General features: G+C 49.6%; 38 protein-coding genes and 1 long non-coding RNA gene across 43 annotated transcripts; 19 read left to right on the top strand and 20 right to left on the bottom strand.

The window, feature by feature from the left end:
- Positions 1 to 24,401: 24,401 nt before the first annotated feature.
- On the bottom strand, positions 24,402 to 25,659 carry LOC128272623 (uncharacterized). Its single transcript, XM_053010459.1, has 2 exons — positions 25,503 to 25,659; positions 24,402 to 24,559 (listed from the first exon to the last, which is right to left on the bottom strand). Exons 1-2 carry the CDS (start codon positions 25,657 to 25,659, stop codon positions 24,402 to 24,404), a joined length of 315 nt encoding a protein of 104 aa, XP_052866419.1.
- A 22,958-nt stretch (positions 25,660 to 48,617) lies between these two features.
- Positions 48,618 to 49,971, bottom strand: LOC128273021 (stromal cell-derived factor 2). Its single transcript, XM_053010925.1, has 4 exons — positions 49,831 to 49,971; positions 49,397 to 49,595; positions 49,200 to 49,327; positions 48,618 to 49,113 (listed from the first exon to the last, which is right to left on the bottom strand). Exons 1-4 carry the CDS (start codon positions 49,901 to 49,903, stop codon positions 48,851 to 48,853), a joined length of 663 nt encoding a protein of 220 aa, XP_052866885.1. The 5' UTR covers positions 49,904 to 49,971; the 3' UTR covers positions 48,618 to 48,850.
- Positions 49,972 to 50,413: 442 nt separating this feature from the next.
- LOC128273920 (uncharacterized) lies at positions 50,414 to 51,482 on the top strand. The gene is made up of 3 exons (XR_008269273.1): positions 50,414 to 51,173; positions 51,234 to 51,371; positions 51,445 to 51,482. It is a non-coding gene; the product is annotated as an uncharacterized LOC128273920 (long non-coding RNA).
- Positions 51,483 to 52,300: 818 nt separating this feature from the next.
- On the top strand, positions 52,301 to 53,758 carry LOC128272397 (uncharacterized). The gene is made up of 3 exons (XM_053010198.1): positions 52,301 to 53,171; positions 53,232 to 53,372; positions 53,440 to 53,758. The coding sequence occupies exons 1-2, from the start codon at positions 52,396 to 52,398 to the stop codon at positions 53,236 to 53,238; spliced, it is 783 nt and encodes a 260-aa protein (XP_052866158.1). The 5' UTR covers positions 52,301 to 52,395; the 3' UTR covers positions 53,239 to 53,372; positions 53,440 to 53,758.
- A 292-nt stretch (positions 53,759 to 54,050) lies between these two features.
- Positions 54,051 to 56,028, top strand: LOC128272396 (uncharacterized). Its single transcript, XM_053010197.1, has 2 exons — positions 54,051 to 54,896; positions 54,957 to 56,028. The coding sequence occupies exons 1-2, from the start codon at positions 54,109 to 54,111 to the stop codon at positions 54,961 to 54,963; spliced, it is 795 nt and encodes a 264-aa protein (XP_052866157.1). The 5' UTR covers positions 54,051 to 54,108; the 3' UTR covers positions 54,964 to 56,028.
- A 3,279-nt stretch (positions 56,029 to 59,307) lies between these two features.
- On the top strand, positions 59,308 to 83,584 carry LOC128272531 (chitin synthase chs-2). Its single transcript, XM_053010356.1, has 10 exons — positions 59,308 to 59,401; positions 71,698 to 71,830; positions 76,434 to 76,963; positions 77,036 to 78,250; positions 78,340 to 78,930; positions 78,991 to 80,315; positions 80,412 to 80,588; positions 82,407 to 82,607; positions 82,683 to 83,045; positions 83,115 to 83,584. Exons 2-10 carry the CDS (start codon positions 71,724 to 71,726, stop codon positions 83,343 to 83,345), a joined length of 4,740 nt encoding a protein of 1,579 aa, XP_052866316.1. The 5' UTR covers positions 59,308 to 59,401; positions 71,698 to 71,723; the 3' UTR covers positions 83,346 to 83,584.
- Positions 83,585 to 85,126: 1,542 nt separating this feature from the next.
- On the bottom strand, positions 85,127 to 89,482 carry LOC128272645 (ubiquitin domain-containing protein 1). Of its 2 annotated transcripts, none has more exons than XM_053010487.1 (4): positions 88,237 to 89,482; positions 85,970 to 86,352; positions 85,775 to 85,878; positions 85,127 to 85,376 (listed from the first exon to the last, which is right to left on the bottom strand). In XM_053010487.1, the coding sequence occupies exons 1-4, from the start codon at positions 88,317 to 88,319 to the stop codon at positions 85,221 to 85,223; spliced, it is 726 nt and encodes a 241-aa protein (XP_052866447.1). In that variant the 5' UTR covers positions 88,320 to 89,482; the 3' UTR covers positions 85,127 to 85,220. The 2 variants fall into 2 exon arrangements, with proteins under 2 accessions (XP_052866447.1, XP_052866445.1); XM_053010485.1 differs by having other exon boundaries at positions 85,970 to 86,365; positions 88,241 to 89,482.
- Positions 89,483 to 89,927: 445 nt separating this feature from the next.
- On the top strand, positions 89,928 to 91,261 carry LOC128272131 (transport and Golgi organization protein 11). 2 transcript variants are annotated; one of them, XM_053009880.1, is made up of 3 exons: positions 89,928 to 90,383; positions 90,616 to 90,937; positions 91,002 to 91,261. In XM_053009880.1, the coding sequence occupies exons 1-3, from the start codon at positions 90,131 to 90,133 to the stop codon at positions 91,216 to 91,218; spliced, it is 792 nt and encodes a 263-aa protein (XP_052865840.1). In that variant the 5' UTR covers positions 89,928 to 90,130; the 3' UTR covers positions 91,219 to 91,261. The 2 variants fall into 2 exon arrangements, with proteins under 2 accessions (XP_052865840.1, XP_052865839.1); XM_053009879.1 differs by having other exon boundaries at positions 90,604 to 90,937.
- A 1,248-nt stretch (positions 91,262 to 92,509) lies between these two features.
- On the top strand, positions 92,510 to 95,785 carry LOC128275119 (26S proteasome non-ATPase regulatory subunit 1). 2 transcript variants are annotated; one of them, XM_053013517.1, is made up of 2 exons: positions 92,510 to 95,221; positions 95,264 to 95,785. In XM_053013517.1, exons 1-2 carry the CDS (start codon positions 92,579 to 92,581, stop codon positions 95,729 to 95,731), a joined length of 3,111 nt encoding a protein of 1,036 aa, XP_052869477.1. In that variant the 5' UTR covers positions 92,510 to 92,578; the 3' UTR covers positions 95,732 to 95,785. The 2 variants fall into 2 exon arrangements, with proteins under 2 accessions (XP_052869477.1, XP_052869476.1); XM_053013516.1 differs by having other exon boundaries at positions 92,510 to 95,785.
- A 59-nt stretch (positions 95,786 to 95,844) lies between these two features.
- Positions 95,845 to 97,441, bottom strand: LOC128273537 (cytochrome c oxidase assembly protein COX15 homolog). Its single transcript, XM_053011528.1, has 4 exons — positions 97,265 to 97,441; positions 97,051 to 97,198; positions 96,758 to 96,890; positions 95,845 to 96,700 (listed from the first exon to the last, which is right to left on the bottom strand). The coding sequence occupies exons 1-4, from the start codon at positions 97,439 to 97,441 to the stop codon at positions 95,845 to 95,847; spliced, it is 1,314 nt and encodes a 437-aa protein (XP_052867488.1).
- Positions 97,442 to 97,638: 197 nt separating this feature from the next.
- LOC128274036 (uncharacterized) lies at positions 97,639 to 99,202 on the top strand. The gene is made up of 2 exons (XM_053012120.1): positions 97,639 to 97,779; positions 97,847 to 99,202. Exons 1-2 carry the CDS (start codon positions 97,756 to 97,758, stop codon positions 99,200 to 99,202), a joined length of 1,380 nt encoding a protein of 459 aa, XP_052868080.1. The 5' UTR covers positions 97,639 to 97,755.
- Positions 99,203 to 109,090: 9,888 nt separating this feature from the next.
- On the bottom strand, positions 109,091 to 110,944 carry LOC128275283 (fatty acid hydroxylase domain-containing protein 2-like). Its single transcript, XM_053013735.1, has 4 exons — positions 110,941 to 110,944; positions 110,352 to 110,417; positions 109,621 to 110,257; positions 109,091 to 109,235 (listed from the first exon to the last, which is right to left on the bottom strand). Exons 1-4 carry the CDS (start codon positions 110,942 to 110,944, stop codon positions 109,091 to 109,093), a joined length of 852 nt encoding a protein of 283 aa, XP_052869695.1.
- A 1,781-nt stretch (positions 110,945 to 112,725) lies between these two features.
- Positions 112,726 to 115,262, bottom strand: LOC128275280 (fatty acid hydroxylase domain-containing protein 2-like). Its single transcript, XM_053013731.1, has 3 exons — positions 115,157 to 115,262; positions 112,986 to 113,619; positions 112,726 to 112,867 (listed from the first exon to the last, which is right to left on the bottom strand). Exons 1-3 carry the CDS (start codon positions 115,260 to 115,262, stop codon positions 112,726 to 112,728), a joined length of 882 nt encoding a protein of 293 aa, XP_052869691.1.
- Positions 115,263 to 120,484: 5,222 nt separating this feature from the next.
- Positions 120,485 to 122,661, bottom strand: LOC128275274 (fatty acid hydroxylase domain-containing protein 2-like). The gene is made up of 3 exons (XM_053013723.1): positions 122,526 to 122,661; positions 120,745 to 121,378; positions 120,485 to 120,626 (listed from the first exon to the last, which is right to left on the bottom strand). The coding sequence occupies exons 1-3, from the start codon at positions 122,659 to 122,661 to the stop codon at positions 120,485 to 120,487; spliced, it is 912 nt and encodes a 303-aa protein (XP_052869683.1).
- Positions 122,662 to 124,485: 1,824 nt separating this feature from the next.
- LOC128275271 (fatty acid hydroxylase domain-containing protein 2-like) lies at positions 124,486 to 125,576 on the bottom strand. The gene is made up of 3 exons (XM_053013721.1): positions 125,519 to 125,576; positions 124,725 to 125,358; positions 124,486 to 124,627 (listed from the first exon to the last, which is right to left on the bottom strand). The coding sequence occupies exons 1-3, from the start codon at positions 125,574 to 125,576 to the stop codon at positions 124,486 to 124,488; spliced, it is 834 nt and encodes a 277-aa protein (XP_052869681.1).
- Positions 125,577 to 127,548: 1,972 nt separating this feature from the next.
- Positions 127,549 to 128,654, bottom strand: LOC128275267 (fatty acid hydroxylase domain-containing protein 2-like). Its single transcript, XM_053013714.1, has 3 exons — positions 128,486 to 128,654; positions 127,763 to 128,396; positions 127,549 to 127,690 (listed from the first exon to the last, which is right to left on the bottom strand). The coding sequence occupies exons 1-3, from the start codon at positions 128,652 to 128,654 to the stop codon at positions 127,549 to 127,551; spliced, it is 945 nt and encodes a 314-aa protein (XP_052869674.1).
- Positions 128,655 to 130,353: 1,699 nt separating this feature from the next.
- Positions 130,354 to 132,856, bottom strand: LOC128274069 (fatty acid hydroxylase domain-containing protein 2-like). Its single transcript, XM_053012154.1, has 3 exons — positions 132,736 to 132,856; positions 132,016 to 132,652; positions 130,354 to 130,495 (listed from the first exon to the last, which is right to left on the bottom strand). The coding sequence occupies exons 1-3, from the start codon at positions 132,854 to 132,856 to the stop codon at positions 130,354 to 130,356; spliced, it is 900 nt and encodes a 299-aa protein (XP_052868114.1).
- Positions 132,857 to 137,805: 4,949 nt separating this feature from the next.
- On the bottom strand, positions 137,806 to 138,669 carry LOC128275261 (fatty acid hydroxylase domain-containing protein 2-like). The gene is made up of 2 exons (XM_053013702.1): positions 138,540 to 138,669; positions 137,806 to 138,446 (listed from the first exon to the last, which is right to left on the bottom strand). Exons 1-2 carry the CDS (start codon positions 138,667 to 138,669, stop codon positions 137,806 to 137,808), a joined length of 771 nt encoding a protein of 256 aa, XP_052869662.1.
- A 4,897-nt stretch (positions 138,670 to 143,566) lies between these two features.
- Positions 143,567 to 144,885, bottom strand: LOC128273120 (fatty acid hydroxylase domain-containing protein 2-like). The gene is made up of 4 exons (XM_053011038.1): positions 144,726 to 144,885; positions 144,458 to 144,633; positions 143,928 to 144,379; positions 143,567 to 143,839 (listed from the first exon to the last, which is right to left on the bottom strand). The coding sequence occupies exons 1-4, from the start codon at positions 144,820 to 144,822 to the stop codon at positions 143,623 to 143,625; spliced, it is 942 nt and encodes a 313-aa protein (XP_052866998.1). The 5' UTR covers positions 144,823 to 144,885; the 3' UTR covers positions 143,567 to 143,622.
- A 3,091-nt stretch (positions 144,886 to 147,976) lies between these two features.
- Positions 147,977 to 149,389, top strand: LOC128272970 (tubulin alpha chain-like). The gene is made up of 2 exons (XM_053010864.1): positions 147,977 to 147,988; positions 148,067 to 149,389. Exons 1-2 carry the CDS (start codon positions 147,977 to 147,979, stop codon positions 149,387 to 149,389), a joined length of 1,335 nt encoding a protein of 444 aa, XP_052866824.1.
- A 78-nt stretch (positions 149,390 to 149,467) lies between these two features.
- LOC128275258 (uncharacterized) lies at positions 149,468 to 152,520 on the top strand. The gene is made up of 3 exons (XM_053013698.1): positions 149,468 to 149,806; positions 152,161 to 152,212; positions 152,318 to 152,520. Exons 1-3 carry the CDS (start codon positions 149,468 to 149,470, stop codon positions 152,518 to 152,520), a joined length of 594 nt encoding a protein of 197 aa, XP_052869658.1.
- Positions 152,521 to 153,191: 671 nt separating this feature from the next.
- On the top strand, positions 153,192 to 160,864 carry LOC128272950 (U5 small nuclear ribonucleoprotein 200 kDa helicase). Its single transcript, XM_053010840.1, has 4 exons — positions 153,192 to 153,236; positions 153,299 to 154,426; positions 154,520 to 159,547; positions 160,591 to 160,864. Exons 1-4 carry the CDS (start codon positions 153,192 to 153,194, stop codon positions 160,831 to 160,833), a joined length of 6,444 nt encoding a protein of 2,147 aa, XP_052866800.1. The 3' UTR covers positions 160,834 to 160,864.
- A 4,199-nt stretch (positions 160,865 to 165,063) lies between these two features.
- On the top strand, positions 165,064 to 183,515 carry LOC128274866 (uncharacterized). The gene is made up of 5 exons (XM_053013196.1): positions 165,064 to 165,837; positions 177,327 to 178,243; positions 178,333 to 178,470; positions 178,548 to 178,756; positions 181,278 to 183,515. The coding sequence occupies exons 2-5, from the start codon at positions 177,365 to 177,367 to the stop codon at positions 181,693 to 181,695; spliced, it is 1,644 nt and encodes a 547-aa protein (XP_052869156.1). The 5' UTR covers positions 165,064 to 165,837; positions 177,327 to 177,364; the 3' UTR covers positions 181,696 to 183,515.
- A 483-nt stretch (positions 183,516 to 183,998) lies between these two features.
- LOC128272515 (uncharacterized) lies at positions 183,999 to 186,426 on the top strand. The gene is made up of 4 exons (XM_053010339.1): positions 183,999 to 184,300; positions 184,387 to 184,473; positions 184,592 to 185,368; positions 185,464 to 186,426. The coding sequence occupies exons 1-4, from the start codon at positions 184,270 to 184,272 to the stop codon at positions 185,739 to 185,741; spliced, it is 1,173 nt and encodes a 390-aa protein (XP_052866299.1). The 5' UTR covers positions 183,999 to 184,269; the 3' UTR covers positions 185,742 to 186,426.
- Positions 186,427 to 187,327: 901 nt separating this feature from the next.
- Positions 187,328 to 188,752, bottom strand: LOC128275244 (pachytene checkpoint protein 2 homolog). Its single transcript, XM_053013676.1, has 3 exons — positions 188,703 to 188,752; positions 187,955 to 188,631; positions 187,328 to 187,887 (listed from the first exon to the last, which is right to left on the bottom strand). The coding sequence occupies exons 1-3, from the start codon at positions 188,750 to 188,752 to the stop codon at positions 187,328 to 187,330; spliced, it is 1,287 nt and encodes a 428-aa protein (XP_052869636.1).
- A 413-nt stretch (positions 188,753 to 189,165) lies between these two features.
- LOC128274160 (FAU ubiquitin-like and ribosomal protein S30) lies at positions 189,166 to 190,020 on the top strand. Its single transcript, XM_053012267.1, has one exon. It carries the CDS (start codon positions 189,193 to 189,195, stop codon positions 189,592 to 189,594), a length of 402 nt encoding a protein of 133 aa, XP_052868227.1. The 5' UTR covers positions 189,166 to 189,192; the 3' UTR covers positions 189,595 to 190,020.
- A 176-nt stretch (positions 190,021 to 190,196) lies between these two features.
- Positions 190,197 to 196,124, bottom strand: LOC128274159 (phospholipid-transporting ATPase ABCA1). The gene is made up of 7 exons (XM_053012266.1): positions 195,951 to 196,124; positions 195,499 to 195,622; positions 193,244 to 195,419; positions 192,415 to 193,175; positions 192,002 to 192,331; positions 190,585 to 191,924; positions 190,197 to 190,519 (listed from the first exon to the last, which is right to left on the bottom strand). The coding sequence occupies exons 1-7, from the start codon at positions 196,122 to 196,124 to the stop codon at positions 190,352 to 190,354; spliced, it is 5,073 nt and encodes a 1,690-aa protein (XP_052868226.1). The 3' UTR covers positions 190,197 to 190,351.
- A 384-nt stretch (positions 196,125 to 196,508) lies between these two features.
- Positions 196,509 to 198,289, bottom strand: LOC128275240 (zinc finger protein 709-like). Its single transcript, XM_053013672.1, has 3 exons — positions 198,152 to 198,289; positions 197,967 to 198,085; positions 196,509 to 197,904 (listed from the first exon to the last, which is right to left on the bottom strand). The coding sequence occupies exons 1-3, from the start codon at positions 198,287 to 198,289 to the stop codon at positions 196,509 to 196,511; spliced, it is 1,653 nt and encodes a 550-aa protein (XP_052869632.1).
- Positions 198,290 to 198,571: 282 nt separating this feature from the next.
- On the top strand, positions 198,572 to 200,563 carry LOC128273992 (GDNF-inducible zinc finger protein 1-like). Its single transcript, XM_053012073.1, has 2 exons — positions 198,572 to 198,845; positions 198,897 to 200,563. The coding sequence occupies exons 1-2, from the start codon at positions 198,572 to 198,574 to the stop codon at positions 200,426 to 200,428; spliced, it is 1,806 nt and encodes a 601-aa protein (XP_052868033.1). The 3' UTR covers positions 200,429 to 200,563.
- Positions 200,564 to 200,882: 319 nt separating this feature from the next.
- Positions 200,883 to 202,696, bottom strand: LOC128272873 (uncharacterized). Its single transcript, XM_053010756.1, has 3 exons — positions 202,631 to 202,696; positions 202,411 to 202,552; positions 200,883 to 202,341 (listed from the first exon to the last, which is right to left on the bottom strand). The coding sequence occupies exons 1-3, from the start codon at positions 202,694 to 202,696 to the stop codon at positions 200,897 to 200,899; spliced, it is 1,653 nt and encodes a 550-aa protein (XP_052866716.1). The 3' UTR covers positions 200,883 to 200,896.
- Positions 202,697 to 203,371: 675 nt separating this feature from the next.
- On the top strand, positions 203,372 to 211,010 carry LOC128271828 (Golgi-specific brefeldin A-resistance guanine nucleotide exchange factor 1). Its single transcript, XM_053009482.1, has 7 exons — positions 203,372 to 203,473; positions 203,598 to 205,976; positions 206,058 to 206,266; positions 206,340 to 208,623; positions 208,692 to 208,961; positions 209,025 to 209,139; positions 209,469 to 211,010. The coding sequence occupies exons 1-7, from the start codon at positions 203,372 to 203,374 to the stop codon at positions 210,410 to 210,412; spliced, it is 6,303 nt and encodes a 2,100-aa protein (XP_052865442.1). The 3' UTR covers positions 210,413 to 211,010.
- A 38-nt stretch (positions 211,011 to 211,048) lies between these two features.
- Positions 211,049 to 212,092, bottom strand: LOC128271390 (UPF0235 protein C15orf40 homolog). The gene is made up of 3 exons (XM_053008885.1): positions 211,774 to 212,092; positions 211,325 to 211,670; positions 211,049 to 211,260 (listed from the first exon to the last, which is right to left on the bottom strand). Exons 2-3 carry the CDS (start codon positions 211,596 to 211,598, stop codon positions 211,058 to 211,060), a joined length of 477 nt encoding a protein of 158 aa, XP_052864845.1. The 5' UTR covers positions 211,599 to 211,670; positions 211,774 to 212,092; the 3' UTR covers positions 211,049 to 211,057.
- On the top strand, positions 211,721 to 213,806 carry LOC128271389 (glyoxylate reductase/hydroxypyruvate reductase). The gene is made up of 3 exons (XM_053008884.1): positions 211,721 to 212,687; positions 212,753 to 212,920; positions 212,987 to 213,806. Exons 1-3 carry the CDS (start codon positions 212,440 to 212,442, stop codon positions 213,714 to 213,716), a joined length of 1,146 nt encoding a protein of 381 aa, XP_052864844.1. The 5' UTR covers positions 211,721 to 212,439; the 3' UTR covers positions 213,717 to 213,806.
- An 89-nt stretch (positions 213,807 to 213,895) lies between these two features.
- LOC128273570 (U6 snRNA-associated Sm-like protein LSm3) lies at positions 213,896 to 214,406 on the bottom strand. The gene is made up of 3 exons (XM_053011564.1): positions 214,316 to 214,406; positions 214,137 to 214,244; positions 213,896 to 214,076 (listed from the first exon to the last, which is right to left on the bottom strand). Exons 1-3 carry the CDS (start codon positions 214,331 to 214,333, stop codon positions 213,897 to 213,899), a joined length of 306 nt encoding a protein of 101 aa, XP_052867524.1. The 5' UTR covers positions 214,334 to 214,406; the 3' UTR covers position 213,896.
- A 795-nt stretch (positions 214,407 to 215,201) lies between these two features.
- LOC128273246 (probable H/ACA ribonucleoprotein complex subunit 1) lies at positions 215,202 to 215,885 on the top strand. The gene has a single exon (XM_053011181.1). The coding sequence runs from the start codon at positions 215,202 to 215,204 to the stop codon at positions 215,883 to 215,885; it is 684 nt and encodes a 227-aa protein (XP_052867141.1).
- Positions 215,886 to 216,148: 263 nt separating this feature from the next.
- On the bottom strand, positions 216,149 to 217,139 carry LOC128273615 (uncharacterized). Its single transcript, XM_053011621.1, has 3 exons — positions 217,073 to 217,139; positions 216,497 to 217,001; positions 216,149 to 216,413 (listed from the first exon to the last, which is right to left on the bottom strand). The coding sequence occupies exons 1-3, from the start codon at positions 217,113 to 217,115 to the stop codon at positions 216,227 to 216,229; spliced, it is 735 nt and encodes a 244-aa protein (XP_052867581.1). The 5' UTR covers positions 217,116 to 217,139; the 3' UTR covers positions 216,149 to 216,226.
- A 15,592-nt stretch (positions 217,140 to 232,731) lies between these two features.
- On the bottom strand, positions 232,732 to 252,091 carry LOC128272166 (adipokinetic hormone/corazonin-related peptide receptor variant I-like). The gene is made up of 9 exons (XM_053009923.1): positions 251,884 to 252,091; positions 240,933 to 241,123; positions 239,580 to 239,807; positions 237,622 to 237,823; positions 236,579 to 236,732; positions 236,307 to 236,503; positions 235,453 to 235,596; positions 234,176 to 234,462; positions 232,732 to 232,932 (listed from the first exon to the last, which is right to left on the bottom strand). Exons 1-9 carry the CDS (start codon positions 252,089 to 252,091, stop codon positions 232,732 to 232,734), a joined length of 1,812 nt encoding a protein of 603 aa, XP_052865883.1.
- Positions 252,092 to 260,667: 8,576 nt separating this feature from the next.
- On the top strand, positions 260,668 to 263,697 carry LOC128271733 (DNA ligase 1). Of its 2 annotated transcripts, XM_053009357.1 has the most exons (6): positions 260,668 to 260,736; positions 260,802 to 260,909; positions 261,074 to 261,217; positions 261,283 to 261,351; positions 261,420 to 261,707; positions 261,766 to 263,697. In XM_053009357.1, exons 1-6 carry the CDS (start codon positions 260,717 to 260,719, stop codon positions 263,672 to 263,674), a joined length of 2,538 nt encoding a protein of 845 aa, XP_052865317.1. In that variant the 5' UTR covers positions 260,668 to 260,716; the 3' UTR covers positions 263,675 to 263,697. The 2 variants fall into 2 exon arrangements, with proteins under 2 accessions (XP_052865317.1, XP_052865316.1); XM_053009356.1 differs by lacking the exon at positions 260,668 to 260,736 and having other exon boundaries at positions 260,842 to 261,217.
- Positions 263,698 to 264,060: 363 nt separating this feature from the next.
- On the top strand, positions 264,061 to 268,967 carry LOC128271596 (rab3 GTPase-activating protein non-catalytic subunit). Its single transcript, XM_053009186.1, has 5 exons — positions 264,061 to 264,136; positions 264,225 to 265,008; positions 265,076 to 268,070; positions 268,131 to 268,328; positions 268,523 to 268,967. Exons 1-5 carry the CDS (start codon positions 264,061 to 264,063, stop codon positions 268,754 to 268,756), a joined length of 4,287 nt encoding a protein of 1,428 aa, XP_052865146.1. The 3' UTR covers positions 268,757 to 268,967.
- The last annotated feature ends 3,352 nt before the right edge of the window (positions 268,968 to 272,319 follow it).

Below are 272,319 nucleotides of genomic sequence, written 5' to 3'. Positions count from 1 at the left end.
TCGACTTCGTGCGAGTGAGTGGTTCGTGATCGCGGTCGCTCACCAAGAACGAGATCGGGCGGCTTTCCCATCCCACAGGGCGCAAAGAGAATTGAAAGCTCTCGCGGATAATTGTGTGTTTGCGCAGAATTTTCTCTTGCACCAGGCTGTTCAGTAAGTCTAGTGGTTCGCTAAGAAAAACACAATTTTATGGTTTGAAATACACTTGTTCAAACGACATTCCAATTAATGAATTCCATCCCTGAAGTAAGAATCTGGAAGGGCTGCAAAATATGCTTTCACAGCTGTTGTGACCTCATAAGTTGATAAAAAATGTTTTCCACACATGTTTTTGTTTTAGGTCTGGAAACAGATGGAAGTCGCTAAAGCCTGTGCTAACACTTTCTTGCATTCTTGCGGAGCCGAAGAACCAGGTGCAGACCTCTCTTTAGCCTCTTGTTTTGACTTAGGATCATGGTGATAGACCCAAGTCTCATCCATAGTGATGAGTCGACGCACAAAATCCACTTTATCCTTTCGAAAACGCTCCAAACGTTGCCGAGAATGTTGTATTCGAATGTATTTTTGTTCCACATTATTGATACTAAATCTTGATAGCAAACTTGATACTAAATCGCATACGATAGTTGATACTAAATGTAAACAAATAACGAATTGACTGATTGAAATGAAACTTCACATACGTTCATATGCAGAGTGTACCAATATGACAAAAATGTTTTAAAATTAAACTAGTAGCAGAGGCCTCTTTTATTGAAGCTCAAAACTTATTGAACAACCCTTCAGTAGCATAATTTTAATGGATAAATGTTTATCGTTTCCAAATCCCTTTTCCTGCCACTTGGATAGTGATCGTTGCAGTTTCCCACAGGAAGAACTAAATGATCGATGTGTAGCTGCCCAGACCAGACTTCAGAGCACGTTCTGCTCGGACACAGCTTCGGACTTTAGATAGACCGGCGCCCGCGAGCGCACACACACACGTCACGCCGTAAATCATTCTCACCGATAATATCGCCCCAATCTCCAATTTGCTCGTGTCATACGTTGTGTACGGGGGCACATATCGATAACGGGGGTGTCCCCGCCTCGACCCACAGCCGCAGGTCACCTTGAAGGGTGAAGAAAAGTGACCCCAGCAACCGCGCAGCTATCGATCAAACGCATCTCTCTGAACGGGTGCCGCCGCGCCAGTGGTCAAAACCCATATAGGGGGGGAGGTGGTTCTTTTAACGGTCACACACCAGGTGCACCTGCAGAGATCGGGGTTCTTGGTTCGAGCCCACCACAGTCCGCGGAGCATAAGAGAGGTCTATCAAATGTGGCACACAACGGAAAGTGAAAGGCCATTCACGTGAGTCCGGTCGGTCCGGTGTTGTGGCCTGCCCCCTCTCCACGTCTATCGAACCCTAGACCCCGACGACACGGCACGGCAGCACACAAATACTCTCCCTCCTCCCCGTGGAGTATTGGCCCCGGTAACAAGCGTGGCGCGTTGTTCTCACGCAAATTTGTGCAATTTGCGATCGTGAGCTGATCGTGAGCTTCGATGTTGCCCGCGGGGCGCGGTGCCACCAAACGGGCGAGAGAAGACCGGACCTTTAGCCTTAACTTTGTTCAGCTAAACGGTCCCCCGATTCCTCGTGCTGGAAGTGGACGAATCAAATTGAAGCATGTTTTCGACGTAAACATAAAACAAAAACTTCGAACTAATCTTGTCAGTAGCCAGGCAAACCAGTCACGGGTCCGTGCGAAGTGTTCACACGTCGGTCGAGCTTCGGGTGTTGGATCTTGAATTAGGGATGGAGCGATCCGATCGCAGCATCTTAACGGCTCTTCCACTTATAACGCACACTTACAGGTGGCACGCGCGTACGGGCACCGGCAAAATAAAATCCATAAAAGTCCACCACTTGAAGGCAGGAGTGTTTTGCTGAATTACAAAACAAACTTCGCGGCAAGCCCGATCTCATCGTTTCGGTTTATTGTTTTATAATTGCACATTACACTTTACGCTGTAGAAGGATCGGGATCGGGCGCCGCTGCCGCTGCCGCCGCCGCCGCCACTCAGGCTGTCAGATGTAACCGGGAGAAACAACGTGTTTACGATGATTGCACTCCTGTGATGATGATCACGATGATCCGCGCGCGCTGATAGAGCCGCCGCCGCCGCGTTCTGCTCATAAAGTAAACATAATTTTCTTCCCTGACCTGGCGTGGCGTCGTGTGCCGCGCTGCGCACCAGGTTAACGATCGCAATATATAATAAAATACACAACAACAGTCATTTATTTAATTGTTTCGTTTTCATCGCCGGTAAACAATGCGCAGTGTGAAAGATAAGAAAAAGGGCGAGAAAACACACAAACACACAGACGCGCCCGGCGGGGTTAACTACAAAACGTGGCATCATCCTGTGATTACCGACGGAGGGGTTGCGCAAGGTATCTCGTGTATAGTGTACCCTGAAAGGGCACCCGAGCTTGGGTATCACTATCGCGCGCGATCCCTTGATCCTTGAACGATTAATAATACGCCTTAAATGCATCGCTTTGGCGCGATCGTTAAACTAAAGGACACGCGACCGAGCTAAACATTTAAAACGAATCTTCCAGTTCTTTGTTTATATTCAACTTCTTTCGCTGATCACATGAACAAATCAAATCAGCAGGGTAGCTAAATTAACAAACCAATTAAAGCACGATAGAGCGAGACTTTAACCCGGCGTTTTGGCCACTCGCTTGCTGCACCATAGTGCCCCGGCTCCCGAAGGCCGATATCTTCCTTCGGCCGCGCAAATGTTAATCATCGGCCGGCCCGCCCTCCGCTCTGCGAGTTGCATCGGCGTCCGTCGATTATCGCGGTCCGGGTTGATGTGGTTTGCGCGTCCATTTTATTTTATTCATTTCTCACTCCCTACGAAAAGGTCAATCGGGCGAGAACGCGATCGGTGTCCCGGGGAGGCCAAATCTCCGCGTAAGGGCTGGCCGACTCCACACACGACCACCGTCGTTTTGAGTGTGTTTAAAGGGGCTTAAAAGCTTCCATACGCACCGACCGATGATGGACACACGACGCGACACATTACAATCGCAAACCGTGGCGCGCGAAGACATGCGCTGGGTGATTAATGGTTGGCGTTGCGGAGCTGCCGATATGTTGACACACGATCCGGATCCCGGCGGGGGGGCACAGACTGTTTTATCGGACCCGGCTTCACAATCGGACTGGCTAATTAATTTTCAAAACGGTTTAAAACGGGGAAATAACGCGCGTCTGGAGGCGACGAAAAATAAGGGACCCAAACACACAGCCGAGAGACGATGAGTAAGTAATGCGCTGGCTGGTTGTTATCGTATCGAAGGTCTCCACAAAAAGTGCGACACTCTTATCGGCCCCTTGGCGTACGCATAGTAAATCACGCCTCAAGGCCAAACAGTAGGCTGATGAGTAATGGCCGCAACTTGATGATAGTAATTTCTAAAAGCAATATTAAATTTAATGAAGTGACAATTAGTATAGAATTACTCTTTATCAATAAGAAAAGTTACTGGTTTAGCTAGGCTTTTAATCCTTCAGAGCGACAAAAGCCAATCAACCAAACAACGTTTGCATTGCAAAGTAATTTATCCAACTTATTGGTCCCTAAGCCGACGCCTATTTCGTTAAATCTGAATTGCAAGTGCAAGTGAACTAGTTTAAAGGGGCATTAAATGAATTTAGAACAATAAAGTTTTGCCCACAGTACTACCTACGTACTACTTAGAAATTCGGCTCAGCATTTCGACGGAGAATAATGCTTCTGCAAGGTGTGAATAAATAAACACAACGAGCCTTGGCCACCGAGAGACACCGTTGAATGCCGCCGTGTCGTTTCGGGAAAAGTCCACCCGATCCCTCGTGCGGGAAATCCCCACCCGAACCCCTCTGAGCGCAGTTCTGTACACGTCCTACACACCACGTACATCATTGTCGGTGATTCCCATCGGGCCGGCTGGGGTTCCCTGAACAAAACCCTTTTCGGAACGGCCTCCCGGAAAATGCACTCGCAATGCAGACACACAAAGAGAGAGAACCCAGGGACCGTTCGTTGGTTCGGGTGGCTTCCTGACACCACACAACAACAGCGCAGAGCCGAGCCGGCAGGATTTACAACGATTCTCAGCTGGTCACACTGCACAATCGCTGCCGCGTGTGCGGCATGTACGTGCCGGACTCAGAGGGTTGGTGGTAGTATAAACATAAATCTTCCGTCAGGCAGCCCACCCCGGCCACCAGACAGACCAGAAGCACCACACCATCAAGGGACCACTCTGATGCAACCACCCCTTCTGTCTGATCGCCACAAATCGGAGTGGAGTTCATTTATGTGGAGCCCTGGCTCAAAGTGGATAATGTTGCTACCGAACAAAAAAAAATGAAGCACACAAACAGGGTGACAATTTTCACACCCATAAGCAGGAACACGCGGAACATGCGATGCTGCGAGAGCGGTGCGCAATCCATGAAAGGATGACAATGCGCCGTTGGGCCTTCGGACGTGCAATGACACCGCCACCACCAGCACCACCGCCACCGGGTGTAACGTAACCGGCCGCCCCAGGGGTCTGAGACTGAAACACCCGTCGTAATAATATTTCTTCGGGCCCGGGTGCACCGGGAAGTGTACAGGCAACGCATCGCAGCATGCTCCGCTGGGTGTTTACAACAGGCCTGCTTACACACACACACAAACGGTTGCAACACAATAGTGTTGCACTTTTATGATGGAGAGCGAGCTCTAGAGCTCTATTTGTTCGTCGCATATTTTATTTACACACCACACAGTGGCCAGCGGCGCCGCCATCCTGACGATGCTTAGTGGCGCATGTCGATCGATCGGATTACTCCGGCTTCTGGCTAGGCTACCGGGGGCCAGTGTGGCCACCGACCACTCTACTGCTCTTCATTTCTTCCTTTGCTAGTTTTCTGTGTTGTTGCAGGCACCTGTACTAGGGGGCAACGTCAGATCTTGGTGGTGCCGTAATTCCCCTTTCGGAGCTGCACTGGCCCCAAGACGTTGGCTACATCACAACGGTGCGTTGGCTGCTTCGATTCCGCGGGGAGTTTTGATGATGAAAGGCCGGTTGTCATCGGTTTTGGCACGTAATTTGACGGTGGTTCCCAGGCACACGTTTCTGGTTTGACAACACCCAATCGGAAGTAGGCAATTGTTGCGTGAGATCTTCGTAAAATGACGATATAAGTTTGGCTAAAAAGAAATCCATTATTTTTGCCTGAATTTAGAAATTTTTTTTAAGATCTTTCCGATGATCCGATTTACGTCAAATATGGACCGATTTATTGTGCAACTTGTAGCAATTTTAAAGTTTGCCTCTAATGCCTCCAGAAGTCTTGGCCCATATTAAATTCTATTAATATTTATATTATTGTTAATTATCTTGATCAAATGTTGGCATTAGAAATTCGAATTTAGGTGTTTGACTACACGGAAGCAATTCATAATAAATAACTCCTATCAAGTCCCACCAAACACAAAATACTATACTATAGTAGAACCTTCCTGACCTTTAGGTCGCCGTTTCTGGCCTAGAGGTTTGTGCAAACGGTTCAGAATACTGTTTTATGGTCGATCTTTAACTTTTGCTTTAGATCGATATCTACCGAGAAAATAATGGATTTATTTTTTGGCCATCCTTGTATAACAAATTTAGGTCCAACAACTCTGAACATTTGCAGCTTTAGCTCTTTCCTGCAAGTTCGAACTACAATGTACCACATCGCATCTGAATGCTTGTTCTACCCCTTAGAACTATCGGCCCACAGTGCAGGGATTCCCCCAACGCGGAACACACAAAAAAGAAGGGATGAAGGATGAAGCCACAACCCACACACAACGAACCCCGTGGGGGCGACTGAGTAACTGAGTCATAGAGCCAAGAAAGAAGGTAATCGTGGGCACATTGTTTGCACGACGCCCGCCGCTCCGGAATATCCAGTACAATCGCTTCGTTACTTTGTGTATCACTGCCTCCCCGGTTACTGACACGAGGGGGAGAAGGAGACAGTTCACCAGCGCCAACAACAAACACGCCCGCCGGGGGGTGGTGCAATGCTCGCAGGCGACTCCACATCTTCCATGCACCATGCACAGCGACTTACGCTAAGAACGTAACAAACACCGTGCTGCTGCTGCTCCGACGAAGGGCTCTGTGGGGAGCTTTAAAGTGGCAAACCCCCACCCCACACACATAGGAAAGTACTTGAAGCGCCTGTTTTCCACAGATTCGCTCACCGCTCCCGATGTGGTCCAGAAGACCCGGAGAGTTCATGGGATAAAAGGATTTCTTTCGCTGGCTGGGCTGGCGAGCTCCGAAACAATGGAGAATCGCTCTCTCAGTAGTAGGTCGCGAGGTGTGAAAACCCGGTCCGGTTACTGCACCCGAACCACCCTGTGTCGCCGGTGGAACCCTCCCTGTCGTCGTATTTTGGGAAAACTTGACGTACGTGACGTAGTGAGCGCATATTGCCTCACTGGCCACGGGTATCACGGGTTGAACGCGTGACGCGGCATTGGAGCACCGTCTCGCGACGGACAACGAAGTACGTGACCTTCACCTCTACACCATGCCCACCTCGGAGCCGAGTCTCCGGCGAGCCGGCTTGTAACCGCGTTTCGCCGATGGAGAGCGGAAGTGTGCAAAGGGCAATGGGAGAGAGAGAAAGAACGTCAATGGAGACAGGTCGGTCATAAGGTCAGCGCGACGGTGGCACTTTGGCGACACGATCTATTTTGTTGCGGTTAAGGGGCCCCATATAGGTCCCCCCTCTAGAGCAGTCTACAGCAGGTCTAGTGTCGTCCGGATCGGAGCAGCCCCAACTGGCAGGCAGCACGCACACAGCTGAAGCGGATCGATTGCTACGGCTTCTATTCGCGAACGCGGTGTGTGTGCGATCAGAGTGCCAGGCAGCACTCGGATACTGTCGTCATCCGTGGGGCATGGGACGTGAAAACCTTGGTCAATGCACAGCCCCCTCCAATCCCTCCGGGGGTGAAAAATCTAGAGGTAGAGACGATGGTGGGGTCTGTCGTGAACTTGAACTAGGACCATAGACGGCGTAAACAATTGAGCTGGAGAGAGCTGTGCTGATAGGTGCACGCTGCACTGCAGGCTCTTCCCAACATCGACTCCTTTTTATCGCTAGGCTCCGAGTACGAGCGCGAGTTGAACTGAGCCGAGCAATTTAAGTCAGTGAGGTCACTGATCCACAACGCGGGTTCCTTGAGATGTGCACGATCAGTAAACTATGCCAAGGGTTTTTATGTATTTAGAAAACCTGCACCTTCAGTCTCTGTTCTCGATGAAGTACTTGAACACACAAGTTGCGCGGTGAACCCGAAAAACTGTTGTTAAAAAGAATTCTGGAGTTTTCCGTTGAAGATGTGACAATTATCCAGTTTTGACAGTTGTGTTCTATTTGACACTGACACTGACAGCTGGACCTAACGATCTCCACAGAAACGATGACGTATGCTGCCTGTGATACGAAGTCGCGAGTAGTCGCTTTGAACCACATGAGCCCTTTTCAAACATAGATCCGACCTAGACTACACTTCCGAGATCCCAAGGAAAACTCCGCGGATCGATTATACGCTGGGTTGATGTATCTTCAAATGAATTTCAGTGTACCGAGTGCCTTCCTCAGTAGAGGACATTATAATAACATAAATTAAGTTACCATCGATCGTCTCCACGCCTACCCGCCACTTGGCCCCCTGGGAGGCAGATGTCTTCCAGACCACCTCCCGATACACCTGACCTGTGCACAGTAAGGGGCACAATTTATAGAACACAATCGTATTATCAATTATGGTAATGTGAGAGCAATCAGTCAGCAAACCTGACGATTACGGACGATGCCGATAATGATGAGATGGTCCCGTGGCAGCTCCCGCGGCGGGAGCGCATGGTGTGATTATGTTGTTAGCATTGGGCCGCAGCAGCACGCGTGTTTTGAATGTTTAATACGCGCCCCGGCGGGACGCAGGTTGTGCGCGCCACATTATGTTGCCCCCCCCGTGGTATTTTTGATTGACCCACGTGGACCAGTTCTAGAACACGAAAGGGTTCCCGCACCGCAGCAGGAAACTGACGTAAAGTTCTGCTGTTGTTGGTCTGTGCACGGACAACCCTAAGGTCACCGACGGCGTCGGTGACGACGACGACGTCGTTGGCAGTCAAGGTTGAGGTGCTAGGGTAGTTCGTTGTACAAATCACGTGCCACCTCGGATAAGGCAAGTCGACGCTGATGAGTTCGCACGCACGAAATGTCACATCGAGCACCAGAGCAGAAGCAGCCGCCGCCAACTAGAGCTACTTGGTGCGCGGAGTGTAGTGCGTGTGAAGAATGTGCTCTCGTCGCGTGCTTCGTTGGCGACAGATAATTAGCTCTAAATTACGATTTAGCGTTTCACGACCGAGATTGACCGAGGGGTTCATTCCGAGATTGACATGTCCGAATGCACAAAGGCTGGGGTGTCGACGTAAAGATCGTCAATAAAAATAATGTGCCGCATTAATGAGCGTTTGATGGCCGCATGGACGATGGTAGTCTATTTGATCGAGGGGTTCTGGGACCAGGATTCAAGTACCAGCAATCGTCGTCTCACTAAGGTTTTCGTTGATAAATTCGTTCCATATTTTACAATCTACCAACATAGGGCTTCTGTAACATTCACTTCAGTATCTTATTGCGAGTACGTAACATCTTTTTACTGCAGCCCCCGTAGGTGGCCACCATTTGGCAGAAGAACTGATCATCCTATTTTATGCGTTTGTTTTTTTCTTCCTTTTCTTCGACGGTGCTGTGTGTGAAAGGTGTATTTTCACAGCGCGTCTATGCCGCCGGCTTACGTTGGTGCTCATCAGTCAACATGCCCGCGGCCAATCAATCATTTCCATCAGCCTGGCAAACAGGTTCGCAACGATGCCGTCCCAGACCCAGGGAACTGGGTTACGGTATGCGGAAGAGCATTGCCCGAAGCACGATTGCCACTGCTCATGCCGGGGTTCCGGATGCTTCGCGAGAGCTGGCTGGTGAATCAATTTTCCCGCCGGAACGAGACGAGCTGATGATGACTTTTTCTGGCCGATTTTGGTTCGCGGAAAACAAACAGAAAATACGAAAAAGCGGGTTGCCAGTAGCTCGAGGCTTCGGATTGTCGGATGGGTGGTGTCAACAATAACTCATCATCGACAGGCCATATGTGTGTCCATTAGGGCGGATCGAAATTTTAAAAATGTATCACTTCATACTTTTGAAATGCTATCCCGCGTATGAGATTCATAAAATGTTCACGCTTTTGAGATTTAGTTAAATATCAATCAAAAGTAGCACAAACATGATCCAAAGCGCATTAGATCAAAGAAACAAAATAAAAGAAGTAAAACAAATAAAATCAAACGCAGTAAAGCTGTAAGAAACTCAACACAAAGGAAACCCCTTAAGGAACGCATAACGAACATTGTAAACAACAACAGTTACAGACCAGACAGCGATTTCGAACATTAACTAAACAAATAGCGGCAACAAAACAGTGGTCACTCGCCCTCTTTGGCCCGGAAGGATGTTCGATTGGGGTCAACGCTACCAAAAACAAACCCCACCCGGAGCGCGACTTCAAACTAATCGATTGCAACACCTAAAACCGGTCGACCGGAAACGGAACGCACCAATCGCGCTTTGGGCCATTGAGCGGAGCTTAGCATAAGTATTTGTCATCGAGCCACTTATCGTACCGACCGGTTATTGATCGTCGTTGGTAACGGTTTTCGTCAATCAACACAGCAACCATTACTACACTTCACACTTCTCCTTGGCCAGTAGTTTGGAGTTGAGTGTCACGCAAACGTTCGTAAAGGCCTCTCTGGTAGTTTTGTTTGCCTATTATTACTTCATGGTTTTTTAAGTTTATTTTTAATTTGGTTTGGGCACACTCTTCACTTCTAAGCCCTTTTCGTGATTTTATTATCTTTCTTTTTGACAGGTCAAGTCGCTAAATTAGTGTCGACAGTGTTTTTCCTTATTTTATGCCTTATTTTATTTCCTTATGTCGAAGCTAGCACGCATGGCTGAAAGTCAAACCCACTTTTTGATGGCGCATGATTAATCGATCGTTAATTACCACAAATAAGACAGCACTTGGTTGAAACATATACCCCTCTGTGATACGCCTCTGAATACGCCCAGACACTCGCCGAAGACATCATTGGCAAAAGGTGCGCGCGTTTGCAACATTCTTGCCCCGACGCAGCCGACTCCATTGTGAAGTACTATGAAGCCTGAGCGGCCTTGATCAAATTATGACAGCAAACACCTTGGTGACCTACAAAAGCCGCCGGGCCGGGTCACACAGACGTAGCCGGCGACGCTCCTACGCACCGCGATGGCCCCCGCGGGAGAACCTTCGTCGTCGTCAGCCATGACTTCATCGCGGGAACTTCCTTTCCTCCTCCTGGTGGATGCTGTGGCACTTGTTGCGCCGACCCCGCACGCTCCATTCCGTGGCAGCTGTCCGCCGCCAGGCGGACAATGTGTCCGTAATCCTGTGTAATGCTTCTCGCGATTCCGCCGCGTGCATGATTAATTGCCGTGACATTAAGTTCCGCCGCCCGATCCGTATCTTCGAGGTGGTCAAGCGCTCCAAGATTGAGTTCTGTGCCGATATCTGTGCGCGCCGGTTTGACCCGGCGCGCCGAGTTCTGCGACCGAATCCTTGAGCACGAGCGAAAGCTGGCCGCAGAGCTGGTGTAATCGGTAATAAAAGTCCAAGGGGTTGGACCGACGACTTACGAATTCTTCCACAGGAAAGTTGATAGCGGCGGCGGCACCACAGGATCGCTTACTTTTCCATTTAAGATTACATTGAAATTGCATTTAAATTCTCGGTGCCCCGTAGACGGTGCGCTGTCTCTCAGTTGTGGCGGTTCGTGGAACGCTTCCTTCGTGGCTCTTCGAAGGAACACTTTCGGAAATATGTTGGCGCGTGCAATTCTCCGTCCTGCCGCTTCCAGGAAGCCACCATTCGCCGGCTCTGGTTAATGGCGTTATGATGATTCCGAGAAAGCGGTCTCCCCAAAAGGGACAGAGCACATGCCTCCTGGAACATCGTGCCACAGATTTCCAGAAACATCAGACGTCCACATCGGTCGCTCGCTCTTACCGTAGGTGACCCCAGCGTAGCGAAAACACAATAAAAGAACCTTGACAGCCTCCTCCTCTTCTCGTGGGGCCGTTTCCTTGGCGACGCACAGCACACGCAACGCGCGAGAGACGTCGTTTAGTACGGTTCATCGAGTGCTCGACATGCGCACGACAAATCGATTTCTTAATCAGATATGCAAAACTGTCACCCCGCGGGTGGCGGGAGGGCATTCGCGGATGCATACGATTTGCATACGATTACCGGGCCGGGGTCCTGGCCTGGCAGACCCGAGAGACGTCCACCAATTCCACCACGCCGTCTGTCTGGTGGCCCCGTTTTGCTCGTGGAATGTCGGAAGTGACACGATTGAACCTGACTGAAACCCCAACCGGAGGATCCGTCGCTGTCACTCCGCTCCATTCCGCAGTTCGGGGTCATCCGGATTGCCGGGTCTGGTCCCCCGGAAGCGAAACTAGCGTTGAGAGCGCTTTCGATCATCGCCGACGTTACTGTTGCTGCTGGTGGTCGATCTTTCTGTTTGTTTATTTGTGTTCTTTTCGAGAGTGATCAACGGAGCGGAAGGAGAGAGAGAGAGCGAGACAGCACTTTAATAATAATAATCTTTCGACGACGTAAGCTTCTTAACACACCGGGCGAATATGCGCGGCGGCGGCGAGGCGGTCCCTCGATGGAAGGTTCAAGGATGGAGAACCACCGCGCACCGGAGCTGGAGCTCGGAGTGTTATGTTCCCGCTGGATTACGTACCGGCCGACAGGACACGCTCGGACAAGGCTTATCGGAGGTGCGGTGCTAAGAACTTAACACCTGGCGCGGCGTAGTGCAATTATTTATGAACGGTGATCTGGGCCCCCCATTTTGACGCGATTGAGTGTCCGAAACACGGCTTGTGGTTGGGATGTTGAGAAGCGAATAATACAGGGTGGTTCATCAAGGGTTTTTAAATTTACCGATCACTTGACTTTTGAAACGTCAAACTTCATTCTGGGACATTTAGTATAAACTTTGACATTTACGAAATAGGATGCTATACGCACACAGAAATTTGAGGAATATTAAAAAAATATTTACAAAGTCCACACGTCGTGCAAGAGAAGCCAATGCATCCACAGCGAATGACTTTTTCTGGCTGGTTTTGGTCTGGCGGCCCATCATCGGTCCATCTTTCTTCGATACCGTACGCTACCAAGAAATTGGTTGGGTGATTGCGGTTCTTCGGCAAAATTGATGCTGAAACCTTGAAGACATTTGCTTTCGCCAGGACGGCACTACGTCCCATACAGCAATAGCCACAATCGATATTTTGCGCCTCTTTTGTCTCGGAATCCAAACACTAGATGGATCACCCTATATACATTCAGGAACACCCAGCATCGTCCTACCGAATCTAGGCCAACCGGGTTGCGGATTAAGCATCCGACACCGGTGCCGAGAGCAAACCGAGTAGGCCCCCCATAAGTCATACACGGAGCTTATCATGTTTTGCGAGAGCGTTCACCTTGACTTGCGTTTAATCGGCCGGATCGGCCGGAAGTGAGGAAGGTCCATAAAATTAGGCACCGCCGGCACTCGCACCTCTTTGAGGGAGGCACCACCACTACTGGAGCACCTGATTAATGAGTCGCCCCTCAACGGTGAAGGTGAAGCATGTTTGGGCCATGCGTCGACAGCGTCGCCCAGCCCAGCGTGGAGCTCGTTAGTCAAAAAACGTCCCCTCTCTGGCTCCGGCTCCGGCCAACCGGAGGTGAGATTCGTAGAGGGATCCATCCAATGCACAGTGGTGCACCTCAGAGCCGACCGAGCCGGGGAGAATCAGGAGAATTAATTACACGAAAATCATAAATAGTGATCACGGGACGCGAGCATAACTCTCCGGTACCGGACGCTTGGGAACCGTGTTCCGACGAACGAACGAACGAAGTATCGTTCCGCGTGGCCACTGAACGATTTACGATCGCGCAAACCTTGCCGCGCGTTCAATCATCATTCACGTCGCCGTGGTGGGCGCTCGATCACGAGGGGGGCTGCCGCCACCGGCAGCATGATCATGTAACCTGTCCACCAGTTGCAGGTCTGCAGGTTTGCAGGGTGCACCACTTTGGCTAACACACCAATCGTTCATGTCAACGCGGGGCTGCGGTTGCTGTGCCGGGTGCGCACTATGGCCCCTGGGACAGTCGATGATGATCGATTTTTAACGTTGTTGCCCCCGGGTCTAGTCGGTGTGCCGCCGACCACGATCGATCGTTTGAAACGACCCTAAATTAATAACACATGGTTCGGTTGTCCAACGCAGTGTAACGGAATGGCTGGACACCACACACCACGTGGGTAAATAATGAGCCGAACTAGCGCAATCCGTTCACCGGTATCCGGTAGCAGCAGCGAACGGGGAGTGGCAGGTGGTTGAAAAGGTTTCGTCAAAATGTTTACATCGTTCATCAAACTGATGTAATTTTTTGTTTGTAAGGCGCACCCGACCCGAAATCAAAGGGCAGGAGGTATTTTGTTGATTTATTGTTGGCAATCAACGGCCCTATTCGGCATGGATATGATCGATGGATCGAATGAAATAAGATTATTCAAAATATTTGTCGGACAGCAAGTGTTGTGTGCTGATGAAAAGACCTAATTAAATAAGTGTTGATGGCGTACAAGGATTGTCGGTTATGCGGCAAAAGATGGGAGAACTCTGATCAGAATGTTCAGTTTAGAAGAGTGGTCTGAAATGTTTTCGTCCTCAAGATGAGGGTGATTTTCAATCTTCTGACAGTTGCTCACCAAAATTTCCAATCAATTTTGAAAGGCAATATGGTGATGAACGTTTGGGATGTCCAAATATTGCAACAACCGGCCAAAATATCGGCCAACGGACCTAATTAGGACCGCCGAATGAAAGTGAAAAGTAGCGGAGATGATGAACATGTCCAAAACATATTTTTGACGCATGGCCATCATATGTTGCTTAGCGGTTGCCATGGCGAAAATCCACCAATTACGATTTGAACCGCTTGATGACGAATCGCCTATTCTTTCAGATGAAAATAAAGCTCCGAAGACAGAGAGATTTTCGTCAGATTAAGAGGCAATCACCTTCGTGAACAATTATTGTGAAGCGAAAAAGTACTATTTCCGAGAGTGGATCGTATTAAACGGCATCAAAAGGGCTACCACCGTTGGAGCCGAGTAAAGCCGAGCCTTGCGCTTTTCGAACCGATTCCTCGCGATCACCACAGGCTTAATCCTGACCACCGTGAGCCACGCCGATCGCTCGCAGTGCAACCGTCTGCGTGCCCGCGGACTGCTCGGACTAACGATCGGCGACAGAACATAACGTTCTTGGTTGATCGCGGCAGCGGCAACGGGTGTTGTGTCGCCACCGACGAAAACAGCAATTAATTACGGCGTCGCACACTGGGCAGGTGGTGGTGGCGGCTGATGCACCCACCACCCGCCGGGTGGTTTGGCGGTGACGCCAAAAAGGAAAGAACCCACGCCGGCGCGCGATACGCTCGACGACGGCGACGATTGTAAAACAATTGCTTTTAATAAGAATGACGAAAAACAACTTTTTTAAAGGCCATCGGCCAGCCACCCAAACCCACCCACCCGCCGCCGTGAAAGGAGTGTGTTGAAAGATTATTGATTTCTCGGCGGTTAATTTATGGCTGCGCGCGGTCATCGGCGTGGCGGGTACAAATGGCCAACAGTCGCACGATGCACCGCAGCCAAACAGGTTGCACTTTTATCGACCCGGCATGGTTTTATGTTCTTCCTTCCTGTCTCTGTGTTGTTGTCCTGTCGAACAATGCACGGTTGGGGGCCGCAATTCGGTGTGAAGCGAAACAATCGCCACGCAATCGGGAAAAGGGAGTAGTAATTCGATTGTGGTCCGTCCGCCCCGGGGTACCCCCCTTGGTGACAACTCTCGAAACCGGCGGACGGAGGTCGATGATCGAGGGATGTAGCGCGACTGTGCGTGAATGAGATATTTTCAGGGTTCCTGTCCCCGCCCCCCGCCGCCAGGATGTAAGCCGAGAGCCCTTTTGGCCCCCCACCGGGGGGTTGAACGACCCGGCCAGAGGGCACACGCACCGCCACAACGGATTGTGGTGAGGTGGCTGGCTGGCTAAGGCTTCGCATCATTTCACGCCAGCGCCGCCACTGGGGATCTTCGAATGCAAAACGATCTCAAGGTCGGTTGTTGATCGGTTCGGGTTGGGTAATATGAGTATACAGTTTCCTCGACGTCCTTGCGTCTGCGGTGGCGAGCGATTGCGGTGGCGGCAGACGATCACACACGCTCGTTAGACAAACCCTTAACCCCAGTAGTGCTGGCGAGAGTACTCCACCAGTGGTTCGACAGTTTCTAGTTCAAACATTATTTGAAATTTTAGTTCTTTTTGCTTGCGGCATACATTTACTATAGATTAATCAGTTTTTCAAGCATTCATATTTAGTGGAGAAAGAAGAAGGAAAAAGAAAACCATTATTTTTGAGTGAAATTCAAAAGCCTATTTAAGAAATTCCGACGAGTCCGAGGTGGGTCAAATATGCCCAGTTTGCCATTTTGAAGGTATCTTCATATTACCGCTCTGATAAAAGTCTTGATCCTTGTTGGCGAAAAGGGCATCGCGTTGTTGGTTGCCCGTTTGTGGTCGGTTGCTAGCTTCAAATGGGGCCAGATGCGGACAGTCGAAATCTGAATTTAGTTTTTGCCCATACGGAAGCAACTCATAATAAATGATTCCCTGCCAATCCCACCAAATACAAAGTAGATCCTTCCTGGCCTTTAGATCACCGTTCCTGGCCTAGTCCTTTGTGCAAATGGTTTAAAACTATTTTTAGGTCAATCTTTAGCTTCTGGGCGATATGCTGATCTGGTCTCGACAATCACTTGGTTGCTATCCACCGAGAAAATAATAGATTTCTTTTTCTCCGACCTAATGCATCGCTCGTTAAGCAAGAATTTGAGTGTCTCGCATTCATTCGAAACCTTCATCGAATGAGACCGAAGATTAGCCCGTGTGGATGGAGGAATTAATCGTAAAAACGGAAGAATTATTCAAATCCTGCCATCGTTGTGCAGCAAAAGTTTTCAGTGCAAGTCTCGTGGATTCCACACCATTCTTGGGATCACAAAAATGTTATCTATCTCTGTGTCTCTCTCTTTCTCGCTCGTGCGCTTTAGCGTATCGTTTTCGCTTCCTTCCCGATCTATCGCTTCCGGTAGATGTGTGGGCGCGATGAATCGCCCACGAGAAGCGACCGGCGTACGTAATTACTTTGGCCCGTGGCGGTCGCCGGCCACCAGCCGCCTGCCAAGCATGCACGGCGCAACACCCCCCCCCCAAGATGGAGCAAAAATAGGAGCCAAGCGAAAAAAAAGCTCCGAAATACCGAGCTCAGACTTCAGACAGCCGGCCGGTGTGTGCTGCGTAGCCACGCAATTAGCATTCCTCAGGCATCGGTCCCGGCACGTCGACGACGCTAAAGGAGCCACCGGAACGCCATTCTATTTGTCATTAGCTTGAGCCTGAGCAGCGGTGTGTGTGTGTCGCATACTACCTGCCAGGCCGCCGAGAGGCACGTCAAGAAGAAACATAAAAATGTGCCAAATGGGCGCGCTCTTCTGGCTCGCCGTTGTGAACCAAGAATCACCGGCAGCTTAGCATACCTCCGACTCGGCGGCTCGGGTGGTTGATGAGATGCAAATGTACGCGTCACTGGCCCCCCCCAACAATGTCCACACACATTGGTGGCAGAAGACACGGCGACCATGAAGGGGGGGTTGTGATTTGATTTTAAAATTATCCATTATCCTGTGTCCATCTCCCTCCTGTGGATGGTTGCTAAGAAGGCGGTGGCGGTGGTGGTAACGGTTGCTAAGCGCAGCGCCTCTTGCTTCCACCATTCCCGCCGCAATTTTATTGAAGCGAAAAAGTGGGGAAATTTTTGCGGAAAATACAAACGGCCGTTTGTGGATATTCTTTCGGGCACAATAAAACAACCTGGGGACAAGTGGAAAATCTCGAAAACAAGGCACACGCTATGGCTTCGTCAACACTGCCCGGCGCGAAGGCTCGTGCCTCTCTCATCATAGCAGGCTGTGGGTGTGTGAAACAATGGCGTAAATTTGACGTGAAAAATGGTGGACATAATTACATCTGATGCCACCATTATTTAGAGGAGTCGGCCGCACCATCAGCGTCATCGTCCCGCGGCTGACTGGCTGGAAAACCCACGCCACTCCGCCTTTGAACGGGCGCAAGCGTCAGATGAGACAGAGTGCGCGAGAGAGAGAATCATGTTTAAGCCATCTAATTCGATTACGTCCATCAATCCCCCTGCCGCCCCGGAGAGCGGTGCCCTCGGCAATCCGTGAATTTCGTGCGATCCTTCGGTCGGCCCGTCGGTCGAGAGTGCAACACTGCGCGCTGGCTCCGAGCCGCTGCATTTAATTACTCGGAATCCAGTTCCAGTAGTGCAGCAGCGTAGCCGGCGCTCTATGCCGGAAGCTGCTGGCAACCCGCGTTTGCCCCCCTCATTTCGGGAGGCTGAGACGGCTGATGAAATTATTTCCGCCACCTCAGGAAGTCACTCGCTGCCGAGTGCGCCACAGTAGGAGGGAAGGTGACTTGAATTGGGCTTGGTTTTTGGTTAGTTTTGGATCTCGTCTTGCAACGGCAAACACTTTATCGGTTCGCTCGCCAAACCATGCGTAGAAGAGCGCGTAAGCGTAAGTTAGTTCCAAATCAATTATGCAGGCCAGCGAAGCCGGCATTAGGTTTTTTTTATCACATGCCAATGCTCCTGCTGCCTTCGTTCGCGATTGGCTAATGGAAATTCTGAACTAAGCGTTAGCTGAATTAGAGGTTTTTTGTTTGCCTTTCTTGAATATAGGGAACTAGGGAAAGTAGCATAAAGTTTGCGTTGATTCTACCCGGTTGGGCGGAATCGGTTCCGCAAACCGTAATTAAATTATGGATACGATCGAGCAGATCAGCAGAGAGTTGTGGAACGTGTGGAAAGGACGATGCAGGACGTGCGGGTAACGTTTTAAACAAAAACCGAGCGCAGTGGACGAAATTGCGGTCTCCGCGGCGCGCAGACTCCACATCGATGGCAACGCATGAATATTTCATGAATAATTCAACCGACCCGACCCATAATGGTTAAGTTAATATTGAAATTGATTAAGTTATGAGCCACCGGTGGCGGCGGCGGCGGCAGTGATGACCTTGTTGTTGTCGCCCCGAAGCTCTCCTTATCGCGAAGGGTCGATCAGAGTGCGTGAGCGCGCAGAATCGAGAGATCAGAACTTCTTTTCGGAACGGGTCAGAGGGCGCCACTGGCTGGCTGGCTGGCTAGCTGGCTGGCTGGGCTGCGCTGGTTTTTTGAAAGTTACTTTATTCCCGCGACCACGACTTGGTGTTGGCGGTGACGTTTTCGATCGAAGTTGATCGATCGAAACTGAAATTGGAAGGAAATGGACCATTATATCTCCCGAGCCCGGCTGGATCGGCGGCCGATCGATCGGCTGGAGAGCCCTGCGCACGTAAGCATATCAAGGACACGATCGGAGTGCTTCACAGCCCTATGAATTAAGAGCTGTGTCGCCCCCCAAAGGCGTATGTGACCGGGGACCCCGATCGATACGAGAGCGCACTCAAGTGGCGGCAGCGCTAAATTACAGAGTAACAGGCTTCGGCAGGGTTTTGTTCTGCTAATGATGGGAGCAAGCCAATTTCGAGAACCCCCGCCAGGGGGCGTCGTCAGGGGATCACAGCGCGTGATCAATAAATTAGTAGAGGTACCAATTTTTAGCCCATAGCCCAAAGGTTGTTGGCGCACACGTTCCGGATCCTCCATTCCGGTGAGTTCCAGCGCCCTAGAGAGTCCGATATACATGACAGACGGAACAAGAAGTAGTAACACGCGGTCTTCAATCAGATCGTACAAGTATTTGCCGCCATTTCGACATTGCAACAGCTACTTAAGGCACTTAATGTGCCCCGACACGTCAGCCCAAGAACCGGACGGAGGCGCTTTGGAGGTGAAAAAACGAATCAAACCACAATCGCAGGGGCTAATAATCCTTTAGTGTAATCGCATAATCGCGTGCAAGCAAGAAAAACACAGCGCGGACGGCTCGAAGATGTTCCCCTCGCGGATCGACCAATCTGTAGCAAAGGTCGAAAAGGACTCCGAGTCCGAGAAGAGACTCGTCGTTCACTTTTTACTTCACTTCGCTCGTCGAAGCGACTCGCCCCGAACCCGAGAGCAAGGTCAGTAGGTTGGCGTTCGATGAATTGCATTGAACTTTAAATCACTGTTGCCACCGCCGCCGCCGCCAGACGTGCTGACAGGGCCGCCGCCGCCGACGGGGCGTGAAGATCGCAAGATGTTGGCTCCGCCGGCCCGGTTTGGCCTGGACCGGGACACACACGGACGGACGGACGGACGGGCAAAGGTCGCGGTCGCCGCGTTTATGCTCCAGTTTCCTCGGCCCGGACCGACCGAATCAGCGTCGTGTGTAATGCGAGATGCGTGTAAATGCGTGTAAGATGCATTTTTATGCTTGTTCGGATGGGCGGCCCCCACGAGGATTTAAATTCGAGACCCACGATGGCGGCCCTGACGGCGAACGAGGAGCGTTGTTGTTAATAAAAGGATTGTATTACAAGCACGCCGGCCCAGGTTAGTGTTGTGCTTCGGTAAAATGAAATTATAACCCCAGCCCCCCGTTGTCAGTTCCGTGCGATAATATTTTATTACATGCGAGGTGGAAAGGTAGTAATAAAGTGCCATAAACAAAAGCCTGGGTACAGGAAATATGTTGTGGTCCCCACCCGTTGTGGTTTAAATTAAAAGTCAGATGGATTTTAATTGTACGGATCGAGACATTTTTATGAATGCTAAATTGAGCATGACAGGGAACAGAATCAGAGTTGTTCGGGGAGCGATCGTTTCGGGGAGCAGAGTAAATGATGATACAGAGTCGCCGAATCCAACTTGAGAACCAAATTGGTTGGCTTTCATTTACTAGTGCCTGCCGTTGAGGTCGGAAACATTACAGAACACCCAATGCGACCCGAAACTTTGACTTTGAAAGGATGTTTATTTTTGGCTCGGTCCAAACGATGCTGCTCCGGAATTGCGTCATGCGAAAGGAAGGCACAACGAGGAATCGAAATCCTCCGGCTCCGGACCAGTGAGAGCAATTTACTGAAATTATCCAATCGTCATTAGAAATATTCGCTAAGCAAAAAACGGATTACCTAAGAATCGGTGGGAACCATGTGTGCAGCGGATCGGAACGATCACGCCTCCTCTTGGGCGCTGGACGTCCTGCTTAACGTCGATCAACTGACTGACCGAATCGGTCCCGTTGGTTCGTTTCCACACGGTGCCCCCATCATTAAGGTTCTAAAAATAATCACTCCTAGGCCATCATCGGGAGGATGTAAATCCGTCTGCACTCCGATCCGATCCGGGGGCCGATTAAAGATTATGAAAGACAGAATTCTGATGATTTTTTCTTTCCATAGCGGAAGAACTGACATTGGTCACGTTCAAACCCGTTTCAGCAACGTGCCCCACGCGACCCAACCACGCACACCGAGACGCAAGCTGGGGTTGTTGTTGTTGTCATTCCGGTGGTGGTTCTCCACGGCGCACAACCTGTCAATCGGTTGCGGTAAACGGAAATAACGGGAACGGCTCGGTCCGTCAGAAATCCAAATTAATCATCATGCGACAACATCGGGCGCCCTTCAGATGTCCCCCTCGGCTCGTCAACAAAACCGAGAGAGAGAGAAAGAGAGAGAGAGAGCCCTTAGAACCTGAAATCCGAGTTGCGCCGAAGCTAGCGGAAGCCAGCAAAAGGTCAATGGTCACTACTCGTGATTGGCGGGCAGACCCCCAAAGGGCTGCCCCCAAGGGCTTAAAAGTGATCGGCAAAAAATCGCCCATCGCCGGATGCGTCGATGGGCCGAGTTTCGTTTCCGCCATTAGCCGGAAAACAGGCCGACGAAGCGAAGGTTTTGGTGGTGATGGAACAAAACGTGTTCACCACGTTCTTTTTTTGCGCCAAGGGCACCACCGATAATCCTGTGGCGCGCACCAGTGACACGCAACTATTCCAATGGGAGGCTCCGGACCGGATTCGGGTTCCGCTGCGTGCTACATTGTCAGCAATCATTTTTTGTGTGTCCGATGATGTTTTGATGATGACTTCGAAGGGCCACAACAAGGGCTACTGCCCACACAGTGTTTTGACGTTTTCTGAGTTGCGGAAGAGCTTAACAGGTTTGTTTACCGCGGCGTCTGGGTTAGAGATTGTGATAGGGCCAGCAGCTAATAATAGACCACAACCAGCCACCGCGCGTGCGGAGGAGATCGGAATCGAACTCATGTCCGGTGTCCGGTGCAACAGCAACGCGTGCTACCCACTAGACTTGGGGGAATCAACCCGATACTGTTAGTTCCTTTGAAGACTTTACCCACAAGACGTGCGTCACGCTGACCCACACGAAGACCTAGACCGCTCCTCAGACAAAGCAATAGAACCCAATCAGAAATCGACAGCACCAAAATTATGCACACGCGAAGCTCTGCAACTCTTTATCCGCTTCTGAATTCCGGATTCCTCGTGACGTCTTTCGGTGTACTGTACTTCCCCCGGCCGAAGAACCGAGTACACCGGAGTCACGTTTGCGGCAACAGTGTCCGCGGAATATAATGTCCAGAGTGCGATGTCTGGATCGGTAGCGTTCAATTGGAAGCGATTGAAACGCTTCGCATCTTCGTCGCGCTGATTGGACGAAATTGGCACCCACTCCAGCAGGGGTGGTGTGGTCAAGGGCCTGGGGCCAAGGGAATCTTGGCTTGTTGACACACGCAGGATCACAGGAAGTGCCGGCCAGCCAGCCAGCTAGTAGCTGGCAGCCGGGGAGTGAGTGTTGATAAATTGGAAATGATATTTCAATCACGCCGATCAATAAAAACAAACACCCGGACGCCGACCGGCTCTCTTGGGGCTCCTCTCGGCTTCCTGGTCCCTGTGTTTACGCGTCTTCATTGTTGGGCGCGCGCGTGTGTGCTTAACGGTTTTTGCGACTCGAGAATTGGCCGTATGCCGGCGGAATTTCAATCCGGCGCACTGACCGTCTGTCTTGACGTACATCACACGCCGGACGGAACCACTGAAGCGTGTTTTAACATTTGGTTTAATAAATTGTTACTGCGATACACGGAACGACGGTGCTCCCCGATGCTTGTTCGCTGTTTGGACCGCTTCGCCAGCTTCGAAACCTAAATGAATAAACCAAACCCACCTTGACTGCGTCATGTTGGGAGATCATATAAAGTAGGACGCCGCGCGATAAATATGGATGAAAATTTGGTATACAGGAACACAGGCAAACTGAGCAACGACAACAACCGTTCGAGCGTAGGCTGGCAGCGCTAAGGTTACTTACTTTTCGAGTACCATTTCTGGACTCCTCGGTACGTCATTAAAACGGTGTGCGCCGCTAGAGCTGCCACAAACATGCCCAGAGCTCGACCGTTTGTTCGCGAACTATCATTTCAGAAACTTTGCATGCATTTGCGCCCCTCACGGGGAAGCTGGCAAATTTTTGATCTCTCTCCCTCTCTCGCTCTACCTCTTTGAAAAGCTAACCCGTCTCGGCCGTTCTGACGTCAACCTGATGCGTGACACCACGGCCTACTGCTGCACGCCTTTGCAACTGGATTAACACGTGGGTCGGCTTCAAAAAGGAGGGAGCCTCAACAACATAGAGGGAGAAGGAACGAAAGCCAAAAACATTGTGGCGTGCTGCGATGCGCCTCAGCCGTTCTCTGCAGTGGAGCATTTAATGTTTAAAAAGGTAAAACAACAACAAAAGTACGGGCAAAGAAGTTAAGCAAATAAACATTCGCGTGGACACCACACTTAGCGGCGCCGCGTATCGAAGGCGAGCGGGCAAACAAAACGAAACTACATAAGCCCGCCATAAGCTGCAACCCATCAGAACACACTTAACACACAGCAAGTGATTAAAGATTAAACACGAATCGAAAACACACACCAAACGGCAGCCAGCAGCACAGTAGCGCCACAAAGGCAAACGGAAATGGAACGAAACCCGATTCAGCAGTACCAATTCGTGTATCGCACCCGTTTTTGGCGTGTGTGTGTGCTGCTATAAAGCAATCAGTTATTGGTACTGCTGCCTCGGAAAACATCGCGTGATGCGCGAGGACCTGGCCGGCCCCGGAAGAGGGTGGTTTTCTTAATCCGTACTTGCTGTGTACCGGGCCGGGCCTGGCACGAGAACCCGTCCCGTGACCGTGGAGGAGATCAGTTCATGATCACCGTTCGCCCGTCCGGGTCGTAATCCTTTTGGTCATATATTTGATGATTTGAAGAAACCTTTTACATTCTCCGTATTTCTCGTTAGTTTTAGATTCGCGTAAGCTTAACAGAAAAAATTTTTGAAACTTTTATAGCATATTCTAGAACCGTTTATAGCATGTATATAGGGGTAATAATTATTTAAGCAACTTTCCAAACACTACTTCTCACACAACACAGCCATCAACCATTTAAGGACACAAAAGCGATAGAGAGGCGTAAAAATGTACAATTACTACAAAAGTGTACTACAATTGCTATTGAACAAATCGAAAAAAGGTGCAAAAGAAGAAAAGAAACCTAGTGCCGGCTACAGTGGGTGGTGTGCTACCTAAAACTGTGACAGAAACGTGTGTCCAATTCTACGGCCCTTATTCTGGTACAGCCCAAAATCCAAACCAAGACTCGAATCCAGGCGGATTGAAGTAGAAATGGTGAAACAAACGTGCCCCTGCTGTGTGAGAGAGAGGATGTGTGCAATGGTGGTAGTTGGTGCACGAAGAAAACACGGAAAACTCGCTTCTACAAAAACCGCTACGCTACGAAAAACAACGGCTGACCAACCGACCGGTCGATCAGCTGCAGAAGAAAATACGGGACACCAAGAACTACTACGGGAGCCGAACTACGCGTGTGGTGGCCAAAACGTGTCAAAACAACGCGAAATTCGCCCACACAGCAACACAGGGGGAGGTAATAGTGGGGGACAGGTTGACAAACGGGGCTAGTAGTAGTAGTAGAGGGGACTGAGAAACTTACTGCCAGGTGAGACTTCCGGTAATGCCCTCGCGCAGCCGATCGCGCAGGGACCGCTGCCGGCTCGGCCCGGGCCCGGTCGGTAGTGTCGGTGGGCTGCCAGTCGTCGACATTTTGTTGCTCCCGAAGAGCGACAGTTTCGTCGGGCTACTGCTGACTGCCGGGGGAGCACGCGCCCCCGTGCGTTCGTGACCGACCGGTGCGCGCCGGTGACCATTTAATTTATGTTATTCCGTGTTTGAGCGTTTTGTGATTTCGCGACACACCCCAAAGCACGCCGTCGTACGTCGTCATCGTCGATGATGGCCCGCGTGCGCGAATTATGCAAATTATGGTGCGGCGTCACGGCAACAGGTGATGGGATGTTTTGTTCAGTGTTTTTTGGGGGTGTGTTGTTAATTGGAAGAAGCCGCGTCCAATCAAGGGGGTGCGCGCAGCGCAGCAGCGTATGTGGTGTTCGAAAGGAGAGCGAAAATTAGTCAACGCCGAATGGATGGGTTGGTGAGCTCATTCCCCTCAAACCCCGAGTGACGACGCAACACAACCGCGACCCACGGGAGCGATTCTAGCGATTTTTTATACAAAGCATTCTCATTTCAAATAATGCTGGACCAGAGGCCAACCAAAACTGAAGCTCACTGAAATCAATTTAGATGATAATTTCCGTTTCCGAAGCTCAAACCGGAAGTGGAGCGACAAATGTCAAAAACACTCAAATAAGGAGGAAACAAAATAGAATTTGAATAAAGACTCTGCCCAATAAAATTCACCATTTCAGGCACGGTTCCCAAAAACACAGACGAAACCGGGCGACAGATCCTTTGTTGAAATTGTGAAAATCGGAACACAAGAAAACCCGGAAACAAGGAGTAAACCAGGCCGCACAAAGCATGAGCACTGAGCGTCTGTTGATGGCATGGGATCTAAGAAGGCGATGATCGCTAGGCAATGAGCATAGCAGGCGGCAGCGCGTCACAGCAAAATAAGACGCACCATGATGATGATGATGATGGAGATCATGATGGCGAGGGGCATCGTGTGTTCGCTTGCCCAAAAGAGGTGGATGAGTACTGAACAACGAGAACAAGAAGCAAACGTACCGCTGGGGAACGAGAGCGACGAATCGATGGAGTTGGCGTTGCCGGCGGTGGATGAGGCGAGCGATGAGGACGATGAGGTGTGCGTGCTGAAGCTTCCGGTTCCGGCGGCCGAGAACGTGCGCTGCTTCGGCGAGCAGTCGCGAGATGGCGTTGACATCGCGACAGAAAACGGACGTGACGACGAAAGAGGATACGGGGGCGACGTTCGGGAGCTGAGAGCCTTGCGAACGTACGAACGGAAACGGGAGATTAACAGCCCCTGAGCCCCTGAGAGGTGGGTCCTTCCTTACCGTTGGATATTCGTTTCCGTTCCTGTTTTCCGTGTACCGAGCGAAAGTACCGAGCTAAACCGAGCACCACCACTAAATCGTTTGGGCCATTTTGTTTCACTTCCGGCCAAAAAGCGCGGCGAAGGCGCAAATTCTATTTCGACGGAGCGCGTTCGAGAATTGCAACTGTGGAAAGGGAAACAGAGAGAACGGGGGAACCCCGAAGAGGTGAAGAGGCTGCTGCGCCTTTTCTTGATCACACATACAGATCGCAGAAACGCTAACAACACAATCCGCCTGGCCGGACGAATTAATACGTGCTTAAGCACTATTATGTATTTATCGAATGGCTCCGATACACGACGACGCTCGCTGATGGTACCCCCCTTCAAACATTGCAGGACAGCAATGCTGCGGAATGCCCGAGCGAAGCCAGTTCCCGTGCCGAAACGGTCGAACGACGGTGAAAGATGGCCAAAGTTTCCACGGTAATGTGATGGCCGTCGTTAGCGGGAACATTTGTGCGAAACCAATTTGAACGGATGAAGAAAGTGCTCTGCCACCGCTGAGCGCGCTATGTGAGAAAGTTGTCTGAAGTGTGACAGTTAAAACGGAACGGTGCGTCATTTGGTGGCATTTCCCATGCGACATTATCGAGCCCGCGCTTATCGGCTCCCACTTGTTGTCATTTATCATTGATAAATGTACGAAATTCGCAAACGTTTCACTTTTATTACGCTCTCTCTCTCTCTCTCTTCGTCTCGGCGCGTTACGATCGTTCTGAGCAACGGTTCTGTAACGGGTCGTGCTAGGCGTGCTGCATACCTTAAGGCGTTATTATCGCACGCTTCAAAACAATGCCCGATTACGGGACAAAAGTGACGGGAAAGGGAAAACATTCATGTTTGGGCAACAACACGAACCAAAAACGCGTTTCGGAACTCTCGGAAAGAAAAGTTTTGACAGATTGTTGCTGCGAAACACAACTGTCAAAGAACCCCAGGAATGTGTCCACGCGCGGCACGGAACTGTGCTGATTAAGCGGTTCGGGTCAGTGATCCGTAAAGTTCAATAACACAAAACCACAACCAAACTTAATACCACGCGAAAAGAAACCGGGTAAACGAGTAAGACACGGAGCGACGTGATGGCGAAGGACTTTGGCAGAACTAAAGAATCCGTAAAAAGCCAGCAACAACGGACAGCCAGGCCCAGGCGGCGCCGGGTCGTCGATATGGGTGGAAGAAACACAACAACACGGGTGAACACGACAACATGGCAAAACACACGGAGGCAACGAAAGCACACCAAGAAGGACCGTCGAAGCGTGGCAGCGGCTTTAAGCGATAATGTGTCAACGATAATGAAAATGAGCCTCAAAAAGCAGCGCTGGCGACACTGGCGGAAAGCGAGAAGATGAGCTTTATGGTGAAACGAGAAAAACGAAACAAAACACATAGACAGTGTGAAAGGCAAGAGAGAAAGGTGTCATCAAACCGAAACACAAGCTCCGAAAAACTGTCAAACACGCGTCGTGACAATCGGAATAGAGAGGACATAGTTGATCCGTACAAAAGGATTGTAGTTGAAATTAAAAACAAAGAAAAGAAAAGAGATAGATAGAGAGATAGAGAAGACATCGATAAAGAAGATTGAAGAAAACAACACAGGAAAAGATGAAAAAGGTGTAAGAAAGGATGAAACACGTACATCTGACGGGACTACACTGTCGAAGCTGTCCCGATGGAGGCGCCTGGTGGTGCTGGATATGCCACTGTGCCCCTCACTGAACTCTCGCGCACAGCCGGGCGTTTTCAGTGTTCGAAAAGCTCTTAATTTCAGCGACAGAGGACATTCGGTGATTCGGATAAGACTTGTGCCTGGTCGGTCACCCACTTAAATGGGAAACGCAACGCCAATCGATCAGACTTGTTCTACAGTGTAATGCGAGGTTATGATACTGAGCAGTGTTGGCAGTTTTAAAGTGGTTCGTATTTTGCGTGCATAAGTGTGAGAGTCGAGAGTTAGGAGACACGGTTCTCCGTTGCGTTGCATACGCAAATAGGAGATCGGGGTCAGTCAACACGCGCTACACTGAGGCCCAAAAACGGGGGCGCTTTTCGTACGCCTTTCGCTTTCACTCGCGCGAAAGATCGGAGGTTCAAAACATTCGGTTGAAAACGGAACTTAATCGGTAGCCAATTGGTCAATTCCTGAAAGAAATCCGAAAAAAATCGAAAGAGAGGAAGAGAGAGAAAGTAAGGAAAACGAAGACGAAAAAAGACAAAACGAATTGAACCCATTTGAGTTCAACTTCAAGTTTGATGGCAATTTCTATGTGTTCAATTTTGATGCAAAAACGCGCACGAAGAAACTGACAAAAAAAGATAGACAATTTATTGTTTGAAAAAAATGGCTAAAACCGAAGTAAAGTAAAAATCATTCCAAACGCAATCGTTTGCACGATTCGTCAAACAAATAAAACATCATCCTTAAGTTGCAGGAAAGAATAGTATTTACAGTTTATTTACAGGTCAATAGTTAAAGGACAATCACAACACAACACACAAAAGCACAGAGCGTCGTAGTAGACGATTGAGACATCCGCGCGAAAGGGTTTACACCAAAACATATTTCACTTCATACGGTCGTAAGCACAACAATAAAACAACAGACACACAAAAACCCAATGGAGCAGAATGTGTACGAAACGGGTAGCGACGACAATAGATGCAAACCATGCTTCACTTCCAGACCGGACACGGAGCGGAGTTGAAGAAGCAGAAATATTTGTATTTACAAAACCATAAGTTCGACAGATGTTTGATAAAAGAAGAAGCTATTTATAGTGACAAACACTTAATGTTGATTCACATGCAATGTTCGTGAATATGAGATGTGTACCTCGGTATGGCGGGACCGAACTTGGGTGGATCAGTTTGTGTTTGCGGCCAGACACCCCCGGCCTGTGAACGTGAAGCTTTAAGACTTTCGATCGAACGGGCCAAAAAGGACACAGCAGTGGGGCGCTTTCGAGAGCGACCAGCTGCACATTCGACGGAGGGACACGCTTTCCACCAGAGCCAGCAGCACGGCGACCAAAATGGAGTCCATGAAAATGCCGACAACGAAGTGTGGCGAAAATAAAGTGTGAGAAGTTGAGAGTTTCGCCTGCCTCTTGCTTGGTGTTGATAGTGTGCCGGGAAGCGCGCCTGTTTTCTTATGCCTTTTCCAGTGGGCTACGGACGCGCTATTTACGACGCCGGTTTGAGAACTCTTCTCTTGGCGTTCGACGACAAAAAAACGAAGGGATCATAGCAAAGGTATGTTGATGGAAGTGGAAGCATCTTCACGATGCCACAATGGCACACTGTTAGGCGCGTGTTGCACATTTCGTTTCCCCACAAATGAAGCTTTACGATCCTTGTGGCCCCCATAAATGGTGGTGGAGATTTTTTTATGCGGGCTCTAAAGTCCCGGCCGTAGTTCGTAGTAGTACACTTCTGTTTTCGCAGACTGCTTTGCTTCTTCGTTGGGCAAGAAGAGTTGTGTTCCGCCGGCCGGCAAGATGGTGGTCCGAGAAAATGTGTTTTCATACGACGCGCGGTTGGTACACGATTTAATTAAAACTGTTTATCTGTGCCACTGTAATTCTCAGTTTATCATCTTGCGGCTTACATTTCACACGGGGGATAAAATAGGAAACAATTTATTATGTCCGGAGGGCAGTGTTTTCTCATTGGTGATGGGCTCATTGGTTTTAGCGAATGTAAGTGGTGATGATTGTAGTTATGTATTGTGTGCCATACTTGTTGACAGAGGTTATAATCATCCTTTTAGCGTACAGAACACCCAACGAAGATTTCTAATGATTCAGAACACAAACATGGCGCATGCCAAACGAGACGATGCAAACAAAATGAAACTACTTCAGCTACACCTACCAGAAAACGTAACGCATTACAGACATATTAACCACGTTTATTGTCGCTTCATACGATGCTCCTTCAAATGACTCACCTGCAAAAGAAAAAAATAAAAAGACACATTAGGACATCAGGTTATCATAAGCTCTTCTTCAGTCAGTAGTTCGATTGCTTTCTACGCAACTATCAACCTCCAAAAAGGGAAAGGTTGCGTTATCTGGTATGAATCAGAAACTTCCATCTATCGTCCTGTTTCGATCTTGCTACGCGCCGCCAAATGAACGAACACGAATGTCTAAGAATATCTTAAGGATCTAGAAGGACAACCAGACGACCCGAGGACAACTGGAAAGCAACAGTACAACCGATACAACGAAAGAAGAAAACGTTAACGACTCTCGGTAGACTTTAGGTCCAACCGTGCACAGCGTGGCGACATTTGACGTGGTAGCCGTAAATGTGATACAATAAAACTAGCGCAACTTGACATGGGATGATGTAGGAATAACGACGGGACACGATTACGACCGGCTGGGGCTATCAAAGTCAAATTATTTGCTTCATTAACACTAGATATACCACCGTTTTCAATATACCTATTTATACCAGACCAGTCAAAATGACTGGTCATGTGAAAAATTGCTTTTTATGACTTCAAGTGTTAAAAAAAAGTCTATAAAAAAATTAAAACAAGTTTAGTAATGTTAACTGTAAACGATAAATGGATTTGTATACATTTTTATATAACAGAAAACATTTAATTTTTATCACTTTGTTGGACACAATTTCTACATAAGAACGTTATCTACTACGTCAACCGAACTACATAAGAATGCCTTCAATTTTGCTTGCGTAATTTTCCACTTTTTCCCCAAAACTCTAGAAGCTTCTAACTCTGTACAAATTCGTATATATTCCAAAATAATTGCACACATCAATGGTCTGGAGTGCCCAATCTATTGCCCAATCATATTCTGAGCAACAATTGCCCTTTTTGGCCTAAATTTGTTCATGGAATAAGGGACCAGTCATTTTGACTGGTCATGGTATAAATCTCCAAAAAAAAAAAAAATTTTTTTTCCAACATATATAAAAAAAAGTTTATTTGTGAAATGTATTCTATGCTTAGAGCTAGTAAAAGTCATAACATCATTTGGGGAAAAAAAAATTACATGTAGTGGAAATTTGCCATTCAAACTGCCCGACCAGTCAAAATGACTGGTGTGGTATATCTAGTGTTAAGCGGTGACCGTTTTCGAGTTGTCAACTGCAGGCGCGCCCATCAGAATAGAGACATTTCTCGTCTGAGGCATACAGCTAAATTTATATTTGTCCATTCAACGATACAGAGAGCGAGAAAGAGGCGAGATCGATCGATCGTTACCTGATTTTAATGCTTTTTAAAAAGCGCACAAAACATACACACTATATTTATGAAGCTGGGTTTCACATTACTTCTTTAGCAAAGGGGAAGAAAAAATTGGCTAAGCTAAAAGCGGCACAAGCCTTTTCTTTAGCTTTAGCAGCAACCTGCAATCATCAAGACGCAAGGTAGCTATCAAGCAACTGCGACATCAATCGGAGGACCCATTCAATCCACCAGAGGCAAGATGCTTCCAGGAAACCTTTTCTCAAAGGCAAAAACACCACCGTCCCGACAGATTAGAATGTCGTGGGAAAAGTGTTGGCCTCACGCCATATGCCATCGGAAAGTTGAAGCGAAATGAAACGGATTCCATCCAATGTCCTCTCCAACTCGAGGGCGCTATTGTAAGAGCTAGTAATCAATGGTCCACAATCAAGTTCAAAGGAATTTCAGATGCTGCAAACGCCACGGAAGGAAACCAAACAACAGACGCCACAGCGCTTCGAGATGAGGTGAAAACTGAAACATTACAATACTATTGCAGAGCGCCGTTATGTTACGAGAAGCACCGAAAGCTTAGTGTTAACACCGACACTGAAATGCCTCACTCTAATCAGCAGTAGCAGTAGAAAATTGGCAAACTTTCACAAGGCAAAAGCGCGTGTTTTAGACGAACTCGAGACGTGCGCTTTAGACGAATGATTTATGACCGAGAGTGACAGTGACTGATCAAACAATCGAAAATTGCCGGGTGGCAACAGGAAGAACACCCCCCGGGAACGGTCGCGTTAATAAATTATATAAACAACGAAACCTTCCCAACCGCGGTTACTGTGTAGCTGCACGATCCTTCGGATCGTCGTTAAAACTTATCTCAATTCCCGCTCAATGGGGTTCTTCTTCCCCTTTTGAGGACGCTCGGCAAAGTTTCGACGAGATCCCGTGATGAGGGGGGTGCCCTCCACCACGGACACTTCGAGCAGGATCTTCGCATTACGGACGTTAAGATGAAGCTAAACACAGAGAGTGCCCGTGTATGTGTGTGTGTGGACCTTCTTGTGAATTCCTTTAACCTTGATCGATTTGCCAGAAGTATGAAGTCGCCCGAAAAATTAATTAACACACCCGCGACCGGCCCTCAGCCGCCGGCCGCCCAGAAGAAGGACGAAAGGCCCTTCGCTTCGTTTTCGGTTGTACGCCGATAACGAAGCGGCGTGCTGCTTTGTTTGCTTAGTTCAGCGGCGCAGGCGGTGGCGAAAACGAAGGCTCGAGGCTGCCAACGATCGGACACGTGCGGGGCTCCGAACCACCCGGCCCGACGACGATGAAGGGTGTGTGGACGGGGTCCATAAAATCGAACCCGACTCGATTAGGACGGGAAAATGGAATCGGAAGGAACACCATACGGCACCAGAGCACCAACCAGCAGGCCGTGACGACGTTGAAGGAGCCTCTCGACGACGATGCCGATGGTTCGTGGTGGGCCCAAAAAGAAAGGGGATAATAAACCTTCTATCGATCGGGAACACTCTTCTGCCGCCATTCGTGCGCTTCTCTACGCCAACATCTCCATCGAAGGGCGGCCGCACACACCACAGAAGCGGCCCAACGGCAATTCGCTTCGATCCATCGACGCCCTCCAACAGAGGTGTCCTTGAAAGTAGGAGCAACATTTCCGACATCGTGTCCTTTTGGTCGCCCACAACGGAGCTGGTGGCACACTTCGAACGCACTTCAGATAACCCAGTCCCACAGCACAGCACAGCTGGTCTCCCGCGAAGTGCGCCGTAACAGCGACCACAGCTCCACAACCTTGACACAGCAGTCGATGAAAAGGCTTAATGGCGGCAAAGAGCGTTAGCGTCCTTAGAGTTTCCTGCTGCGACTCCCAGGCTCCTTATCTCGCTCTCTCTCGCTCTCGCTCGTCTATTGCGCACTTTAGCTGACAGCTACGAGTGGAGTTATGTCAATCGCCTTCGAGGCAGCAGGCGGCGCCCAGCCCAGGAAGCCGCCGGGAGGCAGCAAAAATCCTTTCGCAGGGAATTGACTTTTAGTGTTTTCTTGCAAATCTCCGCCGCGGTTCATCCCTCGGCTCCGCTGTCCCCGCGCAAACACGGTTCCAATCGGGCGGGCGCAAAGGGTGGCGGCTGTCACATAAAACAAAATGCGCGTGGGAAATCGCCGAAGGGGAAAATAATGCCCTTTTTACCGAACCAAACAGTGACAGTGACACGGGAAGGGTAATTGCAAAAAAACATTTTAAACCACCATAAAAAAAACATAAGAATGGGCAACTTTTTGTGGCAAAAAAGCGTACATTCTGCAACAATAGAAGTGGGTGAATGAAGAAACTGAAATATAAAAACTTTAAATGAAGCAGAAAGTAAACGAATACCACGTAAAGAAGAAGACAAAAAGAGTAAAGAATAGAACAACAATCAAAACTATTGATCAAAATTATAATGAAAAAAGTTAACTTGATCTCAATTAACAAACAACCCACAGGACGACCAAATGGGATAAAATATATTAAAACATAACATTAAAAGGTCTGAACTCATTCGGAAATCTCCCAACTATTTAATATTGACCCGACAAAGGAACATCATTTAATTAGAGAAAACCTTCAACAAAAAGGAGCTAATTAAAAACGCGTTGACGATCATCAATACCCGAGTAGCTTTCGCTTCACACGAATGCAACCGAAAGTTGAACAAATTAATAACTCCAAGTCTCTTCCTACAGCCCGCACTTGAGCCCGCAGCCGTAGGAACTCATCGCGCCGCCGAGAAGGGTCGAAAAACAACTGTACTCAAGCAAAGTGCCAAACTTTACATTACCATCCGCCCGGCCTGGGCTGGGCAAAAACGTGACAAGTAGAGCCTCGGCCTCGAGCGCCGCTCGGTCGGAAAATTACACGCCCGGAAGAGGGGGCCCGAAGCAAGAACGAATTTCCTTTTTTCTTCCCTTTCCGCCGGAGTGGCTCCTTATTTTCCGGTCCAGCAAGGGAAGCGGCGGCGCGGCGTACACTCTGGCCGAAATTAGTTTCCGGACAAAAACCGAAATCCGGCAGCAGCGACTGCATGCCGGTGGCTGGAGCTGGCTGGCTGGCTGGCGGCCAATTAGGAGCAACTGTTGAGCCGACTCTGGGGCGGCACCGCTCCGGAGAGGCTCGACTTCGAGTAGTAGTGTGCACTTGTTAGATTTTACGGGGTCAAGGACGATAAAATTAGCCATGTGCCAATAATAATGCCGGCCCGAAGCGCAACGAGGCGACGAGGATGTGCGCGCGTATTTGCGCCCTGGTGCTCTTTTGCACCAGCGAACGGCCGGAGACACATTTTTGGCCACATTCCGGTTGCTGTTTCGATGATACTTGACATTGCTTTATGCTGTGACCTTCGGTAGCGCTGTTGACGAGTGGAGTAGAGAACCCTCCTCGCGCGACTCCGACCGGCTCGCGCTTCCGTTACTGCGTAGGTTTTGCTATCTTCGAGTGCTGCTCCGGAACAGCTGCTTGCCACGGCAGATCAACAGATACCGGTTAATGGTTTAGCCTGCTACATCCTTAGTGGCCGAGCGCTGTTTGTGCAACAAAACGGGTAGGTCGAAAAGAATCACGGCCAGATTGAAGGGAAGCACAAACCGGCCGCCATCGTTGATGGGAAATCGTGATCGTAGCATAATGAGACGCCGGCCGTGAGATAGCGATTTCATTCACCCGAAGTCTGATGCTTTCCCCGGGAAAGCTTATTATAAACAGGAACCAAATGGCCGCGCGAAGAAGCCTTCCGAAGCCAGATAGTAGTTTGCGCATTATCAACACCGCCGTCGATGTGTTGCTTAACAGCACTCATTATCGGAAAGAAAATATTGCCCAACGAAACGGAAGCTTTCATCAGGGTCGCTACCACCTTAACCGGTAGGGAGCGCATCACAGTGTTTAATAAACAAGAAACCTATCGAAGAGAAGCCAATCCGACCCGCAAATGGAGCCACCTTCCCGAAGGCCCGAAGATGGCGGAATTCCCACCGAAAAGTCACGTACCGAACCGGCTTCCCGGTAGCAGGATCCATTAACTTTTTGCTACCCCAATACCTACGTACTTTTGCGCGGCTCAACAAAAAACCCACGGTAGGTTAGGTTGTGTGCCTGGCCCATCGACCACTTGCCCAGCGAAAAGTGCTCTAGTATATATAAAGCTGCACAACGCAAGCGCAAGCCAGTAATTTTGTGCCTCACCCGGCGACCTTTTAGGCACCGCGGCAAACCGGCGAGGCTTATCTGCCGCCGGTGGGTCATCCGCCGCATTCTGCTGCTTCATTGGGATTTCGAGGGCCGTGGTCCGCTAAAATTGAAAACGACAGCGAAACTAGCCTGTCGGACAGTCCCCGAAAAGTGAAGTAATTTTGCACCGTTTGCAGCACGAAACTTTCGCCGCGAGGTAATCCTTTTCTCATTTTACGAGCCCTGTCGCCCGGACTCAGTGGGCAGCGCAGCAGCTCAGTCGTCCAACGGTGGTCCCCCCGTTATGATTACGACTTTCGTCAAGGGCCACCACAGTCCGTCCGGAGTCTTTTTTACTGTGATCGTGGCGCCGATGGGGAAACTGGGAACACAGCAGATCTTTACGGGATTTCCACGGCGGTACAGCGCTGGGAAATTCGGTCGAGCCCTCCTGGAGTGCCGGGAGGTCAGTCACGTTCCGTGACGCCATCCGTCTCAATTAAATTAGGATTAGCCAGCCTGAAGACTGGCTAGTCTCCTGGGCCACCTTCTTCGGGCAGGCTCATACGCCGGACAGTACGGTGCCGAAAGGCTTCTACGTCACCGGTCCCCCCACTGGCGTTCTGTGATTCGACAATATATGCAATTATGTTCTTTTTGAGCGGGCGGCAAAATTCAATTACAAACGAACGTTTTGCTTCCTCTGGCCGGTACCGGACTGACCCACGACGACGTGTCACCGTGGGCGTAGTGTGCGAATGAGTTAAACTTTGCCGAGATTCTCGGAATCACGATCCTGGTTTACGTTTGTATCGAAATGGACTACATGGCATACCTGATCATCGTCGTTGGATGTGGTTTCTTTAACGTGATAATTTCTGTTCTTTTTCTGTTTCAAAACTATTCATTGATTAGAGTGTTTGAAACTCACTCAGAAAGCTTTCTTTGTTTACTAGATGGAAAAAGAGCAAACATCTGCAAAAGTCTTACGATATAGTACGCATTCGTATAAGTAAATGTATAATGCTTTCGGAACCCGTCTCCGCTGAAATTATATGGCGATTCGATTTTTTTAAAATCTCGTCTCATCTCGGATCCACTCAGTATCATGGCAAGCCGGCTATCCTACTTTTCGCTGCTCATCCGCCGTCCACTTTTATTCGTCACTGTCGTGGCTATCGATTACCACCATTGCCCTCGGCGGCATGCAAGATGTCTTAATCTTGAGCAGAAGGACCGTGGGACCGGCTGCGCAAAAAGGCCACAAAGGATGGGTGGTTGCCGAGGCCGAGCGCCCGGTGCTCAGCGAACCATGTCCTTCAACAGGCCTCACCACGTCATTCTGATTCAGTCCCGTCCGGGGGGTACCGTTGTCAGCGATGGCCGTGCCCTTCAGCCCGAAACGATGTTGCTAAAATCATCAGTCACCGCCACACATAACACTGGACGGACCCCGGCCAACAGACCGACCACACGCGCGTACCCATCTTGTGGGGTTTGAGCGGTCCTTACTGTGTGTGATGTGATGCTCCACATTTGCAGGCAAATTATGTAACGATGTTTTGCCCATTCGTCGTTCAAAGACAGCATCGAAACACGTCGACCACAGACAGGAGCGAAGCCAACCTTCCCGGAGCTCTCACTGACAGCAGCCAGCAAAAGTGTGATGCGTGGGATTCGAGCTGGGCCGAAGCAGCCAATTGGACCCTGCGGACCCCCGGCACCGGACTCTCTCTGCGCCGCGAGAACAAGTGAAAATTAATGACATGGGAATCTTGACATGATTAATTGCACCGGCGGACGGCGACATGATGACAGCATTTCGAGCCCTGGAATGCTGGGAACAAGGGCAATCAATGGACCTTTACCACCGTCGCCGCTGCCGCTGATGGTGCGGGCGAACTTTTTTGCGTCCTGCAACCGGCAAGGGATGGTCCTGCTTCCAGTTCGTGAGGCTAATCGGAAGTCAAGCTAGGCGCGTAGGCTGCGTTGGCGGAGCAATTTGTAGTAACATTTTCCAACATTGCGCTTCTCGGAAGGCAACCCGAAACCCGGCCGGCCCGTCCCGGTTCCTCTTCCAGGCGAGCAGGTCCCGGGGCTTCTGAAGTGAAAAATAACATTTTTCGACAGTTTTCGGTTTGTCCTTGAAAGTGAAATTACAACGCAATTTCTGTGCCATTGCTGCCTGCGGGACATTTGGCAGCCAGGGACGGTTTGTGCACACGCCGCCATCCTCCCCGTCGGGATCCATCACTTTCGGTAGCATCATGAACAAGAGGAAGCAAAACCGAAAGCGGGCTTCGAGCATTCTATGCAGATAATCTCTCATCGTCCTCCGTGTAAGAGGCTGACAGTGGGTCCGCCCCGGCGAAACATTATGCTTGCGATTCGGCTATCATTATTCGCACGCACACAATCGGAAGCTCCTTTCTGTGGCAATCCCCGCAAAGAGGATACTCGAGGCGAGTGAAGCAAGAAACCCAAAATTTCGTGGCCCACAAGACGAGAAAAGAACGCACTCCAGGCACGTATAGTAAGTGATGATGGTGCCACATGCGTTGTGGCACCCGGACAGCACGCGACGTTTCTTTAATCATCCGCCCGCCGTAGTATCGACGGTTCTGCAAGCTGAGATACAGGCGTGTGAATCGTCCTGTCTTCTGAGGTCCCAAGAAAAATAAGAACCCTACAAGAGAGAAAGATAGAGCGACACACAAAACGATACACAATAAAAAGATCCTTGCCTGGCAAGAAGTGGCATTCAGAAAGTCATCTTCCCGCGGAAGCCAAAACCATTATGTAACGCAATCGGCGCAGCCAGCACAGCAAGCAACCGACCCGCGGGACTTCCGGCGGGATAATTGACCACTTAAGGGCGGCGGCGGCAGCGGTGGCGAGAGGATGTGGTTCAATCGGTTTTTTGTGCTGCGGTGCAATTTCTCATTAGGAAGGTGATGTAATACCGATTACTGGCGGGCGCGCGCGTGCCAAAACTCTGACATTAATTACCTAACCTTCGGTCCCGAGGTCTGGCGGCGCCACCTTTGGTAAAAATAATGAGATTTTCGATCCTTTCCGCGGTGGCACTGTGCCTGTGCCGGACACGGTCCATTAAAGACACGGTGGCCGAAACTTTAACGTCGCGCGATAAAATAAAAAGCTCCGCCATTTGCTATCGATTCGTGTGTGTGTGTGTACGTGGGACTTGGCACGTGCCGCAGGAAACAGGAAATTCCGGTCAATCCGGACAAAACATTACTTCCGGGCACCACCACCACTGAGTGGCCGCGGTGCGACGAACCGAATCGAACCGAAAAATGGGTTTTCGTTGTTCAATCGATAAAACAACCATTCCGCCGGAAATGTTTCGCCCTCCTCGCAGGAAACCCTTAGCGCCAGCACCGGCCCAGAAACCAGAAAGGAAACGTGGAGACTCTCTTCTCTCGGGTACGCCCGCCGCAGTCAGTTACGAGGCCGGGCCATCCCCCGGTCCGAAGATGACCATACGTTTGCGCTGCGCGAAAGAGGATTCTTTGCGTCGTGATGACTTGATGACTTTGCGTGCGGCGTGTGTATCTTCCGGTGAGCTTTTGTGCCGCTATAGGGAGGCCTCTTCCACTCGTCCTTGGGCGAGCCCCGGTTCGTGTTGTGAACGCGTGCCACAAGAAAGTGCGCGCGGGCGAGGTGAGGAATTCGTGCCAATCATTTGTCAAACGTTGATGGCCAAAAAAGCAGGTCAGCTGGTGTCGTTCGTCTTCTGGGTTGCTTCTGGTTTGCTTCTGGGCGGCAAACCGCAAAGCACAGCGCACAGAATCACAGAACGATGGGGCCAATTTCAGTGGCCCCGGATCGCGTCGTCGCGTGTCCGGAAACGTTCTTCCCACCACGGGCAACCGACGGTCGTGAGAGATCGACTCCCAAAGGAGTTTGAGGCACTTAATTCGGAACTGCCACCGGAACGTGGACCTCCTCTCTCTCTTCCGGCAGGGGGTCGTCGTTAAGCGCGCCGGGGAAAACGTGAAACAAGCGCTCCGCGCGCTCTCGCTGACGGGTTCGACAAACTAAAACGATAAGTGGGGCAAAAACACGATCATTTTGCCGGCCAGGAGAAGTAATTTTCGCAGAACACCGGCGAAGGCCGCGGGCGAAATTATCTCACGTACAACGGACGCGCCCGCTCCGAAGGTCCTTTCGGGTAAATATACGGGTGAAGGTATTCATTTCAGTGATCTTTTTCTTCGTTTCTTGTCCCTCTGTGTGTGTGTGTGCCCCCACAGGACACCGGAACCGGAAGCAAATGACAACCGACAAAGGGGAAGGGGCCTCGAGCTTTCCGGAATCCGGGCCCACGTTCGCCCGGAACCGGAAGATCCGAGAACTAGGTCAATGCGATGTGTGCCTGTTCGTTCGCTAGTTGTTTTTTCTTTATTTTGCTTTGCATCGCGTCCCCTTCGAGCGGGGCGGATCTTGGACCGGTGGCCGTGGGTCGGGACCAAACATGTTTCAACTCGACGTCGTTTCGTCGGTTCTCCCATCGATTGCCACACGACGACGACGACGATGACGGGACCGGGAATCGACCACCGGAACCGGTTTGCTTTGCTACGAGAAAGAAGAAGCGGAGAATCATTTGCTGTGTGTGTGTGTGGGGCGGGAATTGGGTGGAACAGGGGCGGCCTCGTTTTTGCGTCCCCTATTCACAGAAGCGCCTACAGCCCAGCCCGATGGGCGATGGCGGTTCGCAAATCTTACCCTAATCCAGCGCGCGCGCTAAGCCGGCGGTGCTGGTTCGCAGCCCTTCCGTGGAATATCCTTTGGGAAGGGTGTACGATTTGATGCCGGAACACGTCGTCGCCGTGGCTTCCCGGTAAAAGCTCGCACCGTATGTTTTGCGGTTTAAAATGTATGTAAATTCTTGGACCGGACCCCGGCCGAGTAGAATCGACCGGGTGGAAGGCGGCAGATTCCAGGGATTATGGGGGGAAAGCACCACGGCAACAACATAAACAGGGATGTGAAAATATGGCGCATGAATAACAGATTTTCGGATGAGATTATGGCGGGAAGCAACAAATAAAAACGGTACGAGCGAGATAAACTATCTTGTTTCTGTTATGTAAATTGATGTGCGAAAGTAATTTAATCTCGTACAGTAGATTGAAATAAAGTCTGATAACGGGATGCCGAATGCGTGAGAAATACAATTGGGTGACATAGCATTAGGTATCGCAACTTCAACATTTACTGTAAGCTTCGTGGAAATCTTTTGATAGATTTTGAAGTATTATTTTGTTTCAATCAATCATCAGGCCTTCTCTGTCCAGAGTGAAATGATATACAAGAAGAAACAAAGTATGAATAAGAGTTGGTTAAACATAAAACTATATTGATATTGATCAAGTTTATAAAAGAAGAATCCCTTCCTTCAAGGCGAATTACTTTAAAACAAATCAACGAATCTTCCCAAGAACCACCAAACTGACAGCCGAGCCAACAACGAGCAATCTGTTGAAATCCTCCGTGGCGGATGCCAGGGAAGATTCTCGAACCCACATCTAGGCCAACACAATTATCATTACCGTTACCGTTAACTGTTTCGATTATGATGCGCCCTGGTCATTCAGGACCCAATGGTCCAAAAACATTGTCGATGTCGCTCGGCGAAGCGATGAACGTTTTCACGCACTCTGAACTGTAATATTAAGTTGCGTAAAATACAAATCCGATTCCCAGGGAGAGCTGCTTAAGCCGTTACACAGAGTTTACGTTACCGAAATGGAGCTTCATTTGTTGGATTTTAATATCAGACTGGGGAAAAAGTAATCCATTATTTTCTCGGTAGATGACTTTAGTGATCGATATCTCGTGAAGTATCGATCGTACAGTTTTAAGTTTAGGCTTGTTTTAAAGCTGATACTTCACACTTGAAAAGATGCTTTCACTGTTTATTGTTTGTTCCATTCGTTTGTGAGTTATAGGGTGTAAACAATGGAAGTCACCAAAGAAAAAATTGGGTATATTTTACAATTTTTCTTTGAAAAAGGCGAAAATTCAAGTTAGGGCGCTGAAATTTTGCATGATGTTTATGGTCCCGATGCTCTAACAGCTAGCGACGTTAAATTTTGGTTTCGTTGACCCTATTCAGTTATTTTTTATGTTAAAGTCTAGGCAGATACGTCATCGAAAATGTCGATAAAATCACAAAAATAATCAAAGTTGATCGGTATGTTAGTAGTCAGAGCATCGATCAGGAGCTGAAGATTAACTATCAAATAGTTTTAAGCCATTTGCGCAAAGCTGGATTCACAAAGATGCTCGATGTTTGGGAGCCACCCTATTTACACCAAAAAGCATGATGGATTGAATGGCAATCTGCGTAATTTTGGCCAAACGGAATGAAATCGAACCTTTTCTTAAACGGATGGGTACTGGGGATAAGAAATGAGATACATACGATAATCCTGTCTGAAAATGATCGTGATCTAAGCGTGGTGAAGCAGCTTAACCGGTGATCAAACCAGGACTCACGGCTAGCAAGGTTCTACTGTGTATATGGTCGGACTCGAAAGGAACCGTTTATTATGAGTTGCTTCCGTGTAGTCAAACACTAAATTCGAATCCCTACTGTCAATGACTGCACCGTTCGAAGCTGGCAATTGACCAGAAACGACCAGAATCGGCCAACGGAAGAGATGTTGTGTTCCATCAGGACAACGAAATGTCACGCACGACTTTAGTGACTCGCCAAAAAGTCCGGGAGCTTGGTTGGGACATTTAAATGCATCCACCGTATAGTCCAAACCTTGCACCAAGCGATTGACACCTTTTTCGCGCATTATAAAATTTCCTGAGTGATGAAAAACTGAGATCAAAAAAGGGTTGTAAAAATGGATTGCTCCAGTTTTTCGTCAACAACGACTAAGCCTTTTACAAAAGAGGCATTACCAACCTACCTTTGAAAAGACAACAAATTTTCCAACAAAACGGTACATATTTGACGTAAATCGAACCATCGGAAGTATCTTAAATAATGTTTTGAATTTGACCCAAAAATAATGGATTACTTTTTCCCCAACCTTATATAACAAATTCATACGTAAACTGTGCATGCGCCACATAGAACACGCCAACAGCCCCAACAATGGGTGAGCAGCAATCGATTTTGAGGGTAGAGAAAACACTGGATCCACCAAAGCAACCGTCGGCCCACCATAGTAGCGTGCCATAGGTCAATTCCGCATTGTGCGCCCTAATGAGAGGCAGTAATTTCGACTCTGTCATCGGAACGCGTCGTAAGCAAATCATCATCGAGCGCACCACCAAAAACCGGTGATTTATGCCCGGCGGCCCGGTTGCACGCAGGTACGCGAATGCTAATGTTTTGGGCAAACCGACAACCAGCGTCAAAAGGTGCGTTGTTGCGCCCGCGCGCACCTTGCTGGTGTTCGGTCGATCCAAGCAGCCGATGGTGACGGTGAACATTGACACATCGACCCAAGTCAATATTGGAGAGAACGACGATGGGAATGTTGACTTTATGGGCGGTCTCGTGATATGGTGGTGTGCCGTTTAGTAAAAAAGGTTCTTCGCCTGAAGAAGTCTCAATTAAAGTAATGGCAACCCGCAGCCCGCGGCCCGCGCACCGCGCCGGGACCCATAAATCGGACCGCTTGAACATGAGACGACAGTAAGTCAAATCCTCTCTGACACACCTGAAAGGCCCGGTGAAAAAGGTTCCCCCACAACTGTCACCGGGAGACCCGAGATTGTTTTCCGTCGGGGGCTAAGCTTTGACCTTTGGACCCGAGCATGCATCATTCTTCATTAACACACCGCTTTCCTGCCCGCTGTGCGAGGGTCATAATTTCCGCCCCGGCCAAACGTCGTGGACCACCCTTCGGGGGCTGCTGTAACGCGGTTGTGAACGCATTTTGACACCCGGGAGACCCGACCGAAAAAACAGAAACGGCCACCCCCCGCGCAGAGGGTTTCGGAGATTTATTTTATTTTGTTTTGTAATTATTTTGCCCCAAAATCCTAAGGCAACATCACAACCACCCCGCGGGAGGATGCGCATCGGAAGGGGAGCTCATAAAAACGTTTATCCGTTAACGTTGCCGTTTCCCACGATTCCGCCCACTATCGCTCCGACGTCTGATGTCAACGCCGCATCGTGTTGTGTGGAAGGAGGGGGCTGGCGGCAGCGAGTTATGTCCTTCTGCGGTACGTGATAAGGCTTCGAACGCCTGCGGACGGGGCGGACGTGCGTGAGTGGGCGACCAAAGCGGCTTTTTATGAGTTTTGTACCCTCCCGAGGTCGACAGCTACCGGATCGAGGATCGAGGGCGGCGAAGGCGGAACGAAACTTATTTAAAAAATTGATGCTTGCCTCCGGATCGGACATCGGTACGGGGCAAACTCCCGATGGAGACGCCTGGTTATTCGTCCAAAAGCTGCCAGCGCGGTCAAAGCTTGTGAAATTCCTTACGTGACCGGAACATGCTCCACGATGATAGTGCCACTAATGGGCGGTAAGCTAAGCTAAAGAAGAAACAAACACGGTAAAATGTTCCGCAGGAGCCATCCTGGAAATGCATTTTTCATTGCGACGAAATCGATACAAGCGAGTACAGCAACAGGATTCTTCCCTGGCCCTATGGCGGGGCCCGATTGTGGCCCTTTTCAACACGGAATCGATATTTGTTCCGACGTAAAGTGAATGGTGGGGCGAAAACGTGTGGGACAATTTCCTTTAAAATAATCGAACCGCCGCCCTTTGACGCTGTGCTTTTCGGGCCGCTCGAAAGCTTGTTGCTTCTCCACGAAGCACGAAGAGACATTGATTCGTTCCAAGTGAAGGTTGATATTTTTTTATCATCAATTACGATATTATTTGATGTTGTGCTGCGATCACATAACAGACCTCCAATACGTAGCACGAGCAGTAGAAAAACGGAACAAACTATTGGCAGCCTTTGTCGCTGGTCGCGGTTGGTAGCCGCCTCCTGTGTTACGTAATCCATCGATGGTCACGCTTCGAGGACCCGAAGCACGTATCGAGAGAGGGATATGATGGGAGAAAATGGGCGAGCGAGAGAGAAAGAGAGCGACTGTGTTACTGCACGAGGGAATGTATCCTTTCCGGACAGAGGCAGGAAAAATAAACAAGAAAAGAAACCACCAGAAATGCGCCGTATGTTATGACAACGGCCCACACGCACACATGGCCGGGATGGACAAAGTCACTCTCAGATGGTACAATCATCATCATCATCACACGGAGAACGAAAACATTCTCCCGGAACCCGGAGCCAGCGGAAAAAATAAGAGAAAGATCCGGAGAATCAGAACCGGACAGCTCGGGAGCAAGAAGTTTCCATGTATTGTCGAACTGCTGGTTTGGTTTGTTAGTCCTTTGCCTCTTTCTCTCTCTCTCTCTCTCTCTCTCTCTCTCTCTCTCTCTCTCTCTCTTACACTCTCCTTTCTTTAGCTATTACTTTCTCTCTCCTTCGCTCACATCCTGTTTCGTAACAGATAACACTGATAATAAGTAGCAGTGTGTGTGTGATCACTGGCCAGCAAAAGGGTGTGCGTGTGCGTTACGAACGAAGCGCCGCACAAGAAAATTCTGGAGCAAAATAGAAACTCCTTCAAAGCTCTGGCTCTAGGTCACGTCACACTTGGGGCCTGTCTTGCACCCTGTGTCGAGTTGCATTGCTCTGCAGCTCCGCCAACTGGTCCTTCGGTTCGGTGTGTCCTTGAAGAGCGAATTTTGAGCGTAGCTTGTGAGAGCGATTTTGTGTTCTCTGTAGAGACACTTTTCGTCGATGAGAAATTGTGTATTTTACTCTTTTGCCGTGCTTTATGGACGAATAGCGATACAGGACTCCGAAGCGCCTGGCTGTTTACAACGATGCTGATAGAAGCGTATGGAAAGCAAAAAGCATTCGTAAGCGAACTTTGCGAGTCTAGGGGCCGCACGTTGTACGGATAAGCGATATCCTGTGTCAGCTGTCAAAACTCTCAGGGGACAACGAATGGAAACGGATCACCAGTTGCAAACGAACGAACGAGGCACACAAGGCGCACAAGGCGTTTAATATTTAACGAGCAAAATGGTTGATAAGGATACAATCTTACTCAAGATAGAGAGAAATGGATTCAAACAATGAGTAAATGCGCAAATAGAAGTGTTCTTAAGCCTGTGCACCTTCTATTTTACGTCAATAAGTCGAACTTGCGTTTGATAAATATTCTATAAATAGAATAACTACGACAGGCACGAGTGTTAATTATTGCCCGAACTAATTCAGATCTCCATAATTGAATGTGCGAACGTAAAAAAAAGTCTAAAAACACCACGGAACGTGATCGAACGATCAAACGTGATCGCGTGATTTCGATTCCTAACATTAGCTCCACTTAGCACGACGCACACGCTTCCGTTTAGTTAGACAAGGTGTGTTGACACAGCGCAATCGTTTCGCAATATTCTGCACTAGTTAATGATTCGAAAAACTTCAATCTTTTCAGACCTACAAATAAAAGTAAAATATTGAAAAATGGTATCGCAAAGCATACAGTACCAAGTAAGCATCCTCACCCAAAGGCTGGCGCACCGTCGCACGGCAAGGCCGGACGGTCGAACCAGGAATAAACATTTGTCTTACGGTGGTGGCGCAAGATGACGTCAGTAATTCTCTTCCCCTTCATTCTCGGCGTAGCTTCCGTTCACACCTGAATCCACAAAGCTGAACCGCAGAGCAAAGTAGGCGATTGAAAGCAGGAACAAGCCAGCCATATTGTACAAACGGTATGTGGCCTTTTTTTGACACAGAAGATAGGACATTTATCAAGTGAAACCATTAGCATACGCAAATGGGAATAGCATCCAGGCGAGAATAGAATGAAAATCCCTTTTATCGCAAGCTTAGATAATGCTCTGGGGGCTTTACACGGTTCCACATTGGGTTGACAAACACAAGAAAATCCGAGCAAGAAAGCTTCTGCAATGGACTGGAGTGGAAAGGTGCAACAATAGCTAGAGAGGAAGAGAGAGAGTACGAGAGACCATTTAAACAAAAACAACAGAGGGCAACTCACTCACACCGAGTGCAGCCATAACGGTTTGTGTGTCGATTCGGCAATTAAATGGAAAATTGATTGCTTAAGTGGCGGCGGCGATTCGAAGCTTGTTTTGATCGAATCAGCGGCAGAGAGTGCGCTTTGCTCTCCCCCTCTCGCGTGTTCCAAGCAACCGAAAGCTCTCATCTCTTTCTCTCTCGCTTCGTTTCTAATGCTCTCCGAGAGTAGAAATTTCTGCATGCGTTTGCTGCTCTCACGCTTTTTCCTTTTTCCGATTTGTTTCTCTTTGACTGGCTTCGTTGCGTGGCGGTGAAAGAAGAAATTGAACGCATACCATCAAACGCCGTTACTGTCACGCAGTGGCTGGAAATATCGAACGAATGATCTTTTTTCTGTTGCTCTGGCCGCATTCCATTCGAGAATGGCGAACGGTAGACCAAAACACACGACTAAACCTATACCGCCGACTGCGGCTCCCAGATGGAGGCTATGGGCCCCTCGGAAAGATCGATGGACTTACATTTTTGTGTTGCTCTCGTCTTCGTGGGACGGAACGGGACCGAAGATCTGCCACCGCCGTCGATTGCACAACAATGGTTCCTGCCGTGCGACCGGTTCGGTCGATTATTTTATGTCGAAAATCGGCCGTTCCGTAGTAAAATTCCTACACAGGACACACAGGAAACACTCACCAGCGCGCGTCCACTAATAGCTCACTTCACTTCGGTTCAAGCGAACGGGCCTCCCTGACGAGATTCGCGGTCAGAATGAAAACGCAACCAAAACAGCGGTTCGATGCAACAGCACAACACAAGGAATACGAAATGAAAAAAACCTGCACACCGCAAATGTGACCGCGCCCGCACCGTTGCTAGAAAAGGAAAAAAATTAAAATCGCTTCTGCGGGACGAAAAAAACGTCTTGGCTCAGTCAGCGGAAAGGGACACTTTTGTTTACGGACCGCCCCGAACACAGTAACCTGCGCGTCGATGGTTTATGATAATTGCGATTGCTATAAATGATATCTTTTCAGGCGAGCAGGCTTCAAATGCCAAACAAATGCCGTTACGCGTTTCTTTAAACTTCAACACATACGATTTTGCACACCGCAGCAAACCCGCTTCAGGAGCCAGGTAATTGGGTGAAAATCAGGTTCATATCATCGATTTATCACCATCGTCACCACCGGACCGGAGTAGGCCTTTTCTTGCCGGATAGCTCCTATGATCATTGGGAAAAATCGATACCTTTCTCGGCTGTCAAACACTCACACACACCGGAACTCTAGCGCCACGAAGCCAGCACCACAGACAGAAGTTGGTTCCATCCGCAGTGCTAAAACAATTGAAAGCGTGCGGTCTGTGGTCTTTTTTATAATGTCCGCCCGAACGATGGGACAATCGATTAATTAGGCCGACCACCACAGGATTTGCCTGTTGTCACAAAACGACCGAATCTGACAACGCTACAGGAACCTACCACACCGCGAAGAAATTGGTAGCACACAGCAGGCTTCGCAAACACGCTGATGATGTAGATAGTTATGTTTTTTCTCTCTGTTTCCTCGAACGCGGATCCAGAACGAATGCAGCGGCAAAACACTTTCGACCAACACCGTGTCCCAAACAATTCTCACACATCTGGACATTTTGTCCATAGATGTGAGAAGAGCGATAGTGAGAAGTGAGAGCGCAGAGAAACGGGAGAGAATAGAGAAATACAGAGAGAAAAGAGAATAATTTCATTCGGGTTTTTTCGTAAATTACGGATAAAATTCATTCTTCTAGTTCTTGGTTTTTTCCAGGATTGCTTGCTTTTAGTAAATGTTTATTATTTACTTTTTTTACGTTTTTCACACTAAAAAAATCATTTACAGGATGTACCAAGTTTGATGAGTTTCAATAATGATTTCGAGTAATGATAAATGATCTAATACGAGGATGAAAAATTACTTTATTCAATAAAAACCAAAAAAAATCGTTAAAAATCAATTATTTTTATCACCATATTATTAAACTGTTCAGTAGCTACACTTCTTCTTGAATTTTATCATAATTATTAATTACTTTTATTAAATTAAACTTTTGTTCGCAGGAACTTCGACCGGATTTTCACCCTTAGCCCGCCACCCGTATCTATTCGCATCGAAGGGAGTTCCGACTGCTTCAACCTGCGCACGGATTTTCAGGGTCCTCATCACCATGGGTAGAGTTTTTCACTTTTTAATGGTTAGGTCCCTCAAACCATTTTCCAACCAAATGGCACCAATAAATTTGAATAAACCAAAAACAAAAGAAAGAAAACTGCTTAGGTGTCCGCGTTGGTTTATTTTTCGCAGGATTCTTCCGAAGGAATCCGAGCAGTGCTTTGGACACTAAAGTCAGTTGGTTTCGTCATACAATAAACCGCCTTCGATTGAGCTATTCCTGGGGTGTGTTTGTGTGCCTTTCCGAAATAAATAACAGCCGGCGCTCCTATAGCTCCGTGTGAACTCGCGGCCCACTGTCCTTCTCCGTGGGATGTATAAACAGTCCCTCGGCGGCCACCCATTCCGTGCCCGAGTACGGATTCGGAACACCGACCACCTCCATTTGTCCGTTGATTGGCCGACCGAATGTACGACCTGACACACCCAGATACATATTCGTGTCCTTGTGCTGGAACCGGACCGGATTCGAGCGCAGCCAGCTGTCACCGGAGCAGATCAATACCCAGTGATCGCCGCTATCGCCTTGCCCTGTAACGCAGATTGAGCGTGCGGTTAGTCAACAACGGCCCACAGGAACGCAGATAATGATCTGTTGCCCGTGCGTAATCACTCACCGTGGTCGTCACCATAGGCAGAGATTTCTTGATTTCCCGACAACGGGCTCTGGAAGTGGTGCGAGTGAAGATTTTTGTTCGTCACCGAATGGTGCAGCCGGATCGTGTCACCGCATTTGACCGGCTCCCTGGAGATGTTCGCAAAAGGTTACATTAGCTCAATGTTTCGCTGGTTCATTTGTATAAAAGCCGCCTACCCTCGCTCACAGTGCTTCCCGGTGGCAGCCTTCACGGCCCAGTGGCTGTTTACGTCCTCTTGCAGTTCCGTGGCCGTGACGGATTGCTGCCCCGAACCGGTGCCATATTTTACGTCATGAGAATGTAACCTCACATTGTAGTCAACATTTTGCAACTTTAGTACCGTGCCGCAGGTTACATGTCGGCTGTTGCGGGCCGCTGGAAAAATGTAGTATAACCCATTAGTTTGCTGATAAAATCGACTGACGTGGTTCTAACAGCGCGAGATTCCGCCGGTTAGATCCACGGTTCAATCGCCGACCAACCAACACACATGCGTAAATTGCATCCACATCAGAAGTCGGCGACCGACCAATCAACGCCTACCAACACATTACTGCGAAACACAAAACAACTTGGAAGCTACCTAGCTTTGGCGGAGTGAAACACTTACCGAGCGTTACGTCTATGGGGCTTACAAAACTGAAAACTATGACTAGAAATGGTATTGTGCTGCTGCCGGTCATCTTTGTTACGTTAGATCGATATTTCGTTGGACTGCTAGGTAAACTTATCACGAGCAAACCGCAACGGGACGAACGATGTCTTTTTACTTCTGATGTGATGATGATGACCCACTGACGACAGTTCAAGCTGACGTGATGTACGTGAACTAAGCCCTTTCAGCAAGGGGCGTAGAGTGTGGCGTGGACCGCAAATTTGTGCGACATATTTTGTTTCTTGAAAGTTCTTGATGTTTCATTGTATACAATGAAGCGTAAAGTCTAACTATGGCCATTACACACCGACAAATATTGTTCTAATTATATTGTAAAATTACTGTATTTTATGTTGAGTATGAACTTTTTTCACCACTACCATTTTCACCACAAGCATTTTCACCACGACACGCTGTCATTCCTATCAAAGTGAAGCGCAAAGAACAACAAAGCAGAGCCCAACAAGCCAAAACTCTGAGAGTTCTCTTCAAGAAAACGTTCAATTATCAGGCAAATCCGTTTTGCAGTGCCAAAAAATGAATCAGCAAGTGAAGATAATCGAATATGTACAAACTTGTAACTCTTCTTATGTAGAAGAGATGATTATGCCGGATCTAGTGCTTTGCGAGATTCTGCCTCAACCGACAACAACCAATACCGCAGACTGCAACAGCTGCAGTGCCCTACTGTCGCGGGTGGTGGAGCTGGATGCTAAGATTTCCGCTCAGGAGCAGCGCGTCGCGCGGCTGGAACAGTTGGAGGCTAAAGTCTGCGTTCAACACGAGTTGGAGAAACGTATCGCGTGGCTGGAGGAGCAAATTTCCACTCAGCAGACGATGTTTTCGACGCCACCAGTCGCAATGCAAGTGCAAGTCATCGCCGTCCCTGCTTCATCCGACCCGCAGCTCCCTGCTTCCAATTCAGATGGGCTTCCCCAGCTTCCGGTGCGCTGCCTGGAGCAGCTCATGAATTTGGAAGCAGCATCACCACAATGCTTCCCACAAGTGCTAAATTACATGCTGTCAAAAACACAACCCAGCCCAAAAATGAAGGGTGACAAAGTTTTGAAAAAAATAGTTGATTTCTATTTTGACCGGCAGTTTTTGAATACATGTGTGTGGATATGGCAGAGAGCCAAAAGACCCATTGTATTGTCGAAGTATAAAAAAACCTTGCGGGTGCTGTATAAGGTAACGCAGCATTACGACGACACCTATGAGTATAAGGAGTTCGAAAGGAAAATGTCCTTATACGTCAAACACTCGCAGTTTAGATGCAAAACCGAACCTCGGCGATAGTAAGTTTGTAGGTTAATGCTGTTATAGTTATTGGTTTGTCATGGTTCTTTTATTTGCAGTTTGTAACAAAAATAACAACACTCCAACACACCCAAAAACTGTGGGTGCCTTCCCTAACACGCAAAGACAGAGAGTTTCTGGTGTGGCTGCAACTTTGACAATACCCGATGCCTGATGACTCACTCTTGGACTGCCAGGTAAGATTGGTAACATGGTAATACATTGGTACACATGATAATATGACTTTTTGAATTGTTAATGTTTTAGCAGTTTGCACCAGTATTCTGAACGAGATCAGCCCCGGTGCCGATCGTGAACGTGCTGCTACGTCCAAAGAACCAGCCAAACATGTCGTTTAGTGGAAACGTGACCGCGACCGTTGATCCTCTGGCAGGACATCGAACAAAAGCATCACGTTGGTGAGTGAGAGATCATTCCTTGAATCATCCGTTGAAGGTTCCCTTCCCTCACCAACGCGTCGTAGAAGTCTCTCGATTTGATGTATTTACTGTATTTGAGCGGAGAAAACGGGAATGTAAATAGAACAAACGCAACAAAATAATTCTATTCGCATCGGATTTGCGATTAACGATAATTGATTAATAAAGATAATTGAAGATGTTACATGGTTCATGTAACATTTCTGTGTTTCTTGTGTTCTCAACATTTCCAATATTTCTGTGTTTCTCAGCTTACAGTTACAGTTTCAGATATTGTTTTCCAAACGACGGGAACTAGGTTTTTTTAATAATATACTTATTTGTTTTCTGTGACATATTTTGTTCCTTGAAAGTTGTTTTGTGTTGAATGTGTTACACACGAGAAAAGCGACCCCCACTGGCGGAATGAGAAATCATATATTTTTTGAAAAAAAAACATCACACAATGTAACTGATTATAGTCAATTCAGTTGTACACATATTGCCTACGAAAGGTTAATGTTTCATTGTATATAATTAAGTACACACCGACAAATATTGTTGTATAAGGTAATTTTTATATTATGTTGAGTATGAATCATTTTCACCACTACCATTTTCACCACAACCATTTTCCCCACTACCATTTTCACCACAACCATTTTCCCCACGACATGCTGTCATTCCTATCAAAGTGAAGCGCAAAAAACAACAAAGCAGAGCTCAAACAAGCCAAAACTCGGAAAGTTCTCTTCAAGAAAACGTTCAATTATCAGGCAAACCCGTTTTGCAGAGCCGAGAAATGAATCGGGAAGTGAAGTTAATCGAATATTTAGAAACTTTTAACTCTTCTTATGTTGAAGAGCTGACGGTGCCAGACGATGCCGCAGTGAAATACGAGATTCTGCCTGAACCAACATCCACCAATGCCTCGGAGTGCACCAGCTGCAGTGTCCTACTGGCGCGGGTGGTGGAGCTGGAAGCTAAGGTTTCCGCTCAGGAGCAGCGCGTAGCGCGGCTGGAAGAGTTGGAGGCTACGGTTTCCTATCAACACGAGTTGGAGAAACGCGTCGCGTGGCTGGAGGGGCAAGTTTCCACTCAGCAGGCGATGTTTACGACGCCACCAGTCGCGATGCAAGTGCAAGTCACTACCGTTCCCGCTCCATTCGACCCGCAGCTCCCCGCCTTCAACTCAGATGAGCTTCCGCAGCTTCCGCAGCTACCGGTGCGCTCCCTGGAACAGCTCGTGAGTTTGGAAGCAGCATCACCACAATGCTTCACACAAGTGCTACAGTACATAATGTCAAAAAGAAAACCCAGCCCCAAATTGAAAGGTGACAAAGTTTTGAAGAGAATAGTTGATTTCTATTTTGAACGCCAGTTTTTAAATACATGTGTGTGGATGTGGCCGAAAACCAAAAAACCCGTTGCGTTGTCAAAGTATAGAAACACCTTGCGAGTGTTGTACATGGTAACGCAGCATTACGACGACACCTATGAGTACAAAGATTTTGAAAGGAAAATGTCGTCCTACGTCAAACACTCGCAATTTAGATCCAAAACCGAACCTCGAGGAAGGTAAGTTTGTAGGTTAATGGTCTTATAGTTATGGGTTTGACATGGTTCTTTTATTTGCAGTGTGTAACAAAAACAACACCCCAACCCACCAACGCAACACACCCAAAAACTGAGGGTGCCTTCCACAACACGTAAAGATAGAGAGTTTCTGGTGTGGTTGCAACTTTCACAATCCCTGATGCCACATTCTCGGACTGACAGGTAAATCTTTGGTATAATAGGGGAACACATGGTAATATAACTTTTTGAATTGCTAATGGTTTTGCAGTTTGCATCAGTATTCTGAACGAGATCAGCCCCAGTACCGATCGTGAACGTGCCGCTACGTCCAAGGAACTAGCCAAACATGTCGTTTAGTGGAAACATGATCGCGACCGTTGATCCTCTGGCAGGAAATCGAGCAAAAGCAACAGGTTGGTGAGTGAGGGATCATTCTTTGAATCATCCGTCGAAGGTTCTCTTCCCTCACCAACGCGTCGTAGAAGTCTCTCGATTTGATGTATTTACTGTATTTGAGCGGAGAAAACGGGAATGTAAATAGAACAAACGCAACAAAATAATTCTATTCGCATCGGATTTGCGATTAACGCAGAAGATAATAAAGATAATTAAAGACGATACATGGTTCATGTATTTCTGTGTTTCTCAGCTTACAGTTACAGTTTCAGATACTATTTTCCAAACGACGGGATCTACGTTTTTTAATAATATAAATATACACCGACAAATATTGTTCTTATTATTTTGTAAAATTACTTTATTTTATGTTGAGTATGAACTTTTTTCACCACTACCATTTTCACCTCGACACGCTGTCATTCCTATCAAAGTGAAGCGCAAAGAACAACAAAGCAGAGCCCAAACAATCCAAAACTCTGAGAGTTCTCTTCAAGAAAACGTTCAATTATCAGGCAAACCCGTTTTGCAGAGCCGAGAAATGAATCGGGAGGTGAAGTTAATCGAATATATAGAAACTTTTAACGCTTCTTATGTAGAAGAGCTAACGGTGTCAGACGATGCCGCAGTGAAATACGAGATTCTGCCTGAACCAACATCCACCAATGCCTCGGATTGCGCCTGCAATGCCCTACTGTCGCCAATGGAGGAGTTGGAAGACAAGGTTTCCGCTCAGGAGCAGCGCGTCGCGCAACTGGAAGCGTTGGAGCCTAAGGTTTACGCTCAACAGGAATTGGAGAAACGCATCGCGTGGCTGGAGGAGCAGCTTTCCTCTCAGCAGGCGATGTTTTCGACGCCACCAGTCGCGATGCATGTGCAAGTTACCACCGTTCCTGCTCCATCTGACCCGCAGCTCCCTGCTCCATCCGACCCGCAGCTCGCTGCTTCCAATTCAGATGAGCTTCCGCAGCTTCCGGTGCGCTGCCTGGAGCAGCTCATGAATTTGGAAGCAGCATCACCACAATGCTTCCCACACGTGCTAAATTACATGCTGGCCAAAAGAAAACGCGGCCCCAAATTGAAAGGTGACAAAGTTTTGAAAAAACTAGTTGATTTCTATTTTGAACGCCAGTTTTTAAATACATGTGTGTGGAAGAAGCAGAGACCCAAAAGACCTATTGTGTTGTCGAAGTATACAAACACCTTGCGGGTGCTGTATAATGTAACGCAGCATTACGACGACACCTACGAGTATAACGAGTTCGAAAGGAAAATGTCCTTATACGTCAAACACTCGCAGTTTAGATCCAAAACCGAACCTCGACGATGGTAAGTATGTAGGTTACTGGTGTTAGAGTTATGGGTTTGCCATGGTTCTTTTATTTGCAGTGTGTAACAAAAACAACCGCACCCCAAAGCACCAACGCAACTCACCCAAAAACTGAGGGTGCCTTCCACAACACGTTAGATAGAAGATAGAGAGTTTCTGATGTGGCTGCAACTTTGACAATCTCTGATGCCACATTCTCGGACTGGCATGTAATCTTTGGTATAACAGGGGAACACATGGTAATATAACATTGAATTATTGATGGTTTTGCAGTTTGCAGCTGTATTTTAAACGAGATTAGCCAAACATCTCGTATGGTGGAAACGTGATCGCGGCCCTTGATCCTCTAGCAGGAGATCGAGCAAAAGCAGCAGGTTGGTGAGCGAGTGATCATCCCTCGAAGGTTCTCTTCCCTCACCAACACGTCGTAGAAGGGCGAGCTTGCGAACGGATTAAGCATGATTATTCCGTCCACAAACGCCAGCAAAATAGGATCATCTCGAAGCGCGTTTCATAGATTGGAGCAGCAGCCCATCGTAGAGGACACCCTAAGCATTTGCGTTTCGCTGCTACTTAGCGACTGCTTTTTTATGCCGGCGTACTGATGGTCGCTAGCAGGATTATGTTCAGCCGCAACTTAGGACAAACGATTTACGAGAAACCTTGTTAAGAAAACCTTGTATTGTTAAGTGCAGCAATCTGAAGCTAACGACGCGACGAGGATAAAATTTTGATGATTATGACGACAATTATGATAACATATTTTGCCTAATGGTGGCTACTAGGGGAACAACGATAGCAAACAATGCACACACACACACACCCGAAAGACTAAGAATTCCTTCTTAGTCATATATAAGAAAATGCAGTATGCATTTACACCGTCTAGTACCATCAAAAAACAGAATAGAAAACTAGCAACTTTATGTTAGTAATCAGGCACTATTTTAGGGGACTAAACTAATACTGTAAAAGTGAGCTGGCTGAAACACTGGACAACCTCATGTTGTAATTACTACCTTGTAGTTAGTTAGGAAAATAGTTCTTTGCTTGGCATTATCTTTGCTAAATAAGTTTCTCTTTCACTGTTGTAAATATTGTTCAGTTTTCTTAATAAAATAATTATTGGATTGCAATTAAATCTTTATCGGCGCTACGTCCACCGTTCGTTTCCTGTACATTATAGTTATAGTTTTGAAGTTATTTTGTCGTGATTACACTGGAAAACGCAGTTGCTACTACGAAGGTAGCGTCAAAGGTTTAAAAACGCGGGTGCGAGATTGCACGCGACACCGAAATTGCATACAATTTTTCCAGATCGGGTTGTTCGTCGACCGTTTATTGCAAAGAATTATTCCGTAACGGATTTTACTAACTGAAATTCAATTTGTAAACTAAATTTCATGCTTATGCTGTTAGTAATGTGATGTAGTAAACCAACATGCCTTTGAACAACTATTAGCAAGTTCCCGGGAGATATTTGTGTGGTGCTCATATATATTTCCAAATATGTAAATGAAATTTTAAAATAAAATATTGTGTTAAGCATGACACGAAAATATAAAATTGGCCTTCCTTGATTTATTTTAAATAAAATCCTACAAGTTAAACATCATCTTCTTTGCGTCATAAGTAATGAAATCCAGCAGTTTCAATATTGTAATCCGGCTATTGCAGACTTCAAACTGACGTCTTTCGCATAGAAACCGACTAATCGGTGAAGCGAGATGGACGGATCTACGGACGAGCCAAAGAAGCTGAATCACATGGCAGCCCCCAAATGTCCCTCGCCTTTCGGCAGAAAGCTGCTTACGCATTGTGGTTCACGCACCACGGTCGGAACGGATGGAACGCCCCGAGGAATGGAACTGCCCGAGAGGATGGTCGATCTTCAAGGATGTCCGATGAGTGCGGATGGGCAGAAATGGCACCAGATGAATCAGATGCACCTTCGCTTCTCGGGTCGGTCTGTCGGTGAAAGACGCACTCTTCGGGAGCCTACGGGATCACCACCACCAGCGCGATCGTCCAGTGATCGTGCGTGCGCTTCCCTGCACAACTGGTTCTGCGCCACACACCAGCAACTGCGATCACTGGCCGTCAACATCGACATCAACACACACACACGCGAACACCGCGGGCACCTCAAGACAACGAACCTCGTTGACTTTTGCTGCAGCGCGCGTTTCACTAGTGTGGTGTCCCCACCGTGCGCGCTTCTTCTTCTGGAGCGCGAAACGGCCGAGCGAGACCGAGGCCGGCGGAGACTTGAACGATCAGTACCCAACGAACCCTGGTCGCAGCAAGCTGTCGGCCGGTGCTGTGTCGCGACTGTGTTTCGGTTTCTTGAGCTCAGCTCTCGGTACGCTGCAGCTCCCGTGGACCCCCCCAGTGTGGGGTTTGGGGTTTTCGTTCGGTGTGATCGGTGAGCGAACGGAGCGCATTTCCTTCGAGCGCGCGCAGAGCGCGGTGTGTGTAAGTGCCATTTTCCTGCGCCGTGCGCCACATTTTCTCTTTCACTTTCCCCCCGAGGGGCAAACAGGGCAAATCGTGAATCGCGTAATCGTAATGTAAACGCAACGTGCAAGTTCACTGAAGTTGTTTGTGGAAAAGTACATTTGAAAAGCACATGCGATGGTATTAGTGGGTGACAAACTGACGATGGCCGAGACGCTGTTTATAGGACGGCGATGACGGTCTGGCAGCAAACATGCTCCTCGAAAGCTCATCGCAGTGCCGTGCGCGCCGATGATGATGCTGTGGTTGCCAGGCCACGGCGGCGAGTGGCGCAAAATGTCAAAGCCTTCACCTTTTCGGAGACGGATCTAAGGCAGGCTCCGCGGGCGCTACGCTTCGAGCCGCTCGAGCGGCGCGTTGGGAGTTATTATGCTTGGAAGTTCTTGTCCCCGTGGTTGTCTATTTTTCTTTTTAGTTCGCCCGGCTCGGCCGGCGCCCTTTCGCCACGAAAGGGATACTGGGACTCCCGGTGTAACAGTGTTGAAGGTGGTGACGAAACGTTAAGCGACACACAATTTAACAAAATTTAAACTAGAAAAAGGAAGCGGGTGAAAAATATTGTATCTCTGGAAATCTGTTTCCGAGCAGCGTTCTCGGGAGGTGAAGTTGCGATTGCTTTGTGTGCGGACTGGAACGTTGCGATCAAGGCAACGGCAACGGTTGGTGGTGAAAGTGCTGGATCGGTCGGGTTGCGCAAGCGTGACAAGAAAGAAATCTCGCGGACTCCACGGGACGGAACGGACGATGACCGGTTTCCCGGTCGGTGCGGCAGGAATGTGATTAATTATCGTTTGTTTATGCTAAAGACCCCTCGTTAGGCGCATGGTGAGATTGTGTGTTTGAAAGAAAACGTTCGTTTGTTCAGAAAACCATCCATCCCGTTGGTGCAACCTTCGAAGGCCAGTTGCTAGCCGAAACACAAATGCATCAAGTGTCAGGGCCACGAATTCACCACATCATCATCCCGGGCCAATCAGCCGATTCTGCTGATCCCCCCGGGGAACCTTCTTCGTGGACAGAGAGAGATTCAAGTCGACGCCTGGCGGACTTGATCATTAGTCATTCAGAGCGACAACCCGCCACCGCGGCACTGGGACAATCCACCCAAAGACACCCGCGCTCGCGGTACTGTGCCGTTGTATTCGTGTGATTGTTGACTGGTGTAGGTGCTTATGGGGCCAGCAGCATTACTCTCGACGGTACGCCACCGTGGGTCGTATTTTTTTTTCGTTTGGTTGAGTTTTCATATCTGCCGTCGTGGTCTGAGCTACCGAAGTGGACCCGCCTGACTTCTCGGCCCTTTTGCGATTGGCTTACTGCCCCCCTCTATCTCTCTCTCATTGAGACGGGGAGAGAGAGAGAGACTGTCTTGATCCATTTCGATGCTTCGAAGACCTTGCAACGCGACACAGCATAGTCGGTGGCCACCACCGTCATCGATATATATTGCTGCGATCGTTTCAACAGCGACCGTGGCCAACACGATGAGATCGTGTTGGTGTTGATAGTTGGTTGCACATTTGGTACACTTTTTATGCTCTCGGTTCCGAAGGGGAACGATAAGTCGGAACAGTTTCCATGGCGAATTCGTGATGATTTTCTCCATTATAGGTCCCCGATTGGCGCTGCGGCACGGTACCGAAGACGACGCCGCACGTTGGAAACAAAAACAAAACTCGTGTTTTTAAAGTTCGCCTCACTAACTTTATGTTGGCCCTGTACGTATTTGTTTGGCCGCCGGTGAAAGGCGCCGCGATCGAAACCCCCGACACACAGCCGACCATCCGAACCTGCAAACCTGCCTATGTTGCGTAAGATAACGACGGACGATCGGCGGAACGACAGAGACGGGGAGCGAGTGAAAGAAAACAGTGTGACCGGGTACCACGGCGACGACTTTTGGCACCACGGTTTTATCGGCGACGGGGGCCGGGTCACAGGCAAAAGGGTAGCAAAAGCGTTTCCGTTCGATTGGAGCCGTTTCTAGGTGAGTAGTGGTAAGAGACGCCTTTTAGGGTGATCAGTCCAAATAGGTAATGGTGGGCAGGATTTTGTGGTACTGATATCACCGAAAAGTCGTAGCCCTACAAAGACCTAACTTATGATTATCGAATTGGCAGCTTTTCCGAGCGTAAGATTTAGCTATGAGCTCTTTTTCTTGCTAGTATTTGAAAATCATTGAAAAATACACAGGAGGACACAACTTTCAGTATTACCGTAACTGAAACTAGGCCAAGCGGCTCACTCGCGGTCAGAAGACGCACGTTGACTGTTTAACGAAGCGTTGAGGTGAAAATAAAATTCGCGATGGCCACGCTCACGATTCGGAATGTCCACATCCCCAAATCCACATGACTGCTGATCAGCTTTTCGGGCTCCCAATTCGGTCTTTTGTCTCGTGCTTTAATTCGCTAGCCAAAACGCGGGCGATGTCATAATCGGTTGCGTGGCAACCAAAACAAACTTATTTAATTGAATTATCATACGCCATTTAAACGTTGCTAGCCTCCGCAACATCGATGGAAACGAACTGTTTACACATTAGCATAACCGCACCGGGGCCGTTTTCTAATTGTGCTTTAATTAGCAACCAATGTCTGTCGATTTCCCCAAACATCCTTGCCGCATCGGACGGATCTCGGCGGACGATGCATTCCACGATGCTGCTGGTGCTGCGCAACCCGATCCGCACGATGCAGTTGCAACGGCACAATAGAGAACCAGAAGGTGCATTGTTTTCCGTCACGTCCACTAGCTTGCGCGAAGAAAAACGAAACCAACCACCCCACACGATACGGATCCGTTTGAACGGATGTCGATTTTCCGGTGGAAACTCGAAATCGTTCCGTCCGCGATCTGCGCGTTTTGCTTGCGTGTGTCCAAACAACGCGCCGTCGATGGCGAAACGTGGACTTGCGGGTCTTGCGCACACCCAAGCCCATGCCCGGCAGTCGGCTAATTAAAACGGTCCTCAGGCCAGCCAGCCAGCCGGGCAACAGAAAATGGAAAATCGCTGCCCTAGACACTGCCCCCCCCGTCGCGGGCCGAACCACCCAAAAACTCACATTAGCGAGCGCGGTTTTCAATTCGCGGCTTGCGTGTCTTGCGTCAATCAGAACTCAATCGGGGCGGTGCGCGACTGCACCGCCGAAGCCGAGAGGGAATTTCCTTTGTCCGCGACTGCTCCGGTTCGAGCATAAAGTGGCTCGTTCGCAGACGTGGCTGAGAACGGACGCCCAAGACTCGCTTCGCGCCCGTAAACTGGTGCACATAATGGCGTGACACGCAGAAGGGAAAAAAGAGACCGACCGACGACGACGGGACAACCTTCGGTAATTCGACACCCTTTTGGGTGGAGCCTTCCATTGCACAGCTGTCCCGGTAGGTAGTGGCGTCCAAAATGGCATGATCTGCTCTGCTCCCCCAGCCGAGCACGGCATGGTGAGCGAATATGACGTGTGTTTATTTCGAAGCCCTGTTTTGATAGTTTCAGTTCTCGTGTTTTTTGCATATCGCCCACTACATGCGCAACGCAACTGTAACGGTGGTGCGGTCAGCGCCTAGCGATCGCCTCCCAAACCAACGCCTTAATGGCCCCGCCGCTGGCCCGACCGACCGAAAGGAGCTGGTTGAAGTTGAAGAATTTTATTAACTCGATGACCTTCTTTCACGCCACCGGGACCCGGAGCCGGTTTGAAATGGTTTACCGTGGCGTGGCACACCGGTTGGAGGTTTCTTGTGCTGTAGTCGACCAACCGTTTTTTTTGTTGGTAAATAACCCGCCGCCGTGTACGAAAGGATCGCCCCGTTTCAGGCGATCGAACACGGGCCGCGCTAACGATCGTGTGGTTAGGCTTCAGGCTCTAGTTTGCTGGTATGTTTTACACTTACATTTGTTACATGCCCGTGTTCTAGTCGATTGCCGGGTGTGTCTGATCGACGACTTGTTAATTTGGAAGCATCAGCTCATAGTTACGCCCCGCCGAGGATCACTGACTTTAATGGTGCAATCGTGGTGGTTTTTTTTCTGCCGAAACCCAAATGCGAGCTAAAAATCAAAAACAAAAAATACAATCCCAAAAAGGGGCCATCTGCTGTGTTAAATGAAACGACAGAAACTTCAAAGTGAACGGCCGTTCTACGAATGCGAGCGTGGAGTCATATAAAAGTAAAACAACAAAGTAGAAAGGTGATTATGGTGGCCCACTCGGAACACCGTCAACAGCTGATTAACGCCAACGGAACCTCCCCAGCGAGAGCCAGTTGAAGATGAAGCCGCCTGTAAATAGTCTCATTAGCAGCGGCCTCAAGGCAACGAACAATGCACCCTGCGGTACTTATGTTGGGCGGTATGAAAACACCCAAAAATTAGCTAGGCAATAAAATCGGATCGGAAAATAAAGCCACCGCCCAAATGGCTTTCTTCTCACCTCGGCCCCCCTCGGGTGGTAATTGTAAACACAATGGCGCGGCGTCCCCCACGGGCTCGAAATCATAAACCAACAATAAGGCTGAGGCGAGAAGTGAAATGGAGTGAAATGGTTTCCCCAAAACTCCGCCCCGCCACGGAGGAGGATTTGCATCCGAGAGAAGCAAAAACACTTTCCCCCGAAAGTGCAGCCTCTGGCCCTCGGCGGTTGATAGTGCTGAATGGACGCTAACCCTAAACCGCACCGAATCGCATGGCGCAACCTACCAAGGACACTGGGTCAACATACGGTACCCACCCCAAACGGCGCCGAAAAACCATGGCGGGAAAACGGCCACTAAAACGGAGCGCCATTTGCGCCCGTTTGCGTGGAGGGTTTAAAAATGAAAAGCAACTTCCCGCGCCGGTTCCGTTCCGGTTCCGAGTAGGGGTGGGAAAGAAGGAAAAGAAACTGGCCGGCCGGCCCGACCGAAAAATATTCATCTCCAACCGTCGGTGGCTTTCGTTTCCCTTTCGCGCTTCGGCTTCATAATTTCTCCAACGTGAAGCTGCCGGGGAACCGGCGTCGTCCGCGTCACGGAACGAAGATTTGAAAAGTGAAAATCATTCACCTCCAGCGGATCGCGGAGCGTCTCGCTCGCGAAGACGCAGACGACGATGCGCAGTCAAGAAGCGCCGAGCGAAACCGATCGTCGACCTGGGAGAGCAAAGCGCCTAGGAGCAACTGAGGCCAAAAAAGGGGAGCAAAAAACAGAGGAGACAGGTGCCGGCTCCGGTTCCGAGGCCAAGAAAAGTGAAAACGGCCGAAGGTTAGGTAAACGAAGCTAACGGAGTTTGGGGTTTCTTTTGCGGTCTGCACTTCATGTGACAGATGATAGGAGGATCTGTTGCCAGCTGGTGGGTGCGATAATTGGTTAGGTAATCGCCATTTTGGGTTTTTAAGTTAACCGGAAAACAAATAGTCGTCTCATCGCTGAATTCACTGTGCTGAGTGAGCAAATCATATGAGCTATTTCAATACTTCTTCTGCTGACTTGAGTATCCTTCCGGAAGAAAAGTGTTTTGCTTTACATTTTCTGATTGAAGCAGTCAAAATGATACAATATTACTTACCTTCGGCATTACAGAAATCGTTACTAATTCGTCGATTTCTCAACAAAACATGCGTTCGCTTCCGAGAGCTTGAAACCGTGCGAGGGCGATGATTAAAATAATTACCCATTCGAGAAGCTCGGGATCGGGCGTTTTGGCGCAGCCAGAAAAATGGTCAGCGAAACGGTGGTTCGCAGACCGGCTACAATTATCGGAAGCAATAGCGGAAAGCACTCCCAGCAGCAGTGAAAGAGAATCGTAGCCGCGCGGCAAAATTGTAACAACTGAACTTTCACGGCGCTTTCCCTTTGCGCCACGGAAAAGTGCGCAATTACGGCTAGAAAATAACAATACGCACACGCGCGCAATGATTGGCCCCTTGCACACGTGATCTGCGTCTGAAGATGCTGCTACCTTGCCTGATGCTGATCATAAAGGCGCATTTAATTTGTTGCACTATTGTGGGAGCCGAAGACGCAGAAATTTCACCCGCCGAAAGGCTGTTTCGAATGCGTAGAACCACGGCGGTAAGGGGCGGTTCAGATAAGGAGAAGAAATAAGTTGCATTCTCTTCTTAGTCACGTTGATCACGTAACGACGCAGAGCAATAAAATAGTGAAACTAGAGCAACGCGACCAGAATAACGTCGTTGCACCATTTTGAAAATCACACTAGAAACACCCAAAATGGTCGGAGACGATGAAGATGGAGGCATTTTGTGCTCGACAAAACACGAAAACACGCGATTCAAATTCTCAACGCTCAACGACAAGTGGCCACCGTGGTTTTTTTTTATTTTTCGGGTCGTGGCTTAGATTTGTGCTGCCGAAATCAGCATAAGGGCGGGCGGCGGGTGCTGCCACATAATTGGCTCGCATAATGCGGCCCGCTAGAAAATTCACACATTCATCTCCACGGACACCGTGTGTCTCACGGGTGATATAATTTGTGTTTTATGCTTTTATGTGGTGCAGGCAGCGGCATTGTTTAGCGGTTATGTTGCAGACACAACCCGCACAGCCGTCGTTGCTAGAATGTGATGTCAGCGATTACTGCGTCTTGTTGTTTATCGGTCCACCGAACCGATTCACCGAGTTCGAGCAGTTTCGAGTAGCTGTCAGCAAACGATGGCTGATTCGAAAAAAAGTAACCACACGAGGCAGAAAACAGTTTTTTCCACGGTTTGGGTTCTAATTGGCAGCTCCGTGTGGCCTTTTGCCAACTGGCCAACAGAAAAAGCTCGATAAAAAGGAAAGCGCCCGGTGCGGTTGTCGACCTCAATCATGTGTGGCGTTTTGGCGTTTCCCTCGTCAGTGAGTGAGGCAAATTAAATGCACGCTTAACGACGATGATGGTGGTGGCCCCAAAATCGCCGCCGCCTCCACCGCCAAAAGCGCTAATGTGAGAAACCTCCTCAGCACGACACCCCATCCGAAGGTGTTGCTGACCGATTCGGGGTCAAAATTAAGCACCCCTCGCCCGCCAGCACTTTGGTCCATTGCGGACACCGTGGGGTGCGTGTGTGTGTGTGTGTGGTGGACGAGCATTAAATCGAACCATCGATCACTGGCACTGGCGGGAGGCCGGGAGAAATGATGTGTGCCAAATGTGCAGACCCACCCAAAACGGCACTCGGCGCGTGACCTCTTGGCGGCGGCCCAGAGCCGCATTCGAGTCGCCTTAACCTTACCAGCGCCGCCGCCACCGCGCCACAAGAGGTCTGGCTAGATCTGGTGGTCACTCTTGTGGTGCGAGATCAAGTACTGCTGCCGCCACTGCAAGAGCTATCGCACGGGTAAAAAGTGGAACAACGCAAAAGAACGCCGCCCGTGAAGAAGTCGAGTCGAATGGGAATGGGCGGATTAGCGCTCTTGTGCGCCAGACGGCCAAAGAGTCCGGGCCAGAGTGGCATAGAGCATAGTTAACATGAAACAATCGACTCGACTCGCGGTGGCCGGCGGCCAAGATTCCCGCCCCGGAGCATGATCCACACAGTTTGTTGCACAACGATGTTTTGGATCGCTGCATGCAAAAAAGCAAAGGCCCAGCCCCAGTACAACACAACACACACACACACACACACACACAGAGTTATGTTGGGGACCCAGCCCTCCACAAGAGCTTCAAGTCGATCGCCCCGGGGCCCGGGGTCGCGATACAGAAACGCCAGCCATAGTCGGTGTGTGGGGGTGAAAATGAATTTAATTTTGCCATGCCATTTGTTTTGCGTGTCATTTGCGTATGCCGTAAGCCCAGTCGCCCAGAAGGCGGTCTGGGCGGTCACTAACGACCTGGGCTGTGGTGGATTGCATGTTTTTTTTCGGTGGGTCCTAGTACGGCGGCCTTGCCCATGGTGGTCATGCCACGAACGACATAATGCTGGGTCCGTACCAAGTTGAACGATATTTTAATCGCCAACAGCGCTGTTGATGAAGCATTGAAGCTGGTCGAAAGAGATCCAATCAAAATAATGACGAATGAAGGTTGCTTTTGGGCCATTTGGGGCACATTCCGTACCGATGATTAATTAACGCCGTTAATTAGACAGTACGAGTGGTAGCGAGGCTATAAGAACGCCACGAAGCAATTACTTTCTCGTTTTCTTTCTTCAAAACAATCTCCTCTTGATTTCGACCACTTTTTACGATGTGTCAACAGTTTTCCAAATGGTTTATGGAGCTCAAAAATCCTTCTCGATAGGCTTTTGATGGTCGCAATGTTCGCCATTCAGAATTACTTTCCCTTTACGGAACAGTGTATAGTTGTGTGGACTTCATTTCTTTCCAGTGTATCAAGACTTAGTTTCTTTCTAAAAATGGACGATGAGGATAAGCACTCTAATTGCCCTCAAAGAAACTCTCAAAATAGGACCTACCCAAAACGAGCTTACAGACAGACAGACAGGAAGTGCGTCCCTAGTGAAGTAAACCGCTAATTGGCGCAAACCAAAGTGAAAATGCCCGCCTCGCTCTGCCACCCGCCCTGACACGGCCACAAGACCGGTGAAAAACGGGTTGACAAAACAGGCAGATAAAAGTGCAACATCAACCAAAGGCCACTTTCACTAAAAATCCTTATCTGACCACGCTGAACGTTCCGATCTCCTCTCCGATCGTAGCAAAAAGCTGGTGGCTTAGCAAAAAGCAGCTCTTTCCCGGAGTATTTGTTTTGCTCCAACGAACCGTTGTCGGGCAAGACCGCAAAAGCGTCGCTGGTTACGAAACCCGAATCCGAATCCCATCGGCTTCAAGGTTGATGGCCCACGGCGATAGGCCACACCAGACGCCGCGTGCGAGGGGCCGGGGGTTCGCACAAGTTGTGGTGGCCCTGACTGTGGCGGAGTCCGACACTCTTTTTCGGTGTCGGAGCTTCAGCAGCAGATCCAGCGGCCGATAAGACCCGATCGCATCATCCACCACGATGCTCCCCAAGATGGACGCCGGTTGAGTGTGTCGTGCGCGATCAACACTAATGGTTGTTTAATGGTTGTGTCCAGTAGCTGGCCACCAATCTAACTGGACACTGGACACTATGGACCACGGTCCCGCATCGGAATGAATCACATTTCATCCGCAATCCGCAGTAGTGCCCTGCGGTGATTACTAAGAAAAATGACACCCACCGCGCGAGTTGCAAATGTCGCCACCGCGCGATCCTTGACCCACCCAGTCTCCGGCCGGCCGGTCGAAGATCCGGCTCGTCGATGTCGGCATCCGGTCCATTCGACGTCCGAGAGTGTAGTGTTACCGAAACAATGTGATACGGTAACATGGCGTGACGCCGTGCGGTACCTCTCTAACGGTACACTGCACAATGCGCTGCATCATCATCGCCGCTCGCTGGTGGCCCCCCGACGGGATATTCCGCAACAATCCGCGACTCGCGACAGGAGATGACAGTCGGAGTTGATGGCGGGAACCATCAAACCGGAGAGGAGAAAAACTCATTAGGAAAGGGGTCGCCAGTGAAACATTGTGCACGGGGACCTTGGTCCCTTTGTCACTCGGTCCCACTTGGGAAACGAGTGGCCACCCTTGCACCCGCCAACCACAATCGGCCGATGACGAACCTTTAGTTGGAATATATTTTAATCAACGGAACGCAAGGTCTTGAATCACCTTTAAATTCAGCTACACCGGTGGAATGGCTTGCCCCAGGAACAATTTCCTGTGGGCGTAGCTCGGTGGTCTCGGCCCTAATCCGCCTAGCACCGCAACGTGGCTTACCCCCCCAGAGTTACCAGAAGTGCAGCTGCCGCTCTTGGGCTCTTGGCTGGCCCCTCCGATTGCGCCAGTCGTTGGCGGCGGCGGCGGCAACTTCGAAAGAAAGAAAAAGTTGTTTCCTTTATCGCCTGTGCCTGCGTCCGAGAGCCGCACCGAAACCCAGGCCCAGCAGCGAGCGAGCGAAACTAGAAAACTGGTTTGACCACTCTAAAGTAGAGTGAGGAAATCGAATCCGAACCACTCCCGCCGCCGCTTATAACGCCCGCCCGTCGACGGTGTCGATTCTGCGCGGCGCCGAGGATCTGTGCGGTCGCTAGTACCACTACTATCAGTGTGACCAGCACCACCACTAGAGAGTGTGACAGTTTTTGTTGCCTCTAGTACGACCAGGGGGCCTATCTGGGGTCTGGCTGTTGCTGGCATCGTGGAAGACATTGTTGCGGTGCCAATCTTGGACAGCTTTGGACTCGGGAAGCACCAGTAACGGTTGGAGTTTCTCCAGAATCTGAAGCTGGAAGCTGGTCACCTCAGGGAAACAGGAATCGTGTTGGACCGCAGTCTCCAGAAATAGTCCTAATCAATCCTACGCCTAAACACCCCGTGGATCTGGGCAACAGGAACAACTCTTTAATCGCAAAACAAGCAAACGCACTTTCGGCCCACTGACTGCGGAGACACGGACACGGTCTGGAGCTACAGCAAACTAGTTCCATCGGGTTGATTATAGCAAGAAAATCTACAATCACTTGAAGTCGGTTCGGACCCAGACCCGACTGGTTGACTCCAAGAAGCGGCAGTACGCTTGACACGTCTCCGTTTATCTTCCGATTAGTGCGTGGCGTCTCTTCGGCCTCGCCCACAAAGTGTTGGCCCAAACCGACTGGACAGAAGAGAACTCTTGATCGGTGCGCCACATCAAATCGTTCTTCTTTATGACGAATGCCGCTCGGACCGGGCGGCTGTCGGACCGAAAGAGCGTAATTTCGTATGCGGTCGGAGTACGCTTCGGGCTTCTATTTTATCTATCCGACCATAGGCTTCTGACCTTTTATACGGAGCCGATGCTTCTTCTCTGGCTGGCAAGTCGTCCGCTTGGGTTTTTGGACGTACGATTACGACTCTTTAATGACGTCGTTGGGAAGTTTAATTCATCGGACACGAAGGCTCAAACTTCAGGCCACGGCGGCTTTTACAGACCTCCAGACAAGGGATGTCGTGTGTTGTGCACTGCCCCACAACAAAGAAACCTGTGTTCCTGTGTGAAGGTTGGGTTGGGTTCTCCAAATTACGGTGTGCCTGGGTCGTGGTGTGCAAAGGGGGCCAGTTTTCGCCATCGCCCGAGCGAGATTGAGGTTGAGAACCTCCGAACGGAGCGAACACGGAGCGAAAGTTCCCAGCTCAGCCGAGCGTGCCGTGCGGTCTTTCGCGTTGCGCGAAGCTCTCTGCAAGGTCGTCTGCAGAGTGCAGATCTTATTTACGGTGCACACTGGACCGTGACGCCTTTGGGGTTGCTTGCAGAGTTCTGCGCCTGATGGCTGCCGCGCCGCGATTATGAGCTCTCTCCACTTGCAGCCCAACAAGATCTCATTGCGATCGACGATACAGCAGCAAATGAATCGCTAGCCATCATCCACTCAGCGCAACGGGCGAAGGCCGGAGCCGGAGCGGCCCATTAGAAGTCTGACTTTACCTGTGAGAGAGGAAAGCCGCGACCGAACGACTTCCTTCTGCGTGGCACACGGGCTTTAAGGAAACCGAAACAACCGCATTCCTCGCGGAGTCTGACAGCGGCAACATTCCATCCACTACAGTACACTTTCCGAGTCTTTCCGACCCAGACCCAGCAGCGCAGCCGATGCCGATCGGTGCCTGTGCTGCTGACGCCATCGAAATCGAAAGTCCGTAGATCAATCCGCGACGTGGCCTGGCGTTCATTTGTGATCCAGTACAGGTCGAACCCCTCGATCGGTGCGAGGCGAGGCACCATTTTAATTGGGGCTGCCGCCGCCACGGACCGATTCTCGCCCTGGCGTGACGCAGAACTTAAGTGCTGCGCTGCGGCACCGTTAAATTACTATGCAGGCGTTCTCCTGGGGCTTGGACGTGAAGCAGTATCGACACACTGGCTCGTTCGCTCGCGTTGTAAATCTGTTTTGGTCCGATCCGATCTAGCGAATGCTCTGGCCTACCCCACGGCTGGGCTGCCATTTTACATGTTTCGGTGTCTTGTTCTTCCCTGGCCTCTTGCGAATTATTTTTACTGTCTGCAGATCGTTCGATGGTGCCTCTCGATCGATCGGTTGACTAATGGTTTCTGCATTCGGTGCAGCGCACGGAGGGACCTGCTGCCGGCAAGAAATACGAGAGCTCCGAGAGTCGTTCCGGAGGCACGCACGCGCAGACCACGCACTCGGGGCGGATGGGTGAAGGTCGCTCGCTCGGGCTCGGGCGTCGAGTTTACTGACATTCACCTCACCACGAACCGTCCGCGGGTGGGGTCGATCCAGAACCTCGCGACCGAAAGGGGGCTTTTGTAGCGTAAAACCGCCACAACCAGGAAGAACGGCGTCGGACGCGCACGAGAACGCAAGCATCCAGATCCAGCGGGCGAATTATATCCCCCGGCGACCCGAGCCGACCCGGCCGAGGATTTCCGGGGCCATTCACATTTAGCAACGGAAGACCGGTTTTTCCTGCGGGAGTCCATTGCCCCGTATGGTCCACACCCTGGCGTCCCTGGCGACATAAATCAATAGTTATGCCCAGGACTGTGGAGTGGACTCCACTACTTTGTACAACAATTTCATCCACGCCTAGACCTTTACGACTGCGGCCATCTTGATTGACGGACGACGACTCGAATCTAGCTCCTAATGACATGGAGAGACGCTGCTTGTTATGGCAAAACTGGAAACACCTACTGAAACTGGAGAAAGGTTTTCAAGAACCTCACATCGTTACCGTCTGACACCTCATCAATCAGGGCGGCCAATTTTGGGGGACCACCTAACGGTTATTGGGGGGCGTACTTTATTCGGACATCACCCGGGTGGGGGATCAGTTTCTGCCCCAGCACGGGGGGCCATCAGCCAGTTCAAGTTCAGGAACCCAACCACCGCCGGCTAAGTTCTTTTCCGCGGTGGTCACCATCGTGCGATCTCTTGTGTTTCGAAGCGGAATCGGAAGTAGGAAGTAGTCGCGGATCGAGAGGACGCAGTTCCTGGCCATTGTAGCCGGACGAGCTAAAAAGCCATTTCCGCCGCGCCGGTGGTGGGTGGTGGTGGCTGCTGTCGCATTGAAACTTGAAGACCAACACCGCACCGCAACGGATGAATTATTAATGTTCTGCTCTCGTCCCAGAACCGCGCGTGGGAGTCTGTTACGTCGGACCGATCAATTTGAGCACTTAGAAAGGGTCCCCGACGACGCCGATTTGCGGCTCGTTATTAAATTGGTGGCCTTTGGCGCGCGTGGGGAGCTTCGGGTGGGAGCAACCGACCGACGGCAAATGCGAGCGGACTTTATTGGTCACCGGTTGAACCATTCCGGAGCGGTTGGCCCCATGACTCATGGCCTATGGATCCCTTCGCGAAGCGGATTATGATTCCGTGGCAATCAAAACGATTGGAGTCGTAGACCGGACCCTGGCGGTTTGTGGTCTGTGTGGTCCGAACATGAAATGGTTTATGTTTTTCTTTGCAGGGACCAGTTTGAGAGGTGTTAGAGGGCCGTGTCCGAAAGGAACGTGGTTTTTACACCCCGGAACGATTTCTTGAAAGTCATCCGCCTCGATCGCCAGCGAAGTGTTGCGAGCGTTATGGCGTGGTTAGGCAAATGAATTGGGCGGTGTACACCCTGCTTTTGTGCGGCACTTTTTATGCTGGCGATCTAGATAGAGATCTTGTGGTCGGCTGAAACGCACACGGCGCTACTAGTGCACCGGGTACGGGGAGTACTCATTTAGAACGTACGTTTAAAATCTGGTTTAGTCGCCGGTCACTGAAACCGACATTACAAAAAAGGCGACCCCTTCACTTGGGGCGTAGTCCAACTTCTTCGCTTCACCCTGTCCACCACCAGGACAGGAAGTGGGTAAACTGTTAAATCTTAACCAACCGACGCAGAAAAGCGGGATGAAAAAAAAAGGTTGATGAGTGTGACCTTGAGTTCCCAAAGAAACCCTACACCCCGACGGCGGGACCGGATGGGTTCCTAATATCAAACTGTTGGTCGATCGAGAAGCACACCTAACAGCATGCGCACAAACACACGTACACGTCGGGCTATCGTCTCAAATGTCACTAGTTTGACCACTTGCCGTTGGCCGATGCCATTTGCGAGAGACCGATCGCGCATTTTTTAACCTGCCTTTTATCAACCTAAAATATTTTAGCGCTTGCTAGAGAACCTTTACCGAAACAGACCATCATCATCGGCATCATCATCGAACGATACGTCGTGCTAATGAAACCATTCCCAAACCGAACCGGAATTTAACGTTTTGCTGCTTGTTTCATTTCTCTGTTTCACCCCGCCTAGAGGGTTCCGAGTTTCGCACAGAGAAGATGTCTGCCATCAGGCATCGACCTCTGGCGAATGGGCCCAACGAGAGCGACGACAACTTTTCCGACGACGAGAGCACACCGCTAACACACGACATCTATGGCGGCAGGTAAGCAATAAAATAGTTTTAGGTGTTTTAAATTTACTAGGTTAGGTGTCAAACGATGAAAAGCGGTCGTTTGGGGAACTGAAACGCAGATTAAAGGGCACTAGTGTTGCAAACCGATTTATGCATCACTTGTTGGGCGATTTATTGAACAAATGATTTAATCATTGGGTCGGCTACAGACCGCACACAAAGTCTCAAGAGAGAGAGAAAAAATATTATGAGCAAATTTGTTGGGCAAGAGCTGAACATTTTATATTTAGTATTTGGGATCACGGCTTTCAGCACAAAATGACCATTCGATTGGAAACCTTACAAAAATGTCTTCCAAAGTAAGAACCACCAAATAAGTCTTTGACTGTAAACAATCAAAAAAGGTTCGTAGCTTGACTAAGCGTTCAAGTCTTTCGTTCAGAAACGAAACACGTCACCGAAGAACGTCCGTCACTGTGTCGTTCTCGTCGTCGCAGTTAGCCATGCTTTCTCCCCACACGTATGTGGGGCCTCGCACTCCGGTGTCACGGGGCAACATAGTAACCCGGCCTAAAAGTCGCTAAAAGCGCGACTGAGGCTGAGCGCACACCGGCACTTAGCCATGAATAATCAATTCGACCTTGTTCCCCGGCGGCATCGTACCTCAGCCGCTACTTAATATTGGCAACACACCAAAACTGGCACCGATGTGTGTGTGTGTGTGTGGCGCGCTGTCTGATCACCTACGATCGATCGGAGAAGGTTATCGCACAGCGGACGAAATGTGGGCCACAGAACCCGGATCTTTGGCTGAGGAATGTTCGTGTTAGAACAGTCCGATCAGTGAAGAGTTCGGCCATCGTATAATGCCTCCAAACCGGAGTGTCGTCTTCAATACTGCACTCTGCCACTAAGGTTGCACACCACTACAAACACCGTGCACCGTGCACTGCTGCCGCTTAGTCTACCATCGCGACAGGACGGGATAGGCCATCTGCAAGGGTTTTTGTTTTGCAAATCCATCTCTCCATCCACGCAGGGAGGGAGTCGTAAACAACAATTATGCACAACGGCTCCGCGCCGCCCCGCGCGTGCCCCTAAGGTGACGGCGCAGCATAAACGTCATCGCGAGCGGATGATCGCACGTAGAATCGCACCGCGTTATGCAATGTGATTTCAGGCCACGCGCGCGTCGTAGATCGGCGTATTACTTCACCCGTGCCGTCACCTGAAGGTAACGCCGCCGCCGCTGGCCGGGCCGTCCCGAAACGTACACTTGCAGAACGCCCGCAAAGATCAGCGATGCTCGGAGCGACTCCCACACTCTCAAAGATGGGCCAGCCGCCCGTTGGGTTGGTTGTGAGATTCTGGCATAATGGTAGCCGACGAGCCGAATGGTACCCTTCTGTTTTTCTTCTGAATGGCATAGTTTTGCTGGCCGATTCGTGATGCTTTGTTTGTGTTTGTTTGGCATTAAATTGTCGTAAACAAACGGGGAAGAGAGGTTACGTCTGGGTGCCCCTAGCCAAGACAGCCCTCGTGTCACGTTTCGTGTTTGTGAAAGCTAATTGGCACGTGTGATCGGTCGGTGAGCGATGTTTTACATACGCGCAAATTTGTACTCGGCTTTGCCCCCTCATCGGGGTGATTACTATTACGACGGCGCTGGTGAAGGTATTTCCTAGCAAATATTTTGGCCGAGCTGAACGAAGAATGTACCATTTTGTTGGAGCCGACGCCGACGAAGAATGAGGGAAAATTCCAGATACTGGTAAACACTTTGACTCAACTGACTAACCATTGTGATTGCGAATAAAAGAATGCATAGGGAATTAATTAGCACATTACTTACCGCAATGAATTTAAATGTTATCCACACTTGGCTGGAATGCGCTTTGGACCTTTGGAGCAGGGATTTCCTTGCTGCCTGCCTTACTCCACACCAAATTGCTCTCGATTGGCAGCGTACTTCCGGACACTAGCATTGCCACCACCAGTTTCCAAAACCGATCCCCAATCACTAAACGGCCATGGTTAGTTGGCCCGTCCAAGCTGGATCGTTTCCTCGTGGCTACGATAAATTTGGCAGACCCGCGGAAGCATAACGGCGGAGTGACGCCGACTTTCGTTTGGACCACTCACACTCCCGTTTTTCCTATGCATAGGCAAATGCAGTTCGGTAACGCGCGTGCCGTCGCGGGCCACGGACACACGGTGCTGCCACCACTAAGTTGGTTACGAAAAACTTGATCAAAAATCTCCATCAGCTTCGTCAATCGATTTCTCGTTGCGGTAACGGCACCTACGGCTCAAGCGTCGTGGCGCGTATTTTGCCAATGAATGGAACGAGCCTAAAACGTGGACCGTGGGTTAGTTTGCGATCAACACACGGTCGGTTTGGGCGCGATTTGCAACTTTTGCGTAATACGGGAAATCATCGGTTAGGGCGGACAGTTTCGGGCCCCTCTTTTGTCCCGAAGAGAGAATAATCGATTGAAACGGATGCCAATCATACATCCAATGTCCAAGAATGGTTGCCAATGGAACGAAGGTCCTTAGTAAGAGCAGCGCGGACAGAAGCAACGTTTTAGTACAATCATTATGTTTAGCACAGCCTTGTTCTAAAAACGTTGCAAGTTCATCTCTTCACGCTGTTAAGGACCTGCTTTCCGATTTCCCATCCTAGCAACCGTTGGCTCTACAAAGAAAGTTTGTACTAAAAGACTCACAGGATCAAGGCCCCGCCACCGACATACGCCGCCAATATGCTCCAAAGTTCCTTAAAGTTAGCATAATCAGCCTGCTCGAGTTGATTTACTGCGCCGCAGGTCGGTCACGATCGTCGGCTTTCTTCTGTCGGGAACAAGGCTACTCATTTTTAGTACACGATCGCTTGGAGAAAACGACACCAGTTGAAGCGAGCGCCGCGTGCATGTTAAATACCGTACGTCCGTGGCAAGGGCGATCGTGCACTACACGATCGTGCGTGTGTTGGTGCTTATTTTTGTGTAATTTGAAGAAGCCTTTCTTTCACAAGCGCCATCCATCACCAGGCCGCCGCGGCCGCGGCTTTTGGGTGGGCTCCTTTCTCCCCCGTCGGTCGAGGTTGTGTTCGGCCGGCGACCACTCTCACTATCGATCGGACCCACCCGACGTGCCGGGAGGATCGTGTGAAGCGGCGCCGAGGGGCCTGGTGTTAATTTTTTCAACTTTGTAGTGTTTTGTTGCCGTTGCCGTGGTTTAGGTTGGAGGGCCGTTGTTGTGGTTGTTTCTTTTTTCGCCGTCCATTTTTGGTCACTCAGCGAAACGGTTGGCTGGAGGCGGTGCTGCCGTGCTTGACCAATCAGCAGAAGCCCCACACCCTTGCGCCAAAGCTAAAAACCTCGAGCGCCGACCACCGCACTCAGCGCGAAAGACGCGACGCTGCTCAGTCCGGCTCATCCGCTGGTGTCGGAAGCAGCTAGCAACGCGCGCGTGCTCGCGACTCCCTTACGATTTGTGGTTTGAACGGTGCAGTAGAAGATCCTGTGAAGTCCCTGCCGCGAGTTTGTGTGAGAAGTGATCGGCGTTTCGGCGCATGGCAACCGTGACATCCTGCCCGGAGCGGTCGCAGCTAGTCGCAGGATGTATCGCAAAGTGAGCGGTGGCGCTCCGGCCAGCAACAGCAACGGAACCAGCACAGCCATGAATGGGGTGGCCCTACCGGGCGTCCCCAAGGGACCGCAGCGGACCAACGGGGAGGCGAACAACTACATCAGCTACCAGAGCCACCACTACGCCCGTGTCGCCAACGATGACGACGAGGAAGAATATGTGATGTATGTCCTAATCGTGTGTGCCGCAATGGTGATATCCGTGCGAAAACATGGCCCCGGCCCAAAGTCACTGCCCGTAAACTTTCACCACTCGCTATGCTATAATAATGGTGTCGATGTCGAACGGAGATCCATCGCAGGGCGCAGTACACTCGGTTTGGCGCCATAAATGAAAGTGATTTACGCTATCGCCTTGTGTTTGCGCATTTTTTGGGCAATCATTGATAGTGCTGCCCGGCCTTCCAACGGCGTGTTGCGGTTTGTTGGTTTCGGTTTGGCGAATACTTTTGGCGCACGGCTATTGCACCATCCTAAAGAGAGGCCATAACAGCATCCTGCAAAAAACCTGAAAAATGGGTAGCAAAAATGTTGGCGTAATAATCGGAAATAATAAATGCGACTTTGAGGCGCATCCATTACCTGCAGGAGATCCATAAACGTGCTCCAAGAAGAGTCGTGGTGGGCAGAGGATTAACCACGGGCATCAGGAGTGCTGCCCGTCACTTTGAGAACGGAATCCGTTCCGCTTCCGAGCCGAAGCAATGCGGAAATTTTGTCACAACAACGAGCGGAGCAATGTCAATAGAAAAGTTACGTTGGCCTATCGGTCGGGCGGCTTCCGCCACTGAACATCGCTGGCACCGCCGCAGGCCAGCAGTGGGAAACGATCCGTAACCTTCGGCTCTGTCGGCGTCGGCTACTTTTAGTGAATTTAATTTGTTTTGCAGCAAACACGATCGCTACGACGCACGCGCCGTTACGGCCACAGTACCGCGGTCTGCTTCATTTCGATTCATTTGCTTTCTCAATCCCCACAGCCAGCGAACCGTGCAGGAAACGAAGGGATGGGACGTGTTCCGGGATCCACCGATCAAGGAGGATACGGGCTCGATGGCCAACCAGGCCTGCCTGGATCTGACCATCAAGATACTGAAGATATTCGCCTACCTCATCACGTTCGTGATCGTCCTGATGGGCGGTGTCGTGGCGAAGGGCTGCGTCCTGTTCATGTCGTCACAGTTGCGCCGGGACCGGAAGATCACCTACTGCAACCGGGACCTGGCACGCGACAAAACGTTCGTGGTGTCGCTCCCGGAGGAGGAACGGATAGCGTGGATGTGGGCGCTGATGATCGCGTTCGCCGTGCCGGAGATCGGCACGTTCATCCGGTCGACGCGTATCTGCTTCTTCAAGTCACTGAAGAAACCGCTCAAGTCGCACTTTCTGCTCGTCTTCCTGATGGAGTCCTTCCACACGATCGGCCTGGTGCTGCTGTTCTTCGTCGTGCTGCCGGAAGTCGACTCGGTCAAGGGAGCCATGCTGACCAACTGCCTGTGTGTCATACCGGGTAAGTGGCGCCACTTAACCGACCTCTTCCGTCCTCTCTCTCACACACGCACGCACCCTTGTTCCGTTGCAGGCCTGTTGGGTATGTTTTCGCGCACCAACAAGGAAGGTAAGCGGGCCGTCAAGTCGATCGTCGACCTAGCGGCCATTGCGGCGCAGATTACCGGGTTCGTGGTGTGGCCGCTGCTGGAGAACCGGCCCGTCCTGTGGCTGATACCGGTTTCGGCGCTCCTGACGTCATGCGGTTGGTGGGAAAACTACGTGTCCGCCCAGAGCCCGTTCGCGTTCATGCGATCGCTGGGTCGCGTGAAGGAAGACCTCAAGCAGACGCGCTACTTCACCTACATGTTCCTATCGGTGTGGAAGATCATGCTGCTGTTCTGCTTCGTGTTGGTGATACTGTTCGTGCGGGGCGACGAGGTCGCTAACCTGTTCGCACTGTTCGGCGTCGGCTACGGGCCACACAAGATCGTGGTCGAGGAAGTGGCGCTACCGTTCAGCTCGGCCTTGCCCGACCTGGTCGAGGCCGCCCAAGCCGTCGATACGATCGATATCGATGCCGCGTACAACACCGTTACGTACGTGCTGATCATCCAAATTCTGGCCGCATACCTGTGCTACATCTTCGGCAAGTTCGCGTGCAAGATCCTGATCCAGGGCTTTAGCTACGCGTTCCCGGTCAACCTGACGGTGCCGGTCGCGATCTCGATGCTGATCGCGGCCTGCGGTATCCGGAGCGACGATCCGTGCTTCTTCCACGGCTCCATCCCGGACTATCTGTTCTTCGAGAGCCCGCCGGTGTTCCGGTTGAACGATTTCGCCGCCCGGCAGATGGCGTGGGCCTGGCTGCTGTGGCTGCTGTCGCAAACCTGGATCACGCTCCACATCTGGACACCGAAGTGCGAACGGTTGGCCAACACGGAGAAGCTGTTCGTGACGCCCATGTACAGCGCACTGCTGATCGACCAGTCGATGGCGATGAACCGGCGGCGGGACGATCAGGCGGACGTGAAAACGGAAGACCTGGCCGAGATCGAGAAGGAGAAGGGCGACGAGTACTACGAGACGATCTCGGTGCACACCGACGGCTCGGCGCTGCCCCGGCCGAGCGTCAAGTCGTCCGACCACATCACGCGCATCTACGCCTGCGCCACCCTGTGGCACGAGACGAAGGAGGAGATGATGGTGTTCCTAAAATCGATCATGCGAATGGACGAGGATCAGTGCGCACGTCGCGTGGCCCAGAAGTACCTGCGCATCGTCGATCCGGACTACTACGAGTTTGAGAGTAGGTTGCGTGCCGGATCGCCGCTGACGTCAGTCTGTAACGCCATTTGGCTTTCTCTCTCTCTCTGTCTGTCTTTCTTCCGCCTGCAGCTCACATTTTCTTCGATGATGCGTTCGAAATTTCCGACCACAGCGATGACGACATCCAGTGCAACCGGTTCGTGAAGATTCTGGTCGACACGATCGACGAAGCCGCCTCGGAGGTGCACCAGACGAACATTCGGTTGCGGCCACCGAAGAAGTACCCGACGCCGTACGGTGGCCGGCTGGTGTGGACGCTCCCGGGCAAGACGAAGATGATTGCGCACCTGAAAGACAAGGACCGGATTCGGCACCGTAAGCGCTGGTCGCAGGTCATGTACATGTACTATCTGCTCGGCCACCGTCTGATGGAGTTGCCGATCTCGGTCGACCGCAAGGAGGTGATGGCGGAGAACACGTACCTGCTGACGCTGGACGGTGACATCGACTTTAATCCGAGCGCCGTGACGCTGCTGGTGGATCTGATGAAGAAGAACAAAAACCTGGGGGCCGCCTGCGGGCGCATCCATCCGATCGGGTCCGGGCCGATGGTGTGGTACCAGAAGTTCGAGTACGCCATCGGCCATTGGCTCCAGAAGGCAACCGAACACATGATCGGCTGTGTGCTGTGTAGCCCGGGATGTTTCTCGCTCTTCAGAGGTAAGCAGCGTGGCCGTAACTCTTTGCAGCATTTGCTTTGAATTTGCTTTCGTTTCGCAGGAAAAGGCCTGATGGATGATAACGTGATGCGCAAGTATACGACGCGCTCGGATGAGGCACGCCACTACGTGCAGTACGATCAGGGCGAGGACCGGTGGCTGTGTACGCTGCTGCTGCAGCGGGGCTATCGGGTCGAGTACTCGGCCGCGTCCGACGCGTACACGCACTGCCCGGAAGGTTTCAACGAGTTCTACAATCAGCGCCGCCGCTGGGTACCGTCGACCATTGCGAACATCATGGACCTGCTGATGGACTACAAGCGCACGATCAAGATCAACGACAACATCTCGCTGCTGTACATATTCTACCAGATGATGCTGATGGGCGGCACGATTCTGGGCCCGGGCACGATCTTCCTTATGTTGGTGGGTGCGTTCGTGGCCGCGTTCAAGATCGACAACTGGACCTCGTTCTACTACAACATCATCCCGATTCTGCTGTTCATGCTGGTGTGCTTCACGTGCAAGTCCAACATCCAGCTGCTGGTGGCCCAGATACTGTCGACGGTCTACGCGCTCATTATGATGGCCGTGATCGTCGGTACGGCACTGCAGCTCGGCGAGGACGGTATCGGGTCACCGTCGGCCATCTTCCTGATAGCGATGACGGGTTCGTTTTTCATAGCGGCCTGCCTGCACCCGCAAGAGTTTTGGTGCATCGCGTCCGGCATCATCTATCTGCTGTCGATCCCGTCCATGTACCTGCTGCTGATTCTCTACTCGATCATCAACCTGAACGTGGTCTCGTGGGGCACCCGCGAGGTTGTGGCGAAGAAGACCAAGAAAGAGCTGGAACAGGAGAAGAAGGAAGCGGAAGAGGCGACCAAGCGGGCGAAGCATAAGTCGCTGCTCGGCTTTCTGCAGGGTGGCGTCGGCAACGGGTCCGACGAGGAGGGTTCGATCGACATCTCGATCGCCGGCCTGTTCCGGTGTTTGCTGTGCACGCACGGTAAGACGACGGACGAGAAGGCGCAACTGATCCACATCAGCGACGCCCTGGATACGATCACGAAGAAGATCGAGGGGCTGGAGAAGCACATCGACCCGCACGGGCACCACACGCGGAAGCGGACGGCTTCGGCGGGCTCGAAGGACCACCACCTGGGCTCGGTGGCCGAGGATACGGAGGATGACGATGCAGACGAGGAGTCGGAAACATCCACGCTGCAGCGCGACGAGCGTGACTTCCTGACCAACCCGTACTGGATCGAAGATCCGGACCTGAAGAAGGGAGAGGTTGACTTCATTTCCAGCACCGAGATCCAGTTCTGGAAGGACTTGATCGACCAGTACCTCTATCCGATCGATCAGAACAAGGAAGAACAGGTCGGTGGCGATAGGAGTTATGGATGAGGATGAGTTCCTATCCCCTTTGTGCTCATACGTGGATCTCTTTTCAATCTTCCCCACCATTTTACGCAGGCACGTATTGCGCGCGATCTCAAGGAGCTGCGGGATTCCTCCGTGTTTGGTTTCATCATGATCAACGCACTGTTCGTGTTGATCGTCTTCTTGCTTCAGCTCAACAAGGACAACATCCACGTCAAGTGGCCGTTGGGAGTCAAGACTAACATAACCTATGATGAAGCCACGCAAGAGGTAAACTCCTGGAGACACCCGGGTGCGGCCGGTATATGCGGTGGCGCACGCGGCGCTATACCGATCGTCCCGGGTGTCTCCAATCGGAACATGAGTATTAATTTGCAGTTTCGTTTTCTCTCTCTTTCTTTCCTTTTTTCGCTACATTTTTTTTATTTTTCCCGCGTTACGCGTCTTTGACTGTCCGTGGACGAATGCGAACCGTGGGGCGAACCGACACACCGAAACCCCGCGAACACCGACCCCATTTTCAAAATTTGCAACCAACGCCCTCCTGTCGACCACCCCACCTTTTTGGCCCGACCAATCAACCCAACAACGCGCCTCCTTTACAACAACAACACACACACACCTGTGTATACTGCGCACCTTGATCAACAACCCCCGACAACAATGATCACCCCCATCGCGTGGAGTGGAATACATCACTGCCTACACACATGCATACACATTTACACGTCACACACACACGGCACACCCGATGCAGGCGAGAATTGCCGTCGATCTGAAAGAACTGCGGAACAAGTCCGTGTTTGCGTTCTTCATGTTCAACGCACTGTTCGTGCTGATCGTGTTCTTGCTGCAATTGAACAAAGACAAGCTGCACATCGTATGGCCGTTGGGCGTCAAAACGAACATTACCTATGACGAAGTGACAGCCGAGGTTTGCTACTCTTACAGCATAAATCTTCACCTCATCCATTCCCCGTTTTATTTCCCGCCCTCACTAAGTGTTGTGTCGTTTAATCAAACTCAAACCGGACGGTGCGGCCCCCCGGTCTCCCGGGTTGGTGGCGCATTGCCTTACTCCGATCCCACCACCTTCCATCCCACACAAAAAATGGTCCCCAAGGAATCGGTTATGGTGAATGTGTTTTTTCCGTTCCAATCACACCAATCCGCGCCCGTCCGATCGGTTTCTGGCGTGGCGTAACACCCTCTTCTTTTGTTCCGGAAGTCCGGATTGTACTCGGGGCCCGACCCGGCCACACACACAGCCAGCCTCGTCAGCTACCCTGGCCCCGGGCTGGGTTGGGCTTCCTCCCTGGCTTCGGATAACTGTGACCTAGGGGGACCTGGTTTGACCTGGGCGCATGCAATTTTCTCTGTTTTCGTTTCCTTCTGTGGGTTTTCTTTCAACAACTTTAACCAACGTTTCAACAACTGTTATTAACACTCTTCTCTCTATTGTTACTTGTTGCACCCTTGCTCTCAAAGAAACGTCAAGAGTCTGGCAAAAAAAAACCATGCATGATGGAACCCAAAGCGCCCCAAACACAAGATCTCACAGGATGTTGGAAATCATGGTGCATGTCCACTCCAAACCCTCCCGTGAACGCTACCTCAAAAGCATGGCTTAAAGACGGTCGGAAATGCTTTCGTCTCCCGTGAAAAGAACTATCAAAATGACATTACTCTGCCGGACACTGCTACAGGACGGGATCAAGATCTATGTACCATTGGCTTTTGTGACCCGACGCTTCCTTCCTTCTCAACGCTGGCGCAACTGCATGGCTACACTTGTGCATGGTCCGACCCGCGTTTTGCGACTCCCCCCAAGCCCTACTTCGACACAAACTGAATTAAAGTTATCCTAACTGTGCTAACCTAACAACCCCGTGAAGGCCGCCGTGTGTTCCGGAAGTGGTCCGCAGCTGTGATACGTGCAGTTGTAGCGGCTTCCGGAACACGCACGGGCCAGATAGGTGGAGCGTGTGCTAACCGAGGCGTCACTCCTTAATAACCGCAACCTAGACAAGAGCAGGGGTCAGCTTTGGCAAACTGTCTAACGGTCCGCTTGGTGTCACACGTTTCTAGGTTCACATCTCCAAAGAGTACCTGCAGCTGGAACCGATCGGTCTGGTGTTTGTGTTCTTCTTCGCCCTCATCCTGATCATCCAGTTCGTGGCCATGATGTTCCATCGGTTCGGTACGCTCTCGCACATCCTGGCCTCGACCGAGCTCAACTTCTGCAACAAGAAAACGGAAGAACTGTCACAGGATGCACTGATAGATAAGGTGGGTTTGCCCCGAATGGGGATTTGCTTCGCTTCAGTACACTCACCGGATCCCGGGCCTTTTTTTTCGCTGTAGCACGCCGTCGAGATAGTGAAGAACCTGCAACGGCTGCAGGGCATCGATGGGGACTACGACAACGATTCGGGTAGCGGGCCGGACCGTATCGCACGCCGGCGCACGATTCAGAACCTTGAAAAGGCCCGGCAGCCACGCCGACAGATCGGTACGCTGGATGTGGCGTTCAAGAAGCGGTTCCTGAAGCTGACGGCGGACGAGAATAACACCGCCACACCGATCCTGACGCGCCGGATGACGATGCGCCGCGAAACGATACGTGCCCTGGAGGTGCGCAAGAACTCCGTGATGGCGGAGCGGCGCAAATCGCAGATGCAGACGCTCGGCGCCAACAACGAGTACGGTGTTACCGTCGCACCGAACGTAAGTGGAAAATTCATTCAGCCCTCAAAAGTTCCCCAAAAAGCTTACCGAACCTGTTTCGGCCTGTAGGGCACCAACAATGGGCCGACGAGACCGACGCGTACCTCGAACGCCGGCGTCAGCGTGAAGGACATTTTCAACGTCAATGGTGGCCCCGGCGGCGAAATCTACGGCGTGACCGGGCAGGTAAACCAAGCGTACGAACCGGTGATCGAAGACGACGATCGCAATTCGCTACGCATGCAGCCCCGCAACCAGGTGACTTGGAGCAGCAACAGCAACACCAATGGCCGGTTGTGAGAGACAAATGGCGGTTTGCTAAGAAGGAAAGAAAAACCGATACACAACGGCCGCTGAACGGTCCACGACCGGAGCGAGACGAGTGCGCAAGCGAGAAACGAATGAATGGAGCGAGTGGAGTGTGTGATTTTGTGAAACAATAATTTATAGACTCGATACACTAGACAATAAGCGCAACGAAACAAAATCCGTACTTCCTCACGCACAACCGGAAGCCCGGTCGTTCACTGCCGCCGTCTCGGGCGAAGCCACGGTCGCCGCGTAGCACGTAAGATTAGAGTGTATAGTGTGGAGAGATCGATGGCTCAACAACAAACGGTCAAACGGTGTGAAGATGGCGCCGCGCACACGCGCGCCGACCTTTAAATACTCAACCGACGCAACTAGAACAATTTTAAACCGGTCCACTACCGGTGGCGCTGCCCGCGATTTACCGTCTGCATGAAAAGTGTTGGATTCTTTTTGACAAAACCTTTCGATATTTTAACACGAACGCACAAGAAGCGTCCACCGCGCGCGTTTAGTAAAGGCCCTCCAATATGATCACTGCCAGAGGATCACTCTCTACCTTCTGCCGCGTTGGTTGCACCCGAAATTCAAACCAACGATTTCTTTGTAAATATACACGTTACGCACCGCCGCAACGGCCTTCGCCACGCCGCAAACGCCTACTGTAACCCGTGTCCCCAATACCTGCGTGCTGCACACGAAACTTTCGATCGTCGTAGCAGCTCCTCGGGCGGCTCGAAAGCGATGATTAGTAGTGGAACTCGATTGTGATGTTTACAAAAAATCGTACTCTTCAATAAATTTGATAGACTTATTTTTATACGTTTTACACAACCGTGTGCAGTGTGTTTTTGTTTCGGCGAGGTCGGGAAATGGAAAGAAAATGGCGTCAATGGCGCTTCGATACTAACCCGGACACCGGGCCTTTTCGGATGACCAACCCCATCCGAATCTAGTATGCTTTGTCACAACCGTATCAATAATTTAAACATCAAACATCCTTGCCGTGCATTCAGTGAACGGCAGGATCCACCGGTCCAAGTAGCCTACCCTGTGAACGGACGGCAACGCTTTCGGATGTTCGAATGGCACAATAAGCGATCCACGGCGATTGGAATTAAATAATTTCTGTTATCTCCAAATATATTATTTTTTTGTTTTTAGCTCGCATACATAACCTACCGGTAAAAGTAATAACTATCAGTTCGCTTACGTTAAACATTGTTAATATCAATTTTACCATCTACCCGCGCGGCGCACAAACAATTCAATTCCCCTTTTCGCTAGTTGTTGCACTTGGTTTCGAACATATCTCGTCTGTGTTGGGTGTTCTCGCCTTCCCGCGGACACGCGCCGATTCTTCCCTCTCTCACGCTCGCTCCGACTGCCGCTGCCGTAGCTTTAACACTCAACAGCTTCTGCTTAACAGCTAATCCTTAATCGCGTATAGTTTTGGGGGTTCGTGCAGGTAGCATCGCAGACAGAGGTTACACTGTGGTTGGCTGGGTTCGCTTTCACGCTTATTTTTGATTGATGTGGTTAGTTGTGTTGCTTCTGTAAGTGTGTGTGTGTGTGTGTGTGTGTGTGTGTGTGTGTATGCATGTAGCAACGAAACATTTATTGCGTTTCCGCGTCAGGCCTTTACTGCTCATCCGGTGGTGGCATCCGCTGGGACGCGGATCAGGTCCCTGCCGCCTGGGGGCAGTGGCGGCCACTGTGGAACGGAAATGGTTCGCGGGAGAGGTGATGATGGTGGTGGCTCTGGCGGTGGTGATGTTGGTGGCGGCATTCGTCGATTGCCGCTGGCAACAACCGGTAGCAGCACGGTGGTGCGTCGGTTCCGTGCACGGCTGTCGCCACCGTAGGCTAGCTGATGGCTAGTGACGATTGTTTCTCGGTATTTACAATGACCTGCACAATGTAACCGGGCACTATGCGGGCCTCATCGATGTGCATTTTATCACCTAATAATTTACCCCCGTAGAACCATCGCTGAGTAAATGCATCGATTCCCTCCTGAGCCTGTTGCCCGCAAAGGTTGACGGGATGCGCGGTACGGCACGGCATTAAGACGACGCCCAGTTAATGAGGTTCACGCACGCAACCGTCAAAGGTTCACAGGTGAATTCCGTAGGAACCGCCATCCGGTGGAAGGGACAATTGATTTCATACCGATGCGCGCGCGTTACGGTGCGAGCATTGTAAGCAGGAGAAAGGGAACAGACAATTGTGAAGTGTTAATAATAGATGTGGTACGACCCCGTGTGGGCACAAAAATGGACATTAAGTGGGTTCGTAGCCGCTATCGCTTGCGGCCTCACGGATCAATCGATACCGTGGGCAGTTTCGGGTGGATGAAACTTGATAGCGCGCCCGACCCGAGATTCGGGAGATCGATGAGCAATTGAGGGTGTACGCACCTGAAGTTTCTTTTTACATTGTCCGACTGTGTCTTTAGAATAAACTGGTAGCTTAACGTCTGTACAGGTTGACGATAGTCGGAGCTTCACAATTACTTCCGTACCTAAAAAACAGAGAAAGCAAGCGGAGGAGAAGAGATGCGTAAAGGTGTGTTGAGATCGTGACACACTCTCCCCACCCGGGGCAGCACTCACCACCGTCAACTGGTTCCGAGTATTCGGCGGGCGAATCGCGCCCATAGTCCTCCTTAACTATGTTGATAGGATATGATAAACAGTAGATCGGTAGCTTGTACTGTGAACCTAGTTCGTCGTAACACTCCGTGAGGTATCCGTTGGGGACCGAAATGTTGGCACCGTCCAGTATTGCCTGGGCGAGCTGAAAGTCGAGCGCTTCGGCAGCGCTCGTGGCCGCCCGCAGCGCGTCCCATATCTCCTTGCGGCCCTCGAAGGCCGGCGCCGTGTCCCAGAACTCGTCCCGTTTGCTCCGCAGCTGCCCCTCGGTTAATGGCACTTCCGATTTCCAGCGTATTGTCTCGTGACACAGCGGATGGTTCTTGCGCTGAACACCGACGAAACTGGATGTCGTCCCTGTACGGAATGGCAGATGGAAAGGCTAAAGGCGCGAACATGAAACGAACAACGGCTACTACTACAGAAACCGACAGGGGCCTGGAATTTACTACCCCATTAGAGAACCAGCTTGAGGGCGCCATTGACATCAATTTTGATCATTTTATTGATGAACTGAATAAAAGATTTTCCACATTTTATCCACGATCAGCACACGATCGACTCCGGACCGCTCCAAAGGCACACAATCCAAGCTTCGCAGTGGCTGGAAGTGCTAATTATTTGCGCTATCTTGGGGAGATAAGGGTACAGCTGAATCCCATTATCACTGCGCCCCTTGTCTCCCCCACCGTGGGGGGGTTCTGCGAACCAATACGTACTCCCCCGCAGATCAGCTGTTCGATCAGCCTTATTGAGCTACGAAAACTGGCCGACACTCTGGCCGCAAGTTGGACGTTTAACGAGAGCCGCGGAATTGGATGTGTGTTCCGAAAATACTCTACGCTCTACATTATTCAACGGCCACTGGCCACAGCAGCGCTCCATTCATGGGTAGGAGGGCGACGGAGGGAGTCGTAATTACTGGCACCTTCAACGTGCGCGAGTAATCGACCAGAAAAGGCATCTATAACCTTCTCCACCCAGTCAGCCAACGGTGGCTCCACAATAGATCAATATTTACATAAATCATCCTCGGGCCGCCACCAGTCGGCCGACGTCTCCGCCACCGACTCCGGCGCCGTGGTCACAATGGCCGCGTATCAGAGGGGTCTTACCTCGTGCACCGTCACCGTGCCTTATCACTCGCTTTCAATCGCGCACCGGGCAGATTCCGGGGACGCGATTAGCGTCAACGCGCGGTGGCAACGCACACACGGACGGACGGACGGACGGTGGTGGTGCACAAAAATCCTTGCACATGGCAAAACTCACACAGCCACCGCCCGCCCGCCCGATTCTCGATCCCTTCCGGTCGCACGGACGCGACGTGCGCAAATTTAAATCACGGGGCGCAGGGGCGGCGCCACCGCTACCCCCCGTCAAAAATGTGTCATTCACGCGGCACACCGCGCTGAACTAACAACGAAAATAGCATACAGCCCCACACAGCAGCAGCAGCCCGAGCAGACCGCGATCGTTGGCGCGATCGCTCGCGATATTAATGACTGAAACAAGTGTTTGAAGGACGTCCGCGAGTGGCGGACGAGTAAAAGTGGTTTCCCTTCCGCCTCCAGCGACGAGACGCGGCGGCGGCCGCAGTGAGGTGAACCCCTCGCCAACCCCAAAACCCGAAAGGCCGTCTTTGCGTAAGCGTCTTTAGCACGGAATTCGAACCGGAATCCATCGGACGGCGCTGTGGAAGATTAGAAAAAATCGAGCATCGATCGCTTAGAATGCGCGATCGTGGAGCGGAACTGGCGCGAGAGCTCCGTGGTTCTGTGTTGTTGTTGGTTGGCTGGGCGAACGCAAACACAAACCCGAAACGAAACCGAACCGGAACGGATCGGGAATCGGGAATTGGGAACGCATTTTAAAATTCACATCATGAGCGGCGCATGAATATGTGTGATTGAATGGCGATCCGAACGGTGCGTTCCGTTGCGAACCCCTCTCCTTTCGATTGATCGCCACCAGACACCGCCCTGGTGGCGAACGGCAGGGCGAATGAATATTTACGTCCGCCGGTCTTCGTCGCGGCGATGCAGAAGGCAAACCACAACAACAACCGGCCAAAAACGGCGCGTATGACGATGTGAATAATATGCTAATCCGGAAACCCGGGCCAGCCGCGCGCGGGATTCGTGTCTGGTTCCCGACGTACCCGACGTACCCGACGGGCACACTAGACTTACGGCACGGCAGCTAAGGGCACTACCGTACGTCCGTACGTACCCGTAACTGGTCGGGAGACATTGTTCGATCCGGTGTCCAGCGTTTCGTCGTTCCGGTTGATCCCGATGCAGTTTCCCATTTCCGGGCGCGTGACTCTGACTGGGCTTTTGGCGCGATTTCGGTTTTGTACAGTGCGGCTATTCTACTCCCTGATTAGGACGGGGATCCTTTGTCCGAGTATCCTTTCCGCCGATGAAATCCTTCAGTTTACGATGGCCTTAAACAGCACTTGCCGTTGTAGTTCGTTTAGTGCACGATCAGCCGTGCACGATTTCGGAGTATCGATTTGCTCGATGGTTGCTGCGATCGACTATCGGACTACGTTGACGGTTCTCTAGTCCCGCACACACACATTAACCAACACACTGATGCTGGTGCGCTGTGGTTGGTGCTCGCGGTTAGACCGCGGCATCGTTGCAGGATCGTTGCGGCCGGGCTGCGGTGATGTGATAGGGGCCGCTTCGTGATATTTGCATTTTATCGCGCACCGTTCATAACTAGCAAACGCGCGCGCGCACACACACACAAGGCGCCGCGTTTGAGAGCGTGCTAAGATCCGGGATTGGGCAATGCCTACTACAAGGATACCGGCAGCTTCCCGGTCACCACATCGCGGGGAACAGTGGGGATTGTAATTTTGCGAACCACCCGGATTACGACACCGAAAAACGAAAAACCCGAAAACGTAACCGAACGAAGCACCAGCACCGTCGTGCTTGGCCAGGGACCGCCAGGGGCAATGAGGCTGGTGGGTAGGTGGTGGTGGTGGTAAATAAAATCACTGCACGATGATTCTCGCGAAACTACGGGTAGGCAGAGAACGGACACGAGTGGTGCGCGCTAGTGCATATTTGCTCCTCCATCATCGACGTCTTCGTTTCCTAATTCTGCTACTTGCGCCACCGTCGGCGGTCATACTAAACCGTGTCAAGCGCGTAGCAAGTGCGAAGCGACCATATTTTCCGACCGACCGAATGACCGACAAAGCACCGTCGTCCGAATCGTCGAGCACCGTCGTCACGAGTTACTTCGGTGCTAGGAAGATGATTGCCCGTGTGGTGCGCCAAGCAGGAAGCGGTGGCGGTGGCGGCGGCGGACTGCACAGCCAGGCGAAGTGAGACACACCGTACGCGGCAATCACACACGGACCACGATTGCTGCTGCGAGATTGTGTGCCGAACTGTGTAACTCTCTATTCACGCACTGCGACGCGGCCGCTGCTTTTTGCGCTTTACGCAGCGATAGATAAACACACAAAGCAACCCGTGGCGTGAATGGGAAATTTATTCAATCAGAACGCACGACGATGAACAACCAACCTCTCGGCCTGCTGTCGAACTTTACGACTTATCGTTTTCCTTTTCTTTCTCACTCGCTCGCTGGTCCGCGTTGGACAGTTACACGATAAGTGTAACGCTCACGGTAACGCTAACGCTTGCTTCATGGATCTTCGCTCCGGAGCCTCCCAAGCGAGCAGTTAGTTCTCTGAGAATAAGTCGCCAAGTATTTCAACCCTTTGGGCGATTAGTCGGCAAATTGAAGCATTTTCACTGTATCTCCACCGAATTGGCTGTAGCAGTCGGTAAAATTCGCGTTTCGCGCTGCGTGAAACGTAATTTTCGTTCCAATTGTCATCGCGGTGCTCCAACTGTCAAACAGCTCTTGGCAAACACAGAGCGAAGGATTGTGTCCGCGCAACAAAAAACGAACAGAGAAAACATTATTTAACGCGACGAAAAAAGAAACTGTCGGAGTGCCGAAGGTACCGAACTAGTGCTATACGGACACTACGGAATCTAGCTACTCCCGGGCTGATCGCTGATAGTAAAAATAGTTTGCGTCTTGTGCGTCCCCCTCCATCGGAATCTCGGCACGCGCGCGGGACACAAAATGGCTCGCTCGGGAAGCCCTGGAGGGTACTCGAACTACGAGGACGACTCACTGTTTCAGAGTGCAGCCTTTACGCACGATATCAGCGAGCAGATGCGCGTACCGAAGCGGATCCGGGCCACCGGAGACTACTTTGACGATCGCGACGTGCTACCGAACGGGAACGGAGAGATCAATTCCTGGAACTATCACAACAAAATCGATATGACCGTTCCGGATCGTATCGTGGTGTTGGGACAGGATCAGCATTTGGGTAAGTCCCTTTTTGGCATGGCACTCCGTAAACACCCAACCTCCAACCCATTGGCTAACTGCGTGTGTGTGTGTGTCTGACGCGACGCAACCTTTTCCCCGGCAAAAGGGTGTTCCGGTTTTGAACTAACATTCCTTCCTCCTTCACATGCATTATCTTCTTTCGATCAATGTTCATCACTCACCTCACCGCAACCCGAACGGATATCTAATCGTGCCAGTTCTCACGTCAGGCACCAAATCGGCTCCGCGCGAAATAATGCTGGAAAACTCGATTCTACCGAAGGATCCGGGGTTCGTGCGCGTGTCCACTCCGCCGCGCGTCATTACGCTCAACGAGCACCATTTTCCCTCCGCGTCGGACGAGCCCGAAGAGAATGCCAAAGATAACCAACAGGACGACGACTATGGACCGGGCTCGCTGGAGTCGGTCGAGGATCCGAACAATAGTAGCGTTTTCTATTCCAGAGCAACCGCCTCGCACCCGCGCGGAGAGCACCCCACGAAGCGGTCCGCATTTTCCAAGTACAACCATGAGCTCACCCTGACTAGAAGGTACGGTCCCGGATCGGGTACGCGGATTCTTTTGGCGTACTACTGTTTTGTGTCATTTTTGCAGCATGCGCGAAGAGACACCCACTTTCGGGGGCAGCGTTGAGAATTTGACACCTTCCGAAGAATTGGCACAGCTTAGGCGCCAGGTGACGAGAATCAACCGTCGGCTCCTGACCATGGAGTTGGATATGGTGCAACGGAAGCAGCAAGAAAAGATCATCTACTGTGTCGGCATGGCTTACCTACTCTTTAGGACGTTCATGTGGCTGAGTCGGAAGTAGATCGATCCATCAGGTGCGCGCCCCGCAGTAACTTGACTCGCAGCACCCGGGCCGTGTGCTGACGAGGGGAAAAGTTGGTCCTAAAAACGAAAGATTTGAGCATGATGAGCGCGTGCTTTAATGCCGTACGACAAACTCTAATGGCCATCGAGAAGGGTGCGGATCGTGGCGAGAATAGAATGAGAAACGGAACTAGTCCGTGATGGCACAAATAAGCGCTACGGGGTTACTGAATGAGTTACGGGGTTTCCAAAAGGCAAGACGTTATTGGTTACAGCAAGAACCGGAATTCGTGTGATGGTGCAGGCTTCTTGGGGGGAAGGGGGCGCGTAATTGTACGAGCGAAAACCCGAGGGAACGGTTTTCTTTTTCGTAATTGGCAGAGGATACAAAAACGAAAGTATTTTTTTTTTCATACTAAACAAACGAGTGCTAGAAAAATAGATTTCCCAAATGTTTTTTTGTGTGTTTTCTACTCCCGTTGGCAGTTAGAATTAGGAGAGCGTAGCATTCTTACACATTTTTTATTACCTTTTCACCGATGGCCGCAGAGAAGTGCATACAGGTTTGCTGGTGACGATATTCCCATATTCTTTTTAAGTTATTCTATGAGCGATAAGATAAAGGAATCCCTTGATTGCAAATTTGCGGAAAAATATAAATATCGTTACGAATAAAGCGCTGTCGCCGCTGTGTGTGTTATCAGTGTTTCTATTGAGTGAGCAGATTGTGTTGGAAAGCGGATCATTCCTACGAACTGCCTTCGTGATACCGAGGGTCAAGCCTGAAAAAGGAGAAACCAGTTCCAACATATGGCTGGTTGTCCATGAAAGCAGTAAGCTTTTTCATGGCAGAAAAAATCATCTTTCATGCCGTAAAAAATAAGAGCAGTGCTTATGTTTAGAGCTTTGCTAGGAATTTAAACATTAACTTGTATCAAATACTCTCTGTCAACGGTCTCTTAAGCTGTAATCCTTAGTACATCTTCTTTTCGCCATGTTATCTGTGGCTACTAGATCTCCGTGATTGGTACTAGCTTGGTAAATAAAAAAAGAAAGCTAGTTCACCAAAAGGGTATTTTTCAGTGCGCTAGGCTTTTCTCGTCCGATTCTGTTTTGAACATTTGAATAAATTTCACGGAGGACAGTTTAGCCGTACGCGACCATCCACGTTCGATTGTCCGAAGCGTTACGAGCGTAACGCGTTAAAATCCAGTTGTCAATGAGGTTGCGTTTGCAGAACGTTGTCAAATCAGCATTTTTCGATCGCCGACAATTTTGTGAAAGTCATCGACAGCGTAAGAAAGGCACAACAGAATCGTATTCGTTCTGGTTATTTACTAGTTAGTTTCTTTCGGTGGATGAGTGATTATTTGCTAACAAGAGTGCTTCCAGCCAGCCACACCATGGTGAACATCACCTCAGCCGCGGGCATCATTTGCTTGCTGGACGAACCCGTCTCGGACCTGAAAGTATTCGCCCTCAACAAGCTCAACATGATAGTGGACGAGTTTTGGCCGGAAATCTCGGAAGCGGCCGAAAAGATCGAAATGCTGCACGAGGACAAGGGCTTCTCGCACCACGAGCTGGCTGCGCTGGTGGCGTCGAAAGTGTACTATCATCTCGGTTCGTTCGAAGATTCCCTCACGTATGCGCTCGGTGCGGGCGATCTGTTCGATGTGAATGCACGCAGCGAGTACGTGGACACGATCATTGCCAAGTGCATCGATCACTACACGCAGCTGCGGGTGGCGATGGTGGAGGCGCAGGAAGCGAACCGCGAACCGAAACCTATCGACAGCCGACTGGAAGCGATCGTTAACCGTATGATTCAGCGCTGCCTCGAGGATGGCCAGTACAAGCAGGCGCTCGGGATCGCACTCGAAACCCGCCGGATGGATATTGTGGAATCGTCGATCATGAAGGCGGACGATGTGCCCGGTATGCTGGCGTACGCGTTCCAGGTGACGATGAGCTTCATCCAGAACCGTGGCTTCCGCAACACGGTGCTCCGGTGTCTGGTGGGTCTGTACCGCAATGCCGGCGTGCCGGACTTCGTCAACATGTGCCAATGTTTGATTTTCCTCGAGGATCCACTGGCGGTGGCCGAGCTGCTCGACGGTCTTACAAAGGACGGCGATGCGGCGGTCCTGATGGCGTACCAGATTGCCTTCGATCTGTACGAATCGGCCACCCAACAGTACCTTGGCCAGGTGCTGCAAGCCCTCAAGGCGACGGCCCCGATTCCTTCGGCTCTGATTTCCAACTTTAAGCCCCAAGGCACCACGGCCACGGGTGCGACGGTGGAAGTGAAACAGGAACCGAAAGACGAAGAGGAGCAGCCGCTGATCGAGACGAAAGTGGAACGCACCCTGGACAGTTTGAACGAAGCGGAAAAGGTGCACCAGAAGAACATCGAGAAGCTGGCGAGCATTCTCTCGGGCGAGGTGTCGATCGAGCTGCAGCTTCAGTTCCTGATTCGCAGTAACCACGCCGATCTGCAGATCCTGCGGGCCACCAAGGAAGCGGTGCGCGTTTCAATCTGTCACACGGCCACCGTCATCGCGAACGCTTTCATGCACAGCGGCACGACGAGCGATCAGTTTTTGCGCGACAATCTCGAGTGGTTGGCCCGAGCCACGAACTGGGCCAAACTGACGGCGACGGCTTCGCTCGGCGTAATCCACCGTGGGCACGAGACGGACTCGTTGGCCCTGATGCAGAGCTACCTGCCGAAGGAGAGCGGCCCCAGCTCGGGATACTCCGAAGGTGGCGGTCTGTACGCGCTCGGCCTCATTCACGCCAACCATGGCGCAAACATCATCGACTATCTGCTGCAGCAGCTGAAGGATGCGCAGAATGAAAACGTCCGACACGGCGGATGCCTCGGGTTGGGGCTGGCCGCGATGGGAACGCACCGGCAGGATGTGTACGAGCAGCTGAAGTTTAACCTGTACCAGGACGATGCGGTTACGGGCGAGGCGGCCGGCATTGCGATGGGAATGCTGATGCTGGGCTCGAAGCACGCGCAAGCGATCGAAGACATGGTTTCGTACGCGCAGGAGACGCAGCACGAAAAGATTCTGCGTGGCCTGGCGGTAGGCATATCGCTGACGATGTACGCTCGGCTGGAGGAAGCGGATGCGCTGGTGGCCTCACTGTCGAACGATAAGGATCCGGTGCTGCGTCGTAGCGGCATGTACACCCTCGCGATGGCATACTGTGGCACGGGCCACAATCAGGCCATCCGCAAGTTGCTGCACGTGGCGGTGAGCGATGTGAACGATGACGTACGGCGTGCGGCCGTAACGGCCATCGGATTCATACTGTTCCGTTCGCCGGAACAGTGCCCTTCGGTTGTGTCGCTGCTGGCTGAATCCTACAATCCGCACGTTCGTTACGGAGCCGCGATGGCGCTGGGTATTGCGTGCGCTGGCACGGGGTCGCGCGAAGCAATTGCCCTGCTCGAACCGATGGCAAAGTTCGATCCGGTTAACTTTGTCCGCCAGGGTGCACTGATCGCATCGGCCATGATACTGATCCAGCAGACCGATCAAACCTGCCCGAAGGTGACATTCTTCCGCCAGCTGTACACGCAAGTGATCACCAACAAGCACGAGGACGTGATGGCCAAGTACGGGGCGATCCTGGCGCAAGGTATCATCGATGCCGGTGGCCGCAACGTAACCGTAAGCCTACAGTCCCGCACGGGCCACACGAACCTGCAGGCCGTGGTGGGAATGCTGGTGTTTACCCAGTACTGGTACTGGTTCCCGTTGGCGCACTGTTTGTCGCTCGCCTTCACACCCACCTGTCTGATTGCGCTCAACTCCGATCTGAAGATGCCGAAGATTGACTTGAAGTCGGCTGCCAGGCCCTCGCTGTACGCCTATCCGGCACCGCTCGAGGAGAAGAAGCGCGAGGAACGTGAAAAGGTGACGACGGCCGTCCTGTCGATCGCGGCCCGTGCCAAGCGTCGCGAGGGAGACAAGAAGAAGGACACTGCCTCTGCGACCGCCGCTTCCCCGAGCGGATCCACCGGTGAGAGCAAGATGGAGGTAGATGAGGACGCCACTACGAGTGCTACGAAGGACGAAAAGCCGAAGGAGGACACGAAAACTCCGAGCCCCGCAAAGGACGAGACGAAGAAGAAAGACAAAACGGCGGCCGCTGCATCACCTGCACCGGCAGCAGGCGAGGAGGCGACCGCGGCAGTATCGGCCACTGATAAAACGACGGACAAGAAGGTGCCGAAGGAACCGGAGCCAAGCTTTGAAATTCTGTCGAATCCGGCCCGCATTATGCGCCAGCAACTCAAGGTGATCAGTATCGCGGAAGGAACGCCCTACAGCCCGCTGAAGGACGTTACGATTGGTGGCATCGTGATGATGAAACACACGGCGGGCGGTGAGCAACTGCTGGTGGAACCGGTTGCCGCCTGCGGTCCGAAGAACGATGATCTTAAAGAACCGGAAGCACCGGAACCGTTCGAGTACGTTGAAGATGATGCTTAAGGCTGGCCTCTCCGTAGGTGCGTCGTACGTGTAAGTTTTTCGATATTGTAAGCTGCTTATCTGCAAAATGAATAAAATGTTTGAAAAGGAAGCATTGCTCTGTGGAAGTGATTTTATTTCGGTAACCGCTTGACAAGCTTCAACTCGTGCGTTAACCAGATGGCCATCGAGAGCAGTATCAACGAACCGGACTGGTGGCTGGCAGCCAGCGGAACGGGCACGTACGTTAGGAGTGTGGTGATCCCCAGTACAACCTGTAGCCAGCCCATGGCGGCCACAGCCGTGGCTGCACGGTAGGCACGCGGCGGCAGCACCCGTTGGCGTGATATCAAAAACATCCCGGTGATCAGCGTTAAGGTAGCCGTTCCGAGCACCCGATGATCGAACTGAACCGTGGTTGGGTTCTCGGTAAAGTTGCGCAGCGTCGGCGAGAGGGCCAGAATGTCGCTCGGTATCCAGCGGTCGGCCATCTTCGGGAACGAGTTGTAGATCAGACCTGCGTCCAGTCCGGCTACGAACGCTCCGGATAGTGCGGTGAAAAAGACGGCTGCTTTCGTGGCGTGTGCGAGTCCCTTAAAGCGGAATGTGGCGGCCGGGATTTGGCCGATCAGTTTTTGTGCCGGCAGTAGCTTGTCGAGTGCTGACCAAAGGAACAGGGCGTACAGTACGAACGCGAACCCGAGATGGGTAGCCAATCGGTACTGTGAGACCCGTGGCACATCGCTCTCTTCGTGGAACCGATCCTCGAGGCCGGACTTAACCATGTACCAGCCCATCAGACCCTGCAGTCCGATCAGTGCGCCGAACGCGAGCACCCGCACTTTCATGGGGCGCGCAAAGTATCCTTTGGTCCAGAAGTAGATCGCGGGCAGGGCGTAGAACGCTCCGATGGCTCGGCCCCACATACGGTGACCGTACTCCATGTACCAGATCATTTTAAAATCCTGCAGAGTCATGCCTTTATTTTTCCTACAAAAGAAAGGACAATTATTATCCAACACACGGCGTCGAATTTATTCAGCTTACAGTTTGAATTCCGGAAACTGTTGGTACTTTTCGAACTCCTCGGCCCATTCGCTGTTCGTTCGGGGCATCTTCTCACCAAGCAATTTCCAGGTGACCATCGAAAGGCCCGATTCGGTTAACCGAGTCACTCCGCCTGACCGTGCGCAGCGGCATTCAAGTGGGCAGCGTGTAGGCAGAAACAAAATAGAAATAAGTGAACCGTTCTTTAATTTATTGCCTGCCCGTTCTCTTTACAATTTCCTCCATCACAACACAAACGCAGTGTACCAGAAAGGCATAGAGCCCTGTCCCACCTAGCACAACGGCCACGAAAACCATCCCGGTGCATCCGAGAAGCCAGTATCCCACCGCTTTGCTGCCCTTCTCGGGTGGGTTCGATTTGGTGCAGTATCGGCTGATACAAGCGCGGAGTGTCCTCCCGCCCGATAGCAGACCACCGGACTGTTGGAAAGGTTGAGTTCACACTCAGTTACTAGGTGCAATTCAGGGTTGGCCGATGCCCGTTACCTTCGTTGCATCACGGAGCAGAATGCCTCCACCAGGCGAAGATCCGGATTTGACTAGAAGCGTGCCGCTCGCAAACGACCTCGCTGGGGGGCCGAGTGTTTTAAATGCCGCAAATTTACTGCACCCATTCGGTCCGCTCCGGAGCAAACAGGATGAAATGCGTAAACAATTTAACATTGCTTATTTAATACTTTACACTTTAAAATACACTTTGGAGAAAAGATTGCGAAATATTTTCATTGGTTACCGGCTAAAGTGCGAACGTCATATTTTGACAGCTCGTACAGGGTGTCTGTGTTTTGGAAAAGAAAACTAAGAACTAGAAGAAATGCAAACCTGACTTTTGAAACTTACCTTTCTCAACCGAAACTGACCATTTCTTAACTGCCGGCTTTTTTGCTTTTTGCCCTAATCTAAGGTCGCATTTTCCATTATCAGTTACATTCCGGGTCAATTAAGTGTTCTAAACTGTCCAAAAACTAACTAGTAAAATGATTGACAACACTGAAATGATGGTAAGTAAAGTGTAACTAGAAACGCGGTATGCAAACTACGCTTGCTTATGGTACGCTTGTCTTCCAGATTCCCGCCGTTCTGGAGTGCCACCAGTATACGGTTCAATCGGCCTCCGAATCATTCCTGAGCTATGTGATGAAGCACAAGACCACGCTTATCGATTCGGTGAAGCTGCTCCCGAAGGATGAAGCGACGAACGAGATCGAGCTGGCGTTGAAATTTATGCAGCACTACATGGAGGATTTGGATGACGACGGTCTTCTCGATGAACCGCAAGCAAAGCACCGGGTGCTGATCGATCGCCGTAAATCTCTGTTCGAAATACTGCTCGATCTGCACTCGGCCATGAGGGCCACTTGCGTCGGTTTTGCACTGTATTTCTACGGCGATAATCCCATTCCCGGCGACTTCATCAATTTGCTGCTGCAGTTCCCGGGTTTCGCTGCCTCCGACGAGCAGCTAACCTTGACGGCCGGGATTCCGCTGCATTTGGCTTACTGCACAATGGTGGTGTTCGAATCGGGCGATCTTGAGTCGGCCAGCGATCGATTGGCTCTCGCGTGGTCCACCAACTGCGCACCCTGGGCTATCCGCAACGTGCTGATCCAGGAATCGATTAAGGATGAATTTGTTGAGCTGGTCCGGTCGAAGTTGAAACCGTTCACGGACAGCCAAAAACGTTTTCTGGAGGATCCGCTTAAGCGAGCAATCGATGCAGCGAACCAACTGGGTGCCCAGCTGGTGCAGAGCGCGTCCGATGAGAGTCCTACCAAACCAACGCTTGCCTTCTTACCGGGAGTTCAGTATTTGCTGTCGGTGGGCACCTCGTTGAAGGCATCCATGTCGGCTCCGATTGTGATGCTGAACGTTTTTCGCACTGCCAAGGAAGCAGTTACATTGGTCAACCGCAACCACGGTGGATCGGTGTCCCTCTGGACGGAGGACCTGTCGCTGACGTTCGAGGTTGCGTACGGATTGCGCTGTGGAACCGTCTGGGTGAACAGCTACGCCGAACTGAACCCCGAGTGTCCGTACACATTCCGGGCGCATGATTTCACGTACGGTTCGCAGTACGCCGTTTGCGAGAAGAAGGTAAAGACGGTGTTTGCACCAACGGTTAGCACACCGGTGAACGATGTCGAGAGGAACAAAAGAGCCATCCAAAGTCTCGGAACGTACGAGGCGGATACGCGTCTCTATCGCAGCCACACCGTTCTCGTGAAACAGGGTATCCACTATGAAATTACCAAAATGCGGACGGACTTGGAATCGTACGGTAACGGCTGTCGTTTGGCGATAGTAGATAACTTTTGGAATACGTACGTGCCGCTGGAAGGGAACGATAGGCTACAGGTGCTAGACACCGTGCACAACCAGCGCAAAGTAATCTGCATTCCGTTCGGAGTTACCTTCGCCAACTGAAACAGCACATTCTGCGTGATGCTTGGCTTTCTGCGAGGTGGCGAATGTGGCGTGAATCAATGTTTGTTAAATAAACGATACTATCCATATATATCAGGGGCAATTGTTTTTAAACATTTTTCTTTCAAATGAGTGAAAATGAGATATTGAACTCCTTTTACTTTCGTAGCTACAATAGCTTTTGCGAAACGGCTTTTTTCATACTTTACCACTATCGTTTTCTTTTATATTTATAGGAATTGAAATGGCAGTTCCGAAAACTATGCATTACGTACAAATCATAAACCAAAGTGGATTGTACAGATTTAATTACACGGTGAGCCTGTAGAAAAATTAGGCAAGAGACCGTTGTGAAAGTCAGTCGTGATCGTACTGTCGTTCTGATCGGATCGATCGTACTTTTGTTGCTCCGGCTTCGGCAGCAATATTCAAGACACCTAAAAGAACGCAGACCGGATGTCTTTTGTTCACAGCCCGGCGTGCCGGTTCGGGCGGTTTTTTTGTACCGGCCAATTTTCTGCGAACTGGACATAGGGCTGTTTTCTGTGTGTGTGTGTGTGCATGTGTGGAGGAAATCCCGAAACGTTTTGAAGTCGGGAAGTGCTTTGGACCCATTCACGAGTGCCAAACAGACAGCCGCGGCTAGGAACAGGAATGTTCATGTTTTCCCGTGTAAACTGTAACTTCGCCTCACGCGCGTCAGGTTTTTTCTCGTTTTGTGTCAATCGACGGTTTCACCAAAATCGCGTCACATGATGGAGTTCCAAGAAAATTTTTAGCAGGAACTCTTTGGAAGTTTGGAAGGCAATGTTTGTGGTGTGTGACAGAATAGAATAGTTTGCGTAGAGGTACTCAGTAAAAAGTACCAACAGGAGGAGAAGGCGGAACAGTGAATTGAGATACAAATATGAAATCCTACCATCACATCACCCCTTCATTACCACAGTACCATCAATATAAGCTAAGTATCATTCATCGTTATATTGGTAAAATCAATTTCAACTCAGTTCTGTCGTATTCAACTCAGCGAAATTAAATTTATTTGAAACTTTAGGGATAATTGGTTTGTGATCGTCAAAAGAAGACGATAAATAGGCTTTTGCAGCCCAAAGGCCCTAAACATAATACAAACAAACAACAGCATATGAAATTTACAATTCGATTTACCTTGCCGGTTAAAATTTTCAAGAGATCTGGGAAAGACGCCCAGATTTTTACCGGAGAACGACCAAGCAGTAAAGTCGGAAAAAATTAAATAGGACAAAAGAAATTTCGATTGAGTTGGATTGGAACGAACTGTTTGAATTTTAGTATTATTATTAGTATTACTATATCATACCTTATTATATGTCTTGAAATCTTATTATTATATTATTATATCAATTTATACTATATATGCTACATTACATTATACTATATTGACTTGAATCGGAATTTATTATTTCACACTATATAAACATAATTTACCTAAATTAATGCTATATTAAATTAGACTAAGCTACAGTTCAAATTGTTTCCATTTCAATTCAGTTCAGACAACTTCAAAATAATCATCGCATCATAGCTTACCATCTCAACACCATAAAATAGTAAAGGAACACTTCAATTTCTTCGCCGGTTATAATATTCATGGGACCTGGGATAGACGCCCAGAAATCTACCGGATAACGACCGAGCAACCAATTGAAGAGTACTTACTATAAATAATGAAATTCCAATGTAGCTGATTTGGAATGGAATACCTAGAACTTCTTAGTTTAAGACCATTATCACTATTTTATTAGTAATATAAGCGTTAATTTTAAAGAAAATTCAAGCTAGTTTCTATCCCTAACCTTCTTCGGCTCAGCTCAATCGATTTAAACTCAAAATTAATAACTTAAATCAACACTTTAAAGCAATTTTGCTTGTCTGTGTTTTTGGTATTCGATGGGCATTTTCGACTTTTCTCGCCGGTTATAATCTTTCGCGGACCTGGGACAAACGCCCAGCAATCCTACGGAGAACGACCGTGTGGGGGGGTCGGGGATGTCTACAATATAAAGAAACTTTCGTTTGATCGGAGTTGAAGGGGATTAGTAATATAAGTATTAAATTTAAAATAAATTTAAGCTAGTTTCTATCCGAAATCGTCTTCGGCTCTGCTCAATCGATTTAAACTCAAAATTAATAACTTAAATCAACACTTTTAAGCAGTTTTGCTTGTCTGTGTTTTTGGTATTCGATGGGCATTTTCGACTTTTCTCGCCGGTTATAATCTTTCGCGGACCTGGGACAAACGCCCAGCAATCCTACGGAGAACGACCGTGTGGGGAGGTTGAGGATATATCAAGATAATTGTAACTTTCGATTGATCGAAGTTGAAGAGGTTTTAGTAATATATAAATATTAATTTTAAGTTCTTAGTTTAAGACAATTATTACTATATTATAACTTCTATATAAGCTAAAATTAAATTTAAATTATTTAACTAGTATTTAATGAATGGAGTCAAGCCAAGTCATATCGATTTAAATGAGGTATAACCTTAATATCATGGCAAAACAATTTTCAGCAAAATTAAATAAACAGAAAAAACCTCATTGCACAAACACTGATTTGACGTGAACTTGATTTCACTCAATTGTATCCAATAAGATAGTATAAGTTAAATTTAAATAGTTTTCTAAGCCTATTCATACGTAGACATAAGAGTAGTTAGCCTAGTTTATAAAAAGAGACGAATCGAGCAATTGCACGCAAATCTCTATAATCTATTAAACAAACAAACAAACTGTAAGTGGAAGGCATCGTGAAAAATATTGCAGCACATATTTGTTTTGAAAGACTTATCATGTTTACTGACCACGAAACCATGTTTGGAAATAAACAATTAATTAATAATCATGTCGTTATTCATATTAAAACCGAAAACTTCCAATATTTATTCGGTAGCATGAATTCGTGAGGTGCTGCTTGTCTTGCTGATTTAGAATACAGCACTCCTGATAGATGTAGCAGCTTTTAAAAGATAAATTGACGTCATCGGTCATAACCAGTATCGATGTAAATTACCAGCTATGAAGAATTGGAAAACGTAAATGCAAAACAAACATCAATCACTACAAATATCACGCTAGTGATGCGTGCTCATACAAGATGGGCGCGTCTAATGTGGCGCCACATAGTATTTGATGATTCGCAATAATTCAGGTTGATCGCATTGGACAGTGAACAGCTTTCAAGACCAACAACCCGTCGTCGTCGCGTCCATTTAATATCACAATAATATCACACGAGGCCAGATACTTCACCACTAGTTAGTCATAATTGAAACAAGATAAAAGTTTTGTCCACTCCATACCACACAGTCGTATGGTTCTACGTCATTCTTGCTAGGTTTGTTAGAGTTTTTCGATGATTGTTGAGTACCATTATCGCTTGCCTCCTATAGTTACAGAATTCCTGTACCTCCCAATTCGTCGTATTCTTACAATTGCCGGTTCACTACCATTCGGCAAGGTCAAAGACAGGATGTTGACACACGTATCATTTGCATGTTCAAGCGCATCGAGAAATCATCTGTTACTACAAAAGGCTTTGCAAAGATGGCTTGTGGCTTCCTGGGGGCTGGGTCACACTTCAAGTAGGAGGAAGCCGTTTCGATGAAGCCGTTATCATTAAGATGGTGTAAATATGCACCATTGAACTGCACTGTTGCTCCCTGCAGGCTTGCAAACGGTACACGATAAACACATGTATGGTGGGAAACGATGACGAGCGTTGAATGCGATCGACCGCAGCGCAGTGCAGTTGCTGCTGGATGGCGGCATGAGTGTAGTACTTCCAAGTCACGTCCTGGGAAGGTGTGCAAAAACGAACGGGACTCTCGTTGCGGTTACCGCAGACTGGGGAGGCTTCAGGATGATCGTGTTCGCAGCTCGCAGTTTCTGGTTTATCAATTTTTCACACGAAAAGGAAACACGTCCGAAATTTGAGACTAACCTTCTAACGATTGAGGTGAAGGAGAGAAAAATAGAGAGACACCTCGTGTACGTGGGAAACATCAACGCAGCGGTGGTGTGCATGTTGTCCATTGCGTTGGTAATCAGCAATATATTGCAAAAACCGGTGGCTTACCGACATTTTACATTCTCTATCGAAGAACTGCAGCTCAGCACGTTTCATCAATCGATTGCAGCAGAGTTTGCAAGAATGATTCATCGAAACCCGGTGCAAGGCAACAACGCCACCATACATCGGATTATCATTTTCGATCGCAAACTGGAAGTTGGTATAATGTCATGTTGAGCCTCTGTTGAGCCCCATACAACAGCGCAAGTGCAGTATGGTAAAAAAGCATCTCTCATGATCATCGTCGGTTTTGTGTCTCCACTTACTTCACGGCACGAAGCCACTCGCAACCGGAACAGCAACTACAATCAAGCTACTGCCACATGATTATATACACAGGAAGCCGAGAAGAAGAACAACATGAACTTGTGGCCATTTATTAATCCATTCGCATCCAACAGCACCGGCTACGAGACACGAAATTATTTTCATTCGTTTTTAATAAAAGGAGCCGCCAAGTAACGATGCATCACGATGCATGTCGATGACGATTAATAACATTGTTAGCTCTCGACAAGCGATATTGGTTTTACCGTTGCATATCGAATGAGTAAAGACAATAAATAAAACATAACGTAACCTAAACTATCCCATTTAACACCTTCTTTGTACATTTTTACTAAGTTACGCAATACAACAATAAAGTGAATAAGGACATACAGTGACATGTAAATTGCAAATTCCATCAATCCACAATCCTTAAAATATGGAAACTCCCAAAGTAAAATAGAGAAATGTCCACTCAACTCTACAATAATATAATAAAACACCAGTCGAAATATTTGAAACCAGTACTTCCTGTATCAGGGAAAGTGACAGTTAGGTGAGTAATCAATGAATAAAATTAATATTGTCTTAAACAGCCGTGAAGCAAGATCAAATCGCTCAAAAGAGCATTTAACCAAAGTTTTGCATAATTGCAAATCGTGTTTGCAAGATGATTTCATTATGGTATACTACTAAATTGAGCGATTAATTTATGCACCTTAATAGAAACGGCAAAAATGGTCCAAATCAAACATTAGATCCCGGTTACCGCCTAATGATCAAAGCACCTGAATCATAAATAAAACCAAACGCCGCTCTGTCTACAGTTCGCAAATGTTGTTAATAAATATTCATGAAAAAATCACCAAAATATGCAAAATGTGGTGTGAATGGCATTTTTGATCACCGGAAGCTGCCGTGGTTTTCTGCCATTCCTAACGAACACATCAACGGACATTTAATTGATACCAACCGGAACGAGCATTTGTTGGACACTCCCGGTCTCGGTCCTATCAAGTTTAGCGATCGCGCTCTCTGGTGACTAGGTAAACAGTCCTCCGAGAATTGCCCAATGCTACGAAGAAGGTTTTCAGTAAATAAATCTATCTCTTCCGTCCAATCAAAGGTTCGAAATCCGATTCATTAGGCACACCGGCCAACGTTCCGTGTTGCGAAACTCGCACAGCATTCCATTTTTGATTTCTTTCCATCTCGCGAAGGATGTTCCAACTTTGGGCTTTCGGACTGCTTTCATAAATGACTATATTAGTTGCTACCATCCCTAATAAATTCGACTTCGGCGGGTCGGGTTATGTCCGGTCGGCCGTAAATGAGTGTTACTTATGCAGCGTTAAAAAACATTTTGCTTCTTCTTTCTCTTCCTGGGCCGGATAGACATGATCTACGGTCATAAAGCTACAATTATCTCCAAACACACCATCCCATCGAATCACTGGATCCGAGCGAGGACATAACGGAGAAACCTTCAGTAATAAGACCTCAGAGACCGATCGACCGATGGGGAATTAATCGGGAAAAGAAAGTGTCAATCCGCAGACGCGTATGCCGGTTCAATCAAGCGAAAGGTTTTCGGGAGAATTGGGCACTTCTCTGAAACCAGAAGATCAGCCGTAGATTACGTCCACTAACAATGAATTAGTCAATACAACAATTGCAGTTATGGCCACGAAAGTGACGAAAGCCCACCAGGAAGATGAGAGAGGAAGGAATCAAAAACGCCTGTTTGGCCCTCGATTGCACTGCAAATGTCACACGTGGCTATCAAAGGGTCAGAGCGTCGATGCCAGACGATTTCACTTTCATCACACACGCCATCCACAGCCAAATGGTTGATGGAACTTTTACATTTGGTGCACCAACACCCGTTAGAGACTGCATTTTCTAACAGTGCAAAACTTAGTTTAGGAAATCATCAATTATTTCCTAACAGCGTGACTTTTCCCCAGGACTTTCAACGTTTCCCGGTCAAAATTATCTGAAACATAATGTACAAATCGTTTCCAATGAGCGTGTCTGTCATCAGCGGGTTAGGTTTTATGATGCCGGTTGAGTTACGGCTGGTTTGGTTCAACATATGCGCTTGTGTTTTAATCTCTTTGCTGTTTTGCTCTTTAATTCGACAAAGTCCCAATGCCCGCGGCAGACCATATGCTTACTCACAGGGCACAGTGCGTAGTCACTGTGGCAGTATTTCATTCAGACGGGACATTTTGTCACGTGTGAGCCCGAAGCACGATCATCTTGCAGGGTCTTCGCCAGCATGTTTTCACCGTCAACGTGCGGAGCAAATGTTTATCCTCGTGATTAAGAAGCTTTCGCTTTCTCCAATTTCGAAGCCCGGAGGGTTATTAGAGTGCAGCACGCGTGACTTTGGTGCGTACTTGTCAACCAAAGAAATGGGCCTAAATCTACGCCACGCTTTCTTTTTAGGACTATTTCGGCACTGCACTTTGAGCAGTCTTGGGTTCATCGGTTTGGATGTCGTGGCTCGAGGGCAAGCGATTTGAGTAGTCTGAAAACCCAACATTCAACCCTTGAGAACTGTGGGGCGTGAAGTTACGTCTACGTCTATTCAAGTCACAAACTACACACGTATATATTAGGTTGGGGAAAAAGAAATCCATTATTTTCTCGTTGATGACTTTAGTGATCGATATCTCGTGAAGTATCGATCGTACAGTTTCAAATTTAGGCTCGTTTTAAAGCTGATACTACCACTTAAAAAATGCTTTCACTGTTTATTGTTTGTTCTATTCGTTTGTGAGTTACAGGGTGTTAACAATGGAAGTCAACCAAGAGAAAATTCGGTACATTTTACAGTTTTTCTTTGAAAAGGCGAAAATTCAAGCTAGGTGCTGAAATTTTGCATGGTGTTTATGGTGCCGATACTCTAACAGCTAGTTGTGATAAATTTTGGTTTCGTTGACCCGTTTCAGTTATTTTTATGTTAAAGATGCATACCCAGGCAGACACGTCATCGAAAATGTCGATAAAATCACAGAAATAATCAAAGTTGATCGGCATGTTAGTAGTCAGAGCATCGGCCAGGAGCTAAAGATTAACATCAACAGTTTTAAGCCATTTGCGCAAAGCTGGATTCACAAAGAAGCTCGATGTTTGGGCGCCACCCTATTTACACCAAAAACATGATGGCTCGAATTTCCATCTGCGCAATTTTGGCCAAACGGAATGAAATCGACCCATTTCTAAACGGATGGGTACTGGGGATGAAATGGGATACATACGACAATACTGTGTGAAAATGATCGTGGTCTAAGCGTGGTGAAGCAGCTTAACCGGTGGTCAAACCAGAACTTACGGCCAGGAAGGTTCTACTGGGTATATGGTGGGACTTGAAGGAATCGTTTATTGTGAGTTGCTTCCGTGTGGTCAAACATAAATTCAGATCTCTACTGTCAATTACTGTACCGTTCGAAGCTAGCAATTGACCAGAAACGACCAGAATCGGCCAACGAAGAGGTTTTGTGTTCCACAGGACAACGAAATGTCACGCACGTCTTTAGTGACTCGCCAGAAAGTCCGGGAGCTTGGTTGGGAAGTTTTAATGCATCCACCGTATAGTCCGGACCTTGCACCAAGCGATTGACACCTTTTTCGCGCATTACAAAATTTCCTGAGTGATGAAAAACTGAGATCAAAAAAGGATTGTGAAAATGGATTGCTCGAGTTTTTCGCCAATAACGACTAAGCCTTTTACAAGAGAGGCATTATGAAGCCTATTTGAAAAGACAACAAATTTTCCAACAAAACGGTGCATATTTGACGAAAATCGGAACAATTTAAACCATCTTAAAAAAGTTTTGAAGTACACGCAAAAATAATGGATTTCTTTTTAGACTACCTAATATATAGAGTTGTATAGGTATTTGCATGTGATATTATTGAGGAAAAATATTATTTCCGTATGGGTTGTCTGGACGCATGCAAGGTGCTAGTGGAAGGCCATGGTCTGCTAGCCAAGTTCGTAGGTAGCCTTGCACCCTTGTTGTGGATTTATAACCTCAGTCGGAGACATGCCTAGAATCTTATCACACTGCACAATGGTTTTTGCGACCGCAGAGGCGCCACCGGGGTACGGTAGAACAATAGGAAGAAGACGTTCAAGCTGTGGCATAAAACAGCGCGAGATCAGGCGAGAAACAGAATCAGTGTAGGTTCATGAATATTCAACACTATAAGCGAAAATTAAATAGAACCGTTCCACAGCGGCGATGAGCAATTGGCGAAACGATCAGTTCTCAAGAACACCGTGTAGCCCTGAAACTAGCGGAGAACGACATAAATTTTACGGTTCTTCCAGTTCACTTCATAGCATTCGGAATTACTTAAACCGCCAAAGAAATTTTGCCGCCTTTTTGGCAAATTCATTCTTGCTTATTAAAAGTTATGTTTTGAATAGAACGCTTCGATAATTTAAGAAAAGTTTCAACCGGGCGCCCAGCATGGCTATCAGAGGTCACAATAAACTCCTCAAGTTACCTTACCTTAACCTTACCTTTGGTGTCTCGGTTTGTGTAAAAACCACCATGTGCCATCGTTTTGTCGCCAAACACTATGACACATTGGCGCGACTCACAAAATGTTGACATATTTTCCTGTCAGCCGAAGCCTGTTGGGGCCCAGAACCAAACGATAGGGTCTCAGATGGTAGCAATCGTATCGTGCCGGACACATGATGCATTCCACACTGGAATGGTTCACAAAATTGTGCTGCCATCCCAACTTCGGTTTTCCCTTGATGACGCTTTCTTTTGCCATTATTTGCAAAAAGTTAACTTGATCATCAGTTCGCTAATTCGATAGTTTATGTTGAACATCCTCCGGAAGACCACCGGAGCTGCGGCAAAAAACGGCGGTCGAAACAGTTAATTCCCATTAAAATAATTAAATGAACGTATTAATTCTCGGCGGTAGGTCCACGATCCTGCTATGAGGACGTATATGGTTGTTGTCCAAGTGATAACGATAAAGCTCGATCTGTGCACAACTGTCTCACTGCATGGCGACTCACTTGGGAGGGAACTGTTCGTATTGTTCACAAAATTAACGGAAAGCGGGAACTCCATCCCGAGGCTTCATTAAGATCACTCTTTGATTTAAACACTGAATCAAACAAGAGACACGTCCTTAACACTCCACATCCGAAAGAGTTCTGCCCTAACACTCCCACCGAAATTGTCACGTTCACGTGTAACCCTTTCCTTCGCCGCACACACCGTCGTGTTGGAGGAGGGGTAATAAATGCAGCGGAGTGTTCGGGTCAAACGATAAAGACGGTAAAAAAGGTCTTTTTTTGCCTCAATCGACAAATGATGGATATTTAGCATGAACTTTGGTAGATGTTGTTGTGTTGAAGATTCTCACGAGGAAGAACGAACGGTAAACAATTGCCTATAGTTAGCCGTGTGTCAACGAGTAAACGTTATTTTTTTAAAGGTTTACTTAACAATTACTGTGTTCAAACATTTACTCCTTCGTCGGTACAAGCTCCCTGGCGGACTTGAAGCTGAATATTCGGTAATGCCTCCGATATTGCTTTTTTTTACGAAACTCATCGTTGGTGCCATGCAGCCGATCGCACCATCCGAAATTGCCGTAGCACTGATTAAATCTGCAAGGAGCGAATTGAAAAATACATTTTGAGCAATAGAAAGCGCCAATTGTGTCACAACTGTGTGATAATTTGGCACAAAAACGCTAAATCTTGTCAGCCACGTCTGTTGGGTCTGTTGCACGTTGCACTCAGGCGTGATGCCTGTCTTTGTTGAAGACATTCAGAGGTCAGAGATCTGTGGTAATCTTCTATTACTTTCTATAACAATTTGGCCAGGTTATTGACACCACGCCAACTCACGGCCACGATCAGTTATGTGACAACGGCGAGCATTACCGACTACTCCATCAACTGGATCGTCGCCTTCAGTCCTCTGCAATTTTTGGATGTGATACTGACCTAACTTGTGAAAAATACCCAAACGCAACCCTCTTTTACTTACGTTAGGTGGTGGTAGTCGTGCGATTCGGAGCTACCCAAGAAGGGTAGATGATAACCGGAATGATCTCCGAGGGTATCCCACATGACGAAGGTCATCCAAATGACCATCGTAAACAGGTGACACTTCATAATGGCTGGACCAAGATACACGGGCAGCAGATCGCTGAGCACCAGCTCGAACGGATGTGCATACATGGCCGACAGTGCCACCGGCGAGCGCCATTCGTGGTGCTTCTTGTGGAATCGTTGATAAAAGTAGCTGGTGTGGAACAGCCGATGCGTGTAATAGAAGCCAATTTCCCAACAAGTCATGCACACGAACATGTCGCGCAGAACTTCGTCTAACGAGGGCAGCACCCGCACGTCCGGTATGACATCGGAGAAAAGCTTCCTGCCATGGTACACAGCATACGTGCTCGGAATGGCGAACACGATCTGGTTAAAGAGCACCGTTTGGACGAGCTGCCTGAAGCGGTCCCAGTCGAGCGGCTCATTGGCACCCCTTTGGGTTTTGTACTTCCGCAGGAACTTGGGCCGATTGGTGAGATCCATCAGCACGAACAGCCCACCGACAGTCCAAAACAGCCCGTAGGAGTAGATCGTCAAGTACCACACGTACAGTGTATCCGGATCATCGCCTAGCAGGGATGGCAAAGCAGAACCAGTTGGATCACCCAAAGACCTTCGTAATAGGAACGTAATCAACGAATCCTTTGATAGCGCCCAACATACCAATCACATCTAGTAGTGCGTTCCACGATCGTTCGAGCACATTTTGCGAACAGTTCCCTCGATGGTCTAGCAACCGTTGCGGGAATGATTCAACCGTTAGATTCACAGGCGATTCGTAAAAACCTAAGTAATTCATTTTCACTACGCTGCTCAACTGTTTACTTCACATTCGAAACGTCAAACTTTGACTTGAGCTTATATCGCGCTCCAGGTGCACCGTACCGGACTTGCTTTAGTTTTCCCACTTAATTTAATTGCTCACTAACGGCTCGTTAAAGATCCATTCCATGGCTAATTCCACTCGGTAACTTTGGGACAGTTCTTCAGCCCTAGTTGTTGTGCGTGCGCTATACTGCGAGCGACTCAACGGTGTCCACCGCCAACAACGATGTTAAGTGTGGCACATGTGAACACTTGCCCCTTCTTTTCGGTTTGCATGCCGGTAAATTGTCTTTACCTATTGCCGTTTGGTCGGTCAGTGGTTCAAATTGGGCACATTATGGTAAACCGACCTTGGCTCGGTTTGAACCTAGGCAGAGCTCACGGTGACTGCATTTTGCCACCACGTTACGAGGTGATCAAATCCTACCCATCTTGGCTGTTTGATCTAAGGTGCGAAGATCCGGTAGTGAAGGTGAAGGTGGTTGGCTGCGTAGAATGTGAGGACGTTTAGACGAAAAGCTCAAAGTGATGTCAACGGTAAATATTGTGTTGTTTACCTTATGTGGACGTTGGAAACTATTCCACGGGTGCAGAGGTTCGGACGGAAGTAAATTCAAAAAACTGTTGGAAGGTTCTGTACAAAGGGTGTGTGTAGCATGTGCCCGTTATACCCCCCTTTAGGCTCGAAACGAATACACAATTGCGCGATGTAACGAGCGTTTGCGAATGCGAGGTGTGGGCCAACAATTGAAAAAGTAATTTCCAAATGTTCACGAAATCTAGATGGTTTCGGCTATTATTTCTACACTTTCTTCGCCTGAATTCTTTAGCATTACTGACGCGCACGCCATGAGTACACTGTTGAGACATTGTTGTAAAATGCACTTACAAGATGTTTTTATTTGTTTTTTGAAAGAGTTTTATTATTTATAATGTTTTGCTTATTTCGAGTTCTATGAACAATCAACAGCTTTTTTAAACAATAAACAACAACCTTTGCTGTGCGGCTTTATCCAAAGACATTTGACAAATTTCGTGTCTGTTGGTGCTGTTGTTGTGAACCGTTTTTGAATGTTAATGTTTTTATGCGAATTCTAATTTAAACACAATTATTTTGGAAACATATTTTGTTTGCTATCACACTCTATTCGTTCAGCCTCAAGTGGTTTTACTAATATCACGAAATAAATTTTTATGAATTAAATACAAAGAAAGTGTGCAGACATGAGCGTTAGGTGTATGCGTACACTGCTGGAATTCATAACCAAAAATGTCAAAAAAAATTTCAAATCTTTCTAAAAGTGAACAATAAGTTTTACCGGGCTTAGTCAGCAACTATACATCCGCTTTGGGAAAATTGTGTAGTGTGCGTGTGTTGGTTTAGTTTATGACTTAGATGCTATTAGGGTCATGCCCAGTGCGTTATAAAATAAAAGTACGTTATAAAAAGAGGTGTTTTGCTCAAAACACTCTCTATTCCTCGGCACGCAGTGGTACAGAATAAATCAAAAGGTAACAAAAATCACATCTTTACACGGCCATAATTAAAATTTCTCTTTCTTGAACAATAAAAATCATACGGTTTGGTTGGAGTTTTTTAATAGCTTAGCAAGCTTAGCGAAAGTGTTGTTTTATAAGGCCAACAGGGTTTTTGATATTGAGAAAGTTTGTGAAGCGATTTCGATACATTTGAAGTGCTTTGATCTAAGGAACCCACTATGTTGATCTCTGCGAAGCGTTATGCAACGTGAAAGATTCGCATGAAAAGTAGGCGATCCAGCGACGGGCGATCAAACGTGTCGTAACAATCCTAATTATTAAAAAAAACAAGAAAACCAGGTAGGTATGACACAAAAAAAAGTCTGAATAATCATCTACTGTTCATCCTGGCGAGAGTTTGGCAGCGAACGGTTAAGGCCAACGTTAGGCTTGCCTAACTTGCGGGGGCTCTAGGTCGCCGCGGGATCAAAACGTGTTTGATTGTGACATCGGTGATAAATTTGCATAAAATACGAAAGGTTATAACTGCAAAAATCTAAGCATAAGAAATTCTTTCCAACAGGCTGTTATCAACTAATCGCCGGATAAAAAGTGTTGGAAAGATAAGATAAATGTTTCAAGTATGCACCCGTCGCTAAACCTTAAGTTTTAGTTTTGCCTTAAGATAACGTTGATAAAAATGTTGAATCACTAATCGAGTTTCGCACTTAAGCTATTTGTCCGGTACAAGCTCCCTGGCAGATTTGAAGCTGAAAATTCGATGGTCTCTTTGGTATTGTTTTCTTTTCCGAAACTCGTCGTTGGTACCATGGAGATGATCGTACAATCCATAATTTCCGTAGCATTGGTTGAAACTGTAAAGATAAAATGAGAAAATCGTTTACGATAGGAGATGTTGACGGTTTTTCATAACGTTCCATAAAGAATACTTCAAAAGTAACATGTTTAATGACAAATATTCAAGCTACTTACTTTTGGTGATGATAGTCGTGAGCCTCAGAGCTACCCAAGAATGGTAGGTGATAACCGGAGTGATCTCCGATGGTATCCCACATAACGAACGTTACCCACAGGACGGTTGTGAACAGACGACATCTCGTAATTGCCGGACCAAGGTACACCGGCAGCAGGCCGCTCAACAGAAATTCAAGCGGAGTAACGTACATCCCTGTCACAGCCACTGGCGCTCGCCATTCGTGGTGCAGTTTGTGGAATCGCTGATAAAAGCGGCGACTATGGAACATCCGGTGGGAATAGTAGGCTGATGTTTCCCACGCCAGAATGCAGATGATCATATCGCGCAAAAACTCAACCAACGACGGCACAACGCGAACATCCGGCATGGTGATGAACATTTTGCTACCGTGATACGCGGCGTACGTAACTGGGAAGCCTAGAAGGATCTGGTTGAAGACGACCGTTTTGACGAGCTGCTTGAAGCGTTCCCATTCTAACGGTTCGTGGGTTCCTGGTTGCGTTTTGTACTTGCGCATGAACTTGGGCCGGTTCGTGAGGTCCATCGTTAAGAAAAGTCCTCCCAAGGTCCAGAACAGTCCGTAGGTGTAAATGGATAAGTACCAAACGTACAGCATGTCTGGATCATCGCCTGATAAGTGATAGTAGAGACAAACACATGGAATGATTTTTGAACGGAGTTTGTGACACAATTAATCTCCACTCTAAACCCCAAGTATTCTCAAATGTACTGCTGCACAAGTTTGTTCTGAATAATCTCTTCTGAATAAAAATCTTGTTTAAACAACAAGATATTGAAATAAAAACAACAAATCAACCGCACCGGTAACATCCAACAAAGTATTCCATGATCGTTCAGCAAAGTTTTGCCAAGTATTTGTTTCGTAGTCTACTATCTGCTCCGCACATGATTCTATCGTTAGATTCACTGTCTCTTTATCTGCCAATGCGTGATCCATTTCTTCACAAACATTCACTGGTTCTGCGAATTTGCAGAAATTGTTTTACGATATCTTATCACGCACAGCAAAGTTTTGCTGTGATTGAACACCTGCCTGGCCAGAGCTCTGGTTAAAGACTGGTCTACGATTTCAACAATTGTTCCGGTGATAGCTGGTTTGGGTGTTCATTCGGTCAATCAAACATATCAACATCGCGCAATGTTGTTTCGTGGCTAGCCTCATCAGTCACAACATTGACTCTCCGGTGCTTCTCTCATTACTCAACATTTCTGCGCCGTCGAGAGTTCTAAGGAATTACTCGTTTCTAACTGTGCCAACGCAGGCGACCAGATTCGGGCAGTTTAGCCCTTTAAACTTCATGTCAACCAGGTTCAATCAGGTGTACCATTGTTACGACTTTGACCAATCTGTAAGCGTGTTTCGTCAGCATATTCGTTCGGTTGCGTTTGCGTCTGATTTGTGACCCTACAATCTGTGACGTCCAAGTATGTATAGTTTTAAGCGAAACTTGTACCTTGTCTTATATATTCTCCTATTAAGCCTGCTGGCCCGTAGGATGATTCTAATAAATATATAAAACGTTTTTATTGATGCTTATTGAAAACGTGGTCGAAATCGAAAGCAAACGCCACAGGCCTTAAACGCTACGAAGTAAAGCGACTATGATGCTAAAAGTATCAGTATTTATCACAATGTGTTTGATTGATTCTACCCACGAGAGACTTAAGTATGCAAATAGTAAAAAGTTCACTGGGGATCTTCTTCATGTTATCAAGTTCGTTAAGCACCAGTTTTCATGTCACAACGTTTCACGATGAAACGCTTCGAATGGCGTCACAAGAAACATTTCAATCGAGGTTTCCGTCAGGGTGCTTTCGAACGACAAGCGTAGTTTTCCATTTTTCCTGGTCTTGAACCGTGTTTGCGCAGAAGAAAATGCATTTGAGCTTTTACACCGATCCGTTTGACGGTGTGGAAAATTGAAAATTTGAACGACAAAACTTTACTACTCCTTACAAATGAATCAATAACTGCAACGGAAACGGTGACTTAAAACTGTGTTTCCATTCCATTTGGAGACGAGAAAAGAAATACGTAAAACAATGCATCATCATATTGCTTCATGTCACAAGGTTTATGTTTTAAAACACTACGATTCATCATGAAGCATGTTAAGCGTACTGAATATTCACAAACAAAACCCACCGATAAGATCGAGCAATGCGTTCCAAGATCGTTCAATAATATTTTGTTTAACACTCGTTTCATGATCTACAGTAGCGGCCGCGTGCAATTTTGTTGTCGTATTCATTGTCGTATAATTTAACCAAACATAATCCATTTTCACTGCGCACAAAATTCGTCTCACAGCCGATCGGTCGTAAGTTTGTTTAAAATTTTCTTTTATGCAGTTTTAGTGCTCTACCATCGTCACAAGCGAGTTAAGCTATATCAACAAGATAGGATTCCACGAACTGAAACTGTTGTTTCGACGATGTCTGGCAAGCGACTCAAAACATTCCGTCATCTGCATCACTATTTTGAGAGAATCGGCAGGAAAGAAAACCAGTTGCTTCTAAACATTTTGGACGGATGGGAGGAAGAAAGACTCTTTCTCCCATGAAAATGCCTCCCTTGCTTTTGAATTGCTTTCCTGCCTCCCCTAAAACCAACCATGTTACGTGTAGGAAAGGAACAAATCAATTTTACACTACCAAAAATCGAGCCAGAAACGGGTTTATTGTGTAATAATAAAAACGATCGGGGGACTCGACTAAGGCTTTGCATATTGCCATTAGCGGAATGCTAACTGTTGCCGAAATAGGCAAACTCTTTGAGTCTCTCTCTCTGATAATGTTTTTTTTTCATTTGCCAATAACTGCAACGGAAACGGTGACTTAAGACTGTGTTTCCATTCCATTTGGAGACGAGAAAAGAAATACGTAAAACAATGCATCACCATAATGCTTCATCTTACAAGGTTTATGTTTCCGATCTATTTCGATCTACTACGATCTACTAACACTTGTAAACCCGCTTCAGCATGAAGCATGTTAAGTGTACTGTATATGCACAAATAAAACCCACCGATAAAATCGAGCAATGCGTTCCAAGATCGTTCAATCATATTTTGAGTAACAGGGATGGATGAAGGATGAACCACGAGCTCGCGCAACTCTACGGCGAACCCAGTATCCAGAAGGTGGTTAAAGCCGGACGGATACGTTCGGCAGGGCATGTTGCAAGAATGCCCGACTACTGCGCCCCTGCGAAGATGGTGTTCGCCTCAAACCCGGTAGGGCAAAGACGACCAGGGGCCCAACGAGCAAGGTGGTTTGACCAGGTGGACCAGATCTGGCGCGGCGACCAGGAACCGAGCCAACTGGAGAGGTTTTGTTAGTCAGGCCATGTCGTAAGACGGAAGGCCAAATAATAATACTACGAATACTAATAATAATACGACGTAACACGAGGGTTGGAGCGGGGCTAACACAGCTGTCCGTAAAAACGATCCGTTATAGAGAAGAGCATCAGAGATTAACATTGTCGCTGGTGCAGGCCAAGACCGCGCAGCGGTTGAAGCGCCAAAGAAGAAGAAGAAGAATTTTCAAGAGTTCTAATTTGATTCAAAACCCAGTTTGTGAAGAAAATTTACACACAGATTTTGCATTTATAGCATTGGTCTCAAACTCATATTAGCATGTGCGCCGCATTGGAAAGTAACAGCTAGTCAACGGGCCGCAGTGGAAAGCAACAGCTAGTCAGAGGGCCGCATCACATAAAGAAAATGTTTTTTCATTAAATTTTACGCACCCTGATTTGGTTTGGATTTGAAACAAATCGTATCGGTCACTTCTGTGCCGGCAGCTGAACCGACAAGAAGTATTTTTTTGTGATTTATTGTTGACTATCCTGACTGGCATAACGTCATTATATACTCCGCGGGCCGCGAGTTTGAGACCACTGCTCTAACTTGTAGCGGTTTGCCGCGGGTCTTTCTCACACGCGGGGTTTCACAGTTTGTCTCACAGCCTTTTCTTTTTCCGTTTTTTCTACTCACACACTCTCGCGCTCTTGGGATCTTGGGCCCTGACGCTACTTTTTGTTATTTAAGAGTGTGAAAATAAGGCACTTTCTTCTCACTGTTCCCTTTCCCAGAAACTTAAAAGTTCCTGTCCTCTGCATTCTTTCATTTTCTAATACTTGGAATGCTTCTATTTTCGGCGTATTTTTCATTTTCCAACTCTTAAATGTTATTATTTTCTGCACACTCTATATTTACGAACATTTAAAAAGTTCCTATTTTCTGCGCGTTCTATACTTACCGACACTTAACAGTTTCTATATTCTGCGCGTTCTTCATTTTAAACGCCAGAAAATGTCATTTTTCACTTTTTCACTTTTTCACTTTTTCACTTCTTGCGCTATGCGCTGCCGGCACCGTTGAACTCGTTGCACCGGCACAGAGCCGACAGGCCAAAAATAGGACCGTTCGCATCGAGTGTCAGACAAAGACTGAAGAATAGAAGATGATGTTGAATTTACGTGTTTTCATGTTAAACATTAGTGAGAAGAAAAATAAAGAAACCTTTTTTTAGCTCTATTTCATTCAAAATGACAATCTACTTGTCAATGTATTTAACAAACGTTTACGAAAAGCAATTTACGGAAGCAATCGTTTTCAGACTCTATTGCGTTAGCTACTAAACTTTTAAATTGATTGTTACCTTAGATGGGCTGACATTTTGACAAAATGAGCTAAAAATACAATTAAGTTTTGTTTGCTTGTGCGAACAATGAACTATTCATTGTTTACTCGACTGTTATCATTTACTCAGAAAACATGTATGCATTTCATTACTTAAAACACGCTGACTGTTACATGATGCTTCGAAAATATTATTTCATGTTCAATATTTCATAAACCAACCGATTGCGTACGGAATGGGAGGCGAAGAAACTAGTTGCTGATGACTTCCTAATGTGCCCTATCGATGGCTTTTCAATCGTTTTTAAGCACTGGTTAGCCCGGCCAAAAGCAAACTGCACGAAAAACGCAGCGTACAGGCAAAAGTGAAAACTGCTTACGGTTTTCTATTTTCTCTTTAGTGCTCCCAGCGGTAGTATCACTTCGTGCGATGGATTACATCGTTTGATTCCACTCTAAATGCTCCACACTACACTACTTCCTACGCCGGTGCTTCCTAGTTACATCCTTCTTTCGTGCTTCAAATCCATGCAGCATGCACCGTCGTGCTTTCGTGCAGCATCGTGATCATGAGCACATGATAAAACAAAAATCTGCAAATAATGCTTTAAGACAATTGATAAATTTAAGATAAATTCAAAAGTTAGGCAAAAGTTTTCCGTTTTTGACGTCTCTTGACGAGAAAAAGTTTCTTTTGGTTCTTTCAAAATTTCTAATTTTATTCAAACCCCAGTTTGTGAAAAAAATTTACACCCAGATTTTGCATTTTTCGAGCTTTTCGCCAGTGCGGGTGTGACGCTTCCGCTTCCTTTTCTTTGGATATGTTGCGGAACAATGAGGGCAATGCTGTGCTTTTCGTTGCTGCGGTGGCCTTTGCTATGGGCGTTCCGCTTTATTGCGGTGTTGATGACTCCGATGTTTATTCGCCTTGAAGTATCGCTAAGGTTGATGTTTCGCTTATTCGAAGTTACTTCGACATGAGAAGTGGGCTCACGGGCTTATCCACCAAGACGCCACCAGTATGTTTTAATTGTCGCTATAATGTTTCATTACGCGGTTCGCATATCAAGACCGTAAGCTTCAGTGATTTTTCACCTGCCGTATACGGTTCTTTGCACGCATTCCATAGTTTAAAATTCATTACATTGAAGGCCTAAACACATTACCTGCATAACTTAACGAGCGGAGCGTTACGTCTTAGGACCTTTCACACTGGTTGACGAGCAGGGCGAACGACTGGGCGAAAACTGTTAGAAATCGAGTAATTTCACCCCAGCTTGTAACAACTTTGGCATCTGTGTTATACCATATAAACATGAAGTGGTATGGTGGTATGAAGTGATATGAAGTGATATGAATAAAGACGCACCGACTAGTTTGAATCAGTCGGCTAAGAGAAAAACGTTCATCGAAAAAACTTATTTAAAAACTTTATTCGCTTTGAAGTAACGCTAATTTTGAAGTTTCGCTTATTCGAAGTAACTTTGACATGACAAGTGGGCTCACAGCTTATCCACCAAGACGCCGACGGTGTGTTTTAATTGTAATACGTTTTTTTTTCTTTTGTATTATAGAGACTTTGAGGTGTTGGGCACATTCGTCTCTTAGAATTGTAATACGTGAGAGCGTATAATGACGCTTTTAACATATCCAGACTGTAAGCTTCAGTGATTTTCCACCTGCCGTACACGGTTCGGTGCACACATTCCATAGTTTAAAATTCATTACCGTTTAGTCGTTTTACACATCGAAGATAAAGGAGAGATTTAGTGCTTTAGATATGCTGGAAAACATGTGTTCGATAAGCGGGCGACGAGTTCGCCGCACGCTTAACTGTCGGTACGATTGCGCTATCGGCCACCAGAGCCCGCTCCACCAACTTTGCACCTGCGCCGGAGAGCGATCTCGCTTCTTCTCTCGTGGCCTCTCATCTGGGCCGATCGGATGAATGTCCTTTGCCCGATCGGCCTAGGCGCCAGGAATCGGTCGTCCCGGTATAAACGCCTAGGAGTCAGCAACGAACGTCCTTTTTTTGGATTCGAACGCGTCCGCGATAAGACACGGAACTCTTTAACCCTTTAATTCTGATTTACGCTGATTGTTAACCCGTTCATCGAAATAACGAAAAAACGCGTTATATAAAACGCGCCCGAATATTGATTTCATTCCACGCGTCCTAAGCGAAAGACTCCAATAACATGTGTAATTGCCCCTTACCAATCATTTACGAATTACTAACCAATTATCAGATTCTTCCATTTTTATTCGTTCTAACCATTCTAACCGTTCACTTGTATACCAAATTTCGAGTCAATCGGTCCAGTAGTTTCGGAGTCTATAAGGGACACACGGACAGAACTTCGTTTTTATATATATAGATAATAATAATAATAATTTATATATGTATTAGACCTGGTTGCTTAAAGCTATACAGTTGAGACTTACGAATCTAAGGAGGTTGTTGTTGTGGCCTTATAAAAGTGTTGTTTTATGAGGCCAATAAGGTTTTTGATATTGACAAAGTTTGTGAAGCGATTTTGATACATTTGAAGCGCTTTGATCTAAGGAACCCTTGATCTCTGCGATTCGGTATGCAACGTGAAAGGTTCGCGCGAAAAGTAGGCGATCCTGCGACGGGCAATCATGGTGTGTACTACAAACGTCGCGTAACATCACAGCTGTCATAATTAAAAAAAAAAAGCCATAAGGTAGGCATGACACAAAAAAAAGGCTTAATAATCATGCACTATTACAAGAATGATAATGGTTGCCTTAAGATAACGTTTATGAAAATGTTAAATCACTAATCGAGTTTCGCACTTACACTATTTGTCCGGTACAAGCTCCCTGGCAGATTTGAAGCTGAAAATTCGATGGTCTCTTTGGTATTGTTTTCTTTTCCGAAACTCGTCGTTGGTACCATGGAGATGATCGTACAATCCAAAATTTCCGTAGCACTGGTTGAAACTGTAAAGATAAAATGGGAAAATCGTTTATGAGGTGAGATGTTCGTGGTTTTTCATAACGTACCATAAAGCGTGCTTCAAAAGTAACATGTTTAATAACAAATACTCAAGCTACTTACTTTTGGTGATGATAGTCGTGAGCCTCAGAGCTACTCAAAAATGGTAGGTGGTAACCGGAGTGATCTCCGATGGTATCCCACATAACGAACGTTACCCACAGGACGGTTGTGAACAGACGACATCTCGTAATTGCCGGACCAAGGAACACCGGCAGCATGCCACTAAGCAGAAATTCAAACGGAGTAACGTACATCCCTGTCACAGCCACTGGCGCTCGCCATTCGTGGTGCAGTTTGTGGAATCGCTGATAAAAGCGGCGACTATGGAACATCCGGTGGGAGTAGTAGGCTGATGTTTCCCACGCCAGAATGCAGATGATCATATCGCGCAAAAACTCAACCAACGACGGCACAACGCGAACATCCGGCATGGTGATGAACATTTTGCTACCGTGATACGCGGCGTACGTAACTGGGAAGCCTAGAAAGATCTGGTTGAAGACGACCGTTTTGACGAGCTGCTTGAAGCGTTCCCATTCTAACGGTTCGTGGGTCCCTGGTTGCGTTTTGTACTTGCGCATGAACTTGGGCCGGTTCGTGAGGTCCATCGTTAAGAAAAGTCCTCCCAAGGTCCAGTACAGTCCGTAGGTGTAAATGGATAAGTACCAAACGTACAGCATGTCTGGATCATCGCCTGATAAGTGATAGTAGAGACAAACATACGGAATGATTTTTGAACGGAGTGTGTGACACAATTAATCTCCACGCTAAACCCTAAGTATTCTCAAATGTACTGCTGTAGAAGTTTGTTCTGAGTTAGGCTGCACATTATATTAAAAACTGAAACTTGTTTATACAACAAGATACTGAAATAAAAATAACAAATCAACCGCACCGGTCACATCCAACAAAGTATTCCATGATCGTTCAGCAAAGTTTTGCCAAGTATTTGTTTCGTGGTCTACGATCTGCTCCGCACATGATTCTATCGTTAGATTCACTGTCGCTTTATCTGCCAATGCGTGATCCATTTCTTCACAAACATTCACTGGTTCTGTGAATTTGCAGAAATTGTTTTACGATATCTTATCACGCACAGCAAAGTTTTGCTGTGATTGAACACCTGTCTGGCCAGAGCTCTGGTTAAAGACTGGTCTACGATTTCAACAATTGTTCCGGTGATAGCTGGTTTGGGTGTTCATTCGGTCAGTCAAACGTCTTTATTGATGCTTATTGAAAACGTGGTCGAAATCGAAAGCAAACGCCACAGGCCTTAAACGCTACGAAGTAAAGCGACTATGATGCTAAAAGTATCAGTATTTATCACAATGTGTTTGATTGATTCTACCCACGAGAGACTTAAGTATGCAAATAGTAAAAAGTTCACTGGGGATCATCTTCATGTTAGCAAGTTCGTTAAGCACCAGTTTTCATGTCACAACGTTTCACGATGAAACGCTTCGAATGGCGTCAAAAGAAACATTTCAATCGAGCTTTCCGCAGGGTGCTTTCGAACGACAAGCGTAGTTTTCCATTTTTCCTGGTCTTGAACCGTGCTTGCGCAGAAGAAAATGCATTTGAGCTTTTACACCGATCCGTTTGACGGTGTGGAAAATTGAAAATTTGAACGACAAAACTTTACTACTCCTGACAAATGAATCAATAACTGCAACGGAAACGGTGACTTAAAACTGTGTTTCCATTCCATTTGGAGACGAGAAAAGAAATACGTAAAACAATGCATCATCATATTGCTTCATGTCACAAGGTTTATGTTTTAAAACACTACGATTCATCATGAAGCATGTTAAGCGTACTGAATATTCACAAACAAAACCCACCGATAAGATCGAGCAATGCGTTCCAAGATCGTTCAATAATATTTTGTTTAACACTCGTTTCATGATCTACAGTAGCGGCCGCGTGCAATTTTGTTGTCGTAGGCACTGTCGTATAATTTAACCAAACATAATCCATTTTCACTGCGCACAAAAATTCGTCTCACAATCGATCGATTGTAAGTTTGTTTAAAATTTTCTTTTATGCAGTTTTAGTGCTCTACCATCGTCACAAGCGAGTTAAGCTATATCAACAAGATAGGATTCCACGAACTGAAACTGTTGTTTCGACGATGGCTGGCAAGCGACTCAAAATATTCCGTCATCTAAGTACATCACAATTTTGATAGTATCGGCAGCAAACAAAACCAGTTGCTTCTAAACATTTTGGACGGATGGGAGGAAGAAAGACTCTTTCTCCCATGAAAATGCCTCCCTTGCTTTTGAATTGCTTTCCTGCTTCCCCTAAAACCAACCATGTTACGTGTAGGAAAGGAACAAATCAATTTTACACTACCAAAAATCGAGCCAGAAACGGGTTTATTGTGTAATAATAAAAACGATCGGGGGACTCGACTAAGGCTTTGCATATTGCCATTAGCGGAATGCTAACTGTTGCCGAAATAGGCAAACTCTCAGTCTCTCTCTCTGATAATTTCTTTTTTCATTTGCCAATAACTGTGAGTAAGTGCGTTAGGTGTTGTTTTGAAGATGCTTCGTGAGCCGAAACAAAATTTTATCTATAAAAGAACTTTCAACCAATTCTTACATGATGGTTACATTGGTTTACCTATGTTAAACAATATTTTTCGAAGCATCGTGATCATGAGCCCATGATAAAACAAAAATGTGCAGGTAATATTACTAAGACTAATACTTTAAGACAAACGCCGAAATTTAACGCCGTTTTCTTTTGCTATTTTCAAGATTTCTAATTTTATTCAAAACCCAGTCTCTGAAGAAAACTTACACACATACTTTGTTTACATAACACACATGTTACACAAACACATGTTTACTTGCCTTTCGCTAGTGCGGGTGTGAATCTTACGCTTGCTTGTCTTTGGATATGTTGAATGGGAAATGGTGTGCTTTTGGTTACTGCGGTGGCCTTTGCTATGGGCGTTTCGCTGTACGTCTGTGTTGCTGACTCCGATGTTTATTAGGGGGCAACCGATGTAGCCTTTTTTCATGATCACTGCTACCTTTTCAGCGAAACTTGTGAGTTTTTCGGACATCTACGTCAGCAGTTCCGTTTCGAACCATCGGCCATCGAACACGTGTTATTTGTAACAGGTTGATCGTTTTGATCCTGACAGAATAATCCTGTTCATGTCCAATAATATACAATACATACGAATATACATGGCTCGATTTTTGTAATGACGTATGTACACTACCATACATACAACGAATTTACGCACGATGTTACAAAGTAACTTTGACATGACAAATGAGCTCACGGGCTTATCCACCAAGACGCCGCCAGTGTGCTTTAATTGTCGCTCTCACGTATAATGACGCTTTTGACATATCCAGACTGTAAGCTTCAGTGATTTTCCGCCTGCCGTACACGGTTCGTTGGACACATTCCACAGTTTAAAATTCATTTCCTTAAAGCGTTTCACACATCGAAGATCAAAGAGAGATTTAGTGCTTTTGATATGTTGGAAAACATCTGTAATTGCCCGCCACCAACCATTTACGAATTACTAACCAATGATCAGGACCAACAACCTCGCGCGTAAAAAGGAACCTTTACAGAGAGCATCAAAGGTTAACATTGTCTCTGGTGCTGGCTAAGATCGCTCAGCTGTTGTTGTCCAATAAGAAAAAGAAGAACCAATGATCAGATTCTTCCATTTTTATTTGTGTCGGATTCGCGAATATCAGAATGGAACATTTTTTTAAATTTGCTTTTAGTTTAGTTGCTACGTTTTGCTTTCCGACGGAACATTTGGCTTTATTTCTCCGGCACAAGTTCCCTGGCGGATTCGAAGCCAAAAATACGACGGTGCCTTTGGTATTCCTTCCTTTTGCGAAACTCGTCATTGGTACCGTGGAGACGGTCCAATAGGCCAAAGTTACCATAACACTGATTGAAGCTGGAAATAAAAAAAAAACACAGATTCGAATATAAATCACTTTTGGTACTCAATTTCGATTTGAAGGCTGTACTTTTTTTACTTTTTATCGACTTACTTCAGATGATGGTAATCGTGTGCTTCGGAGCTACCCAAGAATGGGAGATGGTAACCGGTGTGATCTCCTAGGTTGTCCCAAACGACGATCGTTAGCCAAATAGTCGTTGTAAATAGGCAACAATGCATAATAGCCGGCCCAAGGTACAGGGGTAGCATAGCGCTGATCGCGAACTCCAACGGAGAAACGTACATGCCCGTCATCGCCACCGGCGCTCGCCATTCGTGGTGCAGTTTGTGGAAGCGCTGATAAAAGTGGCGACTGTGGAACATCCTGTGTATGTAATATAACGCGGCGTCCCATACCAAAAGGCATATGATAATGTCCCGTAGGAAAATACCAAGGGAGGGCACAACACGGACATCCGGCATGCTGTAGAACCTTTTACTAGCATGATAAATGACGTAACTCATTGGAAAGCCAAGAACGATCTGATTGAAAGCGACCGTTTTGATGAGCCGTTTTACGCGTGCCCATTCTAACGGTTCGTGGGTTCCTGGTTGGGTTTTGTACTTGCGCATGAACTTGGGCCGGTTCGTGAGGTCCATCGTTAAGAAAAGTCCTCCCACGGTCCAGTACAGCCCATAAATGTAAAATGTTAAGTACCAAACGTACAGCATGTCTGGATCATCACCTGATGAGTGTAAATGGAGAGAGAAATTTAAACAATATTTTGTAATGAATTTGCATGTCACAATAACCCCAACTACTAAAAACCAACTATGTTTCAACACTGAGGCATGTTTATTAAAAAACCGAATGAAGAAGAAACAAATCACCATAACCAAACGCACCGATAACGTCGAGTAATGCATTCCAAGATCGTTCAACAATGTTTTGCGAAATAGTCATTTCATCGTCTACGATCTGCTTCGCACATGATTCTATTGTCGCGTTATTTTCCAAAACGTGTTCCATTTCTGCTTAAGCCTTCACTGTACTATGAACGGGCAGAAATTTTTGATTAGTCTAAGCACTGAAAGTACAAGGTGTTTGAGAGGCACCCGTCCTCGGCGGAGTGTATCGGATTACTGACACGGGACTCTTCGAATTCAAATGGTCGATCGCCACATGAAAAATTTTCACCATCATCATCGTACGCTTTGAGGAAAGTTGTCAGTTTGGAAAAGACTATGTCGGCCAAAGACAAGCAAAAAAAAAATTAATTAATTACGTTTACGATACACAGTTAGGTTTTAGCTTATAGAAATAGTGTAGTTGGTGTCTAAGAAAACACACATAATTATATTTGTGGAAATGTATAAATCCGGCAAAATATGAAAACAACTTGGACGAGAACCGTTAATGACAATCGTCGAAACAAACAAGAACTGCGAAATGATACATAGCCATAATCAACACTTGACTGGTTTTATGTTTTTTTTTTAATTAAGAACCGTCGCTGTAACGTGACAGGCTTGGGTTCGATTCCCTAGACTGGCGTGACAGGGGATGGTTAGTTACGTTATGTTACGTTACGTTACGTAGTTACGTTACGTTACTGTTGCAGACTAAGACGCTCGGCGGTTGGTCCATCAAGTGTTTGAATTCCGAAGATGGGCGCAAAATATCAACTATGGCTGTCGCTGTGTGGGACGTCGCGCCGTTCTGTCAAAATGTCTTTCAAGTTTTCAGCTTCAATATCACCGAAGAACTGCAATCAGCCAACCAATTTCTCGGTAGCGTACGCCATCGACGGTTACGACGGTTCCTTCTTCATTTTCGAAGCAAAATGGGCCGCCAGACCAAAATCAAATGAAATGAGCTGTTGAAATTTCGTACAGTTTGACTCACCACTTTCGAAATAGGTTTTTAATATTTCCCAATTTCGTAAATTCCAAAGTTAAGTAAATGTTTACAATTTTTTAAATGAAATTTACCATTTAAAATAAAAGTCATCGGTACCTTGCACACATATTTTTAGATGGCACTTTTATATTAATTTAAGCTACAAGGATACAAACCAGCAGCAAGTATTTTGTGAATTTGAAATAAAGTACACGCAAAATAGGAAACATTATACAGTGAGGTATGATAGACAAAGTTATACATTATATAACTTATATAAATGTGGATAGCTATTCGTTTCTCACCGGACATAATAACCCTTTACTAGCTTTATATCGTACGTACAAGAATTTTTCGTTATTTTTTTACTTTAATATATCCCTTGACCAGTATTTTTCTCTTTATTCGTATACCGGTTATCGGTTTCTACGTTCATTGCGTTCGCCCAAATGAAGTTTTTAAAATGAAGTAAACGGTCTCCAGTAACATAAGTTTCTGTACAGCGTTTTACTTTGAACGCCATTCGATTTCTGTTGAATTTGAATGGTAGTAATTAAAAGCATATCGTATAACTCGAATGAGACTTTTATTTAAAGTACCAAACCACGTAACTTTGGTTCACGTAGACCGCTAGACGACGCTTCGTCTATGATGGATAATCGTCGACCTACCGTTGACTCTCCTTTCTTGTCCAGCCTCCAACTATTCACCTTTCTTTTCCTGTCCAGTCCGATATAAGATTCCGTTGTCTCGCTCAAACACGTGATACGATGGGTGGACAATGTGCGCGAATTTAACAATAATTAGTAAAAGATTTGGTCTGCGATAGACAAAGAGAAAGTGGAAAACCACGGTGATGATTAATAATCCGCCGTCAGCAACGAAAAAGAAAGCTGTCGCTAAATAGACATATTTAAAAAAAAGCCACGCATTTTCACAAGACATTTTGGAACTTTCCACGGATTTGGAATTTTTTCGCGTGTTTTGCTGACTTTTCTGATTTACCAATGATACAGCGTGCGCACGGATTAGGCCACTATTTCCCCGGCACAAGTTCCCTGGCGGATTTGAAGCTAAAATTTCGACGATGCCTTTGATACTGTTTCTTTTTACGAAACTCGTTGTCGGTGCCGTGGAGTCGATCATACAACCCGAAATTTCCGTAGCACTGGTTGAAGCTGAAAAAATGTAACGGAAGCAAAACATATTTTAAAGAGTGGCTTTGTGAAGATATTATGCCATGCACTTACTTCTGATGGTGATAATCGTGTGCCTCGGAGCTTCCCAGGAACGGCAGATGATAACCGGAATGGTCCCCCAGAGAGTCCCACGTGACGAACGTCAGCCAAATGACTGTCGTGAACAAATGACTTCTCATGATTCCGGGGCCGAGAAGCACGGGAGGCAAAGTGTTAAGAAGGGACTCGAGTGGATGCGCGTACATGGCGGACAGTGCCACCGGCGCTCGCCATTCGTGATGCTGTTTGTGGAATCGCTGATAAAAATGTCGGCTATGGAACATCCGGTGAACGTAGTAGAACCATGTTTCCCAAACGAAAATGCACACGGCCATGTCTCGCAGGACCAGACCCAACGACGGCACCACACGAACGTCCGGCATGGTAATGAACCGTTTGCTGACATGGTAGGAGATGTAAGAAGTCGGTACGGCGACCACTACTTGATTGAAAGCTACCGTTCTGACGAGCTTTTTGAAATGATCCCACCGCAATGGTTCGTGGGTCCCTGGTTGCGTTTTGTACTTGCGCAGAAACTTGGGTCGGTTAGTGAGGTCCATCAGTGCAAAAAGGCCACCAATAATCCAGTACAGCCCGTACGTGTAGATCGTCAAATACCAAACGTACAGCATGTCCGGATCATCACCTGAGCAGGAAAAGATTGCAAACGAACCCACTTTACATATTTGGAGATCGTAGAATGCACGAAACGAATGATAAGGACGAACTTCGTACCGATAACATCGAGCAGCGCATTCCACGATCGTTCGATAAAAGTTTGGGAAATGTCTCCCTGTACATCTCCAATCTGCGTGACACAGGATTCCGATACATTTTCGAACGAATTCTGCTGCAACCGGAGGGTTATGAATGTGGATTCAATAACTTTTTCCCACGAATGCATTTTCCGATTTAACACCACACGCACAAAATTGTTCAAACACCTTTCCGGTGTGCGCCACACCCAACAACCGTTTACGAACTAAATCGTTTCTTCCGCGGCGTCTTCGGGCGTTCCAAGAGATTTCACGGGCGACACTGAAACCTTTGTGGTGGAAGAAATTTAAAAGTCTGTCCCGTGGTTACGCTCGCTGGTCATGCGATGGTGACGTCAGCGATGAGTTTTTCCTATGTGTTTCAAAATGATTTCAAAATGAGGAAAATCGCTTTGTTGCTTTCTTCAAATCTTCAACGACTAACACCCAAACCAAACCGTTTTCGAAAGCCCGGGATCAGAGCATCCAGCAGTGGAGGAAATCCCGCATGCATATTTGGCAATTAGAATATTGCTAAGTTTGATTAAGTTAGCTGTAAAAGGTAAATTTGATAAATACCCCCAGTGCGAAGAATTTATTACTGAATCATCTCCGAATTTCGTTTATCGGTTACGGTACCGTTGTTACGAGTGAGCGTTTTTGAATTTAATTAGTAGAGCCACCCTGTTCATTTGGCGATCGCAAAAGCTCTTCCAAAGGATGAAAGCTTTCGATACTTTCATGCCAAAGGTAACGCCTGTAACGCGTGTAACATGGACGGTAATTTCCCGAGGTTAAAATATTTTACAAACGGAAACCGAAATAATTTTACCATTGAGTCAAAATGCTTGAATCTTTGATCGATGGCCGAGTTTATATTTTATTATACAGAACAACAATTCTCTTATACACACCACATTTTAACAAATCGATCGAATTGTGAGCACAACCGTTTCGGATGTTTGATGTACCAAGAAGCAATAGGTTGCGAGGCAATAGTTGTAACTAAAATACGGCGAAAGCTTCGGACTAATAGGCATTGTTCTAACATTTCATCTAAACCGGAATGCCATCTATGCCAACAGGTAAACAATCTAAACAGATGTGCCAACGAAAAAGGAGCAAAAAATGTTCATTTTTCGTCATTAGGGCAAAACATAGGGTTCATCGAGGCTTACTTCCAATTACCTTCGTCCAATGACGCAGGTCACAAAACCTCCCAAAAGCACAAGTCATGGCACTTTATTAAGTCCGACCAGTGGAGCTGTTTAACGTAGTGCGTCTCTGGACACGAGGTGTTGCTGATGCTGGCAGAGTAAATAGTAGAATCCTGTTGAGCGAACCGACACCGAGCTCTACACTTCGAATGCGGTGCACTGCCGAACGAACGTTATTCATCGGAATTACCTTCACGGTAGGTCGGATGTAATGGGCACAACAAGTAATTAAAACGATGAGTTTAGAGTTTGCCAAACCCCAAGTTGCTGTTTTTATTCCGTTATCAGATATACGAGGTGACGCTGTGCTGCGAGCACCGTCAACCTTCGAGCACAGGGGAAATTATATTTTAACAGTTCAGTTAGTTTATTTATCTTCTAGAGTACTTCTGAAGCTGTGTAACATCAGCTTGCTGGAAACCCCACACTATGTATCACCTAGGCGTATTCTTCGCTTGCCCTTCGCTTGAAATCCCGAAGGAGCGAACCCTAAACTCTAACACAGACACACCCCGTTGCCACAGGGGAGGTCGCTTTGCAGTTTGCATCTCGCTAATCGTTTGTATCCCATACTACAAAATCCGTCCGAGAGCCCTGTCCTTGGGTATGAAGGCTCCATTATGAAGTCCACTCAATGCTCCGGGACAAGCTCGCGCGCCGACTTCAGACCGAAGATGCGGTGGTGCCGCTGGTATTGCTTCTTCTTCCGGAACTCACTGTCCGTGCCGTGCAGCCCATCGCACCAGCCGAATAGACCGAAGCACTGGTTGAATCTGTAACGAAAGAGGGGATGGAAACGATTAACGATTTATCATTGGCCAGGGCGGTACCACTGTGCGGGGTCATCCATTGACGCACGTTACTAAGAAACAATTGATCGCATAAATGAATGCATGAGATAGTCGAGACAGGGTGGATTAGGGCAATTAGAAATGCGTTCAAAGCTCTGCACATAATTGGTGATTTGATAAAACAAACCCATAACCGTGGGCGCTTAGAGCTAGCGATAGCCCGAGGATGCCAAAGTCGCTGGTGGCGTGGCGTTGTGAATCGGATTTGGTGACCTACCATAAGATGTTCGTGCGTGCTGCACTACACTAGCTGAAGAAGAAGAAGCAGAAGCAAGGTATTTGAAATTTAAAATTTGGTCACCGCGCCGATGTCGCCGACGATCGACGAAAATATGTGGCAGATCGACGGATTGCAGAGGGGACCCCATAACGGACTGGACGAATCGTACGGGACCGTACGGTGGTCAGACCCCACGTGCGTGCGCGAAGGGCTGTGTTGTGGTTTGGGACAGGTTTTGGGCTACTGCTTTGATGGCCGTGAAGCAACCGGCCGTGCCGCGCTTCGGTGACCTTAGGTGGCCGTGCAGCAGCTGCAGCCGCTTCGGTTTTGGGTTTTCGAAGGGACCAAAAATATTAATCCCACGGTTTAGCTTGCGTGCGATTAAGCAAATCATGCTGCAACGGTCATGCGATAGTATGCGTTTGGTTCAGCATCCAAACACCGTCCGTGTGTCATTCGTTAGCGGCCAGATGCAGGTGGATCTGGTTCTGCTGGCTCCGAGTGTGCGTTGGTTCGCTCGGACCGCTGAAGAGTTCGAATTAGAAACCGTGCGCTGCGTCGTCGGCGTCGTCCTTCACCCGTGGAGGCTGTCTCAGCCACTACGGTCTCGAGACATCTCCGGAAGTATCATCCGCATATTTTATACGTTCTTCACGTATGTGAGATTTGCCGTGGCACGTGGCACGCTGATCACTGATCACGCAAGGTAATCGCAAGACTAACACAGTCGCAACACTGAGATGGCTTCACTAGAGTATCCTTAGAACCTTCGATGAACACGATCAATTCGGTTTTGGGTCGAACACCACTCGCAGTATGGACACTTTTGTAAATGCCACACGTAGCATATTGGCCACATCTGGCACAGACGCCCGTCAACACATTATGTAACCGGCAGCCTCAGCATGAGAGGCGCCCACCTTGCTGGCCAATAAATTCGATCTCTCTCGCTCTCTCTCGCGCCGACGGAATTGTTACTGCCAAATAATTTACCCTAAAACACTGCCGAACCCAGGGACAGCCGAAGCTGTGGTCCAGTCCCGGTGGCGCACTTTTCAATCCCAAGGTCCGGCTCCGATCCGGTCCAGCCAACGGCCAACGGCCAGCAGTTTACATTCACTTTGCCTGACCGGCTTTGCGACTGGATCGATTTTTTGGAGGTTCACCCTTAATTTACTGACCCGAACGCGAGCGAGCGCCACCGGCTGCACACCGAACTTACTTCTGATGGTGGTAATCGTGCATCTCGGAGCTACCTAGCACTGGGAGATGGTAGCCCGAGTGATCGACCAGCGTGTCCATCATGACGAACGTGAACCAGATGACGATCGTGAAGACATGGCTCGTCATGAGGGCCGGCCCAACGTAAACCGGCAGCAGATCGCTGATGACGAACTCGAACGGATGGGCGTACATGGCCGACCAGGCCACGGGGGACGTCCACTGGTGGTGCTGCTTGTGGATCCGCTTGTAGAAGAAGCTCGAGTGCAGCATCCGGTGGGTGTAGTAGAACGTTACCTCCCAGGAAACGATGCATACCAGGATGTCACGGACGATGATCGTGGCCGACGGGAGCTCGCGCACGTCCGGCAGCGCATCGGTGATCAACTTCCGCCCGTGGTAGGACAGGTAGGACGTCGGCAGCCCGTACACGAGCTGGTTGTAGGCGACGGTTTTGACCAGCTCCTTCAGCTTCGCCCACTCGAGGGGCTCGTTAACGCCCGGTTGGTTCTTGAACTTGCGCAAAAACCGCGGCCTGTTGGTGAGGTCCATCAGCACGAACAGGCCGCCGACGATCCAGAAGAACCCGTACGTGTACGCGGTCAGAAACCACATGTACAGCGTGTCCGGATCGTCTCCTGATAAGGAAGACAGGATACGTTACACGAGCTAACTGAGGATTTTTCCATGGGGTTCTGCCCCCTGGGCCCAGGTTTCGTACCGATCACATCTATAAAGCCGTTCCACTTTCGTTGCACAAAACTAACGCTCGGACCCGCAAACTCATCCCCAGCCGCCACCAGGTTGGTGGCGTTCGCGGCCAGACCGAGCAGGGACTCCATTTCCTGCCGACACTTGCCGAAAGTGCTCACGAGATGTTATCAGGCCGCGCTCGTTGACTTCCGATGTGGCGATGTTGCCGGCTGCCACTCAACTGACACCGAGCGTCATCCGGACAACGCGGGGAAGTCTTGAGCGGGCGCGCGCCCGCCAAATTGCCGAAGATTTAAACGCGGTACACGAAGCAAAGGTCTTTGCTGCCCGGATTGGGGGTATGTACGTGATCTAACTCGTGGAACGCCGGTGCGAGTTGGAGCTGCCCCACCACGAACCGGTCGTGATCGGGTCGGGTTGTGTTTCTTTTGGAAGCTGTACCCCGTTTTCGTCGCTTAGGACCGCATCCGATCGGCAGATGCAGAACGCCGCTAGGAAGCGTCGACGTCGGCGTCGGATTATGCCGTTTCATGCTCATTAGAGCCCGAGATTTGATGCTATTTTAGTACAAGCTTTGCACGCCAATCTTCTGCTACGAAACGGAGGCCAAACACTATAATTTGCTCGCGTTTTCGTGTTTTTTGTTTTGAGCTGCCGCCGCCAAAACATATATTGTGACTTATATTGTGGTAACTTTAAAAGGAAGCTGTTGCAACAAAAAGAATCCGCGAAGTTTCGCGGTTTCCTGATTGTTTCGCTTCTACTCTTCTCTTCTGTAGATTGTTTATTTAAACTTAATTGAATCTTTCAACCTGTGAATTGTGACAACGAGCTTCATCAAGATGCTTGAGACGAGGAAAAAGCCATCAAAATTCTAGACTTGGGCCATTTTTTACTTGAATGAGATTGTTTATTGGCGGATGAATAACGTGAATAGGAGCTATGTTTGCAGGTTGCCAGACCATCTTATATCGTTGAATAACAAAGTTTCATCGAAGCATATTTAATACTTTGTCCCAATCATGTCACTAATCACATTACACATTACTAATACGTTTACGTTTACGTTTATAAATTTCTATAATGTTGCTATGATCATTGTAGCGGGAAATGACCACGAAAGCAGCGTCATTTTTATAGTACTCCGTCAAATCACAGGTTTTGGTTGAGACTAAGGTTGGTCGCATTTTTGGTCACGCAAAAGAAACACATTTTGCGTGATGTGACGTGATAGTGCCACATTTAGTTTTCGGTGACCAAGGACATGTTTGATCGCTGTGAGCGATATCGAGTCACATCCTGCATGTTGCCATATGTTTCTGCCACACCAACGTGTTCGCAGAGAATTAACAAAGCATAACATGTTTTTAGAAATTGCAACACGATTCTACTGTGAGCTTATTCATAATTTGTTTGGTAATCTTTTTTCGGGAGGGTTGCAAGGCACAAAGTTTCACTGCAATACATCTATGAAATATCAGGTTTAAAATTCGAAAACCGGATTGTGTAAACGGATGTCAATTGATTCCTCCTAATCATGCTTTTTAGCAAAATTATCTTATTTTGATATCTTGTAAAGGATTTCAACTTATAACGAAACATAGTTTAGTCGACAACTTACGTTTGAGGGCGTTCGCACATGGCCACTTTTGTGCTTGAAGAGTACGAAATACAAACCACCTGCTATCGGTTATCTGCTACCTGTTTAAGAAAACTGCCACAGAATCGCATCAAATACTTATGGCGATCATGTTTTTGGAAGATCGCAGTACTTTAAGCAGGTGAAAAAATTTAAACATGGCGATTTTGACTTCACAAACAAAGAGCCAAGAGCATGAAGGCCCTGGCATTGGCATTTGAAGGCCCTGGGAAAGATTAAGAAGATTGGAATATGATCTGAATGAAAGGCAGCAGGAAAACCGAAAAAGCAAATGTGAAACTTTACTCTCCATGTACAAAAGAAAGTCATTTCCCGTCAGATTGTGATTGGAGTTGGAAAGTGGATTCATTTTGAGAATTCTGAAAAGAAAAATTAATGGGTCAGTGAGGGAAAACCATCAACTTCGACTGTAAAACCAGATTGATTCGGCAAAAAGCTAATGCCGTATGTCTGATGAGACCAGAAAGGCGTGGTGTATCACAAGCTCCTAGAAGCTGGTGAAACCATTAATACAAATCGCTACTGATATGCCGTTTGAACCATGCATTGGTCGAAAAACGACCAGAATGGGCCAGAAGACACGCTAAAGTAACTTTGCTCCATGACAATGGGCCAAGATACAATCAAAGCTCTTGGCTCCTTCCGATTATCATTTATTTTTATCGATGCGATACGCATTGGCTGAGCAGCACTTCGATTCCTACGAAGAAGTCTACGATCGGATAACTAATTCTTTTGCTTCAAAAGACGAACGACGATTACAAGATAGATAAGAGAAATGTATAGCTAGCAATGGCACATACATGTACTTTGAATAAAATAGATTTTTTTCATTTCAATGCAAAACAACATGTGCTTTCATTGAAAATCGATTTTCGACTTTTAGACCTGTTACTAACCGGCTTCAGGATTTGTGGCATTTCTATTTAAAAAAAATTGCAAACAAAACCTTGAGCTAACGGGCGAACTGGAAAGTCTTGTTCGCGTGGTCGGAGAGGATTAGGATTTTCAGCGACACGTGTGACCAATAAAGCCCGCAAACTGCATCGATGGCCTTGAAATGTCCGTGTGGCACGTTGGCCCACCGTTCCGGTGGTTTTCTGCGACTCTGTCTTACCTCCGGTTGCGTGCCGTAAGTAGAGCAGAACTCCTGTCGCAAACGATCGATGCACCTAATGCCCGTGTTGTTTGTTATTGATTAATTTTTAACGACCAGGTGCCATGTTTTTAAGCGTTGCACTCAATTTGTGTGCGCACTGCCACGGTTCGAACAATTCCGGCCAGCGGTTCCTGCCAGATCCGGACGATGTTCCATTTGTCCTTCACCGGCGGGGGCCACCCGGATCGGCTGACGGCGGTTACGCGTACGATCGACAAGGAAATACCTTCTTCGTTCAACTGGCCACCCCCGGGTTGGCCACGCCGATTGTGTTGGGACGTGTCGATTGGCGGCCATCATTATTGGTCACTTCCGTCGACCACCAGAAACCGCCTTGCTGGGTGTGGATCTACCTTGCCTTGCCGGTGGGATTCATGCTTTGAATTTGATTAATATCTCCCATGCCGATCATGTGTGGCACTCGGCAGCCGCGGCCGCGACTACGTGCTACACCTGATGATAGGAGAATTTTGCAAATTTTGAGCCACTTTGGCTCCAAGTTGACTGCCTGCGGTCCACTCGAAAACGCTGTCCACGGTTAATCGGTAGCATCTTCGCGGGGATGTAAGCTCCGCGTTAAACCAGTTATCGTAGCGCTGAAACCCTTAAGATGAGTCGATCTGCGTCTAAGCCTACACAGGGCGACCTCGTCGACCCATAAGTCGCGGGGCATCAGAAGTATTAGATAACCGCTAGCTTCCCTCTGCCCTTTTGTTTCGTTGATGTTGATCAACTTTTGGGCCGTTTATGTTACGTCAACCGAAAATCGAATACGGTTCACGGTGAACTGGCACCGTTCACCGCGAGAGTGAGGTGAAAACTCACTCATGTGGGTTTGATTGATTTGCACACAGGTCCCCGTGACTTCCTGATCAAACGATCGAAGCGGTCAAGATCGTGGCACGGATCCTTCGGCACTATGCTCCACTTGGCAAACGTGATACGATCTATTCTCACACGCACCGACCATGGAATGCCTTTCGCTTTCGGGTGCGGTGCTAATAAGCCCGCTAGTGTTTTTTGGCGGGCCACGAAATGATAGCTGACCTTTCGCGGTTGGGTGGCTTTTCGCACCGGTGTTTCGCGTGACATTCCCGGAACCAGGGGGCCCCCAAATGACAGCAAGGATAAGCGCGAGGAATCGATCGACTAGCGCGCGCAATGATTAGAGCCTGCGCTTCGATTCTCGACCAAAAACCTGTTCCGAAGCAAACCTCTTTTTGCGCACCGCGCACAACATTAACACTGGCAATGCGGCACCGCGTTTGTTGTTTCACTTCACGAGCCGAGATAGGTCGCACTTTTGCCACACACACGTGTCAACATGTTGGATGTTTACCGTTCAATTTTGGCCGATCTTCCGTATTGGGCGAACCAATCAGCAAGAAGAATATGACTAATTCGAACAGCCAACGAATGATAAGTGCTGACAGTGTTATGTAAAGTGAACAACCCTCTTCGCCCTTCGACATTTGTTACATCCGGTCCGGTAGGTTACAGTCAAGGCTGGGAGCGCATTTGTAGTTGATGGGTCTTTTCTAAGTCGTTGGCTGTTGCTTTAAATGAAAGTCGTTCAAAACCTCAATTTCTCATGACCCCCCGTTGAAGGCGTTTGCCGATGATGTTTTTGTGCGAAAGTTTAATATTAATGAACAGGGTCTTTAAAAGTGCAGCGTCTTGTTGTCCTTCCACTCCTAAGCCAGTGAAGGAAACCCTCAGACTAAGTTGTGAGGGTGTGAAGGCAAGATGAATCGTTTGGCAAAAAAAAAAAGTCCAATGATAAATCGCAAATCTAATGACAGGGTTTGTCAATGTCAGGGACGGAGGCTACCACCGAGCGATCTGCGTAGTTTCGGGCGCGTAGATGCAACTACGGACGGGTGACGCAGTCCACGAATCGGGAGCTAATCTTAGCTAATGGACAGACAATTTGTGTTCGGGGGCTTTGGAAGACGTTGATCGTCGATCGTCGGTCGATGAAGTAATGAAGTCCATCCTAATTCGTCACTTTCCAACGTAGAAACGTATGTCCGCGCAACGCGTGATGTCATGGCCCCGATGTGGCCCCGCACAACAACAACTTGTCTAGTCCCCCCGTGGATGTTGTTATGAGCTCCCGGCCGGCTCCGGGAAGCAAACAGTGACCCTGCGATTTGCACAATTTCACTGAACGATCACCGCGAACTGCACACATCATTAGCACCGGTACGAGAAATGGTCGCCTGTCACGGACGTAAACGTAAATCACCGCACAACACTTACTTGAGGTGATGGTAATCGTGCATCTCGGAGCTACCTAGCACTGGCAGATGGTAGCCCGAGTGATCGACCAGCGTGTCCATCATGACGAACGTGAACCAGAGCACGAACGTCAACACGTGGCTACTCATGAGGGCCGGCCCAATGTACACCGGCAGCAGGTCGCTGATGATGAACTCGAACGGATGGGCGTACATGGCCGCCCAGGCTACGGGGGCCGTCCACTGGTGGTGCTTCTTGTGGATCCGCTTGTAGAAGTAGCTCGAGTGCAGCATCCGGTGGCTGTAGTAAAACGTGATCTCCCAAAGAAAAATGCACACCACAATGTCCCGAAGGACGGTGGTCAGCGAGGGCAGGATGCGTGCGTCCGGCGGCTCGAAGAACACTATCCACCGGAGCATGAAGCCGAAGTAGGTCGTCGGGACACCGTACATCAGTTGGTTGCGTAAGACCACCCGCACGAGCTTCCGGCACCGCTCCCAGTCCAGCGGTTCGTTCGCTCCCGGCTGATTCTTGTACCGCCTCATCACCGGCGGCCAGTTGGTGAGGTCCATCAGCACGAAGAGGCCCCCGACGAGCCAGAAAAATCCGTACGTGTACACCGTGAGGAATCCTACGTAGAGCGTCACATTGTCATCACCTGTGCGGCCGGCCGGCCCGGTTAGTAAATAGAAAGGACACCATCGGTAAGTAGGTCAACGCAACACGTCACGTCGGGGTGTGTACCGCGTACCAATGCGATCGAGGAAGCTGTTCCACGTACGGTTGAACCACACAAACAACGGGCCACCACCCGGTATCTCACTGTCGGTCCCGAACCCGACGTCCAGCAGCCCGGGGCTGGGAGCGATCGAGAAATTCATATCTTCACGATACTGCGCGTGACAGGCGCGGGCGCTAAGTATACTGCCCTTGGCCGGATCGCTCGGTGGAACTAGGGGTGGGTCACTGTGGTGCAAACACACGTCCAACGGCTAGGACGAGTCGATTGGGACTGAAGACGATCGATTCGGCCCAGTGCGATAATAAAGTAGGGGCCGTTTCTTGGGCAACACGCCACGCCGTGTTCACGAGCTCACGAAGAAAGATGATTTCGCCAGGCTTAGTGGCCGTGCCGTGCCGAAAACTAATCTTCGCCCATTACTCTGCACAACCTCAGAAATCCAAACACCAAGACCATCCCCACAAACCACACGATGGGGCGGCGGCGGCGGCGACATAGGGTCGCCACGTTTGCGCTGGTCGCACCATTGTCGCAACAGTGACTTCACTCCGTACCCTCCGAGAACGTCCGGAGACCAAGCCCGACAATAGTCAGGACGTATTTGCATACCCAAAATGTGAATGATTTGCTTCGTGCCAAAAAAAAAAGAACGGTGCTGGCTCCACAGAGCGGGCAAAGAGACTTCCTCGCGGCCCCAGGGGGAAGCACCGCTGTCCGCACCACGAGGAGCGTCGAGGCCGCTGTTGATTCTGCGTTGTTTAGCGAGACAATATTTGCGCACCGTGGTACTTGCGACCCCGGTGCCTGGGTTGGAGTGGACATCTGGGAAGTTTGGCTATAAGAAGCGAGTTTTTGATAATACAGACTTTTTACCACAACTTTTGTTGAGTGTTGGAAAGTTCATACATGGCGATCTGAGCCCCTGATTTGATCTGAGGGTTGTTTTCTTGCCCCAGCGAGCCCCTCAATTTGACTAATGATCTCCTCCACCGAACACACTCCGTCAAAACGACGGAGATCGAAGATTAAACGCGATGACTAAACTGGTCGCCAATTAATTGGCCACCGGCCAATCCGGGGTGGAAAGCTTCGGGGACAAACAAACGGTGCTGCGGTTTTTTGTGTGTGCAGCTTTTGGGCAACGCCAGTACACTACACTTCAAATCGATCCGATCAGACGTCAGCCCTCCAAGTGGACGCCACTTTAATGATATTGTTTTTGGGTTCGTCATCCCATTAGGGTTTGCGTCAATTTTAATGGCCCGAAAGGACCGGTGTTTCCGTTCTGAGCTGAAGCCGTTGTTGCGGCCACATACCAACACTTGGGCTCACTCTGCTCTCAAAACATCCGTCATCGCGAGATTCTTCTCGGCGCTCGGAACTGCATCGGCCACTAAAAACAAACAATGTCCAGCGTGTGCTACAGGGTGATCCATCTAGTGTTTGGATTACGATGAGGCGGGACGCAAAATATCGATTGGGGCGGCATTGGGTGTATGGGACGTAGCGACATCCTGGTGAGCCAAATGTCGTCCAATTACTCAGCTTCGATTCCTCCGAAGAACTCCAATCAGCCAACCAATCTTTCGGTAGCGTACTCCATCGACGGTTACGGCGGTTCCTTTTTCATTTTCGATGCAAAATGGGCCGCCAGACCGAAATTCGAAATGAACGAAAATTAAATAAAATTAATTGTTCAAATTTCGTAAAATTGCAAGCGTCCCAGATCGTAAATGGCAACATTTCTACTAAATGTTTACAGTAGAATGATGTTAGACGCTTTAAAAAGTAATCGGTAGTTTTAAATCCAAACACTAGATGGATCACCCTGTACAAAACACACAACAGTCGTATCGTATCGCTTCCATTAGTAAATTAGTTTTAAGGTTTACGGTCTACGATTTTCACTTTTTTTGCGCCCAATAACCACCGTTTTGCGTAAAATGGCGATTTTCTATTTTACCCATCGAAAAGGACCTCGTTATGCTCCACCATACTCCACGGCATCTAAACATTAGTCTGAGCATTGTGAAGGTCAGCACTATTACGACACCAGGTGACGTGACACCAAACGGCAGTCAAGGGTGGCAAATCAACAAGTTTGAAGACGCTGAGCAATGGGATTTATTCGACGAAGATTCTTGCGAAATTAGAGCGTCGACACTCCGAGAGAGAGCCTCACACCCGAAAGCGGTGTCACCATGTGTTCGGCCACCTTGTGCAAGCAAATGGAGTTCCGTACGAGCTGAAAAAACCATCGTCCGCGCATCGTCCGCTCATCGGCAATGGGTTTTTATTGCGTCGGATGGTTACGGCAGACTAAGCGCGTGGGTTCAACGAACGGAACACTACGAGAGGGCACGAGCGGTGACAACGCATGCAGTGCAGAAAGCATAGCTCGTGAGCGGCGTGAGCCAAACGGAATTGGCAGACGCCGAATATTCGAATCTCGTGTAAGCATCCCAAAGTGGTCTCTTGAGCTCAATGGGTGTGATACGTTTGCAGCTCACCGGATTGAAGCTCGCGCGACCTCAATGGGCCATTATGCACTGCATCGATGCATCATTGGATCGATTCGCCATGGCAACACGGCTGCATTAAAAAAGGCCTTCAAGAACATGTTGGAGACATTCCAAACTTCAGAGCTTTAGGCCAAGAAGTTACCGTCAGATGATAAAATGGAATGTTTGGACTGCAATTGAAGATTGATTGACATATAATTTCGCATTTTGGTGATGTCAATTGGGCATCAAGATCATGCGAATTGACACCGTTGATCACTTTTCTTGTAAGGGGCTACGCCAAAGATCGTATTTACGCTGACAAACCGGTAACTTTAGAGCATTTGAAACAAAATATTCGCCTAGTTATGGCTGCGGTAACACTCGAAATGTGCAAAACAGTAATTGAAAATTGTCTAATCAGAATCGACTGTTGCCACAGATTCTGACCATCCGAACGATACCGAAAGATTGCGGCCATCCGAACGATATTGTGTTTCACGCATAATGGCAAAGTACATACTTTATGATAAACAAAATGACTTAAAATTTATTTTTCCATGTGTTGTTTTTAAAGCTCTTTTTTTAACTGCGGGAGCGTTTCCGCGAGCCGCGATTACATTTCTAGTGAACCAGGGTATATCATGTTATTATTATGGGGAATTATGTTAGTTAAAATCTTTGCTAACATTATGGAGTGAGAATTATGCAACGTGTTAAAAATGGTGTTCAGTAATGTGGTTCAATATACAATTTCAAGTCACATCCGAAGCTGTCGGAGCTCATGCGTATCCCAATACAGGCTTGCATTGGTGCGATCAGAGCGTAAATATCGTAGAAATAATATTTACAACTTTATGGCGCATCAAAAATCAGTACACTACACAGTGCAGGTTAACTCTGCACTATAAAATGTGAATTGTAGCAATAGACGCAGATCGAGTACAAGAAAAAAAAACAGAACGATCTCACAGCCCAATTGTTTTATGTTCGACCACTTTACCGGTCGGGTGGCCTGGGAACTAACATGAAAATAAGGTTAGTCGCGATGTTTGTGTTCGATTGTGCTCGAGTTGATTGAGATCTCTTGATCGTCTTCGGGTTCGACGCGAAATATTGGTGTTAACTTTATCCCCATTCTGATAAATCGAGTGAGAGAATTTTGCGTTTTACGCGTGTCTACTCCATTTTCGCTGGAGGTTCTGAGCATAGAAATTCATTGTGTATGGATGGGAGAGTCATTATTGTTGGACCTGCTCGACTCAAAGTGGTGTACTTGTCGGCTTTGCTTTGCCTCTATTTATTTAAGGCAAAAAAAGGACCATTCAAACCTGTGGCGGGCTGCGTCATTAAACGAAGACAACGTTCTCGGTCCCTAACGTAGATGTTGGCAGCATTCAAACCAATCACGACGACGTAGAAGTTCTCGATTCCACCAATCCAGGCCCCCTCTGTTTCAATTACATTGTAACGCTTGTACGGTTGTGTTAGCCACGCCGAAGATCAGTTTGAGAAGAAGCCCCGAGAGAAAACGGTGGATTCGCAACGCTCTTTCCGCGACTACCCAGAGACGAATGTAGCCTTGCGGGCCAAAGTCTCTGCCAAACAAAAAGCTTTCCTTTTGGCGCATTACCTTAATGCTTTGGGCTCGCTGTCGGAGCGATGGAACGACGCCAAAAGAGATGGACACCTTAAGGTCAAAGTCACTAGGGGTTAAACATAGACAGCCCCGACGGCCCCAGCTCCCGACTTCACGAACACCTGTACTTTTGCGGTGCGTGCTACCACCGCGAGATCATTCATCGAAAGCACGGACGGAACGCTGAACGGGAGGGAGTTCTTCATCCATTAGCCAGCTAAATCCCGGGCCACAGAGAGGCTGGTTGACTTCGTTCAGCTTAGCGGAATTGTTAAGGGTGCTTCACTATTCTGTAAACGTTACAACCGTCACTGTTTGAATTGTGTTTGGTTCGGTTGACACACAATCACCAACATACATTGGCTGCCGCACACGTGCTTTGCCTCTCATTCGGCATCGGTAATACGCATTACGGCACCGGACAGTCGACGGTGGTGAAGGTTGTCGAAAGTGAGGCCACGCGATTTTCGCCAGCCAGCCAGCACCGAATTTATTTATTTTATATACCAAGCTGTTCAATAAGTTTTGCGGTTCGATAAGAAAAACGCATTTTTATGGTTTGAAATAAACTTTTTTATTTTATTCGCTTCCACAGCTGGTATGACCTCATCATTGATTGAAAACACGTTATCCGCGGCCAAATTCGTTTAGGTCTGGAAACAGATGGAAGTCGCTAGTTGCTAATACCTGATGCTTGAACCTGTCGTTGAACCACAAATCTTATTGAACACCCCAGTACGTCCCCCGAAAACCGCGTGGGGCCGTCGCAGTGTAAAGATGCCTCGTTCGCATTCTTAATTCGGAACCTTTGGCGGCGCACGGGAACCAGCATAACACACATACACACACATGTGACGCGTTTTATGAATTCGAACATGTTTGTACTTTATTGCGATTCCGGGGTGTCAGTGATTTGCGTGATCGCGGTGGGTAGTCCCCCAAAACTTAAAATCTAGTCGCTAGCCTCTAGCCCCTTAACAGCCTGCTGGTGGGTCGCCGGGGGTTCTGGGTTCCCGGGCGGCGGGCACCACTTGTCCGGCACTAGCTCCCGGGCCGACTGGAAGCCCATGATACGGTGGTGACGCTGGAACTGTTTCTTCTTGCGAAAGTCCGCGTCTGTCCCGTGGAACCAGTCCATCCAGCCGTACAGCCCGTAGCACTGGTTGAATCTGAAGCCGAAAGTAAAATCGAAAGGAGGGCACCGAAAATGAGAGTCCAATGGCCCGGGCAGGGCGGGGCGGGTCTTCACGGTCTTACTTGAGGTGGTGATAGTCGTGCGACTCCGGGCTCGACAGGAACGGCAGGTGATAGCCGCAGTGGTCCAGCACCGTGTCCACCATCACGAACGCAAACCAGAGCGCGGTGGTCGCCACGTGACACTTCATCACGGCAGGGCCGGCAAACACCGGCAGCAGGTCACTGATGACGTACTCGAACGGATGGGCGTACATGGCGGCCAGCGCCACCGGGGCCGTCCATTCGTGGTGCTTCTTGTGGACGTGCCGGTACAGGAAGCGCGAGTGCAGCGCCCGGTGGCTGTAGTAGAACGTGATCTCCCACAGCGTGATGCAGACGGCAAAGTCACGGGCGACCGTCCACCCGGAAGGAAGCGCCCTCGGTGGCGGGATACCGTGTTGGCTGAGGTGAAACGACACGTACGCGACCGGAATGCCGACCACGGTCTGATTGAAGAGCAGCGTTTTCACTAGCTACCGGAGAGTCACACGATCAGGATTAGAACACACAACGGGTAAACTAGGTTGACGCGGTCGCGGCCTACTTGGTACCTTCTTGAACTTGCCCCAATCGAGCGGCTCGTTCGCCCCCGGCTGGTTCTTGTACTTGCGCATAAACCGGGGCCACTCGGTCAGATCCATCGCCACGAAGACGCCGGCCAGCGCCCAATAGATGAGGTTCGTGTAGAAAGACAAAACCCAGACGTAGAGCGTCTCTTGGTCGTCACCTGCCGTCGTCGTCGTCGAACGGGATCAGGATTAGCACACCACACAAACACAGATTCTCGGCCTCCCCACCCAACCACCCCAAGAACCATACCGATCACGTCCAGCAGCGAGTTCCAGCGCTCGACGAACCACTCGCGGCTCCCATTGCCATAGCCCACCGCCAGCGGTGTCGGCTCGTAGAAGTCCATGTGTCCAACCGTGTCTGGGATTCGAGTCTCTGCTGCCGAGTCTCTGCGTCCGGTTCGGTTCACACCGGAGATGATTCTGGCGGTAAAACGGTCCACGTCTAGCTGACAATTGAGCTTTATCCTGTGTACCCGAAGTGTACTCGTCGCGCGTCAGCAACCTCGCCGACGCTCCCTCTTTCGCGCCACAGGGCCGGGCTGCTCCTTGCGTACACACACACGCGCGCACAGAGATCAGGGCACAGAGATCGCGGATTCTCTCGCGGCCACAAACACAAGGAGTGGTGGCGAGTGGTTAGCACTTCGCCGATCGGTGGGCTCGCGAAGTGGTGACGGCCGCGCCGCACTCTTCTTCGCCACGCGGTGTGCGGTGAGGCAATCGAATTATGACGTGCCGGACACCATGTTATGAAGTGGTGTAGCGTGCGCACAAAAAACCAACGAAGTAACACATCCAAGCCTGGCCCCGGGCGTAGTTACGCGTCAGGTGCGCAGATGAGTCCGGATTACGATGAGAGATGAGAGAATGCGAGCTGGCCTCCGCCGCCCGGAGGGGGCTTAACAAATTTGGACGCCAACCGTGAACCTTCCGGGGCGGTGGCCCACTGCAGCGGCGGCTCCTTGACCGTGCTGGGGTGCGCACGTACTGTATGTTTGCGCTGCGCAATCATTTCGCAGTTCGCCAGCGGAGCGCGCTGTGTGCGTATCGACGACGACAACGACGACGATGCCGGATTGAGGTCTGTTTTGGTGCTGGTGTTTTGGTCCCACTCGGCACTTTCGCGGTCCACATGTGGTCCGATCTGATCCGGACCCCCGCTTTAAGTGTCTGTCGTAATTGGAGCTCCGCTGCACGTTTCGGACACGCATTGTCCGTCTCTTTGTGCAGCTCGTTAGCATCACCGAGGGGCTTTATTACCATGCTTTCACCCGCCCGGGTTAACGTAATACCCTTTTTGGGTGGCGCCCGGTTTGCAGGATGCCCAGCCACTGTTCACTTCCGTTACGGACCACGCGGATGCGGATGTTTTGTTCGGAATTTTTTCTTGCTCCATTGAGCCATGAGCCCTGAGTTCCGAGCCGTTCCGAGAATCGATGGTGGTAGCCTTTTTGGTGACGGAAGTGAACGGGTTTTTTTTGCTCCCCCGTGAGAAACTACCCCCAAGACAATGCCCCCACGCGAACGAGCGAAGAATGAACGCTAAACCGTTGGTCAATCCGCCAATCGAGTTGGCGAATCAAGGGTTTGGCGGATCGGGCCGGACCGTACGAAACACGTTTCACAACTTAAAATATTCATCGACGGGCTGGCGGGCTTCCTCTTACTTTCGTTCGCCGGTTCGGACCGGCACAGACAGACAGACCCAAAATCAGCATAACTTATTCGCGTATCTTTATGGCTTTTGCCAAATTCCTGGTTTTTTCAAGGTCGGGAAACACGAAATGCTTGGCCCGGCTGTTCGGCCATTCGGTTCTTGGGGCACACAAAATGGATCGGCGCGAACCGGTCCGCGGCGAGATGCTGCTGGTGCTGCGGGTCGATGTGATGGTTAGTTGCGAAGGTTGCGGAAGGAGCGGCAGCTTCTCCGCCGGTCCGAATGACTTACAAATGAACTCCGGACACACGCGCGCGCACCCGCTCCTGCACCGAGTCGCCATTGTTGACGCACTCGTCCAGCGTGCGGCGGCACGGTGCACTCTTCAAACGCTAGAAATTGCGCCTCGCAGGGCTCGTTGCCATTGTTGTCATTTGACATGCTGGTGGAGGGCAAAAAATACCCTTCAGGAGCGTTAGAATTACCATCCCCTGTGCGGGGTCGCTGCGGCCTCAACATCCCCAGCGTAGCCCTTCATGAACACGTGCCCGCTTGGCGAATCGACGCGCAAAGTACCGAACACGTACGAAAGACTTCAACACCTCGCGGCAAGCGACGAACGCACCTAGAACGCAGCGAGCGATGGGTTGGTGGTTCTCTGGTTAGTTTTATTGTTGGGTTTTCTGCCTGCTAATCTGTAGTCGGTGTTTTCGGCGCAAAACAGGTTCTCTGGTATTCCTCTGGTGGATTCATTACGCCTTAATTGGCAATTGGGGAGCTAGCAATAGAACGCAGTGTAAAAGGCGTGGTGCCGTTCAAAAAGTTTTGCGCTTCGATAAGAAAAACACAATTTTATAGTTTGAAATAAACTTTTTTATTCAGTATAGTCTCCCTGACCATCAATCAATGAATTCCAATCCTGGAGTGAGAATCTAGCAGAGCATCATTTGATAAAAAATGCTTTTCAAGCGTTAATTTTGCTAACTCTGGCAATAAGTAGATGGAGGAAGCAAGGGGCCGAATTTGCTGAATACGGTGAATACTTAAACAACGGGTCTGTTTTGACGAATTGTTCTTTTCACCTGGTCTAAAAGGTTACAGTGATATTGAGAATTTATTGTTTTACCAGTTTGCAAGTAAACAAAATGCCTTTCGTATCCCAAAAAACTGATCCAAATACTTTTTTGGGCGATTTCTTAACACGAACTCGTTTCGGAGCGGAAGAACCAGATTCACACCACACTCTTCAGTCTTATGTTTTGACTTAGAATCATGGTTGTAGACCCAAGTCTCATTCAGAATGATGAGTCGACGCACAAAATCCGCTTTATCCTTTCGAAAACGCTCCAAATGTTGCCGAACAAGTTATATTCGAATGTGTTTTTATTCCACATTGTTAGCGATCCTTTCTTCAGTCAAAATATTGCTTACACTACCCAATGAGATGTCTAGGGCTTCTACTAAATCCCTTCCAGTCAATCGACTTATTGAACATCCCAATCCGGACCACACGTTTTTCCCACGTTGCACGCCCTTTTTATGAGCCACCGCATAGTTTTATGACATAACAAACGAAGGACATACTGGGAAATCACCATTAAAACGCGCGCATCCCTTCGAGGAATGGTTTTGATGGAGCGCGCGTGCTGTCATCAAAGCAGACGTGGCGTGACGACGACAGTGCAGAGGCTTGTGTAAATTTCCAGTACCAAATTCTCCGTCCGAACACGACCGGAACTGACCTTCCATTCATTGGAGCAACAAATTTGGAACCGAAAAAAACAACGGGCGGGTCAGGCACGGGTCAATGAACAGCGCCGAAGACGGGGAGGCACGCTCCGATGGCCAAAAGTGTAAGTGTCTGGGCGGTGCGATGAACCGTGGGGTGTCAGAGCGCGACCACTATTTGTCACGTGTGTCGGGGGTTTCAGCGCGAAATCATTCAACTGCACGTGGGCCAAGCGGGCGTACAGATGGCCAGTGCGTGCTGGGAGCTGTACTGCCTCGAACACGGCATCTACCCGGACGGCCGGTTTTGTGAGAGGTGCTCCGGGACGGCGGGCTCCGACGACGACGACGATTGCAGTGCGTTCTTCAGCTGTAGCCGCGAAGGTCGCTGTGTGCCGCGGGTCCTAATGGTTGACCTGGAACCATCGGTGATCGACGAGATCCGGCTCGGCTCGTACCGGGAGCTGTTCAACCCGGCGACGCTGCTGTCGGGTAACGAGGACGCGGCCAGCAACTACGGCCGAGGCCACTACCGGTTGGGCCGGACCGTGATCGAACCGGCCCTGGACCGAGTGCGGAAGCTGTGCGAAAGCTGCGAGGCCGTGCAGGGATTCATGATGTTCCACAGTGTCGGCGGAGGCACCGGGGCCGGTCTCGGCACGCTGCTGCTGGAGCGTCTGGCCCAGGAGTACGGCAAAACGGGGCGCTTCGAATTCACCGTCTTCCCGTCGCCCCGGGTGTCGCCCATCATCGTCGAACCATATAACGCGATCCTGGCATCGCACGTCGCCATGGACCACACGGACTGTGCGGTCGTGCTGGACAACGAAGCGCTGTACGAGGTGTGCGACCGCAGCCTGGCCGTCCGCGAACCGACCTACACCAACCTGAACCGGCTGGTCGCGCAGGCCGTTTCATGCGTTACCGCATCGCTCCGGTTCCGTGGGGCCATCAACGTGGATCTGCTCGAGTTCCAGACCAATCTGGTGCCGTTCCCGCGGATTCACTACCCGCTCGTGACGTACTCTCCGCTGGTGCCGACCGCACACGGCCCACACGCCACACACCTGACGACGGCTGACCTCACGCAGCAGTGCTTCGAGCCGGCCAGTCAACTGGTGCACTGTGATCCGCGCACCGGGCGCTACATGTCCTGCTGCTTGCTGTACCGCGGGGACGTCTCACCGTTCGACATCAACCGGGCGGTGCAGGAGGTGCGGGCCAAGAAGGGCGCCCAGTTTGTGGACTGGTGTCCGACCGGGTTCAAGATCGGCATCAACTATCAGCCCCCGATGGCGGTCCCGGGGGCCGATCTGGCCCGCGTCGATCGTGCCCTCTGCATGCTGGCCAACAACACGGCCATCCGGGTGGCCTGGGACCGGGTTGCGGACCGGTGCCGCCGGATGTACGAGCGGAAGGCGTTCTGGCATCATTTCCTCGACGAAGGGCTCGAAGAGGCCGACCTGAGCGAGGCGATCGAGAACATCTCCACGCTAATCGACGATTATGCGGAAATTGAAAAATAACCCACCGATTAGTGGACGCGGGGTCGGGTCTCTTAAAACGTGCCGCCTGTGTCCGGAAGTTTGGAGACAGTTGGCAAGATGGCTGGGAACCGCACCGTTCGCATCCGGCTCACGCTGATCGGTATCGCTACCGTGTTGGGAGCCCTTTCGCCGAACACGGAAGCACTCTGCCGAATCCGGGAGCCGCCGACCGCTGGGTGTGCATACGCTCCGCTCCTGCTGGTAGAGGAGTGGTCCGGTTGGGTGCTGTCGAGAGAGAACTGTGACCGCACCGTGGCCGTCGCCACGTTCACTTCGCCGCCCGTCGTGTACTTTGACCGTGCCGCCGAGGATCGGCTCTACACGCTGCTGTTCCTGGAACCGGAACGACCCAGCGCGGGACGGTACGCTCTGCTGTGGCTGGTGTCCAACGTGCCGGTGAGACGATAGGATTTAATTAAATTTGCGTCATCAGCAGGTAGAAAGCGCCGGGTGTGTGTGTGCGCGCGCGAATCTGTCAAGTACCCAACTATAGGGTGTTGCCTCAACCTTGCCGGGGTCGAAGCTGAAGCGTTGGCTTTCGAGCGACCGGCAGTGACGCCATTGGCACGCCGTTTGATTGATTTCGGAACGTTTTTTGGTTTTATTTTATTGCTTTGGTTCACACGATTCGACGACGGTGATAGAGTGGTTGAGTTTTACTCACGTCACGTCAATGTTCGACAGTAAAGAGGACTAATGCGGGTCTCAGAACTACTAGAAATGCATAGTTGCAGTTCCAGCGTACGACAACTAAATTCTCGAATGGAGGAAAACGTTGAATAATCAGCGAAGAACCGTTTGGTCACGTGACACTAATTCAGATGAATGATTCAACAGACTCATTTAGATTCAATTTAAAGTTTTTAATTTGAGTGCGTGACTCTGGACAATTCCATGGATTGCGATGCTCACGCTCGACAGGCATAAGCTTTTCGCACAATTATGAACGTTGCGATCGCCTAAAGACTGATTGATTGGCGAGGGAAACACGAGCTCAAATGACATTCACTATGATGCCAATAGATTAGTGCAGCTCGAGAAAGCAGTGACCGCACTTTGTGTGTTTGGTAGTGTACTTATTGCCGTCGTTGTACGCATTGTTTCCAAATCGAGCGCTCATCATGTAACAGGCAACAACCGAAAACGGGCCCCTGTCAAAGGTTGGAGCCTGCTAAATGGTGGAGCTTGTGCAACTGTCGTCTGTTTGCCGTTGCATTACCCGGTTGCCGGTAGCTGTGGTCAAACATTTGTCGTAGCACTTTTTCCACCCAGCGAGCGGCATAATTTTTGGTGATTCAATATCACTCCCGTGTGTTGTTGTTGTTGTTCGTTTGTTAGCACATGCTCCAAACCCGATGCTGCAACTCTACCGGGAGAAAGTTTATGTTTGCGAATGTTGTTTGCGTTTGTTCGGGAGTTGTTTTCGTGTGTCATTAATTCAAAGTTCAAATCGGTGACGAGATCTTTGACCCACGCTCATTACACGTTAATGGTTTCGGTGCAAATAGTTGGAAGTACTAAATACTAGCATTTCTGGACGAAGACCTAACAATGTTTAATGAATCAGAATCCTTCCCCTTACGGCCCGAACAAGTGATCGATCGACTCCGCTATTTCTCAGCCGTTCTCACGTGATCCTTCTCGTCCACGATTTCTTCGCTCGAGTTCTACAAAAACAAGTCGAAAGTTCGCGACCGAAATCACGTCATCGCGTGTACGGCGTAAATTGCTGCCCCGACCACCGCACCCAGGCTCGCTGTACAAACAAACGTATTCTCCGAACCGGAGTAGCATCCTGTTGTTGTTAGGTCGACAAAAACGGGCTCGTTAGCTGACGATACTCTCGTCCAACGAAAACGGGCCATTAAACCCACCGGGAATCGTCCAGTACGCATGGCATGGCGAAAGTGTGCAAATAGAAGAGGTTTCGGTGCGTCTCCGACTCGGGGCCACCTTCACCACCGTCACCCGGCGGCCTTCAGTTTCAGCGCGCCCTCAACGAATCTAATTACATTGGTGTACTCACGTAAACGTTTTGTTGGGCTCCTATTGTGGTCATGACTTTGTTGTTTTCGTTTCCATCTCACAACATCTTTGCTCGAATCGAGGTTCATCGTTGAAGGCAAAACTCATCCATACGCTTGCCTCGCGGACGTACACCTAGCATAATTACGCGCCTCGATCGCACCTCAACGCGACCGTGTTTCCTGTTCTGGTCAAGATGAATTGGCCAAAAAAACATCAAACGATTCGTGGTTTTCGACTGAAACTTTTGTGGGCCACCACCACTGTACCAGTGCGCGAAGGCTGAAGGAGGACACGAACCGGACAGAAGTGTTTTGCTTCTTGTACCACTTGTCACGCTGCCATTGGGTCACTGCCGGCTGGCTGCTTTCCGGCAGGCGAATCGGTGAGCGAATCCGAACGGAACCGCCCATCCGGATATTATTCACGCCGTTTTGAATGAATTGAGAATATTTGCAAAAGCCATAAATCACCCGACATCGTTTTTTATGCCTCATTAAATTAATAATCCATCCGATAAATAACGTTGCTCATCAAAATGTTACACTGTGAAACATTTCATTCGTCTAAAAATTGATTGAAATATTTCTCAGGGCATCTTCGATTTTAGTACGATAAACAAAAAAACAAGTTCTAAAAGTAGTTCAAAATTTACTAAATACGGTTGGTGGAAAGTTTTTTGTGTTTTGATTGCTGTTTCGTTGTTTCTAATTTATCTTCCACAGGGTTCTGTTCTTACGACGGGTATGACGTACATGGATGGAGACACCGTCATGGGTAAGCAGTTCCAAAAGGACCCGCTTTTATAATTCCTAAACGTCCTCGCATTGCGTCGACAACAAGAAGCTTCATCGTTTAAAACGGTTCCATTTCTTTATGCAGATTATCATTCTCCTGTGCTTGGCAACGCTGATGATGAGCCCACACACTACGGATTCTATCTCTACGAACAAATTTACGGCACAATCTATCCACCTACGCCAGCCAGCCGTGAGGACTTTGATCTGGACGAATGGATCGGTTCGCTGTACCCGGAGGGCTCACTCTGCACTCCTGTTGCATCAATCGGTTTCGGTCTCATGTAAAGCCTCATTGGAGCCATAGTGGAGTTCTGCGGGGACATATCGGCGGGCAATCTTTAGACGATGTTTTGTGCAACGTATTTGCGATCAAATTATCGTAACGTAGTCAGTGATTTAGAATCAGAAATGGTGACAATAAAAATGAAAATCAAGAAATATCGACGATCGCTGGTAGAAGGTCTTAGAAGGGAAGGTTTAGGGTACACTCTTTGTAACTGTAAAAATGTAATCGCGTGCTCCTGCAACATGACAGCTCGCGTATAACACACAACGGATGTTGTGATTGCGGAAGTATCTCTAGAAAGTCCAATAACGCATCTGATTTCCGCCAATGAGTCGATTGTTCGTTGAACAACCCGCAAGGCACGGCTGCTCGAATCCGGTGCTCGAATGCTCGGGGTGTTGCTCGAATCCGATGTAAATAAGTGAGCCAAGAGCCATATTTTCATATTTTGACAGCTCCGTCAAACGTCAAAACAATCGAAAAGCCGGAGCGTTCCTTTTGCGGGGTGCGTCATAAAACTTTGTCCACAAATAAAATCATTCCCAAAAGCTCCGCGAGTGTAATTGTGGTTGGTTGCGCTATTGGTCGCCTAAAGGAAGTGAAAGAAATCCATCGGGTTGCGGGATACTGTGGGTAAATCATCAAACGGTAAGCAAACCACAGCCGCAACATGGCTGACGCAGCGGCAAGACAGCTGCAGTACGAGTACAAGGCGGTAAGTGGCGACGGTCTAGTTCGGCAATGATTTGCAATCACTAACCTTCCGGCGCTCTGCAGAACTCCAATTTGGTGCTGCAAGCGGATGTGCGGCTTATCGAGCGTCCGCGGCGTGATGAAGCGACCGGTGAGGTGATATCGCTCGTCGGCAAGCTCGACGGAACCCGGATGGGTGACCGGGCGCAACGCAGCAAACCGGAAAAGACGCAGGAGCGGAAAGCGAAGCGACAGAAGCGTGACGAGGCACAGTACGACTTTAACAGCATGAAGGGCGCCACGCTGCTGTCGGAGGGCATTGATGAAATGGTCGGCATCGTGTATCGGCCGAAAACGCAGGAGACGCGCCAAACGTACGAGGTGCTGCTGAGCTTCATCCAGGAAGCGATCGGCGATCAACCGCGTGACATTTTGCGCGGTGCGGCGGACGAAATTTTGGCCGTTCTGAAGAACGATCGGATGAAGGAACGCGAAAAGAAGCGCGAGATCGATGGACTGTTGGGAAGCGTGACGGATGAACGGTTCGCGTTGCTCGTGAATCTCGGGAAAAAGATCACCGATTTCGGCTCGGAAGCGGCCAGTGCCATCGGTGCCGTGGGTCAGGCGGGTCCGGGTGGTGATGAGCAGATCGACGAAACGTACGGCATCAACGTGCGGTTCGAGGAGTCGGAAGAGGAATCGGACGAGGACAAGTACGGTGAGGTGCGCGAGGACGACGGGCAGGACGAGGGCGAAGAGGCCCGTGATGATGGTATTCTGCACGCGGAAAACCTGGGCGGTGGGGACGATGCGAACAAGAAGGAGAAGGCACTGGACCCGCGCGACATTGACGCTCACTGGTTGCAGCGGTGCCTGCGGAAGTACTACAACGATTCGATGATGTCGCAGGCGAAGGCCCTCGAAGTGCTGAGCGTGCTGAAGGAGTCGGGCGACGATCGGGAGTGCGAAAATCAGCTCGTGCTGTTGCTAGGCTACGATTGCTTTGATTTCATCAAACTGCTCAAAAAGAACCGCCAGATGGTGCTGTACTGTACGATGCTGGCCCAGTCGCAGAGTGAAAGCGATCGGGCCAAGCTGCGCGAACGCATGAGGTCCGACGCGGCACTGGCCAAGATTCTGCGCCAGCTCGATACGGGCAAGCAGGAAGCGCAGGACGGTGCGTACGCGGCAGTGGCACACGAAGACTCGAAAGTGTCGGTACGATCGCGCAAAGAAGCGCTGATGGATCTGGATCTCGACGGGCACCATCTGGTGACCGGCAACGGTGTGGCTGTGGATCACAAGACAATGGCGGCGGTGAACGGCGGTGGTGTCAGAGGACAAATTGCCGGCAACCGTACGGTGCTCGAGCTGGATGAGCTGGCGTTCACGCAGGGATCGCACCTGATGGCCAACAAGCGCTGCCAGCTGCCGGACGGATCGTTCCGCAAGCAGCGCAAAGGCTACGAAGAGGTGCACGTTCCGGCCCTGAAGCCCCGCCCGTTCGATGACGATGAAGAGCTGATCACAATCGAAAAGCTCCCGAAGTACGTGCAGCCCGTGTTTAGCGGCTTCAAGACACTGAACCGCATCCAGAGTCGCCTGTATCGGAGCGCGCTCGAAAGCGACGAGAATCTGCTGCTGTGCGCACCAACCGGAGCCGGTAAGACGAACGTGGCGCTGCTCACGATGATGCGCGAGATCGGCAAGCACATCAACGACGATGGGACGATCAACGTGGACGAGTTCAAGATCATTTACGTGGCGCCGATGCGATCGCTCGTACAGGAGATGGTCGGCAACTTTGGGCGCCGGCTGGCCACGTACAACCTGACCGTGTCCGAGCTGACCGGTGACCATCAGCTGAGCCGCGAGCAGATTGCCGCCACGCAGGTGATCGTGTGTACGCCGGAAAAGTGGGACATTATCACGCGCAAGGGTGGCGAAAAGACGTACACGCAGTACGTGCGGTTGGTGATCATCGACGAGATTCACCTGCTCCACGACGAGCGCGGCCCGGTGCTGGAGGCACTGGTTGCGCGCACGATCCGCAACATCGAAACGACGCAGGAGGACGTGCGGCTGGTCGGGTTGTCGGCTACGCTGCCCAACTACCAGGACGTGGCCACGTTTTTGCGTGTCCGGCCCGAGACGGGCCTGTTTTACTTCGACAACAGCTACCGGCCGGTGGCGCTCGAGCAGCAGTACATCGGTGTGACGGAGAAGAAGGCCCTCAAGCGGTTCCAGGTGATGAACGACATCGTGTACGAGAAGGTGATGGAGCACGCGGGCCGCAACCAGGTGCTGGTGTTTGTGCACTCGCGCAAAGAGACGGGCAAAACGGCACGCGCCATCCGCGACATGTGCCTGGAGAAGGACACGCTCGGTTCGTTCTTGCGCGAAGGCTCGGCCAGCATGGAGGTGCTCCGGTCGGAAGCGGACCAGGTGAAGAACCAGGAGCTGAAGGACCTGCTGCCGTACGGGTTCGCGATCCATCACGCCGGCATGACGCGCGTCGATCGTACGCTGGTCGAGGATCTGTTTGCCGATCGGCACATTCAGGTGCTCGTCTCGACCGCCACCCTGGCGTGGGGTGTGAATCTGCCGGCGCACACCGTCATCATCAAGGGCACGCAGGTGTACAACCCGGAGAAGGGCCGCTGGGTCGAGCTCGGGGCACTCGACGTGCTGCAGATGTTGGGCCGTGCCGGACGCCCGCAGTACGACACGAAGGGCGAAGGCATTCTGATCACGAACCACAGCGAGCTACAGTACTATCTGTCGCTGTTGAACCAACAGCTACCGATCGAATCGCAGCTCATCACGAAGCTGCCCGACATGCTGAACGCCGAGATCGTGCTCGGTACGGTACAAAACGTAAAGGACGCCGTGACGTGGCTCGGTTACACGTACCTCTACATCCGCATGCTCCGCCAGCCAACGCTGTACGGTGTATCGATCGATGCCGTACAGGACGATGCCCTGTTGGAGCAGTTTCGGGCCGATCTGGTGCACACGGCTGCCCTGCACTTGGAGCGCAGCGGTCTGGTGAAGTACGATCGCAAGAGTGGCCACCTGCAGGTGACGGAAGTGGGCCGAATTGCGTCGCACTATTACTGCACGCACGAAACGATGCTCACGTACCATCAGCTGCTGAAGCCGACGCTCAGCGAAATCGAACTGTTCCGTGTGTTCTCGCTGTCGGGCGAGTTCCGCAACATTACGGTGCGCGAGGAGGAAAAGCTGGAGCTGCAGAAGCTGATGGAGCGCGTACCGATTCCGATCAAGGAGAGCATCGAGGAGCCGAGCGCCAAGGTGAACGTGTTGCTGCAGGCGTACATCTCGCAGCTTCGGCTCGACGGGTTCGCCCTGATGGCCGATATGGTGTACGTGACACAGTCGGCCTCGCGGCTGCTGCGGGCGATCTTCGAGATCGTCCTGCACCGTGGCTGGGCTCAGCTGGCCGACAAGTGTCTGACGCTGTGCAAAATGATCGATCGCCGCATGTGGCAAAGTATGTCCCCGTTGCGGCAGTTCCGCAAGATGCCGGAGGAGATTGTGAAGAAGATCGAAAAGAAGAGCTTCCCCTGGGAGCGGCTGTACGATCTGGAGGCGAACGAAATCGGCGAACTGATCCGTGTGCCGAAGCTGGGCAAAACCATCTACCGGTTCATCCACCAGTTCCCGAAGCTCGAGCTGTCGACCCACATCCAGCCGATCACGCGCTCGACGCTGCGGGTCGAGCTGACCATCACGCCCGACTTCCAGTGGGACGAGAAGGTGCACGGCCAGTCGGAAGCGTTCTGGATTCTGGTGGAGGACGTCGACTCGGAGGTGATCCTCCATCACGAGTACTTCCTGCTGAAGGCCAAGTACTGCACCGACGATCACCTGGTGAAGTTCTTCGTGCCCGTGTTTGAGCCCCTGCCACCGCAGTATTTCCTGCGGATCGTATCCGATCGGTGGATTGGGGCCGAAACGCAGTTACCCGTCTCGTTCCGCCATCTGATCCTGCCCGAGAAGAACCTACCGCCGACGGAGCTGCTCGATCTGCAGCCCTTGCCGATCAGTGCCCTGCGCGAGGGCTCGTTTGAGGCACTGTACGCGGATCGCTTTCCACAGTTTAATCCCATCCAGACGCAGGTGTTCAATGCGGTGTACAACAGTGAGGACAACGTGTTTGTCGGGGCACCGACCGGGTCGGGCAAAACGACGATCGCCGAATTTGCGGTACTCCGCTTGCTGGCCCAAAATCCGGCCGGCCGGGTCGTGTACCTGGTGGCAAAGGATGCGCTGGCCGAGCTCGTGTTTCACGAGTGGCACCAACGGTTCGGCCAGTCGTCGCTCGGCTGCAAGGTGGTCCGGCTGACGGGTGAAACCGGCACCGATCTGAAGCTGATCGCGAAGGGTCAGATCATTGTGACGACGGCCGACAAGTGGGACGTCCTGTCGCGGCGCTGGAAGCAACGGAAGAACGTCCAGAACGTGCAGCTGTTTATCGTCGACGAACTGCAGCTGATCGGGGGCGAGGACGGACCGGTGCTGGAGGTGGTCTGCTCGCGGATGCGTTACATCTCGTCGCAGATCGAGAAACCGATTCGCATCGTGGCCCTGTCGGCCTCGTTGGCTGACGCACGCGACATCGCACAGTGGCTCGGTTGCAGCACCAATGCGACCTTCAATTTCCACCCCTCGGTCCGTCCGATTCCACTCGAGCTGCACGTCCAGGGGCTCAACATAACGCACAATGCGTCGCGCATTGCGGCCATGTCGAAACCGGTGTACAATGCCATCAGCAAATTTAGCCCGCATAAGCCGGTGATTGTGTTTGTCACTTCCCGGAAGCTGGCCCGTTTGACGGCGATCGACGTGCTGACGTACTGTGCGGCGGAACTGCAACCGAACCGGTTTTTCCACGCCGAAGAGGACGACATCAAACCGTTCCTGGACCGGATGTCGGACAAAACGCTCAAGGAGACGCTCTCGCAGGGTGTGGCCTATATGCACGAGGGCCTCACAGCGTCCGATCAGCGGATGGTGGAGCAGCTGTTCGATTCGGGCGCGGTGCAGATCGCGATCTGTACGCGCGATCTGTGCTGGGGGCTCAACATCAGTGCCCACCTGGTGGTCATCATGGACACGCAGTACTACAACGGGCGGAGCCACTCGTACGACGATTATCCGATCACGGACGTGATGCAGATGGTGGCGCGCGCCAACCGGCCGCTCGAGGACGACGATGCCAAGGCGGTGCTGATGTGCCAGAGCTCGAAGAAGGACTTTTACAAAAAGTTTCTCAACGAACCGCTACCGGTCGAGAGTCATCTCGATCACCGGATGCATGATCACTTCAACGCCGAGATTGTCACGAAGACGATCGAGAACAAGCAGGATGCGGTGGACTATCTGACCTGGACGTTTCTGTACCGGCGGTTGACCCAGAACCCGAACTACTACAACCTGCAGGGTGTCACGCATCGTCACCTGTCCGATCATCTGTCGGAGCTGGTCGAGACGACGCTCTCGGATCTCGAACAGTCCAAGTGTATCGGCGTGGAGGACGAAATGGACACGCTCCCGCTGAACCTGGGCATGATTGCGGCCTACTATTACATCAACTACACGACGATCGAGCTGTTCAGTTTGTCGCTCAACAGCAAGACCAAGATCCGAGGGCTGCTGGAGATCATCTCGTCGGCGGCCGAGTACGAGGATCTGATCGTGCGCCACCACGAGGACAACATTCTGCGCAGTCTCGGCGTCCGGTTGCCGAACAAACTGACCGGCCCGAACGGGACCGCCCCGAAGTTTAATGATCCGCACATCAAAACGAATCTGCTGCTGCAGGCGCACCTGTCCCGGTTGCAGCTCGGGGCCGAGCTGCAGGGCGACACAGAGCAGATCCTGGGCAAAGCGATCCGCCTCGTGCAGGCGTGCGTCGATGTGCTGTCGTCGAACGGGTGGCTGTCGCCGGCCGTGGCCGCCATGGAGCTGGCCCAGATGGTCACGCAGGCGATGTGGAGCAAAGACTCGTACCTGAAGCAGCTGCCACACTTTGGCGCCGACATTATCAAGCGCTGCCAGGAGAAGGGCATCGAGACGGTGTTCGACATCATGGAGCTGGACGATGACGATCGGTCGCGCCTGCTGCAGCTCACCGATCAGCAGATGTCGGATGTGGCCCGGTTCTGCAACCGCTACCCGAACATCGAGCTGACGTTCGAGGTGCTCGACAAGGACCGGATCCACTCGGGCTCGTCGGTGAACGTGGCCGTCAATTTGGAACGCGAGGACGACGTTACTGGCCCCGTGATCGCACCATTCTTTCCGCAGGTAAGTGTGCAGTTTATTTGCCCGGGAGTCTCGAGTTGTCAAAATAATGCAGCTGGCTGACGGTCCATTTCGATCGGTGCTGCGAGAGTGGGTTCCCGTTTGCATTGCACTGATAACGATCGTGCACCGAGTGCAGAGGCGATCGTGTGTTTGCCCCGCCGGGGTGGCTCTATTCCGAGTTTCGTAAACATTCACACAGTAATTTACGAGGTTCGGTGGTGCTGCTTTTCGCAATAAAACAAAGCCCATTACCACCACCGGCCGGGGGTTGATAAGATGGATGGTGGTGCGCGCCACCGAACCGGAGGTTCGTAGTCCTTACGCCCTCTGACTCTGGTGGAGGATGGTTCATTCAAAACAATTGCTTCCCGGGCCGGCCGCCCAGCCAGCCAGCCAACCAGATACGCGGCGCGTGGTCGTCTGTAATCAAAAGTGGCCGTGATTGTTTTAATAACGCCGCGATCGTGTGCTTCGATTGCCCGAAAGCCACAGCCAGATCGTATCGCAATGACTTTGGAATCATCCTCTCCCCCCGTTTGCGGGCGTTAAACGTTTCTCTAACCGGCTGGGAAACGATCGACATCCGATAACGTTGACGCGCAGGGCCATCGAAAACGAAACCGAACCCGCGGGCGGGTCGCCGTCGGATGGTCGTCGGATGCAAAAGAGCATAAAATAGCTAAGCCTGTGGCCACTCTTAAAGAGCAACATTTGCATCCACAAGAGCGCCTACGTGTAAGGTGATCTGTGGTTTGGTGGTGGCGCACATGAAAATTGATTCCAGCGACCGCACCCCAAGCTCTGGCTGCAAGTAATCGGAGCTGGTGACGTGAGGCCTCTGGCCAGGGGCCTGGTGACATTGGGTAGCTATTTTAAAATCAGAAATTACAGAGGGGAACCACGCGCGCGCTGATAATCGATCATTACCAAAGGTGCCCCAAAGATGCCGATCGTATTCCATTTCGAAGTTCTCCCCCGATCGTATGCCAGGTCCTTCCTGTTCCTTCCTGTATGTCTCAAATTTGTTACATTTTCATTCACAGAAACGCGAGGAAGGCTGGTGGGTGGTGATCGGTGATCCTAAGACGAACTCGCTGCTCTCGATCAAGCGGCTGACGCTGCAGCAGAAGGCGAAGGTGAAGCTGAACTTTGTCGCGCCCAGCCCGGGCCACCACGAGTACACGCTGTACTACATGAGCGATTCGTACCTGGGCTGCGATCAGGAGTACAAATTCTCCATCAACGTCGGTGACTTCCAGTCGGAGAGTGAAAGTGAATCGGATTAGGAACCGCACGTGGGCAGAATTTATCGTTCGACTGTATCTTTAGTGTCCACATTTTGAGGATTAATATGTGACGGCGCCCGATTGTGTGTGGGCCAGTTTAATTGTAGCGAATGCGTATTTTAATGTTTCTATGTGTATCATACTTAATAATGCATCCAATTCACGAGTTCCAGATTAGTGTAGTGTGTTTCCCACATTGCAGGCCACTATAGAATTTGTACAAGAAATAAATTCACTCGCTTGAACCCAACACCCGAGTGAGTTCTTCCGGTTTTTGTGTTTCTTCTTCCTCTTCCGCCGGAGGCTCATGTTACAACCGGCGCAGCGGCACAGCGGTAATTGTAGCTGCAACCCCGATTTTCTAACGTTTCCCGGCGGCGGTTTCCTCGAAATATGCGACAAAGTCCTCTAGGTGCCCCCGGGGGGCGGATGGAACGCCGACCGACCGACCGATCGATCGATCGCATTACTTCGCAAAGGAAAGATGCCGCGTGCCGTGATATTAGGTGCCGAAATTGAAGCCAGCATGCTCAAAACTCAGAACGACAGAAGCCGCTACGCTCCGATTGTGCCACGTGGACCAGTGCTAGTTGATTTTTTCAAGCCACTGGCGCACTCGCGCTGATGCCACCGAGTGATAGAGTGACCGGCGAGGCCAAGGCGCCAAGGCGGGTACGTTTCCTTGAAATGTTTGACAACTAGCGAACCTCAAACGTGTCTAAACCGTGCCCTCTGCCAGCGGATCTATCGATCGGTCGGCTAATTGGCACCGGGTGTTACGGATCAGTAGTGGCGCATGGCGTTGAGTTCAATCGGCTGACCACAAACAGCGCCCGGGCGGGGCGCTATTTTTGTATGTAAACATTTTACCGATCCGAATGCTGCCGCAACGATCGTGGGCTCGAAAACCAAGTTCGAAAGGAACATAGTATGATCTTTTCTCCGCCGCTGGTGGCGCCAAGCGGTGGAACACATCATACAAATGGTCGCCCATCCGTGTTCCCATTGTGGCCCTTACACAGGGCGGACCTCTTTTATGAAACAATGCGAAAGCGCAACATAAATCAAATCGGAAAGCACCACCAGAAACGGCCTGGCGGCCTGACACTTCTTGCCGGCCGGTTTAGAGTGCTGGTTCAACAGCCCTCCGCGCGCCCAGAGTCTCGGCAGCCGGAACAACCGGATTAACACCACAGCTTATCGTGCCCACGCACAAACCCTCCGCCAGCATTGATTGATGAATGGGCAGCCTAGGAATTCAAATGCATTCTCGCGGCGGTGCCTTTGGCCGTTCGTGTGAGTGTGTCTGTGTGTTGTTTCTTCCCTCATTTCAAGTGCATCTCTTCCAGGAACAGGGGGCCAACGAAAGGGGCCCTTAACGATGGCTTTGACTTTCATTCCCTTACCCGGCGGGTTCCGCGTGCCGACTGCCTGTGGGATGCATGTCCCGTTTGCATTAGATACATCGAAAGCTGACGGACGGACCGAGCCACTCCGGGGACACGGAGTACTTTAGCTGAAAGTGACCACTTTTTTCGACATTAACATTTACGAGAAGTAACAACCGGCGGGATGCTCCGGGTGGCGACGGGTGGCCAAGAAACACGGCTATGTTGTGAGTCGTACGTGTCCACAGCTTTCTAATCCTCTCTACCGATGGTGAACGTTGCTTGCTTTTCGATTCGCTGCCGGTAGCCACACGAACTCTGATCCATGTAAAGCAACTTCTCTGCTGTAAACAAAAGGAAACGATTTGTTAAATTTACAACTTGATAATGTAACCGGTTCCAATACAAATGCTCATTTTTGGTGTGAATGAAGGGGCTCAAACAAAACGACCAAAAGATAGACACAAATCATCAGAAGATAGAAAATCGGTGCTTGCTTTGATCGCTACGGTCCAGTGTTCGGTTCGGCATCTAGCAAACATTGAGATTTAAGAAACGAAGTGATTAACGTTTGCTTTCGGAACTTACTAAAACGGAAACACTTATGATGCTCGCCACGCGGTTATTCCCTGGAACAACAGCGAATCCGTCTCAAGCCAGTGTTTGCATGCGGCCAACGGATGACATCTGTCGTGTGGACAGTCCGATCCGATGCGAAATCTTCCCGCATGGCGTTGCAACTCTCCAGCGCGAAGGGTCCGCGACGACGGAAAGGCAAAACAAACAGCCCGCGTCCCAGTAACGTGCCCTCTCGGGCTCATCGCTCATGCGCCCGTAGCATGATTTGTTTATTTTCGGAACTCTCATCGCCGCTCGTCGTCGTCGCCGTCGGCGGCCAGCGTGATTAGCGGGCGCGCACCTATCGCTGCTCGGCGGACATTATCGCGCACCCTCGGCGGTCTTGTCTCCGTTCCCGATCTCTCCCGGGTACCCGGCACTAATGGCACACCCGGTCAATGCTTTTAGCGTGGCGCATCGCTGATAATGCCACCGACGCGGTATCTGGTACATTCTCTGCATTTTTTCGGTCATTAAAGGCCAATTATGTTTCGTCACTCGTCCCATACGCACAGGTACACAGGTTGCGGTTGTCGTTGTGACACAATTAATCCGGCCATCCGGCATCCTCATCCTCTCGGTGCCAGTACCAATACCAAACGGAGCTACCTACGCGAGCCAGGGGCTCGATTTTGGGCTACCTGGACACACAGTAGTACGGTTCAGGTCGCAGCGGAAAGAAAGTGTCCCAGCGGTGTTCGGCTCTGGCCGACGCACGATCACGTTGCGGCAAATTTTTACCAACTCTTCGTGCTCCTATTTTACTGCGTGGTCCCACATTAAGTGTTTCCGTTTTGTTTAGTTCCGCCGAAACGTCCTTTTTGTGATATTTTAACGAACGTGTTTCCGTGATCGGTTCCGGCCATACCGGCCCCAGCATCATGCATTCCGCGCGTGACGGTGACGTGCACCCCGGCAATGCTAGTTGGCGATAATGGTTAGTTCTCTAGGTTCGCATCCGGAGGTCCCGTATCGATCATCTATCGGAAGGCGAGTTTGGTGACGCCCAAAGTGTTACCTCTGAGGATGCTGCGCACGCTCAGGGATGCGGTGCGGTCACGTTTGCAACCATTTTGAACCATCGGGGACCTGAAACGTGTAGCGACATGTGCCGTCGCCAGCTGATAGTGGTGATGATAAATCACGTCCCTCTCTCACGTAACCTAACGCATCCTATCCGCGGGGCGCGATAGGATGTGTGTGGTGACATAAAGTGGCCATGCCGTGACCGGGTTCGTTGCGTGTCGCAATCGAGCAGCTCGCGTTATCAGTCGGAAGTGTAGGAATGTCGTTAAACTGTGTTCAATATACTCTCACTGCTCCGACGCGTCCGATCCCCGCACACACCGATACATCCCTGAGCTGGCGATCCTTGACTCTGCTGAGCGCTAGTTTTGCAGCCGCTGTCCACGATGTGGTCAGATGGGATTGCATCAGGAACGAGGCAAGCAGCAAAGGGCCTCCACTGACCCGGGCCCTTTTCGCCGTCGGCGCAAACGACGACAAATGAGCGCGATAATGGGGGCCAAGAGTGCTCCGGTCCGGCGCCGTAACTGTCCCGCGCCCGATTCGGCCCCGATTCAAACCCACGATAGGCAACGGCAACTGTCGCCGAGTGGCCCTCCCGAGATAAGGTGGGCGCCCTTACTCCTTTCTTTTCGAACTTTTTTCGCCTGCCAACAGAGTAAAAGGATTCGGGGCTGGACTTTTGCAGTTGGCGCTAGTTTTTCCACCCGCTCGAATCCGGTGGCGCGTGGGATGCGCGATCCCGCGACAGAGAGCGCCGATGCATCTCGGCGCGCAGAATCGTTGCACTGCTCGCGTCTCTCGTGTCCGCACTCCTATTCTTCGTAAATCTTCGGCCGATGTGGCCGCGTCAGAGAGAGAGAAGGAAACGGTTTGCGCGTCCTATTTTCTCTCGGTTCCTGCTCTGGCCCAACAGCTGTTGCGAGAGCCAGAGGGCGTTCGGGTTCGCTCTCGCGCGGGCGATCGATCTCGCGCCTTGCGTATACGCAACACGCTCTTTGAAACTGGTGGCGTGCGCATGAATGGGACCCGGTACGGTTTAATTTCGCCGGTTGCGGCCGTTCCGCGGTCAGTTCTCGATAAACGGTCGAGGCAAATGGACGTGGCCTTTTCGCTTGGCACTGCAATACTTGATCCCCGTTCACGCTGTCCGTCGTCCTCATCGACAGCGCTCATAACTCGTCCTCACCGCCGAGATTCAACGATCGTGCTGAGCCACCACGTGTTGCGGGTGCGTGCCTTTTAAGTGAAGCTTCAAATCGGTTTCTTCGTGCGTTTGTTTGCGTGCGTGTGTGTCTCCGTATTCTGACTGCTCCTGGACCGAAGCCAGCCGGAAATCATCGCTTAACCCCTTGGTCTGGTTCGTTTCAGAGAGTGTCTGTGATTCAAAAGGAAGTGAAGGCCGCATCGCACAGAATATCCTTCGATCGGTTGATCGGTTGACTGCTGAGTTAAGGCGTTCTCGTTTCTCTCATTCTTCGTTGTGCCGTGCCGCGTTCCTAATGTTCACGTTGTAACCGACCGACCAACCGTTCCAGAAGAGGCTCGAGACCCTAGACCAAGAACGCGGTCCCTTTTCGAGCACCGTCCCTCAGCTTGCGCCTCGCGAAGGACAGTACCCCGAAGCCGAAAGGAAGGCCATCGGTCGGACGGGCGGCGTTGTGATGTGGTTACGGCGGCGATGCGTGCTGTAAATTTCGTGTCTCGCCAGTGAACTTGTAAGCTAAAAATAGTGCCACGTTGGCGATCGGTCAACAGGTGATCGCCTGGCACAGCGTGTACCGTAGAAGCGTCTGTTCCGGTGGGCGTCGATGCGCCGATGTTGGGCAAGAAAGTTGAAAAGATCTTGCCTTCTTCGCTGCGGTGATCTTCTGTGTGTGTGATCTCTGTGCCTTGGACCTCAGACATCGGTGACAGCCGCGGCCTGCCTGAGAAGAAAGAAGAACACCGCTCAATATCGTCTAGCGTGTGGGTAAGTCTCCCGAGACCTCTGAGAAATCTGATTTCCAATTACCCCTACTGTCCTGCGAGTAATTAAAATGTTAAGCAGCAAATCGACCGACACCGACCGGAGCGACCATTAACGATGGCAATTATGTTGGGCGGGCGGGCAGCGGGACATATTAGCATATTAATGCAATGCGCCGGGCGCATCCTGGAAAACTGGAACGCGTCGCGTTAAACGGCACCGGCACAACTGCCGTGCCGGCCTACGTACGACGGCGGTTCCGGCCCACGAATTGATCTTGTTCCAGCCGACCCACACTACTGTCCCCCGTACCGCTTTCTTCGCGGGAAGCCCTCTGGGGGGAGAAGTAATCCAATTCGTCTGTAATTGGCTTCGGGCGGACCGCGGGCACACATAAGTCAGTGACATTCTGCACCGTGCTGCACCGTGGCATAATTTATGCTATCCGCCACCTACGCGCCACAACCCGGGCACGCCCCCGGGGCCGTCTGACCGTGAGGAAATGAGTCCACGGACCTGCGCCAGCCAGCGGTGTATGATTATGGTCCGTACTTTACGCTGCGAAATGCAAAAGGTGGGAAGACAAACCTTCCTTCACGGGAGGATCGCTCCCGGAGGGCCATAAAGCGGGGCGTGGTAGGGCCGATAAGGCGCGCGCGCTACCCGTCGGTCGGTTGTGACGCATCGTTCGCATGCGTTTGGTGTGCATTTATCGCGTTTCGAGTTGATCGCACCACGGAGATAGTGAGCTCGTCCCCCTATCGTCCCGTCTGTTGCCAACCGGCCGGCCGGGTAGGAGGTGAACCACCAATTTGTAAACGTTCAACCAGCTCTGAAACGGGTGTCCGTGTCCGGGAGGGGTGGTTTCTCCCCAAAACAGCATCGTGGTGGTGGCAATTAAAACGCGCCCAAGGCTTATCAAACGGCGCGCCGTTGGGCATTCCTCGGGGGCGCAACGCTGACTCTGCAACATAATTTCTAATTGAAGGTAAACAATCTATAAAAAGCCCCCCCATCATATTGCCATTAGTGTAAATTGCTGGTCTGATAACCCAGCAGCAGGAGAAGGCAACCTGCTTGCTACTCTACCTTCCGAAGGCGCGCACGGAGCTCTGACCCCTGCGCGATCATCACGGCGGTGCATGCTGCGAAGGCGCTGGGAAGACCCTCCAGGTCTCGCTCGCCACCGGCAGGTCATCGGAGGCGACCATCCTCTCTAAACACCATCGGTGCTGGGCGTTACAAAAAAAAAACCAAACAAGACTTATCGCCGAGGCCAGTACAGCACATCACTCGCCGAGCGAGTGATTCAACCGACGACGACGCCGCGTTCGGATCGTGACCGATCGGCGACGCGCACTCCAAGATCGGGGTGTCGGAGGTTGTTGGTTATTTGTAGACCCTCGGGCCTAGGCAAAAAACACCCAAAAACAGTATCAGCCCCGGTGCTCGTGCTGCGTACGACGGTGTAGTACTACAAAACGCTTTCACCGAGACTGGTCGGAGCGGCGCGGCCCAAAGCATTAGAGTGGACGAAGAAGATAAGACACGCGGTTCGCAGTTTCGGGCACCCGGTTCGGGTCGCCGGCGCGAGGTGTTCCTTATCTAATCGGCCGACTACGACGACGTCGCATGTTCGGTTCGGTGCTGTTTTCTGCCACACTTTCTTCGGCTTTGGGCACCCCGGTCAGCGACCGTTCCGGGTCCCGGGTCCCGGGTCCCGGGCTGAGCGAGCCGCCGATGCGGTAATTCCGTCCAGGTCGCGGTCTGATAGCGCCAAGTGCGTCGACCGCAGGACGCCAAAAGTGACAAACAACGCACGGCGGCGCATCCATCGGATTTCCGTACGCACACGCCCCACCGTTGCTAGGTTGCTAGATCGATAACCGTACCCCCCGCTGACAATGAACTTGACACAGACGTCAACACGTCAAACGTCACCATATGAAAAGCGAAAGTCGGGGCGTGTGAATCCGTGTCGCGTGCGCCCAGCAACACACCTGGTGAGGGGCCCGAAAGCACAGACAGGTTGTGTAACGTTCTGGGTGCGGGGGCGGCGGGTTAGTGGGGCCGCTAATCGGTTAGTCATGCCGTCGCAGCCGGACTCAGACGGGACCCGAAGCCGGCGCGCGTGGTGACATTCTCGCGATGCCAAGGTCATTAACGTCGCGAACTCATTTATAAATAATGCATGGCCGTGCCTCCGTTCCGTGCCAAATGTGTGTGTGTGTGTGGTCGCGTGGTTCTTGTGCTTCCTCGTCACGAGACTACCACGCTTACCGCGTATCGATCGTGAACCGGATCCAGCGGATCGGAAGTTCACGACACGCCGTTGGTTCCCTTGGTGCGTCTAACAACCCGGTCGATGGACGCTGGTTCCGACCCTTCCGATGGCCAGAGAGGGGTAGTAGGGCACCCGGCTCTGTCGCGGGGACCTTCAGACGAATTGGAGCAGCTTATCACGGAGCCTGTTACCGCATGTTGTCATGCGCGTTCGATTTGATTCCGAAATACTTTGGGAGGCGGTCAAGTAGGCGGTGGCGGTAAAAATGGTGTGTCAACTAAGCAGCCCTAGACAACCTTCGGGTCCACAAGTACCTTACAGATTAAATCTTCAAGGAAACGGTTCTTCTTCGTTCACAGAAATAATCTTTCAGAATCTGCTAACGTACGAACGACAAGGACAATCGCTCGCTCCTCGAGACGCACGCAAACCACGACGCAAGGTGTCCCCGAGGCTGCCCCTCGCACACCGTTCGTGCCACGAGTGGGTTGATCATCATGCTGCTAAATTTATGGCCTCTTGGGACCCCTTGGGATGAGGAGGAGGCGAAGCTCCCACCGCGGAGTTATCAGCGCACCCGGACGACCTACGACGACCTCCACGGCGCCGTTTCGTTCGGGGCTAATGGCGCCGAAGGTTCCGACGGGTGGCCTCGTATGGACATGAATGGACGAACGAACGATGGGAGACAGAACGGCAGAAGTGGCATTTCAACCCCCGAGTGAACGATCGAGTGCAGCGCCGACGAGTAATCAAGAAGCACTATGCGCTCGCTCGATCGGTGGCCCCATAATCGGGGCTCGTTCGACTCGACAATCTGAGGGGCTCCGACGATCCGAGGCGGGACACTTTCTCCCGTGAAAATTGAGTAGTGCACCGAACCACCGAAAGCGGGGCGATAACGATGCGGCGTTGGTCCCCAAATAGGCACCGCCGCATGTGGGACCTCTCGCCTTGCCCACACACATACACACACACAGACACCACGTCTGTTGGAGCGCATCGCGCGGAACCTATCACGTGATCAGTGCGTGGTGCTGAACCAGAAACCGAAAACCTGAAAACTCGCTTGGTCACTTCTGACCAATTATTGGCTGGAACGGCATGGAACGATCGCGCGACAATCAGCGGTTTCCGAGTCCGAGTCACCGATCGTCGCAGCGCGGGCCTTCCGTCGTTAATTCGGGGCCGGGGGCTGGAATTATGTAAACGGAATGGCGCCACCCCGCAAAGCAAAGACCAAACGCTGTCAAACTAGTTGGGCTTAATTTTGGACCCAAAACGAAATGGTATGCAAGCTACCACCGATACCCGGACGAGCGCTGCCGGGAACCGGGTCCAGATTTTGTGATCGAAGAAACGCAGCGCACAGCGGTCGAAACGGCATCGATCTCTCGCATCTCGGGATGGGATTCCTGTTTCTCCAATCGTCGTTCGCACCGCGGCAGTATCGTGGGAAGACCGACGACGGAATCCCAAGCTTAGGAAGCCCAGGATGGTCCGCACCGAACCGATTGAACCAGTTTTTCGTTATTTCTTCCCATTTATCTACAACGCACCGCCCGTCTGTGTAGGAAGACCTAAGACAATCTCTACGGAGAAAGGGATGTAAAATAGTTCTACCTCCGGTGCGATCACCCGGTGACTACTTTACGAGGGCCATAGATTTACTGCGCTGCGCACCCCCGGTACCCCGTTACATCGAGCCACAGTCGGCCCTTGGCCGGCCGCGGATCCTTTATTAGCATAGTGATGAAGAAACCACGAAAGCGGGAAAGCAATTAACTTTCTCATCGCAGCGGCCAGATCGTTCGATCGCGGTGTGTGTGCAGTATTCCTCGAGTGGGCTGGAGTACGGAAGATTTATTCGACACCCACCCCCTTGATTCGATGGTCTCCCCGTCCCGTTACAGGACTCGGTTGCCAGAGTGCAACCGAGGGGGCTCAATCATGCACAAATATAGAAATAATACTTCAAATGCGGACTCGTCGGGGTCTTGCAAACCCCCCCACACCCCGCGACGTCCGTCCCACGCCCGAAGCCAACGGTGGCCGCCCACCACCACCACACGCGGCGACATTCCACCGCGCCAAGCTCGAGTTTGCCTATTTTTAACCCCGAAACGGAAAATACGGCTGCTTAAAAAAGAAAAGCTCGCGAGACGAGACGAGCGGCGGCGACGCGATCGATCGATCGATCGAAGGCGCAGGAAAAACCCGAAGGGGTGTTGGCGTTGGCGTCGTTGGTGGCACGCAGGTCGTAGGCAGGTCGTAGGCAGGTTCAGGCCCTCCGTGTCGAGCCCCGTTGTAGGCGAGATTCATGCATGTAGATTACTCGACGGCCAACAGGGCTCGTCGGTTGCCGGCGATCCTGAACCCCACAACGGAACGCATTCACCGGGCATCGATTTTGGAACCGATAGAGAACGGAATGTGCTAAGGTGGTGTGGTGGCACGGCGTGATCAGCATGTGACACGCTGCCGCTGCCGCGTGTAGCGCGATCTATCATTCGAACGTCACGCCACCTACGGCTCGAACGAAGGGCTCGACAACTGTCTCCAACAACCCGGCCCGGTCGACCCGCCCGAAAGTTCCAACGACCCGACCCGTGGGCCAGAAACGGGTTTCCGTGGCTCACGCTACACGGCAAACGCATTCAACAGTCGATCAGAGACCGACCGACCGAAGAAATAGATTAACCAATTCCAGCTCGGGAGGTCGCGCCGACATGGTACGGTCGGGGAATCGAATTCCTTTCCCAAGCCTTTCCCAAGTCCCGGCCGAGGCCGCGGCCGATAAGCCAGGTAAGAGCCCGGGCTTACCTCTGGCCCGTATCAGCCGGGGACGCAAAGCTCTTACTCTTCATTAGCGCGGCGCGGTCCCGCGGAGAACCGTACAACCAATCAACCAACAGGAAGATGGTTGCATGCGGCGGGCGCGTGATCAACCGGACGGCCGCTATCGCGCGAGGAGCATCCCTCGCACGTGTTGCGCGCGGGCAGCCGGGCTCCCGCGAGCGATTAGTCGTCGCGACGGGCGGCCGGGATTTATAAAAATATAATGCAAACCCCACTCCCCGTAATCTATAATTACCCGTCGCGACGGTGCATCGCCGGACCGCCGCAGGACTGCGCAGTAGATGCACCACCACCCAACGGTAAAGCCCCGAAGGTTGAGGTTGTGGCACATTGTGGCACTGGTGACGAAGAACTTCCGGTCTCCGGCGAGGTCGCTGGAGGCCGCTGGAGCATCTCCTGGCCCTTTTGGCCAACCGGATCGGATGTTCACCTTCCAGTCGTCCGCACGCAATCTGGTTCGCACCGATCCATCCGATTGACGTCATTGTTCGTGGCTCGGCACCGCAGCAGCTGGTGTTCCCGCGGGTGCGTGGATTAGTGAACCGGAAATATTGACACACTTTTCGACCGACCGGAGCGCGCGCCCATCCAGTTTGCTGCTGCTGCTGCTGCTGCTGCAAGTTCGTTAGGTTAGGTCTCTTTTGATTAAACGGCTCTGCAACGGGCTCAGCTCTGAGGACCTTCTGACAGGAGCAGGTCGAAGACCGGCGCCCCGCGCTCCCGGCGCGCTGGCCATAGGCGCGCTGCTGACGGGTGCCGGAGGGAAGGCCGGTGGAAACGATAAGCGAACGACAACACATCGTTCTTCGATTATTCGAACCGCGACCCTCGATAAGCGGTGGTGCTGGTGGTGGCGTCAGGCGTCACTATCAGCTGTTACGAAGACGATGGTGGCCGCTTCGTTTGCCCACCGTATGTCCGTGTGTGCCAAATATTTCAAAACGTCTCTCAATGTAGGGAGCTCGCTGCTCGAGATGTGGGTCAAGGTGCAACGTGATCGGCTAAGCGCACTGACTGTGTGTCAGCTATTACCCGGAAACAATGTGGCGGGCGATCCTGCCGATCGGGCTGGGTGACATTGCTCGGGGAACTGAAACGAAACGAGCCTGAGAGCATGTTGCTCGCCACAATGTTTGGAACTACACAATCGGTAAACAAGGTGCCGGTAGAGATGGCACAGGAAAATGGTGATTGCAAGCGCCACAGAAGATGAAGGAAGGTGCTGGCTTCTTCTTATCGGCACAGCCTAGCCCCGACACCAGCGGGAACTTTTGCCGTCCTGTGGGGCGCGGGTGCAGGCGTCAAGTGCAGTGGGCCTCGGTAAACAAGATTATTTGTTTGACATAACCCCATAAGTTTGTCTAAACTCTCCGATCGGGAAGTGGCAAACGGTGTACTGTGCCTAGTGCCAAACAGATGACGTTCGAAGATGGTTCGAAGAGTCTTCATTCATTGTCTTCGGTTTCGGCGATGGTATGCTTGAAAGCTGGGTCCGGGTCCAGGAAAGACAGCACAGTTTGTTCGAGAGACCTCCCATCAGGGGGCCCGCAACTATCGCTTCTTGGTGATCGGTTCAAGTTTGAACATCCGAACATGGTTGCCTCCAGGGTCCCCGATAAGCTGTCGTTGGAATGCCAGCGCACGCTGTACGATTTGACCGACCGGTCGGGACACCAGGCGACCATCGAGCGTCCATTAGCGGCTAAGACCATTTGCCCTCGCTGCTCACGTATGCACTCTCAAGCGATGCGCATATCGCTGCTCATCGAAACGTAATGTTTGATATTTCCTTTTGCTCGATTTCGTTTCGTCTTGGCGCCGGTGTCTGGTTTTTTTGCTGAATCCCCTACCGGGGACCGGAGCACCGAGAGCCGAGAGATTCCCAACGTCAGCTCGCGCGCGATCGTTAGGATGTGGTCGGCGGCGCCCCCACAGCCGATCGGACGGACGTTGCCACCGGTGGTGCGCCAAAAAGGCGCAAAATGTAGCGAGAATGTATATTTAGAATAACTCAAACCCGCCGCCAAACACCACACGACGCTGGCAGGATTACGGAAACGCGGCCAAAACCGAAGCGACCGAAGCGGGGCCGCCACCGATCATGCGGTGGGCGCGTGCTAGGCGCTGACGGCTACATCCGCCAGGGAAGTCCTTCTGCTCACCGAGTCCACCGAGGAAAGCACCTTCGGTCATTGATGCCCGCGCGAAATGATGCACCCGTCACGTCGCGCCGATCGGACTTCGGATCGCAGATCCTCGAGCCAGCGGGCGAGGTAATGTGATGCCACGGCCACACAGTGCCATAATATCTGTTGTGCAACCGATCGATCGATCGAATTCTAGATCGATCGCGTATCGCTCGAGAACCAACCGGTCGGTCGCGCACCCCCGACGACACGTAATCGTCCACCGCAGCTGGCTAGAAGCTGCGGTGCACCGTGGCGGCCATGGTTGGCGCGTCATCCGCGACCACACCAAACGGTCCACAGGAAAGAAAGCGATAAACACACGATCTGCTTGCATTTTTTAATGCAATAACGTCGCTACGCCGTCGCAAAACAGATTTCGGGCGGGCCATTAAACCGTAAATGCCGCCGCCACCGATTGACGTCAGCCGCGGCGGTTCGCGATCGCCGAACACACCTCCCGGAGATGTGCCGGACCCGGTCGCCGGTCGCCATGCGCCGCGCCGAAACCGCACACCGTTCGATTTCCGGCCCGGCCCCATATTAGATATGATGCAACCAGTGGCGGAAAGGGCCTTAGCCGGCCGGAACGGCTCGGCACGTAAATCGATATTTTACCCGGCCCGTCTGGGTTTGGGTTCGGCTTTGGATTACACCAACTCTCGCCACTCGGGCGGGCACATATTGGGGGTTGTTGGTCCGCCCGCTCCGGTCGGTCAACATATTCGCGCACATCATCGTGTTCGCTGTGAGGACCGATAAGGCCAAAAGCGGGCGCGCGGCCGCGCGGTCGCGACCTTTATTCGTACGCCCGAGATGCTCGCGGTGCGCTGTGGGATCGAACGAGTTGGTCTTTTATTTTTTGATAATGAATTGGCGCTTGGCGGTGCGGCGGTGGCGGCCACAATCACGTTACTTATTGGACCCCCATCCGGCCGCCAAGCCATTTCTCATTGTAGCGCCCGAACACGGACACGCAAAATAAACACGAACCATCTGTCAAAACTTCCTCGCTGGATCGACGATAGGGATGCTCGCTTTTTTGAAGCCTCCTTTTCGATGGTTTGTTTGCTGCTCATGGTTGCTTTGATTATATACATGTTTTTGGAACTGTTTTATTTACACTTACAGCCGAGCGAACTCCAAATGTTCTGTTTTGGCATTCTGATAAAACTGAGCTGGCCAACGAAATTGTCCTCCAAGCCTGTGGTCGCACTTGAGCCCTGTGGAGGCTGGAACATCTTCGTATTCGAAGGCTACCAGCCGCTTCGCAGGATTTTCGCCGGTCCTCCGTTTACATTTGTGCAGCACGGACGCGGTCTTTGTTTGCCATACCGCGTGTGGGGCCACCATATCGCGCGGTGATAAAAGCGAAAACATCGCACACCGATAACCTCCTTTATGATGATCCCGCTGTAATATTCGCTTTATCAGGCTCTGGGAGGCAAGGCCTGGCCAATCCCATACTGCACCACGGCCGCCTCTGACGAAAGCGTAATGGGTGCAACGCCGCAAACCGCTGCCTGCTCGCGGTGGGTGAAGAGTACATCACCTGACCACAGCCCGATGGATGATACCGTCGTCCTCGGGATGTGCTTGGTGTCTTTCAATTCAACAAACGGGAGCGTTCCGTCAAGTGTACGACGCGCAACGGCGCAATCGGCCTTTCGCCCGCGAACTTTCGTTTTCACCGACGCCGGGCGTTTCAATCGCCATCAATTGCCGACGGCTGCCATCAGATGCGCGGCGAACTCTTGATGGGGCGAGGCCGGTGCCCTAAAAACGGCCGGAATTGAAATAAATTGCCTCCATGCGCTTTCGAAGAGCAGAGCTGAGCAGAGTTGCTGCAATCGGGCCGGCGTGCGCACAGTGTGCACTTACAGACGTCACGCTACGTCGTCGGTGGTGGCGGGGTCTGCTGTGTATGTGGGCCACCATTGTCCCCTCGCGGGCCCTTGGTACCCTTGGTGGCATTTCCGCACCTCGGTAACTCAAATCGAGCGCTTCTGTCTTACATTTCGGGTGGGTGTGACGGTGGGTGTGAGATAAAGTAACGGACCTCTCGTCCGTTGCTCGAGACGTTCAAATATCAAGCGAGGTCGCCTCCTCCAGCCAGGCCGGTGTCACGTGTGGATCGGTTTGGTTCACATGCCTGCCGTGGTCCCGGCCATGCGGCAGTCCCCTGATCTGATAACCTTGCTGGCTAGTTGGCTGGCTGGCTGGGAACCCTTTTGCATCAGTATGCCTATTTATGGACGCGATCCGCACGTCGTTCCGCGAATCCTTATCACCCGAGGCGCCCCGAGGCGCGCTGATTGTAACGGGTTGTTTTACCAAACTGCACCCGCCGGCCAGCTAATCAGCGCCCGATGATCGACGGTTTTATGTTGCATGATCAGTCACAAACGACCACAAACAATCAATCCAAGTCCATCCACACGCCCGCCGGCGCATCCTGGATCGATCGGTCAAGATGGCGCCGCGGCCGCCATGCGGCATGGAAAATTCCATACACCTTCCTGATCGCGAGGCCGCCCTGCGACGTGCAGTATTTACACGGACTTCGATTCCTGGTGCCGCCCCTTCGACGGCGCCTAACGTTGTGGACAAACAGTTTCGATTGATTTACGTGCGTAGGGCATGCACGTGGCGAGCGGCACAATATGGCACCGAGAGGCATTAAAAATTAGTGCACTAGAAAAAAGGAGTTAAATTTTAGTAGCAACAAGTCAGCTGTCAGAATCGTGCGCGTTAAACCGGTTCAGTTGCGGCTTGTCAGAGTTTGTTTTGTTTTGTTTCGGCTCTACTTTCGAACTCGAAATTGTCACGGAATTTCTAATTTTAATCAAAACCTCACCCAGCAACCCAACAGAGGTTTAATGAATGAGACGTGCGTTGGCCACTCCGGGTTAGTGGATCGCCTGGCCGTGCGGATGTGTGTCTTGTGCCACTCCGATGACGGCAGCAACAGTCGACGATCGCGTAAACAAATAAATCACCAGAAACAGTACGTGGCATAACAAATTCATTGTCGGGCGCCCGACTCACTGCTCGAATGCTGTGCTGCGATTGGACTTCAAGTGCACTTAATAGGGGATTGCGATCGTTGCATTAAATCATCCAAACCATGCACTGGGAATCAAATCACGCTCCCAGAACCGATACGAGCCAAAGTGGAAAGAATTTCCTCAAACAAAACCAACGGTGGTGGGTGTGTCTGTAAGATTGTTGTTACTGTTTGATCATTTTTTTCAGCACATTAAAAATGATCATGATCGCGACGATCATTCCCCTCGCTTTCGTTCGCTTGTTTTCTTCGGCGATTTTATTTTCACGGCCATGGTTTTTAAATGTTGTCGCGGCTTCGTCGCATCTTTTTTCACAGGCGCGTGTGGGATTTGGGCACTTGCCGTTAGTCACATTGTTTTTCTTCGCATGTCGGCCATAGTTTTTCTGTTGTTTGGGGAACCGGTTGATTGTACTCTACGCCTAGCGCCGAGTGTCCTCCTTTGCTACACACTGTTTTAAAATCGGGTGATCAGGTTTGTAATTTTGTATGCAATTTCGTTCGGTCGGTTAGTTCTCTCCAATTAATTAGCTCAAGGCGAGGGATTTGAATTACGATTGGTTGGTCATCGTTTGTTGTTTAAAATAAAGAGCAATAAGAATCATATTCGGATTCGGATTTTAGTTAGAGGTCACTAAAACCCCGACCTTCTCCGAGAGACCGTGGCCTACATTGTGGCCCGCAACCCATTATTGTCAATGCTAGATGTCCTTGGCGCTCTGTCAACTAGCAGCACATCGCCCAGCTGGTGGATGGTCCGCTCGTCGCATTCTGCTGTCCCGTGCGGTCTCCTGTCGGATGTCACGCTGGTCCTACGTCAAACGATCCTTGGGTGGCCGGGTTGTCTCTGACCAGACGCCATCAGACCGCTGCCTGCCATGTGACGGCATTGGCAGGAGAAAACGATGACTTTTGCGTAATAACCTAAACTCTTCCACGAGGACGAGTGCATCCACCGGACGCACACGGTTCTCGGGGTGGTTGATTTAATTCCGAAAATAACTTTTCCTAACGCCCTGTGCCGCTGCCAGCTGATCTCATTTTTCATCCCACGCGTTTTCTTTCATTCTTTCTTTCCTGGCCGGCACGGTTGCAGTTCGGTTGGCCAAAAACCTCCTCGATCTGCTCGTCTGAATGCCCGCGTACGCTGAGATGCTAGTGTCGCAGAGTCCCTCGGTTTACAGCCATCCACTGTCCGCGGCGGACTACAAGCCGGGAAACCCTGGGCCGCTGCCGCTCGGTGATCGGAGTGGAAACATGGGCGATGGTGGCGTTGCAGGGGCCCCATACTACGGAGGATCAGCGACACCGAGGATGCACAACTACTGCCGACCGGCTTCACTTCAGCTACCGACCTATCCACCGACGGGCGGCCACGCACCACTCCAGCGACAGCTCACGCCACCCTGCCTCAGCCCCACCGGAAGTGGGAAGGGCCCATCCTCGCCGCTCCGCTCCTGTCTTGTGATGCGTCCGGAAGACCTGACAACTACCGAGGCTCCCACGTTGATCGGTGATAGTACGACGATGCCGACGATGTTGACAACCGCCCGGACGGCGTTGACACCGGCCGACACTCGTATCCTCGGTGCCGTTGCCGAGACTACCGATGCCACGGCGGCCGAAGTCGCGGCCCGTAACAAAAAGAAGGTCGTGTTTGCCGATGACCAAGGCGGCCAGCTGACGCAGGTGCGCGTGATGCGCGAACCGTCCTACATGCCACCGATCTGGAGCCTCCAGTTCCTGGCGCATGTCACCCAGGGCATGATCAGCCCGGTGCCGCAGGAGCAGTGGATCGTGGACTTTGTGCAGCCGGCCAGCGACTATGTGCGCTTCCGGCAGAAGCTGGACGAGCGGAACATTTCGCTCGAGAACGTCATCATCAAGGAGACGGAGCAGCTGATCGTCGGCACGGTGAAGGTGAAGAACCTATCCTACCACAAGGAGGTGATCCTCCGTTCGTCGTGCGACAACTGGAAGACGCACGAGGACGCCTTCTGCACCTACAGTCTGGTAAGCACTGGTCCCCGGGCAGGGTGCGTTCGTCTGTTCCTCTGATCACTGATTGTTTGATTGTTGCGCTCTTTTCTCCAAAATCGCAGGTCGGCAACGGAGCTGCTTCGGCGTATCTGATATTCGACACGTTTTCCTTCAAGGTAACTCTTCCACCTAAGTCCAGACGGATTGAGTTCTGCGCTTGCTTCAAGTGCGATGGCGTCGAGTACTGGGACAACAATGATGTAAGTGGCGTTTGCCGCGAAAGATCGCAACGTAATGAAGCCAGTGGGCTTTAATCCTGTCCGTCTCTCTCTCGTAGGGTCGCAACTACTCCCTGACGAACCGCATCGCCCCACGGCAGGACTCGGGTGACTTTCTGCCATCGTCGGGCGCCGGTGCATTCGGTGCCGGTCGCAATGGTGGCACGGCGACCGCAGCCTCCGGCTTCTCGTCGCCCTACATGGCTCCCGGTGCGGTGCTCGACACCTGGAGCGACATGAACGCCGAGACACAATCGGGGCCCTACTGGTAATTCCCACCTGCTAAACGCTAAAACTGCAACAAAACTCCCTTTTCACGACACCCAAACCCGTAAGCAAACACGCACGTCCCGCACGAGAGAGAGAGAGAGAGAAAGAATTGATCCGATCATCTGATTTCGAGCACACTGCGACCATGGGACTACTGTGCTGTGTATGTGTGTCTGTGTGTCCGTGTGTGTGTGTCAATCCGTGTCACGAATAGCGTAGTGACCGAGCGCGTCTCTCCCAAGAAAAACAAAAACACTACGTTACACAAGGCACACTATCCGGGGCGTGCACTCACCTTAAATCCGGGAGCAGCTACACAACGTGCGCGCGCGCGCTGTGGAAGATGCGAGGATCATGATCATGTGGACACAACGCGGCACACGATATTTTAACCAACCCTTTTTAACCTCCGCGAGTGTCGCTGGTTTTCGAAAACCAGACAGTAGACCCATTCCTCTCATCGCCGGAACCGGAATCGTGCTGCACGTCGAGGACAAAGCAAAGCGGGATGATAATGGGACAGGGAGAAGGGAGCGCGGGGAACCGGGGAGCTCACGTCGGAGTCCGTGGTGGTGGACCACGGGCGACACACGCACGCGCACGATAGTGATAAAGCGCAGGCGATGAAACACGACGGTGAGCTTCGGTTGGCGACGGTGATGAAAGCTAAGTGATAATAAAGCTGCTTCCGCTTCCTACGAAACATTTCCTACGTGAGACGTTCCTACGAGACAGGACTTTTGTACATACTATTAGGGTTAGGACAGTGTTTTATGTGTGTGTGTGTGTGTGTGTCTGTGGACAGTGCTTAAGCGAGCTCGAGGCTCCCCGCGGAAGCGCCGCGGTCGGGCTCTCAGCATGGCGAAAAGCCTTTTTAGCGTTTTTGGGACATTCCTTCCACCGCCGGTGTGGTGTTGTTAACGGCAGGCGGCATAGAGTGAGTTCTTAACGCGTGCGTGTGCCTAACCTACAAAACTACGCGCTCACGCGTGCGTGTGAAGTGCGTGTGCGTGCGCGTCAGGGAGTGAAATAATCGATTTGAAGAGGTAATTTTCAACCGTTTTGTTTTCTATTTACTACGCCACTAGCATACCGATTAAAACAATGTTCCCACCGGTTCCCCACGCCCCTCGCCCTCATTAAACTGCGTGTTTCGTCCCTCGTGCGTCCGCTGCTGCTTGGGTCATCGTAATCGTAATGTGTGCCACCATCCTCCCTCCGAGTTGCCTCTCATTAGCTGCGCGCCCCAGTGTGTCCTTGCAGTGTTTGTGTATGTGTGTCTGTGTGTTTGTGTGTCTGTGTGTGTGTGTGTGTAGATGTAGCAGAATTGTGGGGACAATACTCCAAACTAAACCCGGGGTGTTGCGTTCGGGATGCGAAAAACGGAGTGCTGTTTTGGTGGCTAACCAGTCGTAGTCGGTTTGATCTTCCGGTCTTCCGGTGTACTAACCGCTGGGGTCAGTAGAACCTACTAGAACACTAATAATCGGGGGCACCAACACTACCAAAGCTGGCCATTTTTTACAACACATCCCTAGTAGCGCCCGGACCGATAAAAACCCACGATCGCTACGACTCAGCTTCCGTTACTAACTGGGCATTAGCGCAGTAGCATGCTTGCGGGATCAGTGATCGTTACACACTCACCACCAGCCCACTAGGTCAATAGGTTATGATCACCGGTAAACGCACCATATCCGCACTAAAGCCTACAGAAAACCGGTTGTCGATGTGTCCGAGGATGTCCTTCGATCCGTTCAGTGCACCGCCGCCGCATTGAGCGTGTGTCAGGTGAACGCATTTCGCATTCAGTGCGCGGCCGTCAGACTTTCGGTTGTCGTAACTGCGTGATCCTCACTTCCTGTTGCACGACACTCGTTTCCAGAGCCACTCCTTAATCGATCTGTGCGATAGACACATCGATCGATTGTGCCTTGCTCTTGAAACTTTTTGAATCGCTGATGATTAGAATGATTAGAAACCTTTGCAATTACACTGTTAGATAATGCTGGTAATCAGACACCGGTGAACCGGAGAGTGTCTAGACCTCTTCAGACACGTAGATCACTAATCGTCCACTCGAATGTCCGCGCATCAGTCATCGTGCCCGACGTGTGCGTGCTCGTCTGATCGCCATTCTGTTCCCATTTCAGTTGTTTCTGCTGTTGGAATTGTTTCAAACCTTCCGCCAAGTCGCGAAGGAGAGCACACCCCCTCTAATGCCACTAAACGTCCCAAAAGCGAAAGTAGTAAGTGCGTGCCCCTCAACTTGATTTGACTAAACGACACGACATTCGACGACCGGTCTGTAGTGCGTCACTTCGTCAGTTCGCTAGGTTCACCGCCAGTCATTCGTTTCCCATCCGGCATCCCAGATCCTTGCGGAGTGCCCCGCGACATTAATCACTCTGTACAGTCGCTGTATTTGGCCTAACATTCGTGTGTGCCGATAACGGTTGCCGATGGTCCACGGATTCCTGATGTTTGTGTTTTTGCTCTTCTTGGTCTGGCCGTTACAGCAAGGCGTATGGCTGCGGAGCGGCAGCAGATCGTACGGGTTCGGATGTGATGGCACCCAAACAGCAACAACCGTACTGTGAAGCAACCACACCACCAGCGATGCGACCGATCGAGATGGAACTGTCCGCCGGCGGCGTCGGCGGTGGCGGCCGTGTCGTCACCAGTAGCAGTGTCCCCCCCATCAGCAGTCCTTGGCTCGGTGAGCGGCGTACTAGCGCTGGGGAAGAATTTGCACTGCTTGCAAACAACAACCAGTCCGGCCGACCCGACAGAACACCGCGAACCGGCATGACGGCCCCACTCGGGCGCAGTGCCAGCAGCGGCAAACTGTTCTTCATCCGCGAACGCAACGAGGGCGAGGATCTGCTTGCCAACCTGCTGCGGCTGCGCAAGCTGATGTGTAGCCAAAACACGTGAGCCCTCCCTTCCGTTGCCCGTGAAAGTGCAACTTCATCTTTGCTTGTTTTAGCTTTCGAGCCCGACACGTGGCCCCGATGGCTCGTGCGTGCCGATTCGCACGCACGAGCTCACTAACACGTGGCCGTGCTTATTAACAATGCTTTTTTTTAAGAAGACGGTTTGCATGACCAAAAAGATGGGCAATCTGCCATTCGAAACAAACAGGAAATCGTTTTAACCACTCCTTCTAACGAATACTCAAAATTACTCAGACGAGATTGATTTTATGTACGCACGTGTTGTCGCAACTACGTCGCAACCAGACACATAGATTTAGGACCAAGTGGAACTGAAGACCGTATCCTTTTCACAACTGACCGACAGTGTTGTGTCGCCCGGGGAGGGAAGGGAGATGATCGAGTGACGGCGGGAAACTGACTACAGGTATTGGCGATCCTTGCCCTAGGGAGCGTGTGCTAGGAAAGGTGTGCTTTAAGAAGAACGTGATAAGGCGAACTATGGCGCAAGGATCAGCGTGGGTGCGCGCGCGCAGGTTGGTGTGGTAGCGAAGCAACGGGTGTCGAAGCACGAAAAGTCGATACAATACATACTATTAATTTAATAATCATATTTACATACGGCAACTAAAAGACTGATTGTGTCCACAAAGTAAATTATATCTGAAAACACACACAGAGCCACATGAAGAAAAGTCCGTGACGGGGGAAAATCAAATCCGCAAAGGGAACGAAATGCTGGCGATCGCATTGTTTTAAGAGCATGTATCATGTGCAGCAAGCAATATAGCAGGGTCTTTTAAGCAGTGTCGCGTTCGATTGATGTTGGCAATTACAACAAGAACAAAACAAAATGAACAAAACGGATGCAAATCAAATGTGAGATTAGTTTCGATTTCGACGGCTATTATGTTGTGTGTTGTACCTGTCCTAAAGCAGTCGAAAAAGTGAGTGAGAATTATAGACGCGGACACACTAGTAAAGGTGGGAACTAAATAAAACTTCAATCCGTCGTGCACGAAACCGAAATGTACTAAAACGGATCCGCTCCCCGGTGGGGAGGTAGCTGTGTTAATTTATATACGATCAAACAACAATGTGCACAAACAGAAGGGTGGCACAATCCCGTGTGTCTCGTCGTCGTCGTCGCTGTCTCGTTGAGCAACGAATATGAATTTAGTAGATTAAAAAATGCAAACAAACGGAACAGGAGCTTGTGCCACAGCTTGCCACAGGCGAACAAAATGCCAGTCTTTCGATCGGAGATAGATCGGCCATCAACTAACTGTTGCTATGTTTAAAAGAGTGATTTCTGAGTCAAGCGAGCTTAATGCGCTGGCACGCGTTTCCTATCACAATACACTGTGGCCATACGCGGGGGCATGTTATAGAGGTAGGAGAGGGCAGAGTTTGGAAATTATTGAATCTATATACTCTACAGTCCAGTTGTTAGTCTATTTGATCCTTCTTCTCAGTGTCAAACTAATTGTTGCTACTTTGCCTTAACTGTTGAAGTGCGTGCTCTGTTAAGAACGCATAAAATAACACCGTTAGATCTGTACTGATGATGTAACATGACGATGTAGCAGTCAATGCGTATCGGAACGTTACCGTGATTATTACACGAGAAGGCTGTAAATATTTTGTAGCACGTGTTCCTGACAATGAGGGAAAGTGTTGCCTGTTATTAGATAAGAGTAGAGTTTATCTAAATACTGTAAATGTATGCTAAAACGTAGTATTTAGTCTCAAATACATAACTGATATTTGTATCGTTCTGTGCTTGGCTTACGCCAAGCAGAGTCAATAAATTGAACTTTATCTAAAAACCGTTTGTGGTTTAAATGTGACTTTTTCCGAAATGCCAATAGCAAAAGACGTAAGTATCGTTCTCCCGGTGGTTATTCCTTATTTATATCCAATATTTTGTTTCACCAGCAACAACAGATAGAGCAAATGGCCGTTAATCAGCATTCCAGTTCACTATTGAAATCCGAACTGACGACGCACCACACTACCCTATTAGGCATCATCACTATTCCGTACGTAGTATGATACGTATTCGTAGTATGATTCCGTAGTACGTATGATTTACTGAGAAACAAAAGCAAATGTAAATGAAAATTTGAATCGGTAGACAAAACCAACGCATTATCGACTACGAGACCCCTCGCTCGAGTGAGCATGAAAAATACTATGGCACCCTGAAACGTCAAAGCTGCGCGTTGACAGCTGTCTTAATTCTGTTTTTCTCACCATTCAATCGCCCAGCACATATTTTGCTCGTTTGTTGTTCAATTGTTCTTCGGAAGATCACTGCGTGTGGGAGAATTGCAGTGGGCTAGGTGTTTGGCCTCGGGACAAACTTGCTGCGTTTGTACTTCCTCCATGATTAGCGCCATTACTAGCGAAGCGACAGCGACGCACCGTAGCACCCGTGAAACGGCGCCAAAACGATCGTCTATGTAGGTCGGAGTTTACCGAAGTTGGGCGGATCATATCTCCGTCGCACGGTGTTCTTTGGCGCTACTTCAGCAACGCGTAACACTGCAGAGCGGAACGCACCATAACCACGATGGACAATTGCCACAACTACGCCACCACTTGTGAGTTTGGTCACCCACCGGTTTGCCCCACAGTCTCCGCCGGAGCGACAAGACTTTGCGATTATCCCCTTTTTTGTGTTTTTTAGCTAAAAAGAAGCGAATTCCGATCTCTGATGACATACACATCATAATCAAAAAGTTTCGTGACAAAGATAAGCACGATGAAAAACCATGTAAGTATAACCACCGTCAGAGGCTCAGCGTTAATCCGGGTTGTAGACCCCCCACACGTTCTCTATCTCTCTCTCTCTCCCTCTTTCTGTTCTGTCCCTTGCGATGCCCCCCAACCAGCGACATCTGGCGACCATGACTACGACGATGAGCACAGTATGGACTCGGAGGAGCTGAAACGGGTGCGACATCAAGAACCGTCCTCGTCCTCTACGCTGGTCGGTGTAACATCGAACAGCAACAGTAACAGTACAACGTGTCCGACGGGCGGGATCGGCACCCTGCAGACAGTACAGGTGCAGGTCCAACCGCAACAGCAGATCATTTCGATCGGTCAACAGCAGGCACTCCCACCGAATACTAGTGCCATAGCGTGCAGCACTAGCAATAGTAACAGCACATACAGCGCCGCGGTTGGTAACCAATCGGAGGACATCAAGCTTATACTGAAAAAGCTTACCAACATCGAGGAACTTCTAAAGGTTGTGACCGAGCAAAGCTTAAGCCGGTTGACCACACTGAAGCAGGAAGTTGGTGCCAACCCGCAGCTCGGTGGTGGTGGTGCTGGAGGTAGTAGTTCCGGTTGTGGTCAGCTGGCCACGCTCGAACCTGGCACGGTTTCGCAGCCACCGTCAGTTGAGATCGAATCGTGCTTCAAGTTTCCGCTTCGTTCGCTGAAGGAACTGATCGAGCTGAACAAAAGCATCTGCGGCGACGAGTCGCTTTACAACAAGCTGTTCGAGCATCTCACCAAAATAAGACTGGACTGTGACCAAAACATCGTCATGAACGCACTGACGTCGATCGTAAGCGACGAGGTGCTAGACTCGGTGACGTGGGACAGTGGCAAAAAGTTCAAACTATCTTCGGTCGTGCTATTCAGTGATTCACTGTACGGTGAGCATAACCCGGGGGGGATGGCAAAAGTGGGAAGAACGCCATTGGGAAGGGCAGCGGTGTCATATTATTCTTTATTCTGCTATCTTTTTCAGTTGCTTGGTTCAAAGATAAAATGAAGTACGACGAGTATGTGATCGAAATGAAAGAGGCCATCGAACGATCGCACAAACGCCATGCAAAGGTTAAAACGAAACGAAACCAACAGAACCAGCAGCAGCAGCAGCCGCAGGCCATCCAGCAGACGGGGACGATTATGCACTCGCCCCTCGGCACTAATAGTACCACCACCACAAGCACCGCGACCGGTGCGGTTAGCTCGATCAGCAGCGATAACAGTGCTTTAGCCGTTAAGATGGAATCTCTCGAATAGTGCTGGCGAACGTCTCGCCGTATCCGTCTGTTATACCCGCGTGCAGTATCCCTTTCGTTGGCGGCACAACTGTTGGCCAGGTTTTGTGTGGTCTAGTTCTAGCATACCCCGGAGATTGGTCCGCACCGAAAGGTATCACGGGTGAAGGGAAACGGTGCAAACTGCTCTCGGGACTGCTTCCGCTATGATCCAAGCAACCCGTCAACGGTCGTGTTGCATCGTTGAGTTGTGTTTTTTTTTTTTCATTCTGATAACTATGCACACTAGCTTAGTTTAATTTTATCCCTTCTTTTGCTTTTGTTTTAATCATCCAGTTATTGCCATTTTCTTCAACCCTATTGCCTGGGGGAGTGGGAGAAGCACATGGCCCCGAAGAATCCCTAGCCGGTTCTCATGGAACCTAAAATCCGTTTGTTGGTAGTTGTTTGGTTTCCGTTTTCTTAAATACCCCATTTTGACAATTCGGGACTTTTTCTACGTAAAGAAAACACGCGGCCGCAGTTTGGAGGTTGGAGCGTTTTCAAGTTTCCTTCTCCGTGTGGCCAATGGAGAATTCTAACAAGGGAAGAATGTGCACTATCTCAAGTTAATGGAACGTGAAAAAGGTTAGGAATAAAATTTAGCGATACACAGCGAGTGATGTAAAACAAATCCCGAACAAGAAACAGGTTGAAATTAAAGCAACGCAACTACAATCACAAAGTTGCCCGAAATTGTCTCTCTACTCTCGGTGTGAATTGTAGCAGGCGTGGGGCGGAATACTCTTTCAGCGACTGGCTTTATTCAGCCGATGGTGTAAAATATGAAGCTAAGCTTCGATGTCCGGTTCTGTGTGCGTCCGTCGTCCGTGTTTTCGACGATTATTGAGTACATCCCGTTGGCTAGACATTCACCCTTTGGTGCCTTCTGCACGCGATGGAGTCCGCTGGAGCGACAAGGCACACGAATTTGCTTGTGCAGTGTGCTGTTGATGGTAAAAAGTGCCATTAACACGGCAACAGCGAATAATATTCTTCTTTTTTCCCAAAAAAATTAGGTTTTCAGTTTGATTTCGTATATGCACTTGCTACTGACATCATCGGCAGCAGCTGAAACGAACACCGGTCAACGAATTCAAAAGGAGCCCCAAACAAGTGATGTTCCCAAGGTGTGCTGGAGCTATTGGCCCTATCCGCAGATAATTTGGCAAACACATTTCTTGATGGCTATGGTGTACGTTGTAGAGCAATGCATGGTGGTAAGTTTTTTGTTCAAATCAGGGTTCCACACCCCAGGTTCTTATCTTTGCCGTGATATTCCGCTACAGTACCGAGAGGAAGATGAATTGATACATTTGGTGCCGCTGTGCTTGGGACTGTTCTGTGGCGATTTCTGGTACACGTTGTCGGCAAGCAAGATGACCAAGAATCCTGTGAAGAGAATTGTTATAATGTACAGAATGGTTCAGTGGGTTGCACTGGTTGGGAATCTAACGTGCGCTCTCCATCATCGGTACGCTGAATGTAAATTCGTTGATTAAAAAAATTCAGCTTCTTATGTATTTCATATGCCTTTGATCACAAACTCATCGCCACAATGTAACGCTTCTACAGATCAACGGCCGAATGGGAACCGTTTGTGCTTTTTTCTGAAGCCGTCCTATCCTTGCCGAGCAGATCTTTGTCCGACCGAACCTTGCCCACGGCTTGTCGCATCGCGACGAGAAAATTCAACAAAGTGTCCGACTCTTTCTTGACGTACAAAGCGTGCGCTAGGAAGGGAATTTTGCGCAAAGTACGCCCACTTAGGCCCTGGGACAACATGGAAACCCTCACTAACATATCGAGCATGGCGCACGGTGCACGCCCAAGATTCGTGGCGGCGGTGTACGGTGGTATGCACGGCTTTTTCTTCTGCTTCTGCTCTTCGTCTTTGATGATCTCGGCCGCAATGAGTTCCTCCAAAGCCATCCGATAAATTTCGTAGATACCGTGCGTCGACGGGTATCCGATGTACTGGACGAAGTCGGCACGATCCAGAAACGCGCCATCAATACTGTCCGTCAGATTGGAGGTGGCCAGTACGAAAACGTTCGGAAACAGCCGAACGCGATCGAGCTGCGTCAGGACAGCGTTCACGACCCGTATACTATCGGTCGGTTCGTTGGCTGTAAGTACAGTAGCGGTCAGTAGCAAACATTCCGCGGAACGGTGAGAAGGTACCAGCGAACTTACACGATATTTTGTCCCGTGCGTAAGCGATCGATTCAATCTCGTCCATCAGAAGGCACACCAACGAACTGCGGTCCTGAAGCAGTTCGGTAACTTGCGAGAAAACTTTCTGCACCAACTTGCCACTCTCGGAGAACCACCGGGAGAACAAACTGTGGCTATTGATCTCGAACAAATGGAAATGCTTATAATGCTCGTTCAGTCGGATCGACAGCTTTTGGGCGATCGCTTTGCACAGGCTCGTTTTGCCGGTGCCAGGTGGCCCATGGAACAGGGCCAAGCGGTTGCAGGCGACCAGCTTGTTGCTGACGGATTTGCGGGCAAACAGCATCGACGTTTCGGCGAAAGACAGCATACCCTCCTTGATTTCCTCCTCGTAGATGAGACTCTCCCAGAGGCCGTGGAGTTCCCGTGAAGGCAGCAACCAGTGCTGGGCTATTTCGACCGCTTCCCCACCGTGATCAATCGTTTCCTCTTCCGCGGCGCCATCGTGCAAGACGTAGAAGTTGAATTTCAGTGCGGACCGTTGCGTAAATTTGTCCACATTGGTGCACACCAGCACGTGCAGAACGTTCTTCACCGGTATGCTGAGCACGGTGTCGATGGCAACCTCTTCGCGTTCCTCGAGAATTTCGTGTACGTGTGTGAACACTTCGCTGCGTTGCTGTATCTTGTTGAACCTAGAATCGACCATCTACCGATGTTAGCATCTTCCCTGGCCGATGGTGAAATTCGTTGAGCCATGCCTTACCCTCGATTGCACGCTACTTCGAACACGATCGGTTCACCGATATCACCCATTTTTGGTTATTTTTGGTGAACAACTTTACTGTCGAATGATCGTGCAATGAGCGCGTTTCGTTGGCCGACTACGATGGCGGTTTTATTGAATTCAACCGTAAACAGTCAGAAACAACAAAATGACGGCTGTCACTTTTCGCACGGAGAGTTGCTCAAAGTAGCTCATTTGCCGCGAACGTCATCGCCGTTCTTTGCTTTGCTGTTGAGCACGAGTTAGGAGTTCTTTTGCCTTTGGGCCCGAAACAATAAGGTAGGTGGCATTTTGTTGAAGTGATATTGTTGTTGAACAGTCGTATCGCACTGTTTTGCGGCCCTCCTCATCGAATCAACCCCTTGAGAAGTTTACTAACTCTACTCTTTTCTCGGGATGCCGTTCCGTTCCGGCGTTGGATTCCGTTCCGTTCGGTAGCTTCATTTGGCAACCACCAGAAGGCAGAAGGATGCCGCAGTTACACGTGCGTGGATTAAACACTCACGTCCTGGAAGTTACTCCAGGACAGAAGGTCGGTGATGTGAAACACATGCTCGCCCAGGCCGAGTCATTCGACCCGGCGGTTCCGCTTGTGCTCTGGTGCGAGGGACATCTGCTGACCGATGAGCAATCGGTGCTGGAACTGAGCTCACACGAGCTGGACCTGACCGTCGGACTGCTGGGTGGCAAGGTCCACGGTTCGCTGGCCCGTGCCGGCAAGGTCAAGGGCCAGACGCCAAAGGTGGAGAAAAAGGAGAAGAAAAAGAAGAAGACCGGCCGTGCCAAGCGACGCATCCAGTACAATCGGCGCTTCTCGTCGGTGGTACAGGCGTACGGTAGACGCCGTGGACCGAACGCCAACTCGGCCTAAGACTTCCCGGCAAGTGTCCGCTCTTCGCGCTCTTGTTGTAACTGAGCACCCGACAACCAAGTTACGATTTGTTCAATAAACAGCATTTGTTGCGTTTGCTCGTCCGTCACTGGAGATCCGGATCCGGGGGAGTGAAGAGTGAACAAAATGAAGTAAACAACCAATGTGCACTCTGTTCAGGATTGTGGGATGATTTCGCTCCGACGACGTTCCGACGTTTTGCATCCGAAAGATCATTCAATTAAAACGTACCTATCCTAGTTCACATTGTAGTGTAATAACAGCAAACTTAGAATGCCGGAACCGTTTTCTGTAAAGCTTTTTTATTCAGTGCAAAACCACACGTTCAATACAGATATTAAAATGTCTTTTCTTGCTCCCTTTGTCAGGATTTTATATTTTTAATAAATAATGCGATGACGTGTATTTGATGGTAAAAGCACGGTTGATTAAGGAATGGTTCTCTAAAATGGATTAGGATAAGGGTGTTTATTAATCTCAGGAAAGTAATGACCGATCATACATTTGCCCGGTTTGGCAAACAACCATTGGAGGAATATAGTATAACTAAACAGTACGTAAACTAAACAGAAAGTCGACAGACAGGTTAGAGAGCGTGGGAATATTAAGGGGCAGTATGGAAAAATTAGGCAGAAGGTTACTATAACAAATATGACTCGTAAACGGAACCAGTTTCACATCATCTTTGGTATGCTAGGGTCTTAGCTGAGTTTTTCCTGGAATTACCACATCAAACCTAGGCCACGCACTGTTTCTTTTGGAAACGTAGGAATATGTCTTCCAGCGAAGACTCGTTTATGGAATAGTTTGCAATCTGATCGTCTCGTTCGTTCTTCAGTGTCTGCGCCTCGGCAAACAGGTGTGACAATTTAAGGGGTGGTTTGATTAGAAACTTCAACATACCCTAAAAACCAGAAAACGCACGATTAGTTTCTCCGCCGCGTAGTGTGACCGACACGGCACGCGTACCTTATGTTCTTCCTGAAGCGTAGCACCCAAGCGCTCCTTGATAGTTCGCACGAGCTCAGTGTAGCCCTCCCGGGAGCCGGAATCTGCGACGAAGCCGTCCTGCAGCTTGAACAGCAGATTGAATCCGTCACCGTGACGCTGTTTGAGTTGCGGAATGAATCCGATACACCGGAGGCGTCCTTCGACCATGATCGACAGTCGATCGCACAGCTCCTCGCACTCGTCCATGCTGTGCGAGGTGAGCAGTATCGTTTGCTTGTGCCGCTGTATGGTTTTGATACAGTTCCACAGGAAGTGGCGCGATTTCGGATCGACACCGGTAGTCGGCTCGTCCAGCAGCACGACCGACGGCTCGCCGAGCAGCGCCAGAATGGTGTTCACCTTGCGCTTCGTGCCTCCCGAACAGTCGCGCAGCTCGTGGTCCATGTAGCGCAGGATATCCAGTTCCGTCAGCCAGCGATTGATTAGCTCGGGCCGGTTCGGGAGACTCTTCAGGCGCGCAAAATAATCAATCACCTGGTGCACGGTCATAAAGTCGAGCAGCGCGTCCAGCTGTGGACAGTAACCGTACTCCTCGCGGTACGGCTGATCGTGCTTCAGGTCCAGCTTTTTGCCCTGCATGTAAATGTGACCGCTCGACGACGGCAGATTGCCGGACACCATCTGAAACATGGTCGTTTTGCCGGCCCCATTCATACCGAGCAATCCGAAGCACTCACCCTTTTTTACCGCGAAGCTTATGCCCTTCACGGCGCGGTACGTTCCGTAGTTTTTCTGCACATCTTTCACCACGAGCGCGTACTTGTCCTCTTCGATGCTGTCCTGCCGCTGGTACAGCTGCTGTACCGTTTTCGACTCTTGATCCACGTCGTCGTAATGCACCGGTGAGCCGTCAGGTTCGTCGCGACTACCGGTGGCAATAACGGGCGGCCGGTTTCCTGCCTCCGGATCCGACGACTCCTGGCGGCGAAAAGTCATCCTCCGTCGAAGCGTGCTGATCTTTACACCGACCGATTCGATGGAAATGGTTAACATTTCGCGATTGTGCATGTTCTCCACTATTCGATCCAGTACGAGCGCCAACACGATCGCAATGATGGGACCGATCACGTAGAATGTAACCGGATACAGTGACTCCTTTTGACGTTCGAGCATGACTCCGTTCCGGATGCCCGGATGGCGGCTAGATAGGCCCTCGTAAACGGTGAGCTTTTGATTCTCGTAAATAACGCGCAACGAGTGTTTCATGCCAAACTCTGGCACTACGTGCAAAACCCAAATGGCGGTTTGGTTTTTCTTGATGTTGTCGTAGCCGTCGGACAGCAGAAATACTCCACCAGCTGTCGGAGGACCAAACAAGCGAAAGATTAGACGTTGGAATTCACTAAAAAGGGCAGAGAGCGGGCCATTCGGTTACCTCCAATCATCGTCAAATAGCTCATGATCGTGATGGCCGTATTGGCACTTTCAACGCACTGGCTCACGATGTACACGACCATCAGGGCGACCAGACCGTACAGCAACAGCACACAGAAAATGTGGCAATAGGCCGAGCCTGACAGGGCCTGATGCTTGTCGAGCAGTGTGGCCGCACACACCACCAGCAAGCAAACCACCAAGTGGAGCGTTAAATCGAAAATCAGTGTGGCCGTCCAGTAGTACCGTTTGATGTTTTGAAGCTGCCGAAACCCGCTCAGCTTCTCCAGCAGCGGAACTTGCAGAAATTGCAGCATATAGATCATGAATGCTACAGAACGGTGAGTCGAGAGAGAGAGAGAGAGCGAGAGATTATAAGCCCCGTGTGACAGCCTGAACCCGCGGCTCCCTTACCTATTGATATAAACTCCGTGAAAAATAGTGGGGTCCGAAAATCGATCATTTGCTTACGGGTAGCAGGAACATTCTGTACCTCCACGCTAGCACCGGCCAGACCGTAGTAGTAGCGTAGGAGCAACGTGGTTACCACGGATTGCGCGATCCCAGAGCTGTGCACAAGATTGTTGTTATGCAGCACTGTAACGTCCGCCCCGCTGGTCGTCACGTTGAACTCGATGCCGACCACCACGCGGTCACGGTACGCGGTGTAGTCTTGCGCACTTTCATTCTTGAGCCGTTCCTGCAGGGAAACGTTCTCGAGGACCACCAGCTCCAACCCGGCCGGGAATAGGCCTTGTACGTCCTCACTTATTGCGTCCTTCCTGAGCAGCGGATGCTGAACCGCATTGTCCCGGTTAACGACGACGAAGCCGAGCGCTCGGTGGATCGCACCCGCGTGCAGATCGATGCCCGGTAAGCTGATGGCAACATCCTCGTTGGCGGACCCGAACGCAAAGCAACCGATCGTAACGATCAGTGGCAATCCGATCAGGCACCCGTAAACGTGCGCATTTCGTCTCATGTGGATCAACTTTTTCATCCAAATCGCTACGTGGCTGTTCCACAGATCAATCCATCTATCGTTGGCCGTTTGCCTCCTGCTGGCCGCTCGAGCGATGTTGCCACTGTTGGAGCTACCACCGGAAACGTTCCCATCGACGCAATCGAAGCTTTGCGGGTGATGTTCGATCACCTTGTTCTGAGTTCTGCTAGAGCTGTGGAAGGAAGATAGTTGGTGTCACTGCCCTTCGTTTGCCGACCACCGAACAGGGCGAATACATACTTGAGGAAAACTTCTTCCAAGGTAGCGTTATTGATGCTGATCGTTTTGATGTGCAGTTCGTCCTTCTGCAGCTCCAGTTGCTCCAGCAGCTCGGAATACTTGTCCAGCGCCGTGTACGGTAGGGTAACCGCACACACTTGCTGCACGGAGACCCGCTCGATCGCATCGGGCACAAACTGGCGTATCAGCTCCAGGGTTGCCCGCCGCTCAAACCTATCGCCCATGAGCAACTTCAGCGTGTAGCCCTTTCCGAAGTGCTGTTTGAGGTACATTGGCGAACCGAACGCCACCAGCTCACCGTACTCCATGATCGCAACCCAGTCACCCAGAATGTCCGCCTCTTCCATGAAGTGTGTCGTCAGCAGAATCGTGTGATCCTGGCGTAACCGCAACAGCACATTCCAGATGTCACGCCTCGATTCCGGATCCAACCCGGACGTGGGCTCATCCAGAATGAGCAGCTTCGTGCGTCCGATGATGGCATTGGCCAGGTTCAACCGGCGCTGCATACCGCCGGACAGGGCAGGAACTTTACAGTCCGCTTTGTCCAGCAAATTGACCTTCTCCAGTATGGTTGCGGCTTCGGTGCGTGCCTCGTCCACGGTCAGGCCACGGAGACGGCCGAAAAACTCGACGTGCTCCCGGCAGTTTAGGTACGCGAACGAAACGTTGTGCTGCGGACAGAAACCGATCTGCTGCCGGTACCGGTCCGGATCGTACTCTCCGTCCACCGCGATCGTACCGGACGTACGGGGCAGCATTCCGGTGATGATGTTCATCGTGGTCGTTTTGCCTGCCCCATTGTGACCGAGCAGCACCGTGATGGTGTGGCCGTAGATGGAAAGCGAGAAATCATTCACCGCCACTTTGGCGCCCCCCGTCCCGGACGAGCGGCTTTTGAAGACCTTCCGGAGCCGCGAAATATGCACCAGCCGCTCCAGGTACCTTCCGGCCCGCTCTTCCTTGGGCCCCCCGTTAGACACCGGATCGGGTGCGGATACGGGTGCGCCATCAGGCTGCTGCTGGAGGCTAATGTGCTCAAATGATCCCCCTCCCTCGGCCGTACCAACATCCATCGGATTTTCCCAGCTGGTGATGCTAATTTTGTTCGTACCGCCACCACAAACGGTCTCGCGCAGCTTGCCCCAGTACTTGCGCGACAGGAAAAACCCCTTCGATTTCGGTGTACCAAACCGGCCGGGGTAAACGTTTTTGACGTAGAACCAAAGAAAAGCCCACAGAATGATACCTAGCGTCATGCACACGAACAGACTGAAGAGACTGAGCCCCTCCATGCCGGGGTACCCGCTGCTGAACAAACTGGCCGCCCCGAACCGGTGTCCAGAGGCTTTGTAGTTGTGGAAAATGTGCGCACCGTACAGCAAACCATTCACGGGGAAGATCACCAGCAGCGGGGCCAGCTCGTCATGAATGAACACCACCAGAACCGGGGCAAAGTGGCACACCGTCGCGATGGCGGTGGCGATGGTTGCCGACTCTAGCGTGGCACTCAGAAAGAAGGTAAACGTGATGAGACAAACGAGAAACAGGACACCCAAGCAACCGAGATACACCATCTGGGCGGGATTCGTGTCCCAGATGCCTCCGACGGCGCCGACTGCAATGCACACGAGCATGATGGAGAGGAAATGTACAAAGCTCACCAAAAAGATGGCCACCTCGTTCCAGTAGCTTTGCTGGCAGGCCAACTTCAGGTACTCGTACATCCCGCAAGCACGCTCCTCGACCAGTGGCAACAGCAGCAAGTACGTACTGCACACCGTGAAGCACACACCGAGCACGGCCACCACCAGCACGATTCTGGTCGGTTCCTGTGGACCCTGATCGCCCACCACTGGAATGTGTCCGTACTGTATCGTAACTTCGGCACGATCGGCGGTCCCGCTTAGCGTCACGGTCGACATAAACGCACGATCTATCGCATTCTGTAGGGCCAAAAAGCCACTCTCGATGTACTGGTTGTCCCGCTTCGAGAAGCTCCCGAACACATCCCGCGAGTAGGTGACGTCCGTACGAAAGTTGTTGTTCTTCGTACGGATCGTGTACCGTAGGCGGCCTTCGTTGGATACGTTGTGAAAGATGATGCCATAGCAAAGGTTCGCATTGCCGAGCAGGGCATGCTCCAGTTCCGCTTCACTGGCAAACGATTCCACTCCTGATGGTTGGAAAAAAAATGGGCCGGGTGGAATGGCATAAGTTTTCACACAAGAAAATGATCAAATAGACAAACTTACGTTCATCCTTGATGAACAGTGTTTGGCGCACATTCTCTATCAGTTCGTTGATTGTCGATGAGTTCGATGGTGTATAATAGACTTTGTTGATTGACTCTCCGGGGAAATATTCGCCAAGATCATCCTGTAAGAAGGAGGGGAAAAGAAGAAAAGACCCATTCCAGAAAATACCGAATTAATTAATAAACGACGCACGTTCCGGGTCATCTAACCCGGATCCGGGTGTACTGTGACAATGGCCCTGTGACCTTATCTTGAGTCGTATAATTAGATTTTCGGGTTTCACAGAACTCGATTTGTTATCAAACAAAGATAAGAAGGCGGATCTCGTTTCATGTGCCACGAACCGGTGACGTCGTTCGAAAACAATCAATAGTGGGAAATGGTTCACAATTTGCGTAGCGCTGGAATTGGGCTTCTATTGCTTCCGGGGGGTCCAAACAGTAATTCACCTGATTTAGGTTGATCTCTTGGGTTTCATTCACTAGGGTCAGTTGCTTTGTGTGCAATAGCAGCACGGCCAGTAAAAATATGATCGGTAGCAGCGTATTGACAACGTTCCGTACAAGGTGCCGGAGCTTTTCTTTGAGCGACTTTTCTAAAAACAATGGCAAAAATGTAGCCATTCTACGATGTTTGCGGTAAATCGCATTACGCCCCGTTTGCGTTTTTGTTCACTCCTTTTAGTCTTTATTTTTCCCGACGTGACACAAATCCTAATTGTTTTGCCCGTGCGATGACAGCCAGTCAAGGTTGTTACAAGCGAAAGGGAACGATTTGTTTACATTTTCCGCGGTGCAACAATTCTTTCGAATTTACATCGTTTCAAAAATACTGGTCATTAAATGAAAGCTACAGTTTTTCATAATGAAACTGCATAAAGTCTTCCTTAAAAATGTTTGGTTTGCTGGTTTCCAGCAAGGTTGTTTATTTTCGATATTCGGTGCCCGCTTGGCTCTAAAATAGGGAGCGCCATTACACTGGAAAAGAGATCATCGTTCGTCTGGCGGTTAAGTTGTGGGTCCATGCTCTTTTTGCTTATGCCTGTGGAAGGAGCTGGGATCGACAAAACGACAACTACAAAACTCGCACTGATACGGCTTCTCGCCGGTATGCAATCGGAGGTGAACCTTGAGGGTCGCCTTCCGTTTGAAGCACTTCTGGCAGAACTGGCACGTAAACTGTTTGGCATCGCTATGCACCACCTGCACGTGCCGGTCGTACGAGCTTTTGTAGCTAAACTCGCGGTTACAATCCTTGCACTGATACCGCCTGACGCCGCGATGCGTGCTTTCGTGATCGCGCAGACCGATCCGTTTGGTGAACAGGCGGCCGCAGAAGGAGCAGAAGAATTGCGGCTGCCGGCCTTGGTGCGTGTTGTAGTCGTGCTTCTGCAGTTTTGCCTCCGTCGTGAACTTTCGATCGCATTTCGAGCACTGGTACAATTTCACGCTCACTTCTGCATGGTCCGTTTCCAGGTGCTGCAACAGTTCCCGATCCAGCTTGAAGCTCTTGAGGCAAATGATGCAATCGTTCGGATCATCCAACGCCGGCGCCGGTTTGCTACTTCCGCTGGTGGTTGTTGGGGTTTTGTGAAACGCTCGGTGGTGGCGAGTCGCACCGATGGAAGTAAATTTTCGAGGGCAAATATTACACCGGTGTAGCGTTACTGTGGCCGCCGCCGGATGCTCCTTTTCGATGTGTTGCGCTAGTTTGCTGCTTTGATCGTACTCGTTGCTGCAAAGACCACACTGCAGTGGTCGCGAAATTTCTATGCCGTCGATCAAATCGTTGACAAACTGCACCGATTGCTGTTGCTTCGAAGTACCATCGCATTCGTGCTCTCTTAGCTGCCCTACAAATGGGAACTGTTGGCCACAACCTTCGCACCCGTACCCGTTACAGTGGGTACGATGAGCGTCGAGTTCGTTTGGCGATGCGAACATTTCATCGCAGTACAAGCACCCGTGCGGAGTCTGATGGCTACGTATGTGATCGTTTACGTCCCGTGGTGTACTGAGAACCATTAAACAGGTACTGCACCGAAACGGTATCAAATGGCCGTGCACCGTCGTTAGATGTTTCGCGAATGAATAGCCGGTTTCGGCGAAAGATTGGCAAATGTAGCAAAACCGTTCCCGTGAAAGCACAGGGGTCCGTTCCCATAAGGGGTCCGGTTTTTCGCCAATCGTTGGTTGTGCATCATTTTCGTGCAGCTGGAAGTCCGTTTCAAAATCAATAGTTTCGAGTTTCTCCTCTTTTATGGGGCCCTCTTCAACGTCAGAAAAATCAACAGACTCTTGATCGACCAAAAATTCAACATCTTCCGACCGTGATGGTTCCGTCACTGCGATCAACGCTTTCTCGTCTAGCACAATCTCCAACTCTTGAGTAATGCTCTGTTTTCTGCAAAATAAAGGGCTCGTTTGGTTGCGTTTTCTAAAATAAATTACAGTTGCTTCACTCACTTCAGTAGCGCACAGAACACCTCGTTGGCTCTCCGGAATTCGACCATAATACTGAATACCAGCTTCATTTGTCTTTCACACTTTCTGCACACGTTCAGGTGCTTATCATCCGGCGCAACCTGTGGAGAGTTAATCACACTTTATCTCTGCGCCATTCCGGTGCCCTTGACAAAAACTTTTGTTACCTGTAGCCCCAGTAAGACCTGCAGATGTTCGCCAATTTCTTCCGGCGCGAACCGATCAAAGAGCGATGTGATTCGTGCGGTTTGCTTTAAACAGAACCGGCAGGTACGTTCCGTTATTTCTCCCCGGAAAGCATCCATTTCGCTTGGCCGAAAAATGTTTCACACACCAAGTCGATTGGGACTGTGAAACGCAACTAGCATAACCATTTCCTGGGCACAATGCTGGCCGTTTCTGGTGAACAGCGTTTTGTTTACGTTTGTGGCGGATGACAGCTGAGCGTTGGTGCAAAGACCACAAACAAAGGCTGTCTGAATCACAGTTGACACACCCTATTAGATTGGAATGTAAACAATTCGGTGATGGTGCCCCGTCCGGGAACAGGATCGTGCTGCTGAGATCACGCGGCTTGCTACCCGACGATGGCAGTGGTATCCGTGTCGGATGCAACGCTGCATCCGGCCATGTGTCGGCTGTGCTTGCTGGCCGGACCCGACACTGCCACGGTGTCCATTTTCAGCGTCGCCAATGGGTGCATCATAGCGGAAATGGCACGCCATTGTCTGGGCATCGACATCGCCAAGGACGACTCACCGTACGAGAACGTCTGTTCACCGTGCATCGTGTCCCTTGTGTCGATGTACGAACTGTACCAAAAGTATCGCGAGTGTAACCGGGTCTTTCTGCAAATGGTGTGCGAATGGCCGAAGCCAGATAACGGTGATGCGGTGGGTGAAACGATGAAAGCCCAATCCGTTGATGGCTCTGTGACGTCTAGCCCCGTGACCGTTTGCTTGGAAGATATAATAGAGGAAGACTACAGTATTGACGACGAGGGCGACAGTCCAATCGATGGCCACGACCTTGTTACGGCGACCAGCGAAGGAGATGCTACCACACCCGGTAACGGTAACGTTGGACACGGGTTTGACGATTCCGTATACTATATGCAAGATTTCGGCGTATACGTGCGATCGGGAGGCGATATGGATGGGCTAGTACCCGGTCAGCACACCACCGAAGAAACGGAGTGGACCAACGCGGCCGAACAATCGAACGGAACGCTAATGGAGGAGCTTAACGCCCAGGTTGCTCGATTGGATGGGCAGGAAATGACTACCGCAAGCCCAAAACCGGTGGACATTCTTTTAGATGTACAGCAACCACCCGTAACCATGGAAACGGTTGAGATGCCGACCGATCGGGAGTGTGAAATGGAATCGCTTCCGAGCGCACAAACGTCGTCCGAGGAGCCAGCTTCGAACCACGAGGAACAACACTATCAGGACCCGAAGCACCATTGCTTCATCTGTGAAACTAGCTTCCCGAACGATATAGATCTCGTGAACCACTTTCCGGCCCACTTCCTGGACGTGCCACAGGATTGCACACTCTGTGGCACTCACTATCGCACGGTGATGAACTTCAATCGCCACTTGGCCTACCACCAGCCTGGGCGACCGTACAAATGTGATAGCTGCGAGAGACGTTTCAACGACCGTCAAGCCTTTCAGCGACACACGACCGAGTTTCACCGTCAGCCCCAAGGGGTTCCGCTTGCCAGCGAGACCGACCAGCACGTGCTGGTGTGCGACGTCTGTGGCAAAATGTACGTTCTTGCGGAGCCCTACGAACAACACGTGCGGCAACATGAGCGAGGTCTGCAGCAGTACCACTGTAAGCTGTGCCAACGATCGTTTCCACGCAATATCTATCTACTGTTTCACCTCGAAACACATGCCAAACAGCGGCCCCATCGATGCCGCTACTGTTCGATACCTTTCGCTTCGCTGTACCTGAAAAATTTCCACGAAAAGCGCCACCCCGGCGAAGGCATCTCACTGTCGCTGCCGTCGTCGGTTGGCGCGGACCGAGAACCGACGTCACGCCGTTGTCCGCTCTGTTTGACGATGTGCCGGTCGAAGCAGAGGCTGCTGGCACACATCGAAGCATTCCACCCCGCGGACACGCGCATCCAACTGCTGCAGTGTTCGTTCAACGAGTGTCGCCTTAAGTTTCTCGATCTCGGCGAGTTTCAGAGTCACATCACGGACCACCGGGTCGGCGAACGGTTTCCCTGCACGCAGTGTGTGCGCGTTTTCAAACGGCAACGGCTTCTCGCCGCCCATCTGCGCACGGTGCATGGGATGGTAGCGCCACGATCACGCGATGCCCTGCGGTGTGCCGTTTGTTCGAAAAACTTTCGAACTGAACGAACGCATCGGCTGCATTTGGAGACGGTACATCAGCCATCGAAGGAGCCACCGAAAGACGACTAAGCAGAGAGATGAGAGAGGATGAAAGGTCTGACCCTGGATGGTCAGCAGACTTGCCCGCATGATTTCATCATTGAGCCCCTCAAACGGTTTTCCGGTTTGATTGAATGTGATGATCGGTAGTCATTCCAAGCGATCGCTAGTCGATAGAACATCTTTTAAGTACTGAGTAAAATTATAATTCTTTGTGTGTGGGTGCATTTTAAGTTAGTCGATACGATCGAACATTCCAGAAGGCAATATGTTGCCATTATTCCTCACGATAGAGCTAGTATAAATGAGAAATATGGTCAGTGTGAGCAGGAGTTCGTAACGAATATTTCAAATTTTATCCCATTTTTTTAATTTGAAGAAACCTCCAATTATTTATAGAATCTATTATTTATTTAAATTCAAGGAATCCTTAATAGTAAATGCGCAAATATTACACGTCAACAGTTTGGGCGTATGCAATAAAGAGTAAACTGATTTTTAGAACTCCCATCCACGGTATTCCTTCACGACGGAATTGTTATCCTTACGCATTCGACGCACCGCACTAGCCTCACCCTTGGGCACACAGCGTTTCTTCAGATCACGCTTTTCGCGGACTTGCAGATCGCCCTTTATGCGGCCGGTGATGAGGGACGGCGCAATTGTGCTGGCGGTCGTTGAATACGATCGGACACTGCGTGCATCGTTCAGCAGCTTCCGAACCATCATCATGCGATACTGACGCGAGTTACGGTCAACTCCTGCCTCGTCTTCCGCATCACTTTCGGGGTCATCCGACTCAACATCGCGTCGTTCGGCTAGTCCTTCGTGGCTAGTGGCTTCTACGAACTCTTCTCCATCCGACTCGACCTCCGCGGTGACGGTTGCGACAATCTCCAGCTGTTCTTCACCTTCGACGGGTGCGGGTTTTTCCATACTATCCTGGCCCGACATGGACTGAAGGTAGCTAAGGATGGCAGAGTTGGCATCGGCCTTTTTTGCACTTTTTTGCGATGGTTTTTCTTCGGAAATTTTGATTTCCTCTTCCAGCTTTTTCCGGCATTCCTCCAGCTTGTCGTCGTCTAACGTGATCGTTGCGCCCTGATCGTGTTCTTCTGTGTCTGAAACGCCCGCGGAGCTCTCTTCTTCGTCTTCCTCGTCTTCCTCGTCCTGCTCGTCCTTGTTCGCTTCGTGATACTCTCTCATCAAGTCATCCTCCATTTCCTGCGTGAAACCGTAACCCGAGCATAGCACCTCACGATCCAACTCGTCGTCTCGTTCGAGATCGCCAAATCGAGGAAACTCTTCACTTTCGTAGCCAAACTTCTTGCGGAAGAGTTCGCGCACGCCCTGTACATCGCGGTCGAAGTACATCTCCGCATTCGGATGCGAGGTCGAAATCATTTGCGGAAAATCGATCAGTATCGGGTGCTGCTCCTGCGTAATCATGATGTTAAACTCGTTGAAATCCCCGTGAATCACGCCACAGTTACCCAACCGGACGATCAGGTTCATCAGATCATCGTACAGTGCCTCAACGTTGCCCACCTCGCACACGTTCGTCAACGGGTAGCCGTCGACCAGTTCCATGATGACACAGTGCCGATTAAAGTCGATCGGTTTCGGCACCGGAAAGCCACGATCGTGTAGCGCTTTCATGTAAGCGAACTCGCGTGTGGCCGAGATGCGCGAAAGATACAGCCAGCTCATCCTGTGCCGCTTGCCATGGTAATCGCGCTTTTCCCGCACGTTTCGGAAGCAAATTCGCCCGAGGCGATGCAACTTTAGGCAGAGTGGCGTGTCTTCGTTGTCCATCACGGTATAGATGTTGGACTCTTTTCCCGTACCGATCTGATTTCCAAAACCGCCAATGGAACCGCGCAGGGTGAGCGCTTTGAGGGCCAGATAGTCGTAGCCCATGTTTGACAAACGGAATCCATCGACTGTGTGGTGGGATAGAGATTAGCATGAAGTCTATAGTACGCCTCGGTGCGGATTCGACGTTCACTTACATCGTCGTCCACGTTCGTACGTGAGCAGTTTATGTTTGCAAAGTTCGCGCAGCAATTTATGCACACCACCAGCCTTCAGGCTAGCAATAGCGGCCACCAGCGCTCCGGGCACCAGGTCGTGGTTCTTCATACCCATTTCGATCTGCAAAGGATTGTAAATGTGTCGATCGATGCGATATCCGAATGGGCCACACAGTAGGTCTTGAGCCCCTTCACTTACTGCTGTCAGTATCCGAAAATCCTCTTTGCTGAGATACCGGAGCACCGTTACGTCTAGTTTACCCATAGTTGGCCGCTGTCCTTTATTTCACTATTGAATCGAACAAGCTTGATGCTTAGTTGAGCAATTTACACCGGATCTCGTCCTCGTGTTCTGAAAGTTTCTGTTTACAAACCGACGTCAATGAAGACTGTCAGCGAGACCAAGGTAAAGCAATAAAGGATACGCTTTGTGCATATCAAGGTTAGTATAAGAACTAGCGAAACGGGCCTTTTCTTTGCTTCTACCAAGCCACGGGAATAGTAATAACGGCTCGCGAAGATATTAATATCAGCCGACCTTGAGCTTTATTAAACGTTGCCCTTGTTCACGCGTAGGCCTGAAATGAAATCGTAAATCTTACTGTAGTGGCCATCCCTAGACATCGCAGTGGCGACAAGACACCAACACACACACACAGCAAGCAGTATCGGCTGTTCCGCCGATTTTCTGTCGTTCGCCGTCGCTTTCTCTCTCTCTCTATCTCTTGTGTTCATGGCCAACGGATAACGGATTGTCCCCGGACTGACGAACGCAAGCAAACGTATGGGAGGAAGAGTGTGGAGAAAAATAGTAAACGTCACGACTGTGAGTTGGAAGTTATGGTGGAAGAAAAAAGTGGCACAATCAGTCCTGTGTTCCGAGCTAATTTTGTGTGTCTAAAGTGATCAGTTCGCGGTTGCCCGGACATCTGGCCCCAAGATGTCACCCCCCGGTAATGGAATCTTTGTGGTCCGGGGTGAAATGTCCACCCTGACGACGGCAATGCGCCGTGGGTCTCGGTGGAGCTTCAACACGTATCAGGTAAGTGGTGAAGGGACCATCTTCACGCCGCGCACCATCTGGAACGGAATCCCGTGCGCCATTGCTTCGGAAAATCCATCACAGATCGAGAATGCACCTCACTAACGTTGTTACCCGCCTTCAGGATGACGATAAGGATGTGCTACTGAAGAGCTTTCAAGAGCTGAAGGAGGTGCTGCTGCAGGTGGAAGATTTGCGGCTGGTGGAACCGAGCGTATTTTTGGCCCCATTCCTCGAAGTCATCCGTTCGGAAGAGACGACCGGACCGGTCACCAGCTTGGCTCTGTCGGCCGTCAATAAGTTTCTTTCGTATGGCTTGATCGATCCGACACACTCGACGTTGGCCGCCACGGTGGAAAACATTGCCGATGCCGTAACGCACGCCCGGTTCGTAGGCACGGACCAAACATCGGACGGTGTGGTGCTGACGAAGATCATACAGGTGCTGCGGACGTTGGTGCTCAGTCCGGAGGGTAGCGCACTGTCGGACGAGAGTATGTGCGACATAATCTTGAGCTGTTTCCGGTTGTGTTTCGAGCCACGGCTGAACGAGCTTGTGCGCCGGACGGCCGAGAACTCGCTGAAAGACATCGTGCTGCTGCTGTTTATGCGTTTGCCACAGTTTGCCGAAGGGGACAGCTTTAACACACTAAAGACGCTCAAGATGCGCTCGAGCTCGATGGACCAGTCGGGCAAGCGGCGCAAGTATAGCAAAACGGGTGCGAAAGAGGAACCGAAACCTCCGACGACCGCGGCGGCGGCACCGGTGGTACCAAAGATAGTCGCTGGTTCGATGGTGGAGGATGCTGCGGGCTCAGGTGAAGAGCCGGTCACGCCGGTAGCGCTGACGGCACCAAATCGCACCCTGAAGGCTCCTCCGCTGTCCACGACGCCCGCTACTCCGGCCGGAGTGATCGTCGATATGCAGGGAACCATTTCTCAAACACCCAAGGCAAATCCGGATGTAGTGCTCGTTTCGACAAACGAAACACCAAACTCGGGCGAAGCAACTGTTCCCGAATCTGAGCAGGAGCCGGTGGTTGCTTCCGGCGGTACCGAAGAAGCTGCTCCGAGTGACGCGACCCCGTTCGTAAACTCCGTTGGTGTGCGTTTTACACCTCAACAGCCAGACGAAGAGCTGGCCACGAGTGGCATCGCTAATGGCACCACCACAACGCCAGCATTTTCACACGTTCCCTACGGTTTGCCCTGCATCCGGGAGTTGTTTCGGTTCCTGATTTCGTTGTGCAACCCGCTGGACAAGCAGAACACGGATGTGATGATCCACATGGGCCTGACACTGCTCACGGTCACGTTTGAGGTTGGCGCGGACAGCATCGGGCGGTACGATTCGCTGCTCGCGATCGTCAAGGACGATCTGTGCCGCAATCTGTTCGCGCTGCTCGCGACCGAGCGGATATCGATCTTTGCCGCCGATTTGCAGCTCTGCTTTCTGCTGTTCGAAGCGCTCCGGGCGCAGCTCAAGTTTCAGCTTGAACACTACCTCACGCGCGTGGCGGACATGATCGTGAACGACAGTCCGCGCATCCTGTACGAGGCGCGCGAGCTCGCGATGGACAACTTGCTGCAGCTGTGGCGCATTCCGGGCTTTGCGGCCGAACTCTACATCAACTACGATTGCGACCTGTACTGCACGAACTTGTTCGAGGATTTGTCCAAGTTGCTCTCGAAGAACACGCTGTCGGCCACCCAGGCCATCTACAGCATCCACACGCTGTCGATGGATGCGCTGCTAACGATCGTCGAGTCGATCGAGCGAAACTGCGTGCAGGCAAAGAGTGGACAGAAACCGACGTACCTGCGGCACTCGCGAAACAATTCGTACGCAACCGATAAAATTGTACTCGACCACTCGTTGGCCGCAGTGACGGAGTTTGCCCGGGCATCCGAAGCCGGGTCGGAAGGCCATGGCGAAGACACGGCCGAAGGTGGCACCACGCTGGCTGCCGGTGAACCGATGGTCGCCGTGGAGAACATTAGCAAATTTCTGCACTCTAGTCAAACGGACCGGCTGCGAGAGCGGGCGACGAGCGACCGATCGAACGCTGGTGGAGGTGTGGTTCCCGTTGCGACGGTTCCAACGGAAGACCCCGAAGCACCGCCAGTACCGTCGCACGATGAGCTGGCAGCGATCAAACGCAAGAAGCGCCTTCTGACCCAAGGAACCGATCTGTTCAATCAGCGCCCGGAGAAGGGTATACAGTTTTTGCAAGAAAACGGTCTCCTCAGTGCGGTGCTCGACCCACAGGAAGTGGCCCAATTTCTGCGCGCAAACTCCGTGCTCGACAAGAAGATGATCGGTGAGTACATCAGCAAAAAGCGTAACGTGGAGAGCCGCATCCTGGAGGTGTTTGTGAAGTCGTTCGACTTTGCGGGCCTCATGATCGATCAGGCGCTCCGGCTGTACCTGGAAACGTTCCGGTTGCCGGGCGAAGCGCCGCTCATCTCGCTCGTCATGGAACACTTTGCCGACCACTGGCACGTGAGTATCGTGGCGACCCTGATTTGGGGGGTTGTAGAAGAATGAAACGCTAACTACGGTTGCGGATTTATTTTCCCCCAGGAATGCAACAACGAACCGTTCGCCAACACGGACGCAGCGTTTCGGCTGGCGTACGCGGTCATCATGTTGAACATGGACCAGCACAACCACAACGCGAAGCGCCTCAACGTGCCGATGACGGTGGAAGACTTTCAGCGCAATCTGCGGGGCCTGAACGGCAATTCGGACTTTGATCAGGAGATGCTTACTAAAATCTATCATTCGATACGGTACGCTTTCGGTATGCCCACGGGGGGTCGTGCATTTTATCTTACACCTTTTTGTTTTGTTTTATTCGCCCAGAAACGAAGAGATTGTCATGCCGGCTGAGCAGACGGGTCTGGTGCGGGAGAACTACCTGTGGAAGGTACTGTTGCGCCGTGGCACCACCAAGGACGGTATCTTCCGGCACGTTTTCGGTCCCCAGCACGATCGCGAGCTGTACCGGGTGATTCAGGGTTCGACGCTTGCTGCGCTCAGCTTTGTGTTTGACAAATCGCTCGACAACGTCACACTGTACCAGAAGGCAATCGGTGGGTTCGTCAAGTCGGCAGCGATTGCCGCGCACTTTCAGCTCCACGGTGACTTTGATGCGCTCGTGTTGACGCTGTGCAAGTTCAGCACGCTCCTGGCGCCTCCGCCGAACGATGCGAACGAAATCGCGAGCTGCGTAATGTTTGGCCAGAACTTAAAGGCACAGCTCGCGATGCGCACGGTGTTTACGCTGATCCACGAGCACGGTGACTGTATGCGTGAGGGCTGGCGCCACATGATGGATGTGATTTTGCAGCTTTTCCGCTTCAAGTTACTACCGAAGGCGCTGATGGAGGCGGAAGATTTCTGTGAACCCAGCGGTAGGGTGGTGCTGCTGCGTGAGCAGAACCCACTGCCGAAAACGGACGCGGGTCTGTTTAGCTCGCTCTACTCGTACCTTGCCAACGATGGGCAACGGCAGCCGACGTACGAGGAGCAGGAGGTGATCAAGGTGTCACGCAAGTGCACCCGCGAGTGTCAGATCGAGCAGATCGTGAACGAGTCAAAGTTCCTGCAGTATGAGTCACTCGAGGAGCTGATCGGTTGTCTGCTGGCAATGATTGTCCCCCCCGAAGGTCACAAGAATGCTGCGAGCCAAGCGGGTGCCGGTGGCATCAGCGCAACCGGCGGCAGTCCGCAGCCCGCGTACGGCGAGTGTACGGTTGTGTTTCTGCTCGAACTGCTCGTGAAAGTGTTGATACAGAATCGCGATCGGCTGCTGCCGGTTTGGGGCCGCGTTCAGGAGAAACTGTACGCCTTGCTGGTCGGTGGATCGAGCTACGATTTCAGCTATCTGCTGCAGCGCACAACCGTTGCCCTGCTCAAGCTGGCCATCTATCTGATGCGCAACGAAGACCTGTGCTCGACGATCCTGCAGAGCCTGCGGATGCTACTGGCCCTGCCGCCGGCGGTCATTCTGGCCATCTCGAAACCGATCTCGATCGGTATGTACGAGTTGCTGAAAACAAGTGCGCAAAACATTCACACCGAGGCCGACTGGGTGATCGTGTTCACCGTGCTGGAGTGTGTAGGGGCTGGTGCCGTACCACCGGAGTACGTTGATCCGGCGCCTGCCACGGGTCGCTCTCAGGGTTCCACCGGTACCGTGAGTGGCGCCAAATCGGATGGTGCACTGAGCAGTGAAGAGGACTCGGGACTACCCGATCGGGGTTACATTTCCGACACGGAGCTCAGTTCTTGCGTGACGCTGCCAATGAAGACACCGGGCGGGCCGTCGGTGGCGTCAACCACGCCACCACCGATGCCGAGCCCTACGGCGGGTGATGCTTGGATACTGGTCAACAAGGACACGATCGATCTGGCATCGGGCATCGGTTCGGGACCCGGGGGCACCAACGGGGGCTCCGCCCGTGGTCGATCTCCATCGCCGTGCCACTCGATCCAGTATCGCTGCCAACTGCTCGAACATTCGGCATTCGCGCTGGTCAAGTGTTGGGAAAGTTTGGCCTTTATCGTGCGCAACGTGGCCCACATTACGCCGTACAATTTCGAGAGTTGCGTACGCTGCATCCGGACGTTCGTCGAAGCGTCGATGGGCTCATCGCATCCCCATCAGCACCAGCACCCGGACCAGCGCAGTTACGGTGGAAAAGTGGCACGACGCAAGACCGCTGGTGGGGCTTTGGAGCGAAAGGAACGGCAGCGGAAGGTGCACGGTGGTGCCGCACCGCCTGGCAGCGGACAGTCCGCATCGTCCTCGTCGACGGGCGTTGCGGATAGTAGTGACAGCGAATCGGACGAACTGCCCGAACGCTACCAATCGATCTCGATCCAGTTGCTCGATCTGATGCACACCCTGCACACGCGGACGGCACAAATCTTTCGCTGGTGGGCCGAGGAAGGTGGTGCGGTGCCCCAGTGTGCATCACTCTGGTCCCAGGGCTGGTGTCCGTTGCTGCAAGGCATCGCCCGTCTAGCGACCGACCATCGGCGACAGGTGCGCACCAGCGCCATCACCTGCCTGCAACGGGCTCTTCTCGTGCAGGATCTACAAACGCTGACCGGGCTCGAATGGGCCGGTTGCTTCAAGCAGGTTCGTAAAGGCGCACGGCGTTCGGGGCACCCGTCACGTTCACTTTCGTGCGCTCTATCGTTTGGTAGGTTCTGTTTCCGCTACTGCAAGAGCTGCTTCAGGAGAAAGCCAGTGGCCCGCAGGAGATTGGGTTGCTGGAAGAATCACGCATCCGCACGGCCACCATCATGTCGAAGGTGTTTCTGCATCATCTGACGCCCCTCATTGCGCTGCCAAACTTCCAGGAACTGTGGCTTGAGATATTGGACTACTTCGAGCGCTTCATGACGGCCGGTTCCGACATGCTGTACGAAGCGGTGCTGGAAAGTCTGAAAAATATGCTGCTCGTGATGCACTCGGTACGTGCGACGGCCACTGCGAATGCTGCCGCTGCGTGGGCTTACGGTTTTCCCTCTTTCTAGGTTTGCGTCTTTCACAACACCGACGGCTTGACGCATTCGATGCTGTGGGACGTTACCTGGCAGCGGATATCCAGCTTTTTGCCTAACCTCAAGGATGAGCTGTTCAAACAGGAAGGTAAGGCACTTGCGTCTGCTTCCCTTTTAACCCTAGTGTTGATGAGCAAACCGATAAGAGGGCACGCCCAACAGGCCATCCGGTGCTGTGAATGCCTTGGATGTGCGTTTGCAATCCGTGAAGGTTTCGAATTTAAATCGTTCCTCTTCTTCTATGCTTTTCCCACACATGCGCCAACGGAAATTAGTTTAAAGGATAGACGCGATTTTGTAAGTGAGACGCAAAACAGGAACAGGAAATTGAATGTGCTCGATCCCAAACACTAGGGTTGGCAGAGTGATTTCGGTTAACGCATACTAACGACATGCTTTCGTTTGACCCCCCTTAAGCCGTCCGTGCTTCGGTTACCGTCGCTGCTGCTGGAGAAATGGTGCCTGGCAGCTCTCAATCCACTCCGATTCCACCGGTGGCCAGCGATCATGCAGCCGAAGGAAGCAACACCGTGGCCAGCCCTCCGCTTGTTATGCTCCACCCTGCGCCGGTGCCGCCACCGGAAAGTGCAGCGCGACATCATTCACCACCATCGTCTGCCTTTGTTGCCGGTCAGCCAACGTCAGCTGTGAACGTTGGTCCGACGGCCGAAATCCATCGCACGCCCGTCCGATCTTTGGCCCCGAACAATCTCCTGATGAGCAGCACGGCCACGGCCGACTTTGGTGGGCTGCCAATGATGATGTTACCGCCCGTTGCTACACTTCCGGCGGCACCCACTTCGGTGCCGGTCAGTGGCAGAATCGATTCTGCAACGCCACCCTCAACAACAAGTGACCAGAGACCTCAGAGGTCGACCGTTTCGAACGTTATTGAACTGCCGGAAGTGACCGTTTTACCATGTACGCCATCACGCGTCGCGGTAGCCGACGGTGCTCCAACGGTACCGGTTCCCCTCAGTCACCGACTGGCGGGCTCCCAGTATCCATCCCTGCAGCACGTCCCCGTGGGTATTGCGCAAAGTTTTGCACCCATCTTTGTGCAACCGAACCGGCCGGGGGAGCAAATTTGTTCGGACATTTACTCCGACTACGCGAACGATCCGTACAATCTGACACTGCAATTTGAGCACGGTTCCTCCGGAGGCAATGTGTCGGCGGTGCCCGTAACGGGAACGGAGGAAGTGAAACCGACAACAACGGGCACGTCGACGATAGCGACGGTAGGCGGACAGACGATGGCCACCGAGTTACAGAACGTGTTTCAATCGGCTCAATACTTTAGCTTCCCGTCCTCGGGCCACATACCGCCCGGGTCGGAGATGCTGTTTGGAGAACCGTAGGGCACGGAGCGAGACAAGCTGTTGCGACCTTCCAGAAGCCAGGGAAGGACATTCCAAACTGCTTCTCAAATCGAGTGTTGATTATATCGCTATGTTGCAATTTAGCACTGAAATGGCGCTAGGAACGTTTTTGTGTAGAGTGAAACGATCTTGAACGATCTTACGTTCGAAAACGAACTGCAAACAGCTGTAAATGCTAGGGGGCTTACGCAGCCAGCACTGTTGTGAGTTTTTAAAGCAAAATTTATTGTATTTATTAGTGAATGTCTGATCGATTCGAAGCGATACGGAAACGGTGACCACGGTTGTTTGTTGATCAATTTTAATTCCACTACTCGTTACTTTACCTGCGTTAGTTTAGCTATTAAAACATACCCGATTCAAACACAGAGAGACGAGACGAATTAGGCACACGGGGACCCTACTATCGCTCTTCTTTTTATTCTTCACCACCTTTGCGTATTACTTTGGGAACGGTTCCCTCGTATCGTAAAATCGAGTCCAGAGCCCCGCCGGGACGCCGGGCGCATCCGATGTCCGTTAGCAAAATGAGAGCAGAGTATTGAGAAAAAATAAATAAACATATATTATGGTCTATTAACGAAACCAACGTTCCGCGTGTGTGGTCGCGGTCCCTCTGTCCTGCTACGTTCCGGTGGACGCTTCGGTTCGGAAAATTGCCAACAGCTGTTCCGGAGTGTGCCGGCAACCGTTCTTGTCCAGTACGATCGTCTTTTGGCGTGATTTCGAACCTCGATCCAGGCTGACGTCACTTTTCCGAAGTTCCAGCAGTTTCGAGAGATATTTGATCAGCTCCGTGTTGGCCTCACCGTCGATCGGTGGCGCGGCTGTTGAATTCACATAAAAGCAGTCTATTAGAAGGCCGATCGGCGTTTGCTGGTCCATGCTTACCGATCTGACAGCCAATGCCTTCTTCGCTAACGTCGGTTATGCCGCTCGTTTTCGCACCCGGTTTGGCCAGAATTTTTATGATCAAATTACCGGTCTTACCATCGACTAGGATGGGGCCGGTCGTACTGGGGGTCGTAGCTTCACCGGTGGCCACCGATTTGGCGTTTTTGCCACCTTTACTGGCACCCTTTTTGGACATGGTCCGTAGCGCCGTCGTCGATTGAAACCGAGCCGGAGTTGATGTTTTGGCGAATGTTTTGATGAGTTGGATCATCAAAGCAACCAGAGGAACTTGACACTGGGTCTCGATTGGGGTTTGTTTACAAACAGCTGATTTTGACAAGCGCTGGGATGGCGAAAAGGCCATAAAAATTAGTGATTAGGAAGGAATGTTTTGTTGATCACCTGGCATCGTTTTCGTGACGACCGATTGATACGAAAGGACTTACTTGCTCTTACACAGAAAAGTGCGTCATTGTGAAGGTTTTTTTAAACATTTTTTGGCGTGAGTATACACCGCACCTTATCAGAAAAGGGAAGAAAGTTGCTCTCGGTACCGTAAGGTGGCCTTATTCGGTTCGGAGGCTGACCTAGTTACGCTCCTTGCGCATCATTATCAAACCTACTCGATCATCATATTGGCTTTTGTGGCGGTCCGCGCTTAATCGTAAACCGGTGTATTGCGGTCGTTGGCGTGTTGCAAAAAACGGCCGATAAACAATGCATGCAAGTAACTGAATGGCGCAGTAAACGGAAGTCGCTGCACCGTTGAAGTGGACACTAGAGCCTACGGTGGCTTCGGGAAGCGTGTGACAAGTGATTGCACGAAAGTTTGCAAGCTTCGTCCTTTTTTGAGCACCGTTCGGCTGCGGGCGAAGCAAGCTCGGGGAACACAAACCTTACATAAGGTCCTTCCGAGCCGTCCGATCGGCACCCCTGCCGGGCGATATACAAAACAAACTGCGCGTCGCCCATCGAAACGGTTGTCGATCGTGATCGGGAAGCAAATTAATCGAGTGTATGACTGCCGGACATTGATATAGTTTTCCGAGTGGCCGTCTTTAGTTGGTTTTTGTTTCGTTTAGCCCGATTTCCGTGTTTACTCTTACCGGGGAATGAATCCGGCGTTTCGTCAGTTTTTCGCAGTGCTTCCATTCGCCGTCGGGCGCGGCTCGTTGGTGCGGTGTGGCCGGACCAGTGCTCGGCAGCTGAAAGGAGTACTGTTAACGCAGCGTCGCGATCCGCGTGTGCTCGGAGCATTATTCTCAGCCCAGCGTCGGTACTGTTGCTTCGAAATGAAGCCCAAGGTGTACGTGACACGAAACGATTACGCCCGAATTGGGTTGGATTTGATTAAAGAGGAGTAAGTGGGGATAGATCGCTTTGGGTTCGCTTTCTTCGTTGAAGCTGTACGATGCCCACTTTTAGGTGCGATATTTCACTGTGGGACGAATCGTATCCAGTGCCGCGCGATGAGTTCCTAAAGAATGTGGCCGGTAAGGATGCGATCTACTGCTCGTTGAACGATCGCATCGATAAGGAGCTGCTCGATCAGGCTGGGCCGAATCTGAAAGTCATTTCAACGATTTCCGTCGGGTAAGGATCCGGTGAGACTGACATTGTGGCCGCAAACTGTCACAATTTTTTCCCCCTATTCTTCAGCTACGATCATATCGATGTGAAGGAGTGCAAACAGCGAGGAATTCGTGTCGGATACACGCCGGATGTGCTGACGGATGCGACAGCGGAACTAACGGTTGCCCTATTGCTGGCCACCGCCCGACGGATGTTTGAGGCCAACAAGCAGGTGCACACGGGTGGTTGGAAATCATGGTCACCGATGTGGATGTGTGGTCGGAGCGTGAAAAACTCCGTCGTAGGAATCTTCGGGTTCGGACGCATCGGTCAGGAGGTGGCGAAACGGTTAGCTCCGTTCAAACCGTCCACCATTCAGTTCACGAGCCGTACGGACAAATTCCTGACCGCCGAGGATCTCGGCGTGACACAGGTTCCGTTTGATGAGTTGGTTGAGACGAGCGACTTTCTCATCATCGCGTGTTCGTATAACGTAGAGACGGCGAACCTGTTTAACGATGCCGTGTTCTCGCGCATGAAACCGTCGGCCATACTGATCAACACGAGTCGCGGCGGCGTGGTAGAGCAGCACGATCTGATTCATGCGCTACGGGCGGGCAAAATAACGGCAGCCGGACTGGATGTGACCACACCCGAACCGCTACCCCTCGACAATCCGCTGCTAACGCTACCGAATGTGGTGCTATTGCCCCACATCGGAAGCGCAGATATTGAAACACGCATCGAAATGTCGCGCATAACGGGATGCAACATACTGGCCGGCTTGAAGGGTGTAAAGATGCTGTCGGAAGTTTAAGATGCCCTCGACTTTTCAGAGCTCGTTTAATGGGCTGTTCCTTGGGGCATATTGTTATACTGTACTTGGAAATAAATAAATAAGAACGATGACTCCGATCCGATTTTTTATCGTCACTCACATTGTATTTTTAATCCTTCAAATACGCCCATCCGTTTGTTTTCGGCCATCGTGCGCTCCTTAACTACCTACTCGCATCGGCGGGGAAACCAGTATGACGCCGTCTCCACGCACGAACAGCATCGGGATGGTACGTTTGGTTGTCTTGTACACCTCCTCGTACGTTTCCTCGTCGATTTCCACCGTCGTTACGGTTTCCTCCGCATCGCCCAGCACCATATTGAGATGTTGGTCAAACGCCTACGGTACAGTGCAAGAGTGAGTGCTATTCGAACCGATCAAGGTGGCCACTATTCTTACGTGCAATCGTCCACGCAGCTCGCGTTCGTTGCGCATCTTAACGTAGATTTTTTCATCCAAACTAAGCCGGATTAGATCTAGCGGTTCCTTCACCGGGATAATGGGCATCTGGTGAAGAGAAGAAAATATTAAATTGATATGTGGACACGAACGCCCTTTGCTTGTAGCCGCAGCCTTACCTGCTCTTCTTCGGCCATTTCTGTGGCTGGTATAATGTAAGCGAAATGAAAAGTTAATTGTAAACTCCACAAATCAACTTGCACTTTTGGCTTCACGCAAAGTTTACGGACGCCGGCAGAAGTTTGACATTTACGAACGTAAACAAAACATGACAGCACCCTGACTTGCAGGGTTGTCGTGTAGGATGTAGTAAACCTACCGCGAGAAAGAGCCTTTGTTTAAAAGATCGACCGTCCAAAACAATTCCGTCGGAGTTTGTATGACCTTCGCTAACGATGGTAAGTCGAAATTCTAGGCAAGCTCAATCGAATCCGCTGTTAAACAAATTTCTTGCCAGGGGTAGCTTTAAAAAACAGTTGTTGGCCTAATGCGCAGGGCCGATGTTGGCTCTATCGTACATCAAGGCCGCATGGTGCTGTCAACACGAGTGAGAAATGTAAACATGTGCTTATTAGTTTCGTTTGGCCGTACCGCGAGACTTTGAGGGCATTTTGTGCTTCGAAAACCTTTTTGGGGCGGTTAAATACTAGCAAAACGGTCCCATTACCTGACAAACACTAGCAGCAAGGTGTTAATAATTTTTGGTGAGTAAAATTTGTGGCCAAACCTGCGTTATCTTTCGTGCATACCGTGCGCGGCGCATTGGCCGGTAGCCGACAGAAAATGTGCTACGTTATTCTGTCCGTTTAACACCCACGCTGCGTTTGTGCGCCCCAATTCGAATGAGATCCAGAAAATTGTTGTTTATCTCACAGTTTAATGGTGGAATAAATGACGAATTTGGTGCATCGCGCACGGTGGATTCGCTTGATCGCCCGGCTGTGAACATAACCTCACTTACTGTTATTATTTACGTTCTCTTCTCTCGGTTTTAGTTTGTACGCGATGAGTTTTCGTGGTCGTGGAGGTGGCCGAGGCGGCGGCGGCGGTTTCGGCGGAGGTGGCGGCGGCGGACGTTTCCGCGGTAATCGCGGCGGTGGCGGAGGGGGCCGAGGTGGAGGCGGGCGAGGAGGTTTCAATAATCGTAGTTTCGGCAACCGGGACGAGGGCCCGAAAAACATTATCCCGCTCGGATTCTACGACTACCCGTGCCAGGAGGATCTTGTGGCGAAGGTGGAGGTCGAGAATGTGCCGTTCTTTAATGCGCCCATCTATATGGAGGGTGAGAAGCAGATTGGCAAAGTGGACGAAATATTTGGCCATCTGAAGGATTTCTATGTGTCGATAAAGCTGATGGACAACATGAAGCCGGATGGCTTCCAGCCGAAACAGAAGCTTTTTATCGATTCTGCCAAGCTGCTGCCGTTGGCAAGATTCCTGCCAGGAAATCAGACACGGCGGCCGGGCGGTCGAATTGGTAAACCCGGCGGTGGCCGTGGCGGCGGTCGTGGACGTGGCGGCGGTGGTGGCTTCGGCGGAGGTGGCTTCCGTGGCGGAAGAGGAGGCCCTGGAGGCGGCGGTGGTGGCTTTAGAGGACGCGGCGGCGGTGGAGGCCGAGGTGGCGGTGGGTTCCGCGGCGGAAGAGGTGGTGGCGGTGGTGGTGGCGGCGGTGGCAGCAACCGTTGGTGAAGCCTTGGGTTGTTTAAACGTTCCGTGCGGTTTGATCGTAAGTGTAACTGTGGACCCTACACTGACCAGAGTAGAATTGTGAATAAGTGCTTAATGTTTAAGAGAAAGGAAAATACAAACGTTGCGTCTTCGCTTCAGAACACGCCCAATCGACTCCAAAGTGGGAAAAATCCTTCTGTTTTTAATGTTTATCTTCATTTTTATTCGTTTTTTCGCCTTTAAAATTATTTAATCTGAAATAGCTTAGATGCGCACCGTTGGACAACCGTTTTCGGCCCGAACACGACAACGAGATCGTCGCGAATTACTTTACGTAGCATCTGGTGATTAGGAGAGCGCCGCTAGGACGATTCTGCGGCATATTCCGATCGGCAAACCGGACAGCAGCGTTTCTCCACCAACCATCGATCGATACACTCGCCGTGAAACTGGTGACTGCACGGTGGCAAACGTTTGCTACGATTATCATCGATTAGCTCCAAACAGATGGGGCACACCAACGTTACCTCTTTGATGTTGGTAGGGTTTCTTTGACGAGGAACGAAAGCAAGCGATTACGAGAAATGACCGAATAGGTGGGGCGGCATCAACACAAATCACACCAAACTTACCCATTTGTTTGGCATTCCGAAGGTAACGTGCCCGGTGACAGAAAAATGGCCAAAAATCGGAGAAACTCGAATTCATTGTCCCGACAGAACTGGAAGCGCAGATCGCGTTCGTCACTGTACTGACGATCGGTCGTGAAGCAGTGCCGGGCTACTAGATGTCCGCCGAGCCCTTCACCGTTTGCTACGAAGGATGCGCCTCCATCCAAACGAAAGCACACGCAAACGGGGCAGCGAACATCGGCCGACTCCTCTGGCCCTTCAGCGGTTTGCTGGTGAACGGAGCAAAAGTGGCCATATAGTGCCTCGATAGTAAGACGATCGTGGCCACAGTGTGGACAGGTGTAGATATCCGGGGCGTCGTACTGGTCACGGTTCGCCTTACGGGCGTACTTTGCCAGAAGCTCGTCGTACGAAATTATCCGTTGTAAAGGATGCGTTAGTGCGGCACACGATGCACTGGACTTTGGACACACCAGACAGCTTAGCGTGCGGCCATTGAGGTAAACTACAAAACCAACACAATTAATCGATCCCGTTCAGTCAGCCCGTAGATGCCTTTGTTTTTGAGGTACTTACTGCTCATTGCTGAACGTAGCGGCGCTTGGTGCTCTAGCTCCATCTGACGCCGAACCTAACGATGATATGCGGAGCAAAGAGCATTGTAATGGGAAAGAGTATGGCTTGAATCGATCCGAACCGCAGATAACAACGTCGGTATAGAGTGAACGTAATGACCGCGTGCGTAAACAAATAAACATTTCGCACTCGTGAAACAGTAAATGGCCGATGTAGTGATATGGCATAGGAGGGGCACAAGTGTTTGCCATCTGGATTCGAAGTGGAATTAGTTGAATGGGACAGCTCTCCAAAGAGTTAAGAACAAGCTCAACAAAAAGATGCCTCAGCTCTAGCCTAATTGTTGTTTCATTGTGCCGGCATTCCGGTAGCTACTGACAGCATTTTAATTAGCGTTTTATAATCAATTCGCTACAAAAAAGTATCATTCTAAAAACATTCTCTCCTTTCACGAGATGGAAAAAATGAATGGAAGAATAGCATTTTTCAAGTTCGGTGTACTCGCCCATTGACTGGATCCGTGAGCTTCTGAAGTGGAAAATGATGATGGGCGCCTCGGTGGGGTGGTCGCACCTTGAATTCCCCTTCGGAAAAAGGGGAAAATCACTCGTGGTGAAGCTTCGTAGACGAATTTCCCCTCCGAATTTTCCGGAACGGAAAATTCACCACACTCGCCAAAGAGAGAGTAATGTGTTAAAAGCCTTCTTGGATTGAAGCGGACTGCGAGCCACCAGTTGCGGGGCTTGTTTCACCAGCGCCGGATGTAACCCGGCTTCCGGCTGCCCATTTCCGGAGGCGGCATTTGTCGCATAAATCACGGTGAACGATTTTGAACGTGAGTGACAGGATGTGGCCGAGTGACGCGATTTCCATCCCTCAACGAGCCCATCTCGAGCCTGCTTTCCAATCGGTGGCCGTGTGGGGAGACTTCCGGTGTCACTGTTATTGTTGTTGCGCCGAACGTTTACGCTTCCTTTGTGACAGCCATTCGAACTCGATTACGTAGAGTTTTTTGTCCGTACATTCTCATTTAATTTGCCTTCCACGAATTCTACGTACTGGGATGCTCCGCAGACTACGGTTGCTTGCTGTTGCTTGCATGTGGCCAGCGGAAAAAGGATGCTATCAAAGGGATGAAAAATGGATATGTGCCATAACCCACCAAGGAGAAGAACGTCCGTTTGTCACACTCGGATGCTGGAGTTTTGCTGAAGGGATGTCACGAAGGAGAAATCCCTCAAAAGCGCGCGCCGTGTCGGCATACAACAAAACGTGTCAAATAATTAAAACGTGCCCGTACCGTGGAAACATTGTTTTCAATACTTCATTTTTTCAACTACTCTTGCCACGTTTTTTGTCCTGCACGTTGCACTTATGGTTGCCGAAGCTATTTAGCCTGTTTGTGTATGCCATTAGCGGAAACCAGCACCTAAATGGGTGCGTGGAGCAAAAACATGGCGGGCAAAAGTATCGACCATTAGGGCTCTCCTTTTTACCTCTCAAAAAATCTTTTTGGCCAATACTCTGCAGGAGCCAGGACGAAGCATAATGAAGGGAAAAAAAAACTAATCCGAATATTCATCGTAGGCTTTCGCTTCCGCTTCCACTGACTGCACGGTGCTCGTTATCGTGGCCCTAAAAGTGGATGCCAACATATGCACGTTTTTGTCTACTAGCCAAAATTTGTCATCAGGCGGTAACATTATCAAACAGGAAAAGGGACCTTTTGCATGATTCCATTTCATGTATACGAAAGTTGGTTCGTTTTGGACCGAACCAACTACATTGAACTACTGGCCATCTGTATCAGGAGGTGTGATTTAATTCAGATCATACGGTCAATGTGTTAGCGATTAGCGAACAAGCGCTGGGAATTTACGGCATTATGGCGAGACTCGACACCCACTCGGTTTTCCATCATCGGCCAGCACCCTTAAATCGGTCGATGCCCACAGCCCAGCGGACGGCGAGTTCAATTACCATCATTCCCGCGACACGGTGCCGGAAAGGAGTGAAATGAACCATTTTGAAATCGAATTAATATTCAACTCCGGGATTTAAACCGTCCCTTTGGGGTTTCGGGTGGGCGAGCTCGGTCAGGGCCATTGATTTATGCCCATGTAAAATTGAAAACGACGGAGCAGCCGAGAACCGGTAGTCGCGCGGTTTGTAACCTGCTCGTTGGCCGGTTCCCCCGAGGAATCGAAGCCTCGAATGTTTGAGGTGAAGTTAAAGTTGGATCAATACAATGTTCCCGATTGTGGGTATAACTTTTGGGAACTTGACATGTTACCTCGCTTCAGCACCAGAACATCTAGGCAAGTTTTGAGGCAAGCGAAAAATTGAAAGGCAGAGGGTTTCATAACGGTTTCGTTCCATTCGAGCCGAATTTCAATATAAAATCACGCTTTTCAATTTCTCATGATTTCTATTGGCGTCAATGAACTACATTCTGCAAAAAAGCAAATAATCGCTTTAGTGCCGAAAAGCTGAGTACTACCAACAAAAACCCCGTGCAGAAATACCCCACAAATATTGACTGTGCTGTTTGCTGAAACGCCAAAGAAATGTATTCCTAATGATTAGGGATATTTCTTCCGATTTGTTTTTGTCCCCATCGAAACACTGGCCGGGATGGCGGGCCAGCATCTGATTCTACATCGCCAGTGACAACCTACTGTCGAAACGGAGGCGTTTCGATGTGGCTGATTTATTTATTTGTCCCTTGTCCGCCGGCCGGCTATTTATTCGCCATTTCTTCGAGCACTCGCCCCAACCGCTGTGGAGATGTCCTTGGAGGATTTTGGTTTTGTGTAAACTCGGTTTGGTTTGCCCACTGTATTTATTGGTTCCAACACACGGAAGTGGTCTGGCTCGCTGGGCGTGTGGTTTTTGGATGGTCTTCCGGTGGGGGCAACATGATTACAGCGCAATATTTGCATCCATTGCGAAATTTGTTTACAAACGGCGAATCAAAACGTTCGACGAAGTCCGCAAATGTCCGATCAATGACGAAATGAAATAAACGCGCCTCCGGTTCTGTAGAAATCAAGAATTGCAATTGAGTTGTTCCGGAAAACACTCACTTGCTCCATGCTTGTGCCGTTAATTTGGTCCAAACTACACTCGTTCCTAGGAAAGGCCACTCGAAGTTTGGTTTTTGTGGGCAGCACTAAACAACAACCCGTCAAGTCAATGTCGATGAAGTGCACTCTTTCGAAATTAATTTGGCAAAATAGACAGCATCAGCGTTCATGTTGATGAGAGTACATCAAAGCACTGTTGGATCGTTAATGCACTCCACTCAAATAGACAGATACGAAAAGGACTTTTATTGGGCATCTGCCGCTGGGAATTCGCTTCCATCAAATTGAACACATCCTGTCGTGGCTTCATATGTCACCTGTAGCCCCCGAGGGAACTAGAGAAGCTACCCGTGGTCTTTTCAACCGGTTCCGCTCCGTATTGAAGCGGAGGCTTAAATATTTGCCAACGATTCGAAACCGGCCACAGAAAAAAAAAACCCGAAAAGACGATTCTCCGCCGAATGTCAGCGCACAGCACTTCGTTCGGATCGGACGGATTCATATCAAAGGAAGTGACGACTGGCATGGCATGTCCTTTGTTTTCACGATAGTATCCTCTTTCATGCCGAGAGCGACGTTCGAAAAATTGGATTGACGGGGGCTTTTGAAACCCGTCCAGGCGCTAACATCTTTGAACCGAATGGGAAAAATGACACGAGACCAATATGCCGTCACGCTTCGAGCAAAAATCAACCAGATGTGTTTAAACGCCAAATTCTTTAATCATTCAAATTCGACACGCACTTATTGCATTTGCCGTAACGTAACGTGTAATGCTGCTCGTAAGGTGAGCTAGCGACGTAAATTTTACAAATTGCTTGACGTTGTTTCGTATGGCAACGATTTCGAAGTTCTAAGCACTGCATGCCAATGGCACAACAAAATGGATTCCTTCATTCACTTCGCTTTCGAATGGATGCTACATTAGCTCCATTCGATTTCACGGTGTCCCGACATCGATTAACCGATCGTTTTTAAAACAATGCCTCTATCAGATTTCTCGAAAAGCAGCGCTACCAAGGTTCAGATTGGTTCATGAACGGTGGTGTGCGACTTGCTATGGCTATTTACTAGGATCTCATTTCCTACGGGTCTGCTCGAGCTTCGAGTGACGGGAAGAAAATCAACATGATCAGGAAACAAAGCAACAGCAAAAAATGGGCCAAAAAAGTTGGGAGAAAAATCGAATTAGTAAAAAATCGCCTCCCATCAGTCTTCAGCCCGCCCTCGTGACAATACTTTAGGCCGCACGATCCGTGACACGCTGTCATCAATTTTTGCGCCTGTCATCGTCCTGTTGCCCGGGCCTGCCGTGTACTGCTGCATGTAAAAAGGGAGATTTTAAAATTCAATCTCCAAACAAAAAAAAAGCAAATATTTCTTTCGGACACCCGGAAAGGCGACACCGTGAAGTTAATAGATCCCTCACTGGCCCGTCCGGGTGATGAAAAGCTAAAGTACGATCGAAAACGTTCATTTATCTTGCCAGTTTTCCGTGGCGCATCTGCGTTGGGTACATTAATTAAGAAAGCTTTTCGGATGGCAGACTTGACGTACAGCGGGGATCCGCGGGGAGTGGCACCACGGCTAACGCACCGGCAGAAATTAGCAACTCACACGCAGCCCGCTCTGTAGGAGGCAAAATAACCATAGGGGACACAGTTTGATGAATTATCTTGGCTTCGTGAGCCCTCCGGGTCTTTGTGCGGCCTGAGAATTTGGGGTTGACAAATTTTAAGCACCACCGCTACATTTAGCTACGATGGAACCGCTTGGTCACGATGGGTTGAAGCAATAGGCTGAGTTAAGGCATAATTACTTTGAATTAGGGCGAAACCTACAAAACCGGCGTAGCGTTTAGGCAACAATTTTGTTTGTTCCAAAAAAGGAACATTCCATTGAAAAATGTCGCTTGTAGACAAGCTGTTTGTAAACAAAATGCCCGTTTTCGAATCATGGCCACTGCATGCTGTTGCAACCCACAGCCGCCGTTTGTGCCGCCAATGTTTCCGGGCGATTAGGAGTGGAGATGGGGGAGGCTGAAAATTTGTCCCCGCTTCGGATGTTCGCGGGCTATTAAACCGCCATACACGTCCGAAGATGTTCCGTCGTCTTGGTCCCAAATCGGTTCCGTTGCGCCAAATTTGAACCAACCGGTGGTCGGTGGCAGGTCAGCAGATTTTGTTTTGTTTCGCACGGTTATGTTGTCCCGAAGCGCGCTCGGTGGCAGCCATTTTGGTTGAAATATGGCCCGCGGTGCCTGAATATCATTACCACACCATAAAGCACATCTGCTCCGGCGATAACGCATAATGAATGATGGCAAATATTTACGTTCTAGTGCAGCTTCCCACTTAATGAGTTTTCGTGATACCTGGGCCGCCAAACCGTTCGCTGTTAGCAGAGTGTGATACACATAGCATTAAAACGTGAATTTGGTTAGATTCAAAAAACGGTTAAAACAATGGCAACATCAAATGACCATGGTGGTAAACCGATACATAGAGCCAACATTGAACAGACAGCGCGCTCGTGTTGTTTCTACAAACGATGGGTCTTTGATTATTACAAAGTGTTTTAAATTAAGTGTTAAATCCATCCACTTGATGGCATTGGCCGACTGCGGTGGATCCTTTTTCGGTTTGAATGTTGTTTGAAAAGATATAATCTAATTGCAGAACCACAAGGACCACAGATCGCCAAGCTCGGTTCTGCGAAACGAAAAAGGTAACCTCGTAACCGAAAAGAAACCTCGCGGACACTTCTATGTAATAAAGTATTTCGTTCAACTGAATAGCAGTTTTAATTTGTACAAGCACATTACCACGAAACTGCGTTCAATTGAATGAAATGGATGCATGATGGACACAAAGTACTGTTTGGAAGTTGTTAACCCTACATTGGGTAAGAGAATCCGTCCCGTCCAAAGTGGCATAAAATTTCTCATTAATTTTAAATTTATTTTTTACAGGATTCCCTATTGCACCCATTTGGGCTCGCCTGTGGTTTGGCCGCCCGATAAAACTTTTAACTCAGGGAAAAGTATCATTATTCATATTCCAAGAATCGTAGCAATTGTTTTTCGATGAAACGTTCTAAAGTAAAAGGCCATTAATTAAAAACAGTTTTGATTCGAAACGAAAGATGATAGCAAAATCCCAATCTTTTTGCAAGAATCGGCTCGGAACCGGATCGTGCATACAAGAGATTGTGGTCCTTGCGTACCAAATTTGAGCATTTCAAGTCGATGTCGATAAAAAAATTCAATTAATTTCTGCGCCTATTACCGCGAAGCGAATAGAAAATGAGATCTCACCATCCGGTTGGTCCGGAATGGCTACACTTAAAGAGCCTGAATCTTAAGAATCGAACCTGAAGGTGCTATGAAAAGGTCAACAACGCCTTCCCGGTCTGGAAGGGGCGGAGAGACTTCCGAAAGACTTCCTTCCACTTGCCAAACCGCATACCATTCCGAGCTGATTGAAGCGGATTAAAAGAGCAATTTACCACACCTTCCGTTCGCTGGGCGTTTTTCCACCGTTAGTGAAGCCCCGGTGGGATTAGAAAACGTGACTCGAGTATTTAAACTTGCCGGCTTTCCACCGGGCGAGAAAAATACTGCCGCACAAACTAGCTTTTTGTCCCGGTCTACGGCGGATGAGATGCGTTCTTGAGCAACGAAAGCAAATATCATGAAAAATATGCTGAAACACCGAACAAACCATTCTAATGATGGATGAAAGATAGTAAATTGTACGAGTAAACGAAGAAAGGCAAGAAAGGCTGCTTGAAATGATAAAGGGCTGTGCGCAAAATGTCACGATTTTTTCCGTTGAGAATTTTCTTTCGGCGAGCACGGATTTCTTTCACAAGTGTCGGTGGCTCAAAGGCTGACGATAGCTCTGAACTACGGGATTAAAAGAACCTGGCGAACCTGGCGCACGGGGTTCCATAGACTGCTTGTTGCACTATTTACATAGAAATGATGGCACGCTTCCTTAGGAAACGGCGAGATACAATTGCAGGAAGTTCTCTAATGACGAATCACGGAGTTACCTTATCCAAGTATAGGTGGCTAAGAAAAGTTCACTTCCTGCAGAAGAGCGGCTAATGATGTGCGGCTGTTCAAAGCAACCTACCGTGCTGGGTGCTGCTCACCTTTCCCATCGTTACCATATTTAGCCTAGAGCCAGTTTCACATTTCTCAAACCATTATCAGTTTACCAAAGTTTGGATTATGGAAGCAAAATAATGGTCTTCTATGAAAAATTGTCGTTTTCTCCGACTTTTCGATCTGCATCGGAATGATTGGTATTGAATGCGCTAACATTACGTCGTTAAGCCCACAAACAACCCCCACGAGACGTGTTGTCGTGGAAACCGAAGGCTCGATTCGATAAGCTCAGTAGCTCCCCCAGCTGAGTAGCCAATTTCATTCCGCAATCTTCAAATCGTCAATTTCTCGCCTCGTAAACTTTATGTCTGTATCGATTGCGATTGCACCGGCGGTACCGAATGTAAAAATATCTTTCCTATGTTGTTGTGCTGTCGATTGCGTGTATTTCATCCCGCAAAGCTTCATAAATTGTGCATTACAATCCCTTCATTACACCCTATCGTATATTTGTTCTGGTTCTGGACCGTTTTATTTCTCCGGCGATGTTTATGTATCCGTTGGCCATCGGTGAATCACTGTTGCTGCCAAAAGACTACGCAAAAGTAGGTTTAAAGTTAGTTGGATAAATTAATTTATGTCACCCGACCACGACCAGCCTTACACGTGTGAAAACGGCCCCAACATCGCAAACCCGGTCCCTCTGGGAACTGGCAGCCCGTGAACTTCTTCGTGCTACCGGGTTAGGGTTGCTGAGCAAGAAAGTGTGCAAAATCAAAAACCTTGGTTTCCGTAAGACACCCGATAGCTAGGGACCTTCCTCCGAAGCTGGTAAAATGGAACAGACATGTGGTTTGGGTCACTGGTGAACCTCAAAGGAACTATGATTGAGGTTAACAATCGTGCGACCGGTGTCTTGGGGCCGGTTTGTGAAGAAAACGTTAAACTTACACCGGGGATGTCCTGTAATGTGGCGAAACTTTTATACTGACATCGTAACAACCTTCCATGGGAGGAGGGAATTGCCAAAGACAGAAGACATCACGGAACACGGTTCATGACAGCACGAAGCAGAACCCTTGGTAGGGATCGAAGTGTCTATCGAAGAGCGATCCTTCACTCTTTTGGGGCTGATTTTTAGATCGTAAGACAAAGATCCAAAAGGTAGGCATGCCTGCACCCCTATAATCACCCCGGGGTGAAAGTGTGAAAAAGGTTCGGTCGTTGGTTTTTGTTTCAAGTGGAATCATGTTTACGTACCTCGATTCAGCAGCTTTCGTGACACGAAATTAAATTGGTCACCCGGTAGCCCTGTCGGCAATTTGTCCACAGTCCGTAACTGTCGGGCACTATCGCAACGATGTTGAATAGGGTTGTTAATATGCTTAGGAAGAAACTGTTACTGTTCTGTGAATGGGTTTTACCTAAACTTTTGCTGACGACAGAACAAGTTGACTGAGACGAAACCACACAAAATCTTCATACGATACAGGCAAATGCGTTACACACCGACCACGCACCGCAATCAGCAACAAGCAGCCCTTCGAAAGACCGGAGCGCGGGCCCATTTGGATAAAATATTTTTATTGATCTCGGCGGAGATGCTATTCAAATATTGACGAAACCGCGTCGAGCGAAACGAATGGAATAAGGGATCCTCTACCAAAGATACCACGTTACTGAGAAGCTACGGCAGCCCGACAGGACGAGAGCGTTGAAGTAGAGCGTTGTTGAAAAGATTGAAAAATAGATGGACCGGCATCGGCAAGTCTTGAAACGAGTGGCGAACCGTCATTCAGAGACGCTAGTCCTATCTCCACGTGCCCCAAAAGGTAGAGCGAAGTTCTTTTGAGCAGTGAGAAAGTTTTCGAGAACCTTGCATTGTTGCTCCAAAACATTATGTTTTATGCAAACCGTGAACAGCACAGTGGTCCGGACCTCGTGATGCACTTTTTCACACGAGTTTACTCATTTTATTAGCAAAAGTTATTTAATATCTTCATAAAGCGTATGAAGTGCAAAAAGTGTTTATATACAAGGGCGGGACCAAAAGCGTGAAGCTTTAAAGTGGCCGAAACTCGGAAGCGACGAAACTGAATCAGCATCGTCAGATCTTCTTTTGGCCCTCAACTCGCTTCATGCATCGTAGGCACAAAGAATCGACGGTAGCCTCAGTTCGCATAAAAGTTAAGCCGTTCCGTTCTTTTTTTGAATTGTTTTACGCTAACGGATGCTCTCTTATGATATGGTATGCAAATGAATCATGCAGAGCACTCGTGCCATACGTACTGATCCTTAACAGATAGGCAATATTCAAATGTACATATCCCATCGACTAGATCTCGGGCAATACTTTTTAGCGAAGGTTTTGAAGGGGACAAAGTGAAGTACGACCACACGTCGTTCGTCAGAACACGTTGGCGACCAAAGTCCAATCGACTGATGGACCATTTTTATCATGTGTTGTCTGCAATCAAATGTTTACCGTCGTGGGCAGTGTCGGATCCGGTGCGTGGTTTTTTCCCGCTGTGAAAACGTTGCTTCCTATGTGTTTGCGTTTGCTTAGGAAAGTACACAAACGCGCGTGAAGTTAGGAAATCCTGAGCAACGCGCTACAAACATGGCTCCAGCACCTCCAGGAGCTGCGAAGGGTCTGCCGCTGCGCTTTGAATATTTAATAAAACACTTTGGATTTGCTTTACGATTGTTCTGGCTGAAATTGCCAAATCCGAAGCCCCCAGATCCGGGGGGTCTACTGCGTGTATGAGCGTCACAACAACGATGAACGTTGATACACGAAGATTTTACTTATAAGATATGCCTCATGTTTTTTTTGGGGGGGGGGTTAGCATTTAAAACTGATACGAGAGGCCGCCTGCGAAGGTTTACAACCGGGAACATTCCATAAACTCCACTGCAGCGACTCCAGAGCGAAGGATGTAAAAGAAGATTGCTTTCGTGCCGTTGCGATCCGTTTGACGCAATTCGAATGCTGATTTGGGTTCGTATTGCAGTAGTCCCTTTTCGCTGCAAGGAATCAAATATTGGGTCAAGTAAAAAGTTTCCGCCGATTTTTAACCAAATTTCAAACACAATTTTTTTTATTTATAAGAAACTTTATTAAAGCAAGTATGTGCCATTTTGATCGATAACCTTTTGTCATTTTTCTGGTAGCACCATAATTTCATCAGCATAGAACTTCGCTGGTTTAGAATGAAAAAATTGAGACACCTCCTTTTAACAGTCTTCTTTTGATCCTAACGTACGGCTATTAAGATGATTTTGCAGAGATCTGAACAGATGGTAATCTGATGGTGTAAGGTCAGGGCTATATGATGGATGCATTAAAACTTCCCAGCCAAGCGATCTCAATTGTTGCCTGGTCATCAAAGATGTGTGTGGCCTGGCATTGTCATGTTGGAACACAACGCCTTTTCTGTTGATCAATGCTGGATACTTTTTTGCAATTGCTTGGCTCAATCTCGTTAAATGTTGACAGTAGAGAGCCGAATCAATCGTCTGGCTATATTTCAGCACCTCAGAATGGATCACGCCCTCATAATTCCACCACACACAGAGCATCACCTTCCTGCGCGTCAATCCAGGCTTTGCCACAGTTTGAGAGGGTTTACCCTTCTTCGACCACGAAGATTTTCGCATATTATTGTCGTACGTGATCCATTTTTCATCAACAGTGATCAGTCGTTTCAGAAATGGGTCGATTTCGTTACGTTTCAGCAAAGACTAGCAGATGGAAATTTGGTGCATTAAATTTTTCACCGTCAATTCATGTGGCACCCAAACATCGAACTTCTTTTTGTGTCCAGTCTTTTTCAAAGGGTTCCAAACTGTTTTCTGAGCGATGCCTAACTCGTCAGCAATGGTATAGCTGCTAACATGCCGGTCTTGCTCAATCCTTTCCATAATTTCATCGACTTTTTTGGTATTCGGTCGACCGGAGCGAGATGCATCTTTGACATCGAAATTTGCATTACGGAAACGAGCAAACCATTCACGACCTGATTTTTCTGAATCAGCATCCTCACCATAAACTGCACAATTTTTTTTAGCTGTTTGCGACGCATTCTTCCCTTTTTTGAAATAATATTTGAAAATATGGCGAATTTCTTCCTTATTTTCACTCATTTTGTTGACGCTGTAACTTTTCAACTGTGTTTTTGATAGCAAAACTCTTGTTGACAAAAATGTAGCTCTGAGTGTCACCTATCAAACGCACATAATTTTTACCTGATGCGACGAGTGGTTACCGAATTAAATGTACGCCAACGCCATTTAGCGGAACATCGGCGGAAACTTTTTACTTGACCCAATAATACTGCAGGTTTTATTGTTAAGTAGTATGGGCATTTTAAATGAACATGTGTCAATACTATCTCGCTAAACACTCTTCTCGGAACACGGAGCACAAAGGGAACTCGTCATTCTAACTCCAACGCTGAACCTCAACAACGTAGCAACCGGGGAAGTAAAGAAAATTGATTCGTCAGTATGGCAATGCTGAGTGCTTTGATTGAAGCAAAAGCTTTGAGAAACCGTTGCTAGGGAAGCTGGGAACGGTGAAGTGTTTTTCGATTCCTAGAAAGTCAAATTAATTTCGTTGAACTACGTCTGCGTCTGAGATTGGTATGCTGCCGCATAGTACGCTTTCAAATCAAATCGGAACCTATTTCACGTGTACGTGTACGTAACAGATGCACCGGATGCAGGGATTAATATTGAAGCCCTACTCGAAGTCCTGTGAATTATTGAAGCCTCGCGTAACATCCTTTTGATGGAAAGCGCAGTTAAACGATTGAACGGAGCGAAACGGCTGCTCATCAGTTAACGTAAATAATTACTGAACCATGGGGCGGTTCCAGTTAGTGCAAAGTTTTCAACACTTTGTCGCTGGAATCCTTTGGCTAAAAGCTTAATTTTTGATTCCATTATTTCGCTCGAAAGTTTCGCTTCACGGTGGTCGGGCGGCGGAAATCAGCTCGGCTTTCACCCGGCACAATAAAGGGACCACCACCATCACCATCCGCTCCTCGATTCGCAGCGTCTGTAGCGATCCTTCACAGCACTCCGGTACTCACATAGGCATTGGTCCCAAAATAACAAACTCTACCCTCTAATTCTGTGTTCCCGGCGCTGGGTGGGAAGATTCTCAGAAGGATGTTGTCCTCCCGGTTCAGGGCGGGGGATGCCATTCCCATCCCAAACCTGCGGTACAGCGTCTTACGGCGGTGGGGTTTGCTTTGAACAACCGTCAGTACATCGGTCGCCACGGTGGACCGTCCGAAGATTCGATGTCCAACGGTGGCCCAACCCTTAAAGAAGTCGACGGAAGGCAGCGGTTGCTCTGCCCTGGGACAGGTAAAGCCGCCGCGGGTTTTAAAAGGTCGGATTTAGTGCGCAAAAGCGACAACCCGTTTAATTGTGTTTAGCAATAATCGCTTTAATTTATTACTAAACTTAACGAACCGGTCGCTATCGGATAACACCGACATTCCGCACAGTGAGTGAGGCATAATTATTGCTTGTTTACGATCTGCTGTGAACCCTTGTTACGAGCAAGTTTTACAAGGTTTTGGTGGTAGCTTTCGTGGTAGTGCCCATATTATTATTAAACATGATTTTCTCGTCCTTAATAGGACGTTGCCAGTTCAGTTGATAAATGGCTGATACCGCTGCTTATGAATGATCCTGCCAATTATGTTGTGTATTTTAAAAGTACGTTACTCTCATTTTACATACCTTTACGTTCGTCCGCAAACAGTATCCAGTCACATTTTGCCATCTCAATTACCCATGGGCGGGCAGAAGAGTGATGTGCCACCTTCGTTCCGTGTTGGTGGCAGTACTGTGGATCGCACCACATCACTCTTATTATGCTAATATACGGTAAGCACCTGCGGCTGTGGATGGTGTAACCTAATGTTGCCAGTCAGCAACGTGACCTCCACAGTTCACAGATTGTTCGTGACTGTCGCGCGGTGCACGAAACCAGCCCGAGGATTTACCTCTCTTTGAAGCAGTCGCCGAAAGTTGTTGAGCTTCTGGAGAAGGCAGCGGCAGAATGAGATTAATTAATATGATAAAGAAAAACCCCGTCTCGGTACTTGACATGTTGAGATTCATTCTATCGTCCGCCTGGCGAGCTTACACGAGGCCCCAACGCGTCTCAGATTTCGCGTTTGGGACAGAGCTTCTTGGCTTTTACGGATACCGTTGCTGCCGTCGGCTTCGTTCAGGCTGAGACGGGCGAAGCCAAGAGCACAAAATCGCATTACGCATTAATGTAGGGTCCAGAAGAATTCGTGTCAACGGACGCGCGGGTCACTAAAACTTGTCAAATGAGGGTTTTCTCGGGCTTCGGGCTTAGTATCATCGTGTCCAATCCGTGTAATGCTTCTGGTGTCCATTAAAACATTGTATCTAATTTACAGACCGTTTTTCAAAGAAGCCGAAATTGGCTTCGGACAGACGGGCCGTCGCAATTAAGCCGATGTCAGTGTTATTATGTGTAAATTTGGACTGAACCGTTTCGCTGGATAAACTGTTTCGTTACAAACTGGTTTCGCAGCATGACGAATTCCAAAAAGTACTTTCAAACAATTACAAAACCAAAATTGTGCTGTTCTTAAAAAGTTCTTCACGGCCGCCGGAGGCCGCACGATGATAAATAAGCCAGCGCAATTGAGACGGCCGGCAAGAACCGGCATGGAGCGGCATTTCCTACGAACAAGAAATAAACACCTAATTACCGTTTGAGTTGGACAGTTGCGTCTCGCGGGCTTCGGGTGCCATTCTCAATAAATCACGAGTCCGTACTGTCACGAAATGGGAGTCCTTATATTCCTGTGCCACAACCAGCGGAGCGTTTTTTATGGAGAATTCGTTTTGGCGGGACGAAAAATAATTGCCTAACACCGAGAAAAACGCTCTACAATAATTTGTATGCTCAGCAGAGTGTGGCGTAATACGAATGAAATCAGTCGTGTCATTGTTTCGGGAGCGGAAATCAGAAATGAATGCCCGCACGTGCGTCAACAACATAGTGCACGTTTATTTGGCGTTGCCATGGCGACAAAAAGAGCCATTAGCGAGCATTGTGAGCCGCCACTTGTCCATCGATAGTAGAGAGACCTATTGACCAATTACACTGAAAAGAGGGTAACGATTTTCAGTATGCTTTATATAATCATCCATTAGCATAGGTCAAAAATCAAACCGAAAACTAATTTTGCAATATTAAACGGTCCCGCTAAAAGCTCCCTCAATTGAAGCTTATTCCGCGACTGAGGAATTTGGTAAATTGTCGATTGATGGAAATTAGTTTGAACAACTTTCCTGTTACGGCACCAGCACCGATGGTCACTGGGAAAGGGCTCGTTTCGCGCCACCAACATTTAGCTACTGGTTTCGTTGTGTGGCCCCGGTTAAACTTCCCAGTGCACTGCGATGGATCTGAATGTAGGCACAGCATTCCAGCGGATCCCAGTAGCCCGGAAGCCGTTTGCGAACAGTGCTCGATGCTCTCAACTTGTGACCTACGCCTACTTCAGCAGCATGAACATTGGACAAAATAAAAAAACCATGGCTCGGCATTAATTCGGTGAATTATAAAATAAATGAATAACAAACCATTACGGCAACGATAGAAACCGTACTGTTCTCTTCTGAAACATCATACTATTTATTATATACCAATTTTCGTATTTCTTGAATGGAATGTTTTTTTCTTAAAAAGGATTAAAATGTTACTTCTCCGCTGTTTTACGAAAAACAATGCACTTTTTGCAAATTTTCTTAACTAATTTGATATTTGTTAAATTGTTTTAATTGTTCAAATTGGATGAGCTGTGCATTCGATGCGGAATTGCAGCATTAGCGATAGTATTGGTAGTAGTAGTGGTAGTAGTAGTAATGGTAGGCTTATTTTCACTCGATTAAATACCCATTCAGTTTGTACATTGATTTAAATAGAACTATGGCTTTAAAAAAATACGCATTCGAATTGAATGTATAAATATATACGCTTTTTGTTGCTCACGCTACGGGATTCGCCGTTGCCTTTTTAGATCAAACCATTCGAAAACGTTTTACTTGTTACGCGTTCACTCACATCACATTTCAAAATTTCTCACAACTCGTTACTGCCTGGGTTGTACTTCTTTCCCGTGTACTTCAGGTCAACATTTTGACCCCTGTCCTGTTCTGCGCCACTAAACATAAAAATCCCATCTACCCACCAGCACCACTCGAGGAATAAAATCAAACGTTACGGTGTAGCGCCCGCTTTCTATCATGCACGATCAGCACCGTCTTTATGTTTGGGGTTTAACGGGAGGGATCCGATCGATGGCCGCTGGTGTTGATACCACGATGTCATCAAACGTGTCAGCGCCACCGGTCCTCCCAGTGCTCGGCGTCGCTCTTCGGGCCAGCGGTGATCATCATCGCCAGCCGCCGGTGTCGAGGCTGCGGGTGAGACCGCACTCAACCGACGAGTCGTAGTCGTGGGGCGTCGGGTCCGAGTAGAAGGATGGTCGGGACAGCATCAGCGAGTGCTCGTCGGCCACCATCGCAAACTCGCTGTAGCTCGGCTGGTCGCTCTTGCCGCCGCTCCCGGGCCAGTAGCTCGTCCTCGAGTGGTGCTGTGAAAGTGGCGATAAACGAGAGTGAAGCGAGCGAACTCGGTGGGCAAACACATGCTGGTATGCTAATTTCTCGCACCCTTCCTCCCGCCCCGGACGCGACAGGAAGTGCCTTCCGAAGTGGCGCAAACATAAGGAACACCTTGCCTTGTCTACAAGCTGACCGGTGAATGGATTGTTAGCTTCGGTCTGCGCTGCGCACTTGAAGTGGAGATTAAAAACCAGCGAGCCCGCGTCCCAACACGGGCCGGATGCTGTGAAAGCTTCATTTAATTAATAACTTCAGCGCGGCACAGTGCTATCGTATACTTTGTAATCATGCTTCAACTATTTCGCAAGCACAATTCGTTAGGACCGCGGTCCTAATTGACCTTTGATTAGTCGGAGAGAATGTTGCGCCATAGCCTGTGGTTGCAGTTAATTAATTTTGGTCCATTTTTTACTCCATTTACTGGACTGGCTCCATTTGGTTGCATTTTGTGCGAGCTGGACTTTGAGGTGGTTCGCCAAGCTGACGCTTGTGGCGAAATGAATGGATTCGGATTTCGCGTTTAAGCTGAGCCTCGAAATGGTGATAGCATTCCACATCGTATTGAGGCGTAATTGATCAGCAAGCTTAGCGGATCATGTCGGGGGACGGTTACATAGTTTCATCTCCCGGTCAGATTCCGTGCCGTTAAGGCCAGTTCATGTTCGGGTGTTAATTACACTAAGTGGTGAAAGAAATCTCCAGACCTTGGACAGCGCTATGACCGTAAGATGCGAACTTCGAGTCCGCGAAATGTTAGTTGGCCAACTTTTGTTGGGCCTTTCTGTGTGTTGGTTGAACTTATTCGCATACGGGACATCCTGCGGTGAGTCACGGTCAATCGTAAGACGTGGGCCACGTGGGCTCGTTTCGGAAGTAGCAATCGATCCGTTCGCTCGGCCAAGCAGAAGAACGCTGTGGCCCAGGGGGTGGGGTCAAAAGCAATAAAGGGCTCGCGCACGGAACTCGAAAACAAGAGTTCGAGTCGGCTTGTAATTCCCCTTGCCTAGGAAGCAAAATAAATTTGTTCGTTAACTCAATCAACGCCATCTGTCAGAGGGTCAGCGCCACAGGGTCGCAGCTACTACGCGGATGTGCTTCATCTCGCTTCGAGCACACTTCAAGGTTCATCTCAATCAACTTCGGCTGGTCCGATTGGTCGGTCCCTGTCAAACAAAGAACCCTCGAACCCTGCAACAGCTGCTGGCTACTTACTTCTTTTCCGATGCCCTTCCGGTTGGGGCCACTGGTGCTGGGGCCGGCGGAGACGAGTAGCATCTTCTGCTGCGGCTGCTGCTGCTCCTGCTGTGTATTGGCGTGCCGTGTGGTGGTCGTCGTCGTGGCGCAACAACTGGCGGTAGTAATTGCGTGATAGTTACCGGTGCTAGCGGCGTTGCTTCCGCTTGCAAACCGATTGTAAAAGCGTGTGGTGGCCGTTCCCGGGCCATCGGAACCCACTGCAGCTTGCCCAGGACCACCGTTGGTTGATCGCATTAGGGAAGCTAGGGAAGAAAGAGACCAGAGAAGACCAGACGGAGCAGCATGTAGTAAATAAATAGGAGTGGCCATTTCATTCTCTAACATGCTTAGTACTTTTAGCTGCACTGTTTTTGGTCATTTTTGTGCAATTGCTATCTTCAAACGACCTCTACGACTCGTCAGCCGATTTCTTTTCCGGCTTCAAAGTGATGGTTGCTCAAAATCAAAGATGCGAAGGAACGAAGGAGCCATGTTTGTTCCGGTTCAACATTTGAAGAGGATCAGTACATGGCTGAAAGGTAATAGCTGGAGACGAAAGGAATTTGATGTCGACAAATTTATCTATTCACGCCGAGGGCTGCCTGTGCTTTTACAGCCAAAGTCCACGGTGCGATGCAACGTTCCAGGATGCCTCGACACCCCCTTTCGATTTGTTGGTATCAAATTTAACCTAGTTATCTATCGAGACCTTTGATAGATTGTATTTGTTTGTTGCAGTCTGCTAACTCTACTACGGTTACGGTTGCTAACGGTGAGCGGAAATGAAAACCCCTGAGAATTATGTACCCTGCACACAGTTCTCTAAGGCTGCAATCGTACAAACTGTACCAACACCGTTGCCAACGTTGGAAGCGTTAGTTTGGCTCAACCAAAACTCTTAATCCTATTACGAATGTGTCCCCATCGAGAGGACCAACGTCCGGTGTATTCGGCGAACGCAGCGATTTATACCCACATCACGTTTCGAGAGTGACAAACCAATCACCTAACACTAGTTTCGGGAAATAAACCCGTTGTGCAGGAATGCAGCATGCCGAGCAGCATGGCATCGGGACATTCCGCCCCGGAAAACATTCGGTAAGTTTGTGGCACATTGCACTTCGGACTATGTTTCCGTCCGGCATCGGAGCTGCTAATCGAAAACGAAGCCCAGCCGATGGAGGCGCCTGGTGCGGCACGTGTTTTTGGTCCGGCCTTGTTGGGATGCGCAATGCGTGTGTGTGTGTGTGTACCTGTAGGTTGCAGCAGCGCAATGCCACCATTTTGGTTGAGATGATTCATCGTCATGCTCCGGTGGTCAGCTACCACCAGTTCGTCCTTATTGTCCCGTCCGGTCAGCCGGTCCGAGTGCGGTCCAATGATGCCGGAAACTGCATCTGGAAGTAGTAGTAGGTAGGTAGGAGATATGGTAGCGATTGTTGTGTGGCACGTCTGCAAAAGTGTTTCCGCTCGTTTCCGGCTCCTCAGCTCGGCGGCCTCAATAAGAAATCTCTGCCATCTCCAATGGAACGAAGAATAATGTGGTAATCATGCGTTCTAGGTCTACGTCTAGCGAGCTCATTCATCACCGAACATTCACCGAGAAGGCAGTGTCTTGCTAATTCCGAACCTTCACATACAGGCCGTAGAGCGTGCAAGCTAAAAACAAAATCGGCACAAAAATATTGCATAATTCGTGAAACAACATCGAGTAAGGCGTATAGTGTCGTTGGACGAACTGGGTACGACTTTGTTGAGATCATGCGGTACATAAATGTCCGTGCGGTGAGCGTGTCCGTTTCTACCATTCCAACTGTCATTCAATTACCAACATCAGCACGGCTACAGTGTCTGCGCTGGGCTACAACTATTAGCCTGGTTTGCCCGCTGGTATCCGAGGCATGATTGTGGTCGACAGCAGTGGTTTGTTGACAAAGTATTATGGGCGTTCGTGGGTACGATACCCGTTCTTGGAAATACCGCTACACTCTACACAAGTTACCATGCAAACAAAGCCAGAGAGGTGGGTTGACGGTCGCAACTAAAAGGACATCGGACGAACGTGCAACAAAATTAAAGAAAGAAGCATTTTGTACCATCTACGTACCTGTTGAGCGACGTTGAGCCGCGTTCGGTGTCTGCGCGCCCCCGAGCGTGTTTCGCCGGCGGCAGGGCAATCGGCACTTCATGGCGTACGATCCGTAGACGAGCGGGTTCATGCACGAGTTCGAAACGGCCATCAGGAACAGCCCGTCCTGGACGGCAACGTCCACCTTCGCGGCGCTTTCCCTGTCGAACATGTACCTGTGCGCAATACGTGGTTAAGAGCGTGAGCGACCACTACTCGAAAGCCGACCCCTAAGCCCGATGAAAGCCTACCAGAGCGTCATCACGACGTAAGGTGTCCAGCACCAGACGAACACGACCACAATCGTGATGGTGAGCCGCAGGGTCCGCTGCCGGGCACGCTCGATGTGCGTCAGATCGTTGCACCGCAAACGCATCGTCCCGGGGGTGTTGGAATCGCTCGTTTCTGGCGGCGAAGAAACAAGCACATCGACGAGTCAGGCACGACCATACCGCTCCCAGAAAGCCAAAAGCCGGCATCCGCAGTGTCTGGGCTGGGCTGCCTTAGGATGGCTTTTGGACCGTGACTTGGGCTTAAACGAACTACGCTCCATTACACGCTTCACGTTTCAAAGTCTCTCAAGACCACTCGACACGGAGCTTGAACTCCACGGGCAGGTGCAGGTGTCGCATTGGACTGGGTAGGGTGAATCCCCTAATAAAACTTGTTTGGCTTTTCCAGACTATTCACTGGAAAAATAAAACCTTACTTAACTCCGAGTCCGAATTCGCAATTGACTGTCGTTGACTCTCTGAGCAAAATGTTTAACTCGAAGGATACTAAATTGACTTGTCGCAGAGACGCAGATGGACCAATGTCTCCTTAGACTCTTGGCCGATACTCGACCAGATGCTTGGTCGGTTAAATAACACAAAAATAAAAATAGAATTTAGACATTTTTTACTTATGTTTCAGTTTAGTAAAAATCCAGCGTGAATGTGACGGTTGTTGCTGAAAACGCAGCTCATTTAAATTAAAAGGTCATTTAAAAAAAGGTAATAAAGAGCACATTATTTTCGAACCGCCTTAATGCTTTGTTCACAAAAATTTCAAGTGACGCTCGGAGCGTAAAGTTACGCCTCCTAACAAACAAACAACTCCCGTTTCGTGAGCCTTTTCCGGGAACCATTAGTCACAGTGAACTGAGTTTTCCGGGCATTCCGGGCACGGGTGCCACTGTCAGAGCGAAAAATTAGCTGAGTTAATTCCCGCGTTCCGGTTCCGGTATTCTCTATCTATTTCTGTCTCTCTCTCTCTCACACACACACACACACACTCTGGGACTGGGACTTACCCTTTTCCCGGGACCGGTTGGAGATTTCGCACAGGATCACAGTGTACGCACCGCTGATGATCATCAGGGGCAGGAAGTACATCGCTATCACGCAGAACAGATTGTACGCCGTCTCGAGGCCCGGCGTGGCGAAGAACCCGAACGTGACGCACTGCGTAAAACCGGGCACTTGAGGGTGCTGCTGCACGCGGAAGATGATGCTCTGGAAAAGCCGGAAGGACCGGTACCGGTAGAGTAAAGATAAACAACACGGAGCACACGGAAAAACTGGGGCTCGACTTGGGGACGTTTGTTGGCCGGAAATGGAAGAATCGTGTCCATTCGGAGTGGAACGGTTGATGCGGTGGTCCACGTGCACGTGCTGGTGCTGGCCGAGTAGGTCACGGGCGTGCGTTCGCTGACCGATTTGCTTTGGTCGTCGAAAATCGATCTTCCTCAACTGGAAAACGGTACCCCCTTTTGAGAGCACTGAAGCCCTGACAGCTGCAGATAATATTGCGAGCGCTCTAACGAGCCACCGGCCACGTGGAGGAAATTGATTTGAAGTGTACGGAAAAAATGTTGTAGCAAAGCCCGCTCGGCTATGGCGAAAGACCCCGTACGGTTTCGACAAAGTCGGGCGAGCTTGCCACTGTCACCGATGATGAAGGACGTGTGGTTCCAATTGCAAGATGTTTCGGGGTAGGATACGCAACCTCTCGAGGCCCACTCGACTCGGTAACGAGTGAACGTGAGCCACACTGACAAGTGGGGCTGACAAGGGACGGAGAAAGTTGGGTAAACTTTTTGGCAAGTGCATCACCAGCCAAGGGACCCAACCAGCCTAACCGCAGAGCAGAGCACGAGTGTGATGCGAAAACAGACATCACAGTCGGGGCGTGGAAAAGCGACCGTCATCTGGGTTCCGAGTCGAGCCTCCAGCCCCAAAAAGGATCTCGTCTCAGCTCCGGGTTTCGGGTTCACAAGAAAAAAGGGCCGAAATATCATCTCTTCACACGCTAATTACTTGCCTTTTTTCCCGTTTTTCCCGGAGTATTCGTAAGATTTGCTTAATTAATTTCGTAACTGGCGGGTCTTTGGTAATCACTTTAGTAGTGTAGTGTGGCACCAAACAACTCGGTGCAGGTTGCCAACAGCTTTCGGTGCCAAGATGTGCCAAGAAACAAATGTAATTACGCGACACCGAGTCACAACAAACCGCACGAAAAAAAGACAGTGTTACGGTAGCCAAAGACCGGAACCACCCCGCAGGATCAGTGGCTGTGTCGTAAATGAATTGAGTTCTGTGGCAAGAGCACCTCTTACCGCTGGTTGGCTTGCAAAGTTGGCATCCCCGGTGGCATCCCGTGTGACAAATTGTGTGCTTCCTTCGCCAGTACGCGAGTTGGTGCGGGAGAATATGAATCACGCCGACACAAAGGAGTCCAGGAAATGTCCACAACAAAGTGTCCATTATTTATTCAATATCTTCTCTGGCAATAGTTGGCGCACTTGGTGGTACCGCTGATTTATATGGTACGGACGGACGGTATTCGCCATTTTGAAAAAAATAACAAACGATCGCTATTGTTAGCCGCTGTTAGTGTCGCTCTGTAACGACCGCGCCAAGTGCGAACAAACAGTTGTTTTGCTGCTGCTTGACTATTAGTTGCCACCGTGACAGCTTTCCCAGGGTTGTCGCTGTGAGTGACACACGCGGAAAGGAGTGTTTCAAGTAGATAACGTCCTCCGGCGAGGACGTCCGTTCCCGATGCCGAGTGAAATCCCTTGACCGGAAGTGCGATTGCAATGTGTCGCTAGTTTGCGCTCTGGTGCCTCCTTACAGGCGTTTATTGATTTCTCCATGGACGTCTGCTAGCTAGTCGATTGAGGTTAGGATTGGTTGGAGCTCTATCAGTCGCGTACCAAGAGCCGGTCCAATGCGCTTTTCGATGCCGGAACAGGAGTACTCTACTCACCTGAGGCATAGCGTTGACGAAGGCAATGAACCAGGCTCCGCCGAGCATGATTTTGCCGCGTTTGCGGGCGGCCGACACGCGCAGTGGGTATATCACAGCGAAGCAGCGGTCCAGGGACACGCAGACCAGGACGTTCGAGCTGAGGTACAGACAGAAGGCGCGCATGAACAGGAACACCTTGCAGGCCACGTTGCCGGCGTGCCACTGTACGGTGATGCGCCAACCGACCTGGAGGGAAACGATTGGAAACGATGGCCATTAATTAAACTTAACGCGGCGCGGTGTATTTGCATGCCATTCCGTCTGTGTCTGGGGTGATGGTTCATAGCTATGATTCACGCAATCTGCGTTTCTCAAGAGCTCACAGCCGTTATCGACCGACGTCGTGGTGAGCGGATTGCAGTCGCAGGTGGTCATCAACATGATTTTGCATACGAAGTTTAATTAGTCATTAGTGGCACTATGCATGGTAAAAACAGGCCCCACCGGAGTGACTCATTTAAATAAATTATGTCTCGAGTCCATCAGCCATTGGCCAGAAATATGAAGCCTGGAGCTCACCGGATAGATGGGATGTGTTCCGAGTAATTTTTTAATTTATTATTCACAACAACCCATCGAACTCTGTTGGATGGTGATAATAAAGTGTAAATCGAATGTGTTTTTTTCCATAGATCCATGCTCTCCGATGGTTCCATAAAGTAAAGCTCGCACGCCAACCGTTGCCAAACTGAACCGCATGGTGGTTTTACTTACCAAAAGGATAAAGAAAAGAGTGCAAATTTTCCCGCAGGTGCTCAATTTCAATGAACGCGAACGTTGCCTGAATCTGAACTTTCTATACTTTAATTAACGATCGTCTTTTTTGTTGGTCGTACCCACCCGGGTGTCACGTGGGACGGCGCCAAAGTTGGGGCAAGTTCATTAGCCGTTTGTTTCAGATCCGAAAACGATTCATCTTCACCGGTACTTTCGGGCCGCACGCGAGCGCGAGTTCCGTGGATCGCGAAATTAACCATTATTGTTAAATTGAGTTTTGCGGTGTCAAATCAAATTACATCATTTCGTATCAAAACTTTTGCCGCTGTGCCACGCTTCGATACGTTTTTTTTTTGCACTACCAATCTCAATTTGCAAAGCAAAGAGTTTATTCTGCAGACTGATGGCATACAGGGAGAGCGTGGCTCAGTGGGAGACAGCGTTCATAAATTAGAAACGTTTCCATAATTTACAACCACCACCATCAAACCCAGAACCCGTTATGCTGTAAATCATGTCACGTGCCAACGACTTTACGTGGAATTGTAGTTTATCATCATGGGCCTTCTGCCAAACCCGGGGGTGCCAACTTACCTCGAGCGGTATCATGATGAACGCCACCATCAGATCGGCCACCGCCAGATGACATATCATTAAACTAACTCGCGATCGCCGATGGCGACGGGAACGGAACAGCGTAATGACCACGGACAGATTGCCACCGGCCGCTATCACAAAGAGGACACAGTACACTATGATGACGGCCACCGTTGAGTCCGTGTGTCCTGAAATCGGAGAAGAGAACAAGGAATGCGCATGAAGCGGACGGCTGAGTATTATAACGGCGCTGCGAGCAATCGGTGCCCCTCCTTCCTGGCCAGATTGAACATCGAATCAAGGATCAAATGGTGCAGCGAAACCGTGCAGAACAAATCAGGCGAAAGCGTGCCCACTGTGCCATGCGCATTGCATAACTTCAGGCGTTTAGTCCGGAAATCAGCATTTGCATGCCCTCGATTCAATTAACAAATGACACCCAATCTAATTCGCAGTGTATTCCCAAGGGCTCACGGCTCACGTGTTTTGTTTTGTGCACACTTAGCACGAAAAACGTGGCACTTGATGGTGATGAGGTTACGTGCCAATAGCCGTGACCAAATCAACCACAAACGCAAATGATGTAAATAAATTCGCTGCCTGACCGGAGACCCGGGCAGAAACTTGTTTGCCTCTATCGCAACATGCACCATTTACAGTGCATGTTATTTTGTACCGCAAATGTACCGACACCGACGGGGACCGAGAGCAGATGGCTCGCATGAATGACGTGTCTTTCTGGGTCATGGTCCCTTTCATTGAAAAGCAATTAAGACTGTTCTCGGTAGGCAGACAAAAAAAAAACGCCCGGCAACGTCGCCAGCAATAACCAATCGTCTGTTTTCCGTCTCGATGGAACCGTTTCCATCGTACGACACATCGAATAGTTGTCACAACCGTCAGTTTGCAGTAGGCTCCGGGATGGAAACGGAACGGAAGACGTTTGAATATTCCGAAATGCTATGGTGGATTTAGTTTGCTTTTAGTAGCGCATTTGCATTGTTAAAGTTTCGTATTGGACCTTGATAATTTGCCTAACATGCCTACATGATACTAAATGCCTGAATGACAGCCGACAGGCTAAAGACTTTCTAGCTTTGGATGGCCGTTGCTTTCTCAATACTGAGATCTACAAGGATATTCGAAAGCAACGATAACGACGAGCACGGCTGGTGGCTCTTTCAACGACCCGTCACAACGAAACGGAAGCTCGAACGCAAAGGAAACTTTCACAATTAGAAATCAAATTTGCATGCATAATTTATTCGCCCCCACACTCCAAGGATACGCAATACGGTACTGAAGTCAACCTTGCCGAAGATGTCCATGAGTCGCAGAACGGGGCCGAACCGGGCAACCAATCATTGAAACAAATTGCTGTGGCGAACGATTGGCAAGCTTTCCACCTGCTCCAATGTGGCTTGTCCTGTTCCAATGGGGGCTCATTTTTCAACGGCAACTTCACGAAGCTCCACCGTCGGATGGTATCTCGGGCCGTCCTTTTGGTGTAAATAAATCCGAACGTTCCGCCGGCTCTAATTGATTAATCGTAAAATATGCACCACGTTGTTGAAAAGAGCGCCAGACGGGCGACTGACGGCAGTGTTCCCTCAGTGCCGACACTCGGCTGATTGGCTGATTCTAATTTGAAGCAATTATTTCTCGGAAAATACTTCATCAACGGTGTGATTAATGAGAAATCGGTTGCGATTCGGTTACGAGCTGTGAAAACTTTATCCATTTCATTACCGAAACAATAGCACGACTTCGTAATGCAGATTTATGGGCAATTTGATTTGGTTTGTGTTTGGCGTGTTCTCAAATGGTCTGCAGTAGAGTACTCTTCTTTTTCTTTTGGCTATTTTTAGCGGGGACTCTTTTCCATAAAGCAAACCGAAGCGCCATAACCAATGGGTCGGTTTTGCCGGATACCGATCGGAAACCATTCTATTTCCTCTGTTCTACCGACACCGAAACTATCCTTTCTATAAGATTGATGGACGGTCCGATGACACATAACTTTGCCATCGTTTTGTGCAAGTTTCATTTTCGATGGTTGGTTTGAACATTTGTTCTGTCTTGATCCCTACTCACAGACCTTCGGAAAAACATTGAATTTAAAGGTTTTTTGGGTCTCGATTTTACTGGATTTTTCGGGAAAAATTTAGGACTTTAAGTTGAACTTTGCTAAATGCTTTTCGATGCATCAATCAAATAGGTGTAGCAACATTTGTTTTAAAAATAAACCCAGCAAAGGTAATTAACAAAGTTTCACGTGTCCTTTCGGCTGTGACTCTCGCATCAAATGTTTCCCGCGAGATAATAGCATAGAAAAATAATTCAACGCCAAGCGCTTCACATCAAATTGAAAGGTTACCTGCCACTGGCAGAAAATTCGGGCGAAAATATACAAATCTAAAATTCACAACGTCATCTTCCTGTCTACGCAATCTCCGGGCGGGTGTCAATCAGTAAACAGCCATCGTCATCGAAAAAGTATAATCGCGAATCCCATTTTGATCGCTCGCCGCATAATGCAATAGCTTAAAACCGAACGAAAGTGGAATAATTCGGCTCCAGTTGTCACGTTAGAATGTAAATGCGATAACTTGATCCTTTGATGATAACGTAGAACGAAATTCTCCGCACTTGGCCCCTCTTCGTTTATGTCCGCTTTCGAATCAATAATGTTGCGCTGGGAAAAGTTTAGTTTATTTATCTTGCCCGTTGTGTCATTCTCGCATTCTGGGGCCGCGAGAGGATCACTTGCGCGGTGCGTACTAACTGCGGACTCAATCAGGGAAAATGCCGAAGCATAGGAGGAAAATATTTCCATCATTTTCGCTTCCTTCGTTCCAAAAATATAAAGATAATGCGTCACTCGGTGCGTTGCGGATAAGGACACACCGGATAGCTGCAAACAGTGGTTAATAAATTTCTTTTTTTTAAGTGTAATAAGTTTCATCTGTCGTCGTATGGACCAGGTGACAACGTTGGGCTGGGCCGTAAATTTGCCACAGGTAAACTTTTCGTTCAATTTCCTCCGAAATGCGGAGAAGTAAAGGAGAGCGCCTCTCGGTTGCCTATTGCCTGGTCGGGGACAAAGTTAAATATGTTCCTCTTGGCCGCCTACAGCATTTCTCATACTTTCCCAGCGCATTCCTTACACTTTGTGCTTTTCAAGAAAGAAAGGATCGCTTCCTGCGGGTTCTCATTTCATTCGCGAGTATCTTGTGCACCGCTTTGGAATAAATCATTAAACTTTTCAATTTAAAATCGCTCCAGCTGAAGGCCACTTTACCACGGCCATTCGGCAAAAGTAGGTCGCACAAGGTTCGCATAATGGCATCTTCACAGCGTTTTGGTTCACAAGAATCTGCCCCTCACAAATTGTTTTATTATTAATAATAAAAGTCGCGCTACTTGGTTTGTTCTGAAACGACTAGGCGTAGCGATATAAATAGAAATGTGTGTCGAAAACGGTTCTGGATTTCATGTCCCCATGTGATTCACAAAATGCCAACCAGCTAGATTTTGGCTCTTACCCATTAGCACCTATTGAACAGGCGACTATTGAATATCCACCCAACACAGCATCGAATAGGTCAGATAATGGCACCGTCCACGGTTATCGAAACAGGGGACCAAATTTTTAATGACCCTACCCGTCCGCCACATGGATGCGACAGCAGCACTTACCCACAAGATTTACGATACAATCATTTACAGGCATCGCGGCGCATGAACCATTTACGACCATTCATTATAGAAAAGCAATACAGCGATTTGTCTAACGTTTGTTGGCATAATAATTGCACGATAAAATAGAAACATCTTCTTGGTATTTTGTGGCATCCATGCATTGATAAAATACTTAATTGACCAGGCAGACGGAATTCATTTCGTTGCTTATATGGCCTCGTAATATAGATTGTTCTATATGCCGCAGAATGTAATAACATTCACAGCTCGCCAATTCGACTCTCATTGGCGCAACGCACAACGTGACACGGTAACCGAAGCGCAACCACTTTCGCACCATTCTCTACTTACAAACCGCAACAGCAAATCCGGTGAGACCATGTGTTCGGTATACTTAATTAATATCCTGATCCTGAAGCCCCGTACGCCGCCTCGTACCGTTTGCCGCTTACAATTCAGCTTCATTTATTTGCTTCACAAGCGTTTTTCGTACTAGGCTGTGCCCGATAAATGTTGGGAAACTAACAAGGAAAATATGTTTCACTGCATGTGGTTTTCCTCCGGATCAGGTTTATCACGATTCTCGCTACCGACAAAAGCTCCACTAGCTGACACTGCTACGAGCCGTGATAGTGTTTGACAAGAATTAAAAGAAACGTCAAGCCGATGAGTGGGTCTTTCCGGGTCAACAACTGATGTTGAATGGTGATAGCCATAAAGCAAATAAATGTATGATACCCATTACTGACTCCTTTTTTATGAAGCTGTATTAAATACATATCTACTTTTTCGACAACTACCTCATCATTTAGTTCTTACTCCGATTACTCGTGCTTCGTGAAGCGCAGTGTAATAATGATAATTGAAGTGAGGATTTTTCAGCAACATACACAGCGTTGTAGTGATGAATTATTAAAAAAACATTCTTCAGTGTGTTTCCTGTTGATTGTATCTTGTAACGGACGTGCTTACGCCTCATTACGTAGAATATTTACTACGTAAGAGTTAACTCGGCCACAAACAAAATGAACGTGCCTGTAATATAAATTTCTATTTGGGTTAACGAAACGGCGAGACACTGATGGCGCATCGTGCCGATGAAACCAAATGTACGTACTACCGGATTATCCGTTTCCGTTCCGTTGGCACCGTTCGCATTGCGATTTAGTTCGGAGTAATCGCACGGTTGCGTTAGAACTAATACACCAGCCCGGGACCGGGTTTGGCATTTTGTTTTGTTTCATCACCCGAATGTCCAGCTCGATTCTGAATCAACAGAAGGTACGCTTCAAAGGATGCCGTTGGGAAAAGGAAATATTGGCTACTTGTGCGTGTTTCTCTCTCTCTCTCTCTCTGGAGAAACATTTGCCGGTAATTGCCCATCAGCGGAGGACAATATTTGGACTGAGGTAAGTTGTTATTGAATTGGCCCCGACGCGATGAAACCGTTTGAGGAGCACTCTTTTGCTACGAAATAATGCCTTTTTTATAGATCCCTAATGTTTCAACATTAATAAACATCATGAAACAATCCCGTGACAGGCATTCTGGCAAAGAGGCGCAGACATGCAGACGCCACCGCAAGCGTGAGTGTGTGGCTTTTAGTCAATGTAATCATGTTTGAGCACCGTAAGACACCGACTGATTGATCGATTGGCTGTCTCGAGCGTGATTGAGCTCTGTAGGATAAACATGTTTAATGAACTCGTCGGCGAGCATCTGGCAAAATCTTTAACTACAGTCGACCCGGTACAGTCGCGCGTGGTGAAATGTGGCAAGCTCCAAAGTAGAAACCATGCGCTGAGCCACGTTGTTTATTTGGTGGTTGGCACCTTATTTTAAGTCAGTCATTCAAGTTGCGTGGTATGAAGCAAGAAATACTTTTGTGCCAGGAATGTTGCCAACCCAGGAAAGCTGACTGACTGTCGGTTTTTTGGAACGCTTGCAATTTGGTTTCTGGTTTGAGTGGTTTGGAAGACCAGAAAAGCACACTTTATCCGGGGTTGCTGCCCCAAAAAGGAATTCTACTCTAACAACCGCACGGTGGGCTAACCGAAAACATCTCTAAAAGAAGCCCCAAACAGGAAGAGCTTTTTTGTTTGCAGAAAATTTATTTTATCCACAGAGACCACAGCACCGGCTCTGTTGATAATGTTACCGTTCTCACGTGGATCGTCCACGGGTCAGAGGCGAGCGATGGCGAAAGGATGGCGGTGGAGCATAGTAGCCTTTGAAAGGCACTCTACGAAACATTCAACTTTCATAAAAACGATTCCCCTTTTTGAATTAAGCAAAATTATTTCGACGAATTATCTACGTCGGTGGCGGATTTCCCTTGTGGTCAGCATAAAATTTCTCCTGGCCGGATCATCACAAGAGGATAGATGGCAAACGATAGGCATGTGTGCATTTTATGAGTGTATTAGTGATCAACCCTTCGAAGCAACGAGACACTCTAATGTTAATGCCGAGTTAATGTTAATGGTGTGGAAAAAGGACCAGCATTCTGTTACTAAGGAGTATAAAGTGGATCGAGGTACAAAAAGGACGCCTACAAAAAAGAGGTAAACAAAAATGGCGTCAATCCAATCATTTGTACTGTGTGTTGAACCTGAATATTTTTTATCTTTGAATATTGTGTCACTCATGCATTGGTAAGCTTTCTGCTAATGATGAAGCCGCTACATGAAGTGACACAAATATGCATGCGATGTAAGCATTGTTTTTGTTACCATCCGGTTTCGTTTCGTTACCGAGTATGACTAACATTGGATGGCTTTTTGGGCTACTCCGTCGTAGAAAATCCGAACAGGGCTCTATGGGCGAACATTCTCGAGGGATTATATTCGCTTTGGGCTTTACGCACACAGTGCTGCATGTGAATCGTTTTTTGTTGGTTGGGAAATTTGAGAACCCTGCGAAAAAAAAACGACAATGATCCAATCCACGGATCCATTATTTGAGAAGGATGTAGGGAGCAAAACGAAGTCAAACGGCCAATATAGGACGGCCACTGTCCCCCCCCCCCCCTCGGATCGCTAGTCTGCCGGGGTCGAGGGACAAAAAATAAAATATCACGACAACATCATGATTAAGCGAAGATTTCCCCATGCTCCCGTGTTTGAGTCGAGTTTGTACTTCATTATCGTAATCAAACCCCGGCCCAATTTGATTTGTTAGGTTAGGATGTCGCCGTTCCTTCCTGTTCTCACCTAATTTGCCCAAAAGCTCAAATTTATTTAAATTTAGGTCTCACTAACTAAATGGAAATTAATATGTGCACAGCAGCGTATTTTCATCTTAGCGTTAAATTTATAACTCGGTAGCCAGTGAAACGTGCTCCTTTGACTTATGGCAGTGTTCGGTGCCGTTCTCTCCATTAATTATGTCTGGTTTGGGTGCCGGGCGCCTTTCTTTAATAATCTCCAAAGCTAAGAAACGTTCCAGAGACTTACCGGCAGACCAGCAGAACTACCGGAGGACGAAGGAAGACAACCCAACGCCACCATTGGTTTCGGATAGCGTGTAAATTTTCCACACCATGCCATCATCCTTGACATTTAGCGAGTTTTCTTTGGCGCTTAATTAGTCCTTCTTAATACCTGCGCCACGCGGGGTAACGCTGGCTAGGGAGGTGGCAAGTTGGAACGTAACAGGCATCGAGATGTCATTCGTACAACAAAATTAACTTAACAGTGCTTACCCAACCAAAGTGCGACTAAATGTTTAATTCATTACATCATCTTCGGCACATTAAACACCTCTTACCGCACAAAACGTTCCCAAAAAGGTCCCGGAACGTACATATTATGAATAAACATTCGGCTTCAAGAATCCGCCCCCAAAGCGCCTTCCGACGATGAATGCGGCGAAGAGAAAATTATCTACCGTCCCACCCGTTCAGATCGACACTCAATATTCATCAACAGCTTATGGCGGCCAAAGGGCACGATAAGGATGCGCTTTTTTATGGTTGACCAAGCGAATAGAGGTGGGTTGCTGTTTCGCACGTTTTACGATACGGTAGTGAAGCATCGAAGAAAGGCACACGATGGCCGCGAAGTATCGTCCCGCGCTAAGTGGGCCATAAAATCCTTCATTACAGCTACCGGTAAGCTGGGAGTTGCAGGATTCGGGCACAGGAGAAGACCAACAGAGATAAAACACAGTGCTGCCAATATCTGTCTGTGCTGCTGTCCTGTTTGGGACAGAGTTCTGGTTGAGGAAAGCCTCATGTTGGGTGTTAAATAAGAAGGTGTTACAAGGTTCGCTGCGGACGTCCGCAGACTACGTATGAAAATCTCTGCCCTTGCCACGGCAGACCATCGTGTGTCGCACAGAAAATAGCAGTTCTGCACCGGTTGCACCTTACGTCGAGAAGGATTCCCCGATACGCGTACCGTCAACGGCACAACTGCTCATGTTCCGTGCCACATCCTGATCTGTCTCTAGAAGCTCACATAATGCCGGTCTCATTTTCACACGGCTCATTTGCTAGCCAACCGGCAGACCTCTTTATGGCAAGTTATGATAACCGAAATCTCATTACTATGTGGCCATTGGTCGCGTTGCCATAATGATGAGCTGAATGCTTATCAACCACTGGCGCATACCGCACCCATTCGGTGCCGACAGAATGGCATCATTATTGATTCGCTGTGGCCTCATTCTGCGTGTGGTATTTTATTAATTAGAACGGATGAGAATTCGGGATGCTCGTGGGAAGTGAAATTGCTTTCCTGGCTGTAGCGCTCAACTTGGAGTACACTTCGCACATTAAAGTAGCACCGGAAAGAATGAAATGGTCCGTTGAAATAGTTGTTCAACTAAAGCGCCTCGAGCACCGATTACAGCATAATCCCGTTGGGCTGTGCTGTGCTCTGGTGCAAAAAATGAACGATTTCCATCCGATGGTGAATGGAAATTTAGTTATCTCCCTTGGACATTACCTAATCAACGATAAGCTCGGATTGCGAATCCAATCACGCCTGGTGCTGGAAAATCATTCACGGTGGAATCAAAGGATCGGTAGTCTGCAATATTGCTCTCTCTCTCTCTCTCTCTTTCTAGCTATCTTTCTCCGTCCCGGGGGAGTCTGGTTTTGCTTCCACTCAGGATTCCGGTTTTCCAATCGAGACCAGCGCGTCTTTGGTTCGCAGAACAGGGATAAGTGTGAGATAAAATTGCATTATTCGTGGATAACATACGGCCGGGAAGGTTCATGAATGTTGGAGGGCTTTATGTGGCTCAGCTCAGCCGACGATGCCGGCATTAATCGCATTAATTAAGGGATTTTATGTGTGGTTTCGGCACTGGTTTCGCCATTTTCGTGTTCCGTCGATCGGTACCGATATGCGTTCGACCGGAAAATTGATTGATTTATTCAATTAATAATCGGAAGCACACAGTCCGTCAGTTTTCCGTGCTACCATGCCACGGCCTGTGGTGTGCGAAATCATATTGTATCAGGCGTACAAATAGAAAACCGCCGTTTTCCCATAGGCGGCGCTAGCAGCTGCAAATTAAACGATAAAAATATGCAAAACCCTGGCAATGACAGTTGAGGCATCTGTCAACAACTCCACAAAATCTCGTTTGTTTATTTTCACTCTGCTTTGTGTTATTTATGTGCAAACATGGCGAAATTTGAGCCGAATAAGAGCCATTTGCGGGAAGTGTTGCTTTTTGCGTTTCATGCTAAAAAAAATGAATGAATGATAGTAGAAGTTTATGGTGAAGCCTGCATTAGTGAAAGAACGTGTCGGGAGTGGTTTTGCAAGTTCAAAAACGGCGATTATGACGTGCAAGACAAGGAGCGTCCCGGACCGGTGAAAAAGTTCGAACATGCCGAATTGAAAACTTTGCTGGAAGAAGATGCTTGTCGAACGCAACAGGAACTTGCATACTTATTGGGGGTGACGCAACAAGCAATATCGCATCGGCTAAAAGCCCTAGGAATGATCCAGAAACTAGGATACTGGGTGCCGCACGAGTTGAAGCTGAGGGACATCGAACGGCGCCTTTGCATTTGCGAGCAACTCCTTGAACGGCAAAAAAAAAAGGTTTTTTACATCGCATCGTGACCGGGGATGAAAAGTGGATACACTATGATAACCCAAAGCATAAAAAATCGTGGGGACTTCCCGGCCATGCATCAACATCTACAGCTAAACCGAACATTCATGGCTCGAAGCTGATGCTCTGTATTTGGTGGGACCAGCTCGGCGTTGTCTATTGCAACCAGGCGTAACCATTACAGGAGCCCTGTATCGCACACAACTAATGCGGCTGAGTCGAGCGTTGAAGGAAAAAAGGCGTCAATATTCAGAAAGACACGACAAAGTTATCCTTCTTCACGACAACTCTCGACCACATGTTTCCAAAGTCGTGAAAACATACCTGGAAACATTAAAATGGCACATACTACTCCCCCCGCCGTACTCTCCAGACATCGCCCCGTCAGACTACTATTTATTCCGATTGATAACGCATGACCTGGCCGAGCAGCGCTTCCGTTCTTTCGAGGACATCAAAAACCGGATCGATGAATGGATTGCGTCGAAAGATGAAAATTTTTTCCGACGAGGAATTAAAAAGCTTCCCAAATTATGGGAAAAAGTTGTGGCTATCAATGGCAATTACTTTGAAGAATGAGTTTGTAAGGAGTTTTTTACAATAAAGCCTCAAATCATGAGAAAAAACGGCGGTTTTCTATTTGTACACCTGATAAATTGACTTTGAGTCTATTGTGCGAGGTTTTAAGGTTCATGGACTCGGGGGAAGTGAATGTTTCCATGCAGAGTGCACGGTAGGGAGCCAAATGATCGTTTATCGTTTCGTTTACTTAGCGGCCGTTAGTTGTTTGCTGGTCTGCAGGTACCGGAGCACCGAAGACACAGTGGCCGCGAAGGACTCTATCGTGTTGTACGGAAGTCGTAAATTCATCAAATAGGTACCGCTCGTGCGATCCGCGGTCTCCACGCTGGTCAGTTTGTTCCTAGATGAACTTGACCCTTTTTGAGGGATTACGTTCGAGATTGTAGTTTATGGCCACCTGCAGTGACTGTAGTCCCGTCCTGTAGGTTCGGTGCACCGAGCATAGAATCTCAGAAAGCACAAAAGCACACAGTTTGTTGCGGGTGATGGACGACTTTCTTCGGTCCGACCCGGCCGTCTTACGCAAGCGGTGTGCCTTTGTGATACATCGGCATGTTGGGCAATCTTGGAGCGCCCTGGGAGCCTATACCTGGTGCAGTGATGGTGACCTCCGAGCCATTTTTGTCCATGCCGGGCAGCAGTCCGGAGCCGTTGGGCGAGAGGGCACCGAACGGGCCGCCCAGACCGTACGGCAGCGTCCCGTTCGACATGGCGGCCACGCTCTGTAGATACTCCTGCAGATGTTCATGCTGGAGCGATATATCCATGATGTTCAGTAATCCGGCCGCCAGGTACATTCAGAGCCGTGGTTGCCGTTGTTTTATTAGATTGCCACTGAAACACGCAACTGGCGCACACCAATGCGACACGCAAACACATTCACACACACAGGACGCCGAAAATAAATTTCCAGACAATATTTTAGCGGATTTTTCTTTCTGTTACTTTCCACACAACCCCCGCAGCGTGTCCCGCCGAATCGTGTATCGACACTTGGAGGACACTCTAGTGGACGGGGACGCACCGGTGGCACAGTACCTTCGGTATTGTGGCCATTTTTCAATAAAACATTCTTTACCGAGCACTATGCAAGACACGCCCTACGAGGGCCATCACTACGAGTGGGTTTGGTAACATGTTTCCCCGGAAACGCTTTCTCTAATTTCGGATTTCACTAGACCAGCCCGGTCAGAGTGGTCCGCACGAGATGAGGAACCATTGCTCACCCCGGGGCAGCCACCGACGGGACAGACACACCTTTATAATCCACTTTCAATTGGCTTTCGGTTGGAAATTTTTCCTTTCCCGGGTACATTCGCATCAGATCACCCTGAGATGACCCGAATTTTGCACTTCCGGCGTTTCGTGTCGCTCGGACGGGATAGGGACAATGTGTGCTCTGCTTTTAACCGTTGCGCGTTTGAATTTCGATCTGCACCCGCGTAAACGCGCAACTGAGTCGCCGATGGGGAGTAGATAACTCTGACGACCAGTACGAGCTCTGGTCGCCTTCCGGTGGATGACTGATCCACGCCATTCAATGAAGATGCTGCCACCGCGTACCGCCGCCGAAGGCTCTCCGGTCTGAAGCACTCCGATTTGGCGCATGCGAAGTGAACGCCGCAGCTGGGGAGGTTGGAACTCTCCGTTCATGAGTAGGACTTCGTTCACCGACCTACGCCAGGCCAGGCAGGAGTCGCTGAAGGTGAAGGTCAGTGACAGAACCAAACAGGCAGACCGATCACCGATTCCGTTACACAACGGTAACAAGCACATCCCACATGTAAAACTGTTACGGCCTTCCCGAAATGGCAATCGTTATATCGTGTGGCGTGTTTGATCGAACCCGAAAACCGAGTTAAATTCAGGGTCCCAACATGAGCAGGCTGTGGGCGAGCGGAGGTGAATTCACTGAAAGTGGAAGGAAAAGTTTGTGGGGCGCGAAGCAAAACGCCAAGGACTAGGAAACACCAAGTTTCTTACCTTGGTACAAGTTCCATGATGAATGGCCTATGTTGGACAATTCTTTTACGCTTGAATGGGCACATCAATTAATGAATGAATCAGCAATGCAGACACAGTGCCAACGGTGACACGGTGGATGAATCGCATCAATGAATCGCCGGTACTGGACACTTTAAAGGGCTACGTCGTCCGCCGTCGTGTCATGACATGTCCAGCCCACCGGAGCCTAGCAAGACGTTTACCCTGCACGCCGGAAAGGTTGTTGTACAGTGCGTACAGTTTACTGTAGTATCTGTTGAGTTTTAGCAACCTTGTTCGCCTCTTCCGTTTTTTACGACTTCTCCGTTGTCGATCCAGAAATGCGGGCCCAAAAATCATCTAAACATCAGTCAGTTTTGGTCAGTGGTCCTCTACAATTTAGGAGCGGTCGATTTTAAGTTGTTTTAAGCCGAATGTTCGAGGCCCGACTTGTGCACCATCATCACGTGGGCACATCTACGAATCATCAATCAAAACGTGCACACGACCATTTGGAAGTTTTCGGCCACTTCAGGGTGCTGCTTAAGTAACGGGCCAGATTATCACCGCGCCGCGGTCGGCTAGACTAGCCGGCTCGCCGGTTCGCCGGCTTTCCATCACGCCAAGTCCTGATGGCCGCCCTTTTGTTACTGCGGCCTAGCAGCGTCTGGCGGGTATAAATCAATGTTTCCGAAAACGCTTCCAGCCACAAAGCGAGGAAGCAAACATCTGTTTCAGGGACACGGTCTGTCGCTTTGCGCAATGGCGGGACTAGTTTTTCTATCTGCGCCCGGAAAACTGGAATTTTAATCGACATTATTAGCATCAAAAACTGTTATCGGTATCATAATCAGGTAAAGACCAATTCAAAATGAAACACTCGGCATCCGATCCAGCTCTCAGTGCTCTGGGGTTATTCGTGTTTCGAATTAAATCCATTTTGCAAACGTGACGGAAGGATTCAAGCAACGTTAAGCTAGCATTAATTGCCCAATACCATCTACGGGAAACAGATGTGCCAGATGTGGAGTGAAACTAGAACCAGCTGAGCCGGATCCAACCGAAGGCACGCACATTTACCGCAGCAGCTTTACCAAACGGACAATGCGGTTCCTGATTTCAGCACATGGAGGTTTGAAAGCTTTCAACAGGATTGCACCATTCATTCATTCAGGGTCCTTGGCGTATAACTACGTTATCAATTTTCAAAAGGCAATAAAAAGGCACGTTCTACCCTTTTTAGCTAGAGCAACAATTTGTTGGCAGCAACTTTGTTGATCTGGTTCACCAAAGTGGCAACATAAGGAAAACCGAGAGCATTACGTAGTACCTTCAAAGAAGTCGTGTACTGCTGAACGGGAAACCGTTTGATGCTGTTTTTGGTTGCAGGTATTGTGACAATATCGGGCAACAAGATTATCTCCGAAAATGGTTTCCTGGTACAGCACTAACATTTGCATCCGGGATAAATCGCGTCGTTTGTCAAGCTGCCCCCTATCGGGTTGTGGTGGCCGCTTCTTGTGACGATGGCAACAAGAGTGCTAAATTTTGGACGCTGAAATCCAATTAATATCGAAGGTAGACCACTTAAAATATCTCTCGGTTGTGGTCAACCGAACGAGAACACTTTTAGTAGCCGAGAGTTGCCAATGTAACGTTTCGGATTGTAGCTGACGCTTGGTTAGGCACACCAAATAACATCAATCTGGCAACGACCTGACCAATGTTTACACGAGGATCAGAAAGTAATTAACGGAAAGCAATGATAGAGAATGTAAAGATGACCGCCGTCGATAGACTGGACTGCTTTACCGCCGTCCTTCGGTCATAAAGTAACTCAAGATGGATTGCGTGAGTCGTGAGATTAACGAGTTTCGGTGAAATGATACTGAATACAAGAATTTCGGGCTGAGATTTTGAATTGGGCGAAAGCAGGTTCGAAAACCTTTCTACACCAGCCACCATGCGTCTCCATCGGCATCTGAATTGAAGTACATCAAGTCTAATCCACGGTGACATTTGCGAACGTCCCACGTTCAGTTTCGTTAACGAGCATGTCTCGCAGGTGCACAGGATAAATTTATCCTCGTAAAGAGACTCGGCGCACTTGAAGAGGCTCTTACACCCACCCACTTTGGCTATACCCAAAGCTGGTTACCAAAATCGAAGGGAATCGGAACTCGGGTCCATCGTTTAATTAGAAACCATCGAAGCACTTTTTATCTAGGGCACTATAGCTGAAAATTCCTGTGGTTGAGCTGGGTTGAGTCTGCCGCATAACAGAAACTGAACTTCGTTAGTCAACGAGATTTTCCGTAGTGCGATATTCCTGGTATTGCTGTTGATGGTGTGCTTAACCATCCTGTGTCGTGGTTTATTGTAGAAGTGAAGAGTTATTTGCTTCAATTGCCGTTTGATTGTACAAACTTGTATGAACAACATGTGTTGCGGTTGCAAACGAGACTGAAGTGACGGGTCCAAACATACTTTCGGTTGATTACCCGGCAGCAGTGGCGTACGTGAGCAAAGAAAGCAGCTGGAAATTGTAAACAGAAAATCTCCGTCTCTCTTGACGTAGCTTTTATCTGTGTCATACAATTAGGCGATTTCTTAGTAATGTACATCACAAACAAATGAAGGCTACGAATGCATAACCTTCGATTCGATCATGCGGTAAGCTCTCTATTTCTGGAGCAGCCTTGAGACATTGCCTTTCAGTGAATGGACTTTAGCTTTCATCATGGGCGAGTGTTTTTGACGCAAACAACAACTTACAGCAAGCTTCAGACACTTCAAATGCGTTGAAACGATATTTTTCCATGAGTAGATGTTTTATCGTAGCTTTATCGAATGTTCTTTTGTTGTGCATGAAACGGAACTGCTTAAACTTGATTGGTCACAAACAATAGTTGCCGAGAAGCATCCATTTTCGCATCTGGTCGGGTTCTAAGAAAGACGGGTGTTGGTATAGTTCTGCTGGAGAGTGCTTGAAATTCCTTGGCACAATTTCCAGAATTACTTACTGTAGGAATGCTGCCAGACGATAGAGGTCTTGATGTCATATCGTGGCTTATCGTTGGAACGATTCCCCGGTTAAAGACGTGAAAAAGACACAGCCGTTTTAAGAAGACAATCGACAAGATAGTGTCTAGTAACAGCATTCTCCGTAGAAGTTGCAACATTGCATTTAATGGCTAGAGGAATCTAGAAACTGTCGTTAAAAGTTGTACAGATTATGTCCTTTCTCTTGTCCGCAATGGTTTTGCGCTACCGACAAATAACACGTTTCCACGTGGCCATTTGCTACAGATAAACACTGTCACAACGAGCTGCAGGAACGGTGTACCGCCAGTACCGTTTGTGGATGTAACGTAGTTGTTTTGTCAATTAGTTTTCATCGTACTTTCCAGTTTCCGTTCATTCAAACGCAGTCAAGCGAGGCAGCGCTTGGTGCTGTCGACATTGATGCCATCAATTTGCTATTTTCAATCAAAGTTTCATTCAAAGAGAATTGTAGTGCTTCTTACTCAGTTTAAACATCTATTAAGATGTAAACTATTTTACGCAATTGATATTCCATTACATATTACCCTGCATCATCCAGACTTGCATATTATTCAATCGATGACCTTTTAAATTGAACACAGGAAATTGGCATTTGATTTCGTGTATCTTTTATTCACCGACATCAGCATCAACACCGTTTTACGATAAGTTTATGGATTGTGACCATCGGTAGCGAAACGTAGGTCCGACAGCTAACACTACCGAACCATTGGCATCGGAAATCAATGAATTAAGATCTCAATCAATTCGTAAGTGCCCCGCCATCGGGGACATCATCCGGTTTTGGGTTCCATTGTAGACGAACGTCTATTACGATTTCCTGCCCGTTCCACCTGACGAAATCTGTCGTTTCCACAGCAGCACCGAAGTAAGATGGCAACATCGGCCCCCCCGCACGAACTCGCAGCTCCGTGACGAGGTTAAGTAAATACCAAAATTTTCAACAACGAAAAGCTGGCCGGGAGCACATAATTTTACGGTAAATGACAAATGAAATTACGAAATGTTTAGGGGGTGCTTTAAGGAACCACTCGACCGTTGAAACTCAATTGTTGGACAAAAAAAAACCGGGAACTTCCGTACCGAACCGAGGTCGAGTCGATCGGGCCAATCAGGCATCAGATCGGATACGGATCGCGGCGGCTGTAACTCTGTTCGCTTGGTTTCCTGGGAGGGAGAACAACCGTTCAAAGGAGTCGTCGGAAAGAAGGTTTTCTTAGTTTCTTTTATGCTGGAAAAGAAAACGTTCATTCACTGGTGCACTAAGGGCTATGACAATGTTAAAAACAGGAACAACGTCATTGCGATTAGATGCGTTTGACATGCGATTAGAGTTGAAGCTAGCACGGCACGTCAACAACTGACCCGTTTCTAGTTTTATCCGTTTTCGAAGAACCATTTGAACTACAGAAACTGGAAAAAGCACCCCTGGGATATGGGCCCCGCATTCGTTCGGTCATCTAAGAGGACTGCCGGTAATAATCCGACCTATCATAATACCTCCAGGGGCAGTACCTAAACTCGCCCAAAACAGCATACCGTTCGGTAACTCTGTCCAACGTTTCCCACTGTGATCAATCTTCCCGGGTTCGTTGGGCTACCGGAGCCGATGTGCTACCGGTCTAGTATCTTATTTCCCTCGCCATCCGAGAAATAAAAAAACACCGCCCGAAGGTATGAAAATGTTGACTCTAAGATGAGCTGCCCCTCGAAAGTCGATCGTGTTGGAAATGAACGGATGACCTGGGCCACGGTGGGCCCTTTTATTGGCATTTTTGTTTGTTGACCTAACCAAACCTAACAGAGAGTTGGAATGGAAGTTACAATATTATTGTTTTCCGAACTGTACTGCCAACTGCTGCACTGTGCGTAATTTGGATACGGTTGTTGCTTGTCTTTATATTGCAGAATAAACCGCGAAAAGGCCACTTTCAAAATGATTCAACAGCTCACAGTATAAAAAGCGACCCATAGGTAAGTAGCTTGCAAAGTTTGTGCGGGTTCAATTGCAAATTTTTCACGATAGGCACTAAATCGGGAAAAGACTTCACACGCAAACAAAGAGGACACCTCGAGCAAGTCCTGTTGTGCTGGTGCTCGCGATAGTGCAAAGTCTCCGAACGATACTAAATTCAAACAACTGACGTTCATTTTTGATTTCTCCTGTGGTTCGGTCCATCGTTGCCATAGTACACAGCTCTCATCCATTGCCGTGGCCGTGGCCCAGATTATCTACTACGGTCGCCGTTCTATTCAGCAGCAGTAGTAGAGCACTTTCGGTTGTTACGTGGTTTGGTTTGGGAAGAAAATTTTATGTCTTCCGACGAATTTATCGGTCTTGGCTTTTCAGAAGCCTTGGCAGCGCGCACCGTTTTCGGAAGCCGGATGCTGAGGGGGAAACAGTAAAAAATCACTCCGAGTTGGTGGCACCCGAAATCTCATGAAAAGAAGGCAAGCTCATTGGTCTTCCGATACCTGGCGGACGCACCCTCGCTGGATAGAAAGTAATTGACGGAAAAAGAAAATTAAGCTTCTCAAATTCCGTGTTATTAAAACGAGCACCTTCAAAGTGATTCGCGGAACGCGTGGGATTGCAATATCCAATTGGGTCGATTAACTGTGAGAACGGTGCTTGCTGCGAAAGCTGTGCTCTTCACGAAATGGTGCTCGTTACGGCTGCCTGCAGTGCTAAACTTCGTCCAAATTATCTAGTTCTGATTTGTTTATTGCCGTTTATTCATTTATGTTTGCCGATGCCGTTAATTCATTTATGTTTGCCCCAGCATGAGTATTCGTCCTCTAAGGATGACCAGCGTTTTGTAGCACCAAATGATTTGGTGTCTCATTAGTTTTTTAATTTACTTTCAACACTTGAAGCTGAGTTCAACACTTGAGAACGTGGGCGAAGGGTTCAATGTTTTCAAAACAAGAGTACCAATTGGACTTCGCAAACGAAACCAATGCAAGCTGGCTTTCGAATGCGATGAACGTTGTTTAAATTAATTAATGATAGTATCGTCCCCGCAAGCACCAACGTGTCGGATTCAATTATGGCACCTGAACATGTGAAGTTATTAATTTGTTAGCATACCAGTCCAAACCGTTCCGCATCGCTACCTCACAATGAAGAAAGAACGAATGAAACATGGCACGACCGAACGACACCAAACACTCACCTCCAATTTTAACAACAATGGTACTTGCATTCATGTTGGACTTTCAATGAAAGTTTTTCAGCTGGAAGTGGTCCACAAACCCAGTCGTTATAGTTCCGCTGGGTTAAAAGGCTAAAGAAATGGTTTCCAAACTACGGCTTTGGCTTAGCTTTTTGTCGTTTTTGTTTCAATTATAAAGTTAGGTAACAGTGTATTACAGTGTATTCTGTGATGGTGCTAGAGTTAGTTTCATTTTTTGTGTGTGGAATAATCACTTTTACGGTTGCATGCATGGCTTCTAAAAACGGGACGAAACGAAAATTTTAGTTCAAAACACGTGATTCGTTCGAGTTTTTATCATATCATGTATGATGGTAACGAGAAGAGATGACTGACGTAGCAGCCAAAATATTCAGCCATAACATAGCAATGAATGCTTTTGCATTCTACCCATGCCTAGCGTATGAATTGACTTCCTAAGTAGCGTTTCGATCTGTTTGGAACGCATAAGAGGATTTGAATTGGCATTGAAGTGTGTTGACCTAATTCCCCGAAGGAGCAACATTAAACGGGAAAGGCTTAGTCCTTTATCGTGTACCAGTTTTCGCCTTCCTTCACCCATGGAGTGGCCATGGTAGGGAAATCATAACATACACATTTCATACATTTTATACTAGTTTTTTTCGTTTGATTATTTTCGATTATACGCACAATCGGATACTATTAAGAAAAAAAAACATTGGGTTTGGGTTTGCTGGAGCGGGAGCCAGCACTTCTTATTATTATTCCAAACCTTTTTTAACGCAATTCAAATTTCAACCATATCATTTTGGCGACTTCAAATTTCTCACTACAGGGTTTCTTGGTACTTATCAAGCAAAGGATTTTTCCAATTATCGTTAATATTATTTAACACATTTTAGTGTGTATTAGCGTGTTGTGCGTAGTATGTTGAAAATTGCACATAATGTAATTTGAAAATTTACTCTGTTGGTTTCTTTCATAACCATCGTAGAATAAAATTTCTTGCTGCCCCTTCTTTGTGCTACGCCCCTGTGTTCCATCGGTTCATCTGTCAGATGACGGATGCGCGCGTAAATGTTGACGCAAATGATGTTTACAAGCAACATCGTCACAGTTCGTCGTTCGCAACGCAATTCTAATTACAAAGAAAATTAAATCAACCAGAGTGCATTATCAGACTGCGGTCAAATCGTAATGTCGCAAAAGTCTATTTTGTACGTAACACGACCATCGATTTGGCTTTTCGGTTTAACCATTCCAATGACTCGTCATTTTGCAGGTCCTTTTTCGGGAAGCAACCGGCAAAGAGTAACGGAAGGAACACAGCCCCGGAGTGCAAAACGAAACCTGAAACAAACGAAGCGAACGAGAACCAGCCAACTAAAAGGTAAACAATTCCGTGCCAATGTTTACTATGTTGCGCATTGTAGCGATCCAGTTGAGAGACACAGCGTTGAAGGCCCGCAGCCACCGTGTTGGCCACAGTTTGCCGGTGTTAAGTGGTATTGTTTCCTCTTGTCGTTTTTTTCGGCGACCTTTCGCGGTCAGTAGTGATGTGAGTTTGCCACCGAGCAAAGGCGATGACAGTGAGGCATCTCAGTCGCCTTTGAAAATATCGAAAGGAGCGACCAAACGCAAACGCGTTCTGTCATCCAGCGGCAGTGAGGATGAATCACCGAAATCAGTGAAAAAAAGGTAAGGTTTTTACAAGACACCCTCGATGGTCAATCCGCTGATTGTGCGGCATTCTTTCTCTTCAGTACGTCCCCGGATGAAAAGAAGCAGACATCGGTCACTGTTAAAAGTTCGCCAAAATCACCCAAAAAGAGGTAAACAGTGAACATGTTACGACATGTTACCGAATTGCTTCATTCGCACCTTCAATCTGCTTTTCCAGCACATCTGCCAAGAGCAAGAAGCAAACGCCTCCACCATCTGCGAGTCCCAAAACAAAAAGCAAGCCGGATGATGAACTAAAAAAATCCGAATCATCCAAAACTGCAGTTGTACCGAAAAGCGAGAAACCTGCACCAAAGTCCTCGAATGGTGGGGCACTGAACTTTTTCACCTCCATTAAAAAGGAATCGACTAGTGAGGGCACCGGAACCAGCGATGGGTCCGACTACGATCCGGGAAAGAAAAACTATCATCCGATCAAGAATGCCTTCTGGAAAAAGGGTGACCGGTAAGTTTGCACAGGTCGATGACTCGACGCCTTTTAACCGGGAATCTTTTATTTCCAGTGTCCCGTACCTGGCACTGGCCCGGACGTTTCAGGCGATCGAAGAAACGAGCGGCCGGCTACGTATGATTGAAATTCTGGCCAACTACTTTCGCTCGGTGATACTGCTCAGTCCATCCGATCTGCTGGCCAGTGTTTACCTCAGCCTTAATCAACTCGCACCGGCCTACGAAGGTGTGGAGCTCGGTATTGCCGAGCACTCGCTGATGAAAGCGATCGCACAGAGCACAGGACGCAGTTTGGCCCAAATTAAAGCGGATGCACAGACCACCGGAGACTTGGGACTGGTGGCGGAGCAATCGAAGAGCAGCCAGCGCATGATGTTCCGACCGGCTTCCCTGACCGTCGAGAGTGCGTTCACCAAGCTGCGCGAAATCGCCTCAATGACCGGTACTGCGTCAATGACGAAGAAGATGGACAAGATCCAGTCAATGTTTGTTGCCTGTCGGTACTCGGAGTCTCGTTTCATTATCCGCTCGCTGGCCGGCAAGCTGCGCATAGGCTTAGCGGAACAATCGTTACTGCAGGCGCTTGCCCAAGCTTGTGCTTTGACGCCTCCGGAGTTGGCCAGCGGCGACTCCCCGGTTGTCAATGCACTAGCCAGGGAATCGGAGGCGCGAGTGAAAGCTCGGGTGGAGGAGATCGCACTCGCGCTAAAGACTGTCTACTGTCAGTGTCCGAATTACCACAAGATCGTGCCCGTGTTGCTGGAGCATGGTGTCGGAGCGGTGCTGGAACGCTGTCCAATGATGCCCGGTACACCGCTTAAGCCAATGTTGGCCCATCCGACGAAGGGTGTTCAGGAGGTGCTGCAGCGGTTCGATGGTGTTGATTTTACGTGCGAGTGGAAGTACGACGGAGAGCGAGCCCAGATCCATCTACTTCCCGGGGACGGAGTTCACATTTTCAGTCGCAATCAGGAGAACAACACGAGCAAGTACCCGGACGTGATCGGACGGCTGCCGTTTACGCGTAAGGACACCGTCGAGAGTGCGATTCTGGACTGTGAAGCCGTGGCATGGGATGTAGAGAAGCAGCAGATTCTGCCGTTCCAGGTGCTGAGCACCCGCAAGCGCAAAGATGCGACGGAAGCCGACATCAAGGTGCAGGTGTGTGTGTTTATGTTCGACCTGCTCTACCTCAACGGCGAGCCCCTGGTCGAGCGGCCGTTTCGTGAAAGGCGCGATCTGTTGTATTCTCACTTTCGCGAGGTCGAAGGGCAATGGAAATATGCCACACGGCTCGATACGAGCGATCTGGACGAGTTGCAGCGCTTCCTGGACGAGGCGGTCCGTGGCAACTGCGAAGGGCTTATGGTGAAGACGCTGGAACGCGACGCAACGTACGAGATCGCGAAACGATCGCGCAACTGGCTCAAACTAAAGAAGGACTACCTGACCGGGGTCGGTGATTCGCTCGATTTGGTCGTGATCGGTGGTTATCGGGGTCGCGGCAAACGGACCGGTACCTACGGAGGTTTTCTGCTCGCCTGTTACGACGCCGCCAACGAGGAGTATCAGACAATCTGCAAAATCGGAACGGGCTTTTCCGATGAAGATCTGCAGAAGCACACCGAATTTCTCGGGGCGCACGTAATACCGCGGGCCAAGTCGTACTATCGGTACGAAGCGAACCTTGAACCGGACGATTGGTTCGAGGCGGTCCAAGTTTGGGAGGTGCTGTGTGCTGACCTTTCGCTCAGCCCGATCCACCAGGCTGCCGTCGGTATTGTCGATCCGGAGAAGGGCATTTCGTTGCGCTTTCCTCGCTTCATCCGCGTGCGGGACGACAAATCAGCGACCGATGCGACCACCGCTCAGCAGGTGTCCGAGATGTACCTTAACCAGGACCAGATCAAGAATCAGGCACAGGGACAAGCAACTCGTGACCCAGAGGAGGATTTCTATTGAATGCCCTAGTTTAATTTTCAACAGCTATGTAATTCAAGTTATTAGAATAGAAAACACATTGAATTAACAACATTTTCGATGGAAATTTCGCTTTTTGAATCTAAGCAGTCGCTGCCGAAAAGTGCGTTACAACGTCTCGCGTTGATCTGACAGCTGCATTTGACAACTTCGGGCTTCGGGTAACGTCATCCGTTTGTTTTCGTTTTGTTATTCGTCCTTCGTGGCTACGTGAAAAGTGGAGTGCATTGTTTTCGTATGGCCCCAGAATGGCCAGAGGACCATAAATATACTGCCAATGAACATTACGCGCACTATTCGATCTACGACGCGTGTGGTACGGTCCTCCGGCGGACTCTGTAGAAGCTTTAGTAACAAAAAACACCAAAATGTCGTGTGAAGTGAAGGTGCTTTCGTCTGTTGACGATCTGGGCGAAGTGCAAGAATATTTCGGACTTGGTTCAGGTACTCCACTGATGTGTATGGGTGGATTTTGGTCTATTGATTTAACGATTATGTTTTGTGTTCTTCCTTTTCCTGCTGCTTCGCAAAGACGATTGTTGGCTTAATTCAGTTAGCTATTCGCTCTCTCCAGCCGGGGACATTCTGGCGCTCGGTCATGGATCGATTCTGGTGGTGCTGACCTCGCGCTGGGACCGCCAACGGCAATTGAATGTCTACAAGACGGCCTGGCGGGGGGCTATCGATGATCCAACCAGCAACATAACGGCCATCCTGTGTGCTCCGATCGTTGGCCAGGGCCAGAGCTCGCAAACCATGGTCGACTTCAGTTACATTATTGTCGGGCTAGATAGTGGCCAGTTGCAGTTTTACGGAGAAAATGGCACGCTAATTCATTCGCAAATATTTCACCAAGAAGCGATCCAGGCGCTAAAAGCGCAGAGTGGCAAACATATCAACGAGGAACTCTACGTGCTGTACGCGTCCTGCACGGTCATTCTGCAAGGGTCGCAATTATTTCCGCTGCTAAGAAGCCTGCGCCAACAGATTAACCGCTACGGCGCCGGCAGCTCGAAAGTGAACGAAGCACAGGAAACGATCGCCTGCCGCAAGTGGAGCTACGAAAAGGGCATGACGATCGTGGATGCGGTTGTTGTGGGACCGCAAAAGAGTTGCACCTTCGACCATCTGCTGACGGCCAGTCTGGAGGGAGGGTTTTTCGCCAAGTATCGCCACGCGGCACCACAGAACTCGCTGATCATCGCCGCCGGCAGCAAACCGTACGTCGGGTACCATTACGCCAAGGAGGGTTTCACGCAACCGGTCCTGGCGGACGTTGCCCGGGCCGTGGCTAGCAAAATCAAATCTGCCTTACCGTAAGTAACGGAGAGCTGCTGTCGGATGCGATTTAATTAACACCAAATTAACGTCCTCCATGTTTAGCTCCTGGCTCGGTGGCGGTGCTAACAGTGGATCTTCGTCCCATCAGCAACCCAACGCCGAACCACAGCTTCCTGCTTCCGAACCGTTGATATGCCGTTTCGGGCTTTGCGACTTGCAGCGGAACGCGTTTGCGGTGTGGCTTGCCCCGAATTATCAACTGGCGGCCGTTGCCGATAATCTTGGGCGCATCATTCTTGTGGACTGCCAGCGAGGGATTGCGTTGCGCATCTGGAAGGGCTACCGGGACGCACAGTGCGGGTTTGTGGAGGTTCCGGAGAAGCTACCGAAAGACGCCTCAGGATCGGCGGGTCGAAACAAGATCGATCGCCGGCGAGCCTTATTTCTCGTGATTTACGCTCCCAGGCGTTCGGTTCTCGAAGTGTGGGCCCTACGCTCCGGCGGTCCCAAAGTGGCCGCTTTCAGTGCGGCCAAAAACGGGCAGCTAATCTACAGCACGTACAGTCAGATGGGTGTAACGAGTGGGACGAGCAAGGTCAAGTACACCGGGCACGGGTGCTCCTTTCTCGATCCGTCCGATCGCAGTCTGAAGGAGATCGTCATACCGTTTCACTGTGCGCTGAGTGATTCCAAGTCGAAGGTGGCCAAAGATTTGCATCTACTCAAGCGATTAAAGGTCTGCCTGAAGGCGGGCGATGGTAGTGAGGCGGAAGAGTGCGACGAGATGAGCGAAATGTGTCGATGCTTCGAGACGGACGAAATCCGGTTGCAGTGCGTAGAAATGCTCGCCAAACAGCGAAGGATTCGGCCGAGATTATTTGCCGCTGCGATCGATATTTTTGCGGACGCTTCTCTGCCGGGCGGATCGAGTACCACTTCGCATCACGGTCCGGTTTCAGAAACGGAAGAGACCGAGGATGTTGATACCCGTTCCGAGTGTATACAGTTATGCAAAAGTCCACTGAGGATCGCGTGCGAAAACTATCAACGATTGGTCACGTTCTACCTGTACCTTCACGGCGATGTGCCTTTAGCGATGGGCCGCGTGGAAAACGAAGAGAACCCCGTCGATGAACAACGATCGGACGAGAAGCCAAGCGAAGATAACAACGTGAAGCTCTCTGAACAAGAGCTAACCGTGATCGAGCAACTGATCGGACTGATCAAGATGAATGATGGCGACGGGCTGCCGGGAACATCCGGAAGTTGCGGTGCCGGGGCCACCGGGAACGCGCCAGGAACGAGGGCTGTAAAGTTTGATGATAGTGCCAGTTCAGGTGCACGCAATACCAGCTTTGTGGAGTACCTTGCGTCTTTCAACGTGGCAAACGAAGATCTTATCCTGCTACGGGAAGAACACGGTCCCAGCGCCTATGCCGGACTGGGGAAGATAATCTTCGAGGAACTGTACCGTAACACGAGTTCTCCTGAGTCACGATTAAAAGGTTTCGTTCTAGCCGCAGAGTCCTGTGGGTTGATGCCAGAAGATCTTCTTCGTATGTTCTTGGCCTACTGGTTGCGTTTGCCATTTTCCTATCGCGATACGGCGTCGCTGATTGAGGATCTCAATCGCTTCAACACCGTACTGCGACAGATTTGTTTGCTTGCCCGTGATAAGATTAACTTCGAGAACAACGCCATCTGCATCTGGTGGCAGTCGGTCCGGGAGTACCTTCTCGAGTCGCCCTGTGCCTTGCGAGGCTTGTTGGCGGCCCTGATGTGCCGGAACGAGGCGCTCCGGCATGAACATCGACGACGCAGCGACGAGGAGGAGGCCAGCGAGCAATTCGAAGAGGTTACGCAAGAGGCCTGCCAGTGGACGCTGCTGATCGACAAACTGGAGGATGTGGCGATCCTTGGGATGATTCTGGGAGAAAGTGTACACTGTCGCAATCCATGCTGGCCCACGCTCCGGTACCACAAACCCACGGTTAGCCTGAAGGAGATACTCGTCGGTGGGAAAGGAATTGTATCCGAGCTGACGGCGAAATGGGTTGCGTCGACCGGTATCGAACCGGACGCGCTGGTAATCGAGGTATCGCCGGAGGCAACGGAAAGCGACCCAAAACCGGCGCCAAACGATACGAAGGAACCGGAGAAAGTGGACCACCGCGAACGTAATCGACAATTGACGTTGATAAAGACGAACCTCCTGCAAGCGTCCGAGTATGGTCCGAACAGCGACACAGCTGACGAGCAGGAAGAGCTCGATCCGGTGCTGTACAATTTGAACATTCTGCGTCTGCACTTCCCCTTCAGTCTCGATTCGGGTCAGCTGCTGGCCCAGCTCACCTGGGAGTACATTGGTTCGTGGAGCAGAGGCATGGCCAACATTGCTAGCTTGAAAGCGGGCCTTGCCAGTCTGAAAGCCATTCCTCGGTTACAGTACTCGATCAAGCACGGACTGTGCTGTATGATCTGGAACGCACACCTAAAAATTCCGCTCGAGGCCACCAAAAAGCTGGTCAACAAGGTGGGCCGTTTACCGAAAGAGAAACTCTGCCTGCAGGACATCGGCATCAGCGATTCGCTTGTCCCACAGTTTCTCGAATGTTGTTTGGAGTTTTTTGATCAGTTCGCCGGAAGTATTGATCACGATAAGATCGAGCTGCGGTTCGAGGAAATACTGCAGGAGGGTCCCGTCCCACTGACGGCCCTCGCGGTGCAACAAAACTCCGCCAATATGGCTCTGCTCCGGTTACACCAGGAGTTAACGACGGTGCTCCTGGTGCTGACCTCGTTCAACGTACGGTACGCCAACAAACCGATCCAACAGCTGTTCGATGGGATGGCCAATCAGGCGTTCTTTGCCGAAATCAATCGACAGCCTAATGCCGCGAACGCACTGCCCAAGGCGGACCAATTGCTGCGCAAAGCTCGACTAGAGTTCCTGTGCCGAACGGTGACCGCCACGATGGACTTGATACACGAAGAAATGGAAACAGTCTACTACACGGACCACAACGACTGGATGGAGACCATCGAGCGACTGGCTGGCATGTGGGAGCTAGAGCTGGGTGACATTCGCAAACACCAGGTACCTCGAAATTGGGTCGGATCGCAGTCAGAAGGAATTAATTCGTCTGATTTATTGTAGATCATCGAACTTTACGCCCATGGTTGGGACTCGTACGCTCAAGAGCTGCTATCGAACGTCATTCCAGACCAAACGTTCGCCAATCTGTTGCTCACAATCGCTGGGCGCCGGTTGGCCCTTTACACGAAGGCAAATCCGACAGCCTGGGGACAGATTGCGGCCGTTGGGCCCCTGCTTACTGACTACCTCGATACGCTCGTAAGTGTCGGTGGGGTTTACTATCTAAACAGTGCACCGGAGGAGAGCAAGAGCAATCAATCAATGACACAATCGTTCACCGGTGATCCTTAAATGGGCACCATCAATCCTTTTCCATTCATCACTCTCGCTCTCACCCTCTCCCTCTCTCTCTGCTCGCTGCATGCCAATGAAACCCGTTTTCAAACTCCTAGGTCAGCAACGACCGCTACGGGCCACCGTTACGGTTTGCCGAGATGGACGAGGAAACGCTGCAGACGGCTGCCGGCGGAGAGTTGTTCATCGAAAAGGTAACCAAACTGGCGGAGAAAGCTTTCAACTGCCTTTCGACGTTGGCGGTTAACGCGAAGGGAACCTCGAAGGAACTGCGCGTTGCGGGACTAATATTTGATGCCTGTGCCACCATCAAGGACCACCGACCCGTCTAGGACGGTGCAGCAACCGGCGTGACGTGGCATCCAGCCGTGATTGTAAATATTTACACACAAACATCTAATATATTGAGTTGAGGCACATGTTCGTACGGTCTTCTTTGTACTGATCGTTTTATTATGTTATACAGAAGAAAACAAATTCATTCATTTATCCCAAAGAATTAAAATTAACAAAGATCTGCTGACGAACGTTTCATTTTATTCGATTACCCAACTACCGAAATGATAACAATTTTGGCTTTCGCTACGGTGAACTTTTGCCTCAACCCGATATTTCAACATTCGAGCCGAGACACAGTTTTCGGTCAAGTGTGTCCCTTCCGCTGTCAGCTTTTGTTCCGTTTTCGAACTTTTCAATGTTACACCGGTCGTTTGACGTCCACTGGCAACCAAGCACATGTTTTGGCAAAATGTTATTAATAAACTAAGCAAGCCTTGTTAAGCTTCTAACGTTCCACGAATTTGATACCGCTGAGCCGCGGTTCGATCCTTTTAATGGTACGTTTAAAGAGAATTTCCAGGTAGCCTTCCATCTCCCAGGCCGTGGCTCAGCTGCTGGATACTGACACGTTTTGTATGTTCAGTGAAAACGTTATCAATGTATCCGCTGCTTTTGGATCTCCCGTTTCAATTAGCTGCGTCAAATATTTACACCTTTACTTTGGCAGCATTTCACGTTCCCATCCCGTGCCGGGTGCCTAAGCTCCCATTTTGCCTGGAAATTAAAACCGAGCTGTGTTTAATCTTCGCGTCCATAAAAACCTCAAAATCCTGCGTCCGGTGGTTGAATTTAAAAGTTTACCCAAACGCGCAACGAGACTCGTTGCTTCGACCGTGACCTTTGGCTGGTCGCGATGACGACGTGGCTCAAACTCAAACAATGAGCATTTAATATTCCACCCCCAGGGAAGGCACGCAAAAACAAGAGATGTTTTTCCCATTCTTTTCCTGTTACTTTTTTTCCTACCTTTAGCGGGGTCTTCCGGAGCTCTGCGAGGCTCTACCGGGCCACTGGCATCCTAATCAAATGCCGTCTCACATTGATTATCATGCCATCACCTCGGTTGGTGCACACCATCACGTGTCTAAAGAATATAATCCACTTCCCGCTGTCGATAACAAGATTATATGCATAAATTGTGCGCCTAATAGGTAAGAAATAATTCCGACCGACGTATGCGAAGATTAATCGATTCACCCGCCGCGCAGCATACTCCTCGCAAACAGCCTGACTTTCTCGAAGTCATAAACAGCAGCGTTACCGTCATTGCAATCGAATTTGCCCCATCGACCTGGAGAAGTCTATGAAGGTTAAACCGCTTCCGGGTGTTAGGCGGGGATTCTAATTTTGCCGTCACACAAACAAGCCATGGCACGTGCGTGAGGACCAAAATATGGCAGCGGCGCCAGTTCTAGAATTCTGCATGTTGATGCGGAACTTTGCCATGCCATGGCTCACAAATAGCACCGTGGTTCTTGAGAATTCCTACAATATGCGCTTCCATAAAGCCCGTTGTTACGTTGGTGGGTAGGTTGACATGTACAAAAATAAATGCCGTCAACCCTAAACAAGGGTCAAAAGTTACTGGCATGCTTCGAGTTGCAACGCAACTGGAGGTCCTTGAAGCAGTTGTGCAGAGACCGTGTCGTTACAATGGGTTATGGCGTGGCGTGGGTAGCCTTTCCGATTCAATCATCCTGATAAGCCGAGCGGACTTGGTAAGTGTTTACGCTCACCCGTGTGGGAAGGGTCTTTATTATTTGCAATTCTTTGCTTGTAATTTAATCATTCACTGTCACCATTGTGCTTTACAGTTCAGTAACCTAAACTACACAAGCACTGTCTGCTGGTGAGAGTTTTCTGCCCAAAACAGCATGGTCCCTGTTAATAGAACTCAAGAAACGGATCGTCAAAGGAAGAACGAATCGCTCCGACGAAAAATCAATTTGTCTACTCTTTCTTGCGTAAGGCGCAATTGAAACGTGAAGCTTAAAATGTACGTTTGAGAACCGTGTCACAAATTTGTCGTAAAACAAGAATTGCTATACCAAACCGAAATGTTGCTGTGGGTTCCTCGGTGAAGTCGGCTTCCCTTTCGCGCGCGCCGTACACTCAGTTTAGTCGTGTAACCACATTCTCAATTGGAACGTAAACTGTGTTGAGCAAACAACGTCACGTCGACCACAAGAGCCCCCGGGAAAGTTGGTACAACCATTCATGCTCACTTTCCCCCTTTCTACCTAATGAGGCTGAATATGGGGCCGAACTAATTAGGCGTTAAATTGAGCCGCTAAGGTGTGCGGCACCGCAACCCCCCTATGTAGGTTCCTTTTGACGCAATCGTAACCGCACACGGTTGGCACTTGGTGACGAATGACTGAAAACCACATTAGGAACGGTCGGGGACATATTTAATTCGCTTCGTTTTTCTCTCCATCCAGGTGGAAGCGTCCGGACGATTGGTACTGAATTGGCCACTAGTAATTTAGGTTAGTTAAATCAAATTAATTACGAAGAACTGTCCCGTATTCAGTCGAAACGGTTAAGAAGGTTATTGTAATGCGATCTGTTAAATGTACAAAACTTGGGGTTTTTAAAAAGCGCGGTGTTCATCTGGGTAAACAGTGGGGTCAGAAAGCAGTATAAGAGCAAAGGCTGGACCGCTCTATTTAATCAACCCTCAATCAACTGAATCGATCCCACACAGAGGATAGCCATCAGCCGGCATAACCTTTCGCGGTTCGGTTTAACGAATCGAAGCGAAAAAGATTTGAATGGCCCCCGGGCTAACTTTCGTTAATAATGCAGTAACCGCTGAGGTTAGTTCATGTCTCCATTCAGTGTGCAACGATTACGGGACTGCGGGACATCCTATTTTAAGCTGTTAACGAACAAGCGGACTACATACGCCATGGTGGAGCGTTCACTTTCAGTGGTTCAAAGGTCCTCCTGCTAACTTACAAATTACCCACACGTTAGTTAAATAACCCGGGAGATAACACGCGGTTAGCATTTGTTCAGATTTTGCTCCTTGTTGGAAACTTCCCTGTACGCGGCTTATCTTAGAATCAGAATCACGATCGTACACCGAGCACCGGGGCGGGCATAAGTATCTTCTGAACAAAAAAAAGCATCACAAATATCGAGAGTATCGAGGTCGAGAGTAGATAACGTGTAAGGATAACGATTAATTATTTCAGAACCGAGGACAAAAGCGCACACGCTATCGCTTCCATAAACAAACAACTTTTACGCTACTTTTTATGAAATTCACTGGGTCGCGACATAAATTAAGTACTCTGCTGTGCGTTTTATGCGAAAGGAATCCTCATCCACGGAGCACATCGTTAGTGAGCGTTTAAGCATCGAAAAGGAAAACCATTCCAATGGACCGGGTTCATCGTGGCCGCTACCTGTCTGACTGCCTGCCAAAAGTGTACGAAGCATGTACGCTTGCACTTCTTCATGAAATATTCATGCCAGCAGTCCATTGTACATCAACGGTACACTCCAACGTCGGTTCCGCCGGATTCCATCCCAGATCGAAGCTTTCATC

The sequence above is a fragment of the Anopheles cruzii genome, chromosome 3 (assembly GCF_943734635.1).
Source record: "Anopheles cruzii chromosome 3, idAnoCruzAS_RS32_06, whole genome shotgun sequence".
Classification (NCBI taxonomy): domain Eukaryota; kingdom Metazoa; phylum Arthropoda; class Insecta; order Diptera; family Culicidae; genus Anopheles; species Anopheles cruzii.
This window is presented reverse-complemented; position numbering and strand designations above follow the sequence as displayed.

What these genes read in the sequence shown, in the direction of transcription:
- LOC128273120 (XM_053011038.1), bottom strand. Translation starts at nt 144,822, where the DNA reads ATGGACTTCTACGAGCCGACACCGCTGGCGGTGGGCTATGGCAATGGG. An exon ending in CTCGCTGCTGGACGTGATCG is followed by an intron (nt 144,634 to 144,725) that starts GTATGGTTCTTG and finishes CGACGACGGCAG; the next exon opens with GTGACGACCAAGAGACGCTC. An exon ending in ATTGGGGCAAGTTCAAGAAG is followed by an intron (nt 144,380 to 144,457) that starts GTACCAAGTAGG and finishes ACTCTCCGGTAG; the next exon opens with CTAGTGAAAACGCTGCTCTT.
- LOC128272531 (XM_053010356.1), top strand. Translation starts at nt 71,724, where the DNA reads ATGTCTGCCATCAGGCATCGACCTCTGGCGAATGGGCCCAACGAGAGC. An exon ending in CACGACATCTATGGCGGCAG is followed by an intron (nt 71,831 to 76,433) that starts GTAAGCAATAAA and finishes CAATCCCCACAG; the next exon opens with CCAGCGAACCGTGCAGGAAA. An exon ending in GTGTTACCGTCGCACCGAAC is followed by an intron (nt 83,046 to 83,114) that starts GTAAGTGGAAAA and finishes TTCGGCCTGTAG; the next exon opens with GGCACCAACAATGGGCCGAC.
- LOC128271828 (XM_053009482.1), top strand. Translation starts at nt 203,372, where the DNA reads ATGTCACCCCCCGGTAATGGAATCTTTGTGGTCCGGGGTGAAATGTCC. An exon ending in ACTTTGCCGACCACTGGCAC is followed by an intron (nt 205,977 to 206,057) that starts GTGAGTATCGTG and finishes ATTTTCCCCCAG; the next exon opens with GAATGCAACAACGAACCGTT. An exon ending in GGGCCGGTTGCTTCAAGCAG is followed by an intron (nt 208,624 to 208,691) that starts GTTCGTAAAGGC and finishes ATCGTTTGGTAG; the next exon opens with GTTCTGTTTCCGCTACTGCA.
- LOC128272396 (XM_053010197.1), top strand. Translation starts at nt 54,109, where the DNA reads ATGAATCGGGAGGTGAAGTTAATCGAATATATAGAAACTTTTAACGCT.
- LOC128272166 (XM_053009923.1), bottom strand. Translation starts at nt 252,091, where the DNA reads ATGTACCTGGCGGCCGGATTACTGAACATCATGGATATATCGCTCCAG. An exon ending in TCATCATGATACCGCTCGAG is followed by an intron (nt 239,808 to 240,932) that starts GTAAGTTGGCAC and finishes GTTTCCCTCCAG; the next exon opens with GTCGGTTGGCGCATCACCGT. An exon ending in TGCGCTGCTGCAACCTACAG is followed by an intron (nt 234,463 to 235,452) that starts GTACACACACAC and finishes TTTCTTCCCTAG; the next exon opens with CTTCCCTAATGCGATCAACC.
- LOC128275283 (XM_053013735.1), bottom strand. An exon ending in CGCACTACTAGATGTGATTG is followed by an intron (nt 110,258 to 110,351) that starts GTATGTTGGGCG and finishes CATCCCTGCTAG; the next exon opens with GCGATGATCCGGATACACTG. An exon ending in CACGACTACCACCACCTAAC is followed by an intron (nt 109,236 to 109,620) that starts GTAAGTAAAAGA and finishes CGCTCCTTGCAG; the next exon opens with ATTTAATCAGTGCTACGGCA.
- LOC128274160 (XM_053012267.1), top strand. Translation starts at nt 189,193, where the DNA reads ATGCCGCAGTTACACGTGCGTGGATTAAACACTCACGTCCTGGAAGTT.
- LOC128275244 (XM_053013676.1), bottom strand. Translation starts at nt 188,752, where the DNA reads ATGGGTGATATCGGTGAACCGATCGTGTTCGAAGTAGCGTGCAATCGA. An exon ending in GAAGTAGCGTGCAATCGAGG is followed by an intron (nt 188,632 to 188,702) that starts GTAAGGCATGGC and finishes GGTCGATTCTAG; the next exon opens with GTTCAACAAGATACAGCAAC. An exon ending in CGCACGGGACAAAATATCGT is followed by an intron (nt 187,888 to 187,954) that starts GTAAGTTCGCTG and finishes CTGTACTTACAG; the next exon opens with CCAACGAACCGACCGATAGT.
- LOC128275271 (XM_053013721.1), bottom strand. Translation starts at nt 125,576, where the DNA reads ATGACTATTTCGCAAAACATTGTTGAACGATCTTGGAATGCATTACTC. An exon ending in TGCATTACTCGACGTTATCG is followed by an intron (nt 125,359 to 125,518) that starts GTGCGTTTGGTT and finishes TACACTCATCAG; the next exon opens with GTGATGATCCAGACATGCTG. An exon ending in CACGATTACCATCATCTGAA is followed by an intron (nt 124,628 to 124,724) that starts GTAAGTCGATAA and finishes TTTTATTTCCAG; the next exon opens with CTTCAATCAGTGTTATGGTA.
- LOC128272623 (XM_053010459.1), bottom strand. Translation starts at nt 25,659, where the DNA reads ATGTCAACGCCATCTCGCGACTGCTCGCCGAAGCAGCGCACGTTCTCG. An exon ending in GTCGCTCTCGTTCCCCAGCG is followed by an intron (nt 24,560 to 25,502) that starts GTACGTTTGCTT and finishes CTCCCCCGGCAG; the next exon opens with TCAGCAGTAGCCCGACGAAA.
- LOC128272645 (XM_053010485.1), bottom strand. Translation starts at nt 88,319, where the DNA reads ATGGGAAACTGCATCGGGATCAACCGGAACGACGAAACGCTGGACACC. An exon ending in CTCGGAACCAGTTGACGGTG is followed by an intron (nt 85,879 to 85,969) that starts GTGAGTGCTGCC and finishes TCTGTTTTTTAG; the next exon opens with GTACGGAAGTAATTGTGAAG. An exon ending in AATGTAAAAAGAAACTTCAG is followed by an intron (nt 85,377 to 85,774) that starts GTGCGTACACCC and finishes TGCGGGCAACAG; the next exon opens with GCTCAGGAGGGAATCGATGC.
- LOC128272397 (XM_053010198.1), top strand. Translation starts at nt 52,396, where the DNA reads ATGAATCGGGAAGTGAAGTTAATCGAATATTTAGAAACTTTTAACTCT.
- LOC128271733 (XM_053009356.1), top strand. Translation starts at nt 260,928, where the DNA reads ATGTTTACTATGTTGCGCATTGTAGCGATCCAGTTGAGAGACACAGCG. An exon ending in CCGAAATCAGTGAAAAAAAG is followed by an intron (nt 261,218 to 261,282) that starts GTAAGGTTTTTA and finishes CTTTCTCTTCAG; the next exon opens with TACGTCCCCGGATGAAAAGA. An exon ending in TTCTGGAAAAAGGGTGACCG is followed by an intron (nt 261,708 to 261,765) that starts GTAAGTTTGCAC and finishes TTTTATTTCCAG; the next exon opens with TGTCCCGTACCTGGCACTGG.
- LOC128273570 (XM_053011564.1), bottom strand. An exon ending in AGCTGCGTGGACGATTGCAC is followed by an intron (nt 214,077 to 214,136) that starts GTAAGAATAGTG and finishes ACTGTACCGTAG; the next exon opens with GCGTTTGACCAACATCTCAA.
- LOC128274159 (XM_053012266.1), bottom strand. Translation starts at nt 196,124, where the DNA reads ATGGCTACATTTTTGCCATTGTTTTTAGAAAAGTCGCTCAAAGAAAAG. An exon ending in CACGGAGTTTATATCAATAG is followed by an intron (nt 192,332 to 192,414) that starts GTAAGGGAGCCG and finishes ACCGTTCTGTAG; the next exon opens with CATTCATGATCTATATGCTG. An exon ending in CTATTTGACGATGATTGGAG is followed by an intron (nt 191,925 to 192,001) that starts GTAACCGAATGG and finishes GTCCTCCGACAG; the next exon opens with CTGGTGGAGTATTTCTGCTG.
- LOC128275280 (XM_053013731.1), bottom strand. Translation starts at nt 115,262, where the DNA reads ATGAATACGACAACAAAATTGCACGCGGCCGCTACTGTAGATCATGAA. An exon ending in CGCATTGCTCGATCTTATCG is followed by an intron (nt 113,620 to 115,156) that starts GTGGGTTTTGTT and finishes ATCACTTATCAG; the next exon opens with GCGATGATCCAGACATGCTG. An exon ending in CACGACTATCATCACCAAAA is followed by an intron (nt 112,868 to 112,985) that starts GTAAGTAGCTTG and finishes TTATCTTTACAG; the next exon opens with TTTCAACCAATGCTACGGAA.
- LOC128273537 (XM_053011528.1), bottom strand. Translation starts at nt 97,441, where the DNA reads ATGTTAAATTGTTTACGCATTTCATCCTGTTTGCTCCGGAGCGGACCG. An exon ending in TGCTCCGTGATGCAACGAAG is followed by an intron (nt 97,199 to 97,264) that starts GTAACGGGCATC and finishes CCTTTCCAACAG; the next exon opens with TCCGGTGGTCTGCTATCGGG. An exon ending in TTTCGTGGCCGTTGTGCTAG is followed by an intron (nt 96,891 to 97,050) that starts GTGGGACAGGGC and finishes GCGCACGGTCAG; the next exon opens with GCGGAGTGACTCGGTTAACC.
- LOC128275261 (XM_053013702.1), bottom strand. Translation starts at nt 138,669, where the DNA reads ATGAATTTCTCGATCGCTCCCAGCCCCGGGCTGCTGGACGTCGGGTTC. An exon ending in CAGCTTCCTCGATCGCATTG is followed by an intron (nt 138,447 to 138,539) that starts GTACGCGGTACA and finishes CCGGCCGCACAG; the next exon opens with GTGATGACAATGTGACGCTC.
- LOC128271389 (XM_053008884.1), top strand. Translation starts at nt 212,440, where the DNA reads ATGAATCCGGCGTTTCGTCAGTTTTTCGCAGTGCTTCCATTCGCCGTC. An exon ending in TTGGATTTGATTAAAGAGGA is followed by an intron (nt 212,688 to 212,752) that starts GTAAGTGGGGAT and finishes GCCCACTTTTAG; the next exon opens with GTGCGATATTTCACTGTGGG. An exon ending in ATTTCAACGATTTCCGTCGG is followed by an intron (nt 212,921 to 212,986) that starts GTAAGGATCCGG and finishes CCTATTCTTCAG; the next exon opens with CTACGATCATATCGATGTGA.
- LOC128274866 (XM_053013196.1), top strand. Translation starts at nt 177,365, where the DNA reads ATGCCCGCGTACGCTGAGATGCTAGTGTCGCAGAGTCCCTCGGTTTAC. An exon ending in CCTTCTGCACCTACAGTCTG is followed by an intron (nt 178,244 to 178,332) that starts GTAAGCACTGGT and finishes CCAAAATCGCAG; the next exon opens with GTCGGCAACGGAGCTGCTTC. An exon ending in AGTACTGGGACAACAATGAT is followed by an intron (nt 178,471 to 178,547) that starts GTAAGTGGCGTT and finishes TCTCTCTCGTAG; the next exon opens with GGTCGCAACTACTCCCTGAC.
- LOC128273615 (XM_053011621.1), bottom strand. Translation starts at nt 217,115, where the DNA reads ATGGAGCTAGAGCACCAAGCGCCGCTACGTTCAGCAATGAGCA. An exon ending in GCTACGTTCAGCAATGAGCA is followed by an intron (nt 217,002 to 217,072) that starts GTAAGTACCTCA and finishes TTGGTTTTGTAG; the next exon opens with TTTACCTCAATGGCCGCACG. An exon ending in TCGGAATGCCAAACAAATGG is followed by an intron (nt 216,414 to 216,496) that starts GTAAGTTTGGTG and finishes TCCTCGTCAAAG; the next exon opens with AAACCCTACCAACATCAAAG.
- LOC128274036 (XM_053012120.1), top strand. Translation starts at nt 97,756, where the DNA reads ATGATTGACAACACTGAAATGATG. An exon ending in TTGACAACACTGAAATGATG is followed by an intron (nt 97,780 to 97,846) that starts GTAAGTAAAGTG and finishes CTTGTCTTCCAG; the next exon opens with ATTCCCGCCGTTCTGGAGTG.
- LOC128273021 (XM_053010925.1), bottom strand. Translation starts at nt 49,903, where the DNA reads ATGACCGGCAGCAGCACAATACCATTTCTAGTCATAGTTTTCAGTTTT. An exon ending in CCCCATAGACGTAACGCTCG is followed by an intron (nt 49,596 to 49,830) that starts GTAAGTGTTTCA and finishes ACATTTTTCCAG; the next exon opens with CGGCCCGCAACAGCCGACAT. An exon ending in GGGAAGCACTGTGAGCGAGG is followed by an intron (nt 49,328 to 49,396) that starts GTAGGCGGCTTT and finishes GAACATCTCCAG; the next exon opens with GGAGCCGGTCAAATGCGGTG.
- LOC128271596 (XM_053009186.1), top strand. Translation starts at nt 264,061, where the DNA reads ATGTCGTGTGAAGTGAAGGTGCTTTCGTCTGTTGACGATCTGGGCGAA. An exon ending in ATATTTCGGACTTGGTTCAG is followed by an intron (nt 264,137 to 264,224) that starts GTACTCCACTGA and finishes TGCTTCGCAAAG; the next exon opens with ACGATTGTTGGCTTAATTCA. An exon ending in GTGACATTCGCAAACACCAG is followed by an intron (nt 268,071 to 268,130) that starts GTACCTCGAAAT and finishes GATTTATTGTAG; the next exon opens with ATCATCGAACTTTACGCCCA.
- LOC128272873 (XM_053010756.1), bottom strand. Translation starts at nt 202,696, where the DNA reads ATGGGTAAACTAGACGTAACGGTGCTCCGGTATCTCAGCAAAGAGGAT. An exon ending in ATTTTCGGATACTGACAGCA is followed by an intron (nt 202,553 to 202,630) that starts GTAAGTGAAGGG and finishes AATCCTTTGCAG; the next exon opens with ATCGAAATGGGTATGAAGAA. An exon ending in GTACGAACGTGGACGACGAT is followed by an intron (nt 202,342 to 202,410) that starts GTAAGTGAACGT and finishes CCCACCACACAG; the next exon opens with TCGATGGATTCCGTTTGTCA.
- LOC128272950 (XM_053010840.1), top strand. Translation starts at nt 153,192, where the DNA reads ATGGCTGACGCAGCGGCAAGACAGCTGCAGTACGAGTACAAGGCG. An exon ending in TGCAGTACGAGTACAAGGCG is followed by an intron (nt 153,237 to 153,298) that starts GTAAGTGGCGAC and finishes GGCGCTCTGCAG; the next exon opens with AACTCCAATTTGGTGCTGCA. An exon ending in TGGCACACGAAGACTCGAAA is followed by an intron (nt 154,427 to 154,519) that starts GTGTCGGTACGA and finishes GTGGATCACAAG; the next exon opens with ACAATGGCGGCGGTGAACGG.
- LOC128275240 (XM_053013672.1), bottom strand. Translation starts at nt 198,289, where the DNA reads ATGGATGCTTTCCGGGGAGAAATAACGGAACGTACCTGCCGGTTCTGT. An exon ending in AGGTCTTACTGGGGCTACAG is followed by an intron (nt 198,086 to 198,151) that starts GTAACAAAAGTT and finishes AACTCTCCACAG; the next exon opens with GTTGCGCCGGATGATAAGCA. An exon ending in GTGTTCTGTGCGCTACTGAA is followed by an intron (nt 197,905 to 197,966) that starts GTGAGTGAAGCA and finishes TTTATTTTGCAG; the next exon opens with AAAACAGAGCATTACTCAAG.
- LOC128272131 (XM_053009879.1), top strand. Translation starts at nt 90,131, where the DNA reads ATGGCTCGCTCGGGAAGCCCTGGAGGGTACTCGAACTACGAGGACGAC. An exon ending in GGGACAGGATCAGCATTTGG is followed by an intron (nt 90,384 to 90,603) that starts GTAAGTCCCTTT and finishes TAATCGTGCCAG; the next exon opens with TTCTCACGTCAGGCACCAAA. An exon ending in GAGCTCACCCTGACTAGAAG is followed by an intron (nt 90,938 to 91,001) that starts GTACGGTCCCGG and finishes TCATTTTTGCAG; the next exon opens with CATGCGCGAAGAGACACCCA.
- LOC128273246 (XM_053011181.1), top strand. Translation starts at nt 215,202, where the DNA reads ATGAGTTTTCGTGGTCGTGGAGGTGGCCGAGGCGGCGGCGGCGGTTTC.
- LOC128273992 (XM_053012073.1), top strand. Translation starts at nt 198,572, where the DNA reads ATGGCAGTGGTATCCGTGTCGGATGCAACGCTGCATCCGGCCATGTGT. An exon ending in GGTCTTTCTGCAAATGGTGT is followed by an intron (nt 198,846 to 198,896) that starts GCGAATGGCCGA and finishes AAACGATGAAAG; the next exon opens with CCCAATCCGTTGATGGCTCT.
- LOC128272515 (XM_053010339.1), top strand. Translation starts at nt 184,270, where the DNA reads ATGGACAATTGCCACAACTACGCCACCACTT. An exon ending in CCACAACTACGCCACCACTT is followed by an intron (nt 184,301 to 184,386) that starts GTGAGTTTGGTC and finishes TGTGTTTTTTAG; the next exon opens with CTAAAAAGAAGCGAATTCCG. An exon ending in TAAGCACGATGAAAAACCAT is followed by an intron (nt 184,474 to 184,591) that starts GTAAGTATAACC and finishes CCCCCCAACCAG; the next exon opens with CGACATCTGGCGACCATGAC.
- LOC128275274 (XM_053013723.1), bottom strand. Translation starts at nt 122,661, where the DNA reads ATGGATTATGTTTGGTTAAATTATACGACAGTGCCTACGACAACAAAA. An exon ending in CGCATTGCTCGATCTTATCG is followed by an intron (nt 121,379 to 122,525) that starts GTGGGTTTTGTT and finishes ATCACTTATCAG; the next exon opens with GCGATGATCCAGACATGCTG. An exon ending in CACGACTATCATCACCAAAA is followed by an intron (nt 120,627 to 120,744) that starts GTAAGTAGCTTG and finishes TTATCTTTACAG; the next exon opens with TTTCAACCAGTGCTACGGAA.
- LOC128275258 (XM_053013698.1), top strand. Translation starts at nt 149,468, where the DNA reads ATGGCTGGGAACCGCACCGTTCGCATCCGGCTCACGCTGATCGGTATC. An exon ending in GGCTGGTGTCCAACGTGCCG is followed by an intron (nt 149,807 to 152,160) that starts GTGAGACGATAG and finishes TATCTTCCACAG; the next exon opens with GGTTCTGTTCTTACGACGGG. An exon ending in GGATGGAGACACCGTCATGG is followed by an intron (nt 152,213 to 152,317) that starts GTAAGCAGTTCC and finishes TTCTTTATGCAG; the next exon opens with ATTATCATTCTCCTGTGCTT.
- LOC128271390 (XM_053008885.1), bottom strand. Translation starts at nt 211,598, where the DNA reads ATGATCCAACTCATCAAAACATTCGCCAAAACATCAACTCCGGCTCGG. An exon ending in AGGCATTGGCTGTCAGATCG is followed by an intron (nt 211,261 to 211,324) that starts GTAAGCATGGAC and finishes TGAATTCAACAG; the next exon opens with CCGCGCCACCGATCGACGGT.
- LOC128275267 (XM_053013714.1), bottom strand. Translation starts at nt 128,654, where the DNA reads ATGCATTCGTGGGAAAAAGTTATTGAATCCACATTCATAACCCTCCGG. An exon ending in TGCGCTGCTCGATGTTATCG is followed by an intron (nt 128,397 to 128,485) that starts GTACGAAGTTCG and finishes TTTCCTGCTCAG; the next exon opens with GTGATGATCCGGACATGCTG. An exon ending in CACGATTATCACCATCAGAA is followed by an intron (nt 127,691 to 127,762) that starts GTAAGTGCATGG and finishes ACATTTTTTCAG; the next exon opens with CTTCAACCAGTGCTACGGAA.
- LOC128275119 (XM_053013516.1), top strand. Translation starts at nt 92,579, where the DNA reads ATGAGTGATTATTTGCTAACAAGAGTGCTTCCAGCCAGCCACACCATG.
- LOC128274069 (XM_053012154.1), bottom strand. Translation starts at nt 132,856, where the DNA reads ATGGAGTCCCTGCTCGGTCTGGCCGCGAACGCCACCAACCTGGTGGCG. An exon ending in CGGCTTTATAGATGTGATCG is followed by an intron (nt 132,653 to 132,735) that starts GTACGAAACCTG and finishes CTTCCTTATCAG; the next exon opens with GAGACGATCCGGACACGCTG. An exon ending in CACGATTACCACCATCAGAA is followed by an intron (nt 130,496 to 132,015) that starts GTAAGTTCGGTG and finishes CTTTCGTTACAG; the next exon opens with ATTCAACCAGTGCTTCGGTC.